The sequence below is a fragment of the Magnolia sinica genome, chromosome 14, assembly GCF_029962835.1.
Source record: "Magnolia sinica isolate HGM2019 chromosome 14, MsV1, whole genome shotgun sequence".
NCBI classification, from domain to species: Eukaryota; Viridiplantae; Streptophyta; class Magnoliopsida; order Magnoliales; family Magnoliaceae; genus Magnolia; species Magnolia sinica.
In genome coordinates this window covers 77,261,186-77,527,506 of record NC_080586.1, presented here as the reverse complement: position 1 = coordinate 77,527,506, position 266,321 = coordinate 77,261,186, and the positions used below count along the sequence as shown (strand labels likewise).

The window sequence follows — 266,321 nt, the reverse complement described above, 5'->3', positions numbered from 1 at the left end:
GGGCCAATTGAGCGTTGGATCTGCCTCTGTTTTCAGATGATGCCCCAAAATGTTCTGCTAAAATGGATGGATGGCATGGTTATGTCAAATATATCACAGTGCGGCCCACAAATTTAAGTAATATATTTTTGTACGATTTTTCACAGCAGAAATACGGCCAAGGTATAAACACTTTCAATAGTAATAATTACTCATTTACCATGTATTTACCATTACACTGGAAAATCAAACAGGCCCTTAGTCTTAAGAACTTTGGTTATTAAAGGGTAAACTGTCATAGAAATTGTGGCTGCTCGGTAAGGAATGGTTCATATTTTACCTCACGAGATGGCCATGAATGGCCTTAGATTGAACATTTTCCTTTTTACTTATTTCAATGCATCTAGTCTGCATCAACTTCTGTTTTTTTTTTTTTTTTTGAAGACATAGGGTGTCCCCACCCTTTTTTTTTTTTGAAGTGAGACTAATCCCCACGGATACACGCACCAACTTCTTTTTTTATATTTAGCTGCACCAATAAAACTTTGCAACTTTGGTCAACCCTAATGACCAAGGACATTCACTCCATACATCTGTTGTGTCAGCTTATGTTAGGACATCAACCTAAAAATTTGGGTGGATCGGGACTTGATTGGGCCATAACAAGGGAAAAAGTGAGGATGGTTCGCATTCCCTTCTCTCTTTATTATGAAAAGTTGTCTTAGGCACCAGCGTGTAGCCCCGAACTTTCCCTTTACCTCTCCTTTTTTCTCTTATCTTGGTACTTCCCTCCCTTTTATCTCTCTATCCCCTTGCTCCACATGCATAGCTGGCATCAGCCATTCCTAGCTAAGAGACAGGCAAAATGATTATTTTTGTTTTATGAATAAGTTGAGATTTTATGAGAGAGAGAGAGAGCCCTCTCTCTTATCCAACAGCAAGGGACATCCACGTCTCTCATTCAACAGCAACCCCTATACCTATCCACCACAATGCGTGAGAGGGAGAGATCCTATCTCTTATCCAACAGCAACAGACATCCCCCATTTCCTATCCAACAGCAATCCCTATCAGCCCCCATCGTTGGCTAGAAAGTTTGCTTCGAAGCTGGTCTCCCCATGCACGTTAGAGAAATTCATTGGCAAGTGTCCCCACACAAGTGGACTGTCAAACTGGATCAATCCCATATTTAATAAATAGCAAGCGTTGGCTGTGTCTTGTGATCCAGTGCATTGATCTGATGGGCCTATCATTAATGGACCATTCCTTATAAAAGTCCTTGACTCTTAAGATTGAGCCATGACTCTCTCTCTCTCTCTCTCTCTCTCTCTCTCTCTCGCCAGTTGAATGTTGTATATTTTTTTTTTTTTTTGTTTTTCGCAATTTTCAATTTTCAGGCTACCAGGATGGTTCTGGTGGATGCTGATTGGCTGAAATCCGTGTGGTCGGAAGCTAGGTGGGGCTTGCCATCATGTTTGTGAGAAATCCAACCGTTTTGCCACCTCATTTGTGGACATGAGACCTGAAATGAGGAAATTCCAAAACAAAAGTGGGCCACACAACAGGAAAAGGTGGGGAGGAAAATGACTATGGTTGAAACCTTTCTACGGTCCACTGTTGTTTATATGGCATCCAAACCATTCGTAAGGTCATTTACACTAGGATGAACTGATAGCACAAAAATATTAGCTTGATTCAAAACTTCTGTACCACATGAATGTTTCAATCGTTGGGCGTTCCATCGATGTTTCCTGTCATGTGGCTAAGTTAAAAGAGTTTTGTATCTGCCTCATTTTGTCTAATATCCTAAAAGTGAGGTGGCAAAAATGGATGGACGGTGGATTTCTCACAAGCATCACAGGGGCTCCACCTAGCTTTCGCATTCAGTTATGATTGTCCCATCAATAAGTGTTTTTGGGCCATGGCCAATCGATTGCATAGCCAGATCAACGTTCTGGATGACTAATACGTGAACCCTTTCTGTTCAAACTAACGGTTTTTTTTTTTCTTTTCTTTTCTTTTCTCGTGGATGTAATATGTAGAAAGTACCGTTCCATCGAATAGATAGATGCAAGAGTGATCACCTACAACCGATTGTAGTCTACGCCTTCCTGCCTATGTGTCACTTGTGTTTTGAAATGGTGGGCCACAACCATCGAAAGCAATGGATGAATGTTCTGACTGGGTTTGCAGGTGTGGCCTACCTAATGAGCGATGGGCCTGACCGTAGGGACAGGCGATCTGCATGGTGGAACCCAAGAGTACGTGTGTAACATCCTATCTTTACATCTAGTGAGACAACTTGGAATTTTCTGGACTAAATTCAGGCCATCGCATTCATTTAAACACGTGGTCCACTTGCTAGAAAGCTAGGATTTTTCACTTGTTTGACATATTGGTACTTGTGCTTGTGGGTAGACCGGCAAAGTTGTACGTGTGCGTGCGCATTTCCGGGCACGAATTGGGTATCGACCCCACCAGGACCTAGCTAGAGATGGAGTGTCCTGTTGGGGCTCTGTGGGGCCTACTGTGATGTATATGTTTTATACATGCTGTCTATACATTTTGACATATCATTTTAGGGTATGACCTAAAAAAGAGGAAGATTGAAGGGACAAGTGGACCACACCATAGGAAGTAGTGGGGACTGAATTCCTACATGTGAAAACTTATCCCACTCTGCATGTAATTACTGTATAAACAAATGTTTGAGATTTAGATGTTTACATTCTGCTTTGATACTATGTTAAATAATTAACATGTCAATGTATACAAGTGACTTTAACACGCTTAAGCTTTTACTCTACCTACTTTTTCGGATCATACGCATGGATAAAATATATACGTCATCATCGGCCATAGAGCCCTCAATAAGACCATCCATCTCTAGCTAGGTCCTGGCAGGGGTAGTACCCAATTTGTGCTCCACATTTCCTAGCACATTGCACATGCCAACTTGTCATACCCACAACTGCCAAACCAGGATCATAAGACCCTTTCCAACAAAGGATCCGGGGATTCAAATATGGTAATTAGACCTAGTGGGACCAAACTTTTTTTCTTTTTACACACACACACTCACCCCTTGACCAGGTGTTGAAACTCCTGGGAGTCTACCACCTGAGCAAGAGTAAGGATCCTAGGGGTCCTTACTCTTGCCCAGGTGGTAGACTCTCAGGAGTTTCAACTCCCGGTCAAGGGTTTGAGTACCCATAGGTGGTGAAATTCCACCAGCGAGAGTGTGTGGGGGTGTGCGTGCGTGTTAAAAAAAAAAGAAAAAAAGAGTAAGGATCCTAGTGGGACCGAACCTAATGCGACTTCAAGCACATGGTGACAAGTTTTTTCTCAGAGTATTATTGCAAAAATCTTGCCAAAATAATAATATTTAATTTAATTTTTTATTACAAATTAATAAATAAATCTAGAATTTAAAAATCAGAGATGAGACATGCCCACACACTTAGTTGTACCTCCAACTAGTTGGCATGTGGGGGCCACTATGGATCTCACCTGTCCAACAAGGTTGTCCCACCCTCTGAAAATGGGACGCCCGGCCTCAAAAATCAAGTTAATCTTACCATGAAATTAGGATGTCTCACATGAATGTGGAGTTTTTTGGACGGTGATTTGTGATTTTCTATGGTATGCCCTACTTAATGATTGGATTGACCTGATTTTTTAGGTAACTGGGATGACCCTGGGGGAGGGGTAGAATGTCATACAAACACCTACACCATGGTAGGCCCCACACAAAAACTAGTTGGATGTACGACTACTTTTGTGTGAGCATTTCTCTTTAAAAATATATTTATATAACAAATACCTTGGTTGGGTCCTTACTCTTACCCCGGTGGTAGACTCTCACGAGTTTTAACACCGGGTAAAGGGTTCCAGTACCCATAGGTGGTGAAATTCCACTGTCGCGTGCGTGTATGGCGTGTGTGTGCCTGTGTAAAAAAATTTAAAAAAAAAAAAAACAAATACCTTGGTTCTACTATTTTTCAAGTTGATATCAAGATATTTTAAAATCTACTGAGATTTTGAAAATATCGCGATAATATCATCCGGAGATTTTCAAAATCCGGGCGATATTTGTCACGCTGCTAGAGCAGGATACAGCCAGGTATGGTTATAGTTGGACCCGACCCGAGCTCCACAGGACCGTCCTACTTGCATGATCAGCCAATATCGGGTCCCACAATGCTTGTACATACGGTCAAAACTGGTCCAATCGGACAGTTCTAACCTCTGGTTCATGGACACTGGTTGCTTGAATTCCAACCGTTCCGTGTTTTCATTTTTGACCGTCCATTAGATGTCGACCAATCAGCTACCTGGGTTCATCTCTTCAATGTAATTACGGGATTCGGGTACATCTTCACCTGGGGCCACAATTTAGAAGGTTTTGATTGAGTTAAATATATTCCACGTGTGCAGTACTCCTGTGCATGTGTGGTACGTGTATCACATGGGAATTATCAGCTTCTCAATGGACCGTCTAAAAAAAATTCATTTTCTTATAATAACCAACAAATTAATTTTTTCTCATTAAAAAATGCCTACTGATTTTATTATTATTATTGCTTTTTTTTTTTTGTCCTTCTTTTGTTGGGTGTTTGTGTGATTTCTAATGAATGAATGAGACCCTCCCAAATAATTTGATTTTTGGTCCATGGTACACCCAACATTGGACCTATTAAATAGACGGTTTTGATCTCATTCGCGTATGTATGACACACATGCTAATAGTTCGCTTCCGGTAATTTATAATACTTGACTTTTTTTTACTGACCATCGGTCTAATGGGACTCCTGACATCCCCAACTTGATATGGCTAATCAGCAACCCAGACTGTCCATTCGTTTCATACACACAATGGAGAAATAGGCCTTTGGGCTGTCCATGATCAAAATTTTGATTTTTATGGGCCCAGCCCCAGCCATTTCCAGCCTAGAGAAATAGGCTGGTCCCTGGCCTAGATTTTGAATTAGTCGGGCTTGCTCTCCTCCTTCCACCCTTCGGTGAAAGGCTGGGACAACGTGGTCCTGATTAGGTCAGCGAAACGTATACAGACATTCAGGCCAGCCATATTTCAAAATTTTATTTTGATGGACACAGTCAGTCCATTTCCAGCCTTATTATGAAGAAAGGAAGTGAGAGAAATCGGCTTGGATAGATTTTGAACTACTTGGCCCTGATCGGTCTTCAGGCTAGTCTTATTTAAAATTTTGATTTTTTTGGGAGCGCATCCATGGATTTACATCAATTTACTATGTTCAAGGCAAAAGTTAAAAAGCAACTCTCAATACAATAGCTTCTCTTTCTTTCTTGACTGGTCCAAGTCATTTAGATTTGACTCGATTCGATTTGAGTGGGTGAGTCGATCTGAATCAAGTTGGCTTTGTCTAATTCAAATTCAAATCGAGTCGAGTTTGAGTCACCTAATAACTTGACTCGACTTGACTTGAAATCCAACTTGGTACCGACTCGACCCAATTCAAAACTCAACTTGCACATATATATTAAAAAAACCTTAGATATGATGTTTCATACCTGAGATGTTGTGTAGCTGATGGAGAGGCTGCAAATTTAGCAAGTGAATATAGGTTTTGAATTGTGATTTTAGTTCGTGGATACCAACTGCACCTAACCCGACTCGATGCCGACTCGACTCGGTACTTGTGATCAAGTCGGACTCGGTCTTAATTAGTCCAGGCCAAACCCGGACTTGGATTAGGTCAGGCATGCCCGACTCAGTATTGAGTTGGGTTGAGTTCGGGTTAGGCCTATTTCAAAACCAGATCCAGTCGAATCAACTCCAATTTGGTCTAACTCAACTCGATGCCCACCTCTATACAAAACACCATGTGAAATTATGAAATTGCTCATGATAGTGCTTGCTAGATGAACTGTATATCTTTGATGATTAAGCTCCACAAATCTTAACTAGAAGAATGATAGAGGTTGTGGGCTACAGGCAAGAAAGAAACAAGAGTAGGTAAAATCCAAGCCTTCCATTCAAGACGAGCTAGTAAAATTCCAGACGTCCATTAATAAGCATGGAGAGTTTCGAAATTTCTTCAATACCCCAAATCAATATTGGAAAATCGCATTTAATGTCCTTTTAAATCTAAAAGGCCATGGCTGTCTCAAGACTAAATGTAGGGATAAAATTGTCCACCCAGGTCTTCACGTTATGTATTAAAGAGATGAAATTTCAAAGGGATTTTTTTCATGTGGGCCACCTGGCTTTAAACTATTTCCTAGAACCCACCTACTTATTTCATAAATGTCTTGTTGCCTGCCTATAGTAACGTATACTTAATGAATTGAGTTGTTAACTATGAAAATGTTAGTTTTACCCCTAATTAACGGCAGATATTACTGTTTGATCCCTCTTATGGTTTTACCTTTGCTGAATGGAGTGCAGTGGATCACCCTATCGATTGGGTGGATATCTGATTGTGATGCTCATCATAACGTATGAGACTTAATCTATGACGTTCATGTGTTTTGAAAACTTATTTTAGCATATGACCCAAAAAATGAAGTAGATCCTAATCTCAAGTGGACCACACCACAGGAAATAGTGATGATTGGTCATTAAAAATCATACGATGAGTCTCTGATTTATTTATATCAAATCCATAAACATATTCCTGGGAAAAGCAGCATATCTCTTATTGGACTATGGAAGAATCAATGACTCCTAATGGAAGTATCCTAATATATCAACTTTATTGGCCCCTGCATGGACCTCGTAAGAAGAGCCAAACTTGACTAATCAAGATCGTGACTCTTACATGTCTCCGGGTCTAATGATTAATCATCTTTCATGCATCATCAAGCCAAGATCTCATACTCACAGTTCATAGAAATGGGCTACTAACTGTTGACTTAATCTCAATCCACCAATGTAAGTGACCAAAGATCAAAACTTAAATTCTTTGATCACAGTACACTCACACTCTTATGTAGGGTAAGGGCAAGGCATAAATTGATACTAGGTCGGTTCCCGATGGTGGAGATTGTCCATCCTGACTTAAGTCAATCCCTTCATATAAGATGACCATACATCTCATGAACTAATTTCTACAAGTGTGTCAAGATCCATAAACCAAGACTCTCCCAAGTCAATAATTGTTATGTCTAATCTCAAGTTTTCAAAGATTACCGGAAGAATCATTCCTTAACAAACACACATGAAGATTCAAAATAACACTATAGGCGAGGATCAATAAGATGTCCACTAAAAACTCATGATCATTATGATTTACAATTGAAATTACCCCAAACACGTCCACGAGATTAATTGAACAGAGTTCACATTCTTTTTTTAGAGCACCGGCTCTAACACCCTTTACAAGTAGTATTAGAAAAATTACAACCCTCATGGCTATATATATGATTTGAATAATATCTTAACTTATTGAGGTAAAATGTAGTTGATCGTATTATCATCGATGATTTTGCTAAATTTTTTTTATGTGTACTTAATTTTAAAAAAAAATATGATCTTTGAAATGTTTAAGTTTTATAAGGCTAAAGTGAAAAATTAATTTAATTTTTTTTTTATTAAACTCTCTAACTAATAATGATAATTATAATGAATTTAATGACTCTTATAAATTGAATGATAAGCATTCAATTCCCACGTCTCGTGTGGTTGGGCCCACCTGAGAGTCACATCAGCCTCATTTTTTAGTCCATGCCCTGAAATAAGCTGAAAAATAGATGAACTGAGCGAACAAAGCACATACATGATGGTGGGGCTTACAGAGCTTTTACATCAGCTAGCCGGCTGGTGTTGGGGTCCCGGCCAAACCACATCCATAATGGACGGCGTACATCATTAAATCCTCACCTACCCAGGAAATATCCTAACCGTCGCATTTATAAACATCGTACCACAGAATAACCTTTTTTTCTTTATTTCTTTCCTTTTTGTTTTTAACTGCCACTTTTTACCTCCCTTGATTAGATTGATGAGATTATCCGTTTCTGACCGTTCACTCTGTGACAGGGCCCATTACATGGACTGTCCGGATGGAAACGCTCCGCAGCCAAAAGTTCAATGGACAAACGGCTCTACCATATCTTGGTTCTCCCACTTGTACTGTATCATTTTTTACACGAATTTTAAAAAGAGAAATTTACGACTGTGCACCCCACCTTTTATCCAGCGGTTTTTTTGAAACAATACAAACTTAGAATACGCACTTGGACCTCCTCGTACGGAGTCGGAATTTCAGGACGAAAATACCCCTGCCTTCCTTTCGAAGACGAGCGCTGACGCTCCTCCAACCGAGAGTTGTACGAACGGCTCAAAAAAGACCATGGTTACATGGCCCCACAGCTATGTATTTATCATATCCACAACGTTCATCCATATTTCGAGATCATTTCGGAGCATTATCCCAAAAAAAAAAAAAAATCATATCCAAAGATCAACTGGACTACACCACAAAGAGCAGCGGGAAAATTGATTTTCAAAGTTAAAAATTTTGTAGGGCCCACCATGACATTTATTTTCCATCCAATCTATTCATAAGGCCACAAAGGTCTGTATGAAGAGGAAAAACAAATTTCATAATGATCCAAAACTTCTGTAACCCCTAAAAGGGTTTTAATGGTAGAGGTTCAATTCTCCACTGCCTTTTACAATGTGGTCCACTTGATAGTTAGATTTATCTTATTTTTCGTCACAAGCTTTAATATGAGCTCGCCAAATAGATGGACGGTTTGGATATAATACAAACCTCATGATGGGACCCACAAAAGTAACATTGCAAAAAAAAAATTTATATATCAACAGACTACCGCGGCACTACCGCCGGTTCAGCGGCAGGTTCGGCGGTAGTGCCGTGACAGTGCAAATTTTTTATTTTATTTTATTTTATTTTTACATGGAGAAAATTTTCTCCCTTACATTTTTCTCTAATACATAATTAAGTAAATATGTATATATAAGTATATAAAAATATTTTTCTATCTTTCAATTCATTTCTTTGTCTATTTATTTAACAAGCATATCTCCTAAACTATAATGATTTACTTAACGTACCACATATGATTTTAGGGTAGGAGAAGCTAATTTAGCCAACCAACCTACTTATTTTCCAAGATTCCATCGGGTCGATGGTCGAAAATCCATTTCATTCAGTTCGTGGTCAATTTCAATCACTTCACGGTCAAATTGGAAATTCAGCGGGGCAAACATGAAATTGAGCGAGGCAAACATGAAATTGAGTGGAGAAAACTAGAAATTTAGCCGTTAAAAATTGAGCAGGGCAAACATGAAATTAGGGCTGAAAGTCGGGCCGGTTGGTTCAGGTTGGTGCTCAACCCTAACCCAACCCAAGGTTCCTATACCTAAACCTTGACCCAACCCAACCCAATCTTGGGTTGAGAATCTTCAACCCAAGGCCAACCCAAGAGGGCTCGACGGGTTGATTGCGTTGGTCGGGTGTATATGTGCTAATATTTTCATTATTACATTAGTTTATTATATTTTAATATAGGACTTATTTTTTTATCTATGATTTTATTAATTATATACGTGATTATTCATCATAAAGAATTTCATTTTTTTCTTTAAAAAACCAAGCTAAAATATAGGACTACTCCTTTAAAAAGTCATGTAGCATAGCACACAATCTATTTGGGAGAGAGAAATCCAACATATCTTGTTAGCTTGAGTCCTTAGAAATGATGTGGACAAATGAGACCTGACATCACTAGTGTACCTTCTACACAAACAATCCACACTCAATTATAATTTATAAGTAACTAATATATTGATTGGGTTCAGGTTAGGTCAGGCAACCCAAGCCCAACCTAAGTTTTATCGGGTTGGTGTTTGTATAGCCCAAGCTTGAGATCAGACCTGATATATCCTGCCCGGGCCTAACCCAATATCGGGTTAGTCACGGGTCGGTCGGGTTGAACCCGCCTAACTTTCAGTCGTACATGAAATTGAGTGGGGCAAACTAGAAATTTAGAGGGGCAAACATGAAATCGAGCGGGGGAAACTAGAAAATCAGCGGGGCAAACTAGAAAATCAGTGAGGCAAATTAGAAAATCAGCGGGGCAAACTATGAAATCAGTGGGGTAAATTAGAAAATCAGCGGGGTAAACTAGAAAATCAGCAGGGCAAACTAGAAAATCAGCGGGGTAAACTATGAAATCAGCGGGGCAAACTAGAAAATCAGCAGAGGAAACATGAAAATCAGCGGGACAAACATGAAATTGAGCGGGGGAAACATGAAAATCAACGGGGCAAACTAGAAAATCAGCAGGGCAAACTAGAAAATTAGTGGGGCAAACTAGAAAATCAACGGGAGAAACTAGAAAATCAGCGGGGCAAACTAGAAAATCAGCGAGGCAAAGTAGGAAATCAGCGGGGCAAACATGAAATTGATGGGGGCAAACATGAAATTCAACGGGGTAAACTAGATAATCAGCGGGGCAAACTTAACAGATAATTTCATAGCTTGAGCCAATAAATTTAAATGTATCCAATGTTCAAATGGACTACACCAAATGAAATTTTGAATTGAACTTCTATTGTTGATAATTTCTTAGGGGCTACAGAAGTTTTGGATCAAGCTTATAATTGTTTTTTCTATTGATCCATGTCTGTATGATCTTATAAATAGGTTTGATAACAAACAAACATCACTATCGGGCCCACTATGGTTTCAACGGTGGAAATCATTATGCCCACTGTTTCCCGTGGTGTGATCCACTTGATCTTTTGATATGCTTTAATTTAGGGGCTAAACTGCTAAAATTAGATGGAAAAACGGATGGACGGCATGGATATACTACATAAATTCAATGTGATTTTCATTTTTCCTCTGCTGATTTTCTAGTTTGCTCAGTTGAAAAATTAGCTTCTCCTACCTTAAAATCATATGTGGTACGTTAAGTAAATAATTCTAGTTTGGATCCTTACTCTTGCTCGGGTGGTAGACTCTTAGGAGTTTCAACACCCAGTCAAGCGTTCGAGTATCCATAGGTGGTGAAATTCCACTAGTGTGGAGTGTGTGGGGGTGTGTGCGTGTGTATAAAAAAAAGTCGTTCTAATTTAGGAGATATGCTTGTTAAATACTTAGACAAAGAAATGAATTAAAAGATAGAAATATATTTTTGTATACTTATATATACATATTTACATAATTATGTATTAGAGAAAAATTTAAGGAAGAAAAAGTTCTCCCAAAAAAAAAAACACACACACAGACTGCCGCGGCAGTCTCTGTGTGTGTGTTTTTTTTTTCTGTATTGCTTTTGTGGGTCCCATCATGAGGTCTATGTTATATCCAAACTGTCCATCTATTTGGTGAGCTCATATTAAGGCTTGAGACGAAAAATAAGATAAATCTAACTATCAAGTGGACCACACTAGGAAAACAGCGGGGCAAATTGAAGTATGAGCGGGGCAAACTAGAAAAACAGCAGGGCAAACTGAAGTATGAGCGGGGCAAACTAGAAAAACAGCGGGGCAAACTGAAGTATGAGCGAGGCAAACTAGAAAATGAGCGGGGAAAACTAGAAAATTAGCGGGGGAAACATGAGAAAGTGGTTGGCGATGATATTCATAAGGCAGTGTGTTTCTTCATGGAAGGAGGTCAGATGCATAGAGTGTTTACGGCATCGTTGATTAGTCTTCTCCCAAAGAATCCGACCGCTAAAGGGTTTGTAGACTAGCGGCCGATTAGCCTTTGCAATGTTATTTACAAAATCTTCTCAAAGATCCTAGCTTCCCGCTTGAGTAAGATCCTCCCTAGGCTTATTTCCATGAAGCAAGGGGATTTTGTGAAAGGCAGGTCTATTACAGAGAATGTTGCTATGGCGCTTGAGGCAATGCGCAACATTAACATGAAAGCTAGAGGCAGCAATCTCATTCTCAAGCTTGACCTTGAGAAAGCCTATGATAGGGTGGATTGGGTTTTTCTCAAGAAGGTGATGAGGCGATTTGGTTTTAGTGACAGATAGATTTCCTTGATGGAGGCATGCTGGGAAAATTGCTGGTTCTCGGTCCTTTTCAATGGGGAGCCTACGGTGAAGTTAAACGTTGATGGCTAGGCTCTGTTAGATCCTCTCATGTGTAGTATACAGGTTGTTTTCCTATTTTTTGGGCTTTCGGTGTTTGGGGAGGCCTTGGCAGGTGATCCTCCTGATTGGCTTCCCTGATCTTGGATGGGATGCCTCTCTCATATGGTGCTGGAAAAACAGAGCTTGCTATTGAGAAGCTGTTGAGAAGCCGCTGCCTCCTTCGTCCTCTGTTTCAGTCTCTGCTTCAATCTATCTTCTCTACTTCTTCCAGTGGATGCTACCTATGTGTTGTGGTGGTGGGCCTTCCCTTGGAGGTGTTATCGCTAAGGTTGGTTTAGGGTCTTGGATGTGAGATCATAGCAGCAAACTATGGTCTATGGTCAGAAGTTGGGAGGGCTGGATGGGAAGGTGTGGCCTGCTTGAGTCAGTAGTATAGGCAGCTGGTTGGTTTGTATAAGTGGAATATTGTGGGCAGGGAGAGTGGTCGCTTCGGCCTATGGGATTTTAAGAAGGTTGAAGAGTGGAGGAGTCGGATTTGCCTCCTTGTTGTTGGTGAGTGAGGTGGTGTCTTCCTAGTAGTGTTTATGCCCATTGAGGGGCAGCTTGGTACGTTTTTTCTCGTTTCTCTTTCTCTTAATAGCAGATATGATCGGTGAGGCCCGATGTTTTTTGTGGATCCCACCCGAAAATGTTCCTTGTACATCGTCTATTCATTTATCAAAAGTTTTAGGGGCATCGCCCTCCTTTTAGAAAAAAAAAGCGGGGAAAACATGAAAATGAGCGGGGGAAACTAGAAAATCAACGAGGGAAACATAAAAATGAGCGAGGCAAACTAGAAAATTAGTAGGGGAAACATGAAAAATGAGCGGGGCAAACATGAAAAATGAGTGTGGCAATCATGAAAATGAGCGGGGCAGGCATGAAAATGAGCGGGGCAAACTAGAAAATCAGCGGGGAAAACTGAAATATGAGCGGGGCGAACTGAAATATGAGCGGGAAAACTAGAAAATCAACGGGGCAAACTTGAAAATGAGAGAAAATTCACCACAGAGAGAGAGAGAAGAGGGTTTCATCAGCTGAAAATCGAAGATAGCGAAGAAAAATCCCTCAATTTCAAGAGAAAATGAAAACAAATCAGATCTCATGTAAAGAAAATACCTGGAAAACGCCAACAGAGAGAGAGAGAAGAGGGTTTGGTGCTTTGATGCTTTGAGGCGAGAGGGAGAACAAGAGTTGAGGGTTTAGGGCGAGAGAACGGTTTGGGATTTGAGGTCGAGCACAGATTATGAGAGACCTTTGGAGAAAGTTCGGATGCTAGGTGGGGCCCACTGTGATGTTTGTGAGGAATCCACATTGTCCATCCATGATTTAGACTGGTCTGTTCAGTCTCATTCCGGAAAGAGTAGTATAAAAAATTTCAATAGGATAATCTTAATGTTCTAATTAGTGGCATAAAACTATGTAATGGTCAACGTTCACTAAAAAAGTGTCTAAGGTTTGAGGGTAGCAACTTTAAAATCTATGTGAGTTTGGGGTGCTGTCACAGTTAGATCCATCAAACTTGCATAGTTGGGCATGGACCTTATGATTCCTTTTGGAAAAATCGGTAAATCCTCAAGTGGGCCTAGTTAAAAGAGTCCATATTTGTAGCTTGGATTGATGTTCTACAACAGGCTTTCCATGCTAGCATTCCAAGATATAAGGATCATGGTTTTGTGAACTTGTCAACGGGTGCTTGTTGTAATTGAGTTTATGTATCATGGATTTGTTATATTGACGAGGGAAGAAAAAGACTAAAGAGAGCATGCCATGAAAAATGAGATTTCTTTCCAACAGTTGCATATAAGTGTTTGTAAAATCTTAAAAAGAGAGATAAGGCCTTCCTAGTATGACTCTTGGTATACAGATAATCCAAATCATATTTTAGTTTGCCCCGCTGCTTTTCATGTTTCCTCCGCTGATTTTCATATTTCCCCCGCTGATTGTTCATGTTTACCCCGCTGCTTTTCATGTTTCCCTCGCTGATTTTCATGTTTCCCCCGCTAATTTTCTAGTTTGCCGCGCTCATATTTTAGTTTGCCCTGCTGTTTTTCTAGTTTGCCCCATTGCTTTTCATGTTTCCCCCCCTGATTTTCTAGTTTGCCCCACTGCTTTTCATGTTTCCCCCGCTGATTTTCTAGTTTGCCCCGCTGCTTTTTATATTTCCCCCCCTGATTTTCTAGTTTGCCCCGCTGTTTTTCTAATTTGCCCCGCTCATATTTCAGTTTGCCCCGCTGATTTTCATGTTTACCCCACTGCTTTTCTAGTTTGCTCGGCTGCTTTTCATGTTTCCCCCGATGATTTTCATATTTCTCCCGCTGATTTTCTAGTTTGCCCCGCTCATATTTCAGTTTGCCCCGCTGTTTTTCTAATTTGCCCAACTGCTTTCATGTTTTCCCGGCTGATTTTCTAGTTTACTCCGCTCTTTTTCATGTTTTCCCCACTCTTTTTCATGCTCGCCTTACTCATTTTCATGTTTGGCCCGCTCATTTTCATGTTTGCCCTACTAATTTTCATGCTTGCCCTCTCATTTTCATATTTGCCCCGTTGAATTTCATGTTTGTCCTGCTCATTTTCATGTTTGCCCCGCTGAATCTCGTGCTTGCCCCGTTAAATTAGCTTCTCGTACCCCAAAATCATATATGGTACGTTAAGCAAATCATTCTAGTTTGGATCCTTACTCTTGCTCGGGTGGTAGACTCTTAGGAGTTTCAACACCCGGTCAAGCGTTCAAGTATCCATAGGTGGTCAAATTCCACTAGTGTGAGTGTGTGGGGGTGTGTGTGCGTGTGTAAAAAAAAAAAAAACAAATCATTCTAGTTTAGGAGATATGCTTGTTGAATACATAGACAAAGAAATGAATTAAAAGATAAAAATATATATATACTTATATGTACATATTTATATAATTATGTATTAGAGAAAAATGTAAGGGAGAAAAAGTTCTCACAGTAAAAATAAAATAAAATAAAATAATCTACCAGACTATTGCGGCACTGCCGCCAAACCGGCAGTAGTGCCGCGACAGTCTGTGTTATTTTTTTCTTTTTCTTTTTTATATGTTGCTTTTGTGGGTCCCATCATGAGGCCTGTGTTATATCTAAACCGTCCATCTATTTGGCGAGCTCATATTAAGGCTTGAGACGAAAAATAAGATAGATCTAACTATCAAGTGGACCACACTGTAAAAGGCAGTGGGGAATTGAACGTCTATCATTGAAACCCTTTTAGGGGTTACAAAAGTTTTGGATCATTACGAAATTTGTTTTTCCTCTTCATCCAAGTCTTTGTGACCCTATGAATGAACTTAGACGGGGAGGATTTCTCGCAAACATCACAGTGGGCTCCACCTGAGTTTCTAATGGTTGACGCTCATTCAACACTGTTTCCTGTAATGTGGTACACTTGAGACTTGGATATACCTCATTTTTGGTCTCATACCATAAAATGATCTGGAAAAATATATGGATGGCATGGATGAAAAGCAAACATCATGGTGGGGCCCACATACCACTTACGATCAGCCATTGGCAGTTTGCAGCAGGCGTACCCAATCCGTTTCCGTGAAAAGGAGGGGTATTTACGTCCTGGAATTTGTCGTCCGTACGAAGAGGTCTAAGTACGTATGTTAAGTTTGTATTGTTTCACGAATATCCAATGGATAAAAGGTGAGGCCCACAGTCGTAAATTTCTCTTTTTTAAAAAAAAGAAAGAAAAAAAGAACATTGATGCTCTGGTAGAGTGTGATGGATGATACGCAGGAGCTTATAAATTGCTTAAAATTTGAATACGTGGAATGGATAGGTAATTAAAATTAAATAATGGAAAATTCGGATCCCAGATTAGATGTTTGATGAAACAAAAATTACATTTATTCGATTAGCTGAAATTTATGAACGGTTAAAATTGGAAATATCCAACGGTGCTATTTCAACATACAAGTGTCCAGGAATCAGAGGTCATGATTGTTCGACCGCTATGATTTTCGTACCAAGACATAAATGCAGTATGAAGCACATTTTAGTCGGTTGATGTGAGTTAATATATGCCTCATGTGCAATATTTGCGTGGCCGCGTATCAGGCATATACGCAGCCGGAGTATATAATAACTCCCGCAGCTGGAAACGAAAAAACTCCTGGCCTTCAAGCGCACCCAATGATCCCCGCGTATGGACGAGACACGTCAGCACAATCTGTGGTGCAGGTTAAAATCTTCCGTTCATGATAACATACGCCAAACCACTAGAATTTCCTATCTGGGCTAGACTCCAATCTCGTCTGGCCTAAGTGCGTGTCTGCGTCACCTTATCTAGTACACGCGCGGCATTTTGACGCCTATCCAAGCCGTCCAAATTGTCCGGCCCACTGTATCATACCAAGAAATACAATATTCAGATGATCCTGACCGTCAATACTTTAATCAGATAAGTAGACCATCGAGCGGTCTGATTTTGAAGCTACTCAAAAACCACGCTGGATCCACATTTGGAAGGTTGATATTGATGTGTGCATGTGTGCCGTGAAAAGATGTTGTCCCAATCCCACTCTAATCTGCCACGTCTGACAAAAATTCCTCTCCTGGGGAAGCTCGTGTCCACCGGCGCACGTTAGTGACCTCAGCAGCATCTCCTGACTGTGACAATCAACGGGCCGGGCCTGGAGGTCTGGGCCCGGTTTTGAACTTTTTCGGGCCGGGCTGATTCAGGCCCGAGCTGGCCCATTGACATCCCTACTCCTGAGTGAGAGTTACCGCTACAGTAGGGCCCATTTAATGATATGTTGTATATCAATTCCGTCCATCCGTTTTTCCACACTATTTTAAGGGGATTTACCAAATTTTACTAGGATCCAAATCTCAGGTGGACCACACCACAAGAAACAGTGATGATTGAGTGCCTCACCATTAAAAAATCCAAAGGACCTACGTAAGTTTTTTGTAATGTTTATTTGCAATCATGTTTATTTGCAATCCAACCTGTTGATAATACCAATGAGATCTGGATGAATGGAAAATAGAAATATCAGATTGATCCAAAACTTTTGTGGCCCATAAAATGTTTTAATTATTATTAATCAATGTTCCTATTGGTATGGCCCACCTGATATTTTTATTTTCTTATGATTTGGTATAAAATCTTATTGGCCCACCTGATGTTTTTATTTTCTTATGATTTGGTATAAAATCTACAATAAGATGGAAAACCAAATGGACGATTTGGATATACAAAAAATACATTGATGTGGGCCGCATATGGTTAGGGTAACACCCGCTTAGCTGTTACCCGGGTAACCGCTAATCCGCTCTCATCCTGACCACACTTCCGGCTTAAGAAATATGATGGGAAGTTGACGGACGGACGGACGGATGGATCCCCACCTCCAACGTGAACGTGACATGGGATCGTGGATAAGGACCGTCCATTTAGAGGCCCCGACCATGGATGGCTCAGAAAACTTCACAGGGAAATCTGATCCATCTAAGGGCTTTCAGCTGAATGTGGAAAACAACCGGTGACATTCCTCGGCGAAACGGGAAAGCTTGAAATGCTTTGGATATTGGCCGTTAAAACTAGAGGTGTACGTGAGTCGAACGGAGTCGAGCTTGGCAGCTCTACTCGCTGACCGAGCTCGAACTCGGCTCGGCTTGGTTCGATCAGCCGTTCAGGTCAATTCGAGCCGACTTCACCTATAGAGCATTTTCACGAACATATAAACCGCACCTTCAAATTAGCAGTATGTAAAACAACATCAACAGTTTTACAAGAATTTCATTGAACACCTTGTATGCAACACCAAAATAAAGAAAAAATATTATATTTATTTCATATACATACCTTCCACCAGTTGACACTTCATTGAGTCATTTCATCAAACACTTAGTGAGCAACATCAATATCAAAGTAATCGGGTCACCAAACTCGTTCAACCTGAGTACTATTTGAGTTTTGAACTGAGTTGAGTTGAGCTTAGGCAACCTGAAACTCCTTTGGAAATTTTAGTCAAGATTAAACAATCAACTTGACTTGACTCAAACTCAATTTCAAAGGGTCCTTACTCTTTTATTTTTTCAACACAAACACATACCCCCACACACTCACGCTAGTTGAATTTCACCACCTGTGGGTACTCAAACCCTTGACCGGGAGTTGAAACTCAATTTTGAAGGGTCCTTACTCTTCCACGGGTGGTAGACTCTCAGGGTTTTGACTCCCGGTCAGGGGTTCGAGTACCCATAGGTGGTGAAATTCCACTAGCGTGAGTGTGTGGGGTGTGTGCGCGCGTGTGTTTTAAAAAAATAAAAATAAATTTAAAAAAAACTCAATTTCGAACTCAGTCGAATCAAGCTTTTTCGAGTCGACTGGAGCGAGCTAAACAAGTTAACTCTGTTCGTGGGGACGCGGATTGTGTCCTACCCCACTCGTCTCTGGCCACGAACGGTCAGCTGTGTCGGGCCCACCGTGATTTATCTGGTTGCTGTACATCCATTCACCAATGTCATTTTAAGGCACGTGAACAAAAAAGGAGTAGATCCAACGATCAAGTGTACCACACCAAAGATTACTCCTACATTGAATGCAATGCTTTTTTGCATTTAATACAACCCAAGCTTATTATTTGGTGTGGTTCACTTGAGCGTTGGATCTGCCTAATTTGATTGATCCATCACGATGGCCCCTCCCACATAACCGTCCGTTCGTGGCTAGAGACGGTGTAGGACGCAATCTGCATGCGGATATTGGTCAATCGACGCACGTGTTTAAGATCAATGCCCTTCATCAGTTGGGCCAACATGAACATGAGCAAAAACCCTAGTGGGCCCACCAAAAAACACTGAGTTTTCATCATGCTGATGGACCGCACCTGAAGGATGGAGATACGTGAATTCAGATCAAGGGCAGGTTATGGCCCCTCACCTGATGAAGGGACCTTATAATCGCACGTGTGCCTTTCCTTGCATGGCCCAATCGGTTATATCTTCCAATTGCAGTCATTTAAAACCGTGATGGGGCCCACTAGATGGAAGGCGCCAATCAATCCCCATACCTCCCATGCAGAGTGTATGAATGGGAAGGTGCTCCCGTCTCTATCATATCTCCAACACCTGTCCGTTTTCCAAGAAAGTTTTGATGCTCGGGTAGACTGCGATGTTTGATACACAGGCATTCAGGTATTGCATACGAGGCAGAACGTAAGTTCAATCTAAACCGTCCACGTCGTGGAAGCCTACTTATATAGAATATGTGCCAAAAAATACAATGATTTAGGTTTCTAACTGGAATATTTAACAGTTGAAATGGAAACCATTGAACGGCAGAGATTCAACCAACGATTAAGAGGTTAGAATCGTTCCATCAAACTGATTTTTGGATGGTCCAGAATTCGTTTGGGGCATTTGTTAATCAGAACTGCCTGTCCAGTGGGCCCTACTGCAGATGGATAAGATAGTTTTAGGTACACGTAACAGGATAATCCTGATCATCCAAACAGTGGTCTACAGATGAACGAAATTGATTGGTCCGGTCGTGTAGTTGGCCTTTTTAAAAAAAGAAGCCATCCATCCATCATGATTGGGCCTTGTATCTGTACGGTCTCGATTAACACCACAACCTGACACGGGTACTGTAGAGAGAGATGCGGATTGGGTACTACCGCACCAGGACCTGGCTAGAAAGGGACAGTCGTGTCAGGGGATCTGTGTCCGTCCATTCATTTTGATATATCATTCTAGGGCATGAGCCCAAAAAGAGAGCAGATTGAAGGCTCAAGTGGACCACACTACAGTAAACATCGGTGATTGAAATCCCACCGTTGATATGGTAAAGAGGATGGACGGTGTAGGAGAAACCAATACATCACGATGGCCCCTCAGGTCTCTTGTCCGTTCGAGGATAGACCGAGCATAACCCAATCCGCATGTGTCTCTACCAATTTTCAGGGCTCGAAAGTTGGGCGGGCTGGGTCAAGTTGATGCTCAACCCTAGCCCAACGCAAGGTGACCCTAACCCAATTCAACCCTCGATCAGGTTGGAAATTCTCAACCCAAGCCCAACCCAAGTGGGTTCTACCAGGTTGGTCAGGTAGATATATGCTAATATTTTCATTATTATATTAGCCTATTATATTTTTAGTACGAGTTTTATTTGGCAAACCTATAATAGTATTATATATATATATATATATATCATAAAAAAAATATTTTTTTTCCTAAGCAAACAAGCTAAAATATAGGATAAATATTCTTTTAAAAGTTGTATCGTGCATCAAGCAATCTATTTGGGAGAGAGAAATCCACTGTATCTTGTTAGCTTAAGTCATCAAAAATGACGTGGACCAATAAAACCTGACGGCATTGAAATTTGCCGTACATTTAATATAAACGATCGACACTCAATTATAATTAATTTATAAAGAACTTATGTATTCACCGGGTTCGAGTGGCATTTGTATGGCCCAAGCACGAGACTAAACCCTATACATCCAGCCCATGCCTAACCCATTGTCTTCTCGGTCACGAGTCGGTCGGGTTCAACCCGCCCAACCATCAGCCCTACCATTTTTCACTTCTTCCTGCTCTGCCGTATTTCCTCGTCACACGCACGCTTTAAAAGCAAGTCACACGTGCCACGTAAGCCGAACCTCTTCGCGCGCTGTCTGTATATCCAGTCCCCAGCTTATAAATAACCGTCAGACCTCTTTCTACCCTCTCTCTACCCCTTCTCCCTCTCTGCCTCTCTGCGATCGCTGCCGTGAGAAAAAGCTCCCAACAGACAGAACGGATCTCCCTCTTTCCCAAGGATCGAATCGGTAAGTAAATCGAAAATCCTCTCTCTCTCTCTCTCTCTCTCTCTCTCTCTGAAATTGGCTCGGATTCGTTCGACTCGGTGATTTTCGTTTTCATGTCACTCTCTCTCTCTCTCTCTCTCTCTCTCTCTCTCTCTCTCTCTCTCTCGGCTCGGATTCGTTCGACTCGGTGATTTTCGTTTTCATCTCTCTCTCTCTCTCTCTCTCTCTCTCTCTCTCTCTCTCTGTTATTTTCTGAACCAGAACGAGTTAGAGTTATGAAGGGATGGTGGCTCGTTTTCATATGATTAGTCTGACTCGGGCCTCAAACAGATTGAGTCAGGATAATTTGACTCGTCCGATTCGCGAGTCTTGCAGCTCCTCCGGACTCTAAATGCTGGGCCCGAACGCGTGTATAAGGCAGCTCATGTGAAACATCCAAGCCGTCCATCAGGAGGATCTGATCGTGTAGATGTTCTTCCCCGAAAATTGATCGAGTCCATTCAGTATTTGGACAAAGATATTAGAAACAGATGAACGGATAAGAAGACTCAACCGAGTTTTTTCTTCTGTCGGCCATTAGACGAGTAGACAGACCAGCTTCCTGTGCGAGAGCATCATCCAAATGTGGTGCCCGTCTGATGGATGGATTGGATCTCGTACAAACGTGCATGCTGGCACACGTGTGGCGCGTACGTGAGTTGCCTTGTACACGCGTGTGAATTCAATCGCGATTTTATCTTCTTCCAACCTAGAAGTCTAAACCGGCCTACTCTTCTTCCGCGAGTTGAAAAGTTGAAGGGTATGATGGTAATTTAATTTTACTTTAATCGGTCTGCATGCGATCCAAAAGGGTTCTATGGTGGGCCCCATTCTTTGATGGCTCATGCACCGATCACTGATTGAAAAATCAGAGACGTTGATTTGATAGCCACTAAATGGAAATTTTAGAACAAACTGAAGGAAAAAAAAAAAGATTCAACGGTCAAGATCTTCCCTTTCGAGGGTATTTTGTGCATGCGGCATAATCAGTGGGGCCCATCGCTCAACGCCTTTGATAACTGAACCATGGCCCTTTATTAAATCTTCCGTAGGAACTGAAACTCATTCACCGTACGCATGGTTGAACTGTAATAACTTCAAACATTTCATGTGTGTGCAACATCCAACCCGTCTAATAGGTTGGCCCATTACGAGGATCTTCCTACTCAAAATTCAGCCACATCCACTCGTTGGGTGGGCCACTTTATATGTTTTTAATTTATCAATGGCTAGAAATTGTTTTCTATGGTGTGGCCCACCTGATAGAGTAAATAGAGATCATTTTTACACTACATAATCCTCGCTGCAGGGCCAACCGATTGGATGGATGGGCCACGTGTACTTAATAGGTTGGAAGTTATCAGGTGGGTGTACTATAACTTGTGGTCCAACGCGTTGGACTATAGACCTCTTTGGAATTTTGGACTGGAGTGGTGGATGGATGACCTTAACCGTCCAACAGCTGGCCACAAAATAGTCGGGTGAAAAAGATGGAACGGGGTTGCTTACCCACGCAAGTAAAGCTTTTCATTCCCATTCCAACTCAAACACCTTTTTTTTTAATCTTCTTCTCTAGCTGTCCACATTCTAAGATTTGAGATTATTTTAATGGCTATAATTTCTTTATTTAGATATGTTTAATGGCCCAACGCAATCAGACATTTCTCTTTCTCATCTCTTCACTCTATCCGCCAGATGGCCTCACATACGTTACATCAGTAGGACGATAAGGACCTTTCATCTGGTGGGACCCACAATGCCATGTGTCATGTCCCAACAACTCCTCTAATTGGTGGGGTTAAAAAAGAGAGAATAATTGGTGGGACCCATTAGGAAGTTCATCTGGCCTGGTAATGAGGCTGATCTGTGCTTCACCAGGGGGACTAAACTTATATGTTAGGGCAGATCATCAGCTGTCGGATTCATTTGCTGGGATTTAAGAAATTCATGGGTTTGATCAAATCTCCTATTTGTTTTTAGTTGGTGATTTCCTAAATTGGATTCCCCAATCCCATAAATCTATACATTGAGGGTAAATCCAAATTTTCAAGAGGTTTGTTAGGATCGTAGCCGTTGGATCTGGAGTGTGATCAGTTAACCATTCAAAAGATGGGCATCTTTGTTGATAGACATACGGTACCTAATAAAGGAAATTCCTGGTTGGAATACTTTAGCACTTTAAAAAAACATTTAACTCTTCCGTTGAATATAATTGCCCTTGAGCATTGTTTTGTGTCTCATTAATTAAAAAGTGTAAGATTCCTCTGTAAAGGTTTTTTGATACAGACACATTCATTGTTATCCTTTGTTAGATTATCGTATTGGATTGTCAAAGAAGACTAAGATGCAACAACTATAGTCCCAACATATTCTGTTGCAACAATTCATAGATATACTCTAGCAATATATATATATATATATGAGAGAGAGAGAGAGAGAGAGAGAGAGAGGCATGCTCACCAGTCATGGGCCAAAAATTCGAACGATCCATGTGATGTGGCATCCATGAAACCTCCAAGGACCAATTTTCACCCTGATTGAAGACTCTAATCAACCATTAAAAAAGAGAGATACAAATTAAGGGGAAAACTATTTTCTTTCGTGGTGACCCACCAAAGTTTTGGATGAGGATAAGAGTTAGGTCTTATGGTTTCATGAGGTGGTGCATTACCTAGACTATTTAGATTTTGAGCTTACATCATGTAATGAGTTTTCAAAAAGTTCTCTCCAGAAGTTGTGTGTGTGTATGAGGTCGAGTTCTGTAGGCCCCACTGTGATGTGTGGTGGACATCTATGCCATGCATTTGGTAGGTCCCATCTAGGTTGTGAGATGTGCTAAAAATCAGTTGTGTTTGAAACTAGGACGGGTTATACCATCTGAAAACATGGAAAATCATGCTTTAAATATTTAAAAGCACTTGGTGGGGGCCGACCTAAGTTTTGGAATGGCTTAAAATTTTGTGTCCATGACCCCTCATCCAAGTAGGATACACATAATGGATGGGCTAGATGTCAAAACTACATCTTATGGCCCTATGTACAATCAGGAAAGTTTTAATAGGTGGATATCCACTCTCAACTGTTATTTATGGTGTGGCCCACCAAAGTAATGGATTAGGCTGAGTTTTTGGCTCATGACTCACCATAGAAGATCAAATCTGATTAATGGGATGGATGTCCCTCACACATCTTAGTGGGGCTCACAGAGCTTTAACCTCATGGGAAGCTCTCCATAAGATCGACCTCGCTGCGTCTTTACCCTTTTATAGCAATACATGCACCAACTAAAAATTAAAAAGTTATTCTCTTATAATAAAAGATTTATCATTACTGTTACGATGTCACTGTATGGTACTGTGGTGGGCTGGGTTTCTACTTCCACATCATCTTAAATGATGATATAAACCGTTTGTGTTCTGAACTCTATGCTATTCTGTCCATCTTAAAAGCATTTCTTGTATGGGTGATTGTGTATGAATATTGAAATCCAAGATTCGAAGATTTATATCATCAGTGAATCATGATTATATGACCATTTCTTTTATTTCGTAGTAATGCAGACATGAACATGAACGGTTCAGATTGGTCAGAGGATTCTCAAACTAATGACTTTGCCAAATTCAAATCCCATGCAAATCCATGAATTTGACGAGTTCATGGTTTATCACATTCATACTTCCAACCCAAATAGAGCCTACAAGAAAAGTAGGAATTTTTAGCAAGCCCACTTAAGGAGTCCATCGTGGCCCACCCAGATGAACGGTCCTGATCCATGATGACCTAACCCTAAGTCCCATTCACAGTACGTCGCAAGTAGACGGAGAATCTTTCCTTTTTTCTCTCTTGCGAAGTGGTGGAAGAAAAATGCTTCTCTCGTTTTTATTTTTATTTTCGGTTACAATCCAACGTGCGAGAGAGTAACCACTTTTGGCCGTTTGCAGACGAAGATGACGTCTTTGGTGAACCTTTCTTTCATGTACCAGCCAGATGTAAGGTCCACGTGATGCATCACACCATCCAACCGGTCTATCATGTGGGTTGCCTTAGAAAACTCCAAGGACCCTCTCCTACACTTCTCAGGTGGGCCACAGTGTACTGTCAGTCCATTTTGTACGTTGTGGCCCACATGATTTTAAGGCCAGAAGATATAAACAGTTTAGCCCACAGGATGAAAAGCTCAGCTTTATGGATCCCAAATGCCTGTTTTGATGGATCTGTTATCCAAAACTTCAATATGGTGTGGCCCACCATGGATGGGGATGCCCTGAAAATCTCCCTAATTGGAAGATCCTAGCCCTTAAATCTCTGTCCCAAGTTCCTGATCCTTACATAGACCACAATCGAAGGTTGTGATCTTCCAATAGAGAATGGAGGTGATGCAGGGAGGGACCTAATGAGGTCGATCACCTCAGTGATAATTACTCCGAATTCATGGAGCTTCTCTGGACTTCTCACAGAGATTCTTTGAATTTACTAGGAGAAATATAAAATAATAGAAATAAATTCTAATAAACAGTGATACCGAAGAAGTTTCATAATCAAACTCCAGCTCAAACTTTCTAAAATTATTGACTTATTATAAATTGTAAAATGTGGTCATGATTCCTACTCGACTTCATGATTTTCCGCCAAAAATAAGAAGTATATATTTAACTACGTTACTCTCTTAAAACTTCTAAGTTAGACTTCATGGTTTTCATGTTGGGCACAACTCCTAGAGCTCAAAGATCAAGACTTATTATCAAATTAAAACGTGTTATAAATAATAAAAATGAAATTAAAAAGGGCTTTCAACCTTTGATAGAATCTCACAAATCTGGCGTGGGCAACCACGGACATTGGGTTTGGTTGACTAAAGTAGGTTCTACCACCTAAAATCATATATGTAAGTCAAAAAACTCATTCCGGTTTGCAAGATATACCTGTTTTAGGGTTCTTACAGTGTCAATTACTTCTGCTTCTTTTGCTCGGGCCTTTAGTTTGCAGACGAAGTTTGTTGATGGTGATCCAAACCGTTGATCAGATGGGTCACACAGTTTTTCTTCTAGACTGACACTAACATGGTTCTCTCCTCTTTCCCACAATATACCAGAGGCTGCCAATATAGCCCATGGCCAGAAATCAGTACACCGACGAAGCGGCCGGGCTCGAATTGATCCAGAGCCGTTGAAGAAGCTGGGCCCGGACATAGCAATGGCTGCCGAAGGTGGCTGCTTCGACTGCAACATTTGCCTGGATTTCGCTCAAGATCCAGTGGTCACTCTATGTGGCCACTTGTATTGCTGGCCGTGCATCTACAAGTGGCTTGATCGCAATCAACGGCTGTGCCCCGTCTGCAAGGCAGCCCTCTCTCAGACCATGATGGTCCCACTCTACGGTCGTGGCGATGGCCCCACCCAGACCAAACTAGATAAAAAAAGGCCCCACCCCAATATAAACATCCCACACAGGCCATCCCCATTCAGTACGGCCCACTCCCTCCCCAACCATGTAGCCATGGATGAATCTACTTCGATCGATCACCAGCTGAATTCCCATCAACATCGACGTAGGTGGGACCCATACTACGACAATTACACATCATCCTCACCGTTGAGTTTTGGGACTGCAACGACACGTGTCTTTCATCCATCTACTGCGTGGACCTTTGGTGGGACCGCCTTCCACATCCTCCCTCGGGTGTTTGGGTATTATCCTGAGGGGCCAGGGCTGCACTACTCCAACCCAAATTTCCTTGTGGGGTCCACTAACGGAGATGATCATCAGCTGAGACGCAGAGAGGTGGTGGCCCAGCGGTCGCTCCGGCGAATCTCAGCCTTTCTTTTCTGTTTTCTGATCATGTGCGTTCTTCTTTTTTGAATCTTCGTTTCTCTCCTTAGCCTTGCCTTGGCTTGTTGTGCTTGTGTAAATAGCCGAGGTTATAATTGTAATTAGAATCCAAATGAATGGTTTATAATTATTGGATCATGACATAAATGGATGGTTTGGATTTCTTCTGGGAATGAAATGTAGTTGGCTTATTCCACCACTCATCAGGTGGGACACATGGGCAGATATGAATCAAGCCGTCCACCCATCACGCTAGCCCAAGTGTAAAGAAATGGACGGGTAAGAACTGCCGACTGCAGTCTTCGTCGATTCAGAGCCTTGCAAAGCCCACCCGCGTGTACAAGTCAGCTAATGCACACGCCACCACATGCAACAACGTGGCACACGAGTTTAATATGCAAGTCATCCATCTGATGGATGCTACTAAACAATGCTATTGAAGTCATGTCACCAAGTTTCTGTAGGGGCCACTGTGATGAATGTGTTATATCCACACCGTCCATCCATTTGAAGAGATTATTTTAGGGAATAAGCCAAAGAAAAACGATGCAAATCCAAAGCTCAAGTGGACCCCACCACCATTTAAACCTTCCTAAGGCCTAGGAACACAAACTCTACATGGATGCTCGAACCCAAGACCTTGTGTTGAAACTCCATTGAGTCTACTCTACATGGATGCTCGAACCCAAGACCTCAACACCAGGAGTCTACCATGAAAATTTCAATTGGAAATCTCATTTTCAATCTCCTCTCAGAATTTAATTTCAAACCAGATTGAGTGTGACAAAGACTATAATATCCAAATTCTTTTTAATCCTCCATGCTTATACTTTATAAAAGTGAAAGAATTCTCTTATTAATAAATGCATCCATCTAATGTATTATCTGCAAGGAATCATGTCAAAATATACATTTTCCATTAGGCTATCTCTAGATAATACAAACCATTAATTATATCTAATAATCATTAAATCATCCTAACCATAATATTAAAAGGGTCATCAGTTCATTTCCACTTTTGTAGTTAGCATATCAAATTCCATATGGATCCTCTATCTTTGACTTTATGTAAATATTTTTAAGATTGTATATCAAATCCTATGAACCCTAGCTCATACCAACCTTTCACATCAATGGACCACCATGTACACAAAAACTTATGACATCTATTAATTTCTTTAAATTATTCGTTTTGTACAAGTGTGCCCCTTTAAATAGCATATACGCCTAACTTTTTTAATATGGCATCCATGTTGTCTCGTATTTTTGGTTTCAAAACAAGCTACTTTTTTTTTTTTTTTTTTACATATAGCCTTTCTATTTTGTCGTCAATGAATACTTGAGAGTATTTAACACCTTTGCACCGAGCTCTGGTATAGACGATAATCCATCGAGGCAAGGCTTTGTGGGGCCCACTGTGATGTATGAATTTTATCTACGTCGTCCATATATTTTTTTCAGATTATTTTAGGATATGAACCCAAAAATCACTTTTTTCATATTATTTTAAGATATGAAAAAATCACTTTTTTCATATTATTTTAAGATATGAACTCAAAAATTAGGCACAGTCCATACATTTTTTTTCCAATTTTTTTTTAGAATATGAATCCAAAAATAAGGCAAATCCAAGGTTCAAGTAGACCACACAAACATCACGGTGGCCCGATAAAAAGGGTTAGGAACATTTTACTGCTCTCAAGATTTGAACACTTAATCATTCATACCATGTCAAACAACCACTTGGTCTAAAAGCTCGAGCCATTAAAAGATAATGTAGCAATGTATATTATGGGATTTAACATTCCAACAGCCTCATAGAGCCCCCGCATGGACACATTAAGTATTTAATTCGTCGAGGAGGGGCAAGACGCAATCCACTACCCTCTAGTATGGCTTGCTCCTAAAGAGTATGCATTGAGGTGCATGGAGAGGGTGAGCTAGTGTGCAATTTTCATACACATGCAATAGTTACACCGTGTGTCAAGGTGTAGAAGAGTCATTACTCTCTATATTAACTGAAGTAGGGTGAAATACAAAAACATTGTAATTTTTTTAAAAAACTCAATTCCATAGTTTAGGGACCTTTCCACCATCGAACTAATATACAAAAGAGTCATAAGCAGCTCATGACTCGCTGATAGGGCTGTACATGAACCGAGTTAGCTCGGTTAGCTCACTCAACTCGGTTCGAAACTGAGCTCGAGCCGAGTCAAGCTGATTTTTTTAGCTCGAAAAAATTTTGAGTTGAGTTCGAGCTTGCCCGAGCTCGACTCGGATCGAACCCCAACTTGAATCGAACTAGTTCGGTGACTCGGTTATTTTGATATTGATGTTGCTTGGCAAGTGTTTGATGAAATGACTCAATGAAGTGTTGGCTGGTGGCGAGGAAGATATGCATATGAAACAAATACCTTTGTATCTTGATTTTTATGTTGTCTATGAGTGTTTGATGAAATACTTGTAAATTGATGATGCCGTTTTACATTCCATGAGAAATTGAAGGTACACTCCACGTGTTTGAGAAAATGCCGCAGATGCTCGATCTTGGCTCAAACTTGGCTCAAACTGGCCCAGGTTGCTGATTGAACCGAGCTGAGCCGGCTAGTCAGGCTCGAGGATTGAGCCGAGCCGAGTTTGAGCTAGGGTTAGCTAGTGGCCAAGCCAAGCTCGACCCATGTACATCCCTACTGGCTGAGTTGTTCACTCGTAGAGTTCTTTAGATAGGTAGATGTATAGATTTAGATAAAGTCTTGCTTGTTAAGGAAAAATTGTTCACTATTTTTAATAAGTGCTGCTCTAACTTACTCTTCCTTTTTTAAAAGATATGATTCTTTCTTTCTCTTATTTCCGCACACACACCCACACACTCACATCTGATATTGGAATTTCACTACCTATGGGCAATCGCACCCTTGACCCAGTGTTGAAACTCTTTTTTTAAGCTTTGCTTGCTACTTCGTAGCCAGTAGAGCTGGGCATCGGACCGAGTCGGATCGGATTTGGTCCAACTCGGTTGGGTTCGAAAGCTGACTGGACCAATCTGAACCCGTTCCGATCTGATGCCGAGTCTGGAGCACCTTACCCGAACAGATCCGTTACGTGCTTGGCCTGACCCGAACCGAGTTCGACTCAGTCAAGGAAACCGAGTCGGATCGGATTGGGTAAGGATCGAATTTTTCAACGGTGAAAATCATTATCCTCGCTGTTATTCTCAGTGTGATCCATTTGAGTTTTAGATATGATTCATTTTTTCTCCAAATGCTTTAAAATGATCACAAAAAATGGATAAATGGTATGGATATAATAAATACATAATTGTGGGGCTATGTAATGTGAATCTCATTTGAGCCGTTCGTACAACTCGGAGCTCGAGAGTACAGCTGGGCTGTCTTGGTGTGCACGACACGCTAGCAGCGATGTGGATTTCCAGCGGAAGCCTTTCGCAAAAAGTTCTTATGCTGGGATCGTAGGTGGGGTCCACCGTGATGTTTTTCAAGAATCCACTCCGTTCATTTGTTTTTTGAGATCATTTTAGAACATGCGAGCAAAAGTGACTAGGATCCAAGACTTAAGTGGGCCGTATTAAAGGAAAAGGTGGTTAGGTAAATTTCTACCGTTGAAACCTCCCTAGGTTCGACGGTGATGTTTACATTACATCCATACCGTTAATAACGTCATTCCTACCGGGATGAACTGAAAAAACAAATATTAGCATGATTCAAAACGTCTGTGGCCCCACGAATATTTCAACTGTAGACGTTCAATTATCACCTTTTCGGCCCACTTGCCCATTGGATACGGTTCATTTTTAGCCTCATGTACTGAAATGAACTCACAAAACGTATGGACGGGAAGGATTTCGCACAAACATCACAATGGGTCTCACATGAGTTCCCAGCGCAGGAACTTCCTTTTGCAGGAAAGCTGCGTCCGTCTTGGCACGACACGTACATACGGCTAGCTATGGAAGCGGATTGCGTACTGAGTAACTCAGTACGCTTAGCGTACTGAGTAAACCCTGTGGGCCCTACTGTCATTCATGCATTTCATCCACTCCGTCTATCTATTTTATCAGATAATTTTAAGAGTTTAGCCCAAAAATGTAGGATGTTAAAAATTGAAGAGGAACACACTGCATGAAAAAGTGTGAATTGAACATGTACCATTGAAAAGTTCTTGAGGGCCATAGAAGTTTTATATCAACCTTATATTTGTTTTTTCCCTTCGTCCATGTCTTTATGATCTTATTAACTGGTTAGATGACAAATGCACACCACAGTGGGTCTTAGGAATGTTTCAATGGTGGAAATCAATACTTCCATTGTTTCCTGTGGTATGGTCCACGTGAGCTTTTGATATATTTAAATTTTGGTCTCAACCCCTAAAATGATCTGGAAAAACAGATGGATGGCGTGGATAAACTACATGCATTCATGGTGGGCCCAACAAAGTTTACTCAGTACGATAAGAGCGTACTGAGTAACCAATCCGATTCCAGCTAGCCATATAGCGTTGTGTGGTACACCGGCGAATCGTCATATTATACTGAGTAGACTCTGTTGGGGCCCAACCTAAATGCATGTGATTTATCCACGCCGTCCATTCATTTTTTTCATATCATTTTAGTGGTTGAACTTAAAATTGATGCACATCCAAAGCCTTAAAATGAGCTCGGTAAATGGATGGATGGTTTAGATATAAAACATACCTCGTGTATATCTCTCTCTAGCAGAGAAATCCAACCGCTCTCTTTTGGGCTCTCATCCCAAATCGACAAATCACGACTATCTCGCTTCACCTGCCTAAGTCGCGACGGAGAAAAAACGAACTCCACCTGCTTATATCTCCATGTAATCTCTCTCATCTACTCTCTCTACTCTCTCTTTGGCGAGCAGTGCCCATGAGCTGCCCGAGATGGGAGGTGGGGCGATGCCATTAATGGCATTTGTTGCGTTTGCCTGACACAATCCATCCAACCTCATTTTAGCCAAAAACTTCTTCTTGCCTTCTTCTTCAACAAAAACAGAGAGCTAGAGAGAGAATCACACGTATAGAGAGATAAAGAGGGATAGAGTTGACGAGATTGGGCGGGATTTTTTTGGCGCCAAAGGCGGTAAAAGTGTGTGTGTGTGTGTGTGTGTGTGTGTGTGTGTGTGTGTGTGTGTGTATATATATATATATATATATATATATATATATATATATATATAGACACACACACACACACACACTAATATATATGGTCTGGATCGGGTCGGTCCAAATCGGATCCAATCGGATCGGGTCGGTTCGGAACAAGCCCTATCCGGATTCGACCCGAAAAGAATTCGGATCTGGATTACGCTACCCGATCCTGACCGATCCTGACCATTGGTTCTGTTCGAATCAGGTCGGATCGGGTCTGATCAGGCCGGATCCACCGGTTCGGGTATGAAATGCCCAACTCTAGTACCAGCTTTAAAAGATAGCGGCATTAGCTCAGCAAGCAATGGCTGAAAAGCTTTTGATTATGAAAAGGTTAATTAGACCATCCATATCCAAAATTTCAAAGGAAAAAAGTTAAATGGTCAAAGATTTGAAATTTTCTACCTTGGGAGGTTTTATTTTTTGGCCATTCCCCATCTAAGATAAGGCCCATTATGCAAACGGTTTGGATCATTGAGCAATGACCCTATACCCAAAGGCAGAAGCCAAGAGAAATGCATCGATGTATATTAGGAAACCTTTTATCCAATTGGTGCCTGCTCTGGCCCATCCATAATGGGGCACATCTGATGAACGGTCCAGTTCATATGAAATTCTGCCACGTGTCTTTTTTTTTTGCAGGAGCACACGTGAGAAGCATCATATAGTGCACTGAACTTTTTTATTGGGCCGAATGCGATGGAGCATGTGCACTTAATTCAGGACACGGATTGCGTACTGACAGTGTCAGTAGCAAGCTGGCTACTGACAGTGATATGTGGGCTCCATCATAATGTATGTATTCTATTCATGACTATCCATGACTTCCATACATTAGACTATTTTATGACAGTGATCGGTGGGCCATCATGATGTATGTATCTTATCCACCAAAGTTTTGGATTAAGCTGATATTTGCACTTTCTCGATTTTTACGGTGAGCATTCAATTGCCGTTTTCTTGTGGTGTACCCCGCTCAAGATATGGATCTCCCTCATTCTCAGCTCATGCTCTATAATAATCTGAAAAAATAAAAATAAAAAATGGACGGCTTCGATAAAAACACATATATCATGCAGCGTGAGCGTTGTTGTGCTACTAGGGGTGTACATGAACCGAGTTATCTCGGTTAGCTCTCCCGACTTGACTTGAAAAAGCTCGATTTGAAACTGAGTTCGAGCCGAGTTGAGCAGATTTTTTTAGCTCAAAAAAATTTCGATCCGAGTTCGAGCTCGACTCGACTCGGATCGAACGCCAACTTGAATCAAACTCAGATCGAACCCTAACTCAAATTGAACTAGTTCGATGACTCGGTTATTTTGATATTAATGTTGCTCAGCAAGTGTTTAATGAAATGACTCAACGAAGGTGAGGAAGGTATGGATATGAAACAAATACTCTTGTATCTTGTTTTTATTTTGCCTGCGGAGTGTTTGATAAAATACTTGTAAACAGATCCTACTACTTTACATTCCGTGAGAAATTGAAGGTGCACTCCATGTGTTTGAGAAAATGCCGTAGAAGCTCGATCTTGACTCGAACTTGGCTCGAGCTGGCCCAAGCTGCTGACCGAACCGAGCCGAGCTGGCCAGTCAAGCTCAAGGACCGAGCCGAGTTCGAACTAGGGTCAGCTAGTGGCCGAGCCGAGTCGAGCTGTGCCAAGCTCAACTCGGTTTGACTTGTGTATACCCCTACTCGCTACCAACGCTATTAGCACGTTTCCCAAAGTGATGAGCTCCATTTTGACATAACAAAGTCCTATAGGCTCAATTTTGATATATTTGTTATATCCACACTGTCTGTCTATCCAATTTTTCAAATTAGTGCAGGACGTGATACGAAAAATGAGATAGATCCACAATTCAAGTGGACAACACACCTAAAACTGCGAAGGGAATGACACCCGTAGTTGAAACCTTCCTAGGCCCATTATGATGTTTATTTGCTATCCAATTTGTTCATAAGTTCACATGAACATGGATGAAAGGAAAAACAAATATCAGCTTGATCCAAAACTTTTGTGGCCTTAATAAGTTTTCAATTTGTAAGACCCGTATCCTAGTCCATACTGTTTCGTTGACTTCCGCGATCTTTCCCATCAAAGTCTAGCAATCCATGACCTATAATCGATGTTTACACGCGACTTTAAGTCGTATCCTTTAGATTTGAGTCAGCTTAATCCGAGACTTGTACCATTGCGACCGCACCGTCGCCGCGGTTCCGGTGCCGCGTCTCACGCACTGATCCGATACCCTAACAGGGAGATGTGGACCTGCGTTCAGTTCAAAGAAAATGCCGCACATTTGCAATCCCAAGAGAATCTCTACAACATGTCTCATCAATCAATCAATCACCTCATGTCAAGTACACACACCCATGCTTTCTTTCTCCACAAGTAAAGCAACTACCAAGTCAACTCTCTCTCACCCTCTCTCTTACACACCCATAGATATCAAGTACCACCTACATCCATCACTCCATCACCCATCACTCTCTCTCCTTACATCCCATTCTCTCTCTTATTTCTTAAAACATAAAATTCCAAGCAATACTAAAGAAGAGAAAAGTGGTGGACGTCCATAGTTTTCCAAGAGAGAAAGTGTGAGTTGTGTGGCCCACTTCCCACCCCAAATCCTTCATTCTAGCCATTCAAACCTCATCACCCTCCATCAAAGTGAGACACAAGGAGGTCAGCTTTCTAACGGACTAAGAAGATCGAACGGTGGGTGCTTCTATAGGCTAGTTTCATATTTTTATGATGGGTCAAGTGAGACCTACCGATCGATGGTATGGATCTCACTTTGGACCATAAGATGTGGCCGATGGCCCGCCTTGATCCTCATGATCATTCTATGATGGGGCCATTCTCCATGGACCCTATCATGATGTTTATTTTCCTTGTATGGATAAGGTCATCTAGACCTTACATTTGGTGGAGAAAGGATCTCCACCGTTGATTTTCAGTTTGTGGGCCCACGTGGAATGGGACCCACTTGATGTATGATTGATTTCAAAGGAGGGCCCATAGTGTCGGCGTCCCTCCATCACACGTATGTCTCTCTCTCTCTCCCTCTCTCTCTCTTTCTTTTCTTTTTTTTTTTCTTTCTTGTGGTATGTGATGATGTGGCCGTATGGCCCACCCGGATGGACCCCACCATAAGGCAAGTATTTTATCCAAGTCATCCATAGTTGGGGCCCACTTTATAAGTGATGTATCCACCCCATCCCTCATTGGGCGGCCCATGTGGGCAGCCCATGCACAACCGTCCAGCGTCCCTGGACGCTAGACGTTGAATGGAAAACACAAATATTAGCCTTGGTTCAAGGCTATTTGGGTGAGCCACTTGTATAGGCCCCACAATGACGTATGGATTCAATCCAAGCCATCCATCCTCTTCCCCAACCCATTTTAAGCGTTGAGCTGAAAAATGGGGCCACTCCGACTAACTGGTGGGCCATACCTTAGCAAACAGTGATTTTCACCGTTTAAATCCACTTAAATTTTTTCTACACGCTGAAACATGCCCAATATTGGGCTTGATGGATTGGTTATGGACTATAGAATCCATTGGGTGAGGTGGATTCTTCCGATGCGAGCCCCACGCCTGAAAAACCGTGATTTAAAAAAAAACAAAATATGCTGCAGACGCTGCTATTGCCAGAGGCATAGGCAGCGCCTGCGGCATTTGGCGGACGGACAGCAGACCCACAGCCCAGCTGTGGGCCCCACCACGATGTGTGTTTTGTATATCCACACCGTCCATTTTATAGGCTCTTAGGGCAGTGGGCCGCCCTTTAAATATCAGCCCCATCTGAAGCTCAAGTGGCCCACATCATAGGAAATAATGGTGATTGGATGACTGCCATTGAACTTATTTGGGTCTTCACAGAAGTTTCAGGACAATATGAAATTTGTTTTTCTTTCCATCCGGGTCAGCGTGATCTTATCAACAGTTTGGACGACAAATAAGCATTATGGTGGGCCTCATGTGGGACCCACCATGATCTATGAGTTTTATTCACACCGTCCACTGCCATGGACGGTGGAACCCACCAGAGTGCATGTGTTTCATCAATGTCATCCAGCCATATGGCTGGCTGCTGGACGGCTAATGGCCCCCAATCAAATGTATGTGTTTTATCAATGTTGTCCAGCCATTTGGCTGGGCTGCTGGACGGCCAGTAGGCCCCACCCTTGATGTCTAGGTTATATCCAAACTGTTCATTCAATTGGTGGGCCATGTGTGTGGACCCCACCATGATGCATGTGTTGCATCCAATCTGTCCATCCATTTTGAAAGCCCATTTTAAGGCTTGAGATTAAAAATAAGGCAGATCTATGATTAGGTGGACTACCCTATAGAATCAGTGGGTTTGACCATCCACCATTAAAATCCCTTCAGGTCAATGTGACCTTATGATCAGATTGGATGGGAAATAAATGTTATCGTGGGCCTTGGGAATTTTAATAGTGGAAAACCATTATCACCGCTTTTATTTGGTTGTGGCCCATTTGATTTACATATGAGGCCCAATTGGTGTGGCCCATCTGACATACATAAAGCCCATGTTATGAGGCCCATCCAATGTATTTATGGCTTGTTGTTGAGGCCCACTTTGATACATATGAGGCCCATGTTATGAGGCCCATTGGGATGTATTCATAGGCCCATGGGATACGGCCCATTGCAATGTACATAAGGCCCATTGATGCGGCCCACTTGATTTATATAAGGCCCATATGAGGTGGCCCATTTGATGTATCTAAGGCCCTTGGGTCGAGGCCTAACGGGATGTCCTTAGGGTCCATTGCAATGTGTGATTCCTTCATGGTTTGTGTAAGGATATTTTATAGCGGGCCATGCCTCGGGAGCAATGTTGGTTTGACGTCCACATTGTAAAAATAATATTGGTTTAATGTCCGCGTTATAAATCTCCCTAGGGCCCATTGATAGGCCCATACTTGTTATGTGTAGGTCATCTAGGCCCATCTTCATTATAAGGACAATTCATCACTTTATAACATGCTTAGTATAGCTCCATGATTCATGCCCATACGCATCATATGTATGCTTGATATGAGGGATGTTTGATCATAGCATAAGCCGTTAGGCTGAGATATTTATGGGACTCCGTATGAGACGGAGTGCCCCCACATGAGCGCATGGTATGCGCAGGATTGCTGCATGATTTGACGGTGTGACTCATGCATCCCGCATATATGTGACTTGATCATTATACTATGGGAACTTAAGATGTCCTTGGGTGAAAGTTCTAGAACTTTTTTGGTACCAAGAGTTGCCCCAACGTCTAGATCGAGTGAATATACGAGCACCCGAGTGCTAAATACCAGTAGGTCGCGTCTCCCACTGTGTCGTAGTCGGTTAGAAGGGGGTGTGACCTTATCTGCCCGAGTGAGGGGGCTATAAGCTAGGTTGAGTTTGACCAGCTCGTAAATAAGTTCGCTATCGATGAGCCAGGTAGGTATTGACAGACTACTGGTCAGGCGAATAGTGAGGTCTATTCCACTTGCTTGGCTGTGCAGCTAGGGAGGAGGCAGTCAGTGTGAGGTGTATTAGACCCCGGTGATATCCAAAGAGGAACTGTATTGATATGTGTACTTAGGGCCTATTTGGGCGGTGAGATTAGAAGGGATTAGGTGGGATTATATTTAAAAAACATAATTATTACCCATGGCAGGGATTGCCCCCTGCTGCCATGAGATAAGATTAATGTCATGCTTTATTGATAATACAGTGGTACATTGAATGAATATACCCACCGTCATTTGAAATTACTGAGAATAACATACATGTGTTATATCTAAACCGTTCATTTGTTTTGTAACCTCATTTTATGGCATGGGCCTAAAAATGAGGTAAATCCATAGCTTATGTGGCCCCAAAGAAGCTTTCAATGGTAAGTATTCAATCCCCATTGCTTTCTATGGTGGGGTCCACTTGAGCTTTAGATTTACCTGATTTTTTGGCCCATGCTCTAAAAAAATCTCGATAAATGGGTGGACGGTGTGGATATAGCCCACACATCATAGTGGGACCTACACAACTTGCTAACATTGAGTGAAATTGGCACATGACCCAATGCAATTCCATTTAATGTAATTTCAAGCTTTTCCTTTCTTCCCAAACATGGAGTGAAATTGGCACAGGACCATGTGAATCCCATCCCACCTGATCCCTTCTAATCCCACCGCCCAAACAGGCCCTGAATGAGGACTGGCATGCTTGTTTCGCATCTCGCATATGACATTTGGCTACATAGGCCTCGCATCGCATGACCTTGGTATGGTCGATAGCATTCATGCCTTGCATCACATAACTTTGGTACAATTGATAGCATTCATGGGTTTACCGCATATTTCCGCATTACTCTGATATCGTATGATTTATGATCTTGCATGTATTTCCGATATTGTATGATTATGGCCTTGTATTGGATACTGGGCACGTACATCGCATACACTTACACCACCCTCTAAGCTTTCTATAAGCTTATGCATGATAGATGCGTGCAGGTGGCGTTAGGTTGAAGCAGTGTTGAGCTTGGGGCGTGCAGCAGACTTCTGGAGCTTTGATTTTGATACATATATATTTTCCTTTCAGCATTGTATTCAACTGTTTATATTAGTGGATATGTGATGATGGTGTTGCCTTTATAATTTGGGTAAACTTGTGGTTATGCTTATTACGAGACAAAAGTACGTTGGAAATCTTCCTTGTAGGATCCCAGGATCGGAATCTGGCATGTGAGTGCCAGGATCCGAGAATGGGACACTACGGAGGCTGTCGGCGCCGGATTCGGCGATCAGAAATTTTGTGAGCCCGTTTTCCAAGTTTGAGGTGTGACACAATTGTAGACCTTCAATCTCCTCTTTTTTAGTGGTGTGGTTTACTTGAGCTTTGGATTTACCTAGTTTTTTGCATCATGACCTAATATAATCTAAAAATAAATAAATGGATAGTATGGGGCATACATAAATTTGCCATGTCAATACGGAACCCTTTGGTGTTCTGTAACAGGCAATCCATTATGGAATAATATTGCATGGTGTGCCATACACCAATGTGTTGTTGTCATCAAGTTTTGTGGGCCTCACCATAATATATGTGTCATATCTACATTGTCTATCTATTTTACAAGACTGTTTTATGGCATGGACCCAAAAATGAGGTAGATATGGAGCAAAAGTGGAGGGGATTGAAAGTCCTACCTTCCAAAACTTCTTAGAGGCCATAGAAATTTTGGATCAATCTCATATTTGTTTTTTCCCTTCATCCACGCCTATGTAACGTCTTGAAAAGGTTGGATGACAAATAAACATCATGATGGGCTCCAGAAAAGTTTCAATGATAGGAATAATTATCTCTACCACTTTTTATAGTGTGGTCCACTTGATCTTTAAATCTACCTCATTTGTGGGCTCATGACCTAAAATGTTCTCGCCAAATGAATAGATATTGTGACATAACACGTGCATCACCGACATCGACACACTATCGAGGAAAGCGGTGTGGGGCACACCATGCAATGTTTATTTAACATCCAATGTTTTATAAGGTCACATACAATTATTGAAATATATATATGGATTAGAGGGTGACAGCACTCGACCTTATTGGATGGTTCTGTACGGTCGAGCATATAATACCTTTTCCCTATATATATATATAGATATATATATATATATATATATATATATATATATATATATATATATATATATATATCCAAAACTTTTGTGACTCACAAAATGTTTTTTATGGTGGGGATTTAATCCTTATTGTTTGGTTCAATTAAGATTTGGATTTATTTCATTTTCGGGACCATGACATAAAATGAGTAGTAAAAACCGATGGACAACACGGAGTACAATACATACATCAAGGTGGGCCCTATGGTCAGGGCAACACCCACTAACGTGTTAATAACCCTTAACTAGGGGTGTACATCGAGTCGAACGAGTCGAGCTGGCCTTAGCTTGAACTCGGCTCGGTCCTCGAGCCTGACTGGCAGCTCGGCTTGGTTCAGTCAGCAGCTCGGGCCAGCTGGGGCCGAGTTCGATCCAAGATCAAGCTGAGTTCGTCATTGAGGCATTTCCACAAACACCTGAACTGTAACTTCAAAAGGAATAGACCGTATCGGAAGAATCTTTTGGAAATTAATAATAAAGGAGGTGATAGTGACTGTGGCCGGAATGGAACAAAATGATTTTCTGCAGCTCTAGAAGTTCTGCTGGAGTGGTTTTCAACAAGATTCTCCGCTTACACTAGTGTGGGTAGGCAAGTGGAGTTAAACAGGCTTGCCATGGACGGGGTCACCTGCAATTAATTATGGGCTTCAGGGCATCCGGCTGTAGTCTCTGCCTCTTGAGAGTTTTTTCCTCTCCGATGTTTTGCTCTGTTTTGTCCTGTAGAGCAGTTCATTGAAGGCTCTTACTTTTTTTTGTTTCTTTCTCTCTATTTCTGCGTATTTTGTAATAAAACTCCACTACTTATCAAAAAAGGATATTATAAATAAATAAATAAAAGCCCATTTCACTTTTCTTCGAACCCATCCATGGAATAAAAATCCTCTTTACCGGTTCTCAACAACGAGGAAGATGTTGCTCCCAGGCTGAATGGCGCTCATATCCACCTCACGCTTGAGGTGGCAGGCCAAGTTCTTAGAAGTTTGATCAACTTGTTGAAGTTTAAGATCTTGATTGCCAACCATAATTCTAGCTGGGATCTGAGGCATTTCCACAAGCACCTGAACGGCCACCAGCCACCAAGAAAAATCAAGAAAAACAAAGAGAAAAGGAGTATTTGTTTGATGTACATACCTTCCTTGCCACCAGCTACATTTCGTTGAGTCATTTTATCAAACAGTTAGTGAGCAACATCAATGGCAAAGTAACTGAGTCACCGAACTGGTTCGATCCGAGTTCAATTCGAGTTGAGTCGTTTTCGAGCTCAAAAAATCAGCTCGACTCGGATCGGTCTCGCCTTTTTAAGTCCAGTCGACCGAGCTAGCTCGGTTCGTGTACACCCCTACCCTTAACCAACGAAAGACCTTTCAAGGTCGGGAAGTTAGGTGTATCCAGTATGATGTTTGTGAGAAATCTATCCGTTTGGATCATGTTAGGACATTCAGATCTTTTTCTCAACAGTGAGAAATCAATATGATTACCATAATCCTAACGTGAATATGCGTCTTCACGTGGGGGCATCACTATTCGCTGACGCGGATGAACGATTTTATGTGGATGAGATACACACCGTCCATCAGGTGGATGAGATCCACACCGTCCATCAGGTGAACATTCCCGTGTTTGGACTGCGGCCGAAAAATCAGGCCGATTCTAAAGGACGCGGATTGCCTGCAGCCCCGGGCTCCAGGAATATTCCTTAATCTTAGCTCTGCGGGGCCAGTTTGATGCGTATTTTATATCTACACCGTTCATATGTATTTTCAAATCATTTTAGGAGATGAATCTAAACATGAGGCTAATCCAAATATCAAGTGGACCACACTATAGGAAATATTGAAAAAAAAAATGATGTCTACCGTGAAATCCTTTATAGAGCCCGCCGTTATGTTTATTTTCCATCTAACCCGTTCACAAGGTGAATCGAAATTGGATGAAAAGGAAAATACAAATATAAGCTTGATCAAAACTTATCTAGCCCCCGTGAAGATTTTAATGATGATTGTTACTTCTCCCTGGTTTGGTCCACCCTAGCTTTGGACCTTTTGGTCTTATGTCTTAAAATGATAGGAAAAAACAGATGAATGAAGTGGCCTCACAGAGCTTAGGGTGCAGATAATTGGTATCTTATTCAAAACTCAGGTGGGCTACCAAAGGAGGCAGATTGGGTACTTACCCTGTCTGTACCAACCTTGGCACCAGTTGGTGCTCCGAGAGGTAATTGTGATGAGCAGATTTTATCTACACCGTTCATCTATTTTTTTTTTTCCATACTATTTGAAGATGCAAGCTTAAGACTGAGACCGATAGAAAAATGTGTTGTAAATACCAAAAAATAAAAATAAAATAAATTTATTTATTTTTGTTTCACCAGGCTGAATCATGTAAAAAATACGTGATCATTGAACTGTTGTGGCTTTCAAGGCTACCAACCGTTTTAAAAAATAGCTCACTATTTTAAATTAATAATTCAACTATCCTTAGCCATAGTACACTAACTAGCGCTACACAGCCACACTGCCTATGCCTGTGCTCGAGCGTGCTATGCATTGGAACATGCAAACCGAGCATGTCAATCTCCAAAGATCCAAGTAAGAATATTATACACACATCTGAATATAAATCTCAATTCTTTTCCTTTCATTTCTAATGTGGGACAAAAGTATATACCGCACTTTTTTTATTTGAAATTCTCAAAAAATGAAATTTTTAAAATTTTTTAATTTAATTTTTCAAAAAACCACAAATTTCAACATACCAAGACTCAAGTGGACTACACATTGAGGATTATACTCCCACAATTGAAAACTTTATAGGGGCGATGGAAGTTTTGGATCAAGCTTATATTTATTATTTTCATTTTTTGGTCTATATGACCTGATGAGGTTAAAAGCCCAATTAATATTTCAACGGTGGGGTGTCATTATCATCATGGTGCGGTCCACTTAAGCATTAGATCTGCCTACTTTTTGGCATGTAGCCAAAAAGAATATGAAAAAATAGATGGACGGCGTACAATGGCCATTAGAGCCCCAGCCTCTGCCGAGCTCCAACAGGTGAGGGTAGTATCGCCGTCCCGCAGTAAATTCGTCCAAATGGTGTGTCGGGTGGGCTGTGGTCATCATGACATCGCATACACTCACCTGCATTTCAAATCAATGGATTTGAAGAAAAATCAGACATCTCAACTAAATGATTTTGACGAAACACTACCTACTTAATATAGAACTGATATTGACATTCCCCTGCTATCTTCAATAACCTACCACATTAATTTAAAAATTAAAAAACTTTATTAAAAAAATACATAATTAATATAAAATTTACCTTCTACTGTCTTTTTTTTTTAAGTTTTCAAAAGGCTGCCTTAATGTTAGCATAATTATTATTCCGCTAACTTCTACCCCATCATGTGAGCAAATGTGTTGGTTGCTTTAGTGGGCTCTATTATGATATTTATATAAAATCCACCCTGACCACCAGATGTGTTACTCCATATTAGGCCAATGATCCAAAGCTAAGCTTTATTTATAGTTCCGGTGAATCACATGTTTGAAAATAGTGTATAGGGCAACCCTCTCCCTTCAAAATGTTTCCATTCGTGTGGCCTAATCGAATCACGGATGAGTGTGATGTTTGGGCAATATGCCAATTTTTTTGGTATAGAATCTAATGGTTGAAGTAGATTTCATATAATTATTATAGTATGACCCATAAAAATCAAGGGCCAACGTCTCTCTCCTAGTGTAGCCCACTGAAATCACTGATCAGCATAAGTTTTTGTATCTGATCCTAGTATGAGGCTAAATATCTAATGGTTTGAGCATATCTTACATAAACATCACAATGAGCCTCTTTAAAAAGAGCTGCGTTCATACAATTCTCTCTCTTCTTTTATTTTAAAATTTCTTGGTAATCTCTCTTGATAGTTGGAGAGGGACGCCTAGGCTTGATTTTTATTTTTTAGGCCCTGACATGTATGCGAAATTCACTCTGAGTTATAAAATAAAAAATAATTTAAAAAAAAAAAGAAAAAAGAAAAAAGAGTAAGGCTAACTTGTGATTCAAGTGGGTCACATTGAAGAAAACAGAGAGAGAAGTCCACCATTGATTTTTATAGGGCCCGCCATGGCAATTATCTAAAATCCACTCAACCATTAGATGTCACATCAAAATTTATGCATAGTGCCTAAACATCAAACCCATTTGTGATTAATGTGGATCATGCAAGGGAAACAATTTGGAGGGAGATCATTGACATGTACATTATTTCCAATCATGTGGTTCACCTAAATCAAGGAGGGGATAATTTACTCCCGCTCCCACCTAACTAGCCCATAAATAAATGTAACGGAAGCTATCTATCTTAAATAATGAGTCAGTGGGCCAAGCTCGAGCTTGAAAAATTAGATTTTTAAATAGGGCCGGCTCAACAGCCCAGCCTGAAATAGTTCAAAATTTGGGCCAAGACCTACCCCAGGCTTGACCCATTGACAGCCCTATTAATGAGATAGCATTTTGAAAAGCTTCTTGAAAAGGGGACTGAAATGTAAATTTGATATTATTTAGTAGTTTTTTGTTAATTTTTCTAAATTTTATTTGTGTGGCTAGGGTGAGCCCCTTCAGGATGTTTATATGAAATCCACCTTTACTACTAAGTGAGTCACTCTATGTTAAACCCTAGGTCCAAAAATCAGCCCCATCCATGATTAAGACAAATAGCGTGATTGGAAATAGTGTACAAGGCACATTCACCTTTCAAATAGTTTCCCATACTTTGTCCAAATGAATCACTAATGGGCCTAATTTTTTAGCCCTAGCCTAAATTTTGGTGTGCCATCTAATGGTTGAAGTGGGTGCCACATAATCATCACAATAGACTGTAAAAAATCAAGCATGGATGTCTCTCCCAATTGTTTCCTCCGATGCGGCCATCTAAATCACAGGTCAACTTAAATTTTAAGCTGAGCCTAATGTGAGATTATACATCTCCTACTTAAAGTAGATCACACATACACATCATGATAAGCTAGTAAAAAATCAAAGACGTGCATCCTATAAAATTCTCCCCTTTTCTTCATATATTATTGAAATTCTTTGTTTTTTGAGAATATTTAGTAGACCAATGTGATTTTTATTTGAATTTCACTCTAAAATTTAAGCATGAGGCTAAAATATTAGGCCTAACTGTGATTAAGTTGAACCATAACAAGGGAAACATTTTAGAAGGTGAGCATTATCCTTTACATCGTTTCAATCTAGTGATTCATGTGAATCATGAAAAGGGGCTGAGTTTTGAGCCCTCAGCCTAACACGGGGTGAAGCAACCTATGGTTAGGGTGGATTTCGCATGTGGATTTACTTTCTGGGATGGGAAGCTAGGTGGGACCCACTATGATCTTTGTGAGAAATCTACCTTGTCCATTTGTTTTCCTGGATCATGCTAGGACATGGGACCAAACATTATGCATATTTAAAACTCAAGTGTGCCACATGACAGGAAACATTATGCATATTTAAAATTCACTATTGACAGGAAACAATGAGGATTAAAAGTCCACTATTGAAATCTTCACGGGGCCACAAAAGTTTTGAATCTGACTAATATTTTTGTTTTCAATTCATCTCAGTGGGAAGAACCTTAGGAACGGTATAGATGGCTCATAAACATCACGGTGGCCTCCGCAGAGCTTTCAACTATAGGTATTTTTCTACCCATTTTTTCCTGTCATGCAGCTCACTTAAGTTTTGGGTCTAACTTATTTTTCGGCCTATATGCTAAACATGATTTCACAAAACAGATGAGCAAGGTGAATTTCTCACAAGCATCATGGTAAGCTCCACCTAGCTTCCCAGCGCAAGAAGTTCTCACAAGAGCCTTTCGCGGGCAATCCACATAGGTGGATTTTATATAAACATCGTAGTAGTCCCCACCCAGGAGACAGAAGGTACTAAAATGATAATTACTTAGATTAATGAGGTATTATAAGAAGAACCTTTTTAAAATAGAAATTTTCTTACTTGCAATGTGATTGGGTCACATTATCACAAATTGCATTTAATGCAACATTGATTATATTATTAGTGATAATGTTGTCCAATCAAAATGAAAGAAATTGAAAATTCCTACTCCACATAAATAGAGAATTTGAACTCTTAAAAAAAAAAAAAAAAAGAGTACCACAACTTAAATTTTATATTAAGTGGGGCACCTCGTACGAAGTTAGTATTGTGGGTTGTTTCCTTCCACAGTACATGTGGCTGTCGTTTGAAAATCTAGACCATCGGTGTGTTCCATCACAAAGTGGATTGCTAGCCCACAAAAATCTCTTTCTTAGGACAATCTTAACCATTGATTTATCATCCTCAGGATATACAACTGAGAAGAGAAACACAACAACGGTCCATATTTATCTTAACTAAGTTCCCAATTTTAGTGGCTTAGCCCTTCCAATCTGCCGGATCTTTGGGGCGTCTCCATGTCAGATGAACAGTCTGGATTACTGACTCTTGTACCCCACCTGTGAGCTTGCCCCAAAGACGCGACTCTACACCATCATATAATTTCCTATGATGAAGGGACGCCGATTGTGTATGAGTAAAGTGTGGTGAGAAATTCGTGGGGCTCACCGTGATATATGTGTTATTATCTATGCCATCCATCTGTTTTTCTGGCCCATTTCAGGGTAATCATATCCAAAGCTCAAGTGGACCACACCACATAAAACAATAGGGTACTGATGTCGACCATTGAAATCTTTTTAGGGTCCACAATAATGCTTATTTTTCATCCAATTTATTAATAAACAGGCATAGATGAAGGGAAAACACAAATACCAGTAAAGGTGTACACGAGTGGAACTAAGTCGAGCTTGGCACAGCTTGACTCAGCGCGGCCTTTAGCTGACTCTAACTCGAACTCGGCTCAGCTCAGTCTTTGAGCTTGACTGGCCAGCTTAGCTCAGTTCGATTAGCATCTCGGGTCGGTTAGAGCCAAGTTCACATGTGCAACATTTTCACAAACACATGAATTACACTTTCAAATTCTTACTGTATATGAACCAGCAGCAACGATTTTTACAGATATTTTATCAAATACCTTGTAAGCATCATCAAAATCAGGAAGAAAAGGTATTTGTTTCGTATACATACCTTCCTTGCCACCACTTGACACTTTGTTGAGTCATTTCATCAAACAATTGGTGAGCAACATTAATATCAAAATAACTAAGTCACCAAATTGAATCAATTTGAGTTGGGGTTTGATCTAAGTCGATTCAAGCTTGGGGAAGCTCAGACACGGTTCGAAATCAGCTCAAACTCAGTTTCAAACCGAGTCAATTCGAGCTCTTTCGAGTCAAGTCGAGCAAGCTAACCGAGCTAACTCAGTTCGTGTACAGCCCTAAATATCAGTTTGATCCAAAACATTTGTGACTCCACGAAGTTTTCACCGGTCAGCGTCTAATTCCCACTCTTTCCTGTGGTGCACGTACATCACGGTGGCCCCCAATAAGTTTTTAGTGGTGGGCCTTCAATCCCTATCGTGTGGTCCATTTGGGATTTCGTTCAAATTCATTTTCGGGTACATGCCCTAAAATGAGATGGAAAAACTGAAGGACGGCATGGATATACGAAAAATAAATCAAGATGGGCCCACACTCAGGAAAACACCCACTAACGTGTTACCCGTGTCACACCTAATCCGATCTGCAAAAGCCTTTCGCGTGAAGTTTCCGCGCTGTAAACCCTTGTGGGGCCAACCGTGATGTTTTTGAGAAATCCATACCGTCCATCTGTTTTATGAACTCATTATAGTGCGTTAAAAGAAAAAAAGGTGAGCAGGATCCAAGACTCAAGTGGTTCGTACCAATGGAAAATGTGGTTAAGGAAATCCCTACCGTTGAAACCTCCATGCTCGAAAGTGATGCTTACATGCCATCCATACCGTTCATAACGTCAACCTTACTGGGATGAATTGAAAACACAAATATTAGTATGATTCAAAGCTTCCGTGCCCCCACAAATATTTCAACTGTGGACGTTCAATCCTCACGTTTTCGGCCCACTTGAGAATTGGATCCGGTTCATTTTTGGCCTCCTGTCCTAAAATAAACTCACAAAACGGATGGACGGACTGGATTTCTCACAAACATCACAGTAGTCCCTACCTAGGTTCCCAGGACAGGAACTTCCTGCGAAAGCCTTTATTTGGAGAACATGACTGTGGATCTGGACAGTCCAATCAGTGGGCCACCGCTTCTAAATTCACAGCTATCTGACAGATCACCTGTTTTACTGTGCCTGACTAAAAACCTCCATAGTTGAAAAGGAAAGTGCATGATCTTTGATCCGAGGATAAGTCTCAGTTTTCTACAAGTGGGGCCCATTTTTCAGTGATCCAGACCATTGGTATATTGGGTCTCACCTTGGATGGACTATAACCCCAAAAATCCACTTGTTAGGACGATCCTAACTTTTCCCTTGCTGGGAGATATGCTGACGGTTAGGAAGAAAATACAACATTAATCCAAATTTAATTGAAAAGAGGTTCAATATTGATGGATATAGATGATCCAACGGTGGAGCATGGTCATTCTACGGCAGATGCACCATCTCAACTTGATTCAATCGCCGAACCATGGGCCCCACTTGTACAAACCAAAATCCAAAGTATCAACGGTTGAAAACACCCGATCCTAGCGGTGCTTGGCCATCAGCTGATCCATGAGGTGGGCCCATCAAATCTGTCGGTTCAGATTGACCAAACCATGTCCCAATTTTACAGGCCAGAGTAACACAAAAACCCATGGCCCACCAGCATCAACGGTCATTTTCTGTCACATTAATGTCTGGTGAGGGGTCAATTCGTCCAAAAAGTTAGATTTTGATATTGAATGGTAGTCTACTTATTCAGATAACATCTGAATCCGGTCATTGTACTGCCATTTCAATACCATACATGGGCCCCACCAATGACATTGATCTTCCAACAACCACATCCGTTGTTGGTGATATTTGTACCATGGTTATAAGACTCGGCTACTCAGACCGACTCGTTGGGTCCTGAGTTAATCTGAATTGGCCTGACTCGCCCGAGTCAGGGTGACTCATGGTATCAAACCAGGTCAGATGTTACCGAGTTGACTCAGATGAGTTAGACTCGTCTTAAAAGGAAGATATTACTATCTTCTTGTCAAAAAATAGCTTTTGAATTTATAAGAAAAAAGAAATCTCTAAAAATAAGAAATAAAATTAATATTATTGACGATTGTTCGTAACATATTTGATATCCTTGAACAAATATTAAGGACTATAATGGACTCTTAAAACCCTAAAAAAATATATTAAAAATAAACTTTTTTTTTATAAATAGTAAGTTTTAATTGAAATCCTAATTTACCCTTTAAAATGATTGAATTTTGAGAAGTTGTTGAGGGCTAATAAATTTCTAATGTCTGGATACGGCGTAGAGATTGTTAATAGCTTTTCAATGACATATTGCACACCCAAAGTAGATAACTGGTTACAAAGCTATGATATCAGTAGTTATAGTACATGTTTAGATCAGTTTTGCCCAATTAAAGACCCTTGGGTCTATCGGTTTATATTTATTTTACCTTGCTCTCTATTAAGTCGTTCTCTACCTATCCTACATTAGTCAAATTAAGGTTGTTGATAGTTTAAGTTGTGGTGTAAGTGGGTGCACGGCCTGAGGCACGTCCCAAATCTGACACAACTTTTATGATAGATTTAGGGCTAAGGTTAACAACTTACAAGCTTGGCCTGACTCATTAGAATGGGCATGGGGTTGTGGCCCAGTGGTAGACTCACAAGTAGGGGTGTACACGAACCGAGCTAGCTCGGTTAGATCGCTCGGCTCAACTTGAAAAAGCTTGATTCGACTCGGTTCGAAGCTAAGTTCAAGCCGAGTCAAGCTGATTTTTTGAGCTTGAAAATGAGCTCGAGCCAAGTTCGAGCAAGCCCAGCACAACTTGACTTGAATCGAATTCGGATCGAACCAATTCGGTGACTCAATTACTTTGCCATTGATGTTGCTCACCAAGTTTTTGATAAAATGACTCAACAAAGTGTGGCCGGTGGCAAGGAAGGTATGTACATGAAATAAATACCTTTTTTTTTCTTGATTTTTATGTTGCTTAGAATGTATTTGATAAAAAAAAACATATAAAATCATTGCTTCTATTTCACATACAGAGGGATTTTAAAGGTGCAGTCTAGGTGTTCGTGAAAATGCCTCAATAGCGAACTCAACTAGACCTTGGCCCGAACTCGGCCCGAGCTGTTGATCGAACCGAGACGAGCTGGCAAGTCAGGCTCAAGAACCGAGCCGAGCCGAGTTGGAGCTAAGGTCAGTGGCCAAGCTGAGTCGAGCTGATGCCAGCTCAACTCGATGTACACCCCTACTCACAGGAGTTTTAACATGAGGTCGAGGGTTTGAGCACCCATTATGGTGAGAGTACACTAGCACATGTGGGGTGTGTTAGTGCAAGTGAATTAAAAAAAAAACTTGGTCACTAGGTTAGGATGGGCTCGAGTTTTAGTATTTGGGGCTGGGTACTTGTCTAACTAGCGACTTGGTAGACTCGCCATCACTTTCACTAACTGGGGCTGAATCACTTTCCTAATCAAACCCACCAAAGCCCATCTAAATCACTTTTAGATATACTATTTTAATCGCACTCAAAATCACTTTTAGATATAAGACTATTTTAATCACACTGACTGTTGTTTGTCAAACACCTTGTCTGGATATTTGTGGAAATGCGGTGAACTTTCTATATATAATAAGGAGAATTAACACATGTTGAAATTTGTGGTTTTTTGAAAAAATAATTCAAAATTTTGAGATTGCCAAAACGATTTTTGGGAATTTCAAATAGGAAAAGTGTGGTGTGCGCTTTTGTCCCACATCAGAAATAATAATAGTTTTGGGGTTTATATGTGGATATATGTTTAGTATATTTACTCGGGCACGGACGTGGGCAGTGTGGTTGTAGTAGTGCTAGTTGACATACTTCCCACATGCACATCGTGTCACAGAGTGGTCGCTACCTCGCGACCTTACGCAAACCGTCGCGAGACGGTGCGATCACGATGCGAGTGGTCTAGTAGGAGCCTAGGTGTAATGGATCTAAAATGAGCCAAAGTTTTATAGGTGACTAAAAATGGTTGGATCTTTAATCTTATTTCTTAAAACGGCTAATCGCCTTGAAAGCCACAATGGTCCAAAAACGAACGGGCTATGAAGATCCAACGGTTAGATCTTCCAATCTGACGACCAAAAACTTAGTCACTAAGTTAGGGTAGGCTCAGGTTTCAGTATTTGGGTTTGGGTACTTGTCTAACTTTGACTTGGTAGACTCAACATCGCTTGCACTCACTTAGGCTGAATGACTCCCTTAATCATACCCACCAAAGCCCATCCAAATCACTTTCTAGATATAAGAATATTTTAACCGTAGTGACTATTGTTTGTCAAACACCTTGTTTGGACATTTGTCGAAATGCGGTGAACTTTCTATATATATTAAGGATAATTGACACATGTGGACATGCGATAAAGTTGTGTTAATTAATGTTGACACATGTGAGTAAGCCTAACCGAAGAACTTCAAATTGTGGCAATTAGGGGTGCACACGGTTCGGTTTGGTCCGGTTTTGGGGTGAAACCGGAACCGAACCATTCCTAACGGTTCTAGAAAACTTGGAACCGGAACCGAACCGTTGGCACCCTAGAACCGAACCGGAACCGAACCGTTAAAACCGGTTCGGTTCCGGATCGGTTCCACGGTTCTTGGCTTTTTATAATCCAACCCAATTGCAAGCCCATGTCCATCCATGTTGTGGTCCATTTGATGAATGGTTTAGATGTTGTATAAGGTATTCAAGAATACATTTATGAAAATAATTATTCTAGAGAAAATAATTATAAGATATGCAAAAATACATCGGTTCGGTTCCACGGTTCGGTTCTACGGATCGGATCCACGGTTTGGTTTTACGGATCGGTTCACGGTTCGGTTCGGTTCTACATACCCCCAAACCGAGAACCGAACCGTTGTCACCGGTTCTTTGATTTTTGGAACCGGAACCGGAACCGGTGCACTCTAGAACCGGACCAAACCGGACCGTTTGGTCGGTTCCGGTTCGGTTCTACAGTTCTACCGGTTAAATGTGCACCCCTAGTGGCAATAGTTATATATATTAATATCGTCAATATAGAAACGTGTGATGGATAGTAAATCAACACCGGTGCCAAATGGACAACGCTATCTAGGTTAGTTGAAGATACACGGTAGCACATGTTTATTCTGTACTTGTGGTTAATAATGACACACATACATTAATTGAAAATGCATGGACCACGACAAGGAGTCCTTTGGCACATAAATACATTGTTAATAAACAAATGCACCAACCGCCCATACTCAATAGATTTAAAAAAAAATATATATATATATATATATATATATATATTGATGGCTTCGATCTTCCAATTTGGTAAATGACCAACAATCCACATTCAATAGATAAAAAATAAAAGATTTGATGGCTTGGATCTTCCAATTTGGTAGATTTTATGGTTATGGTTCATCCATGATGGGGTACATCAGATCAATGTCTCCGATAAACCAATCATGAGTCCCACGTGTACGGATTAGTTACCAAACAAGGAAATGTCCCATTCATTGTCCTCTTTAAATATCTACTCATTTATTTATCAGACATCGATCGGGTTGAGTCAAGACTCGGTTCGGTTTTCGGGTCAAGTAAGACCCGAAGTTTTCGGGTTTTTAGACTATGGCTTAAATATGGCCCGCATGTGCAAAATCCTCGGATGATATTGATTTCCTAACCAGGATTCGCAACAGACTGAGACCGTCGTTAACCTGGCCAAAATTTTAAGCAAGCCAGCCCAGCCCATTTAATAATTGGGCCTTTGATTTCAATCTCAATCCTACCCAAATGAGGGTAGTGGCCATTGAATTTCATGCCCCACCAATTTCATGGCTCTGATTTCCTAAGCAAGTGCCGTGTTGACTGCAAAGATGGAGCTGCTTGTGAAGGTAGCATGTAGCTGGCTGTAGGTGATCAGTTCTCATTTATGAATTTTGGTGGAGATCTCTCTCCATTAGAGTTGTACATGAATGGAGCTAGCTTGGTTAACTCGCTAGACTTGACTTGAAAAAGCTTAGCTTGACTCGACTCGACTCGGCTTGAAACTAAGTTTGAGCCAAGTCAGGTTAATTTTTTGAGCTTGATAAAATTTCAAGCCATGTCCGGGCAAAACCAAGCTCGACTAGTCTTGACTCAAACTTGACTCGATTCAGATCGATTCAACTCGGATCGGTTTCATTTAATATAAATATTTTGTGAATATTTATATATTTAAATAAATTATATATTATATATTAAAAACCCTAAAACCTAAACTCGAACCTCATAAGCTCGAACTTGAACTTGGCTTGAAAGATCGAGCTCAAAGTCAATTCGAATTCAGCTTGAGTTGGCCTGAGTTGGCCTGAACTGGCCAGTCGATCGACCCGAGCCAAGTTCGAGCTCATGTAGCCTGCTGGCCGAGCCGAACTGAGTTGGGGCCGTTAATGGGCTTTATTCAGTACCAGGCCCATCCATATTCACATCGGCCTACTCCAATTGCTTAAGTGGGCCAAAGCCCATCTTCTTCATGGGTCATAGCTTTAGGCCCAAAGCTCCCTTGCATCTTGCATATTGTGGCCCAGTCAAGAGAAATCGATCGGCCAGTCCTGTATGCATGTAACTTGTATGTAACGAAGAGACGGTTCAAAGTTCATCAGTGGATCGATCATTCGCCAGCAAATCTGTTGATGGGCCAGTTGAACGGCTAGGATTGGTCCTGATTTTTGGGCCTATATCTGGGCTGTACCAAGTTTCCAGCCTTAATAAGTAGTGGGCTAAACCCAAGCTGAGATTCAATAACTTCTTATGAGGCTGGCCCAAATGGATTAATGGCTTTGATGGGCTTGATTGTAGGCCCACCACATTGCCCAACTGAGAAGTGGCCCATTGTGACCCCGATCAGTGTAATCCATAGAATTCAAACTTCCCGCATCAGTAACTATAGACGGAGATATGATTTTTCAGATGAACGGTTCGGATCATGCTGTTTCATTGCGGTTGGACCCAATATGACAGGGTTGAGCAGGAAGAGCCTGTATATGGTATCTCTCCACAAGACACGTGACAGATTGATGAATCAATTAGAGCATCATTTGATGGATGTGAACTTTTAACAATCTGCCATCCAGATTACAAGGAACTGGATAGACGGTGCTGATTGCCACGATCGATGCCGCACTTGCACTGTGCATAAATGGCTCTACCATATTCTTCAAGATCCACACTATTATCCGCCTCCAGAAGAAAAAACCGAATTTTACATTTAAAAATAAAAATAAATAAATAAATAAAACCTTAATAAACATTACTTTGCATTCCAGTACCTACTTAGTAAAGGTTTTTAAAAAACCACCTTATTATCATTCCACTACTCTCTGTTACATTTCTTTAACAGCCGGTTGATAGACTAGATGAGCTGACTTCTTGAGTGGGCCCACCGTAATGTTTATATAAAATCCATTCCAACCACCAGGTGTACCATCTAATGTTAGGCCAATGGCCTCAAAATCACCTGCTTCTCCGACTTAGGTTAACCGTATAATTGGAAATATTGTACCGGATAATGATCACCCTCCAAATTATCTCTCTTCTTAAGATAAACCTAATTTTTAATCCCCAAGCATAAATTTTCGTTTGACATCTAATGGTTAGAGTGGATTTTATACAATCGTCACTATAAGTACTAAAATAATTAGAGGTGGACATTTCTCCCAACTATTTTCTTTGGTATACATGCAATATCCATTATGGGTAAAAATAAATAGACCGAATAAAAAGGTCAGCTCAGACCTCTGTTGTGCTCATTGTGTGATCAACCAGCATCAGTCACGACTAAGGAGCTCCTTAACGGCCAGAAAGTGATAACATACCCCTGAAGCATAGCTTACTATGGGACAAAACTCAGAGCTGCTACACCTGGCGAAGCCCTGCTCTGCTTGATAAGATGAAGAAAATGTTCATCCCCGATTTCGCTTATATTCTACTAAGGAAATGAGCTCGGTCCTAATACTCGGACATAAATCGTAGGAGCAGGTCGGCTGTTGGTCATCTGCTTGATATTGAGGAAAAACTCAACCACAACTCACTAGAGAATCCAAGTCGGCAAACTCCTCTTTGGAACGACCATCACCTCGGACTCTCCACATCAGCCTCCTATTACATGTTTCTACTGGTTCTGACCGTCCAGACCTTATCAAAGATATCTGCCCAGTATCTCAATCGAAGATCTCGGAGACAGCTACAACACGGGTCTGTTTGAAATCTCAGCCGAAGATCTAGACAGATCATCGCGATACACTCGGGATACGAATCCCTCTACAATACGCTCTTAGTAAAACACGGAATCACACTCTATGCCACTGCCCACATTCAACTATAAATAGGAACACCTCAAATGGTGAAAGGTGCGCAAAAAATATACAACTCTACCCCCCAAAACCCTACATTCTACTAGATCTAGTTTGGCTGTCTGACTTTGACATCGAAGAGTCCCTTGCAATAACCAGGGTCTCCATTGGTCTTCTCTTATAGGTCTCAAATGGTCTAAGGAGGATGTCCAGATTTCTGCATCAATAATATCTAAATCGCAAGTCATCTATAATAAAATAAAATAATAAAAAGTTCTGCACCTAAACTGTTGTTAGGTATCTAATGGTGTCAGTGAATTTATCTAAATTATGGTCACGCATCCAATGGTGAAAATGAAATTCTCATACACACCACCATGAGCCCCATTAAAAATCAAGTACTAGATATATAAGGCTATAGAGAGGAATTATCACTACGGGGATTGGATAGGTCCCACAAGACCCATTGTAATATTTACGTAAGATCCACTTTAACCATTAGATACATAATCCCATGTTAGGCATAAAGACAAAATAATAATAATAATAATAATAATAATAATAATAATAATATATTATTATTATTATTATTATTATTATTTTGTATTTAGGCCTAACATGGGACTATGTACCTAATGGTCAAAGTGGATCTTACCTAAACATCACCGTGGGTCGTGTGGGACCTATCTAATTCCCTTAGGGCCTATTTGGCCGGACGGATTATATGGGATTAGGTGGGATGAGATCACTCGATCCCATCCCGTAACCCACGCACGTGTTTGGACCGTGGATCTAAACCGAACCACCATAACCTAAGGGATATCCGGCAGTATTCAGCAAGACGCCTAGGAAACAGCGAAGTCCATCCGTCTTCGTCGAGCCCTGTCCGTCGTTAAGATGAGGGATTCGGAGAGGTTATCATCCGCATACAGGTTTCCCTTGGCCTTAACCGGATGAAACGAGAAGTTAGGATTGGGGGTTGGTGATCTACATCGTTGATCTGGTGGGTCCCGACGTAGATGAAGTATTCGACTTTTGGAAATCCCCCACATGCTGCTCAGTTTCCAACGGATTTGAAGTGGAGAAAGCATAGTTATATAGTGTGAGGGTAATTTTTTAATCAGATGGTAGGAAGGGTGAAATAACTGGGTAAAAGTTAAGTAGTCCACGGGCTAGTAAAGTGAATTTGTAGTCCTCCATCTGGGCCCCTTGTATTAGTATAGTACCGACTTTGTGGACTGTGTCTCACCATGGATCGACCTTGGAAGGTCCTTTTCTTCATTAAAAATAATTAGAGCCATCTAGAAAATGAACTTGAATGTAAATCATTAAGCAAGACGTTGTTTTAGATAAGATAATTTGTGCAAATCACACTTTTCTTATAGCGTATCGCTTGTGGGTCCTACATATTGAACGGTTCTGATCACTCAAATGCTTGGCCTAACGTTTGGAAGATAGAAAATAAAATCCTGTTATTTAGTCTGCGGACTACTATACTGGACCTCGAAATAACAAGGCAGCAAATACCTTTCTTTACACTTTCGGAAGTCCCTCACATGCTGCTCATCTTGCGTTCGAGGCCGAGCTCGCACACATGTTCATCATCGACTGAGAACTCCGGGATTTTAATCGAAACCCCCTGCCAAACACAATGGACGGTTCCAATCATTGAAGGGGGTTCTCAATGGTGGGCCATGTTCCGGCCAAACAGACATTGTCATTTCAAATTCTAATGAAATGGATGGACGAAACGGATGAAACACATAAATCACGGTGGATCAAATAAACCATCCGTACAGTGGGTGACGATAGAGGAAGTGACGCCGTATCTGAAATCCACTTCAATCCCATGGAAAATCCAAACAAACCTATATGAGACAACCCATGAGATGATTGCAATTCCACAAAAACCAAATAGGTCATGTGCGGCGCATGGGATAGATGTATACACGCAATGCAGCTGACCATCCACTGCAACTCATAAATGCAGTGGCGGCCGTAATTCCATTCCTTGTATTCCAGCGTATTTCACGCGCCCAAACAGGGCCTTAAGGGGTGTTTGACGCATAGTATTAGGAGGGATAAGGTGGGATGAGATTAAAAAAACAGTAATGATGGCTTTGTCAGGGAATTGCCTTGCAATTCCATGGGTTTTGTAATTCCATTGGATCCTGTGCCATGCTGTTTGGATGGCATGGGATGCTTCCAAGAAACCCTGTAAACCAAGGATTTACCTCCAAGGAAGGATTTGCCAATTCCATTGGCCAGGCACTGCTTCCAAGAAACACCGCAAACTCACTTCTTTCGGCAATCCCAAACAGTCGCAACCTAAAATCCATGGGTTTCACAAACCCACTCCCACTTATTCCCATCCATTCCCATGCGCTAAACACCCCCTTAGTGATATTTTGCACTTGATTTTTATAGGGCTTCGGTGATAAAATTTAAGCTTATAACCCAAAAACCATTTTCATTTATGATTAGCATTGGACACATTAATGGAAATAGTTTAGAGTAATGGCCTTAATCTATGCACTATTTGTAATCATGTAGTCTACTTGAATCGAAATCGGATTGCGTACGGAGTTACTCATTACCGTACTGAGTAAACTATGTTGGGCCCACCATGAATTTACATGGTTTATCCACATCGTCCATCTATTTTTCCAGATCATTTTAAGGGTTGAGACCAAAATTTAAGCATATCCAAAGATCAAGTGGACCGTACCACAGAAAATAGTGGAATAATGATCTTCACCTTTGAAGCCTTTCTAGGGCCCACAGTGATGTTTATTTGTCATCCAAACTGTTCATAAGATAAGATCACACAAATATGGATGAAGGGAAAAAAAACAAATACAAGCTTGATCCAAAACTTCTGTAGCCCCTAAGAAATTTTCAACGATAGACGTTCAATTCACACTGTTTCTTATGGTGTGGTCCACTTGAACTTTGGATATCTTCATTTTTAGAATCATGCCCTAAAATTTATCTGGTAAAATGGATGAATGGAGTGGATAAAATACTTAAGTCACGGTGTACCCCACAGAGTTTACTCAGTATGCTTAGGGTACCGAGTTACTCAATACGCAATCCGCTTCCACTTGAATCACGGAGTGAGCCGATTTTTAGCCCTTGGTATAATATAAGGTAAGGCACCTTATGTAAGGATAGATTTTACATAAACATCACCACCAGGCCACCTGAGCCGTGTACTCATTTATGGGCTGTTCGTGGAAGGATAATTATATTAATTAATGAGGCAGCTTTTTTTAAATTATTTTAAAAACGGCATGCGAACATAAATTCGACATTAATTAGTTAGGTAGCTTTTTGTAAGATTTCCAAGAAATAAAAGTACTCGGAACGGTCCACTACCGCTGGCCCATTCGGTTCACTTAGTAGGCCCATGCATAGATCAGCCAAAAGGGTATACCGATTTCCTGCAAAAGGCTTTTCCGCCTAGTCCCTGCTCTGGGATGTAAGGTGGGGCGACTTTGATGTTTGTGATAAATCCACACCGTCCATCCGTTTTGAGAGTTCGTTTTAGGATATTCCGCAAAAAAATAAGGTGGATTCAACACTCAACTGGGCCACACGGAAAGAAAGAGTAGGAATTCAGTGAACACCGTTGAAACATTCTTTTGGCTACAGAAGTTTTGTGTCAGGATATGTTTTTAGTTTTTTCACTTCATGCCAGTGGGAATGACCTTATAAATGGTTTGGATGGCATATAAACAACAAGGTGGAGCTCTGGAAGGTTTCAACGTAGGAATTTCTTTTCCCAAATATTCCTATCGTGTGGCCCACTTGATTTTCGTATACACCTCATTTTTTGTGAAATGTCCTAAAATGAGCTCGAAAAACGGATGGACGGGGTGGATTTCTCACAAACATCACAGTGAGCCCCCACATGCATCCCAGCCCAGGAACTTTTGCTAAAGCAGGAAATCCCCGTGCGCTAAAACGCTTGTACCTAACGTTGGTGCATATAGGGTGTACCTACTGTTTTATAGGGGGCGCGGCTTTGGTGGATCCCCGGATCGGACGTTGGTGGGACCCTTGACTGTGGGGCTCGCAGTGATGTATTTTCCTTAAATCCACACCGTCCAAGTATTTTGACAGCTCATTTTAGTGCAAGATCCCCAAAATGAAGCTGAACCAAATCTTAGATAGACCACACCACAGGAAACAGTCGTGATTGAATCCCCACCATTAAAGACCTCATGGCTCCCAACGCATTGTTTATTTTGCCATCCAACTTGTTGATAAAGTAAAAAACACCAAGATGAAGACACCACACAAATATCATCTTGATCCAGAGCTTTTGCGGCCCACAAGAAGTTTTTAATGGCCAATTACTATTGTTTCCTGTGGTCCATCTGGGATTAATTTGGATCTGCTTAATTTTTTTGGATCATGCTCTAAAATAAGTTTTCAATACATATGGATGGCGTGGATTTAGTCAGTTACATCACGGTGGCCCCACAGACAGGGTCCCATCCACCTCACTTTTGAAATTCATGGGGTATGGCCCTCCTCACTTTTGAAATTGAGTGAATTTTGGCGAGTTCCTTCACGTTTATGGGGCGCATCGGAGGAATTGATTGGATGGGATATAGACCCCACAGCGAGCCCCACACGTAACTAGAAGTGGGACCATCCCAACTGTTCATTATGGTGTGGCCCAAATAAATATTGGATCATCCTGATTTCTGGTTCCCATGTTGAATATGAGGCATTGGACCTGATGGACGGTGCGGATCCCATATTTTTTCTTCCCACGCAACGCTCGGTTAGCAGTAGGCACGCCCGCCCTGTACCTCCGTTGAAAACGTACACTAATTGCCAATCATTGGAGCTGTGTGGGGCCAATCGTGAAGTTTGAGGATCATCCAACCCGTCCATTAGATGTAATCCGTCAGTTTTAGCTCATTTTATAAATTCTATCCTGATCCAGAACTCAGGGTGCCCACACAAAAGGAGAAAATGGGACGTTTGAGAGGTTGGAGCCAACGTTAGAAGCTTTCATATGGAATATGCAATCCATCATTTATTGTGCATATCATCCAGCCCATTCATCAGGTGAAACTCAGGACGTTGAAGAGAAAGGTTAGATGGGCCACAATAATTTGATATATAGGTTTTATGCGTGATTGTAATATTCTGCCTGTAGTGTGTCCCACCTGGTCTTGGGTTGGGGTCATTCAAAAAATGTACGGTGAATATGAGTATGTACACCAGATTCACCGTTTGGATTCAACCTAAACATCGTAGGTGGACCGCAAACAGTTAGAGGGATCAAATCGCATGTGATGATCATCATGGATGGGCCCATCTCTTTCGGTCGGAAGCTTAGGTGCTATTTCCAACTGATGTACGGAATCAATGTTCGAATTTTATACAGATTAATGTATTTTTGTATAATGTGGAAACCGAAAAGTGTAAAATAATCAGAAATCAGGACAGGCTGAAGCACGTCTGAAACGCTGTCCTTAAAGCGTTATTTGCCCCTACTCAAGTGAATTGAGTATGCTGGTAGGTTACAGGCAAATAGCTTCTACGATACGACGAGCCTGGTGTGGGTCTGCGTTCAGCAAACACGAAGGCCCACCAAATGGAACTCAATTACACGCTTTCTGGCAGTATTACAATATAAAAGAAAAAATTCCAAAAAAAGAAGAAAAGAAGAGAAAAATTCTGCACAGGCCAGTTCAAATCTTCAGCTACTGGTTCAGTTGAACCGTTCTAGACCACACCGCTGGTCTATTCTTCAAGCTAAGGTTTAAGCCTTGCTATGTTGCTGGAAACACTAGAATATATGAGTAAAGAGGGGTTGGCTATCTCAATTCGTATGGGTTTGCTGGAGTGAGTTGAAATGGTTTGAAAACCCATCCAGGTCCTCCTTTTATAAGCTATTGTGGCTAGGGGGTTATGGTCCAGAGACTTAAATTCCATTAAGCCATTTCTGGCTGTTGGAAAACTAGTCGTTTTATGACTGTTGTGCATGGACCATCAAGCTGCTGCATGCTGACTGTTGTGAGACAACAGCTAGCCGTTTTCTAGCTATTGGGCTAGCCATGCAGCAGTTACAGCTGGACCCTGCACTAATGGCTCAGCTGTTACAGTTTCTACTGCAACAGCTCTTTTCAGTCCCTCTATTTATACTCAGAGATTTCTCTCTCAGTCCTTTAGTCTCTTTACTAACCAACCACCCGCCATAGCCACTTAGTCGCACCGCGATTCGCACACGTCTTGCTCCGGTTCGCTCAAGGTCGCGAAGGAGCGACTTTCTGCGACACAATGCGGACGTGTGAAGTGCAAAGTGCGCCACTAGCACCTCTATAGCCACACTGCCTCACATGCCCATGCCCGTGCCCAAGCCCGAGCGCGAGTGTGCGCGCGGGTGTTCCTACGCACTGGAACACGCAAGGTCCATAGTCCACGGACTAAGTAGGTAAGTATTATAATAGTCCACTTCCTTCATATAAACCACAGGTTTTTCTCTTCTCTTTTCTATGTGGGACTATTCCAAAAAACTCGTAGAAAAATGTTTTTCAAAACAACTTTTTATATTATATTATATTTTATTATTAAAATACTTTTATTAAATTCAATATTTTTGCAACAATCCCGCACTTGATTTTTATAAAAATATTTTCTCGGTTAAACAGTACTGCCAGAATAATTTGCTTATATGCATAAAGAAAGATATCTTTCGATTTTAATCTTTCCTTAGTGTAAGTATTTCAAAACTCTGTCGAAATGACTGGTAACCGCAGCTTTGAACCAGTTATTCCTAGATAACAGAATTGGAAATACCACACACATATTCGCTATGTGTTTGTTAGAGTTCCCACAATCTTGCTCAGCACAATTAATGGTCATGTGCTTATCCTAATTCATGAACGATCCCGAGAGAAAAACTCCTAACTTTCATGAGAGACGGCACTATCTCTACGTTCATATAGGTGAACTCCTTCCAGTATCTCCGTTGTTATAAGATACTTGTCCTTATAGACTGGATTTCATTAAGAGTTCTAAGACTCAACCCTCTATCGTAACGCTCAGCACTTATCTATTATGGATGAGGTTTTATAATTTTAGTGCTGAAAAACTTTCCACATATCAGTGACTTGTTCTTACCCATTAAACCCAAAATTTAGAGATTTTCTGACTTTAGGTTGGGTTACCATCACTGGTAGAACTTTAGTTGAAGAGTTTCAACCCCATCCCTCTAGATGTAGCCTTTACTACCTCTCTCGGTAAAGGTTTAGTGAAAGGATCTGTCAGGTTATTGCTTGATTTCACATAAGAAATAACAATGATTCCAACTCGAATCAATTGTCTGACATAATCATGTCGAAGACTAATATGTCTAGACTTACCATTATAAGTCCCGCTATAGGCTCTAGCTAATGTGGCTTCATTATCACAATGTAGTGACACAGCCGATATAAGCTTTACATAGAAAGGAATTTCTAATAGAAGATCCCTTAGCCACTCAGCCTCTTTGCCTGTTGCAGCCAGGGATATAAATTCAGACTCCATAGTCGAATGCGTTATGCAAGTCTGTTTCTTGGATCCCCAAGATACAGCTGCACCTCCTAGGGTGAATACCCACCCTGTAGTAGACTTGTTGTCTACTGCACTCGATATCCAGCTCGCATCAGTATATCCTTCCAATACGGCAGGAAACTCTGAATAGAATAGTCCTAAGTCTTTGGTTGCTTTTAAGTAACCAAGGACTCTACTTATTGCATTCCAGTGTTCAGTACTGGGGTTACTAGTAAACCTACTAAGTTTACTCACAGCATATGCGATATCAGGTCTAGTGCATTGCATAGCATATATAAGACTCCCTATAGCATTCGCATATTCTAATTGTGCAATGATTCTTTCAGTATTTTCTTTTAGCTTGATACTTTGATCAAATGGGGTCTTTGCTTCTTTTATATTTAGATGGTTAAACTTGTTTAGTATCTTCTCAATATAATGAGATTGACACAAAGCATAACCCTCACAATGTTTTTTAACTTTGATACCAAGAATAGTATCAACTTGTCCAAGATCTTTCATTTTAAATACGGAAGATAGAAATCTTTTTGTTTCAGTTACACCTTCCATTTTATTACTTATTATTAACATGTCATCAACATACAGACAAATAATAACGATGTAACTACCATCTACTTTAGAATATATGCATTTGTCAGCTACATTATGCATGAAACCATGAGAAAGTATTTTGGAATCAAACTTCTCATGCCACTGTTTTGGTGCTTGTTTTAATCCATACAATGATTTGACTAATCTAAATACTTTGTTTTCATTTCCTGGTAGAACGAATCCTTAAGGTTGTTCCATGTATACCTTCCTCGTTGAGGTCACCATTCAAGAATACAGTCTTTACATCCATTTGGTGGATGTGAAGATGATGTATTGAAGCTAGCGCAAATAATATCCTAATGGATGTTATCCTAGCTACAGGAGAGTATGTGTCAAAGTAATTTATCCCTTATTTTTGTCTAAAACCCTTAGCTACTAGTCGAGCTTTAAAGATTTGGATAGTCCCATCAGTGTGATATTTCTTTCTAAATACCCACTTACAACCTATGGGCCTAGAACCTGGAGGTAAGTTAACTAGTTCCCATGTATGATTTGATAGTATGGATTCCATTTCATCATTTATAGCTTCTTTCCAGAAAGCTAAGTCTCTAGAGGATATAACCTCTTTATATGTTTTAGGATCATCTTCTATAGTCATTACTATAGGTATTTTTCTTATAACATTTTCTCTATCTCCTTCTACAAGAAGAAAAATGACACGTTGTGAGTCTATATAGTCATCTCCAAGACTCTTCTCTTTTCTTCTTCTTTTGAGATTTTTTTTTGAATTTCCCTTTATTAGGTTTCAGGGAATCGTCCTTCTCGGGATGTTTGTTTTCTACAGCATGTACCTTGAACGAGGTATTCCTGTTATCATTTTTTCTATCGCGGTTACGAGATTCTTCCTCAATCCTGAGGTGTTTCTGGATTTGTTCCAGTGTGTAGTCCTCAATTTTATGCAGCAACTTCTTTCTATAGTCTTTCCACATCGGTGACAATTTGGCGATTATAACCCCGACTTGGAATGATTCAGGAAGATCGATTTTTATCGCTTTGATTTTATTTACTATTAGCTGCAATTCTTGGATTTGAGGCAGCAGCAGTTTATTATCTACCATGTTGAAGTCAAAATACCTGGCAATGAGAAACTTGTTGGTACCTTTTTCTTCAGCCTTGTATTTGAATTCTAAAGCGGCCCAGATCTCCCTTGCTGATGACGTCTGTTGGTACAGATCGTACAGGCGGTCGGAGAAAGCGTTCAGAATGTGTCCTCGACACAAGAGTTCGTCTTCGGCTCTTTTGATGCGGGCAGCTACTTGTTCAGGTGTGTCGTTGTTAGATGTTTCAGGTAGTGCTTGCAAATTTGGATCTAATATGTAATAGATCTTCAGCGCAGTCAGGAGAAATTTCAGCTTGTCTTGCCATCTTGTAAAATTGGTTCCATCGAACCAATCAAGACGTATCAAGTCTTAATTCATCAACTTGATGGATGAAACACTGTCGGCTTGCATCAGTTAATTAACGCTTTAAGATTGTTCGAATTTTATACAGATTAATGTATTTCTGTATAATGTGAAAACCGAAAAGTGTAAAATAATAAGAAATCAGGACAAGCTGAAGCACCTCTGAAACGATGTCCTTAAAGCGTTATTGACCCCTACTTAAGTGAATTAAGTATGCTGGTAGGTTACAGACAAATAGCTTCTAGGATACGACGAGCTTGGTGTGGGTCTGCGTTCAGCAAACAAGAAGGCCCACCAAATGGAACTCAATTACACGCTTTCTGGCAGTATTACAATATAAAAGAAAAAATCCCTAAAGAAGAAGAAAAGAAGAGAAAAATTCTGCACAGGCCAGTTTAAATATTCGGCTACTGGTTCAGTTGAACCGTTCTAGACCACACCGCTAGTCTGTTCTTCAAGCTAAGGTTTAAGCCTTGCTATGTTGCTGGAAACACTAGAATATATGAGTGAAGAGGGGTTGGCTGTCTCAGTTCGTATGGGTTTGCTGGAGTGAGTTGAGATGGTTTGGAAACCCATCCAGGTCTTCCTTTTATAAGCTATTGTGGCTAGGGGGTTATGGTCCAGAGACTTAAATTCCATTAAGCCATTTCTGGCTATTGGAAAACTAGCCGTTTTATGACTGTTGTGCATGGACCATCAAGCTGCTGCATGCTGACTATTGTGAGACAACAGCTAGCCGTTTTCTAGCTGTTGGGCTAGCCATGCAGCAGTTACAGCTGGACCCTGCACTAATGGCTCAGCTGTTACAGTTTCTGCTGCAACGCTCTTTTCAGTCCCTCTATTTATACTGAGAGATTTCTCTCTCAGTCCTTTAGTCTCTCTACTAACCAGCTACCCGCCATAGCTACTTAGTCGCACCGCGACTCGCACACGTCTCGCTCCGGTTCGCTCAAGGTCGCGAAGGAGCGACTCTCTGCGATACGATGGGGACGTGCGAAGTACGCCACTAGTGCCTTTACAGCCACACTGCCTCACATGCCCACGCCCTCGCACCGAGCCCGAGTCCGAGCGTGTGCGCGCGCGCAGCTGTTCCAGTGCTACGCACTGGAACACGCAAGGTCCATAGTCCACGGACTAGGTAGGTAAATATTATAATACTCCACTTCTTTCATATAAACCACAGGTTTTTCTCTTCTCTTTTCCATGTGGGACTGTTCCAAAAAATCCGTAGAAAAGTGTTTTTCAAAACAACTTTTTATATTATATTATATTTTATTATTGAAATATTTTTATTAAAATCAATATTTTTGCAACAATCAATGGATTTGATAATGAGGAAAGCTGACTCCAAATGCCCCTATACATCGAGCCGAGTCAAGTCGAGGTGGGCTAAGCTCGGCTTGAATCATCCATGCTATACTCGAGTTCGAGCTCGAGCTCAGCATTGAAGCTTGGCTTGTTTGCCAAAGCTTTCGAGTCGACTTAGTGGTTCGAGTCGAGTCCAGTTTACCTTAATAGGGTAAGGGAAAGAAAAAGAAAGAATGGGGATGGGTAGAGTCAAGTAAGATTTTTAAGTAAAAACTTTTAAGTTTTAACTTCTTTTTTTTTAAAACTTAAATATATATATTATATATATTTAATATTAATATAACATATATTATTAAAATATATTACTCGAATCGAGTCGAGCTTGAGCTCAAGCTTCAAGTCGAGCCGAGTGGAGTTCGAGTCAAGTCAAGTTGAAATATACAACGGTCCAACTTAACTTGAACTCAACTCAAACTTTAGTAAACAAGCTTAACTTGCTTTGAATCGGTCTTTCAAGCCAAGTCAATCCAAGCTAAGTTGAGCCAAGTCAAGCGAGCTTTTTTCGAGCTAGCTTGGCTCGTGTACAGCCCTATCTATGATGGAGTTGCCCCACGTGTCAAGATGACACACGTGTGTGAGATGAACGAAGATTGCAGTGTGATCTCAAAGCGAGTGTTCTTTATGGCAAAATCCAGTCCGATCATTTATCTGATGGGCCACACATATGAAGAAACGGATGGTTGAAAAAATGATAACCAAACGGTCTAAATTCAAAACGCATGGTCGATCATTCAATTAGTGCGTTGGCTTGATTTCTAGAACCAAGTCGAACATTCGATGAACGGCTAAGATCTTTCACACACATCACACACGTGCACGCATGGTGCGTTTGTGTTTGGCGCTTGAAGATGAGGCACGTGGAATTAATATATTCTTCGCCACCAACCCTTGCCTGATTGCTTCCTCCCATGAAACCTCCGTATCGTTGAAACATGTGCCGAAACCAACGTTGTCTTAGACAGGCTTCCTGTCTGGACGCCGATTGCGTACTAACTGACGCGTACTGAGGAAGCTCTGTGGGGCCCACCATAATGAATTCGTCTTATCCACTCCGTCCATCCGTTTTATCATCTCATTTTAGTGAAATTTTATAAAATTTAAATATATAAAAGTCTCAAGTGGACCACACCAAAGGAAAAAGTGAGAATGAACACCTACGGCTAAGAACTTCTTGGAGAAAGCTGATATTTGTGTTTCCCCTTCATCGATGTTTGTGTGGCCTTATCAACAGGTTGGATGACAAATAAGCATCACTGTCGGCCCTAGGAAGGTTTCAACGGTGGACGTCAGTATCCCCACTGTTTCCTGTGGTGTGGTCCACTTGAGCTTTGGCATGCGTCAGTTTTGGGATCGTATATAAAATGAGCTGATAAAACGGATGGACGGCGTGGATAAGGCACACACATCAGAATGGGCCCCACATATGTTCCTACGTACGCCATAGCGTATTGAGCTACTCAGTACGCAAACCGCGTCCTCCTGTCTGGGGGTCCCACTAAAAAGAACGGTGCTCCGTTCCCATCGGATGTTTATGGTCTTCCTCTCGAGGAGACTCGAGCTACGCTCCATCCACATCAGATTCCGTGATGTCGACGGTCCAGATCAACACTCATTCATGGATGGGCAAATTATGTAATGTCTGGTGTGCGTATCCTTTTATGATCCAGACCATTGATATGATGAGTCCACTTTGGACGGAGCAGACCACAGATTCAGGGTATAAGATCTAACCATTTATGTAGGCCAAAGCTTCCGATCAATGGCTCAGATCACCCAAGAATAGCCCAAATGTCATCATGGAACCCTCCACAATAAGCGTTCAATTCCACCGTTTCTTGTGGTGTAGTCCAGTTGGGCGTTGTATATGCTTCATTTCTTGTTCAATGACCTAAAATAAGCTGTAAAAATGAATGGATAGCATAGATAAAATACATACATCACTGTGGACCCCACAGAGTCCTGCCACCACGGATGTCGGTGTAGCAGGGTCACCACGCAATCCGCGTCCGAGAAAATCAATAACCAGGAGTCGTTGGGAAAACTGATAGAGCATGGAGATCCATACTCCTGTACATGGTCTTATTAAAACACGTGGAGAAATTCTATGCCGTTCCAAACATTCAAAATCATATGGTCCATTTTCAATCCCTAAAATCAGATTATTTTTTCTATTATAATCATGGATTGATGGATATTCGTTTACCGAATTTGAACCGTTGATTATTTTAATCCATTTGATGGAGACATCTCAGGCGTTAAAAATCATCACTTCGGTGCGAATTTTAGTTTTATCAGTCATTTGCAGAGCATGATCTGGACATTTTTGAATTGAGATTGAAGAAACTACAAAGCTATCTTATGCATGTTCATGGATCTTCCTACTCTGGCGGAATACGAAATAACTCCTCCGAACATTAACTACCTGTCGTGCTGCCTTACAAAACGTACAGATCTGACCGTACAATTGAGATGCATATGCGGAAAGAAACCGCGTTGAGACGCGTTAACTTTAATGCAGCACTTCTGACAGTCACGATGGACCGTTCATTCCTCTTCGATACTCCACAGGACACGTGGCTGTAAGATTGGTGATTTGGGCCGTCCATCTGATGGGCCTTATCATTTGCAAGAAATGGCACCAGTAAAACGAGTAGGGACTGTATAAGTGGCCTTAAATGGACGGTGAAATTTTTAAAATACTCAACGGTCTAGATTCAGAAAGAGAGATTCCATCCACACCAACAGCCTCACGTGCCAACCTGGATTTTGGTGGGACGCATCATGCAGATCGTTAGGTTGCTTAACTATCTGGTGGGCCCCACACATACGAAAACAATGGACGGTGTAAAAAGTACCTGTGTACATTACCTTCTGTCCATATCATCCCACCATCTACAAAGTCAGGTTGGTCTGATCCTCGCATAGGCACGTACGTAATCTACGTCAGAGGTTTGCAGTTCCACATACGTGTAGAGATGTAACATGCATAACACGGCACGCGCACTAATATGAAACACGTGCTTGAGATCTCAGCTTTCCGTGAGATTGGAAATAATGCTTACATCTTCAGCTTAAAAAAATCAGGCAATTAAATAGACAATCAAAGAAAATTCTAGCCGTTCATTTGTTTTGACCTCGCTGTGGCCCACCTGAGGTATGAATATCGTTATTCTTTTGCCAGAATATCTAAACAGTACATCTCACCTGATGCAAAGCTCAGATCTCACACGTGCTACAATATGACACACGCCACGACTGTGGATGTTTACAGGTTCCACACGCGCGGGGAATAAGAAAACTTCAGTACATGGATGTGAACAGTGGGCCAGTTCATCCTAACCGTTCTTTTGTATGACCATGGCTCATCTGATGATCATATCAGCCTGCCGTTTGAGACAGTTCATCTGAGCAGTGGGGATCGCTTGATTAGCGGATCCGATGTGTGTAGCATCTCTTCTGATTCAATCAGAATGGTTTTACTTGCATTGCATGGTCCACCATTTAGACGGTCTGGATTGTCCAACGACCGGACATAGAGATGCATCGTGGGGCGGCAATCAATCATCCTGGAAAGCTCCACCGTTTTTTCTTTTTTTTTAAAAGATATTCACCGACAAACCGCGTCACAAAGGCTCTATAAAAGGGAGATGGCCCCTCTCGAAATCTTCAAACGAGCTTCTCAACCGTTCTTACTTTCCTTTGAGATTTGAAAATCAGTTGAAGAAAAAGAAATGGCGGGAACCAACGTCTATTCGGTTTTCATTGTGTTTTGCTTGATCTTGGTTTTGGAAAGAGCCAACGGTCAATCCAACGGTTGGATGGCCGGGCATGCTACTTACTATGGGGCTTCTCAGAACCCTACCAGTCTAGGTGAGTCAATTTTTATTTTTATTTTTTGTAAACGATGAAGTGTGCGAGATCTGGGCGGTTCAGTTGGTGGGCCACTACTATTTTTGTGCTGTGGAACATAAATCAGGATGCTCCGATCATTGTGTGGGATACACGTGTATTTTGAATTTGGACCTTCCATTTTCTGATACATTATTGCCCGACGCGATGACTAGAACAGCCTGATGTTGGATGAACTTGATGAACGGCCCAGATCTCAAACACGTTCCACATTAGCTGCTCAAATTCTATTTTATTTTTTTGGCTTGGTCACGGGCGATATGTATTGGTTCTTTGCGGCCCACTCGAGTGTGTATACCGGTATACGCGGTGGATGAATATGGACGGTCCATTTGGAGGACTTTAGGACAATCCTACCTCTCCATTTAATGAATTTAGCCCTTTTTTTCACATTTTATTAACCATCTTTTTGAAGCAGAGATATTGCACTGCAAGGATTTATCAAATGCATGTAGTTCTTTTATCATGGTCCATTCATTGGTGGGGCCTACCAGATGAATGTTCTAGGTTTGCTGACCATGCATCCAAGGGCGTGAGAGAGAGAGAGAGAGAGAGAGAGAGAGAGAGAGAGAGAGAGAGGGGAGGGACTAGGGAGGGAAGGAGGGAGAGAGAAGCCTATTTTATGTGGTCCCAGCATTTTAAATTGGTGGTGATCATCCTCGTTACATGTGCCACACGTGTAAGGAAATCCAGACCATCCACACATTGTGGGAGTACATTCTGTATGCAGCATAGGCCAAAACTCACTTTGATCAGAGTATTTTATAAGACAACCATCATTTCAAAACGGACGGTCCAAATTGTAGGGTATATTCTTGATGGAGCATAGGCCGAAGCTCACACTGATCAAGCAATTAGAACCATCCAATGAGTGGCTTTCAAAAAGATCATGAAAAGTGATATAGAGAAGGGTGCAATTTCAACGGCAAAAACCATATGGTTAACATCATCTCCAATTTGGATGGTCTAGATCACCATACAACTATGCATCTCATGTGGGTGTTGAGAAAGAGAGAGAGAGAGAGAGAAAGCAAACGTTATTGCATGGGCACTGATCCCTACAAGCAATTTATAGAAAAGGGGGCTTCTGCATTCCTTATCCAACAATCATTCACCTGGAGTAATGCCCACCTTCACACCTTCTTATGCGAGCACCTGTGTTAAATTTTTCACAGTGTAATTATTACAAAATCTGAACGGTCCAAGTGATGTGGTACCCCTTGAAACCGTATCAGACCAATTTCCAGCCTGATCCACCACTCTGATGGACCATATAAAATAGAAACGCAAATAAAGGGAGGAAATTATTTCCTTTTTCCATAGCCCACCAGAGATTTTTTATCAGGCTGGAAGTTGGGTTCATAGAGTTTAAAGTGGTGTCGCATCACGTTGACCGTTCAGATTTTGTTCCCATAACACGTGTGTAAAGATGCATGCGAGTGCTCACGTGAGAAATTGTGCAGGTGAGCATTCCTTTATTTATCTGAGTGTAAAAGTTATTTACGTGCATGAAGCTTTCTCCCTCGTACGTAAATGTTATTATACTGTGTGTTATGTTTACCAGGTTCCAGTTTGCCGATGCCCTATGAATTAAGAAATCGGATTGCGTACTGAGTTACTAGGTACGCTCTTATCGTACTGAGTAAACTCTGTTGGGTCCACCGTGAATGAATGTAGTTTATCCACGCCGTCCATCCGTTTTTCCAAATTATTTTAATGGTTCAGCCCAAAGTTGAAGCATATCCAAAGCTCAAGTGGACCACACCATAGGAACCGTGGAAATATTGATTTCCACCGTTGAAGCCTTTTTAAGGCATCCAGTGATGTTTATTTGTCATCCAATCTGTTCATAAGATCAAAAAGATATCGATAAAGTGAAAATACAAATATCAGCTTGATATAATACTTCTGTGACCCTCGAGAACTTTTCAACGGTAAACATCGAAGTCACACAGTTTCAAGTGGTGTGGTCCACTTGAGCTTTGGATATGCTTCATTTTATGTATTAATACCTAAAATTATCTAATAAATTTGATGTACGGAGTGGATAAAATGCATGAATGATGATGGGACCCACAGAGTTTGCTCAGTACAAGTACTGAGTTACTCAGTACCCAAACTGCTTCCAGAAATTAAGGTCTACATAGGCATTAGGTGGGCCAAACCATAGAAAAATGAACATCCATTCCAAAGCTTTCAAATTCAAGCGGTGGCCCGCAAGATGGTAATTGGATCGGCCGTTTTTTTGGGTGTCTCACTTTCTCGGTAGGGCGACCCTTCTGAAGTAGTTGGATTCCATTAAAAAACCAAAGTGGACCCCACAAGAAGAGTTGTGGAATAAGCTCCATTACAGACGTTTCTAAGTGGGCCCCACAAGAAGAGATGTGGAATAAAGTACGAATTAACATGTGGGGCCCACAATGATGTTTTAATGACATCTGATCAGTTCATCATTTTGCATCTCATATTTTCTACTTAGAAATAGCAAATTAAGAAAATCCAAAACTGCATGAGTTGTATTTTTTACAAACGTGTGATGAATCTTGTACGTAGGAGGAGCATGTGGTTATGACAACACCTTCCATGCCGGGTTCGGAGTCGACACTGCAGCCTTGAGTGGTGCACTCTTCAGAGGGGGTGAGGCCTGTGGTGCATGCTTTCAGCTCACGTGCGACGCACATCAGGACCCCAAGTGGTGCTTGCGGGGTACGGCAGTGACGATCACAGCCACTAATTTCTGCCCGCCGAACAACAACGGTGGATGGTGCGATCTCCCCCGTCAGCACTTCGATATGTCCTTGCCGGCCTTCTCGAAGATCGCACGTGTGGGAAGTGAAGGGATAATCCCTGTGCTCTATAGAAGGTATGTGCTATGTACACTACTTCACGCACGTAGACATGGATAAATGGTGGGTGGGCCCCACGTTTTGTGGACTGTTGATCAATCGGGCCGGATTCAATGAAGCTAATGGTCACTCAACGAAATCTGCAGGCAGGCTTAGAAATTTAATGGTTAGGATTGCTTCACTGGCTTTGATAATTAGATCACAGCCAACCCGCTGTGGGCCCACCAGACTAGTGGTCCAAATCCCACGGCATCAGAGAAACTGTGCCTTGGGCCCACTGATTGGGTGGACCATTCAATTAATGGATAGATCGTGCGATCTTTTCCATGCCCACGATTGCACTTAGCATCGAACGGCGAGGATTAAAAACTCAAAAACTCTACTTGAAATGCTAGTTGAAGTTTTTTTTTTTTTTTTTTTTTTTTAAAAAAAAAAATTTAACACGCACACAAACCACCCCACACACCCACGCTGTAGTGGAATTTCACTGCCCATGGGTACTCGAACCCCTAAACAGGTGTTGAAACTCCCTAGAGTCTACCTAGTCGAATTTCCACGCTACTTGGTTTTGACTGGAGCAGTAAACGAGCTGAACTGGGGGGACGTTGGCCAGCTCAGGATATTATAGCTCAACTCGATCCTTGAGTTAAGCTTTGCTTGGCTTGTTCAGCATCTTGGGCTAATTTGAGTTGAGTTTAAGCTGAGTTTGAGTTTGATCTTTCAAGTCAAGTTTGAGTTTAAATCAGCTGAGTTGGAATTTAGGTTTTAGGTTTTAAGTTTTTAATATATGTAATATATATTATAATATATATAATATCCATAATATATAAATTATTTAAATATTTATATTAAGTAAATTTGACCTAAATTGAATTGATTCTTACTGAGTTAAGTTTGACTAGTTCAAATTTAACTTAACTTTTTTTTCAAACTAAATTAAAAAATTAGATTGACTTGGCTCAAACCCAATTTCGAGCAGATTCAAGTCAACTTTTTCTAAGTCGAGTCAAACAAGTTAACCTAAGTTACAACTCAGTTTGTGTACTAGTTTTGACTATATCTGGGCTTTCAATCATAGAAAATTGCAATAAATTCAATTCCAAAAAGAGTAGATAACCAATGCCAAACAAGCACATATTCCACGAGGGAAATGCACTACAGTTAATGCAATTAAGTGTTTGGCAGTCCACTATTAATTAAAAATTGTGCAAGTACCATTCTACATTCGTCATTTACTCTATAATATGAATTGAAAGAATTGCAATTTGGATAAGTTGAGCATCAAAACGTGCCTTAATTAAAACAGAATTCAATCCATTAATGGAGTTTTTCCAACTTGGGTTTTTATATGCATTCATATCACATAAATCCAAACCTGATATTCTTGTTTTTGCACATCCAATCAAAGGGTGCCATGCAGGAGGACTGGTGGGGTCCGCTTCACCTTGAAAGGCCAATCAAACTTCAATCTGGTGATGGTAACTAACGTCGGTGGTAGCGGCGATGTGAGGGCCGCATGGATCAAAGGATCCAAGTCGTCCGTTTGGGTGGCCATGCACAGGAACTGGGGAGTGAATTGGCAAAGCAACATGGATGTACGGAACCAAGCTCTGTCGTTCAAGCTCACCTTGGCCGACGGCAAAACACTACAATTCTCCAACGCCGTCCCTTCCACGTGGAGATTCGGAGAAACGTTCACTTCCCAGAATCAGTTCACTTAGGAAGATGATAACATAATACAACCATTGCATCTTGTATTAGTGAAAACTTGAATTCTTTTCATTAGATTAACACCTATTTTTTGGAATTATCACATACGACCATAGCGTGATTAGTTTATTATTGTTTACCATATTTCCAAATATTTCATCTGAACCGTGTAAGAGGTTGGACACATCATGAAGATCAACTGGGGAAAAAAGGTCAGGCCCATCCACCCATCAAGTTGACCACACAATCAAGATCAATATACTAACAATGAACTAAACTAATGAATAGTGTGGGCCACCTGGTATGTGGGTCAGCTTGATTTTTTCTCCAGGTGATCATGATGATGTTTTCTATCTCGTGCACTGTTCGGATTTCTTACACGTGTGACAAGTTGGGGGAAATGGTGTAGCATGGTAAGCTCTCACATGAGATCTCTCCTCTTTCTATAACTCCTTAGGAAATTATTATTACTATTATTATTATTATTATTTGGGATTTTTGGGAAAGGGTTTGTTATTATATACATTTGTAGCTTTTTTTACTTACGGATGTATACGTCAATTTAAATAAGATTGCATGCAATACAACCAACATTGGATTTGGTACTTATGTAATCATGTTTTACGATGTATGTTTGTATACCATTCTCTAAAAAAGAAGCCTTGTTCTTTGATGAATGTAATAATATCTACCTAAATTTTTCATTAAGGCCTATTGTTTGGATGGTTCAGATTGGCCACATGTGTCCTCAATGTAAAAGCACACTGCATCAAGCCTATTCAACATGAGTGGGGATCTTCTGCTTGCTACAAACAAGGGTTTTAAGTTTGTTACAATGTGATTGGGCCACATCATCACTTACTCCGTTTAATGTGGCAGTGCTAGCAACGTCAGTGATAATATGGACCAATCACAGTACAGGAAAATAAAATTTTTTTGTTTATGTCAAGCAGTGAATTCAAATTCAAGAAGAAATCATAAGAACACAATTGAGCTCTATTGCGCCAAAGCTTATGTAGTCTGGCCTGCAATCTAATGATCGGTGCCCATGTCCAACCCAATCTTTTGGCTAAGGGTTACCTTAATCTGCAGCCATCCGCTCCTTTCAATGGACCTAATTTCAAGCCTGGCCCACTTAATTATTGTGCATGAAATAGAGGCCCGGCCGGGCACATCTCATGGACCTATAAGATCACCCAACTTTGGCCAGAAATGGGCTTGATCTGTGATGGGTCTCGTTTGGGCGGGCCCATTTAGCCTAGAGGAAAACGCTCTCCATCTTAAAAATATATTGGATGGTAACAAATACCTTAGAAAATAAATAATTAGAAATTCTTTGGATTCTTTTTAACTTTCAAGAGAAGATTTATATAGTTTGATTGACAGTGGTAGTTTTTGTGTTTGGATACCAACTCTCAATTTGTCAGTTTGGGAGCTTGGAAAATATAAGTAGAGAAAGGGAAATATTCCTTAAAACATATTTTTAATAAAGCATTTCAAGAGAAATAAAAAATGAAGAGTGTCGGGAAAATATTTTAAGAACTTCCACTTAAAGAAAAATTGTTTTTCACACAAAAAAGAACTTCCACTTAAAGAAAAATGCCATTTTCTTTAAAAGCATTTTTCACTTAAATACTCTCGAAGCTCCCCAAGCATTGGATTAACAGTCTGGATAACCGAACCATGAGACCCACATTTGGAAAATCATCTCTCTAATAACTTGCAAGTTCTCACTGTTAAACCCTCTAAAAACTAAAGTAGACCTGGGCATGAGATGTTTTTACAAGTGGGGCTCGTGAATCGGCAATCCAAACTATAACTCTGTTGGGTCCCAGATTGGATGAACATCGACAAAAGAATCATAGATTCTACGGTCACACCTGATCATTGGCTTGTGAGCATTTCCATTGAGGAGATGTATTGGAAACTGCTTATCCACCATACACATGGTGGAGCTATCTCTTTACTGTACACGTGGGAAGTTGAAGTGTCAATTTGGACTGTTTGTCTAATAGACTATAATATAGATGGACTTCGTTTTTCCAGATATACATAGATAGGGATCATCTTAGCCACCTAAATAGTGGCCTTCAAAGCAATGGTGGTAAAGAAAAAGCGTTAATGGTGATGTCAACTAAAAATGAAGAAATTGATAGGTATAATTGTGTTGTTATTCAATTCAGGCATATGGCCACATTATTCAACTTGGACACATAGCCATATGTGCAACGACAGCCTAATTTCAGTTATTTGTGTATGAATATGTATATGCCAAGCATTCCAGAGTTGTAATCGGCTTGAATTGAACCGAACGCCTTGTGACCCCAGGCATTAAATAGCTAAATTAAGACCATATCTATGAAGATCGTCTCAACTACTCAACTACCAATTGATGTGATGATCAGGTGACTTATGAAGGAGAGAGTTAGTCATTCAAATGGATTCTTTTTTGGCTTGAAAAATAATGAATTTTTATTATGAGGGTGATAGCTTGCTCATGTTTGTTCACAAAAATGGCATAAGAAAGTAAAACGAAAATTTTAAAATTTAATACTAATTTTATTAATATGAATGATCTTCAAGGCCTAAACAATCGTGAGACAAACATGAAAAAAAGTTGTAACCATCAAAAGATGGTTGTAGCTTTTGGTCAGCAGAATGTGACCGAAGAATCACTATGGACTTGGGAATTTGGAGAGGACTCGATGATTGGGTTGTTGATATTAATCTAAACCAAACTAACTTGCTACAACAACAAACTAGATAGAAGCGGGAACTAAACAATGCTATGCTAATCGATTCCAACTTTTGTACAATATGCTATTTGATAGAAGTGGAGAAGCTAAAATTAAGCTATGCTAAGATATTTGTGTATGAAGGACGAGAGATTGAAAGCAATATTAAGTTGAAAAGAGTTAATTTTGATTTGGATTAGCAAGGGCCTAGAGCTCTTCATTTTGTGCTGCTTTTATAGACTTAAAGAAGTAGTGGCCTTGTATAAGCTTCAAGAGCTTTTAGAGTTGGTGTTCAACAAGTTAACGATCCCAACTTGATATGTTTTTTTCTAAGATGTGGCCAGCTACACAATATACCTATGTATATGGGTCTATCTTTGATTCCAAACAATTTCCTTCTCTTAATACTCAGCTTTCGTGATCTTTAGGTGTGTGTGGCCAATCAAATTTTGCCAAATGTTTTTCGCTATCACTCAACATCAAATACATTTATGAAAATACGATGCGTACACTTTTCTCGTGCTTGCTTCCCACATGTCATAAAGAGAGTAACCACTTCTAGGTTTGTTGGTCGTGCATACGTCTCTAAATATCTTAATCTTCCTAGCGTGACATGTGTCTCTAGGTGATGAAAGGTATTCATATCCTTGTGATCTCCTTTTCATGCTCTGCGAAGACTCTTTTTTGTGCTTCCGTATGAGTATGCTATCACGCAACATTGTCATTCCTGTCGGTTCTAGTTGTGACAAGTCAAGTATAAGCCAATTGCACGTTAAAAAAAAAAAAATGTAACTTTCAAAACAAATGCCATCGAAAAGCCCAATATATGAGTATTTTTGAATAATGCATCATCTTACCTTGCGTGATGCATAGAGACAGCTCTACCTCTCTACCACGTTCCTAATTTTATTGAGAAATTGCATATTGCCTAGTGACCGAATATCTCTAAGGGCTTGACATTGTAAGATTTGATTAGGTCATGTGCCGCTGCCAGATGTAAGGTATACATACAGTGTATTTGAAAATTATTTAGTTGAGATTGTGCTCGACTAAACTCATATCTGATAGTGACATATGGCTCAATCAAATCATGCCACACTGAGTCCAAGTCAAGGGTAATTTGCTCTTATTAGGTCCAAATTAGGGTTGTCAATGGGTACAAAGTAGCATGTATGCAATAGGGTCTCAAATCTGAGACATGTTAAGAAATTGAGCCAGGTGGGGTTAAGTCTCACCTTTAGAATCCAGTTAAAATCAGGTACATTCAATTTTAGGTGGGTCTATGTAAAGTGGGTGGAATCTAATTAATTTTAATAGTACAATTAGGTTTTAATGATTCTAGCCCCAACATGTGGTTTTCCATGCCACCTACATGCAAAGGAGCCATTTACATACCATGTATTATCTCAAACTCAACTTGAAAACTATATCCAAAGGCCTGATGTGTGCACATACAGTACATATCTTCTTGCAGTCAAAAGCTACAAGAGCCTACCATGATGTTTGTTAGAAATCCACTATATTCGTCTATTTTATTGAATCATGTTAGACCATAAGCCCAAAAATAAAATAAATTCAAAATTTGAGTGGCTGTACGACAACAAATAATAAGGATTGAATGAATACCTATTGTCAAAACATTTCAGAGGCCATGGAAGTATTTTTGTGCTTTCAATTTCTTTTAAGAATGTATTCTTATGTTTTCATTTCCTATTGGGATTGGCCATACGAACATTTTGCACATGTGTAAACATCATGGTGGACCAAGGGAGGTTTTATTGGCAAACATTTGCCCGCCCACTTTTACCACTTGTGTTGTCTACTTGAGTTTTAAATTTGCTTGCTTTTTAGGCTTATATCCTGGCATAACCAAGAAAGTTTGGAGCTGTACACTAGCTGAGTTAGCTCGCTTAACTTGCCTCACTCGATTTAAAAGGTGGGTACGATCTAAGTTGAATTGATTTTTTTACCTTGAAAAAATTTGGAACCGAGTCTACGTTAGACCAAGCTTGACTTGACTTAGCTCGGAACTTTATTTGGTTCGAATTAATTTAACTCAATGCGAACTTGATTTGGCTTGAATCAAATCAGGTTCACTTAATATAAATATTATATATATTAAAAATCTTAAAATTTTAATTTAAACTTAGTTTGCGGATTCAAACTTAAAAGATCAAGCTCTTGCTAAGCTCAAAACTTAGGGGCCGTTTGGCCGGTCGGATTGGAAGGGACTGAATGGTATTGGAAGAGATTGGAAGTTAAATCCTGGGATTGGCCGCGCGTGCCAAACAGAGTCGGTGAATCCCGTAGATCTTTAGACGATACACTGACAATACCATTATTACTTTTAAATCCCATCCAATCCACCCTAATTCGTTCAAATTTGCCAGGGATGTTTTTGGTTGGAGGGATTGGAAGGGATAGTAAGGTTTAATCCCGGGATTGGCCGGGCGTGCCAAACAGACTGGATATCCAGCAATCAGGGATATAGCAATCCCATGGATCTCAAGACAATCCACTGACAACATCATCATTACCTAGAAATCCATGCCGTCCACCCTAATACCATTCCATCCCTTCCAATCCACCCGGCCAAACGGGCACTAAGTGGGGGAGAGTTCGAGCTAGGGTAGCATATTGGCCAAGTCGAGTTGGGCTGGACCAAGCTCGACTCAGTTCGGCTCGTGTACAGTTCCGGGTAAAACCGATGCACAGTTGGATTTCTCGCAAACATCACGGCGGGGCTAATGGACGGTTCGGATAAGTTATTGCACGAGAGGTTTCAATATACTTAGCCCGAGTATACTTTGAATATACTTGGCCAGAGGATCGAATAGCTCTCCTCAGCTCTAAAACCCTACTTCCAGTCTCTGTTGCTCTCTCTCGCTCTCGCCATGGATTCTGCTTCATCTTTCTTCTCCCTCCTGGCCCGCCTCGCGAGGACCGTCCGTTCCGATCACCGGTTCCCAGCGGTCCGATCCTACTACTCGGGCAGATTCGCGGGCATCAACCTCTACTCGAAGATCAGTCCCATCGGGAATCCGAATATCAGCGTCGTACCGGAGCTGGACAGATGGGTCGACACCGGCAAGAACGTACGGGTTCCGGAGCTCCAGCGCATCATCCGCGATCTACGGAAGCGCCGTAGGCACGCGCAGGCGTTGGAGGTTCGGAAATGACTCCTCTTTCTTTCTTTCCATTTCAATTTTGGTAGGACTGAGGAACACCGGAGAGCTCGTGTAGAATCTCGTGTGTATGTTGGTTGAGTAGAGAAAAGGAAAAATGGGTTTTGGTAGCAACGCAGGATGATGATTTTTCATGTGGGTTTTTTGGGGGAGGAATGATCTTGTGGGTTTTATCAAGCTTTAATGGATTATGAACCGTTGGATGGGGGCTGATTGCTATTGATTGTATTAGGGCAAAAAATTGCACAAATGGGATGGTCTTAGCTATCCGATGAATCTCATACTCGTCTTGTATCGGGCTTGTGTCGATGAGAAACCCGTGTGGGAGATCGGGGCCGTTGTTTGGGTGAGGTACAACATTGATATTCCGTGGCGCAAAAATCTGGCGGTTCGTTCACTAGTTTTCCCATTCATGTACTTTGCATATGGACAGTTGGTTTTGTCTTAGCTGGTGACTCACTTTGAGTGGACTGGCTAGGTTTCTGGGCAGTTGATTTTCGTGGTCGGAGCTACCCGTTGAATGGTTTGCATCATCGTGTAAAAATGTGCCAGATTGGTACATGTTCTGTGAATCAGCTCTTCTATTTATGCTCTCACCGATCGCGTTAGTAGCTCCCTCGTGAGGAACTGGGTGTAGGATCTGTGAATGATGGTAGAATTGATGAACATAGAATGCATGATCGAGGCATTACATGATGCTTTGGTTGATCTTTTGTTTGGCCCAATAGCCATCCATCTAGGTCTAATCTTATGCCGATCTGTGTCATTCGTCTGATGGGCTATGTGGTGGATGGGAGCACCCCAAAAAATCACCCCCATCACATGATCCTCAGTGCACTATCTGTCTCTGCAGAATGTGAAGCATTGGTTTCAATTGTCCATTTTCATCATAGGGCCAGGATCCAATCTTCCAATGGGCTAGATATTGGGGCACGGTTGATCCTATCACAGAGCCTATCAGTTCAACTTGGTAGACTATGGGGTCATTTGAATGCTTGTAAATGGTTTAAGTGGTAAATGATTTATCGGTGTAAACCATTTATAGCCTGTCCTGTTTGGCTATAAGCTGTAAATGATTGTTTATGTTTGGATAGCCGGTAAATTGTTTAATTCCTGTAAATGGAGATCTTTGAAAATATAGCCGTTAGGCTGTAAATGGAGAGCCTATAAATGAAATCCCACCTTTTTGCCTTGAAACGAGATGGTGTAGATGTTGTGATAAAAAAAGGTCATCCAAACGCAGCTTGCCTCATTTACAGGCATCCAAACGACCCTTACCAGGTGAGATGCAAATGTACCAATGCTGTATAGAACGAAAGAAAGCTATTTCTCTCGATCAAGCATCATATTATATCTCAATCGATAGAGGTGTCATACAATGCTTGGATGCATTGTTATCGAAATTTATGACTTACAAATTGAATCTTACGATTCAAATCAAATAATTTGGGAAACCATTTGAATCTCATTTTTTGAAATCCTAACTGAATCTGATGCCCTATTAGTAAAATGTTACGATTTGTGATTTGAATCTTGCTATTCAACTAAAAAAAAAAAAGGAAAATGAAATGGTTGTTGGCTGGTCGAAGCACTGTAAAAGAGAATTGATGTTAGGTGGTGATGTAACTAAATGGCCACACATGCTGATTGATCAAGATTTGAAGAAAAGGCCCGCATCTCATGCGACACTCCGCACATGTGTACAAGAAAAAGGACCACCTTCCTTTTTTTAGCTCATCACCACTTCCCATTTCTTTCAAATCTCCATATTAGGAAATCTGCTCTTTCTTTCATATCTTTATTTTAAGTAGGGAATAATTTTAAATATTTTCTTATTTAAGTATCTTCTTATTTTAAGCATTTTTCTTAATTAGAATGCTTTGTTATTTAGGTGCTTTCCTATTTTTGCAGATTCCATATCATTTATTACATATTGATATTGTAAGGTTGATTATAAATAGGACCTATGGCCTATGGAATAAGACGAGCTGATTAATACTCTTTATGAAATTTCTTATTCTCTACGATAGCTGTTGAAGGGGGGGGAAAGTGATCTCTAGTTCAAGACTAGAGGACGGTTGAGCTTGCTCACAGTCTTGCATTCGTGATCTCTAGCATTTGGCTAGAGGATTGTTGGGTCTTTTCCTGCAATCTCTTTCTTTTCTTATTGATTTATTTGCTTTCCCTTTCGGGTTTGCATCAGGTGGTTAGCCAGTTTAAGATTTTTTACCAAGTAGTCATGAGAAAGCTAACCTCAAATAGTTGGGACAAGCTATGATGAATTTGTTGATGATGTTTGTGGGTTAAACGTGGCCCATAAAATTGCTATTCACTATCCTTAATTTTTCTTTTGGAAGTTATTTGAGGCATTTTAAGGAGAAATAACATCTATTGGGCTTGCATTACGCACTCCTGAGATGGATTTTTGAGCTTTTCCATCTTTTCAAATACACCATTGGATCAGAAAGGAAAACAACATCCTGGTTACACAATTTTTTAATTGAAAATCTTCAACTGTTGTCTGGATGCACCCACTTTTGCCTAAATCTCCACGATACCATTCCCATCTCTTCCTACTTTGTTGAAGAAGATCTGATAACCTCATGAAAGTTATATGGATTCCGTAATCATCTCTGCCACTCTCCATGGACTCCCACCTGAGACTCCCCAAAAAATTGTGTTTTTGGAGTCACCTTCGACCACTGCTGGGACCAAATTGTTTGCCACTAAAGCTTTATCGCTTGGAACAAGGCAAAGCCTCACTGTAGTTGGAATCTTGGATTCTTGTGGGCCCAGAAAACTCCAAGAGAATATGCCCATTGTAATACCTAATACAACCACCTACGCCCACAAAAATTGGGTTCCCAAATGAGCATCCATTAAAATTAGCTTTGAAATAGGCAGCTAGAGCAGGTTGCATGATTCTTTAGGCTTTGCAACCCTCGAATTCCATCATAACATTTCCTTCCAGTCGAACAAAAAGAGAACATGAGGGACTTCTCTTAGCTCATGATCAGCCCTGCTCCAGTCCACTGTTTATCTGAATGGTCTGTTCAAAACCCCCTCCACCTGCAATTGTTTCCCATGGAACACTATCTTTTCCAACAAAATCGTCACAAGGTAGCTGGCAGCTTGGCGCACATCATCTTCCACAATGTTCTTCCTGCATTTCCCAAATTGCTAGATGACCACCCGCCTACCATGTTTGCCACTAAACCTGGCATCACCCAACTGAGTCCAAATTTATGAGCTACTTTTAACCAAATTTCCCACAGAGTCAGCCAGGAAGTCAGAAGATAATTTACCGTCTCTTCATTTATAACACATAACACACCTGTTTACCATCTCGACACCCCTCCTTTTCAGGTTGTCAAAAATTAGAATTTTCCCCAAACATACTTCAAAAAATAATAATAATAATAATTAAATAAAATAAAATAAAATTCCCCCAAACATGCCGCCCAAACAAATGCCCCTACTTTCAATGGGACGGACCTTCCACATGTTGCAAACAGAACGTGACAGTAGCCTTTCAATGTTGCTCTAATGACTTAACAGGCCTTTCACCAATGTTGCTCTAATGACTTAACAGAAAAAGCCCCATCTGTCTCCTTAATCCAAATCCTCTTGACAGTAGTTGCCCTTCACCAAGGCGCAAACGGAACCTGACAGTAGCCCTTCACCAATGTATGCTCTAATGACTTAACAGAAAAAGCCCCATCTGCCTCCTTGATCCAAATTCTCTTGGTGAAGCTCTCAATTGGAATATGGACCTTTTTCAGCTGATTCATTAGCCTGACCAAAAAGACAACTTCATCATCTTTATGTTTACGGTTCAAGACCGACCCCCAAATAATTTTACTGTGGACTCTACTGTTATAGGCTTGGACATCTTTGGTAATTGAAAACAAGTCTTCAAAACTCTAGCTGAGCAAGAACCATAAATCTTTCCAGTAGCTGATCCTTTCCCCACTTCCCACGCTAAAGCACACAGACTTACAGCACAACGGCTACACCCAAGACACTACCTGCCATATAACAGACCCTTTCCTCCTAGATGAACTCAAAATATCCCAACCATTATCTGAAAGATTCCTCAGAAGTGATGGCTCTATGGTTTAAGACTAGCCCCCAAATAATTTTTCTGTAGACTCTAGTGTAATAGGCTCGGACATCTTTAGTAATTGAAAACAAGTCTTCAAAACTCTAGCTGAGCAAGCACCATAAATCCTTCCAGTAGCTGATCTTTTCCCCACTTCCCACACTAAACCGCACAGAGTAACAGCACAACGGCTACACCCAACACACTACCTGCCAAATAATAGACCCTTTCCTCCTAGATGAACTCAAAATATCCCAACCATTATCTGAAACATTCTTCAAAAGTGATGGCTCACTATTCCCATACTCCACCACTTCCCTAGCAGCCCCATGTTCGTGATCTTCATATCCTTAACACCAACACCCACATATTCCACCGGCTTGCAGACCGCTTCCCATGCCAAGAGATGGAATCTGCAGCAATCATCGTTATTGTTCCACAGGAACCTTGTCTGAGTACTTCTAACTTTGTGCCCATCTTGACCAGACATCTGAACATTGAGAGCATGTGGACAAGGATACTCGAGAGCATTGTTTGATGTGAGACAAAACCCACAAGATAGTAGTACACAAATAACTAACAGAAGCTGACACAGGACCAATGCATGAACCAAATAACATGTGAGATCAAGTAGCAGAATTAAGACAATTAACAAAAAAACACAAGCACTAGCATAATTATCACGAATCCCGTGAAAACCAAAAGAACATCATGCATGATCCTAGCCTAATTTACCAACATCATCACACAAGATCATTAAATAAAACGAAACTAAGATCTAATGGATGTAGGGACATCCAATTAGCATTGGGTATAGTCTACTTCAAAGCAGAAAATCTAATACAACCTAGGGTAAAAATTAGGGCTTGGGTAATTTGAGAAAGTAGAAAAATTAGGGATTTTAGGTTTAGGCTTAGGGTTTTGGGAATAGAAGAAAGGAGTTTTGATAAAAGGATGATGGAAAACCAAAAGGGGGCAAGGTGTGGCCGTATGACCAACCCGAAGGATTCACACGTGTGGCCACACGGTCACACGTGTGGCATGGGATGGATGGGTTAGGTTGGTTAGGGTTTTGGATTGTTGAAAGATAAAGGAAAGATTGCTTTATGAAGGGATGGAGGCTTAAGATGAGAGAATCGAAGAATTCGAAGAAAATACCTTGATAGAGGAGAACAGAGAAGATGACGTGGGGATCTAATGCAGGGACATTTGATGACCTAATCCTAGATGCATGTATAATCAAGTTAAAGAATGTTCAAATAACTACACCAATTAACTAACCGTTTCCAGTCAAAGGGATGAGGTAAATTTCAAAGCAAAGATGAGGTCATTCCGTCAGGATTATGCCCCTTAGCATAAAATCGCGTAAACAGTAAAAAGGGAGGGCGTAGGGATATAAAGATATCCCATATCTAGCATAAGTCAGTCCATAGTCAAGTTTAGATCTGATTTTACTGACTAACTATTCCTTTTTTCCGTTCAAACTAGAAAGGGGATATCCAGAGAGGAACAAAAGGTGTGAATAATGAAAAGTTCGAGATGAAGAAAGTACAAGTCCTTTTGTCGTCAAAAGAAAAGGAGGATGATTCTTACCTTTTCCTACACCTCGAAGATATAGAAAGAAAGTAACCTGAAATCGGAATGGAATTGTCAACACGCAAGGGCCAATCCTGAAACCATAATCTCTTGAATAAAGAAGAAAAATACGAATTTCTATTCATTTAATAATAATGAAAATAGGGTTTCTTACAACGTATATATAAGCTATGGAAAAATATAAGTGCACTAAAGCCCATGAAAACAAGAAAAATAAAAAAAATAAAAAATAAAAACGAAAAGTAAAGAAAGCGCAATAAAGCTCCTGAAATAAGGAAAAGAATAAAAATGCCAAAAACTAAAACACCCGTGTGGTAGGGTGTGAAATCCAACCCATGGATCTATGGTTAGGCTGCAGTCATGCCACTCTTGCACTCGTAGTGCGTTAGAAAATGGGTTCAATGGGCCTAACGTCCATTCACATCAACTCCTCCGCTACAGTACTCTGTCGGCAACGCTTCCTCCTTTGGTACACTCTAAAGGGTGCACCACTGATGTTCGCATCAGGATAGATGGAGACCCCGTACCTCCGTTGAAGAAGATTAGCCTCGCACCAATTACCCTTCCAAATCGCATGGAAGTGTCTTTCAATCGCACGAAGATTGAAGAAGAAAGCAAGAGCTTTTTCTCTTCTTTTAAATTTTTATTTTTTTTTAATCACAAAATTCAATGAGGGAGAGGGTCACACGCCTACCCTCTTTTATAGCTTTAAGAAAGTTCAAAAATTACAATAAACACTTTGTTTTGTGAATTTTGACGAAAATATCCCTAGCATGACTAAAATCAACTAAAGGCACTCACAATAGTGTCCAAACATAGCATAAACAAAACTAAATCTTATTAATTGATAAAAGCTGAGAAAAACTAGTGTGGATGATCCACGATTAATGGCCCGATCATGTGATCCAACGGCCAGATCTTCACGTCCCTCCGATCCAATGGTATGAATCACTCTATAAAACAGCCCATGTGCATCTTCCTAGTGTGGAGTCTTCCAGATTCTCACACATGCACGTGGTGGGTCTTTAGCACGATCACGGATACTCGTCTAGCCACAGGAAAATCGGTGTGGCTCGCCTCCTCCTCTGATACGTACGTAAGGGTGTACGTGAATTGATGTCCTCATCAGAATCACAACAATAAGATATGGCAAATGTTGAGTTTCTATTATCAGTAGGAAGTTCATAGGATGTCGTCCTTTTCTTGTCTTGTCGGGTCAATGAGTGCAAAATCTTCCTAGGCCAAGCATCAACACAACAAAATCCTTGGCCAAAATTGGAAGTGTTCATGTAAGGTTGCTCCCTTACCTAGTTGTTGCTTAGATGAGAGAGACCTAAAATCTTTGCCACCCAGATACAGAAAGTATATATCATGGATATGGGGTGAGTATGGGTTTTACACTTAAAGAAATGAACAACATCCTGTCCACAATTCCTCATACTTCACTGATATTGAAGTATCTAGATATAATAGCCTACAACCCTCATGGAATGAGGACTGATATTTGTGGTTTCTCTTCTTCTTCTACTTCTGCTTTTTTTGGTGATGCTCGACATCTTACTAGTAGAATCTCCTAACCATGGTAACCCCCTTGCCCTCACACCAAACCTTCACTTGCTCGTAGCATCTCAATGACCAATACCATGATTCTTCTGAGACATCCTAGATCATTAGTGACTCAAATGCACTTTTTGTAACTTTCTGACCTATGAGTCTAAATATTCCAAGTTTATATAAAGCTATGTAACAAGGATCCTCCATTTTCTATGAAATCGATTTGTATGACACTACTTTATGTACATGGTTTTTTTTTTGTCAAGCATGCATTGACATGGTTGCTAGGGAGAGACTTTGGTTGTTGTTTTGCTCGTTTAGTAGTATCTATAATTATTATATAGTTTTATTGTTGCGAGCATCTACGATTTATATAGTTTTAATGCATTTCTACTAATGGAGATGTGCTTTTTAATGAACTAAAAATATATATTTTTCAATACCAATATACGACCCTCCTAGTCCTTTGATCCTAGTCGTTTTCCTTTGTTAATTAGTTGTTTTGCTGGTTTAGGGCTTAGTGGGGATTTTTGCTTTTATCACTTAAGCATATTTTTATCATTTTTTAAAACTAATATAGCAGAGGAGAGAAGGGACGTCCAACTCTCTTCTCTCTCTCTCTCTCTCCGGATGCCATGCTTGTGATCACCTCTCATGTGCAGACGTGTGAGCTGATTGCCTTCGTATAAACTAGGGGTATGTTTTCTAGTCCTTGATCTAGATGGAAGTGAAAAGTGATTTGAAACTTGCATTCATAAATCCATTTGAATTTTTAGGGATCCAAATAACCTGTATTAAATTAAATGGAACGAACTATCGTCAATGGTCCAAATCCATCCATTTTTTTAATTGCCAAGGGCAAATTAAAATATTTGACCATTGAGAAGCCTGATGAAAGTGCCAATACATATGATTAATCAAGGAGAATGCTCAAATTATGACATGGTTGTGGGATAGTATGGAACTATTCATCAGTGTGAACGTAATGTTTTTTGGATACTGCAAAGGAAGTATGGGATGCATTACCAGAAATACATTCATCTAAAGAAAACATCCCTCATACGTGCCAACTGTTTTGAAGATTTTGGATTTCAACAAGGAGATAAATCCCTACACGAATATTATTCAAAATTTAAAAGGAATGCAGGAGGAATTGAATGTGTACAACCTCTCACTATTGATTCAGAAAAGCAACCTCAGCAACATGAGGAGTTTCAGGTGGCCAAGTTGTTATCCAATTTAAAACTTGAGTTGGTTCACACACAAATTTTGGGTGGAAATGATGTGCTATCTATAAATGAGGTATATGCACGCCTCTAACGTGGATCCCCAGGGTCTCCAAGTGGAGCCAATGATAGCTCTGCTCTTACTTCTTTTACTGGACAAGGCAGGGAGGTGGTCACGGTGGCATAGGTAATTAAGGCAGTTGTGGTGAAGTGGGAGGAGGTCATGGTAATGGATGGCCCTTTGATATGCTCTTGTTTTGCCCATTGTATCTCATATGGCTCTTTGATATGTTCTTGTTTCGTCCGTCCGTTGCATATCTAATATGCTCTTGTTTGGTCCATTGTATCTAATATGGTCCTTTGATATGCTCGTTTTGTCCATTCCATCTCCGTTATGCTCTTGTTTCGTCCATTGTATCTCATATGGCCCATTTATATGCTCTTTGTTCCATCCTTTACATCTATCATACGCTCTTGTTTCGTCCATGGCATCTCATATGACTCTTTGATATGCCTTCTCCTCCTCTTCTTCCATGGCTTTACTTGTGTCATTATAGAAATACATAAATGCATTTATATATAATTCTCCTAAAAATTATATATGCCTTTCATAGTATGGCAAGTTTGGTAACTTGTCATCATGATCACCACCATCATCCTAGCCTTATCCCAACTACATGGGGTCCGTTTTCTTATGATTGTTTGCCAGGTGTTCAACAATCAGCTGCCTACCTGTACATCCATCCGTCTTTACGTGGGTTTGGGAAATTCTCTGTTGGGAATTTCTCGGGAGATTTCAAGTTTTAGCAGTTTTCTCAGTATATTATCAGGAAAACTTCGCTAAAAATAATTTTATTTTTTATATTATAAATTAATGGTTAATTTTAAATTGAAATATATAATTATACATTGCATTTTGTAAATATTAAATAATTTTTACATGAAAAACTGTATGAATTCTCGATAAATTGCGGAAAATTAGAAGTTGCCAATATTTTGAAATTCTAGTGATATTAATGTGGCAATCATTTACTTTATTTGTCATGATAATATCACAATATTTGTCATGTTGCTTGGGACTAACCGTTGCATTGGAATCAGATGGAGTTTGGAGGCTGCTTTTATAATTCGTATATATTTATAGCAAATATAGAGTTAGGTCAGAGGTATTGATGTCATTATGAATTAAAGGGTGTTTTTTCTTAGTTGCGGTATCATCATGTTCTTGACAAGGATGTCTGACGTGGCTTTCAAAACAAAATGGTGGTGCATCCATGTTACATCCAGTCTGAGTAAAATGTCATAATAAGCTGTTTGTTGCTTGTTGACTATCAGTGAGATTCTGACTTCATTGTACTTGAGTAGGCTACTCTTCTCCTAATCTCTTGCTTCAATCCTCTTATGGATGCAGGTCTCCGAATGGATGGCTAACAAAGGCGTCTGTGTATTAACTCCGGGTGACCATGCTGTGCAGCTTGACTTGATCGGTAAGGTGCGTGGGCTGGCCTCCGCGGAATCCTATTTCAATAGTATCAGCGAAGAAAACAAAACGGAGAAGCCTTACGGCGCCCTGTTGAACTGTTATGTCAGAGAATGCCTTGTCGACAAGTCCCTTGCCCATATGCAAAAGATGAAAGACTTGGGTTTTACTAACCAGTCTCTTCCCTACAATGACCTGATGTGTCTCTACACGAACACGGGCCAGCATGAGAAGGTCCTGGACGTTCTGGCTGAGATGAAAGAAAACGGGGTCTTGCCCGACAACTTTAGCTACAGGATCTGCATCAATTCATATGGTGCGAGGTCCGATATTGAGGGGATGGAGAAGATTCTTGAAGAAATGGAGCAGCAACCTTTCATTACCATGGACTGGAACACATATGCTACTGTGGCCAACATCTACATAAAAGCAGGACTCACTGAGGAGGCAGTTGCTGCTCTAAAGAAATCAGAGGAGAAGCTACTTGGGTTATCATACAGTGAGGGCTACAACCATCTGATGTCTCTCTATGGGAATCTCGGAGACAAGCCCGAGTTGCTTCGCATCTGGGAGCTCAAGAAATCAGTTTGTCAGAAGCTTCTTAACCGGGATTACAGTACGATACTAGGGTCTTTGGTGAAGCTTGGCGAGCTAGAAGAGGCCGAATCGTTGCTGAAAGAGTGGGAGATGTCTGGAAATGGCTATGATTTCCGTGTCCCCAATGTGCTCCTCATCGGTTACTGTCAAAAGGGATTGGTCGAGAAGGCGGACACCATGATCGAACGGTTGGTAAAGGAGGGGCGGACCCCGATCCCGAATAGTTTTGGGATCATCGCTGCAGCGTATGTAAAGAAGGGTGAGATGGGGAAGGCAGTGGAATATATGAAGAGGGCGATTTCGGTATTTCCAGGGAATGAAGGATGGAGGCCAAACCAGAGGGTGGTTTCCAGTGTGTTGGGTTGGTTGGGTGACGAAGGTGATGCTGAAGGGACAGAAGCTTTCGTGCGTTTGTTGAGTGCTGTGATTCCAATGAATAGAGAGATGTATCATGCATTGATCAAGGCAAATGTCAGAGCAGGGAAGGATGTCGAAGGGATTTTGGAGAGCATGCGAGCGGAAAATATAGAGACCGATGAAGAGATGGAGAAGATTTTGAGCTTAAGAGGAGAAAAATAAACAATCAGGCAGTCAGATGGCAAGCCGGTGGACGGAACTCCAATGGGTATCTTTGTCTTTGATTATTGGGACATCTAATGACCTGCTGATTGTGCTGATGGAATTGGGAGCATGCCATTGATCATATGTTTCTTTCTTTCTTTTGTATGATTGAGAGAGTTCTTGTACTTATACAGGATTTCTTAAGTTAAATGCTGCTCTCATCGATGTAGTCTTTAGGCCGTGTTTGGAAATCGGGAAGGGTAGTTAGTTGTGGAAAATTTTCTCTGAAATTTGGATTTTTGCTAGTGAAATTGTTAGATGTGGTTGAAAAGCCAAAAACCCAGTCATTGATCAGATGCTGCTTTCTTTCATATTGTATGATTGCGGGAATTCATGCTCTTCTACAGGATTTCTTCAAGTTAAATGTTGTTTTCATCAGTCATCAAGACCATGTTTGGAAAACGGAAGTGGCAAAATTTCTCCAAAAACTGGATTTTTACCGGCGAAACTGTTGGATATTGTTGAAAATCCAAAAACTCGACTCAAATCTCCAGTTGGGTCCTGTTGATTCAGTGACCGGATCCAACTCATTGATCAGATGTTGATTTCTATATTGTTGTATGATTGGGAGAATTCATGTACTTCTGCAGGATTTCATGAGCTTAAATGCTGCTTTCATCAAAGTAGTCAAGGCCATGTTTGGGTCGGCAAGTGGTGGAATTTTTTCTCCAAAAATTGGATATTTGCTTGCGAATTTGTTGGATATGGTTGAAAATCCAGAAACCCAACTCAAATCTCCAGTTGAGTCGGGTCAACTCACTGAGTTTTCACTTGCTTTGACTCAGTTTTAATAATTGTATTAAATTTGTTTTAAATGGTTACAGAGTCTTGAAAAAAGTAATAGAAACATAACGAAATTAAAAAATGTATAATCACAGGAGTGTGTGTTTATGGGTATTTTCTTTGTTACTGAAGGTTGAATTCTCAGCAGATTACTTATTTTTTACTTTCATTGACTCAGTGATTTGCTAGTCACAGGTGGCCCTTAAAAAGAGGTGAACGGCTAAGAAGACTTTCATTCAAGACTTGTTCAGGTGGTTCTGCTGTTCCATTCATCAGGTGGGCTGCCATGTTAGAAACAGGTGAACTGCATATAAAACTTTCACCCAGTTTGTTTTACTCATATGTTTGTTAAAATGTGGCTCAGCTGATTCGTTTACTGGCCTGATTTTCGGACCAGGACATCCAGATAGTGGGACCGTTATGATGAGTGGATTGGATCGTAACCTTGTGCCATGCTGGCACATGTGGTGGCATGTATATGATCTGCTCTACGCACTTTGAATTGGCTTAGGAAAGCTCCATTAAGAGAAAAAGCACCATTAACTCCTAACGAGTCGCCACTGAGTCAACCATGATCGGACACTTGGATTCAAGCAAGTCAGGGTTGAGTCGAGGATATCAGGGCAGGTGACTTATGGAGTCCACCGAGTCAACTCAGGCGAGTCGTATCAGACTCGGACGAGTCGAGAATCCATGTACCCAAACCCAGAAACCTTATATAAATCTGGTCTGCCAAGGTGAAAAGTTTAAATGGGTCGGATCGACATGGGCGTGCACCGGAGCCATGGGCCAGGCCTGGGAGAGGTATATATACAGGAAGGAGTGGCTCCTTGGAGGGTGAGATACCAAAATGCCCTTTAGATTTTTCTCTAAATGGTAGTGAAGCTAGGAACTGTGGGGCCCATGTGATTTATGAATCATCCAACCCATTTGACAAATGAACCCCATCATGATGATCAAAAGAACAAAAAATCAGGTCAATCTAACCTTCAGGTGGGCCACACCATCAAAGACAGTGCGTCACCCAAAAACATTCAATTTCACATGTGACCCGTTTGATGATTGGATCAACTTGATTTTTTTGGTTTTTCTAATCATCGTGTTGGGCTACAGGTATTGGACAGGTTAGATTTCATACACATTGTACACACGCCCAACAATCTTCACACCTCACTGCCTCTTAAAAAAAACAGAAAAGATTAATGAAGTCATTTTGGTCAATTCAGTCTCCGTAAACACCTCACTGGCAAAATCAGAATTCGGGAGGAACTTCATGGTAAAATCCCTCTATGAAAATTTACTGAAAATCATAGGGCCATCTTTTTACCACTTAAAAAGAAAAAAAAAAAAAACGAGAGAGAGTTCATCTTATTTTATTCACTGTAGTTATGTATTAAAGATCAATTTTTCCAGAGATTATAAATATGAGACATCCGCACCAACACATCCAACTAGTTGGAATGTGGGGCCAACCATGATGTTTAAATGACATCTCGCCTGTCCAGCAAAGTTGTCCCACTGTGAAAATGAGATGCCTCCAAAATCAGGTCCATCCAACCATTATATGCGCTCTATGTAAATGTGGAGATGTTCATTGTTTTGTATGGTATGCCCTGCTAAAAAGTTGGATTGACCTACTTTTTTGAGGCACTGGTCTTTAAATTCAGCCACGTGGAACACGTGCAAGGGCTGTGGGTGTATCAGAATTGATTGGGTCCGATTCGAACTATGACCACCAACCCCTGGTATCGAGATAGAGCGCGATTCGGCCGTAGCTTGACCATTAGTTTATTCAGCCAATGTTGTACACTTGTTACTCAAGCAATTGGCAGAGGCTTGAGTTCTTCTTCCAAGTGACTTCTCTTTACCTTTGAATTCCAAGACCTTTTGACGCAGGGGAGGACGTGAGGTCGAGCACCGTCTTCCTCAAGAGGATAACTATTCCGAATCCACGGAACTTCTCTGGACTCCTCACAGAGACTTCTCGAATCCACGAGGAAAGAAAGTAGAAAATAGAAATAAATTCTAATAAATTCAAAATTGATTAATGAATTCGTAAAAACGAGTTCACAACCCTTTAAATAGGGGTACCAAGCAATGGGAAAGAAATCAGAATCAAACTACAACTCAAACTCCTAGAATCCGTGACTTACTATAAATAGTAAACTTACTATTTATAGACGGTCGTGATGTCTACTAGTGCGCAAGGTTTTCGGCCAAAAATAGTGTCCTATTTGGCTTCACCAAACCGTTCTCCTAATTATTCTAAGCTCTTTTCACGTTGGGCGCAACTCCTAAAGCCTGACGGATGAAGAGTTATAATCAAACTAAAACTTACTATTTATAGTAAAAACGAAATAAAAACAGGGAAATGACCATCGATCAAGGGGTTTTTTGCAATTCCGGGTTGCGCAACCCGGCATAGTGGGGTTAGTTGGCTAAAGTAACTCGTTCTACCCCAAAATCATATATTTTACATCAGATAACTCATTCCAGATTGCGAGATACGCCCGATCTAAGGTCCGATGGTCTAGATCACTTCTGTCGTTGGTCGAGCCTTTTCTGATCCATCTTGGCCATGAAACTGTCCGCGACCCGCTCTACATCGGTCCCCTCTACTTCAAAAGAACTCGTCCTCGAGTTTTCATCCTGTGCTGGCTCATGATACTCGGTCAGGTCCGCGATGTTGAAAGTTCGTGAGACTGTCATGTCATATGGAAGATCAATGACATAAGCATTGTCATTGATCTTTTGAATGATTGGTACTGGTCCAATCTTTTTATTCTTCAACTTATTGTATGTTCCGGTCAAAAATTGTTCTTTGCGCAGATGGACCATTACTTAGTCGCCCACCCCGAACATTTTTTGTCGCCGATGCTTGTCCGCTTGCTCCTTGTACTTTTCGTTTGAGGCATGTAGCTTTGTTTGTACCTCCGCATGAATGCCCATGATCTTGTCAGCCATATATTCCGCTGCAATGCTCATGCCTAGGAGCTTGGGCAGAGGGATCAAGTCTAGTGTGTGGTGAGGTACTCGTCCATAAATAACCTAGAACGGGGATTTTCCTGTCGAGCGATTTACCATGTTGTTGAATGTAAACTTTGCTTGAGACAAGGCCAAATCCCACTGTTTCGGTTTTTCTCCTGAAATACATCGAAGGAGGTTTCCCAGCTGCGATTCACAACCTCAGTTTGACCATCAGTCTATGGGTGGTAGGCGCTGCTAAACTGAAGTCGTGTATCAAATCGAGTCCACAAAGTTCGCCAAAAGTGGCTTATGAACTTTGTGTCACGGTCAGAAGTAATAGTCTTGGGAACCTCGTGTAGCCGCACAATTTCTCTGAAGAATAGATTCGCTACGTATGTTACATCGAGAGTCTTCTTGCATAGAATAAAGTGCGACATCTTGGAGAAATGATCTACTACCACGAACATCGAATCCATGCAGCGTTGTGTTCGTAGAAGACCAAGCACGAAGTCCATAGATAAATCCTCCCAAGGGTCGTCAGGCACGGGTAATGGAGTATAGAGGCCCGTATTATGAGATTGCCCCTTAGAGGTCTGACAAATATAACAACGTTGGACTGCCTTTCCCACATCACGTACCAATGGCGGCCAGTAATACCGTTCTTCCACAAGAGCTTGCATCTTATCTCGCCCAATGTGTCCACTGAGGCCACCTCTATGTAGCTCTTGAATTTTCTGTTCCCTTAGCGAACTATTTGGGATGCACAGTCGATTTTCCTTGAAAAGGAACCCGTCTTGCATATGTAAGTCACCGGAGTGACCTTCTTGGCATCTAACCCATGCGTCCTTGAAGTCATCATCATTGGCTTATTGTCTTTGAGGCGCTTGAACCCGACAACCTCATTACTCATAGTGACTAACAAAGTTGCACGGTGACTCAGTGCATCGGCTACTTTGTTCTGTTGCCCTGACTTATGTTTTAGTATGAACGTGAATTCCTGCAAAAACGAGATCCATCTAGCATACACACAGTTAATGTTAGCTTGACTATTAATGAATTTGAGAGCTTGATGGTCCGTGTAAAGTATGAATTTCTTTTGAATCAAATAATGTCGCCAGTGCCGCAGTGCCTGGACCACCGCATATAACTCGATCTCATACGTAAACCACTTCTTGCGTGCATCACTAAGTTCTCGCTGTAGAAGGCTACCGGCCTACCTTCTTGAAATAAAACTCCTCCAATTCCGACATATGAGGCATCACATTCGACTTCAAACAATTTGTCGAAGTTGGGAAGTACAATAACCGGGGTCGTAGATAATCTGCGCTTGATTTCGACAAAGCTCCTGTCAGCTTCGTCTGTGCACTGAAACTGCCCTTTCTTCATGCAATCTGTGATTGGTGACACAATGGTACTGAAATTTTTTACGAACCGACGATAAAATGTCGCCAGTCCATGAAAACTTCGCACTTCGTGAATATTTGTAGGAACCGGCCATTCTCTTATTGCCTTCACCTTTTCCTCATCCACCCGAATGCCCGTGGATGTTATGACAAAACCCAGGAACAATAGGCTATCAGTCATGAAGTTGCACTTTTTTAAATTGAGGTACAGTTTATTTTTCGTGAGCACTTGAAGGACCTTCTTGAGGTGTTCCATATGGGTGGATTCGTCTTGACTATATATTAAAATATCATCGAAGTAGACCACAACGAACCGCCCAATGAAAGGTTTCAGAACTTGGTTCATCAATCTCATAAATGTGCTAGGCACATTCAAAAGACCGAAGGGCATGACCATCCATTCGTATAATCCTTCCTTGGTCTTAAAGGTCGTTTTCCACTCACCACCCGACCGTATTCAACTCTGATGGTAGCCGCTCCTTAGGTCCAATTTATAGAATATTTTTGCACCCTCTAACATGTCCAGCATATCGTCCAACCGTGGTATAGGAAACTTGTATTTTATGGTGATTTTGTTAATGGCTCGGCTGTCAACACACATGCGCCGGCTCCCATCTTTCTTTAGAGTTAATAGAGCTGGTACAATACATGGACTCATGATCTCTCGAATAAGACCCTTACAGATCAACTCCTCTACTTGTCCTTACAGAATCTTGCACTCATTAGGACTCATTCGATAATGGGGACGATTAGGTAAACTGGACCCAGGAATAGAGTCGATATGGTGTTGGATATCCCGCATGGGGGGGTAACCCATTGGGAAGGTCATCTGTAGCAGGGGCCTTAGTCTTTAAGGGATGTTGGTAGGCTCGAGTTCTTCCCATTTTACAATTAATGCATAAGTCTGTCATGTTTCCTTATATTCTTCCAAGAAGTCCCGTATGGTTAAGAGAAAATGACCATCCACTTTAGAAGTTTCAACTGGTCCCTCTGGATCCATAGGGGCTAATATGGTCTTCCAGCCGTCCTTGATGAAGATATATATATTATCTCGCCCTTTATGAGTGGCGTCACGATCAAATTGCCAGGGCCGACCAAGTAGTATGTGACATGCTTTCATGTCAACCACATCGTATACCACTTCATCCTTATAATGTTTGTCAATTGAAAAGGATATGATGCACCGTTTAATTACCTTTGTTTCGCTGACCTTCTTGATCTAACCGATTTTATATGGAGAGGGATGACGCTTCGTTTTCAATTGTAATTTTTCCACAATGACCTTGGAAACGATATTCTCGCTGCTCCCACTGTCAATGATCACGTCACAAACCTTTCGATTCACCGTACACCTAGTGCGGAAGATGTTATGCCGCTGTGGATGCACTTCCTTTCTTGGAGTATATAATAGTCGCCTCATGACGAGCGACTCGTCGTGATCTTGCTGAATGACCTGAATCATCTGCCTCGTCCTCGGTGGTATGCTTCTGTTCTTCAATATCTAGATCTTCATAAGCGTTATCAGCACTACCATCATTGATGGTGAGGTTTTCCACTTTTCGCTGGGGACAAGTATTTGATAGGTGGCTCAATTGGCTACAACGATAGCAGTTATTAGGCTTTGGACGAGCATAGGGGTTCGGGATTCTACTTGGACCAGCAACAGTCGATACACTCCTTTGGGGTCTACCTTGCTCGTTTCCCTGATCTCGGTTCTCAAACGTAGGAGGTTGAGTGCATGCTCCTACGGGCTCCTTTCCCTTAGGCTGTGCAGTTCTTTGGGGCAGACCTGCCACAGAGATCCTTGCAGTAGGATAAGTCTGTGTGTTAGGACGTTCAAGTTGCGCTTCTCCCCGAGTAGCCAACTTGATCGCATCATTCATCGTCCAAACAGACTGCATTTGGACCCGATCCTGGATAGCCATACGCAATCCACCGTTTAATCGGGCGACTTACTGCGATTTAGTCTCCACCAAATCGTTACGCGTCGTCAGGCGGTAAAATTCTTCTGCGTATTCTCTCACTGACTGACTACCATGTCGACAATTTTGGTATTGTTGGAATAATACCTGATCGTAATCGCTGGGGAGGAATCGGGCACGTAGTAGTTGTTTCATCCGCTGCCAGGTGCGGATTGGTGCTTTCGTTTACCTGGTTCGCGCGAGTTGCAATTGTTCCCACCAAGCTGAAGCTCCTCCTTTCAACTTGTAGGCCACAAGCTTGACCTTCTTTGCTTCTGGGATATCCATATAGTAAAAAAATCGCTCAACTTCAAAAAGCCAATCGAGGAAATCCTCAATGTGTAGTTGACCATTGAAGCTAGGAGTATCAACTCTCATCTTGAATTCTCGATCCGTTTGATCTACTCGATCATCGCCATGTCTGGGGTGTTGGAAGATTATGTCGTCGATTTCTTCCTCACTAGAGCCCCCTTCCTCAGGAATGATCCCTGGATGCACTGTCGGTACTATCCTGCGATTAGAGCGATTAATTGGGGGTGGGGGATTGCCACCAGGAACACGGAGTTGTCTTAGGTTTTCTATCAAAAGATCCGCTATGCGGTCGATGGAAGCCTGCAGCCCTTGTATGGCTTGCTGATTTTCTCGTTTCGCTACTTCGAAAGCTGCCGCCGTTAAAGGTAAAATCCCTAGAGCACTGCCCATGGGATTGTTGGCCGACCCGTCGTTAGAAGCCATCAATCCGAGGAGAAACCTCGCTTTGATACCAAACTGACGTGGGGGAGGACGTGAGGTCGAGCACCGTCTTCCTCAAGAGGATAACTATTCCAAATCCACGGAACTTTTCTGGACTCCTCACAGAGACTTCTCGAATCCACGAGGAAAAAAAGCAGAAAATAGAAATAAATTCTAATAAATTCGAAATTGATTAATGAATTCGTAAAAACGAATTCACAACCCTTTAAATAGGGGTACCAAGCAATGAGAAAGAAATCAGAATCAAACTACAACTCAAACTCCTAGAATCCGTGACTTACTATAAATAATAAACTTACTATTTATAGACGGTCGTGATGTCTATTAGTGCGCAAGGTTTTCGGCCAAAAATAGTAAGTGTCCTATTTGGCTTCACCAAACCGTTCTCCTAATTATTCTAAGCTCTTTTCACGTTGGGCGCAACTCCTAAAGCCCAACGGATGAAAAGTTATAATCAAACTAAAACTTACTATTTATAGTAAAAACGAAATTAAAACAGAGAAACGACCATCGATCAAGGGGTTTTTCGCAATTCCGGGCTGCGCAACCCAACATAGTAGGGTTGGTTGGCTAAAGTAGTTCGTTCTACCCCAAAATCATATATTTTACGTCAGATAACTCATTCCGGATTACGAGATACACCCGATCTAAGGTCCGATGGTCCGGATCACTTCTGTTGTCGACCAGGCCTTTTTTGATCCATCTTGGCTATGAAACTGTCCGCGACCTGCTGTACATCACCTTTGCAAAGGTACAACAACTGTATGGTCAAAGTGAACAAAGAGAAAAAAAACTTAGTCGAAATGAACAAGGAGACGGATGCAGTCAAGGAAAATGCAAATAAATTACTGTTATGAGGAATCATATACCTGGCTTACAGCAGCAAGACGCTTCTAAGAGCAACATGCTAATGAGTAAAGTGAAGGCAATGTCAGATATTACAACTATGGTCGACCTAATGTATGAGCATGGGCGAACAAGTTCCTAAACTACAATCTTTATATGGATCCGGTACATGGGCGCAAATGGAAGGGAATTACAATTACTACCTATAACCTAAGTTGGTCTAACGCTGGCACAAGGACAAATTGCTTATAACACTAAGCAAAGGGTCCACTGCTATTGAGCAGTGAGGGACTAAACTAAACCTAAGTATAAACAACATTACACTGGTTTGGTAGTGTTCTTGCTGAGGATTGATAGATGCATCCATTTCTTCCAATTTGCTCATTGTATTTATAGGCTCCAGGAAAAATATAAGATAATTATTATCCATCCACGTGCCTTTATCATGTACAACTAGTTGGGACACAAAGCAGCTACACTATATCTATCATAATTTCGCTCGTAAATGTGCACCTTGAAGCTGGCGTGGCAGAGGTAACCAATTACCCTTATTTGATGAGGCTAAAATATAGAAAATGTACAAGGTCGAGTCGATCTTCAACCTCATATTGCTTACTCTTTTCAAATGTCTCCGACACCATATGGTAACATCAATACTGGTCATCTAATCGTTACAGATTTTGGTACAAACATGGGGTATCCTATCTTCATAGTAGGACAACTTTGCTGTAAAGATTATTATACAGATATCATGGTGGGCTTCCACGTGTCGGTTAGTTGAACATACAATCAACCATGTGTAAGCATTTCTCATAAATATCCAACAATTTATATAAACTATGATCTCAATTTCTTATTAAATAAAATAAGACTCATTTTATAGTGGGAACCAAACAGACTCTTAATCTTTTAAATCATGAAAATTCGAAAATTTTAAAATGAATTAAAGAGTTTAAAATTATTTTTCAACCGAATAGAGAAAAATTAATACAAAACTGAAACTGAATTGATGCAACATTAAAAAAATAAAAAAAATAAAAAAATATGGAACCCAAAATTTCATTAAAAAAAAATCCCATCACAAAAATAGAAAAAATATTAAAACTTCTAAAAATAAGAATTTAAAAACTTTCTTAAGTAAGAAAAATAGAGAAATTTAAAAATATGATGCATTAGATAGTTACCATTCTCATAACCTAAAGGGGCAGCTTGGGCGGGTTGGGATTGAGTTAAGGGTCAAGATAAGCTCAACCTGACTCTGAGGACTCAACCCATAATCCGGCCCAACTTGAATTCCAACCCAAAGTGGCTAACCTAATCCCAAACCCAACTCAAAATCCTCTATACTAGACTTAACCTGACCAAAACCAATTCCAATACACATGATTATTCCCAACCCAACCTAGCCATCTTGGCTAACCTAAGTTGGTCTAACGCTGGCATAAGGACAAATTGCTTATAACACTAAGCAAAGGGTCCACTCCTACTGAGCAGTGAGGGACTAAACTAAACCTAAGTATACACAGTGTTACACTGGTTTGGTAGTGTTCTTGCTGAGGATTGATAGATGCATCCATTTCTTCGAATTTGCTCATTGTATTTATAGGCTTCAGGAAAAATATAAGATAATTATTATCCATCCACTTGCCTTTATCATGTACAACTAGTTGGGACACAAAGCAGCTACACTATATATATCATAATTTCGCTCGTAAACGTGCACCTTGAAGCTGGCGTGGCAGAGGTAACCAATTACCCTTATTTGATGAGGCTAAAATATAGAAAATGTACAAGGTCGAGTCGATCTTCAACCTCATATTGCTTACTTTTTTCAAATGTCTCCAACACCATGTGGTAACATCAATACTGGTCATCTAATCCTTACAGATTTTGGTACAAACATGGGGTATCCTATCTTCATAGGAGGACAACTTTGCTGTAAAGATTGTTGTACAGATATCATGGTGGGCTTCCACGTGTCGGTTAATTGAACATACAATCAACCATGTGTAAGCATTTCTCATCAATATCCAACAATTTATATAAACTATGATCTCACTTTCTTATTAAATAAAATAAGACTCATTTTATAGTGGGAACCAAACAGACTCTTAATCTTTTAAATCATGAAAATCCGAAAAATTTAAAATGAATTAAAGAGTTTAAAATTATTTTTCAACTGAATAGAGAAAAATTAATACAAAATTGAAACTGAATTGATGCAACATTTTAAAAAAAAATAAAAAATGGAACCCAAAATTTCATTAAAAAAAAATCCCATCACAAAAATAGAAAAAATATTAAAACTTCTAAAAATAAGAATTTAAAAACTTTCTTAAGTAAGAAAAATAGAGATTCTTTGAATTTACATGGAAACATTTTGTTTATTAAATATGCTCATTTGTTGTTTTGCCCAAATATGTATTGTATCTTTTAATACATTTTTATTCATATTACATAAAATTATTTTGAAACTTGTATTGAGATTACTCACTAGGATTCGTAGCTTACCCTATTGAGATTTTAAAATTTCAAAATCGGGATCACATGGTGGAGTTTTAAAAGATTTTCTTTTATTTATTTTTGTTTCTTTGTGGCTAACCTAATCCCAAACCCAACTCAAAATCCTCTATACTAGACTTAACCTGACCAAAACCAATTCAAATACACATGATTATTCCCAACCCAACCTAGCCATCTTGGATTTGCTCAACTTAAAGCTAACTTGATTTTTTCAATCCAACACAACCCAAGGACCATGACAACCTGACCTGAACTTGGGTTAGGTCAGTTGGGTTTGGGTTGACAAGAACCCAGGTTGCAGCCCTAAGGATCTCTCCCATCTGTCACTGTTCAAATTTAGGATATTTATGGAAAAGAAAAATCCTCAAAAATACTAAAAATTGAAAAAAAAACATATCCTTGAATATTTCCAGGCGGCTCGGTTGTCATGGTCTGGGATCCTTGGGTGCAAGAAACAAACCCAATGTACGGCACTTTTGGGTCATATCCTCCCAAAGGGGTGCGCACCGTGCACCATGTCTATGGTAGAAACTGCCTTTTAGTGGTTCCTAAGGGGTGCGCACTATGCACCATGTCTATGGTAGAAACTCTCCTTTTCTGGCTTCTGTACTTCTGTATGCATTTGCGCCAAAGCGCCGGACTCTGAACTCCTCTCTCTCTCTCTCTCTCTCTCAAAACCCTGACCGAGAATGGGGAAGGACCGAAACGGATCTCTACCAGAACGAGATAGGGACTCAGAATCCCCTTCCAGGAGAGATCGCAGCCGTCGATCCAAGCGGAGGAAGGAAGAATCCGACGGATCGAGCGCATCGGAAGACGACGAGAGGACCAGAAGCAAGAGGAAGCACTCGAGAAGAAGGTACCGAAGGCGGGATGATTCTTCTTCCTCGGAATCTTCGTATTCGGAATCCGAATCGGACGGCTCAGATTCGTCGGAAGAGGAGGAGGATAAGAGGAGCGAGGGCGAGGATGAGATGAGCCGGAGGAAGAGGAAGGAGAGGAGGAGGAGAGAGAGGGAGAGAGAGTATGAGAAGGAGAGGCAACGGAGGAAGGAGAAGAAGAGGAGAAGGAGGGAGAAAGAAGGAAGAGACGAGAAGAAGAAGAGGAAGAAAGAGGAGGATAAGAAGAAGAAGAAGAAGAAGGAGAAAGATAAGAAAGGAGCGGTGACGAATTCGTGGGGGAAGTATGGGATTATCAGAGAAACTGATATGTGGTGAGGATTTCGTGCCTTCTGGTCACCGTTTTTCATTTTACACCGTTGAAACTCTCTTTCTCTCTCTCTCTCTCTCAGGTTGAATGTGTAGAACTGATCAACTGCAACAGGCAGTATGATAAGCTGCAAACTTAGCATGCAGCCCCATCATTCCCATCAAAGTGTCACTTTTGTAGGACGCTGGTGCCATGTAGATTGTGGACTCTGCCATGAAGAGTGCTTGTCTTGGAAATCAAGCATATTCACTCATTAGGCTGGCTGCGCTTGTATTTTGAGTGAAACCATTTGCCGTCCTTTTATTTTGATAATGTGGCAAGCTCAATTAGTAGATATGCCTGGTTTCTATGCCAGGTGACCTTCATGGTGGGGGCCCATCATTTCCAGGGATCAGATGTCCTACAAAAGATGATTCTGACATGCCTGATTTTGACAGGGCCCGATGAGTAGATTGGCCTGTTAGACAATCAGTGCCATATCCACGTAAGAGAGAAGAGAGCACACATAGTTGGAAAACTTCTATTAAATCTTTTATTAATCTTTGTTCGAATTACATTCCAGGCTGTGGCATAAGACATGCCCTTAATTATATTACATAGAATAACCCTTGATTCTAATGCAATAATTGTAAGGAAAATACAATAGAAAAATAGAAGAAAATGATACAATGCATGAATGTGATGCAGATGCATGATGCATGCAATGCAAGGGTGAGCTTAGCTCTCGTGCCTAGTGCATAGCTCAGATGGTTCACTGGACAGTTGCCACCAATTGATATAGTCTCTGCACCTCTCACACAGTGAGATGGATGGTGCCAGCACACTGTATTGATAATGTTCTCTCTCTGATATGGAGTCCGTGATGTCATCAGTACAATACGGACTGAGTGTGAGTATGAAATCATATGTGATCTTGTGTATGTTTGTCTGAAACAAGGATCGCTGAGCTATGTTTATGATGGAGCAGCATCACATTCATGTCATAGAGAAAGGCGAGCAATCAAGGTTGCTGTATGGCAAGAGGGTAATACGGGTGATGTACAATGTCGATAATGTACCCAAGGCATCATGGATGCTATGAGAGAGCATCACACTGTGGTTTAGACCCTCATTGCAAAAAACATTGTAAACAGAGCAAGAAAAATAGTTTCCATAATTTTATTTTATTTTTGGATTATAAATTATTGCATCCATGACTGCAGTTCATCTCTTTTTACCAACTTGATGAATCTCTTGGATCTAGAAATTCATTTCGGACTCGACAGTCTCTTTTCTAGAACCAGAAAGATCTGTGCCAGAATAACATATACCAAGAAGAACACACACACACACACACACACACACACAGAGAGAGAGAGAGAGAGAGAGAGAGAGAGAGAGAGAGAGAGAGAGAGAGAGAGAGAGTCACATGGTAATTCATGATGCATGCTGCACCTAGTGGATAGTTCACATTGTTATATTTGAAATTTTAGTACTGCAACAAAGATATATATTCAGTAAATTAAGTACATGCATATTGAGTATGTATTTGCACATTAGATTCTTAACATATCATATACAGGCTCCTTCAAAGGAAAAGTAAAAAAGAAAATCATATCATATAATTATATATATGCAATCTGTAGTTAGTTACCTTCAGAATTATGAGCACTTTACTCCTCTCAAACCATGAAGTCTCTATTGGGCATAGGGATTTGATAAACTCCTATGTATACTCATTTTCTAATAATTTTCCATTTAATTTTGTCATTGATTTGTAGACTTTCATGGCTGACTATGCATCAGATTCCCCTACCCATGAAATTAACATAGTATTTTTGTAGTGAAGGTCGAATGTTGATACTTTGGGGTGTCAAATTTGTATACCCTCTAATATTGATTTTCTTTCACGTAAAGTGGTCATGCTGTTGAGTATACATTTGATTTCCCATATACAAATGCTACTTGGAGTGATTATTGAAATCCTATGAACCATTGACATAGTATTCCTCATAGTGGCTTATGGTTCATTACTCTTTACTTTAGGGATTGATCCTTGCGTTGCCTTTTGTCTTTGGTAGGAATAAACGACCAGAGTTCACTGCATGGTTAGCAGAAGTGAAACAGGTTTTCCCATCGTGCTGCTTCTGTCTTGTGTTTTTTTGCATGGTTAATTGACATTCTATCAGCGAGGAGAGTGTTTTGAGTCTTTCGACAAGGGGTACTTATATTTTTATTTATTTATTTTCAGTCCTGAGTACTATTACGTTATACTAAATCTAGTATCCATATGCTTTGGATGATGGTGAAGTAAACATAGCTGTTAGTTTGAAATTTAAACTTATCTTGGAGACGTTCTTATGGAAGATTTCTCCCAGAATGTAGCTGTTGCTTATTGTCATATCGATAGTTGGATACTCATGTGATAGGTAGGAACGCCCATACCCTTGTCTACATATTCTAGTGATGCCATGTATACCTGTCATTGCATATGTCCATTCCCCTGTTCTTCTGTGCATATCCTGACATTTTAGCTTGAAAACAAACTATAGAATGAGAAATTTTCCTCTGTAGCTTCCCTTTTAACCTACCAACCTACCTAAAGCTCCAGAACTTTACTTTCCATTTCTAAACGTTGGAGCTTTTTTTTGAACGAAAATACCCTTGGTAAACCAAAAACTTATCTTTGTGGCTTTGTATTTCTTCCTAAAATCATCTCGTCTCTTCATATTGCTTCCTCAAATCGTCTCTTCATTTTTCTTCCTGAAATCTCCACTTCATTTTCATCATTGCTTCAAACTAGTTACGTTGATTTGGGATTTGAAGAGATAGAAGAGGAAGAAGATGGTGCCTTTATCCAAGAAGCCACGCATTGCAGGTTTAATATGAGAAATTTTCCTTTGTAGGCTTCATTTTTAACTGACCATCTTAACTAAATCTTTAAAACCTTACTTTCCATTTCTAAACTGTACAGATGTGCTGAATGGTGAAATGTGAATTGCACCTGTACTCGGTCAATATTCACCCTGTACTCAGTGAATTTGCACTCGTACTCAGTCAATTTTCACCTGCACTCGGTGAATTTTCACCCTGTACTCGGTGAATTTTCACTTGTACTTGGTGACTTTGCACCCTTTCTCGGTCAATTTTCACCCTGTACTCGGTCAATTTTCACCTGTTACTCGGTTAATTTGCACTTGTACTCGGTCAATATTCACCTGTACTTGGTGAATTTGCACCCGTACTCGGTTAAATATTGTGAACTGTTTTGTGAACTTTTGAATTATTTGTAATATATTTTGCAATTCATTTATCTTTTTAGAAATTGAAGAGTCTCCGAAGGGAAGCGATTTCGGGATCCCTAACCTGTCCGCGAAATATTCATTAACATGGTGGTTTGATAAAGTTAGGAGTGGTTTATAAAAGAATGAGACTAGGTTAAGTCAATTTAGACAGTCCCCATTTTCTTTATTGATAAACATTCCATCATTTAGATTTATAGGAGCTCTATCGCACATAATTTTTTTGAGACACAGAGGTGAGCTTGTATTTGAGATATGGGGGAAGCTTTTGAAATTTACGGCGATGGACTTCACCCTTATTACAGGGCTCAAGACTGGAGACATTTCTATACTCAAAATAGGGACTACTAAGAAGTTCATAAGAGAGAAATACTTGAACAAACAATATCCCATATTAAAGAAACATCTAGGAGAGGTGTTTGATAAGATCGTCGACACTAATAAGTATGAAGATGCCGTGAAGGTTGCCTTATTAATGTGTGTAGAGTGATTTATTAGGTGAATTGGCATCAAATATTATTGCAAATTGGAGTACATTGACTTGGTTGACTCTTTAGAAGAGTTCAATAGGTATCCTTGGGGTAATTTGACATTCAAGATAATGAGTGAAGGGGTTGAAGGAGTCGCGAAGGCATCACATGGGTAGGGAAAACCTACAGCGTCTACGGCTGCATCTTTCTGCTGCAAGTAAGGATTCTTTCCTTATTCCATATAACCAATATTTGTATTAAACTATAGTTTTTTAACCTTATGCAATGTCATTGTAATAGATATAGGCCATTGAGAGAGTATCGGCCCTTAGAAACTGTGTGATCTCATTTGTTCCCTCCCAAATTCCTTTATTCAATATCGAGGCTGGAAGGATTGGAGGTACAACACGATATACAACATCTTCGAGAGTTAAGACGTAAGCTAATTTATAGCAAGTTATTTGGTCGCTTATTTTAACATATAGGTTCCATACATGAACTTGAAACAAGTTATTTTGCAGACAACTTGAAGCAATTTATCCTCAAGATTGCAAATTATGCCCCACTTACTTCCAAGGATTACTTTAGTTTGCAAAATAACTTGTTTCAAGTTCACGTATAGTTCAAAAGTTCACAAAACAATTCACAATATTTGACCGATTACAGGTTTAAATTCACTGAGTACAGGTGAATATTGACCGAGTGCAGGTGCAAATTAACCGAGTAACATGTGAAAATTGACCGAGTACAGGTGCAAACTCACTGAGTACTGGGTGAAAATTTACAAAACAGTTAACAATATTTGACCGAGTACAGGGTGAAAATTCACCGCGTACCGGTGCAAATTCACCTAGTACAGGGTGAATATTGACTGAGTACAGGTGCAAATTCACCTTACACCATTCAATACATCCGTATAGTTTAGAAATGGAAACTAAGGTTTTGAAGGTTTAGTTAGAATGGTCAGTTAAAATTGAAGTCTACAGAGGGGAATTTCTTCGATTATACCTGCAATGTGTGACTTCTTGGATGGATGCACCATCTTCTTACTCTTCAAATCCCTCTTCAACATAACCGATTTGAAGCAATGAAGAAAACGAAGTGGAGATTTCAGGAAGAAAACGAAGAGATGATTTGAGGAAGCAATATGAAGAGACGAGACAATTTCAGGAAGAAATACGAAGATGAGTTTTTGGTTTAGCAAGGGTATTTTCGTCTGAAAAAAGCTCTAACGCTTAGAAATGGAAAGTAAAGTTTTGGAGGTTTTGGTTGGCTGGTAGGTTAAAAGGGCAATCTATAGAGGGGAAATTCTCTTATAGAATCCCTAAAGAACATGAAACTTTGACAAGCATTGAAAATCATGAGTTTTTTTTTTCTAGTTACTTTTCCAAAAAAAAGAAAAGAAAAGAGAGAGCGAGAGAGAGAGAGAGAGAGAGAGAGAGAGAGAGAGAGAGAAGAAGAAGAAGAAGAAGAAGGAAAGACAATCATTAGTTTTTTGCAGCCTCAGCAGGCAACATGTTCATTTGGTGATTTGGGCCTGAATACTGAACTCACTGCACATTTGTTTGCCTCAAACTTATTTTGTGAGTTTGTTTGAGTCGTTTATACTCTCTCTCTCTCTCTCTCTATATATATATATATATATATATATCCTAGATGTGTTTTATGCCTATAACGATGAGCTATTCTGTCATGATAGTGAAACGGAGATTGCTCCACAATTCATAATTTCCTGTCTGAACTACAGGTGAACCTGGAAAGTCTGCCAAACTGGGAAGAGAAGCAAATGTTCAAGGAGTGAGTCATATGACTCCCACTCGTTTACTTACAATAGCTCATTTCAGTTGATTATACTAGCTGGAATATTGCCTACAAAATTGAGTTGGATTGTATTGGATAATTCTTCATTGGACTATTTATCTTTTAGCTCACTGTCATTCCTCTCACAGGTTCATGGAGGATCATAATACTGCTACCTTCCCATCAAAAAAGTAAGCCCCTTCCATGTTAACTTTGCGTTATCTTGCTCCTTTTCATTTTGAATTGCTTTTTAGTGTCGTAACATTGAGGTTATCATACCGCTAATTTTCTTTTGGACTTTAATCCATGCCAAAACAACGTACTAACTTAAACAGATATAAGTTGGGGACCACTGTCACCCTGCACAAATTGAATAACAGAAGTTTTTCTTTTATACTTATTTTAATTTGTCTCAGTGCTGTGAATGGAAAATGAGTATTTTGAATTTTTGTTTGCAGATACTATGGTTTGGATGCATATCATCAGCGCAAGATGACCAAAGAAATGAAAAAAGGTTTAAAGAAGATCCTGCAAACAGAGCGTACAGTGTTCAATGATGAAGAACAGCGTCGGTATGTTGTCTTTATTGAATGGATTTTTCTGTGGAAAGAGACCTATGGAGAATTGATTTAACTGAAGTTTAATAAGATGAAACGCTATATTATTTTATTTTTTTGAAAGATGATTCTATAAAAGGCCAGAGGCTGAAAGAAAGAAACAAACAGAGAACAAGAGAAAAGAAAAGGAACAAAGGAGACACCCTTAGGGAGCCCACTCCCTAATATACTAAGCCACCCCAGAAACCCAGGCTGAAGAGAACTTAGAATTACAAAAGCATCTATTATTCCTTTCTAGCCAGATAGCCCTGAAGAAAGCTAGCAATGCAAGCCTTCAATTCTTCCTGCCAAGTGAACCACCCTCCTTACCATGCCATATTGGTAGAAGGCTCGCAACCGAAGCAGGAAACACCCAGGAAAGGTTGGCTGATCTGATGATGCAAGACCAAACAATGTTGGAAAAAGAACAATGGAGGAAGAGGTGGTCCACTGACTCCACGGCACTCAAACAAAGAAGGCATGCATTAGGTAGACAGCGGGATCTTTTATGAAGGTTATCGATGGTGAGGATCCTATACCTTGCACTGAGCCAAACGAAAGCAAACACCTTTTGGGGAGCTCCATACTTCTAGAGGAAAGCCATATGGCAGGCACCGGCAGGAACCTGAGGATGAGCCATAGCAGCCACAAATTTCCAGATAAAAGAGGCCCTATAGAGGGAAGAGTCCTTAGTCCACCACCCCAGAGGGGAGGCCCCATATTTAGCAATGACAACTCTCCTCCAAAGGTTAGAATCCAGCACCCCAAATCTCCACACCAACTTGCCAAGGAGGACCATATTAACCACCTCTATAGTAGACGATTAATGCCTGCACCACCTTCAGACACATTCTTACAGACTTCAGACCAATTCAGAAGGTGAAACTTCTTAGTAGACGAACCTCCCTCCCAAAGGAAGTCCCTTCTCAATTTGTCAATATGATTAAGAACTGATTTGGGGCACTTAAATAAGGAGAGGAAGTAGATGGGGAGATTAGAAAGTGAAGCCTTAATGAGAGTAATTCTGCCGTCAAGAGAGAGCAGTTTACCTTTCCAAGGGGACATTTTTCTCTCCATCCTTTCCACAATTGTATTACAAAGATGGAGAGTAGGCTTACCGAAGCATAAGGGAAGACCCTAATAGGTCGAAGGGAAGGATCTCAGAGTGTAGCCAAAAATATCAGCAAAGTCAAATACCTTAGATATGGACAAATTAACCCCAAGAAGCTCACTTTTTGAAATGTTGATATACAAATCAGAAACCAATTCAAACGAAGTCACAACCATTAAAGTTGCAATTTGAGTCTCAAAAGCCTCGCAAAAAAGAAGGGTATTGTCAGCAAATAGAAGGTGATTAATAGTAGGGAAATTGGGCACCTCAAAACCCCTTATGAGACTTGCCTCTTGACCTGAGGATAACATGTGACTTAGGGCCTCAACCACAATAACAAATAGAAATAGAGAAAGAGGATCACCTTGGTGGAGGCCCCGAGAGGCTCTAAAGAAGCCAGAAGGGGAGTCATTGGTCAAAACAGAAAATTTGGCAGAAGAGACATTGGCTCTTACCCACTTTCTCCATTTTTTACCAAACCCCATATGCATCAGCATATAATCAGGAAAAGCCCAGTTAACATTATCATAAGCTTTCTCTAAGTCCAGTTTGCACACCACACCTTTGGTGCACGATCTCAAACACTGAAACACGAGTCGAGGCACTCATGGGCTTAGCAAGGAACTATCCAGAATTTGCCTGTCAGTCACGAACAGTGTTCAAAATATCGGTATCGCGCAATGTATTGCACCCTTGGGATACAGATACGTATCGGTTATCGCACGGGATATATCGTTTGTATCACGTTATTTATCGCACTTTTTGGGAAACATGAGAAAACATTGGGAAAATGGTTGAATTTTTTAATGAAACTTCAGGGATTATTAAAAAAGACCTTAATACACACTTTTAAATCATAGAATCTCAAGAAAGAAGTGCACATAATAGGTTTCCTTTGGATAGGGTCATAAACTATGCGTTGTCCGATTGAACTAAGACCACTATATTCAAATATGATGTAAAACATTTATAAATGTATTAAGACATGTATGAAAATACAACCAATTGATAAGGTCATACAGATTTGGATGAAAGACAAACAAATATCACCTTGATGTAAAACTTTTGTGGCCCACAAAAGGTTTTCAGTGGTCATTAACTACTCTTTCATATAGTGCGGTCCACTTGACACTTTTATCTTATTCATTTTTGGACCATGGTCTAAAATAAGTTGAAAAAGCATATGAATGGCATGAATATACAATTCATACATCAAGGTGGCCCACTCAGTCAGGGGTCCCACCCACATTGCTGGTTTAAAGGTCTCACCCAAGTTGGGCTTTACTTCGCAAGAGATAGGCAGACCTAACCTATCCGGGATTGTATGGGGCTCACTATATTGTATATGTTTTATCCACGTCGTCCATATATGTTTTATCCACGTCGTCCATACATTTTGGTAGGTCATTTTAAGGCATGATCCTAAAATAAAGGTAGATTTAAGGCTCAAGTGGACCACACCACATTAAATAGTGGTGATTGAGTTATTTGCCGTCCAATCTGTTCGAAACGTTGTAGGGTACATCTTGATGTTTATTTGGCTATCCAACCTGTTCATAAGGTCATATAGACCTAAATGAAGGTAAAAAATAAATATTGGCTTGATCCAAAACTCGTCCCTACCGAAAAGTTATCAATTGTAAGCACTCAATCTCCACTGCTTCCTGTGGTGTGGTCCACTTGAGCCTTAAAAAGGTCCCATTTTTTTATGATTGATGCCTTAAAATAATCTTCTAGATTGAATGGATAGATTGGATAAAACATATACATCAAGCCCACAGCCCGCAGGGGAGTTCGTCTCTAACTAACGCCATGAGAAAGGGGAAGCAGATTGGCAGGTGTACCAGACACCATCGACTTGCTTGGTGTGTTAACGTCACCAAGTTCAGTGGGTCCCATCATGAGGTATGTGTTATATCCAAGCCATCTGTCCATTAGGCGAGCTTGTCATAAGGTTCGAGCCTAAAAATAAGACAGATCGAATGATCAAGTGGACCATACTGTAAAAAGCAGTGGGGGATTGAACGTCTACCATTAATACCCTTTTAGGGGTCACAAAAAGTTTGGATTAATATGATATTTGTTTTTCCTCTTCATCCAGGTCTGTGTGACCTTATTAACAGATTGGATGGAAAATCAACGTTATGGTGGGCCCTACAAATGTTTTAACGGTGAGAATAATTGTCCCCACTTCTGTTTGTGGTGTGGTCCACGTGAGCTTTGGGTATGACTCATTTTTGGGCTGATACTCTAAATTGATCTTGGAAAATGGATGAACGGTGTGGATATAATAAATACATCATTTTGGGGGCCATGTTACCTTGATCTCCTTTGGAACGTACAACTTGGGGACAAGGAGCGTCAGCACGTAGGACACATTTCACGCCAGTTGAGTAGCCATTGGCTACTAAAGTGATGTCACCAAGTTCTATGGGCCCACCATAATGTATGTGTTATACCCACACCGTCCATCATTTTGGGGAGATCATTTTAGGGCATTAGCCAAAGAATGAGGCAGATCTAAAGCTTGAGTGGACCCACCACAGAAAACAATGGGGATTGAATGCCACCATTAAAAAACTTCCTGGGGGCCACAGAAGTTTCCAATCAAGCTGATATTTTTGTTTTCCCTTTGTTCATGTCCATGTTAACTTATTAGCAGGTCGGATCACAAAAAAATCTCATGATGGCCCCAGGAAGGTTTCAATGGTGGACATCACTGTCTCTACTGTTTTATGTGGTGGGGTCCACTCGAGATTTGTGATTGCCTCATTCTTTGTCTCATTCCCTAAAATGATGTCTCCAAAATGATGGACGGTGTGGATACAACACATACATCATGGTGGGGCCCACAAAACTTGACGACGTCACTTTATTTGCGCCACTTTACCTGTCAGTAGCTAATCCGTGCCCATTTTCGAAACAGAAAGGGTTTCGGAAGGACCGGAACCCTAAAATCTCTAAAAAAAATCCCCAAATTCCCTCATTCAAACCCAAATCTATAGGATTTTTTGATAGATTTCTCCCCGAAACCACGTGCACAATTTGAATCTTTCTTTTATTCGAAGCAAAAGGTAAGAAATCGAGATTGTTGAATTCAAAGCTCTTTCTTGTTTCTTCTTCCTTTTTTTTTTCGAATTTTTTTTTTTGGGTAATTATGCAAGCCAAAAGGAATAAATCTACAGATAATATCTTCGATATTGCAAAAAATGGTGTAATACGTGCAATATATCGCACGATACATAGAAATCCTTTTTTTTAAAATAATAAATAAAATAAAAATAAAAAAATAAAAATCTGAGGGATTTCCAGTTGATATCGTGTCGCTGGCCAGCGATAACGATAATATCGGCCAATAGTATCGATATTGCGAACACTGGTCACAAAAGCACTCTGGAAGGGAGAAATTACCTGAGGAAGAACCAGTTTAATTCTCTGGCTCAAAACCTTTGCCAGAATTTTGTAAGGATTATCGATGAGACTTATAGGCTTGAAGTTTTTTAAAGAGTATGGGCCTGAAGTTTTGGACATACTATGTTACTTACTGTTGACAAAGTAAACAAATGAGACATCATGTTGATTGAATCCTCCGGCATTCTTCTTCTTCTTCTTCTTCTTCATCATCATCGTCTTTTGGAAATCGTTCAAACACAGTACACACACAAATCAACATTATAGACTTGTCCCAGGCAGTGTTTTAAATATCGACGATATCAGCCGATATATCCCCCGATATATCTTGTATCCCACCTGTGTGATACGAAACGCACAGGTAGTGTCGATATATCCCATGTATTCGATCTAGTGGTCATTTTCGATTTTTGATCCATGTTTTTATTGTAAATCACGTTAAACCAGTGTCAGATGGTTACAAATTTATGATTCTTTATATTTTACATTAAAAATCATGGATTTTGAACTTCGATTTCAAGATTTAGGGGAAATGGTCAAGTTGTGGAAAATTGAGAAAAATCAAAATTTCTCAATTTCTTGCAAATCAATTGCAATCTTTGTATCCAAACACAAAATTGAACATGTATGTAACCTGATCTAGTGATTCTTCTTTTGCTTTTGAATGTATTGCTTGTGTTTCCATATATTTTTTGCGTTTATAAATTATATGAATAAACTTTGAATATACTTGCATCAGTTCAGTTGGAAAGCACATATATTAGGACCCCATATAACGGAAACCCCCATTATATGCAAATTTTTTTTTGTAATGTTTTGATTTCAAAGTGTGTATTGATGTCTTTTTCAACAATCCTTGAAGTTTCATTGAAAAATTCAACCAATTTCCCAATGTTCCCATGTTTCCCAACAACAAAATTACATTATGCGATACAACCGATATATCCCATGCGATAATAGATATGTATCCATATCCCAAGGGTGCGATACATTACCTAATAACGAAATTTAAAACATTGGTCCCAACTATTTGGGTAGATGGCAACTCCATCCTGTTGTTGGAGACAAACTCCCTCATGAATTACCACCCTCTTTCCAAACCAAATTCCTCACTATGTGTGAAGCTAAAATGCAACTTTAACCTAGTTGCAAGTTGCAATGAGGTCACTGTGGAGTCCGTGCACAAGCAACACATCCGTAGATTTTTCATGTGGAGAAAGGAATACATGAAAACAAGTTTTATGATTTTCAGGTGAAGCCTGAGAAAAGGCCTTCATCAGCCGATTGTGGGCTAACTTGAACTGTAACATATACCCCAAGTATGAGAAGTTTGGGCTCCTAGGATACAAGGTTCTCTTGAGGTTTATATAAGCCTAATATTATTATGTAGCTCCCATGCCTTGCCTATGAAAAGTCTTCTACAACTAAACATGAACTTTTTCCTTATTTTGTTTTGTTCACAGTTTATTATATGTGCCTTGAGATATGCAAAGGCTGAAGCACTTCTAGTTTTTCTTAAAATTGATGAATTTCTGTGAGGATTAAGTTCATGCCTAAAATGCTTCACTAGTGGTATGCTTTTGATTTGCTCCCATAAGTAGGACTCCTGTATTTGCTTTCCACAATTGTAGCCTTTTCTACTTCCAGTGAGTGGGGGAAAAAGAAAGAAAGAAAGAAAATAGCAACATCAAAAGTAAGACTCTGATTGTAATAGGGTGCAGATTGTGATTATACCTTATTTAAATGGCACCACTTCAAATTTGAAATTGCCTTTTGTTTGGAAGTGTGTAAACTTCATTTTTGATTGGGTGGTTTGGAGAAAACCCAACAAACTTGCTTCTAGATGGCAAGTCAGCTCAATGCTGAAAAGAGCCAAATTGAACACGATGGCAATTCCATATTTCCAAAGCCAGCCTAAATCTAGCAGAATAAAGAATTAAGAATAACTGAAAAATAAACATAATTGAATGAGGTACACCCCAAAATATCAGAAGGTTGGATCACTTTTGTGGAGAGGATATTTGGGAGATGAAAAGGCATATCTAAGTTATGTGGATCAAACCTATCTACAGCACATGATTATGTGATGCTTAGGTTAGATGAGTTTTGGCCAAAATGTTATATTTCAGATGAATTTGAGCACATCATCCATGTTTTAGGTAAGGTCTGCATTTATCATTGAAAAAAAAAAAAGAATGGAGAAAGCAGGACCTTGTGATAAGTTGGACCTTATGACATTTTTAGGATGTAATATTGATTGAGGTTGTCTACTCTGTGCATTGTGTGCTATGCTCCTTACTGCGAGCTACTGAAAAGTTTAGACATGTGGATGGTCCATGTTTCAGACCGTTCATTGGGTGGGTTCCACTCCACATCATCCACTTTAGAAAATCTCAGTGATTTGGACAATCATGGCTGTCTGAGAGACCTACAAATGAACCATAGAAAAGGAAAAAGAGCTCACATTGAATGGGAAAAAGTTCACCAATTGGATGGGCAGGATCTTCCTATCTGTGGGATTTGTAGACACGGACTGGCCCATCCACGGTGGATCAGCCTACCTGAGTGGACCTCCATTCCATGTGACCAAATTGAATGTGGCACATCAAGGAGTTTGGTGTACTGCTGAGCTGCTCTTAGGTTATATTTTCCCCGTATTAATTTGTCTCGAGTTACATGTGCTGCTGTATTGGTTATTCCAGCAAAGTATCTTGGGTCTAAGCATGTGTTTCATTTTACTTTTGCAGGCTAGAATTGTTGGTTGAAAGGGAGAGACAAAAGGAAGAACAGGTGGAAACGTTGAAGCGCTCTATGCAGGGTGGAATGGTAACTGTCCTGCTTCCTTATGCTTCCATCTCTAGTTATTTGATTTTCCTTGTTGTTAAAGAAATTGGATTGTGAAATCAGAATTTCATGGTGTAACATGTGCGACAAGCCTCCGGAAACCATAACCTTTGTTTTTTTTCCTCTCCGACTGTTTGGTCCATCCTTTTTTGGAAAAAAAGATAAGACCAGATGAGAAGCAGACCAGATGACAATCATTCTTTTAGATTTTTCTATCAGGGAGCAGCTAGTAAACCAATCCTGATCGATTTGCATCCACACATTTTCCATTTCTAGCAATGAAGTAGTTCCATGTCCTATTTCAATCCCGAAATGTAACATGGGTTTGTGCAAATCAGTTAGAGTGAGTGTGGATAGGATTGACCCGGATTACTAAATCGATTGGGTCTGGGTCCTCTCAAATTCAATCTGAGGTCCCAACCCAACATGGACCCAGTTTTTATTTGGGTCATACTAAAATGCATCCAACCTACACCTACCCAAGGTCTCAAACTCAAACTTGATCTAGACCCAAGGAAAAGTGGCATAGCATGTGGGCGTTTTGTTTGCTTTTGGGCTAGACTATAGCAATAGTTCACCACCTTTTTCTAAAAGCTTGGTCACCCATCGAATACTTGTGACAATCTTGTCCGTGCAAATTGTGGACCCCATTGTCAGTGGAGAATAAAGCAAAAATGACACTAATTGAACTACGCTAACCATCTGATTTTACCTATTGAATTTGGACCACTGGTCATTTTATATTTTACCATCAACATTGATAGCCATCACTATTGGATGGCTTGTAACATTATTTGTTTGATACTTAAATTGTAGTTTATATACCCAACCCAAATCTGCCCATGTGATAAATGGGTCGGCCATTTTTACATTGCGCCCGACTCAGGCCTAACCCAATCCGAATTTTAATGGCTTGGGTCTGGGTCCAAAATTCTAATCCGGTTCGTAAATGCATTAAAAGCTTCAATTGGTGCATTTGATTGGAACTATATATAAGGGGTTGCAAATTTTCAATCTGATCAGCAGGGACATTTTGGAAATAAGTTTGCACCCTAATTGGTGGGTTATTTGGGAAGTTCATGGCATAAATGCCAATTAGGATGGCAAATATGTGTACATGGGCGTCTGGGTGGGGGCGTTCGAACGCTTGTGTCTGCATTTGACTTGTTCGCACGCACATCTGTTGGTGCTCTCTCTCTCTCTCTCTCTCTCTCTCTCTCTCTCTCTCTCATGACGACAAGGTGTCCTCACCCCTTTTTTAGGGCAAGACCAATCCCTGCGGATGCACGCAATCACCCGCAAACCACGTGCATTGGGTAAATCACAGGGATGGGAATCGATCTTGTGTCTATGGGGAGCAAACCCATGACGCTAGCCATTCTCCAGCTCTACTTATCATTTACCTCCAATCTAATGGATAAGGTCATTCTGGGAGTAAACTGTATGATTACCTTAGTTTGCACGAACCGTCTGCCAAGGTTCCATTCTCTCATTGCCCCACTCCCTCTCCTCTTGGCTTTACACTTGCTAGAATTTTGAAATGGATACTTCCCCACTCCTAATCCCAAATCCCATTTCATGTCCCCTTAAGCATATGGTGCAACTAAGAAAGTTACATAGGTTGCAATTTTGGCAGGTTAGGCAATTTTGAGAATAATGTTATGAAAAAAAATATGCTATGAATACCGAAGCAGTCACAAGTGCTTCAATTGGTTGCAAACTTACAGTCTACTGAGTTCAATATTGTCAGAATAAATGGTGTGGATATGGTTGCTGACAAAAGAACAGTTGTAGATCAACCATGTGATGGGTTTGTATGTTGTAGGCTTTATGCAGGGAACGGATTTATTGGCTTGGTTTAGATAACTAAATGGGGGAGAGAGACAGAGAAAGCCTCCAATGCCTAGCTAACCTTCTGATTTCACACATTCATATGAAATTCTATGAAACAAAACAGAATGCATTGTAATTCTCTTCTTTTCATTTTCACACACTGACAGTTTTATGACAATGGTCTGAGAACTGATATTCTTCTTGTCTGCTCTGAATCCTCAGGCACAAGCGATGAAAGAACAGGCCCAGTTGAGAGAGGAAATGGCTTACCAGTACCGAGTGGGGAATTTCGAGGTAAGGTCAATGAGACATTATTATGTGATATGCTTGACTTAAAGAAATGGCATTCCTTTGTTTGACCTGGCAAAATGTACCAGTGGTACCTATCTTTGGCCATAATTCTAAAACTCCATGATTCAACTTGAAACTCAGCCGTGTCAACTCAACGAGATTCTGAGTCAATTCACTACAGAGCTCGTTCATCAATGTGACCCAATCTGCAATCTACAAAAACTAATTGAGTTGACATGCCGACTCAGTTGACTCAATGCAACTTGTGTTGTCTTGAGCTGAGTAACTCGGTTTAACAAGGTTAATAGAAGTTAAAATGAGTGAGTCTTGAGCTCACCACCTCCCACTAATGAACCAATCATCTGTAACCTCCACAGCATAGATTGTGTGTTTTATGAGAGCCTGCTTGGCTTTACTAAAAATCACTTTTTAGGCTTTAATGTGTTTTGTTTGCCACTTAATTAATCAATTTTAGAAAAAACAATTTTCCAAATTTGCACTTTTTCCGCAGAGCCTAGCCTCCGAACATTTGTTTTGCAAACTGTGGCCCACCTGATCCGTGGATCAACTTAATTCTTTGGCTAGGGCATCAGTATAGTGGTGCCTTTCTAATTGATGGATTGAATCTCGGACCTACATGCCATGATGGCAAAGGTGTGGGGTGTACATGAGTTGTATTGCACCTGTGCCAATTTACCATATCTCTGGAGAACCCAGACAAAAACTCGGGCTTGCAGTGCTGTGGGGCCCACTCTGATGACCGTGCAACATCCGCTCCATCCATCTGTTTCACCATACCATGTTTGGATATGACTCCAAAAATTGAGGTAGATCCAAGACTTCATGCCACAGGAAACAGTGGGTATTCAATGCTCACCATTGAAACCTTTGCAGGGAAATTGTTTTTCTAATGCATGTTTACCAAATGTACTTTTTCACACAAGCAATTCTCAAGGAACAATTCTAGAGAATTTTTTTTCTTGAGAATCAATTCTGTGGTTGCTAGAAGCAACACCAAACAGGCCCTTAGTTTTGCTATTTTATGTTCTTTAAATATTTGTAACTATTAAATATATTAAACTTACTAACTGGTGGGTCGAGTCCAGTGAGAAGGCTTTGATCGACTGTTTGAGTTGACCTGACCTGGCTGAAGACTGAATCAAGTCGAGTTTTGAGTTTTTGAACCATGCATTTGGTAGCTAAGTCATTATTCTGCTAGGCCTCATCATTTGATGGGCAATACCTCAATCTGCCCTATTAGATTCCTAGTGAAAATGGAAAATGACAGGCGACTGTCCATTTTTTAGCAGGAGCCCGCTCAGATGGTTAAGATCATCCTTTGGATGAGACTCACAGGATTGTCCAATCCACCATTGGGCCTGCCATATGAACAATCTGAAGTCAACCCCACATGTACAGTTTTTTGGTTCAAGCAAATGCTTGGCCAAAAATCATATTTTTCCCAAGGTTTTGAAATGAAAGCTTTAGCCCTGCAAACATGTACAAGGTAGATCATTTACACGTCATCGCATGTGCCGGCATGGCCAACAGGTGCCATATCCGAGCTGTCCTTCAAGTGAGTATGATCATGTTGATCTTACCAAAAATAAATCTGGTCCATTCAGCGGCTGGCATATGATGTTAGATGATATTGGATGTGTAAGAAAACATAAGCCAAGTTTTTCTATCCATACATTTGCTTTGTAAAATGTGCCATACCCGACTTGTGGACCAACTTGATTCTTGTACATGGGCATCTACATAATGGTATACATCTGATGAATTGGATTGGGTCTCATACCAATGAGCCATGCCACACTTGTATCATGTACATGAGCTGTGTTCTACATGCACGTGGGTGTACTAAAGCTCTTGAAAAGATGTCACAGTGCCTGATTCTATGCTACTTGTGCAATGAAAAACATATGGCAAATAACTGCCATTTTTTACATATTTTTAAATGAGCTTTGCTAAGCACATATGCATGTGCAATGAAGCTTATGTGCACGCCACACATGTGCCAGCATGGCACATGCATGCGAGATCTAATCAATCCATCAGGTTGGTCTGACCCTGTACATGTTCTTCCAGAAATAAAATATGGTCCAACCTGCATGTGGGGCCCCAATTTTGGAAACAGGTGGATGGGTTAGAACTTCATTTCCAAGTGTTTTAGAGCCATACTTTTGTTTTGCACACTGTGGCCCATCTGACCAGTGGACCATCCTGTTCTTGGGCTAGGGCATTAATATAATGGTGTGTTCTGATGGATGAATTGGATCCCGGACCCATCATGCCATGCTGGCACATGTGGTGGGTACGTGAACTTTATTGCATACTATGCAGCTGCATTATAGAAAACAACACTTAGCTTTCTGGTTAAAAAAAAACAGCCGTTGCTTTTGTGTGGGCCCAACCTTCTTCTTTTTTCCCCATTTCATGATTGTTGTGATTATTATATAATTGGAATGCAAATAGTCCATTGTAATGTGCAATTAGGCCAATTTAAGCTTTTTGATGTTTCTTCCTTTTCTCTGTTTAAACAGCAATATGATATTTTTCATATCTTCCTGCTTTTGTAGGCGGCGGCTGCAATACAGAGAAGATTAGATCCCGATGTGGCTATGTAAGAGGCTAAGTTATGACCTTCTGTATCCGAATCGCATACACACCGTATATCAGTACATGTACCTCATGGTATGAATACCCTTGTATTTTTATGCAGCGGTGTATGTGCTTATTAGTTCCATGCCCCTGGTATAGAGCTATCAGTTTTCCAGATGATGTATCGGATGTTAACATAACAGACATTTCACATCTCCGTCATCATGGATGGGCCATGGTGATGGCTGATAATCGGTGGTGATTCACTGTGGAAATGGTGGATTATTTCTGAAGAAATGGGAAATGGCTACTTGATTGGCCCACCTGAGGGGGGCCTCATTTTTACTGCTTGAACTGTGTCAGTCCGTTTAAAATGTCGCAGCTGATTCTGTGTCTCTGGGGCGTGGTATGGTGCCTGTGTTTTATTTGTTGAATGTAGGGTTGTTGATGGTCCTGGCCAGCCCAATCCAACGCCTTGGGCCATGCCCACCTCAGGCTGGTCTTGGGTTTTTAAATCAGAGGCCTGGATTTTGTTAAGACCGAAATCAATCTGATCTCGGTCCTTGACTGTCCTAGCTGCATTTGGCATGTATGGATGAGATCTGAAGTCTGAACTATTTATTCTCATTCACATAGGAATGAATGGGCCGTGGACTAAAAAACACAGCTTTTAGATGATCCCAGCCCTTAAATTGGTGGAAATTTGCTGGCTGATCAGTGTACCCTTGTGCCACAAGCCAACCTGGCATGTGTTTGTGGGATCTGAGCTACTCATCAGGTGAGGGAGATGGTGAATGTGCCTATCCTAAAGATCTGCCTGGTTCATGCATTATAGGTGGGCCACTTGCATGAGAAAATTGTATGGTCAGGAGAAGATTGATCGTGCAATGGCTTGTGGAGAGCTGGAGGCAGCTGCTTACTTGGACCAATCACTTGGTAATTCCGCATGGGTGAAGAACCCAGGTTTGGAAACTGGTTTTTCACACGTTTTTAGATTGAACCGATGGCGTTAATTTCGTGGGGCTGGATGCAACCAACTCAAATCACATGTATGCTGTTAAGGAACTGGTCCTGAGGTTGGTTTTGGCCAGGATTTTCAACACATCACAACTGCCTTGGGTGGCATGGGTTGCTGGGACCAACATCTTGGTTGAGATGTATGGCAGCTTACAGCCATTGGATCATGATCTGATGGTGCAGCATACAAGGCTTCCACAGATGTTATTATGTGGGCCAGGGATGGTTGCAAAACTCGTGATCTGTACCTGACCCGTTTCAAAATGGCTTCAAGAACTGGAACTGGTACTTAAAATTAGTCAGGTCCACGGGCACCCGTGCATGTGTGTGAGGGTGCAAATAGAGCTGGGCACAGGACGACTGGACTCGGCAGACTTGTCAGACCCGAACCGAGTGGGTGAGTCGATCCGAACCGAGTAGACTAATGTCACCCAGTAACTTACTCAACTCAACTCAACCTGATGTCCAACTCGATAGACTAATGTCACCCAGTAACTCGACTCGACTCAACCTGAAGTCCAACTCGATAATGACTTTGACTCATCCGAAACTACTCGTGTGTGTGTGTGTGTGTGTGTGTGTGGGTGGGTGTGTGTGTTTATCAGATTTGACATTTCAGATCTGGGATGCCATGTAGCTGATGGAGAAGCTGCAATTCTGGCAGGTGCACCTAGGTTTTTAGTTGTGATTTCAACCTGTGGATACCCGTTGCATCCAACCTGACCCAGTGCTGACTCGACTTGACTCGGTACCTGTGACTGGGTTGGACTCAGTCTGGATTAGTCCAGGCTAGACCCAGACTCGAACCCAGGTCAAGCATGCCTGACTCGTTACCAAGTCGGGTCAAGTTCGGGTCGGGTCTATTTCAAAACCAATCAATCCACCCTGTTTCCACTCATGAGAATCATGTTTTAAAGGTGCTCATGAAAATTTTAAAAAATATTTCATAATAGTTACAATTCTCTCTCTCTCTCTCTCTCTCTCTCTCTCTCTCTCTCTCTCTCTCTTCTTTTTTCTGAACTATCCAAATAAGCCTTAACTATATACACACACATATAAAGGCACTTGGTGGGGCCCACCTGAAATTTGGATGCATCTGAAACTTGGTCTGACCCCTCATCCAAGTGGGACACACATAAGGGATGGGCTGGATTTGCGAACCACATCTCGGTAGGCCCAACAAATGATTATGAATGTTTTAATGGAGGGAAACCCCTCTCAAATTTTGTATGTGGTGTGGCCCACAAAAGTCACGGATTGACTTGATTTTTAAGCCCTAGGCCTATCATGGAATAATGCATCTAACTGATGGGGTAGATTTTTGACATGCATTACGGTGGGCCCACACAACTCGACCTCATGGAAAGTTCCCAAGAGCTCAACCGCACAGAACCATCACACACACACACATATATAATGGTTTTAGGTCAGCTTGGAGTATACGCATGATCCATTTCATCATGACCCGAATCAGACCCAGACCCATCTTAAAAAGTGGGTCCAGATTGGGTCGGCCGATATTAAGAGCACCCAGGCCAAACCCAATTACTAGTTTGGTACCGACCCACTGATTGTCTGGTCGGGTCCATCTGCATGGACTATTTTAGTAGACCACCTGCTACGTGTAGTCCGGAGATGGCTCTACCATCTTCTCCTCCATTGTGGATGAACTTTCCCGATTGTGGATAACAAGTGGGCCCCATTTTGGATTCTGATATGATGACGTTGAAATTCAATCTTAAGTCTTGAAATGTATTAAAGAATACCAAGCGCGTGGATCTACTGCATTTTTTTGCCTCTTGCCTCCCGCACGCGGAACATTTCCGCATGTGTATGAGATCCCAGCCACTCATAATCAGCGTATGTACATTCCTTCTCTAAATAGGCCAAGAACCGTTGAACAAATTTAAGCAAGTCTAGTTGATTCGTGTGGCCCATCAAATCAGGGCATGGAGCTGATCTTTTGGACTCATGCATCTACACTGTGGGCCTTGCTCGATGAGTGGCTCGGATATTACACACGTGTGACACTCTGCCATATGTTAGAGGCAACTGCCTGAAGTGCTCACGGGCTCCAGTGTACTTGCATTTCTCCAACGTTACGGACGGTGCTGCCGGTGCATGTTTTTCTTGACCAAAAACAGCATGTCAGCTTTTTTTCACCTATTCTTTATCTTTTATCTCAAATCATATTGATTTACGAGAGAGACCAGAAACATGGAAGAGCTATTATTGCTACGTTACACGTGCAGGGTTAGGTGGACCATCTAGTGAGATCTATCACGGTGGAAACTGAGTTAAGATACGAATAGAGGGGATGGATCCTAGCCATCTAATAACTCGCCTTCTAATTGACGGTGGAAAAGAAAAACGGTTAATGGTCTACATTAAGTGTGGAGAGTAAAGACGAGTGATAGCTATGGTCGTCAGAAAACTATGATTTTTGAAACATTGTCCATCTATACTGAGGGCCACTAGTTAGACGGTTCAGATTGAGGGATAACCTGTCCACGTTTAATGTAGATGGATGGCTCTACCATTATCTCCATATGGATGGTTCTTGTGAGGGCTCACATTTATAGATCCTGATCGCTGATTTGACGGGCATTTCCTTGGATGGACTCCTAGTTACTAAGGGCCTGTTTGGCCGGACCGATCCCACAGTTTTAGGTAGGGGTGCACACGGTTCGGTTTTGTCCGGTTCTGGGGTGAAACCGGAATCAAACCGTTCCTAACTGTTCTAGGAAATTCGGAACCGGAATTGGACTGTTGGCACCCTAGAACCGAAAGAATATTGTTGTAAAATACATCGGTTTGGTTCCATGGTTCGGTTCTACGGATCGGATCCACGGTTTGGTTCTACGAATCGGTTCACGGTTTAGTTCGGTTCTACGTACCCCTAAACCAAGAACCGAACCGTTGTTACCGGTTTTTGAATTTTTGGAACCGGAACCGAAACCGGTGCACTCTAGAACCGGACCAAACCGGACCGTTTGGTCCGTTCCGATCCGATTTCACGATTCTACCGGTTAAATGTGCACCCCTAGTTTTAGGTGGGATGGGATTCAAAAAATATCATTATTACCCATGCAGGGACTGTTCTCTGTTCGCATGGATAAGCTTAATTTCCTTTTTTGTTTGTAACCCGGTGGTACATTGAAAGGATATACCCACCATCATTTGAAACTATTGACAATAACACATATGTTATATCTAAATTGTTCATTTGTTTTGTAACCTCATTTTATGGCATGGGCCTAAAAATGAGGCAGATCCAAAACTTATGTGGCCCCAAAGAATTTTTCAACAGTAAGTATTCAATCCCCATTACTTTCTATGGTGGAGTCCACTTGAGCTTTAGATCTACCTGATTTTTTGGCCCATGCTCTAAAATGATCTCGAAAAATGGGTGGACGGTGTGGATATAGCCCACACATCATGGTGGGACCTACACAACTTGCTAACATTGAGTGATATTAGCACGGGACCAAAACGATTCTATCCAGCCTACTTCCAAGCTTTCCCACTCTTCCCATGGAGTGGAATTGGCACGGGACCAGATGCAATTCCATCCCACCTAAGCCCATCTAATCCAGCCGGCCAAACAGGCCCTAAGGCTGACTACATGATGATGATGTCCATGGATGGAACATGCCAAAATTTATCTCAGAGTGGATAATCCAGCCGTCCAATCTTTTTGGATCTTATTCTGTATAATATGAACGGCTGCTGATAACTTCAATAGGATTGCCTTTGGATAAGATTTTTGAGTAATGATCCATCCACGGTTGAGGCATGAGATCAATGAACGGTCTGGATGATAATGCTGATTGTACAAACTCAGATTCCAGGTGGTCGGACCCATGAGACTGTATTTGGATGCTTTCTTTTTGTGGTCCGAACCGTTCATTTCCTAGTGACCCGATGATCGTGAATGGACGGTGGAGATGAACTCATACATAGATTATTAGGTGTATGGGCCCTGCCTCATCTTGAATCCAGACTGTCCATTCTATCGGTCTGGATTTCATGCTTTTAACAAGTGATACTTCCAAAAGGTTTTTTTCCATGTGCATCAGCGTGGTACCGTGACCACTGTCCATCCCACTGTCAAATCAGAGCCATCTTTTCTGAGCGAGTAGCAATTTTCCTTCCGCGCAACGTCAAAGTCCACACGTCTGAGAGTATTTTTCTGGTGCTCATCGATTGCACGTGCTTTCTTTGCAAGTTTGTACTAGATCTGAGCCGTTAAAAATGTGGACCCAATGTTTAGTTACCCTAGGCCAAAAGATCAAACTGCTTAGCTCATCCGGGGGACATACAGTGTTACATGTGAACCGATGGTCACATCCATCTCTGTGGTGTATGTTTTCCCCACCAAATCAACAAACTATCCTGACTGATGACTCTTTGATTCACATGGAGAGGATCACGCGATGAACGGACTGGATCTTCATGAGCATGATCGACGTTGTGCACGTGAGCAATAACAACCTGGAGAGTGCACTCACACCAGTGGTCTTTGGAAAGCCTCAAAACCTTCCACCACGGAAGCGGATTCCTTCTACCCCGGCTGAACAGAAATCGGTACAGGCATGGGATCTGTGGGGCCCAAAGTGGTATATGATATATATCCACACCGTTCATCCATTTTTTCAGATCATGTTATGATAACAGCCCAAAAATTAGGCATATATGAATATCAAGTAGATCACACCACAGAAAGTAGTGTTGATAATGACGCCCACCGTTGAAACCTTCCTAGGACCCACTTTGATTTTTTTTTTCTATAAATTATTTTAAAAAGATCACATAGGCATGGATGAAAGGAAAAAACAAATTTCATCTTGATCCATAACTTACGTGGACCCATAAAGTTTTAACGGTAATATTTTAATCCCCTCGGTGTGGTCCACTTGAGCCTTGAATATGCCTCATTTTTTTTTCCTTAACTAAAATTATATTTAAAAATATATGAACAGAGTGGATAAATTTTATACATTACTATCATCCCTAGATAGAGCCTGGCTGGACCGATTCTATCCATCGGATGCAGGACGAATCTGCTTCCATGGATTACTGTGAGATGATCCGGTATAGCGGATGGAACTCGAATACGGTTAGTCATCTCTCCAAAGCATACATGGTATCATAAAATAGAAATCAGAACCGTCCAAAGAACACGTGGATAGACAATATTTTAAAATCACATATATCAGATGATATTAGCCATCTGATCAGTGGATTTCAAAGAGAAAATAGTGATACTTACTCTGTGAAGGACAGATAAGAAAATTGATATATATTTTTCTCATAAATAATCCAAGACGAAAATTTTGACTAAATGGACGGTTCAGATTAAAAAATAAACTTTCCACTTGTGGTGTGGAGAGATGGAGCTACCACTTTCGGATGCATCCGTCTTCACCGCATTATTTCATCATCGCTGACGTGTATAAGTCAAATTCCGCGTGTTTCTGTCGCACTTTTATTCTTCAGCCCCACCTGCTGAGAAGCTGGGAAAAACTATCGTAAGCTGCGGGTGTACATGAACTCTCAGTACAGCCATTTGTTGGCCGCAAATAATATACATTTTTTTGAAGATCTGATCCATTCAAAATTAGTTAAACTTCATGATGTTCACTAGTATGAAAATCATGACCGTCCATACATCAAGTGGGACTGAAATTATAAATTATTGGATAACCGATTATATGACTCATTGTACTCGAGTGACCTACCTATAAGTTTATTTTCATAATTTTATGCCAAATGATCATCATGATATAGCCCCATCCTGCATGAACGGGTATTCCACACATAAGGTGTATGTATAGATGCCAATTTAGGTACAAATACTGACTGTGGGTCCCAAAAGTCCTATGTATAGCATCCAAACCGTCCATATTCACCCACCTGCTTTACCTCAAAAATCAGGCCGAACAGATCATTACATGGGCACCACGTGAATTTGGATTGTTGCCTACGTTTTCTGTAGTGTGGCTCACCGAATGATTCTAGAGGCCTGATTTTTTTTGGAAATCTCATCATCATGGTGGATTCGCTTAATGCACGGTTTGGATGTCATATTCACTCCATTTTAGGACCCACCATAAAAAACAATAGACAACCATCCAAAAACCTCCAAATTCAAATAGTGGCTCATCTGATGGTTAGATCAACCTGATCTCTAACAAATCCATCACTCATAGTGAAAAAACACTGATGTACGGATTGGATGTCCTACATATACCCAGGTGGGCCCCATACACAACACTTGTAGAATAAGCACATGCCATACATGAACTAGTAGAAAAAAACCAGCCTCAAAATAAATAGAAGCCGCCTTCTCTGAAGGCGAGGGTGGCAGCGACTTCAAGAGCTATTGTATCAGAGCTTCCAAGGTGAAGAAGGTCCATGCACATGGATAACCTTCCAGTGGACCCGGACCCGATAGGCCAGCCTACTGGCCAAAGGCCGAGGGCCCGGTGCCCGGCTCCGTTCCTCTCAAAGACATACGATCTCATCGAACGGTCCGGATCCCATCACATAATCTCATGGAACGGTGATGGAACCCGATTCATCGTATGGTCGCCTCAGGAATTCTCTCAGTTCTTGCTGCCCAGATATTTCAAGCACTCCAATTTCTCCAGCTTCATTCGACAGCTTAATACTTACGTGAGTAACTAAAGATTGCGTCTGGTAATTACACTAAATTTCATTAAATTTTGAATTTTGATTTCTTGGAATGATATTATCTTACTTTGTAAATACCCCATTTGATTATATGTGCGTTTGGTTACACTATATTATTAAATTTCATGATATATTGATAGGAAAGGAAGCGTTTTATCATGACCATTTAAAATTAAAATCAATAATAACAATCATAATTTTATTTTTTTTGGCATTTTCTTCCGTATGTACTCTGAGTGTGTTTGGTTGCACCTTATTATTGAATTTTATTATATTTTGCTAGAAAAGAAAGCCTTGCACCGGAACCTTAAAAGCAAACTTATAATAACAATCATAATATAAGTTTTTTTTTTTTTTTTGCATTTTCTTTTGTGCTTAGAGTGTGTTTGGTTGCACCATAATGCTAAATTCCATAATATTTTGATAAAAAAGAAAGCATCATAACAATCATAATATATATAATTTTCCACTTTCTTTTATTCTTGAGAGCATTTGGTTGCACCATATCATTAAATTTGATTATATGAAAGTGTTGTACTATGAACATTTAAAAATAAAGCTCACAATAATAATCATATTATATTTCTTTTTCATTTTTTTCTCTCCTTTTTTATGCTTATGGTGAGTTCGATTTTACCATATCATTAAATTTTATTATATCTTATTAGAAAAGAATGCTCTTTACTGTGAAGGTTTAAAAATAAAGCCACTAATAGCAGTTAATATATATATAATTTTTTTTCCATTTCTTATGTACTTTTGGCATGTTCGATTGCAACATATCATTGAATTTCGTTACATTTTGCTAGAAAAAAAGGCTTTGTATCATTTAAAAATAAAACCAATAATAAAAAATCATAATATATTTTTTTCCATTCTTATCTCTAACCAGGGTGTGTATGGTTGTGTTTGGGTTGCAATCATAATATATTTTTTTCTCTCTCATTCTCTCTCTATTTCCACCTTTGTAGAATTTTTGAGCAGATATATACCAAGTTGATGGTTCTCTCTAGATTAATTATAAGTGAGAGACCCATTGGTTGGTTGATTTAATTCACATATAAATTGTTTAATCCATATTATAAGATAAACGGATTATGAAAAATTCGATCAGTGCGACCCACCAATCGATCGATTAGTTCGATTAGATTTTTTGGGATCTAATGTAATTGATCCCGACGATCGATTAAACTGATCTAATCAAATCGATTTCCACAGAACTGAAACCTAACATGATTAACAAGTCATAATATATTAATCATATGATTCAGATCGACGTGTGGCCCACCTACAAATCTGATCATCTAAATAATTTGAGTCCCAACATGATTTAACCTTATAATTTGAATGAACAGTGTCGATCTTGTCACACACAACCAAGTAGCTTATTCCAATCTGCTTCGTCAAGGAATATTATTACTTGTCTAGAAAATTTGAGCTTTTCTTATTAAACGCTTCTAAATCTGACAGCACAGTGGCTTTATAACTAATTTAATACATTCATTACATTGTCTTATTAATTAAATCTCAAAATTCTCAAAATTGATAATAAGTAATCTACTTTTCACATATGAATCTATCACCATACTTATAGATCAAATCTTTGTGTCAAAACCATAGATTAATTATGTAGAGAATTGATCCTGTAACAACCTAAAATTTTGGGTGCGAGTTTACTCGTACGGATACACTTGTTCAATTGTACACTTATAGATATAATAATTTTAACTATCTATCTGTAGTTAAGCTTGAATCTAGACCATATGGAGCACTTTTCATCCATAGATCAAGCTAGTCGATCATTGATTGATAGGACTAACAATCAAATAACCTAGTATTCTTCCTCATATATTAAAACTAACCATTGATATAACCTATCACCATTAGATAAATATATATATATGAGCATTCACTATGAATTTGGACCACCTGATCAAAGTAAACTTACCACCAGATCTTCATATCCGCTCGTCTACATATCGAATTAAAATTTGAATTCACTCATCTTGTTTGTCACTTATAAATATACTTAATCTATCGTCAAAAATATGATGTAAGCATTTTACACCTATGAACCAATCACTTGAATATAATGATATACGTTTCTAACATATACTAAATCTAAAAATCACTTTATACATATTTGTTTATAAAACTGATCGTACAATAACCCGTAAATATGATTAATATCTTAACAATCCAATTGCTTAAATTTTAGGCATTCATCTGACTATCAACATGTTTGTATCCGCCAAACGGACCATCGAAATATCAAAATAAATTATTTATTTGAAAGATCATGCGATATACATTACAATTACTGGTTAGTTTTCATATGAGACATGTAAACACCTCTCCCCCCATAAACATGAGCGCGGTAGTGCCCTCACTTCATTGACTTTAGTATTGATTTTTTATTATAACTAGAGTATATTATTAACTTGGGTGTAAAAATGCATTTGATTCGGAGTCTCCACTAATTAAATGAAGCTTAAAATCTATGGCTGACTAAAAATCGCAGAAATTAATTAGAAGTTAGAGAATCTCATGATTCCTTAACTTAAGTGACTCTTATAGTTGGTCTGCGATCGTAGATTCTGGGAAAGGGCCTCAGTGACAAAAAATAAATGAATTAAGCATCATTTCCTACCTGCACAATGTGCCGTCTCTACTTCATAAGATTTTAAAATTTTTGGGGATTCAAAAGAGTTTTAACATTTTTATATTTTGACTGTATTTTTCTTAACCTATAAAAGTCGAACATGCGATAATAAGAAAAAAACTATCTAGCCTTATATTGCAGAGCTAAGTGGCTCTGGGTAGGCAAATAAAGAATAAAAATGTAGTGAGTAAAATGAAGTGTCAATAAGCCTTACTTTGTAAGATTTAAAATTATGAGCAGGCCAATAAAGTAAGAGAAAATGGAAGATGAAGAATACTGTAGAATGAGATATAAGGATACATGGATATAGTTGATGCAATTAGAATGTGTAAAGTGAAATGCGAATTAAATAGAAATATACAAACTCTTGGCTTTAATGACTTCTTTAATGGTTATTTTTGTCTCCTATGTCGAATAACATGTCGGTATATTGAAAATCTTTAAGGCACCTTGAGCAGTACATTCAAGTGAACTCCAACAATCGGATCCTCTTTATATTTTTCTATCTATTTTTCCACTCTATGTTTTTTTTATCTCTCGCTTTTTGTTTCTTTCTTTTTCATTTTCTCCATCTTTGTTTCTTTTCTTTCTATTCCTCTCTGTCTCGCTTATTTTTTATTTTGTTCCTCGGGTTCCATATATAAGCATTGACAGCCGTATTCTACTGCTAACGGTCGCAACTCATCGGGTTGCGTTGTGAGCACCCGTAGTTTATACCATAAGATAATATATATATATATATATATATATATATATATATATATATATATATATATATATATATATATATATATGAGTTAAAAACTAATAATGACTTTTATATATTTATTTTATAATAAATTTTTATATATATTTATTTTATAAAAGTAATTATTACTTATTATTATTATTATTATTATTATTATATCATATATATATATATAAGGAACGTAATGATTAGTTTTTATTTTTCTACAAATTGTTTCAATGCTTATATCTTGTTCGTTGTCTATGCATTTTCGGTAATCTTAGTGTCATTAGAAAGATAATTAGATAAGCTTCTTAACAAAACTATAAGTACTTCGATCGGTCCATGTTTGACTTATCAAAAGTACGACCATTTAGTATATGAAATTGGTTGTCTGCAATTTGACCGATGGTCTGTTTTTTATGATCTTAGGCTCATTGAAAATGTTGTCTGATAAACTTTTTAATGCAACCAAAATCACTTCAATCGGATCTCGTTTGACTAGCCTAAAATATTGCCATAATTTTTATGCTTAGAAATGCGTGGTTTTGATAAATGGGCCAGATCTTCTTCATCATAACTCGGATTGGAGGAAACTTAAGTTCATTAAGAATATTATTTGATCATCTTTTTAATGAATTATAAATCATCTTGATCGCTCAAAATTTGCTATCAATAATACCATGCAACTTTGTATATAAGAATGAATATACTTTCCTCAATCTTGAAGTTATAACCTCTCACGCCTCAACACAATATTATTCGGAAAAACTAAATAGTACAGAAAATAATCCTTAGGTAGAAAGAATTCATTTTATTATTTTCTGTACATAAGTTACTACGTACAAAAAACTTTCGAAATTTTGGAATTTGGATGCACGGCCATAATCGAATCGCTACTAGATTTAGCGTTTGCAAATTGGGTTTATTCGTTATCTCCAGAACATGCCGAGTATGCTCCTAGTTCGACCCGTTTGAATTTTCAATGATTTCTAAGTCAGTAGGAAATAATTTATTGAAGTCAAACTGAAGCTCAAAAAGTTGCTTGTCCTCGTTTTGGGTGAGGTGTCTACGAGACATTAATACACGTCGATTTGAATTATTGGTAGATGTGAATCATTAAAAAGATATTTTGGTCATCTTAGTAAGATCAAAGCTCAAACTTAGCATGTTAATAGAGTATGTAAAATGATAGGCCATGATAAAATTTCGTTCGAAACTGATGGTGTGAATTAGAGTTATGTATGTGTGAATGAGAATTGATAGACTTGGGTGGAACTTAAAATGAACGTAATTCCCATCTCTGATTAAAATGATCAATAGATGAAATTAGTACACTTTATGTACAATTTACAAACCAAAACTCGAATCTGAGCGTGCACAGTCTGTATCCAAATTTCAGAGCGTGACAAATCCTCTCCCTCCGAGTGCGTGCGGTGGCAAACTACTAATTTAAACTATCCATCGCACCTGTGTGGCCACATATTATATTAAGTAAAGGAAATATGAAAGAAGTAACGTACTAACCAATACAAGATTCTCTTTTATCTCTCTTTCCACCTTCGTAGAAATTTTCTAAATTGGTACATATTTTTGTTGTATTTAGGTTACAATAGAATTCCTTTTGCTATTCATTTGAGAAAACATTGAGAGGTTCAGAGATACGAGGAGTCGTTAGAGAGATAGAAGGAAGAAACATTAGAAATGGATAAGATAGTAAGTTAAGATTAAGTAGGAAATGAGATATGATTTTGGATAAGAGAAAGAGAGATGAGATATGAAATCTCTCTCTCAATTTCAAATTTAAAATAATAATAGAGATATGAAATCTCTCTCTCAATTTCAAATTTAAAATAATAATAATAATAATTATTATTATTATATTTTTAAACGACGGGTGTTACAAAACCTATAAGATAATCCTGTCATAAGGTATGAACTATATGTCAACGGTTTGGATCGAGTGTTGTATATAATACCTCATTTCATCATCGAAATTATGTGATTCGATGCAAGGATTCAAGAAATCAGCATTCGATCGATGAGAATTCCATCACGATAAATTTTGAAAGGGAGAACGTCATTTAATTGTGGAGATCACACGACGAAGATGTGTGCCGAGCGTCTTCCCGAGCTTCCTTAAGGCCTACAATAAAGGAATGGTGGGCCCCACCAATGTGGACAACCATCTAATTGAGGAGAATAAGAGCATTTAGAAAAGAAATTCTAAATTGTAACTACATATAACATAACTCAAAGCTCTTGAGATGGAGCTCTTGAACGGGCTCTCTCTCTCTCTCTCTCTCTATATATATATATATATATATATAGAGAGAGAGAGAGAGAGAGAGAGAGAGAGAGAGAGAGAGAGAGAGGGCAGTAGTAACAAAAATGGGTCTTGATTGATAGCCCACCACCCAAAACTAATAATCATATGATTCAGGTGGGCACATTAAAGGAAATAGTTGGGGATATCCATCCTTTGGTTTTATAGGACCAAACGTAATAATCATATGAAATTCACTCCAACCATTAAACGTTGCACCAAAATTTATGATTGTGGCACGAAAATCAAGCCCATCCATGATTCAAGTAGGCTGCATGAAGGAAAACAATTTGGAGGGTAATTGTTGTGTTATATATATTTCAATCACATGATCCTCCTAAAACAAGAATTAGACTGATTTTTTTATCCTTGGGCCTTACATGAAGTGGCCCACCAAGTGGTCAAGGTAGACTTCATATAAACATTAAAATGCGGCCCACACGAGCAACCACCCCTTTGCTCGCATGGCCCACTCCAACAATGATTAAGAAATGTAAGAAAATGTACTCTAATAATAATTTGTTAAATGAATATAGTGGTTTATTGAAAACTTTTTTAAAAAACACACAAGAATTTAAATTTCATAATGAGCAATAGTTTTTGGTAGAATTCCCTTTCAGATTCCACATTTAGAAAGCGAATTTATTTATTTTTACAGAAAATTCACAGTGAAACTCATATTTTCCAAACAATTAAAATATAATATAAGTCAAAACATTCCAATAATGCTCTTTGAGAAAGAAAGCGACTAAAATATATTATTGTATTGTTTATCCTTAAAAAGTAATAAAGGAAAATTTTTGGAGCTCACATGATATGCATATGACATATAACTTGTCAAATATATACTCATCCATGAGAACAATGCTAATAAATTTCTTCGAATATGGGGATTCATGTGAAATTTGGTCTAATGCAGGGATTCAAGAAATCGGCATCCGATCGATGGGAATTCCATCATGAAAAATTTCGAAAGGGAAAAAGACATTTGATCGCGGAAATCATACGGCGAAGATGTATGCCAAGTATCTTCCCGAGCTTCCTTAAGGCCCACGACAAAGGAACGGGGGCCCCCACCAACGTGGACAACCATCTAATTGAGGAGAATAAGAGCCTCCAGGAAAAGAATTCTGAATTGCAACTACAGATAACACAGCTCAAAGCTCTTGAGATGGAGCTCTTGGATTGCCTCTCTATATATATGGAGGGCAATAACAACAAAAATGGGTCCTGATTGATGGTCCACAACCCTAGAACTAATACTCATCAAGTTATTACTACTATCCAATTAATGAGCATTTTCTTATAGAACTTGAATTGTTGACTGGTTTGCTTTTTCACTATTCATTAAATGATATATTGTTATATGGTTAAGATCATCATTGAATATTTTGGTCTCACCACAGGTGGGTTGGGGCCCACATTTGGATGGCTTATCCATCTGTCCATGTTTTCTATGGCGTGGTCCACCTAAGATTTGGTTCATGATCCCAACAAATGAGCTGGAAAATTGGATGGACGGCGTGGATATACAATGCATACATCAAGGTGGTCTCCACAATCAGGGCCACACCGTGTTGGGTGTCCACAAATCGGCAGAGGTAGGGGCTCTGAGGGACCATCGTGATTCAAGTGGGCCACATAAAGGAAAATAATTTGGAGGGTGAATGTTGTGTTATACATGTTACAATCATATGATCCACCTAAAATAAGAATTAGACTCATTTTTTTAATCCCTAGGCCTTATATGAGGTGGCCCACCAAGTGGTCAAAGTGGGCTTCACATAAACATTACAATGTGGCCCACATAAGCAACCGCCCCTTTGCTGGCATTGCCCACCCTAACGACAATTAAGAAATGTAATGAAAGATACTCTAATAATAACTTGTTAAATGAATATAATAGTTTATTGAAAGCTTGTTTGAAACACATACCATTACTTAAATATTATAATAAGTAATGGTTTGTTATAAAATTCCTTTTCAAATTCCACATTTGGAAAGGAAATTTTTACTAGAAGATTCAACGTGAAACTTACATTTACCAAAGAATTAAAATATAAGTCAAAATATTCCAATAATACTCTTTGAAAAAAAAAAAAAGAGACTAAAATACACTTATGCATTGTTTATCTTTAAAAAGTAATAAAGTATAAAATTTTAGAGCCCACATGATATACGCAGGACATCTATCTTATCAAATATATATCCTCACCCATGACAAGTGCTAACAAAAATCTTCCAATCCCAAGATGCATGTGAAATTTTATATATTTAAGTCGTGTATATTATTTTTAGTGGTGTAGCCCAACATGGTGCAAGGCCAACCTTGATGCATATCAATGCATCCATTTTCCCAGCTCATTTTAAGGCATGAGCCCAAAAATGAAGCGTATCCAAATCTCAAGTGGACCACATCATAGGAAATGGTGGTGATTGAATTCCCATAATTAAAAACCTCCTAGGGCTCACTGCAATGTTTATTTTCCATCCAACCTGTTTATAAGGTCACCCATACCTGGATGAAGGGAAAAAACAAATATCATCTTGATCCAAAACTTTTGTATACCACGAAAAATTATTAATGGCCAATCACCACTCTTTTCTGTGGTGTGGTCCACTTAGTATTTTGATCTGCTTCACTTTTGGGCACATGGCCTAAAAGTAGTTGGAAAAACAGCTGAACAATGTGGATGTACAATAAATACATCAAGGTGGTCCCCACGGTTAGGGCCACTTCCCTTGCAAAAGCACTCCTTATCTGGTACTATCCTAATTTTTGAGGAATTTTCTGTAAAAATCCCCTTTTAAAAATGTTTTTAATAGCACATTTGGTTCGGGATCTATCAAAATCTGAGCTGTTGCTTAAATTGAAATTTAGGGGCCCACATGGCCCACTTTAGATAGTGTGGGGGAGAAAGCAGAGCTTTTCCTAAGGTGGACCATACTACATGAAACAACAGTGATTGATTGCCCCACCATTAAAAACTTCCTAAGGCCCACCGTAATAATTTTATAATGTTTATTTTCCATCCAACCCGTTGAAAAGGTCACAAAAACGTGATGAAAGGACAAAACAAATAGCAGCTTGATCCAAAGCTTTCGTGGCCTACAAGAAGTTTTTAATGTTCAATCACCACTGTTTCCTGTGGTGTGGTCCACCTGAGATTTGGATCTGTTTCATTTTTGGGCTCATTCCTTAAAATGTTCTAGAAAAATAGATGGACAGCATGGATATAGAATACATACATCAAGGTGGGCCCCACGGGAAGGGACGCACTGTCTTGGGGGAGGCCAGGGCGTACCTAATCCGCTCCCTGCACTGACTACACAGTGCACATTCAAGTGGCTTGCCACGTGTGGGGGCCACCGTGAATTATATGGATTAGGTTGGAATTTGAATTCTAGATTTACTACAAGGGACCCATATACTGGACGACTTAGCCTGCACTTACACGTCACGGTGGCCCCTACATAGTAGTTACCATGTATTTTTTTTAGCAGATGTGATGCATTGATGATGTCCATGATCTAGTGTCATAGTTATTTTGTTATAATTTTTAATATATCTATATCTATATATATATATATATATATATATTCTTTTGATTAGGAGGCAGGGAAGGAGGTGAGGCCAGGCACCATCTTCCTTGTGAGGATAATTGTTCTGAATTTCTTTGAACTCCTTGAAGAGATGAGAAAATGAATAAGAAAATAGAAAATAAATTTGTAAAATTCAAAATTAATTGATGAGTTAACTAATTTATTCGTGTTTGTGACATCATTAATATAGAAAAAAAATTTAAATTCATAATTATCAAAAATAGTAAATTTCTTACCCTAATAAAAAATCATAATTTTATTAAAATTCTCCTAAAGCTTAATTTCTAAAAATAAAAATTTCAATAAACTTTTGCTAAAAGAGTCCTGGTATGAAGTTATTTCTAAAAAGGAAGAGAATTTAAAACTCTAAAAATAGAAAAATATTAAAAAAATTCATAATTATTAAAAATAGTAATATTTTTATAAAAATTCATTTTTGAGCTGAAAGTGTGCGTTTTCTGACGAAATGGACAGACGCAACCCGATTCACCTCAGATGACCCGTTTTAGTAAAGATTGATAGGTTGTGCGTCCTGTAATGATACCTAGATTAAAAGTTACTGTCAATTTACGGTTCACCTTCTTTTGCCCCAACCATGTTAGGAATGTATCTATGCTATGTTATAAATAGCCCCACCTAGGACAGACTCGATCTAGGTAGGGGCGACCCACCGTGATGTATAGGTTTTATTCACCGTCTATCCATTTTGTCGTAGTATTTTAGGGCATGAGCCAAAAAGGGGTAGATTAAAAATTCAAGTGGACCACACAACATGATTGAAGCTGGGTAAAGAACCTCTTGGGGACTGAAAGTTTCAATCAAACTGATATGTCTGTTTTATTTCCATGTAGTTCGATGTGACCTCATGAACTGGCTGGATGGATAGGCATTGGTGGATTGTAAGAAGGCTTGGGCATTATTATCACTATTACCTCCTATGGTACGGTTTACTTGCACATTGGATCTGTCTTGTTTTTGGGCTCATATTTTAAAACTACTTGGAAAAATTAATGAACAATATGAATAAAATCCATACATCACACTGAGCCACATAAAGCTCCTAACAGGTCAAGTCCGTCGAGGCAAGGCAGACACATTCAACTTCTCTTTAATTAGGGGTGGCAATGGGTTGGGTCGACCCCATGGGTCAATCAGCGGAACCCGCTTTTAAGTTGGACTTGCGCCAAGTTGCATTTGATCACAGCTCAAGCTCAGGTAAGACGCATAGCTCATTTTGATTGACCAGTTGAGCTAGGTTTAGGTCAACCAAACTCACCCAACCCAACCCAACCCAACACCCAAAAATAGAGATATCTTAATATATGTATAGCCGTTTTTCTTTTTAAGCATGTAAATGAGATGGAACATGCATATGTCATGAAAAATCTCAAATTTACAAGTGTATAATAGCAAGCTTTACACATGAAAACTGAAAAAATGGAGTCCATGGGAAGTCTACGAGTCAGTTAGGGCGGGTTGTTGAGATTGACTTGATTGCAATTAAACGGTTAGGTTTGATTTGGGCTATAGAAATTTTAGACAGGCTGTGTGGAGACGGAGAGTAATGAGTAGTTGGAGACGGAGAGTAATGAGTAGTGGGTTGAGTTAGGGCTAGTTATTGACTCATTTATTAAGTTAGGTTTGGAGCTGATCCCGATCTAGATGAACTTCACCCATCCTCAAATTGGTAGTGTATTGCATCTTGCCCTCCCCGATGATGATCCATTCGGGCAAGGCTTTATGGGGTCCACTATGGGTTTTATATACGCTATCCATAAATTTTTTCGGGTCATTTTACGGTATGAAACCAAAAGATCTAGGACTTGAGTGGACCACACAATAGGGGTTGAATGCTCACCATTAAAAAATAATTTGAGAGCCGCAGAAGTTTTGGCCCAAGCTAATATTTGTATTTTCCCTTTAGGCCTACACAACTTTATGAACAAGTTAAATGACAGATAAACATCATGGTGGCCCTTAGAAAGGTTTAAATGGTGGGTGTCACTACCACCATCGCTTCCTGTGGTGTGGCCCGCTTGAGCTTTGGATCTACCTCATTTTTGGGCTACTACTATAAAATGATGTGAAAAAATAAATGGATGGTGTGGATAAAACACATACATCATAGTGGTCCCATAAAGCCTTTGACTGGACAGATTTGCAGGACCCAATTTGCTGCCAATCAAACCTACTTTCATACTCTGGCAGAGTGTAATGGATGATATGCTTTGCACTTTAAAAATACTTAAAGATTATATACTTGGCATATTATAATTTAAATTAAACCGTCCAAATCATGTGTACCTATCTAGATGTATTATTAATGAAAAATGTGCGTACTTGATTATTTGTCTATTTGATTGATGGACACTTATGGCCGGTAAATATCAGATTGTCTTATTTTAAGAAATAAGTTACAACGGTTTAGAGGTTAGGGTTGTTGAACTAGTCTAATTTTTATACTAGTACTTAGTGACTATAACTATAGTTAGTTTAACTTGAGTTAATATTATGTAACATGTAGCATTTCTAAGTTCCCGTGTATCAAGTGTTATGCACAACCAGAGTATTGACTGCCCAAATTAAGTTAAACCGTCCAAATTATGATATATGGACATTTATTAGATGGTTAAAAAGGAAAATATCTAATGTTCCTATTTCCAAAGAAAGTGTCCACTAATCAACGGATAGGATTGTTCAAACAATATGATATTGGGATCGTGACTTAAACACAGTGAGATGCACAATATGATCGGTTTTATTTTAGTTACTATTTATTAAGTATTCAATTTCTGAGTGCCTGCGTATCAAGCGCCATACTCAGCCTGAGTATCATATAACTCCTCGAGGGTATAAAACGCTTTATTCCCGTTTAGCTCAGGAGCGGAGCTGATCTGAGCCGTGAGCCTATCACTGTAGCCGAGCGGAATGGCAATGATCCTGAAATTGCATGCTTTCTCTGCTCACTGTCTTAATCTTACAATAAACAGATAAGCAAAAAAGGTACTCTCGCGAGTAGGATTTGAATCCTATTCGAGAACACATGCTCGTAAGGCCCCGAAGTTTAATCGTGTGGACCATTTGAATCGATCCAAAATAAAACGGTCCACTGATCATCCAGGATAAACTTGTGTAAAAACATGGACCGTAAAAGAAAAATTTTCAACGGATAGAATCTACTTTACAATTGTGGAAAAAATAATGAACAGTTTAAAATATTTTTTTCGTAATTATTTAAAAAATAAATTAAATAATGATGAACGGTTCGGATCTTTTACAACCCAGCGGAGAAGAACAGTGACTCGCGAGTAGGATCGCCTTTGCATCTCTCTAAACCCTACTCGAGGAATTAGGAAATGAAGAAAACTGCAGACGAAGCCAAAACCCTTCTAACACTGTCTCCCTCCTTGTCCGAGTATAAACACTCTATACTTGGGTTTTAAGTTTTTATAATCCATTCCGGCATTTCGTTGATCCAAACCGTTGATTTGTTGCAGCCATACTGGATGGATATAGACATTGAAAAAATTTACCTGATGACATGATGCTAGATCCTCATTTTGATCTAATGTGGTTATGAACCGTCAATTTTCGGCCCAAAAATCGAAAAGTTAGAATTGTTCGTTTTGATGAAAATTATAAAGCATTGCCATTCCAAGCTAAAACTCACTACCCCAACGGACTGGATCAACTAACCTGGTGGGCCCCACTAGTAGAAAATGAAGGCTCGAGTATTGTGTACATCAGCCTCGGCTCAAGGCTTATATTCCTCCTCCCTACTCATTTCTACTCTCTCCTCCACTTCAAGCTTCCCCAAAACCTCTCTCTGTCTCTTTCTCTCTCTCTCTCTCTCTCTCTCTCTCTCTGCTTCTCCTTCTCTACATTCATATATAGAGGGAGGGAGATGGGTGGCCCACTGGGGGCAATCATAGGGAGGTATCCGACGGCTAGGAGGGGAGACACCCACCAGATGATGGGTGGTGATGATGGCAGCAGTAGCATCATAAGGCAGGACAGGAAATGCAGGGACCTGGTCTTCCTCTTCCTCTTCATTGCTTTCTGGGTGGCAATGATCGTAAATTCCAGCTTCGGTTTCAACCAAGGAAACCCTCTCAGGTAATCTCCGAAAAGTAGAAGCAGCCCCAAATGCTGATTTTCTTGCATTTTCCTCGGACGTGTTTCTTTTTTTTTTTTTTTCCTTGTTTTCAATGTCTTGTATGTAAATGTTCGTTGATGGGTTTTGATGGTTTCCTTTTGATTGCTGTTGTTTGGATTATTTTTTTTTCTTTTTTGTGGTTGGGGGTGTTATTTGATACTCTGGCTGTGTATGACTCTTGATAGTCAGGCACCTAGAAATGGTGCACATGATTAAACCGACTAAATTGTGGAACCCACTGTTGCTGATTTACAGTCCAAAAATCAGATTGGTTGAAGAATCCTAACTTCCTATTCGTGGACATTTGTTTTTTTTTTTTTTGAAATAAGACCATTGGAATTTTTATTATTATTTCAATTTCAGCCATCAATAAATGTGCAGAAATCTAGCAGTTAGATAACCAAATAAAAGTAATTTCTTGTTCATGATACGTCTAAAGTAGCACCCATTATTTGGATGGTTTGGTTTGAATTGCTTGTGTGTGACAGTTGCAATTTCCCAGTGACTTATATCTGCCTGTGTATCATCCATCACATTCTGTCTGCCAGAATATCGAAGTATCTGCCTTCTCTTTGTTTCTTTAGTGGTTTCTGTCTGAGGCCTTTAAAATGGTAAATTCCAACTTATTGGGTTCTGGGGACACTGTTGTTTTGAGTTCGGTGCGATTTACTGTGCATAATTGATGTGGCCTGCCTTTCAGTAATCTAATCTGTTGACAACTGGGCCATACCATAATTTCTCCTTCTTCAGATGATCATATTTGTCCAACCAGTCTGCTATCGGCAGGCGTCCAATTGGATGGTTATGATCATCTTGTGGGTGGGTTTTTGGGCATATCTCTCATTTGCCATGAGGCCCACCATGCAAAAGATTGGGCCATTGGGCTAACCTGAATGTGGGCCTCAAGTATGTGAACATTTAATAGGGCCGAGCAATTTTTCTAGCAGTTTCTGCACTTCTCTCTCTCTCTCTCTCTCTCTCTCTCTCTCTGTGAGTATGTCAGGCAAAGAAACTATGTACACAACCACTGTACAGATGACATTTCTGTGTGTTCGGACTTTCGGTCTCATTGCACAATAGTTTCGATGATCGGCTGATGCTAGCCATTTGATTGGTGGCTATTAGATGATTGAAAGTAAAATGGTTGACAGTACAAAATGAATTCAACCAGAAGGATTAAATAGTTTGGACTTTGCCACTAGTATGATCTTTTTGTTGTTGATGTCTTAAATCTATCAATAACAGGGTCTGTTCATGCCATCGACTGACCACTCGTTGCCATCGACAGATGCTCGATTCCATTGAGAAAATCCAGAAAATCCCATGTTGGTTGTTGGAACGTTTTAGTGTTGCTACTCGATGTCGGGGGTGGTCGATGGCATCGTGTGTAGAATTGTGTAAGTGCGGAATTTGTTTCCCTGTTCCGGTTGTGATAGTATATATATCAGGTGTAATTGGCATTAGGGTATAAAGAGGGCTTTCTAATTCGTTCCTAAAGGTTTTAAGGGCATAGATAGGGCTTGTGAAGTGGATTCAAGGCTTGTTCGAATCGGTAACACTCTATCTCTTGTAATTTTCCGCTTTCATAGTGCATACTTGTCGCTTTGTGCCATGGTTTTTTCCCGCAGGGGTTTTTCCACGTAAAATTCGGATTGTTCTTGTTTGGACTTGGTTGCGCGATTGCGAGTACTTTGCTTGATTCCTCTCTGGGCGTTTCTGCAGTTCCCCAACACTTTTGGCCCATGGCACATCCACGATGGGCCATTGATTTGGATGGTCTAGATTGATAGTTGGCATGCATGTGTTCTAGGAGAGTATGGAACCGCTCCTCTTTTACTTGTGGTGTTTGGGAGTTGTTATTATGGGAAAGGGAGGCCTTGAGAGGTGATCCAACATCCATGTTTGGGTTTTGGAAGGTGGTTGTCATTGTGTATTTACGGACTCATGGGTTTCAGAAGATTACTGATCAGTTGTATTCATATAGCGGTGATCTTTTTGATTTGGTAGGATTCCGAGTTTTGGATACTTGGACTTTGATGTTTGTCGGGATTTCAATTGCAAGAGGACTCTTGAGTTACGAGGCAATTCCAAATTTGGGGGTTTGTAAAATTGTTGCTTTAGGGAATTGTTGTTAACATCCACTTAGATAAAGGTATTTCCAAGCCAAGCCAAAAGTTTCTTCTTCTTAAAATTTTTTTTTCCCCCTCGAAAATTGCCATTTTCTTGCTTTATGTGAACAAAGCTAGAACAACTGTCATCGTGTTATCCTTTGCATCCATAGTTGTAACACCCAAGAATTGCAAAAGCTATTGCCACTCAAAGTTGAACTTTTCAATTTGACATTGCTGAATTGGGCTGATGGGGAAGGCTTTATTCTGTGATCAACCTTTGGTATTTTTGAGGATATTTGCACCTACTCCGCTGGGCACAAATATTTCATTTGCTATGGGGACTGTGGGTGCAAATGACCCTGTTGTTGGTTTCGCTGATCCTGAGGCATCGAGGCCTTTTCTGTGCTTTGGAAACTCTGTTTCTGCTTTTTAATTTATTGCATTTTTTATTCCCCACCCCCAACATGTGATATCTGAATCTACTTGGGTTGGATTTTGAACTCTAGATTTCTTAGAATTTATAGTGCATTGTTCCAATTGGGCAACAATTTCAACTTGTGATATTATCAAGACAGTTTGTAACATGATATGGGAAACCATTCTTTGCCATACCCTTATACTAAGATTTTTAATTTTTAATTTTCTATTTTGAGTATCTAAACCTGATCCTCACCATACTCACAACATGTACCATGCTTGAGGTAACATGGCCTGATACCACATTGTTGAAGGTTTTTCTTCCTTTCTTTTTGAAGTTGGGAGGCATGCATTACCTCCTTATATGCCAATCTGTTTGATGTATGAATAGTGTCACTGATGTCACATTTTCTACTTTTGATGAACAACTAAACATTATGTTTCAATCAGCTGGTATGATAAATGCAAAGGATCTGGTGCTATCGCTTGCAAGCTAGTTATTAGCTATTCCTACTCTTTCTCCATACACACGCATGCATGTATGAAATCCTGATTGCTCTTTTGCAAGGCCTTAGCATGGCAGTCCAACAGAACTTGCTTTGGTCAAGTGCCCAGCCTCTGATTGGAGGACTTCTGATTATTTCAAATTGACTTTTAGAAGAGAGATCTCCAACCAAAGGTCAACACTCAAGGGAAAAAAGTCCTCCAATTAGCAACTAGGATCAACCAACTGATTTGATTTTCCAGGTATGTTCCATCCATCCACAGTAGAACCAAACAGATGAATGGTTTGGATCTTGTACATGCATGCCACCTGATGGAGAAAGAATGCTTGATATCCGCTAACTTACATGCAAGCATTTAATACCAGATATTTTCCCTTTGATATATGAGCACTTCTCCTTTTGCTTTCTTACAACAATTGATTGAGGGCATATATACTATGCAGGCTAATGTACGGGCTGGACTACAAAGGAAATGTTTGTGGGAGCAGGCACGCAAACCTGGATCTCCGTGAGCTGGAGGTTAGGTACTGGCTAAATCCCAACCAGGTTTACCAAAGCGGGCAGAGAAACAGCCAGTTCAAGCTGGCTGATGCTAGAAGCATCTGCTTGATGGAATGCCCCACTGCTTCTGATGACACTCTCAATTGGGTCTGTGATTATCCAGAGGGAGATATTCGCATCTTGTTGGATGATTGGATTGATAGGAATTACGATTATTACGAGTTCCTTACGCCAGATATGAGGAACAGCTCACTTCAGCTCCAAGGCCCATGTTACCCTGTCATATTCCCTAGTGTAAATGGTGAGTAAAAGAGATCTTGTTTTGCTGCGATTATTCCTACTTGTCATGCTATAGGTCTGATTTTTTAAGAGACACTCTTGATTTCAATGTGATATGTGCTGAAATACTTGTTAAGTGGGATTGAGCCTATGGGAATGTATATCCAGAGGTTTTCCTGTATCATTATCCAATCCAATTCAATGCTATGGATGGCTTCGGAACAGCAGGAATTGTGGGCTTATGATGCATTAGGAATTGTAGTGTCCTGATGTGCTTGGTCTGTACATGGTTAGCAATCCGGACTGTTGATTTGATGGGCCGTTCAGTTGATGAGGAGTGCCTCAAAAGTTTTCTTGGAAGTTCTAGGTCTTCCAATCTCTGACATTTTCTCAGACTGAGACTTTCTTTTCCTAAATTATCTATCTGCAGGCCTCCAATTGAGGAGTTAAGATTGTTCTTTGGGGATATTTTTGGGGCATGGTCCATCTACAGCAGCCCTCTTGGATCAACACGCTTGACCACCAAACCATGGGCCCTGCTTGCATGGACTGGTGCATTAGGACAACTCTACATGTCATAATGCTGTGGGTTCCAATAGTTCCTCTCGAAAGAGATGGTCCAAATAGGAATATTTGAACTAAAATACTTACGGCATATTTGGATACATGGAAACCAAGGCAAAAAGAAAGTTTTTTTTTTTATAAAAAAACTGAATGATGTTTTCCATTAGAACTAATGAAACGTGGATTCCAATTTTGTGTTCTCCATACTTTTCCATTAGAACTAATGATGCTTCCGATCACTCATCATCGGATTTTTATTTTTATATCTTTTCTTGTGTTAATAAAATTTTGATTTTTGTCTTTCATCATCATCTAAGCCTTATCCCAACTAATATGGGTTAGCTACATGAATCCTTTTCTACCATTCCACTCAAGGGCCATAACTTCAGATAAGACCATAGGTCATTGTTAGAACTTAGAATATAGGATACTTTAGATGTTAGAGTATAGGTACTGTAAATAGCTCTCTATAGTAAGTATCATATACTCTAACAGTCATCAAGTCTTTTCTTACTGCTTGCCCACATCCTTTTGAGCCTTCCCTTTGCCCTTTTATTGCCTTCAACTTGTACCAACCCACTCCTAACCAGAACAAGTCTTGGTCTCCGTTGCACATGGTTGAACCATCTAATTCTAGTTTCCCTCATCTTATTACCTATTGGTGCTACTCAATTCCTTCGAAGGCATTCATTTCTAATTCTATCCTTGTCTTGCCACTCGTCCATCTCAACATCCTCATTTTAGCTACACATCCCATGGACATGTTATTCCTTAACTGCCCAACATTCTGTCCCATAATTATGGTTGGTCTTGTAGTCATCCTATAAAATTTCCCTTTCAGCTTGAGTGGTACGTGACGATCACATAGAAATCCAGAGGCACATCTCTTTTCTGTCCATCCTACTTGAATTCTATGGGCAACATCCTTCTCAATCTCTCCACTCTCATGGATTATCGACCCAAGATATCGAAAATGGTCATTTTGGGAAACTTCTTGGTAAAAAATCTTAACTAATTCCTTGTTCTAACTCCTATTGTTACGAAAATTGCACTCCATATTCCTCTTTTTTAGTTAGACTAATTTTAAATAATTTAAATTCTAAAGAGCCCCTCCATAAATCTAGCTTTGTGTTTAAGCTCTCGCTTGTCTTGCCAATCAAAACTATGTCATCTCCAAACAACATAAAATTTTAGTTACCTTCGCAAAAAACAGAAGCATGATTTCCCACTCTACAATATATATATATATATATATATATATATATATATATAATGATTTGGATGTTGCTGTTCTCATCTTTCTCTGTTGTATTTCATCTTGAAATCTAACCACCGTTCTTTTTCTTCCCAGTTTTCTGGAGCTGCCAATTCATAGCACGCGCATCCAATGTTTCTTTGCGACATTGGCAGCAGATGGGTGGAGTGAACATCAATGAGGACCTTGTAATCGATAAAACTATTCACAGGGCCATCAATTCTCCGTCGGCTGTCTTAAAGGTCCACACTCCAGATTGACTGAATTATCAGATAGAAATTTGGGTTTTCTTTCCATATGCCTGTCTTTTATGCCGAATCTGCTCTCTAATAAACGGAGACTAACGGAATTCTTATTACCATTCATATTGAGGGATTGGTTTCCAAATTTCGGTTCTGTTGGTTTCAATTGGACTCAAAAGAATCATGACCACAATTTGAGCTGATTATAAGAAGGGATGAAGGGTTGAAGGGAAGGAAGAGGAGAGAGAGACTAACGAAATTCTTATTACCATGTTTTTTGAGGAACAAGTGACATCTTGGCTTTAATACCATATTTTTGGGGGAAGCAAGTGATTAGAGAACAATTGTCCTCTAACCCTAGCTTTATTAGAGAGAAAAGTAAGAGTAGTCCGCAGGACTACGGACTGCTTAAGTACATGTACAAACATGAAAAGCCCAAATAAAGACAAATCCCATGTCCATCACACACTAACACTCGTCATTTCTTCTTGATTAAAATGGATTTTGAAATTCAGTTCACTTGTATGGCATTTTGTAATAGACAGGAAGTTTCTTTTCCTTACAATACCTTAAAGGATCATGCACCTCTGAAGATGATTTCATACTCCTTTGCCGCAATTAGCAGGTCCCTGTAAGCCACTGAGCCTGCAATGCTTACAAGGAAGATTGTGATTATGAGTTTGGCTTTCCCCACAATGCCAATTTGAAACTTATGTACAAGATCCAGGCTGTTCATCTGCTGGCCCCATGGCATGTCCCATGGCCTGAAAATCTGGCTGACCTAGTCATTAGGTGGGCCAGAGATGTGCTTGAATGTGTACTGCAGGTCAAAATTCTTTAACTATCCATTTTTTCATAAACATGTGACCCACCCAATGCGCAGATTGGCCTGATTTTTTGGCCGCAACACATACAGAGGGGGTCACACATGAATGCCATTGATCTAACATGTGCTACATTGGTGCATGTGTGGAGAGAGTGATGTGAAATCCTACTCTTGCGAGTAGCCATTGAATTTCTTGGTCCCTGTTCGAAGCTTGCGCAAAACAATGATTTGTTGACATGATATCTGATCCTGGCTCAGTAGCCCACTTTGACCTCTGATGTTCTTATCACCATCCATGTCATCACGATCCAAAACCCATAAAGTTCCTGCCTCTCCATGCTTATATTATCTGTTTGCAGTGCTAGTAAGTGTTGATTAAGTTGATAGTGTATTTCTTAATCACTTCTGATTCATAGATATTCATCCTGTGCTTCTTGGAACACGATTTCTTATCTTGTGGACCTTTATGATCTGCAGAGATATGTGGCCGATATTGGAAAGACATGGCCTGTGTTGATTGTTTGTGGAGGAATCTTGCCGTTGTTTTTGGCAGTGATCTGGCTGTTAATGATTCGACATTTTGTTGCTGCAATGACATGGATAACGGTCGTCCTCTTTGATGTTCTCATAGTATCTGTCACGATGCTTTTCTATGCAAAAGGTCAGATATGCCCAGTGCTCCTCAATCTTATTATCTTATATAGAGAGAATGTTTCTGGAATTGGGATCCGGTGGTATCTCATGAATATAGGCTTGTAACTGAAACCAAAGATAAAATTTTGACATCAGAAGCTATCAAGAGAAGTATTATCCACATGATTATTGGGTGGGTGCTTGTAAATCTTGAGTTTCACGGAATTACCAAAGGTGGATTTTTGGGGAAATTGGAGAAGTTTGTGGCCTATCTGAGGATAGACTCTTCTCTGAAACCTAAGCCTTTTGCTTCTCTATTGATAGGTTCTGGGTCTAAAGTCTTTTGTTTTTGTTTTTGGTTTTTAGCTCATTAGAGATATATGTAATGGTAGGCCTGTCAACGGACCAGGCCTGAAGTTGGCTTCACTCGGATTTTGAACTGTTATGCTGGGCCTGATAGGCCAGCCCTATTCAAAATTTTGATTTTGCCATGCTTTAGCCTGGCCCCTCGACAGCCATATGTAAGGGTGGGCTGGCCCAGGCCAATTCAAGATTTTGATTTTGCCAGGACCGAGCCCAGCCCATTGACAGCCATATGTAAGGGTGGGTCTGTTGTCTATGTGATGAGAGGGTCACTAAGTTTGAGTCCACGCTTATTATTTTATTCCACAAAGTCTTCTGTACAGGGCTCTTTATTTCTATGAATACAATTGTCAACTCTTTAAAGAAAAGAAAAAAAAAAAAACACCTGCAACTTGAGTTTGGGTTTACTGACCCAAGCTGAGTTCTAGTAAGTTAACCCAAATCTCTACTCTTATTTATAATGGTAAAAATGTGAATGGGGCCTATGGGGCTTATTGCATAGACGTGGGCAGCTTGGGCCCAATGGGCCTCATTCAACTATCAACCTTTCAACACTCTCTCTCAAGCTGGAGCATCTTAATGAGGCCCGGCTTAGAACAAAGGCTAACATAATCAAGCCTAAGAAAGAGAGAGAAAAAAAATCTTCTCCAACAGTAAGAAAGATGGGATGAGATATCCTTTTTATGTTCATGTGCAAATCCAAATCCGTTTGCTAGATACCCTTTTTATGTTCATGTGCAAATCCAAATCTGTACTTTTGAATCATATGCAACTGGCATTATGTGTTGGTATTGGCATCTTCCAGCATGGTCTCTTTAATGCTTCAAGAATTCAACGTAAGGAGGGGAACATGGGTTATGGTTGAAGCTTAGTTGCAGGATCCTTCCAACTAGGTGCTGTTCCTGCTGCGAATGACGCTTCAGACTCTCACTCCTGCTCTTGTTTCCTACCTATCTGTAATTGTTTACATTTTGAAACAGATGCTTTCACACTCCTGCACCCTAATTTGTTGCCTCTTCGCTTCACGCTTCATGCAACTATAGGTGGAAGGGCCTGACTGGGGGATGAGAAGACGTGAAAGGACTTGGATTAAAGTGGTGAGGATGGGTGTGAAAGCTTATTAACTTAATGAGGATAGGGCCTTAGATGGGATTGATTGGCAAACATAGATGCGTAGTCACTGTGCATCAGGAATGGCCATTTAAGAAAAATGAAGTCCTTGTCATTTGGACTCTCAGTAGAAAAATGTAGTTTTGCATTTCATATTTCTTGAATAAACGTAGATTGGTCAATTATGAATTGAAATATATTGTCATCTTTGATTGCATATGATCTAACTTTCAGCTGGATGGATTGGACATGATGCTGTCTCTGCTGTCATTGGAGAAAGTGATCCATACTATCAAGTAAATGCGAGGGTGAGAACTATCATCAACCAACACTTCTGATTCCAAAGTTCTTGATTTAATTCAATTTATTCGCTTGAGTAGAAGGATTCTGGACTCCTACATTGGGCCTTACAATGGGACTTGCAGGCATATGTGCCAACATGGCATTCGTTTGTGACATCTTTCCTGTTCAAGCTGCCTCACTATATCAATCCCCATGCCTAAGAGTTGACAGTTCAATTCATCAGGTGGGCCATAGATGTACGGTATAAGTGGTGGTTGGTCATAATTTTTTGGCCCTCCATTGTTTTTGTAAATGTCTGACTCCACCTGATGGGTGGACCCTTCCATCCAAGTGGTGCTCCCTCTTCGAATCATGCTTTATGCTTGCACACTTGCTACCACTACCTAGCTATTTATACTTAGGGGCTTTTCATGAAGGTGAAAATCCTTGGAAAAGAAATTGATTTCAGTGGAAATGCACCTTTCCCATGTTTGAGAAAAAAGAGAGATGGAAATCAATTTCCATTTTCAAGATCTTCCTCAGACATGTGGATGTCAATTTCTTCCAAAAACCATGTTAATTATTGAGTTGCACGGTTACAAGAGAGCTCTTGCAGCTTAAATGTTGATCTTTTAACACTTGCATGTAAAACAAAAGTTCTATGTAAACCAGATTGATTTCCACAGTTTTTCTCTGGCCACAGGATACCACTGGTTTTCCATGTCCACATTATGGTTTCTCACTATCCAAATAGTCCCCTATTGACTTTTTGAAACAGACATTCCCACCTCCTGCAGCCAAATTTTCTGCCGCTTCCCTCAACACATCATGCAACTGAAGACCAACCTGATTTTTGAGCAAGGCATATAGGCATATGCACAGTAGTGGGTCTACTTCATCAGCAGCCTGGTACTCACAAATGTGTGCCAAGTTGGCATGTGTACCCACATCTCCCAATGCAAGTCCCGACGCTTGAATCCCACTAGCAAGGCTGTTACTCAAAACTTTGTTTTCTCCATTCAGGAACTTAATCATCTCCGTGCTATTGCTGTTCTTATGACAATTGTGATGATTATCGCTGTCCTCTCATCAATAGCCATTGTACGCCGCATACTTATGGCAACATCTGTTCTGAAGGCAAGTATGTTGTACAAATGTTTGGGTGTTGGATGTGTAAAATTGTTTTTTTCTTATTTATTTGTCATGCAAATCTTGTATGTGGATTCAAACACAGTGATTTCTTTTTTCTTTTTCCTTGATGCGGATATCATAATAATAACTCTTTAAGTTATGGGAGTTTGACATGGACATGTATTGTTATTAGATGTGGTGACCTTGTCAAACTCGTTATGTGTTGCACATCCATTAGCCACTGTTTGGCAGAAGCTGAAATCGCTGTTTATATAGCAAATGGTGACTGAAATGGTGTTTGGTAAGGGGGCCAGGGACACTCTCAATCACGATTTTCCGTCAAACCGCCTACAAATGTTGAGTGAATTTTCTTAGGAGCCAAATTTCACTCATAATCCATTTAATGCAGTAATTTTTAGACGCGCCCTTAAGTTCATTGAAACTATTGAAAGGTGGGATAGACTATTTTGTGTGTTTGACACCATTAAATGGTGATGATGCATCCACCGCATATGTGGCATGTATGTGCAACAATCTAGACCATCCAAATACTTGGCCCCCTCTTTTTTTCTTCTTTCTTTCTTTTTTCCTTGTCTTGTGTCTTTCTTTGGTTTTGTGATTCTGTGATGCTTACGAACGTGGTTTAGAATTTTAAGCATGTCATTTCCACTCAAAATCTGTATGCAGGTTGCTGCAAAAGTCATCGGCGAAGTTCAGGCTCTTATCATTTTTCCAATCCTGCCTTATACTATCCTTGTGATCTTTTACATGTTCTGGTTTTCTGCCGCACTCCATCTTTTCAGCTCAGGCCAGATCCTCCGGAACGATTGTAATTCCAATTGCTGTGCTTATGATCTCAAGGCCAACAGAGTGAATTGCGATAGTTGCTGTGGCTACAGCATCCACTACACACCTCACATTGCAATTGCTATCCTTTTTCACCTGTTTGGATGTTTTTGGGCTACTCAATTTTTTATTGCATCTTCTTCTACTGTGATTGCTGGGTCAGTCGCTTCCTATTATTGGGCCCGTGGTGAAACATCGGTAAGTGCTATGCTCATGTACATGAATTCCACACATGCATGCATGTCAAGGTTATGATCGTCGGCCTGAGGATAGGTATGACATCCTCAATTCCCTAATTTCTACAAGTGGTTCCCACAGTTTGTTGATCTATGCCGTCTACGTAATGGGCCCAGCAGTTGATTGACAATGATCCAAAAGTCCCCTTGTTGGGATGACCCTAATCTTTTCATCGATAGTCTGCAAATAGACAATTATAAATACTGCGACGGTGTACATTTAACTGAAAAGTGGGAGAAGATTGGATGGCGAGGATTTTCTAATCTACCAGAATATAGGGCATAGTCCATCTACAGTAGAACCCGTTAGAACAAAGCTCTGCTCAACCTGTACAGACTACAGACTGAAAACCTGAGGAAAATATGCATATCCCTGGTTGAGGATCATGTAGTTCTTCAACAGTTAGAAACTTAAAATTGACTACGCCTCGATGAGAACCTGAACCTGAGTCAATAGAAGCTCAGTTGAGTACTCGGTTTAAAATGCTCGTACTATAATCTAATTCTCTAGTTTTCTACCACTGGAATGTAAGAGTCTTCATTGATTTTAGTTGACTCAGCAAGTTTTTTAAGCACTCAATTTGAATTTTCAAAAAAATAAAATAAAAATATATAGGGTTTTGCTAGTTAACTACTCAAGTTCAAACTCAAACATTTCCTTCTTATATAGAGAACCAGTATACCGTTTGTAGGGAATGATATCTGCACCCTTGTTTTTGATACCTCCACCCCTGTGCAGATACATTGTAATGGTTGGTTGCACTCTATCATAAGAGAGAAAGGGTTGTATTTTAAAAATAAGGGGCGCTGTAAATAGCATCTCCCTCGATTGTATATCTGAACTTTATTTCATAAATTTATAATTATTTAGTAGAAAAGCAGGCCTTTTTTGGTCATGAACAAAACAATACTACACGGGAGGAATCTTCCTTCCTTTCTTTTTCCCTGGTTCATAAATCATATTTCCTTGAGCACTTTTTATTCTTCTTTGACTAAACATCACATGTTTTATCAAATGCAGCAGGAGATTCCATTTCTACCTGTATTTTCCTCAATGAAGCGGCTCATGCGTTACAGCCTTGGATCTGTGGCTCTTGGTTCTCTGGTCGTACCCGTTGTCGAGTCAGTCCGCTATATACTTGAGTCAATCCGCCGAAGACTGAAGCTCATTAATGTTGCGCCAATAAATTGCATTGGGAAAATGATGTCATGTTCTTCCCAGTGCTGCCTTGGATGTGTTGATTGGACCATCAAATCCGTAAATCACAATGCTTACATAATGGTAAATAATCAGTTAATAGATGATTGAAATATAAGTTTCTACAGCTTCCCAGTGTTGTTCATTAGCAAGGTTGAAAGTATCGGCATCTCTCTCTAAAAAAAAGTTTAAAGTATCAGCCAAAACTGGTACATATCACCTGATATGTAGCAGTATCGTCCATCAACGATAAGATTGTATTGGCCAGAAACAGCCTGACATGAGGCAATGCGAGTTGATACAGGACAGTATCGGTGGTGAATGATACTGTACCCAATACACGATTTTAAACCTTGTTCGTTAGGACCTATGTGCATATAGATATTGGGACAAAATCTTTCACTATTTTGTCGTGTTTTCAGCTATACCTATAAAGTTTTAATGGATTTCTATTTTGTGGTATTTTACTATAGCAAGAGTTTGTACAGTATCGTTCAGGTTTTAGTTTGTACCAGTGGGACCCATGGTCCAGTATTCCAAGCCGTGATATATGGACCACACTTGCATGACCAATGCACTAGAAGTCTCCCAGATGGAAATTCCTAACCAGTCAATGGGTGGCCGATAATTATAAGTTTAAGAAAGGGAATACAACAACATTTTCCTTTCATCAAGGAAAAAGGCCAAATATTCTACAGCTAGTAACTTTCAATCCAGGGGATTTTGGGTTCGTGGGCTGATGATGAGGACCATCATTTGCAGTTTGGATCACTGAACCATGGTTCTGAATATCGGTTCTAGAGAGCACATCGGCCTGGCCAAAAATGATACGATATGGGCGTTGCATATTGGTTGAAACTTTTTGAAGCCAAAGAATTAATGTAAAAACATTAGAAAAAGGGTAAAAATGAGATAGTCAAGAATCTTTTTTTTTTTTTCTTTTTTTTTTAAATTTTTTTTTTTTTGGAAATGCATATAATGGTGTATTAGATCATTCGTTGGTAAGAATCTTGTTTGTCGACTTGACCTATTCAAAGTCGACCAATCCGGCATGATTTCATGAATTAAGCCCCATTGCATTGAAATATAACAAAAGAAGATGAAAACATGATTAAAAAGTTGAAGGTGCATCCTTCTTTATTTTTAATTTTTTAAAAATCCATAGTGGTCTATTGCATTTTGATTTGTCACATCCCACTCAAATATTTTGTTTTGAGCCCCAAAATAGGCTTATATATAGTCTAAAATGACTTTCTAAGCTTCCCCCTTGGTTGATGAAAAAAGACAAGGAAAAATGGAAAAAAGAATTTGCAAATTTGGGTGCTTATGGGCATATCGACATAGATATAGGGCCAATATGGCCAATAGCACAATTTTTTTTAAGGTGGGCCTGTTTGGCCCCATATTAGGTATCTTATCGTGCCGACAAAGTCATATTGACTGATACGATTCTGATATTCAAAATGATGCATTGAACCAACGGTTCTTGGATTTTGATCTCCTTGTTTCCTTAATGGGAACTGCAAATCCCTTTCTCCCCAGTTTAAATCCGAATGTCGCAATCCGTAATCTCAATGACCCAATTGCAAGAGCTGACCGGTAGAAGATTTTGTTCAGCATGTTCTATTTGATGGGTCTGATTTGTACAAACTGAAAGTTTGAATGGTACCTTACAACTCTCAGCTGAGCATTGTATACCTCTTTCTATTTATTAAAATATACTCATTATCTTGTCCTCTTATGAGCTAGCCTCTATATTCACTAGACATGGCTTCTGTTACCATTGCCTTGTTGGATGAAAATGAACTTGTGATTCCTCATCTTTTATTGGAGAAACCTGGATTTGTTTTCTGTAAAAATGATCCCTTTTTTTTTTGGGTAAAGGATCTGGTGCTAAACTCTATTCACTATCATCCCAACTATTAGGGTCGGCTATACAATCCCATTCCTCCATTCCCAGCTAATCCTGTGCTAATATCTAAGTTAATTATCAAGCACTGAAACTCAGGACATGTGGCATGCGTGTTTGAGATCTGATGGTTCATCTATTGGCCCTACTGTGAAAGGGCTAGCCAAAAAGAACATGCTCAGATGATCCTAGGTGCCAATTGCAGGACTTTACCCTTTGATTGTTGACTGTCAGCTGGACTTCTAGTCTCCTGTTTTTTATCATAAAAAATTTGTCCAAGGGATAGCTGGAACTACTCGATCAATGTGAATTTTCAGCTGCACACATCCATGATAGAACTGAATAAATGAATGGTTTTAGATATCATCCATGTATGGTATGTGTTTGGAGATTTGAGTGGTTGATAAGTGACCTAGATATTAGCATTTAGCAATGGATACTCTCTTACTTATAGACTTATCACATTGTTCAATTGCATTTTTATTTGGAGAGAGTATGGATGACCCGGTATCTGTTTTTCACACCACACCGGGGCTGCTTTCTCATGTGGAAAAAAGCTCATAAATTACAAGGTACATTTAATGATACAAAAGGTTAATCTAGTTTTATATGCGGGTGAGCTGATTTTGAGAAATTCAGCACCTCATACATGGATTTGGTGATTGTTGAGACCAGCGCGGACAAAGCTGCTGAACTTAACATTTTTTCCGATTTTCACGTGCACACGCTAGATTCTTATACAGACACACTGGACTTGATCTTTTTCTTTTTCTTTTTTCTTTTTTCTTTTCTTTTTCCACTTGGTAGATAGCGATCACTGGCAAAGGGTTCTTCAGAGCTTCATCAATTGCGACAGGTCTTATAATGAACAACATTCTCCGGATAGGAAAAGTTAATGTTATTGGAGACGTCATTCTCTTTCTTGGGAAGTTATGTGTCAGCCTCTCCAGTGCTGTCTTTGCTTTCCTCATGTTGGACACTCACAAATACAAATCTGCTCATAACAAGATCTCCTCCCCACTGTTTCCCGTTCTGGTAAGCTTTTCCTGATTCATCTCTAAAGAAACTTATGGAATTATCATTTTTTTTTTTAAAATTTTAAATTTTTAAATTTTTTATATATTTTTTTTAAATTTATGGAATTGCCTGCAGCTTCTTTATGAACTTGAATTTTGAGATGCATCTCATGCGCCCGTCATGCATACTATTTGAGGCCCTCAGGAAAAGACAACTGTGCATCATTTTCCACTTGTATCTACTTTCATGTTTTTAGAACTTCCTTCAGATTCTGGAACTGCACTGAGGAGAAGCAAAGCCTAGGAGCTCGCCTAAATATTCTATGGTCCTATCCTTCATTAAAAAGAAGAAGAACAAGCAGAAGAAGAAACTATAGTCCCCATGCACTTGGGGTTGCATGCAGGTTACGGGCATGGTTTGGGCTTGCTGCCATTAGAATGTTAATGTTGGGGAAGACATGCAAGTTCCTTTCATTATAGTGAACAAGGATTTTGTTGGGGAAGGCTGTGGTATTAGCAAACCTCTAAGATTATAAAATTCTAGCAACGAGGAGAGAGTGAAGCAGATAAATTACGAGAATGTGCTTTTTGAAAATTTGACATTTACATCCTAGACATCAAACATTAAGAACAATATAACACTAACGTTAACATTAAGAGCATCGGATTTATGGTAGCCTCTATGACTTTACAATGACATTCTTTAGTGCAATAAACATAGAGTCTAGTTGCTCGCATGTTTTCACTCATTTGAATAAGAGTAAGTTCCTATTTTACAAGTTTGAATTCCTTCTGCAGGAGCTCAAGCTCCATCTTTACCTGTAGAAGCTTATTTGCAGCTTCACAGGTACAACCATATATTTCAAATCAATCCAGAAAATTGCTATTATTGTTGCATGAATCATCAATTTGTATTCATGTTGCGACAATCCCAAGTGCTGGACTGTGTTGTAGTATTAACTCGGTGAGACAGAAATCGTTCCGCATGGATTTGTGGTTAAGAACACAATTAGAACTAATTGTATTGTCTGGATTTTTAATCTAACGGAAGAAAAAGGGGGTTTAAACTATAATTAAAAACAACTAAGGATACAGGAATCCCCACTTAACAAATTCTGAAACTTAATTCGTCTTCTTCAAGTCGATAACTCAACTAGAATTGGATTCCAATCCGTTCTAATCAGAAAACAATTCTGTAAATTCAATCACAAGCATCCAACAAAATATATGAATCGAGATAGATTAATCTCTTGTGAAGATTTAGGCAATTGATTGTAGGGAATCAAAAGCATCTATCGTACACGACCATAATAGATAAATTGATTTTATAGATCAATTCCTTTGCTAATTTAGGAATTCAATCAAAACAATCACAATTCAACTTTCAAAATAAATAATACTTGAATTAAAAATGAATTAAATAACAAAATTCATCAAGAGCTCCATCCCTTAGCTTTAGCCAAGAGATTAGCATATCATGGCTAACGTCTCTAAGAAAAACAAAGAAAAACAAACTAAGAAGGAAGGATTCAAAAGGAAGAACGACGTCGGACGAGCTTCGCCTTCACTTGGTATCTCCCCACAGCCTAATTCATGTCTAGAATAGCCTAAAAACAACTCCTGATATAGGAAATTTCCAAACCGACTTAAAATTTATGCAGTGGCGAGAACCGTCGATCGATCGATCGAACTATTGATTGATAATTCCCAAAAACGTCCAGCGATCAAATTAAAAAATATGTTACAATGTCGATCGATCGAATATGTCCAAAAGTGTCTAGCGAGTTCTAGCCATAACTCTGAGTTCTTTCGAGTCTTTCACCCGATCAATCGAGATCGCTCGAGAATTCCTCGATTGATTGAACCCTGCCTTTGATCGCTCGAGGCTCTACTGTCCTTTTTAGATCAATGCAGTCTTTGGTTGCTTCTGATAGCCTCAATACTTGATTTTCTTTGGATCTTTGGCGTTTCAGATATTCAATTTAATCCTCAATTCTTCAATTCGTTGATTTCTTCTGGGCTCTAATTCAACGTTTTAAGCTTGTATTCATCTTTGGTTTTGAAATCATCCTGCACGTAGAAAACACAGATAATTAGATCAATTAAACACTTGAATGCAAGGGAAAACAATGCATAAGAGGATAAATATGTAATATTTAAGTCTCATCAATTCCATGAAAGAAAGATGGACATCTTCTTTGTTTTCTATGAAGCACTTCAACACGGTATATGCATCCTCCTCGTACATCAATAGATCAATGGCTTGACTCACCAAACTATGGGTCCCACTCGTACAAACCAAGGACCCAACGATCATATAATTCCTCATGATCGAAGCATGGATTGGATGATCAGGAGACTTGATTTTTTACTCAATCATATGGATTCCATCTGCAGTTTTTTTGTCAAATATGATGCAAGAAAAAGAAGAAGAAATGCAATTTGGTCAAACTGTAAATTAATGCGGCAAGCTTGGTCAGTGTAAGGGCAAATATATTATTTCAGATTTTGTTAATGTATGCTGCTCATCTCTTTTACCGAGTCTTCCTTTCTCTTCAGTGTGCATGCATGAATCTTTCACAGTCCTGTTATGTGAAATAACCATCTCAACAAATGAAATCATTAATACATGCAAAGAAGCACACGCTTTCTTGCCCCTAAATCTTTTGAATCCATTGCTTCTTGGTGGTTATGCAAAGCTCGGGTTTGCCATCCCATACACATGTTTGAAGGCAGCCCACCAACACTATGGGACCTGCTCCACCTTGTAGATGCCCTTTCTCAATAACCATGCTCGTCCACTCATCACATGGGTCACGTTCTATGATACAATTGAATGGCATAGAAACACTTGGCCGAGTTTCTTTTAGCTGTCTTACCGAAGGCTTGCACTAGGGATCGACATTGAGCCCATACCTTTTTTGCATTGGTTATGGATGTGTTAACAAGGCATTTACAAGAAGAGATCCCAAGGCCCGTTGTTTGCAGATGACATAGTTTTGATTGACAAGAGAGGGGAGGTGGTAAACAAAAGCTAGATTTGTAGAGAGGTGCTATAGAATTTGAAGGATTTAAAATTAGTCGGACTAAAATAGAGTTATATGGATTGCAATTTTAGTAACAATAGGAGTGGAAACAAGGAATTAGTAAAGATTTATGAGTATCGCAAAATTACCGCTTTCAATATCTTGGGTCGGCTATTCATGAGAATGGAGATATTGTGAAGGATTTTGCCCATAGAATTCAAGAGTGGTGGAAGAAATGGAGACGATGGCTATAAGACCAGCCATGCTTTATAGGACATAATGTTGGGTAGTTAAGGAACACATTTCTATAGGATGTGTAGCTGAGATGAGAATGTTGAGATGGATGAGTGGCAAGGAGTGAGTTGGTACTGTTGTATTTTGTTTCAAAATAAACATTAAAATTTGATTTTCAAAATTTTCGGTTTCCCTCCACATTTGAAATTTTGGTGCTTTTGGGTTGTGGGTTTCGTCCCACATCAGATTTTTCAAAGAAAATCTTTCTGTATATAAGATAAGTTTTTTGCCTTGGGGCTTGAGCCCCATTCCGGGGGCATGTGAATTTGGTCCTGTGAGGGGGGCTATGCCAATAGCTCTAATGTATGCCATTGATCACACACGCGCACGCACGCATGCGCCGAGTCCGTGTACGCGTGCGCAACGAGACGGGCTGGGCGTGGGCGTGGGTGCGGGTGTACTCGCATGGGCGTGTGTGTATGGGTACTCGCGGGACTTTATTTTCGAGAGTGTATTCACACTTATGCATTTTCATTTTAAACCAAAGAGATGTATCTGTTCCGGTTGGTCGCATCTGTTGGGTTTAAACCCAACGGGCTTAACCCTTTCTAAAGGGTGCTTATCCACTACTTCGGAGTCTATATAAAGACTTCTGATTCATATTTGAAAATACGAAAAATCCTTTCTCCTCTCCTCTTATAAAATTCTCTCTGTATTTTGCTTTAAGAATTTTGTTGAGTTTGTTGCAGAGTCAACTCAACACTTTCGGGTTAAACTGCAAGTGGTTTGAGCTCGCGTACAATGAGTGTACTGGGACTGGGTCATAATCGTTGTATCCTGGAGGTTGATTGCTCTGGAAACCTGTTGCACATGGGACGCTGTCCAAGGGGAGCAAATTTGATTTCAAGCCAAGTGACTCACATCATGCCTCAACTCAATTCAATAAGTCCTCTTTCTCAAGTTTTATTTTCTTTTTTGGTTCTCGATTTTTTAATAGTTTATTTAATTCAACAAAATATTCCAACAATCTCGAAAACGAATTTTTGAATTACAGACTATGGCTACCGTAACAGTAAATGCTTCTGCTGAGTTAGCCAAAATTGAACTGTTCGCTGGACAATGCTTTAAACGGTGGAAACAGAAACTGATGTTCGCATTGACCACTCTTAAAGTTTCATACAAACTATTTGAATCACTTACTATAGATCCAGCAAATCAAACTGAAGTAACAGATGAAAATAATTGTAAAAATTATATTTTAAACTCTGTCCAACGAACTATATGACGTGTATGTTTCTTACGAGTATGCTAAAGACATATGGACTGCTTTAAAAAAGAAGTACGTTCTAGAGGATGCAGGCGCTAAGAAACATGCAATCGCTAATTTTCGTCATTATGAAATGACAGACGATAAACCTGTCACTAATCAAATTCATGATTTTCAAAATCTAATTCACGAACTATCGACTGAAGGAATTAAGTTGGATGAAGCATTTCTGTCAGGAGCACTGATAGAAAAGCTACTGCCCTCCTGGAAAGAATAGAAGAATAAAATGAAATATAAAAAGAACGGTGTTTCTTTGGAAACTATTATCGTACACATACGAATAAAGGAGGCCAATAGAATCAGGGACTAAAAAGGAAATGGAAATGAGATAGATTCAAAGGCGAATCTTGTGAAATTAAGTCGAGAAAACAATAAGAAAAATGACAAATGTCTTAACTGTGGCAAACCTGGACATTATGCAAATGAATGTAGGCTCAAAAAGAAGAATGCAAACAATCAATTCAAGAAAAAAAGGAAATTGCTACAACTGTGGAAAGCCTGGGCATCACATTAAAACTTGCAGGCTTAAGAAAAATAAAGATAAGCCGCAAGCTAATCTTACAGAAACAGGCAATGAGTCTGACATGGTAATAGCTATGGTGTCAGAAATCTTCCTTATAAACAACTTGGAGTGGGTACTAGACACTGGTGCAACTAGGCATGTGTGCAAGGATCGTAGTATGTTTACTTCCTACCAAGTATCAGGAGATGATGAATGGGTGTTTATGGGCAATGCTAGAACATCTCCAGTTGTAGGGAAAGGGAAAGTACTTCTGAAATTCACTTCTGGAAAGACTCTGCTATTGAATGATGTCTTACATGTGCCTGACATTAGAAGAAACTTGGTCTTTGGTTCGCTCCTCAATAAGGCTGGTGTCAAGTTAATATCTGATTCAGATAAGCTTGTAATGACTAAGAATGAAACTTTTGTTGGTAAAGGATACTGTAGTAATGGTTTATTCATTGTAAATGTATCCAATGATAATAATAAGAAGACATCCAGTTCTTTTTATATCGTTGAACCCTTTTATCTACGACATAGTAGCCTAGGTCATGAGAATTTAGTATCTTTGAAGAAAATGAAAAAAATTAGGTTTATTACCAAAAAAATTTAATGAAGAAATCAATAAATGTGAAACATGTGTAGAATAAAAATTCATTAGAAAACCTTTTAAACGAATATAACGATCATCTGTTCTATTAGAGTTGATATACAGTGACTGAGGTGATTTTACAAATCACATGTCTAGAGGTGGAAAAAAGTATTACATAACTTTTGTAGATGACTACTCTAGGTACACTAGAGTTTATCTGAAGAAAGATGAAGCTTTAGATGTTTTTTCCAAGTACAAAACCGAAGTTGAAAATCAGTTAAATATAAAAATTAAAAGACTTAGAACAAATAGATGAGGTGAATATGAATCTTTTAAATTTAAAGAATTATGTGAAAAGAGTGGAATAGTTCACAAAACTGCAGCTCCTTATACACTAGAATAAAATGGAATAACAGAATGTAAGAATAGAACTCTTAAGGAAATGATGAATGTTATGTTAAATAGTTCAAGCTCACCTTCAAATATGTGGGGAGAAGCAATTCTATTTACTTGTTATATCCTAAATAGGATTCCTTCTAAATCTTCTGAACAAACCTCTTACGAACTTTAGAAGAACCATGTTCCTAGTTATAAATATATTAAAGTGTGAGAATTCTTGCTAAAGTAGGATTACCTGAAATTAAGAAAAGAAAATTAGGCCTTAAAACGACCGATTGTGTATTTATAGGGTATACACAAAACAGTGCAGTTTACAGGTTTCTAGTTTTAAAGACTAAGTATAATATTGTAGACCTTAATACAATTATAGAAGCTAGAGATGTAGAGTTCTTTGAGAACGTATTCCCTATAAAATCTAAATTTATAGGAATAGAGGAAGTTAATAGATCAGATATCGCGCCTACTAGTAAAAGTGCTTGTGAGTAGGTAGTAGAAGAGATACAACTAAGAAAAAGTGCTAGAGTTAGAAGAGAAACTAACTTAGGAGATGTTTTTTTCACATTCTTAGTAGAAGACGATCGTACAACTTATACAAAAGCGATTAACTCTTCAGATGCAACCTTTTGGAAGGAAGCAATAAATGATGAGTTGGAATCTATTATATCTAATAACACTTGAGAACTTGTAGACCTACCACCTGGAAACAAACCAATAGGCTGTAAATGAGTGTTTAGAAAGAAATTAAAACCAAATAGAACTATTGATAAGTTTAAGGCTAGGTTGGTAGCAAAAGACTTTAAACAAAAGGAGGGAATATATTATTTTGATACATACTCCCTTGTAACCAGGATTACAACTATTGGGGTCTTAATAGCGATAGCCTCTACATATAAACTGGTGGTACAACAGATGAACGTTAAGACGGCTTTCCTAAATAGAGATTTAGAAGAAGAAATATATATGGAGCAACCTAAGGGTTATTTTTTTTTTTAAAAGGTTACGAAGATGTATTAGAAAAAGCGATATAGTACAAAAGCAAGGAAGAGCTCTCCCGCTAAGATAACAGGAATGAGAGCTAGCTTCCAGCAAAAGCAGAAAAAACCGAAAAAGCAACAGAGGAAACACAAAAAAAAAAAAAAAGAAGAAGAAGAAAACAAAAGAAAGGAAAAGAAAGGTAAAGAGGACTGAATCAACTCCCAAAGTTGGGTAAGAGCTAGGGAGGGCTATTCCTCAATCTGCTAGGAGGAGCTACACTCTAAAAAAGCAAAGGTCTGGAGATTTTGAAGTGCCATGGAAACATCTCCCATTTCTTTCTTCCCACACCGCCCACCAAACTGCCAGCAAACCCATTCTCTAGGCCATAGTTTTCTGCTTTCCCAAGTGAGGACCAAGCCAAGCCTTGATCAGATCGTCAGTAGCAGAGGGGAAGCACCATGCCATACTGAAGGAACTGAGAAGATCTGACCAAACATGGGCTGTGTACGGGCAATGGACGAAAAGATGGTCAACCGATTCCTCATTCGCCATGCAACATAGGCAGATATTAGTCATGAACATACCCCTCTTTCTTAGATTGTTGACAGGTAGGACTTTCTTCTTCCCGACTAACCAACCGAAAACTGAGATGGCTTGAAAATAAAGTATGTAGACTAATTAAATCACTATATGGTCTAAAACAGGCTCCTAAACAATGACATGAAAATTTTGATGGTGTTTTAAAATCAAATGGTTATCATATAAATAATGTGGATAGATGTGTATATAATAAAATTTCTAGAAACGATTATGTTACTATATATGCCTTTATGTTGATGATACACTTATTTTTGGAACTAATATTAAATTAGTTATTGAGACTAAGAAATTCTTTTCATCTAAATTTGACATAAAAGACTTATGAGAGGCTAGTGTAATCTTGGGTATTGAAGTAACCAGATAAGATGGTGTTATTATATTATCACAATCTCATTACATTGAGAAGTTATTGAGAAAGTTTAATCATTTTGATTGTTTACCTGTTAGTACACTTTATGATTATAGTGTGACTATCATGAAGAATACAGGAAGTAGTATGTCTCAATTAGAGTATTCCGAAATAATTGGTTGCCTCATGTATCTAACAAACTGCACTAGACTAGACATAACTTTTGCAGTAGGAAGGCTAAGTAGATATACACATAACCCTGGAAAAGAGCATTGGAGTGCTTTGTCTAGGATTTTGAAATACCTAAAAGGCAGTATAACTTATGGTTTACATTATAATGGTTATCTCGCTGTATTGGAATGATACAATAATGCTAACTGGATCAGTGATTCAAATGAGACAAAATCCACTAGCGGATATCTCTTCACTTTGGGTGGAGGAGCAGTCTCTTAAAGTCTACCAAGCAGACATGTATCGCTCGGTCAACTATGAAATCCGAGTTTATCGCCTTAGAAAAGGTTGTATCAGAAGCCGAGTAACTTAGAAATCTCTTAACTGATATACCATTGTGGCCAAAGCCTGTATCAACCGTATCTATTCATAGTGATTGTCAAGCAGCTATAGCAAAAGCAAAGAGTAAAATATATAATAGAAAGAGCAGACATTTTAGACTCAAACACAACATAGTGAAACACATGTTGCGTGATGGAGTCATATCTATTGACTTTGTGAGGTCAAAAAAAAATCTGGCAGATCCTCTGACCAAAGGACTATGTAAAAGATTAATCAATGATACATCGAAGGGAATGGGGCTAAGCTTAATATATGAGCTGCCAATGTCGACAACCCCACCTATACAGGTGAAGATCCCATGAGATAAGTTCGATGGGTAAACAACAAGACACGAGGTAGACGATTGCACCGAGTTATATGAGCTCATTTTATGCTGTACAGTGCAAGCAGCAACGCAGAAGGATGAGTTTTTTAGAACTCTTAATGGATCCATAGCTATATATTTGGTGGTGTACACAGTTGTTGCATACACTTGATGGAATTCACCTATATGGGTGTGAAGGTGAAGGCTACTTCCTATGAGAATCTGGGCGAATTCTCTAGAGCACTCATGAAATCCAGGTAATGGTGTATGACCAAAACGCACTGAACCGCAGAATCACTTGCAGAGGAAGAGTTGTGTGAGTGGCATGTACTTGCGATTTACATTAAAAGGATTTAGGTTCAAGACTATGGTGTCACCTGATTCCTGTATACCTGTCTTGCTTACTCTAATGTCGGTTCAAGTCTATGGTGACACCGACACCATTGCACAACCATTACGCTTTAACCCGGAAGATTTTTTTATTTTAAAACATGTGGGGGATTGTTATATTTTGTTTCAAAATAAATATTAAAATTTGATTTTCAAATTTTCGGTTTCCCTCTACATTTGAAATTTTAATGCTTTTGGGTTGTGGGTTTTGTCCCACATCGGATTTCCCAAAGAAAATCTTCTTATATATAAGATGGGCTTTTTGCCTTGGGGCTTAAGCCCCATATAGGGGGCATGTGAATTTGCTCCTGTGGGTGGCTATGCCAATACCTCTAGTCTATGTCATTGACCACACGCGCCGAGCCCAACCCGAGTCCGAGTCCGCGTGCGCGACGCGACACATCGCGTGTGCGGGTGTGAGTGTACTTGCGTGGGTGTGTGTGTATGGGTACTTGAGGGACTTTAATTTCGAGAGTGATTTCGAGAGTGTACTCGCACTTGCGCCTTTTCTAAAGGGTGCTTATGCACCACTTCAGAGTCTATATAAAGACTTCCGATTTATATTTGAAAATACGAAAAATCCTTTCTCCTCTCCTCTTATAAAATTCTCTTTGTATTTTGCTTTAAGAATTTTGTTGAGTTTGTTGCCGAGTCAACTCAACACTTTCGAGTTAAACTACAAGTGGTTCGAGCCCGCGTACAATGAGTGCACCGTTGGGACTGGGTCATACTCGTTGTATCCTGGAGGTCAATTGCTCTGGAAACCTATTGCACTTGGGACGCTGTCCAAGGGGAGCAAATTCGATTTCAAGCCGAGTGACTCACGTTACGCCTCGACTCAATTCAATCAGTCCTCTTTCTCAAGTTTTATTTTCTTTTTTGGTTCTCGATTTTTTTAGTAGTTTAGTTAATTCAACCAAATATTCCAACTTGTAAAAGTTGAAGGCTCTAAAAGGGCAAAGGGAAGGCCCAAAAGGATGTTGGTGGAGGTAGTAAAAAAAAGACTTGATAACCTATGGTGTAACTGGAGTTATGGCACTTGATTGAGTGGAATGATAGAAAAGGATTCATGTAGCCAATTCTAGTTAGTTGGGATAAGGCTTAGATGATGACAATGATGATTTGTACTATAATCTTTGGACACCTGATTAGTGGACCAGCCTGATTGGTGATCAAGTATATCATTATGGTGGCGCCACCTGATGATAGGGCTGTCAATGGATTGGATCTTGAACAAGATCCGATCCGATTTGGTTCGATTCTTTTAATGGATGATTTTATATATATATATATATATATATATATATATATATATATATATATATATATATATACAGCAAACCACCTCATGTTAAGCTTCTGCAATTCAGGCAGACTAATGCTTAATGAAGAAAGTGTTTTTGTGCGAGATTATGCAGGTCTGCTGGGCCCTGGGTTATGTCGTGGCGACGCTTTTCTTTGGGGTGGTGGAGATTGCAATTGAGACCATCATCCTATCCTTCTGCCAAGATGCCGAGGAACATCAAGGGACAGCGCAATACGCCCCACCCCTTCTTATGGAGACCCTCAATGATCAAGGCGAAATGCAGAGACTCACACAAGGATCCTAATCTCAAGTATCCTTTTGGTTGCTTAATCAGAGAGATAAGATATGACCAGGCCTACTTCTGATTCTTCCTTCTCACATCTGCTTTTTGTTACTTGCATCTCGTCTACTAAAAAACTGTTTTTTCTTTTCTTTTCTTATATCTACCTTTTGGGCTCTCTCTTTTTCTTTTTTCTTTTTTTCTTTTTTTTTTTGGGTTTTCCTTTCAATGTATAGTAAGGGTTTCTTCAGCCCATGTATGTTCCCATCGCTGCATTGTGTGGATTGACAAATGGAGAGGGAAGACTCGTTGGGGGCACTTTAATCTTTTTTAATTTTGTTTACTTTCTGTTTTGTTCTTTAGATTCTACAAGTGTGGCCCATTTTTATGCTGATCCAAATGATTTTGGTCTGATGTTCCCTATGAATGTGGAACATGCCCTGAGTCAAAAGTCAATTTAATAGTTCTTTTGAGTCGACCTGATCTAACTGAACATCAAGTTGAGTTTCAGGTTTTTGAACTATGCCTGAAAAATCTCCCTGATGACCATGACCCCATGTGGGTGGTCCGATCATTGATCTCAGTCCTTTGGATTTCCCTGGCCAAAAAAAAAAAAAAAAAAAAACTGGTACAAGAGGTATCCAGTCGACCAATTGTCTGTCCTTAAAGTGTTAGTTGTTGCCTGTTTATGCTCCTGATCCATTTGCAGGTTCTCAGTTGGGGTTGTCTGGTGTAGAGATTTTCAGTCCATGTGTGATCCATGTGGGGCTCATCAAGGAGACGGGCCATGTTTTCAATTTGGCAATCCAAATTCCATGCAGACAGGGCACGAAGCTCCTTGGCGATGATTAAAAACGTTCAAATCTGTTTTTTTTTAGCTAATGCTACGATGGAGACAGCGAGGAAAACATTGCTTAGTTGCGCAATAAGTGGCCAATCACACCTTTGGGCCCCATTCTGGAAATCTCTTGCCGTAGGCTTGCGGGTCTTTTCCAAGTGTGGCGCAACATGACCTCTAGTATTCACATGACAAAGATCATGCCTGGTTTTAAGTCCTTGCATACATCAGTGGGGAGTTTCATGATGCATCTATTTTGTGTAGGTGGGGCCCATGTTCTGATGATCCAGGCTGGTGATAAAATAGGACCCACCATGTATGTGACATGCCACTTTTTTTTTGTCTTTCTCCACAACCGTTTATTAGGGGTTAGAATCATCTGATGTTGGTCCAATCCAACCGATGGAGATGATCGGCTTGGACACCAATCAAGCCAGATAACTCATCTTGTGGGCCATTTCATTGAAATAGGTGATTCACCCATTCTGTTACTCAAATGTACACGAATGGCCCAACTATCGAGTATTAGCCTGATTTTCACTATAGGTGATCGTCATGGCAAGGTCCAATTTTGTATAGGTTAGACGTTGGAAAAGGGCTGCATGCCAAGTGAGCATATACACGGACTGTTGGTGGTCGTTCAAATCGGATTAGGTGGTGGATGGCCCAGCGTCTGATCCAAGTTGCATGTGTTAGACCCAGTCCTGACATTTAGGTCTCATAAATTATTGGGCTGGGCCTGGGTTGCTTAGGCTTAATGCTTAGGTTTGAAGGTCGGCCGCACTGAAATGTAGAACAGCTGATAAGCCTGGGGCTTTTTTTATTTTATGCCCCAAGGGCTCTCTCTACCAACACAATACTGGCTCGACCCGACTCCAATCTGTAAAAGTTTTGGGCCATCCTATGTCCAGGTTGATGTGTCAATCAAGATTGTATATCGAGTGGGCCCTATCAGGTTGACTTCGAGAGAAAAGCATCTCGCCCATTGCAGTTGGCAATGCAATCTATTCAGCCATCTATTTTCAGTTGAAAAACAAACGCCTGTGATTCTCAGTTAGGGAAGCCGATTGCTTCCGGCCCCTGCCCGGACTTGGCAAGGACCGGCCAGATCTGTGTGGAGGCCCACTTTGAAGTATCTGTTTATCCACGCTGTCCATCTGTTTTCTCAGATCATGTCAAGGTATGAGCCCAAAATTGAGGTAGATCCAACACTCAAGTGGACGGCATGGATTAACAAATACATCACAGTGGGCCTCCACACAATCTGACAGGTCCTTGCAACGGACGAAATCCGCTTTCGCCAGTTGGGGCTGTTTTCTTGCAACAGCATGCACGAGTGGCAAGCTCACCGGATGAACAGCCTGGATCAATACAGTGGACCCCACTTGAACAGAATGCACAAATGACACTCTCAATGGAGAGTTGCGCATTTTCAGGTAGGGCAGAGAATTACTACAGTACATACCGGGATTTCAATTTGTACAAATGGGGCCTTGGTTCAGTGATCATGCCAGAGTTCTTCCAAGATCTAAGAAGATTTGGTCCTTTTCCTTCTCTTCCTGAACCACCTAATCGTGGGACGCCTACTGCGGGTTAGGATTTCTTTCCATTCGGCGGAAGTTTTGCAGTAGCTATCCACAGGGCCGGGTTGTCAAGCTCCTCAGATTGAGTTCAGGTTAAGCAAATTCAGGTCAGCTTACATCGGGTCAGAAATAATCACTAGTAGTTGGGTTGGATCAGGTCAGGTTGGGTCAATTATAGAGGACTTTGGGTTGGGTCGGGTCGAGTTGCATTCCTAATGCCAACCAATCCATTATGGTTGCCACAAGGAGCACTATTTGATTAGGCTATGTTAGAAGTCAATGCACATAAAAGAGGCAAGATACATCCAAGTTAGCTCTTGGCAATTAGCAAGGGGTTAGACATCAGTGTGGTCAGAAAATAGTCAGAAAATCACTGATCAGACAAGCTTCACCATCTTTCTCCGTCCATTGAATGTAAATCTCGGCCACTTTATTTTACCCGTAAATTTGATGGCCACTGATCCAAGACTTGGAAACATTCAATCACAATAATTTACAATCTTTCCTCCATCTGTAATGGGCCTCATAGCTCGGACAGTCTGGATTGACAGAGGCACATGCCGCATGTAGAATGCATGCACCCCCAACTAAAAAAAGGGGGAGAATGATACCACAGACATCCCTAGGCAAGATATTCTTGAAATTAGGCATTCTTATACTAATCTTTTACTGCAGTTTCAAAAGAAAAGTTTTTTTTTTTTTTTTTTTTTTCCATTTATTTAATTTTCAAATTCTCAGGAAGTGTAGAAAGTAACCACAGATGCATAGAGAGAGTGCCAAAACATCCACAAAGAACTTGCAGTTTCTTGTTACTCCCAACACATTATGCAAAAACCTCAGCCTTTCCCTTACAGCATGGTTGGCTGGCAACCCTTACAAACTCGAAAGCGGACCCCATCAAAAAGCCGCCTACAAAACATTGTTTCCAAACTCTATATGTGCGCAATTGCATGCCTCTATTGCATCTGTCCATAAGAAAACGGTGGGGGGAGCTCAAAGCTGTCTATCAAACAATAAAAATCAGTAAGCTGAAATTTCAATAACCTCCAAAATTTATCACAGCGTGTTTGCCTGATCAGTGCACCGTGATCGCTGCAGATTAAGCAAAACTAAGACTTTTCGGGTCGATTTCATCCACACGGATCAAAATGGTCCCAGGATTCCCCTCTTCTTCAGTCCACTTAATGGATTCCTTCTCCAGAAACTTCACCATCTGTTAATACAAATATCAAGAGTAACTAGCCATATCTCAGTTGTGATTTTCTTTTTTCGTAGTTTTTTTTTTTTCTTTTTAATGTGGAAAGTCCACCAACAACGCATTTAGCGTGAGACATGTGTGCCAATGTGTGATGTGTGCCATGCAACAGTGGAGATTTTGGTACATGGACGTGCACAGTGGCTGCAATAAGATTGATGAATTTTGGCCAGGCGAACCACATCATGAAATCTCAAAATCCCAGGATGCTACATATTTTTCAGTAGGATGCTTAGCTGCATGAACCTTCAACCCAGGTATTGTTCCCACTTTTGAATCATCATTTGGAATTGCACACCCAATCTTAATCCTAGATATTTGTACTTGCTAAAATTTTGAAAAAGATGCTTACCTACTCCTGCACGAGAATGTGTTGTCGCTTGACTTCACGCCTCATGCAACCGTAGGTCAAGGATCGTATAATTCTTTTGGGGCCTGTTTGGGAGTATAGAAAGAAATTTTGGAAGATAACTTTTTCCAAGAAGCGGATACTTTTACTTTCTTTAGGCATAGAAAATGCTTTACCCACCTCATTTTCCAAGAAAACCAGACAATAAACGTTTCTCAACTCAAACCCTCTTGGAAATTTTCTTTCTTTTTCCTTTACTTTTTCTTAATTTTCCTTTGACCTTTTCAAAGCAAAGATTTCCTTTCCCCAAACCCTCTCCCTTCTCCACCCTTCCTGCACATAGAAGGACCCATGAGGCAAGGGAGATGGCGGAACAATACACACATCTGGCAGGCACTAATGTGGATGGCCTATCAAAAATAAAATCACAAAAAATGATCACAGCCACCCAATCTTTCTCTTCACTATTGTAGATTTTGATAAAAAGAGTTTCCAAATAGCATACACGAAAATGTTTCCATTCTACCTTTTTTTCCATGAAGGGAAACTCTTTTTTTTTTTCTACATACCCAAACAGGCCCTTGGGACAAAGCACTTTCTTCTTTATTTTTTTGTATTTCTTATGTATTATTTTTGTTCCTTGTACTTCTTTTTAATATGCATTCCACATTTGGATGATGCAAGACATGAAATTAAATATGATATGCAAGAGTTCAAGCTTTAGATCATACCAATTTTAAACAATCACAAAATTCCACATCCTACATACAATTAAATATTCAAAAATGGGAATCTATGGGGGTTCAAGCTTACACAAGTTTGGGGCTGGAACAATTAAAATTATAAACCAAATAAGCCCAAACGAGTGTAAGATTCATCCATTCTTGCAAAGGATTATTCCCCAATTCAAGAGATTCACCATGTTTCAATTCAGGGGAAAATCTAGGGTTTGTAAATTTTGGGATAATTGGGATTCTCTAGGGTTAAGGGCCTGGATTTAAGGCTAAAGAGGAGGAGAATAGAGGAAAGATGGAACCCGAGATGAGCCACGTGCATGGATAGTAGCTGGCCCTGGGTGCATGTGCGTGACCACTCGTACGCACGTGTGGGGCCCACAAAGTCAAAAAGCGACTCCTAGGCTAGGATTGGCCAGGGTAAGGCTGCCTCCATGCCAAATTTCGTGTCGATCCGATGCACGGTTTCTGCGTGGTGCTCCGCTGAAGTTTCAGCCCCTCTGATGGGCCAGAATCTGAAAATCTATTCTAAAAGAGAACTTGGATATGAGAAAGGATGAATATAAAGATGGGAGGGTTGTAGAAGATTATGGATGTGGGGTGTAAAGAAGTGAGAATGATTTGGGATGGTAGTAGCTTCGCACCACGGTAGTTAGCCCTTCGAGAAAGGGAGGGTTTCGCACCCAATTCGATTCTTCAACCCAAAGAGATAGAGAAGAAGAAAAACACAGAATTTTTATTCATAAACTTTATTGAAAAATACCTACATAGGGTTGCTTATTTATAAGAAAACTTTGAACCCCAAAAGACAATTTTACCCTTGTGCCATGTGCGCACACTAATACTTAAAGCAGAAGCAAATAAAATAATAACTAATCTACGTAATTAAAGATGTTCATGATGTTTCTAATAACGAGAATAGTCAAAACTCAAAATCCTAGATCATCTAAGGTAGTGGGTAACGATCATGAGATCCAATGGTAGAATCTATATGATGATCGGGTCCACTCCAATGCTCCATAGCACAACCCCTAACTGTGATACCATCCAAAGATGTCATCGTCGATCCAGATCGAAAGTGGGGCCCTCCTCATCCTTGAATATGTGTGTAGGGTGGGGGGTGTGGGCATGATGTCCCCATCAACTCTCCCCGGCTGTGAAGATTTCGCCACTGGAAAAAACAAAACTCTTGAACCGCTCTAAGATATCAGGATCAAGTCTTTAAAGCTCCTCTTAAGTGAGCCACGTACTGTCAGAAGCTAGGCGTGACTTCCACTTGACAATGAACTTTTGAAAGCCGCCATCCAACGTCAATACTATCTGATGGTCTAGAATATCCTCTATCTCCTCTCTGAGTGTGAGAAGGGTAGGTATGGGAGGTAGAGGCTGGGAAGACGAGTCCGGAATGGGCCATGGATCAAGGGAAAGGTCTGGGGAATGAGGATGGTTAGGTGAAAGGCTGGACAATGTATCAGTGATCCCCTGAAATGCAACTAGATCCTCCACATTGAATGTGGAACTAGTTCCCAAGGAAGGTGGAAGATCTACTACATACACAGTGGGACTGTTTCATTTTATAATTTTGAATGGTCCAGCGCTAAGTGCATGTAATTTACGAACGACTCCCCGAGGGTACTACTCTGGCCTGATGCGGACCATCACAGAGTCCCCTACATTGAATTCATTGAATCGTTTATGTTGGTCTGTAGATATTTTGTAATATTCATTACTAGTATCGATCTTTCGCCTGATTTCTTGATGCAATGAATGAATATGATGTGCAAAAGACTCTGCAGACTCTGATGGCCTATGGGATGGACATATGGACGAGATCAATAGGCTTTCTAGGTTTATAACTAGTAACGACTTCAAAAGGATTTAAACCTGTGGATCTATTGACAAAACTATTATATGTAAATTCGGTAATAGGTAGTGCAATGTCGCACGTCCCGGTGTGCTCCCCCACTAAACACCCGAGCAAATTTCCTAGACTCCTATTAACCACCTCAGTCTGACCCATCAGTCTAAGGGTGGTAGGCAGAAGAAAATTGTAGCCTAGTACACATCATATCTCATAGTGTCTTCTAAAAATAACTCATGAACCGTACGTCACGGTCAGACGCCATGATTTTGGGTAACCCATGAAGTTTGACAACCTCACTAAAGAACAATTTGGCAACATGGAATGTGTCAGAAGTCTTCGAACAAGGGATGAAGTGGGCCATTTTAGAAAAATGGTCCACGACAACAAATATGGAATCATGTTTTCGAATGGTCTTCGGAAACCCAAGCACGAAGTCCATACTGATGTCCTCCTAATGGGCGAATAGAACTGACAAAGGTGTGTAGAGCCCCGTATTCTGCTTTTTCTGCTTTGCCAGTTGACAAGTACGACACTACCCTATAATTTTGGCCACGTCTCGCTTGAGGCTTGGCCAATAAAATCTGTCATCCACAAGGGCAATGGTCTTGTCTCGACCAAAATGACTCGCAACCCCTCCTAAATGTAACTCCCAAACAAGAAAATCGCAGAGGGAGGTGCGACTCTCTAACAACGATGCGTACACAACTCCAAAATCTGGGCACTTAGAATAATCCTCTCGAACACCCTCAAGCCCTGTGACTTCGACACTTATGGCATTGAGTAACGCAAATCGACGACTCAACGCATCGGCAGGCTTATTCTCTACACCAGCCTTGTGCTTAAGCACAAAAGTATACTCTTGAAGGAACTAGACCCACTTGGCGTGCCTAGGGTTTTATTTCTTCTGAGAGTTCAGATATCTCAAGGCCTCGTGATCTGAGAACAAAACGAATTCTTGCGGCAATAGATAATGATGTCAGTGGCGCAACGATTGCACTACCACATAGAATTCTGTCATAGGTGGAGTATTTTTGCTTCGCCTCATTCAATTTCTCACTAAAGAAGGCGACAGGGTGCCCTTGCTGACTAAATACTCCTCCTATACCGACTCCTGACACGTCACATGCGACTTCAAAAAGTTTCATAAAATCCGGAAGTAGCGTGACTGGAGCTTTGGTCATCTTAACCTTTATCTCCTTGAAGGCCTTTGAGGCTGCCTTCGTCCATTGAAACTCTCCTTTTTTATGCAATCCGTGATGGGAGCCATAATGGAACTAAAGCCTCGAATGAACCGTCTATAGAAGGTGGTCAAGCCGTAAAAGTTGCGCACCTCGTGAATACTGTGTGGTTCAGGCCAATTGATGATGGTCTTGACCTTCTTGGGATCTGCCGACATACCCTCAGCTAACACAACAAAACCTAAGAAGATAACACTGTTAGTCATAGACGCACACTTCTTTAAGTTGACTTACAATTTTTTGGCTCTAAGGATCCTTTGTTCCTTGGTCATGCTATAAATCAGGATATCATCAAAGTAGATGACCAAGAACTTCCCCATGAAGGGCCTCAACACTTGGGTCATCACACGCATGAAGGTACATGGGGCATTAGTCAGCCCAAAAGGCATGACTAGCCACTCATATAACTCATCCTTCGTCTTGAAGGCCGTCTTCCACTCGTCGCCAGGGCGTACACGGATTTGGTGATAACCACTTTTGAGGTAAATTTTCAAGAAGATAGTAGCGTTGGCCATCATATCCAACATGTCATCAAGACGCAGTATGGGAAACCAATACTTGATTGTGATTTTGTTGATGGCCCTACTATTAACACACATCCTCCATGTGTCATCCTTCTTAGGTGTAAAAAGAGCGGACAAGACACACGGGCTCATGCTCTTTCGAATGAAACCCTTTTCTAGGAGCTCACTAATCTGCCTCTTCATCTTTGCATGCTCCTTTAGGTTCATTCTGTAATGAGAGAAGTTTGGTAGAGTCGCCCCAGAGACTAAATCAATGGCGTGTTGTATGTCCCTCATAGGGGAAGCTCATCAGGAAAGATATCACGAAACTCATCCACTACTGGAATGGCCTCAGTGGGTAACTTTACACTAGCCTTTGGTGCACTCTCCCTAGCCACAAGGGCGTACACCATCGAGTCCGACTCAGTCTCTTGCTCAAAGTATTTGGCATTTAGAATACGGAGAGGCTTAGACTTGGACTTCGATTCCTTTAATTCTTTTAATTCCTTTGATCCACTCACACCACTCTTTGTGGTGAACTCCTTTCCAGTCGTGTTCTTGGGTGGGAGAGGATTTAACTTGCCTTTCTTGCCCTCAAACCAAAATGTACACACATTCGAACGACCAAATATGGTGACATCCCTATCATAGAGCCAAGGCCTACCCAAAATGATGTGGCCAATATCTATGGGAACAACATCACACCAGAGTGTCTTTATATGATCAAAACTGAATAGGAACAAAACAACGGTGCAAGACTGGAATGGAAGTCTCATCAACCCAAGACACTATAAGGTTGAGGATGAGATTCAAGCTTCAAGCCCAAACGACTCGGTGTCGATTGATGTCACATTAGCACAACTACCACTAACCACGATCATCTTGCAACTCCTCACCATCACTTTCTAGGGGCAGTACTTCTACTTGCCTATCAACAAGGAATACCTTGGTGCCATCTTTCGTGCCACACTAGTGGGCAAAGTGACCAAACCCCTAACATTTAAAACACCTAGCCGCATCGCTTTTGCGCGAGCTAGACCCTACAACTCCTTTACACTTATCATCATTAGGCCTAGACTGAGAACAACTGGAATGCTTGTATTGATATCCAGTGTCAGGCTTAGCCCCAGAAAGGTTGGCCTTAGTGCCCGAATCACGAGACTCAAACCGCCTTCCCACAGATGCTTTGAGGTATTGCTCGACCTCCAACACTACTTGATACATCTGTTCAAGAGTTTCTATGTCCTTGGCGAGCAACTCTCTCCTAATGTCAGAACAGAGGCCCGTCTTAAATCGAGCAAGAGTGAGTACGGGATCCTCTTCAACTTCACACCGGGTCGAGTACTCTTCGAACTTCTCAATGTATTCAGCTACAATCATGGAACCTTATCGAAGAGACTGCTAATCTTCAAACAACCTCAAGTGATAAGAGAAAGGGAGGTACTTCTCCTTCAAAATTTCTTTCATTTCTCCTTAATGGACTATTGGGGGCTCCCTCAACCTTTTTTTCTTTCGCTCCGCAGTAGCCCACAAGCTTCATTTTGACAAATCGGACTCGACGAGCATCCGACATGTTGTACCACTCAAAATAGTGGTCCATGTCTGTCAACCAATCTAGAAAAAGTTTTAGGGTCCAAGTAGCCATTAAACGTAGGGGCCTCTACTCTAACTCCCTTAAGGAGTTGTGCATCTGGGTCATAATGATCATGATGTTCCCATGGCCAAAGCCATGACCATTTCTTTGGCCACCCTCATTCCCTTGTCTATCCTCCTGATGACTTGTCTGAGATTGGGCATCTTCCCTAATGGCGGGGTTTGCCCGGGTGGAGGTCTCTAGTTGAGTAACGCATAAATTAAGCGGATCCAAGCGTTGGTCAATACATTATTCCAAGCGCCTACCCAAATACTCAAACTACCGGGTTATGTTGTTTATGGACTCTTGCAATTGCTCCATGTTTAGCGTAGAGTGCAAACCAAAACTATGACCAGTACGTGTGGGCATACAACCACTCACTCAACTCAAAGACCCTCTAATGCAATTATATGCATCTAAATCGGACTAAATGATCCTATAGGACTCTATATGAAGGAAACTAGACAACGCTACTAAAATTCCAGCAATATAACTGCCCAAATAATTTGTTAACAGAAAATTCAGCCATGAAATTTGGAGATTTTCTGAGAACAGAAAATTCAGTAGCCCATATTGTGAATTATGGGTCCTAAACAGCCCTATATGATGAGACTTGATGCATAATGGACATAAATAAACTGAACCTTAAATATGCAATGCATTCCCCTATAAAAAAAAAAAAAAAAAAACCTAGGCTTTGATACCAAATTTGATGCAGGACATGAAATTAAATATGATATGCAAGAGTTCAAGCGTTAAATCATACTAATTTTAAACAATCACAAAATTCCACATCCTACATATGATTAAATATTCAAAAAGGGGAATCTATGGGGGTTCAAGCCTACGCAAGTTTAGGGCTGGATCAAATAAAATTATAAACCAAACAAGCCCAAAGGAGTGTAAGATTCATCCATTCTTGCAAAGGATTGTTCTCCAAATCAAGAGATTCACCATGTTTCAATTCAGGGAAAAATCTAGGGTTTGCAAATTTTGGGATAATTGAGATTTGGGATTCTCTAGGGTTAAGGGCCTGAATTTAAGGCTAAAGAGGAGGAGAATAGAGGAAAGATGGAACCTAAGATGAGCCACGTGCCTGGACAGCAGCTGGCCCTGGGTGCACGTGCGTGACCACTCGTCCGCACGTGTGGGGCCCACAAAGTCGGAAAGCGACTACTAGGCTAGGATCGGCCAAAGTAGGGCTGCCTCTATGCCAAATTTCATGTCGATCCGATGCACGGTTTGTGTGTGGTGCTCCACCGAAGTTTCAGCCCCTTTGATGGGCCAGAATCTGAAAATTTGTTGTAGAAGAGAAGTTGGGTATAAGAAAGGGTGAATCTGAAGATGGGAGGGATGTAGAAGATGATGGATGTTGGGGTGCAAAGAAGTGGGAATGATTTGAGATGCTCGTGCCTTCGCACCACGGTAGTTCGCCCTTCGAGAAATTGAGGGTTTCGCACCTAATTCGATTCTTCAACTCAAAGAGATAGAGAAGAAGAAAAAACGCAGAATTTTTATTCATAAACTTCATTGAAAAATACCTACATGGCGTTGCTTATTTATAAGAAAACCCTAAACCCCAAAAGACAACTTTACCCTTGCGTCATGTGCGCACACCAGTGTTTCAAATAGCGCCCGTAGCGTACACTACGTAGCGTAGCGTGGCTGTAGCGCTATGTAGTGTCCCAAATAGCGTAAATCCTAGCATACGCTACAGCTACGTAGCGTCCGTAGCATAAGCTACAATGTATTTTTTTACTATTTCAGTTTTTTATTATTTTTTCACGTTTTCTTTGTTTCTAATGTTGAGGAATGTGACACTTGTATTGTTCTTGATACTTTTAACCTATGGGATTTTTATTTCTTTTCATAATTGTGACTTGTGGTTTCAATTAGACATTATTAATTAAAGTGGTTTGCCTAGAAAGTTGTTGATGTGATAATTATTTGATTTGGCTTATATATGTGGATTGGCTTTCGATAAATGATAACTAATAACTTTTTTGAACATGCTTATAGTTGATCAAATGAATCAATCATCTTTTAAGCATTTTTATATTATTTCCCTTTTTTTTCCACTATTTATTATATTTGTCATATTTTTAAATTAAAAAATAGAAGTATCGTGCAGCTTATGCTACACGTTACGTATTTACACTACACGCTATAGAGGGTTGAGTGCTACGCATCACGCTACCGCTATGTAAAACACTGGCACACACTAATACTTAAAGCTGAAGTAAATAAAATAATAACTAATCTACGCAATCAAAGCTGTTCATAATGTTTCTAATAACGAGAATAGTCAAAACTCAAAATCCTTGATCATCTAAGGTAGTGGGCCACGATCATGAGATCCGATGGTGGAATCTATATGATGATCGGGTGCACTCCAATGCTCCATAGTACAACCCTTAACTGTGAGGCCCTCCAAAGATGTCGTCGTTAATCCAGATTGAAAGTGGGGCTCCTTCCTCCTTGAATATGTGCGTAGGGTGGGGGGCATGCGCATGATGTCCTCATCATTGGACTTCAATGAAAATTTTAAAGGAAGAGATCCGGTGGTGTATGTTGTTTGCAGTTAACACTACTTTTTTATTGCCAAGACGAGAAGGTGGGAGTAAACACAAAGCTACAATCTATGAAGGGATGCTTTAAAATCTAAGGTTTTGGTAAAGGGATGATTGTGCATGATGACCTGCATATTCTAAAATCATGATGGGGTTAGTTACATTGTATTGTATTATGGTTTTGATTAAGGGATGCCCTTTTTGAAATATTGAATTTGGAAAGAGACATATCATGTGAATCATGCATCACTAGACATCATGAGGTTTATTATTATGTTTGGGACATCGAAAAATAAGTGAAGTGATAGTCCTTTGGATTGAAAATCCCTAAAGCAAATAGGTGGGGCAATCGAGTCTCCTAGGTTGAATATCCTTAAAAGCATAAATAGGTAGGGCGATCAAGACCCTTAGGTTGATAGTCCCAGAAGCCCAATTGGTACCATTTGGAACCTCTATTGCAAGACCAGGTGGGCGAGCATATTTAGATTGCAAAATACCAGGATAGCAAGTCCAGGTGAGTGAGCATGTCAAGATTGCAAAAGACCACTGCAAGGCCAGGTGTTGTATTTGGCGAGAGTGTTAGCCGACAAGTGTGAAACAACCCTGGTGTTCAAAGGGATCGACCATATTGAGTATGGTAGTTACTTTCTGCATAGCTATTCATTCATCCATGATTTTGTCATTGGATTTCACAATCATTAGATTTTAAAACAAGCATGTGGATACTTTTGCATAGTTTGCATATTCATTCATGATTGATGTTGTATGGAATTACATTGGAATATTCATTTATTTTGTCATTGATTTGCAATGATTTAATAAAAATGTTTTATTCAGATCAAATTTATTTCCTCTTTAAACTTGTGTTGAGATTTACTCATTAGGCTTCGCAGCTTACCTGTTTGGGATTTTAAATTTCAAGAACAGGAACTCAGCATGGAGCATGAGAAGAGGATTTCTAGATAGCTTTATTTCCTTTTATTTAGATTTAGTTTCTTTTTAAAGTTATGGGATTATTGTAATAATCATGGAATAGGAGTTTTACTCATTGGATTCTCGGGGAGATAAGTTAATATTTTGAAACATGGATATTTTATTTCCTTTCTGTTTAATGCAAGGTGTCCCGTATCGGTATCGGTTGGCGTAACGGTGACCTCCAAAACCGATACGGATACGGGGGCGTAACGGTGATACGGGGGCGTAACGGCCCGTAACGGTGCAAAAAAAAATTTTTGTCAAAAAAATATGAAAAAATATGGATTAAATCCGGAATATTCTAAGCATTCCAAATATGCATTCATTTATAAATTGGAACATGTTTATGGTGGTGTAACGGTCCACTCTTTGGTGAGAAGTTGTATCGAACTATCTGATGAATTTATGAACCAGATAACCTGAATTTGACTACAAAATTCATATATTTAATTTTCTAACTATCTACTATCAATGATAGATATATTAGAATGAATGTAATATGAAAATATCTTACATTTAGGTGTTTGCAATTATTTTTGAGGGCCAAAATTCATGCGTAAATAGAAAAAAATATATAAAAAAAATATAAAATGGCACCCCAAATATGTAAAATGCACATTAACATGTTCTACTATGATTAACACATCATATGACATCATTAAAACAGCAAAAGAATCATTAAAAAATGATTTTTCGAATTTTCAAAAAAAGGGCCGAAATAAATACGTAAATAGAAAAAAATATAAAAAATATAAAATGGCACCCCAAATATGTAAATTGCACATTAACATATTCTACTATGATTAACACATCATATGGCATCATTAAAATAGCAAAAGAATCATTAAAAAATGATTTTTCAAATTTTCAAAAAAATGGCAGAAATAAATGCGTAAATAGAAAAAAATATAAAATGGCACCCCAAATCTGTAAAATGTACATTAACATGTTCTACTATGATCAACACATCATATGATGTCATTAAAACAGCAAAAGAATCATTAAAAAATGATTTTTCGAATTTTCAAAAAAAGGGCCGAAATAAATGCGTAAATAGAAAAAAATATAAAATGGCACCCCAAATCTGTAAAATGCACATTAACATGTTCTACTATGATTAACACATCATATGACGTCATTAAAACAGCAAAAGAATCATTAAAAAATGATTTTTCGAATTTTCAAAAAAAGGGCCAAAATAAATGCGTAAATAGAAAAAAATATTAAAAAATATAAAATGCCACCCCAATTCTGTAAAATGCACATTAACATGTTCTACTATGATTAACACATCAAATGGAATGATTAAAACAGCAAAACAACCATTAAAAATTGATTTTTCGAATTTTAAAAAAAGGGGCCAAAATTCATGCGTAAATAGAAAAAAATATTAAAAAATTATTAAATGGTACCCCAAATCTGTAAAATGTACATTAACATGTTCTACTATGATTAACACATCATATGACATGATTAAAATAGAAAAGTATAAATACCTATTTTTGACGAATTTCTGAAAAATGGCCCACCGAGCTTTGATTCAAAAAAATCTGTAATATAATGTGTTTTTATCTCAAATACCTAGCTAAGGTTGGTCGAAATTAGTAGTAGAAGGAGTGAAAAACAGTTTGGAAGCAAAAGGTTTCAAAAAAACAGCAAAAAATGAGCTAAAAATGAAAAAAAAAAAAAGTTACCGTTACGGCCGGTACACTACACGCTATAGAGGGTTGAGTGCTACGCATCACGCTACCGCTATGTAAAACACTGGCACACACTAATACTTAAAGCTGAAGTAAATAAAATAATAACTAATCTACGCAATCAAAGTCTTCATAATGTTTCTAATAACGAGAATAGTCAAAACTCAAAATCCTTGATCATCTAAGGTAGTGGGCCACGATCATGAGATCCGATGGTGGAATCTATATGATGATCGGGTGCACTCCAATGCTCCATAGTACAGCCCTTAACTGTGAGGCCCTCCAAAGATGTCGTCGTTAATCCAGATTGAAAGTGGGGCTCCTTCCTCCTTGAATATGTGCGTAGGGTGGGGGGCATGCGCATGATGTCCTCATCATTGGACTTCAATGAAAATTTTAAAGGAAGAGATCCGGTGGTGTATGTTGTTTGCAGTTAACACTACTTTTTTATTGCCAAGACGAGAAGGTGGGAGTAAACACAAAGCTACAATCTATGAAGGGATGCTTTAAAATCTAAGGTTTTGGTAAAGGGATGATTGTGCATGATGACCTGCATATTCTAAAATCATGATGGGGTTAGTTACATTGTATTGTATTATGGTTTTGATTAAGGGATGCCCTTTTTGAAATATTGAATTTGGAAAGAGACATATCATGTGAATCATGCATCACTAGACATCATGAGGTTTATTATTATGTTTGGGACATCGAAAAATAAGTGAAGTGATAGTCCTTTGGATTGAAAATCCCTAAAGCAAATAGGTGGGGCAATCGAGTCTCCTAGGTTGAAAATCCTTAAAAGCATAAATAGGTAGGGCGATCAAGACCCTTAGGTTGATAGTCCCAGAAGCCCAATTGGTACCATTTGGAACCTCTATTGCAAGACCAGGTGGGCGAGCATATTTAGATTGCAAAATACCAGGATAGCAAGTCCAGGTGAGTGAGCATGTCAAGATTGCAAAAGACCACTGCAAGGCCAGGTGTTGTATTTGGCGAGAGTGTTAGCCGACAAGTGTGAAACAACCCTGGTGTTCAAAGGGATCGACCATATTGAGTATGGTAGTTACTTTCTGCATAGCTATTCATTCATCCATGATTTTGTCATTGGATTTCACAATCATTAGATTTTAAAACAAGCATGTGGATACTTTTGCATAGTTTGCATATTCATTCATGATTGATGTTGTATGGAATTACATTGGAATATTCATTTATTTTGTCATTGATTTGCAATGATTTAATAAAAATGTTTTATTCAGATCGAATTTATTTCCTCTTTAAACTTGTGTTGAGATTTACTCATTAGGCTTCGCAGCTTACCTGTTTGGGATTTTAAATTTCAAGAACAGGAACTCAGCATGGAGCATGAGAAGAGGATTTCTAGATAGCTTTATTTCCTTTTATTTAGATTTAGTTTCTTTTTAAAGTTATGGGATTATTGTAATAATCATGGAACAGGAGTTTTACTCATTGGATTCTCGGGGAGATAAGTTAATATTTTGAAACATGGATATTTTATTTCCTTTCTGTTTAATGTTTATTTCTTTAGTTTTTGAGATGGATATATATTTCGTGGGTGGGAATTATGTAATGGTTTGTGTTTGGATTATGGAATGTAAACATAGCATCATTAGGTCGTGCTCCCGAGTGCGGGATCAGGGTCGAGCATCTTGTGCCGGATTTCGGGGCGTGACAGTATCCGCCACGACCAACCTGGAGATTCCGAATGAACCATTGTCTCAAATATTTATTTTTGTGAAATCAGGCAAAATTGCGGGGATAATAGGCATAATTAGATAGTTCATAGTTGAGGATAATGTTCACATATTGACATGTCGATATGATTCTTTGTCTAGATATTAATATCTAATTGAGAATAATGCTCTCAGATATTAAGATTCACAAGCCATGGCATTTGAAATGGATTTAATGCATCAGATTGAAATTTAGACATGGACTGAATCCATTTTTTTAACTTCCCAATCAAAGATAAATGTGACAGCTCTATGACACTTGAAACAAGAAAAGAACTTCAAATGCAAGATCAGTTATTATCTTACCCGTCGTTTTCGAGCACCCTTGGTGATATCCTCAGCATTGGTCTCAATGATAACCTTGAGTTGCTGAAAAGCTGATTGAGAACAAGATTTCGATGTCACCTGACAAAAATAAACTGAAATGCAAAAGTTGTCTGAAAGCAGTTACTCACATGTGATGCCAGCAAGTGATTTGAGATGAAATTTCAGAAGATGTATTGCCTCCTTTGGCTGACAGTTATGCACGTCCAGAGGGAGCAAATCTTTTACACCATTCTTTCTGATGATCAAAATTGCATTCAGATAAAGTAGGATTTTCTCATCTTCTATGATAACCTCATAATAAACAAGAGAAGAAACAAAACCAAGAACCTGACATGCACCAACCTGACTTCAAGAATCTCCCCAGAAGATTTTTCATCTAATTCTCTGGCCTTCTTATCATAATTTTTTCCCTAGATATCAAACAGCATTAGTCATTGTGGTAATAAGCAATGCCTTAAAACTGTCTTTTGAGGACAAATCAGTCCAAACTAGTCTGCCTGACCCATTACATGGTAAATGACTAAAATAAAGGCTTTTAGCACCAGTACACAGATGAGCTTACAGTTACTTCCCAAAAAAGGCTTTTAGCAACCTAACATGTTTGGAGAGGGCAGTTCAGATGCAATCCAGTTCAGGTTTAGAAACACTGATAAAAAGTATCACTCAAGGGGATCATGTGGTAGTATGACCAATTGACAAAGCATTTAACACTCACTATTGCCAAAAAAAACAAAAACCACACACAAACACACACACACTGAAAGTCTTTGTAAGAACTGGAATTTCTATGCTGATTCCTTAACAAAAATTTTCCTTCAATTTTCATTTTCGTAACAGTCTGATTGAAGAATCAAGAACAGCAGAACAAGGAAAAGAAAAGGAACTATATGGTTTTCTACAATCCTAATGAAAAGAAAAGGAAGAAAAGAAAGACATTATCCAGAACCAAAATGACTATCAGAAGGTTCATCCTAATGAAGTATGTTTCATGACTTAAATGGTTTTCCAAGTTGAGACTCAATCATATTTTTTTTGAGGGAAACTAAGTGATTCCCAATCAGATTGCATCCAAATGGATAATGTACAAAGAACAACATCCAGATGTGGCAATTGTGATGCATCGTGAACGAAAAATTTGAGAAGAAATAAAAATACTTGCATTCATTTGTTTCATATCTGAGTGTAAATGTCCATTGATCATAATAACACTACAATAAAAATAAATAAATAAACATACCTCTTCTAGAAAGTAGTTGGCTTGGGCACGGTCTCCCTTTAAAAATGCATCTAGAGCCTGCAAAAGTACCCAGTGATCCTCTCAATTTCATGGAAGGGCACTAACATGTTCTTTTAGCTATATACAAGTAACACGGGGAATGCAAAGGCATGCTTGATAAAAATGAAAAGATATTGAATTTCCATGAGTCTTAGAATAAGCTACTTACAGCTTCATAATAGCTCCATTTTGCATCCCAATTCTGCTTTGCAGCTCTCCGAAGGATCTGGTATTTATCCTCTTCAGCTAGAATTACGACAGAAAGAAAGGAAAGTTTTAATTAAATATTGCTGTCGAAGTAACAAAGTATATAACTACATAAGTTTATATCTACAATTTTTTCATTTTTGTTTTCTGAAACATTAAAAAATAATAAAAATAAAAATAATATCATGATCTTTTTAGCTGGACTAGAGATGTTGACTGATGTACCATGCTTCTTCAATTAAGTTCTCTTTGGTGGGTAACAATGAGATTGATCAGTGATCCCGAAACTTAAAGTTTCAACCAATAGTACTGCCCAATAGAGCTAAGGACTCGGCACAATCATTAAGTTGATCTTCTCCCCAAATACAAAAATATCCAATCTTTTCATAGCTCCTCAATGAAGAGTTAAACAGGCAAGATGAACATGAAAAGCATACACACCCATTGCCCTAACCACCCTTTTCCTCTTCTCTCTTTCAACACCTTCCCTTCCACTCTTCCTACTGATTTCTTCTCAAACCTAACTCAACTTGGCATCAGAGCTTGGATTCAGCTTGCCCTTTTGTTCGTAGTTGTTGCATCTTGCTGACACCAGCTTCCATATGGTCGACATTAGCGTTTGTACTATCTATACGGCCATGTAGCAAATGAAGTATATGGTTTGGTAGACCTTGATTTTAGAAGGATTATAGTGATTTTTATGGATTTTTTTGAGCAAGATTAAAGTGAGTTTTGAAGCCCCCAAGGTATTTTTCGGAAATGGTCCATTTCGAGTTTTTCTGATTTTTCTTTCAATTGGATAAGTTTTTCTGAGGAAGATCAAAAGGGGGTTGGTCGGTTTGATTGTTATTGACTACCCCTAGGAGTTTGTTTTTTTTTTTTTTTTGGTTTGCATGGGGAGTGGTTTTGGGGGACAATTGGCGTCCAGTAATGGTGTTTTTGACCTTTCCCCCCCTTTTTTGTGTGAACTCAGCTGGAGGCTGGCGTCCAACACCCTTTTAGGCATCTTTCTAACTCTTCCTCTGAGTTTTTGGGTTTGGCATGTGAAAGTTCTGATTTTCGAGCTGTGGTGTATTTGCCATTTTGGTGTGATTTGGATTCTTCTTTTAAAGTTTTAACCAAGTATGGAAGATAAGCTTTCTACTGGAGCCCTTATGGGGCCTTTTGATGCTCACACATTGATCACAACTGTCAAGTTAAATGGGAACAATTACTTACAATGAGCCCAATCCGTCAAAGCTTTTTTTGGGAGGACGGGAGCGCCTTTCTTATATCTTGGATGATCTTCCAGATTCTACTGATGAAGGATTTAAAACCTAGACTAAAGAAAATTACCAGGTCATGGCTTGGCTTCTAAACAGTATAGAGAGCACCATTAGCAATTCAATTATGTTTTTAGCGTCGACTAAGAAGATATGGAATACCAACCGAGACATGTATTCTGAAGATTGTAATATATCTAGGGTGTACAAGTTGATTTCAGACATATCTAAGTTTCAACACGAATTTAGAAGCCTGAAGTACTTTACTGTCTTACATGGTATGTGGGATGAACTGAATATGTATCACTCTCCCATCTCATTCTAGTCAAGATCATGAACTAATCTGACAACAACTTGAGGAGACTCGGATCATGCAGTCTCTCTGGACTCAATTCAAAATATCAGAGTACTCATCGCTAGATCATAACTATGGAGCCCTTCCTCTTTTTGTCAGTTATCTACTCTCTTGTTCAGATAGTTATTGACCCATCCTCCGCTACACCTGTCATTCATGTTGATGATAGATCTGCATTCATAGCTGCTAATTGCCTTTCGAGCTCTACTTATCGGGCTTCAAGTTCCAGCCATGCTCCTAGTTATGGCAGTAGATCCAGAGGTCAAGTCGCTGAAAGAGGTGATCATGGTAACTGCATTTTTTGTGGTCGTGGGTGTGATGGATCTTCCCATATTTGTTCTCATTGCAGTGACACTAACAATTGATCAATATTAGGATATTGTTGGTCGCTCTTCCTAGGCAGGTGCTTATATGGCAAGTGTCATGTCATCTAGTTCTAAGAAATCTCGTCACAAACCTTCAGCATTGCCTCACAAGGTGCCGACTTCAAGTGATTCAGTTACCATCTCTCAAGAAGCATATGATGCCTTGATGCACCGCCACTCATATGATCCGAGCTCTTCTTCTAGTGTTTACCTTAGCCCAGTCAGGTACTACACTCCATGCTCCTCATCTCCCTCCTAGGTCATTGACTCTGAAGCTATGTCTCATGTGACTAGTAAGCTGCATCTATTCCAATCTTATGAACCTACTAGTCAGCCTAGTTTTGTTATAGTTGCCGATGGCAATCACTCTCCCATCTCTGGGATTGGATCAATTACCATTTCTCCTACTATGCAGCTATCTTTTGTTCTTCATGTTCCTTCATTTCCATTGAATATGTTGTCTGTTAGTTCTCTTACTAAATCATTGCAATGTTCCATAACATCTTTTTCCTTCTCGTCGTGTATTTCAGGATCCCCAGACAAAGTAAACGATTGGTGGGGGCCATGAACGTGGTGGAATTTACTTCCACGATGATACCCCCACTAGTCCTATTAGTGCTTTGTCATTAGATAGGAAATCCATGTCTAGATGGCATTGTCGTTTAGGGCATTCATCTTTATCAAGACTAAGACTTAATTTCCCTTCTATTTCTACTGTTAAACCATTATGTTATGATACTTGTGAGTTTTCTAAGCATCATAGAATTGTGTTTCCTCCTAGCTCGACTACGGCGAAGTCTAAACCTTTTGAATTGATTCGCATTTATGTTTAGGGCCCTAGGCGTGTTGATTCTATTCTAGGTTACAGATACTTCGTTTCTTTCATCGATGATCATTCTCGCCTGACATGGATTTATCTTATGAAATTCAAGCAAGGAGTTTTTGATATGTTCAACGCCTTTTACAATAAAGCCGTTAATCAATTTCAATACCCGATTAAAGTTCTTCATTTTGAAAATGGGAGTGAATATATGTCGAAAGCTTTCTTGACATTTTTGCATGATCATTAAATTTTTTTCTCAGACTTCTTGTCCAAGGACCCCTTAACAAAATGGAGTTGCCAAAAGGAAGAATAGCCATCTTCTCAAAGTTTCGCACGCGCTCCTCCTTGGTATGAATGTTCTGAAACATTTTTTAGATTATGCTCTACTTATTGTTGTCTTTCTTATTAATTGCATTCCTTCTACGATTTTACACAATAAGTCTTCCTTTAAGCTTCTCCATTCCCATGATAAAGCTTTTCACTCGTCTCCTAGAGTTTTTCGTTGTACTTGTTTTGTTAATAAACTTGATGGCAATAATGACAAGTCATCGGTCTAAAAAATGTGTCTTTCTGGAATATTCACGATCCCATAAGGGGTAGAAGTATGTGTCAGCGGATGTCGCCATAGTATGGGGATTATGGTTTTGATGGCCTATGTAGATGATATTGTCTTAGCCGGTGACAATGCCAAGGGCATTATTGCTTTCAAATCCTTTCTTCAAACGTGATTTGCTATTAAAGATTTGGGTACACTTCGCTACTTTCTTAGTATTGAAGTGGCTAGATCCATGTCTGGAATTGTTCTATTGTAGCAAAAATATGCCCTCAATTTCTAATCTGAGATTGGCATGCTTGGGTGTCAACCTGTTGCCACTCCTATGGATGTTGCTCAGAAGCTTAGCCTTGATGATGGTGAACTCTCACCTAATCCGGGCATGTATCATCGTTTAGTTGGACGCCTCATTGATTTGACAACTACACGGCTTGACCTTTCGTTTGTGGTATGCGTCATCAGTCAGTTTATGCATGCACCACGTATGGCCTATCTTTCTACTGTGTATCAGATCCTCCATTATCTTAAATTGGTTCCTTGTCGAGGCTTATGATTTCAACGACATGATCATCTTCATCTCTTTGGTTACTCTAATGTTGACTATGTCAGTAGTCTTCATGATCGTCAATCTACATTTGGCTATTGCACCTTTGTGGGTGGCAATTTGGTCACTTGGAAAAGTAAAAAGCAGTTCGTGGTTGCTCGGTCCATCGTAAAAGCTGAATATAGAGCAATGACCCATGCAACGTGTGAACTTATGTGGCTTCGCATATTGTTACAAGAGCTTGGTTATCCTCCTTCTAGTCCAATTCCTTTGTACTGCGACAATCAAGCTGTCATTAATATTGCTATCAATCCTATGTTTCATGAGCGCACCAAACATATTGAAATAGGATATCAATTCATCCATGAAAAGATGGCTACAAAAGGGAGTAGCTAGCTCATTTGTTCACTAAATCCCTCGCCCGAGATCCCTTGTATCATTTAGTGCACAGGTTGGGCATGTTTGATATCTATGATCTAACTTCGAGGGGGAGTTTTGAGATACATATGTAATTGTGAACTGCGTCTTTATTTGAGCACTTGTGTGTATATGTTTTGTATGCTCTTCTGGCGCACCATATGTACATATTGTGATGCAGGACATGAAATTAAATATGGAATGCAAAAGGTCAAGCTTGAGATTATACCACTTTTAAACAGTCACAAAATTCCACGTCCTACATACTATCAAACATTTAAAAAGGGGGAATCTAAGGGGGTCCAAGCCTACACAATTTTAGGGCTGGATCAAATAAAATTATAAGCCAAACAAGCCCAAAGGAGTAAGAATCATCCATTCTTGCATAGGATTGTTCCCAACTCAAGTGATTCAGTAAGTTTCAATTTGGGGGAAAATCTAAGGTTTGAAAATTGCGGATAATTGGGATTTGGGACTCTTTAGGGTTAGGGATTTGGATTAAGGGATTTTTTTAGTCAAAAGAGAAGGAAATAGAGGAAAAAGAGAACCTGGGATGAACCACGTGCGCTGGACAGCAGATGGGCCTGGATGCACGTGTGACAAGTCGTCTGCACGTGTGTGGGGCCCACAAAGTCGGAAACCAACTTCTAGGCTAGGATCGGCCAGGGATGGGCTGCCTCCATACCAAGTTTCTCGTCGATCCGTCGCAATGTCTGTGTGTTGTACTCCGCCGAAGTTTCAGCACCTCAGATGGGCTAGAATCTGAAAATCTGTTTGTGCACTATTGTAGGAGAAAACGTGGATGCGAAAAAGGGAGAAATAGATGGTGAAAGGGGTGTAGAGGGTGATGGAGGTGATGTGCAAGAAGATGGAGATGATTTAGAGCAGATGTGGATTCGCACCACAGTAGTTAGCCTTTCGAGGAAGGGAGGGCTTCGCACCCAATTCGATTTTTCAACCCAAAGAGAGAAGAGTAAGAAACGCAGAAATTTTTATTCATAAAAATATCATTGCCATACCTACATGGGATTGCTATATTTATAAGCAAACCCTGAACCCAAAAAAGACAGAATTACCCTTGCGCCATATGCCGCACTAATACCAAAGCTAAAGCAAATAAATACTAATCTAAGCAATCAAAGCCGTTCATGAAGTTTCTAATAACAAAAAAGTCAAAACTCAAAATCCTAGATCACCTAAAGTAGTGGGCCGCGATCATGAGATCCGATGGTAGAATCTATGTGATGATCGGTCCACTCCAATGCTCCATAACGCAGCCCCCTAATTATGAGGCTTTCCAAAGATGTCATCGTCAATCCAAATTGAAAGTGGAGCCCGCCTCCTCGAATACGTGCGTAGAGTGGGCATGTGCATGACGTCCCCATCATATTGTCTTATTTATAAATAATATGAGGGTTGTGTAGAAGTGAAAGATAAAACCCATTGCCCTAACCATTCTTTTCCACTTTTATCTCTTTCTACACCTTCCGTTCCACTCTTCCTACCCCCGATAAAAGGTTATTGTGTTGGCCCACCATGTTGTTTACATGCCATCCAACCCATCCATCATGTGCATCCCACTTGGATAAAGGGACACCCCAAATATCACGCCATTCCAAGACTCAGGCAAGCTATAGCACAAGATTTGAGGTTTTAGACATTTTTACAGTTTTCTAAGGTGATACAGAGTTCTGGATCTGGCTGATTTTTTGGGCATCCCATTTTCTTGATGCAGCACATCTGATGCATGTTTTGTATCTCTAACACACGACGATGTGTCCCCACAAAATTGACTATAAGGTATAGTGGACTGCATGGGTCATTCTCCTATGTGTATGTTGTAAATGTCACATTGTGTACAGTGCCTTAGGTACTCCTGCAGAACACCATATGCTTAAATTTATCTTTTTTGAAATTATTCTTATCTCTATGTATTTGTTCTTACCTCCCCATTGTTATAGATAAGAGATCCAGTGAGAGGGGATCTGAAGCTCTCTCATTGTTCCTTTTTAATTTCTATGAAACAGAAACATTATGATACAATATCTTTCACCCAGAAGTAGAACTGTTAAGCAACTAGTATCAACCTTCACACTTTCTGAATTCTAATATATAACCACCAAGATTCATATATTTTCTGCAACTCATATCAGAAAGATCAAGAGAAAAAATGAGAAGCTACTACACATGGTAGACAATGATAAAAGTACATACCATCTTCAGTATCATCATGGGGTTCTACAGTCTCAGGCGAAGGTTCATCAACATCATCAGTCAAAGGCGCAGTTACTACTCGACCAATTGCTTTTTTCTTCACTGCCCTTGCTGGTCGATTCTTTCTCGGTGTCTCCTCATATTTCTCAGGAACACTAAACAATGATTCTAGCACCTGCCTCGAGAGGTCATGTTTCCCCTTGTCCATGCAAGGTGATTCTGTTCCATTTCTACCCTCAGTTCCACTACATAAATACACACAAAAATAAGTACTGTCCTCTGTAATTTCAAATACAGCCACTCTCCTTGCACTAAAAAATGGAAGATTGTATAATTTATCAAAACCACTCCACAGGTTGCATAAATACAGTTTGACCAAAGTTGGTCATGTCATTTCAATTAAAGCCACTCTCCTCAGATAGTTATAATCACTCAACAATAAGCAATTTTATAAGCAAATGGAAGCAAAAATACCTTTGAGCAAAATCCTTAATCTGTAACCTTCCCTGAGATGAATGTGATTCTTTAGAGCTCTTATTCTGAACCTGTGGAGTCCCAAATGGCATGGGAAAACAAGTGCAAGAATCAGGAAGCCTACTGACGCTAATGTTTTCGAGGTCAAACATTGAAACACCATGATGGATTCTGACGCTAATGTTTTCTAGGTCAAACATTGAAACAACATCATGGATTCGACAGAGCCATCTTAATCATGCAACAACCCACAACAATAAGGACATCAGGAAGAAATGCATTACACATTATTCAAAAGTGAAATATTCCTGCAAGACATCAAGAGACCAGGGAGGCCTATAGGTTTGCTAGCAAGAGGAGAAAGTACAAGGGCTACAATGTTGGCCAGGAAATATGACCACTAAAAGTGATATTACCAGATCAAATTGTTCAAACTATAAAAACCAATTAGAAGGATTACAGGAAGAACGAAGTCCATTTGAGAGGTAGACTAGATGGGCTACTAAAATACCGAGATACTTGTATATGCTCAACACATTAATCTCAATTGGACACAATAGTTGTACTGGGTAGAGGGTACTCCGGAATCCTAAGGGAGTGTTCGATTTTTAAAGTTGTGGTGAATTTGCTGCGAAAAGGGTCATCATGACCCTTTCGCTCGTTTGACGAGTGGGAAGGCGGCGTGGGTCAGCGTCTGGGAAATGCAAATCCAATTTCCAGATATTTCGCTGAGAAATCCCAAGGCGATCCGGGCGATCTCCAGAGACTTCTCTGCGACAGGATGACAAAGACCATGGTCCGCGAAAGTATGGCGCCCATATGCAACAATCTCTATATAGTCTGTCTTCCTCTCAAACGGACGCCTCCGTCCCTCTCCAGCCTTCCTCGCGGGTACGAGCGCCCACCATCCCTACATATTGTTCCTACCATAATGCTGAGATTCGCCCTAACTGAAGCATGTTCTTCCTCATTTCAGGTATACTGTTTATCTTATATTCACCACAGTGCTTCGTCGGGAACTCGGCCGGGACATCTGGAACGTGCCACCTCATTCCCTCCCGCTCCACCACACACTCAGGTACGTCTTCTCATGGCTATGGTGATGGAAGATTGTGATGTGTGCACGACATCACAGTAGTTGTAGGGAGCCCGTGCAATCAATATAGTTGTGGGCCCACTGTGATGTGTACACAACATCAACCGTCCATTGTTTGGAAATGATCATGTTGAGGACATGAGCGGAAACAGAAGTTCGGTTGCTAACTCACGTGGGCCACACCACGGGGCTTTGTGGTGATGGAAGACACCTACCATTGAATCGTGCTCGTGGCCAATGAACCAGTTTGGACAGTTTATAAATATCTAGTCATCATTATTGGTGATGTTTTGGATGGTTTGGATGGAATATAGTTTCCAGCGTGGTGAGTGGCAGGAAAGCTTCAATGGAGGCCGTCCCACGAGGAGGTCGTTTTTTGGACTTTAGATTGTAATACCTAAAACCAGCTGGATCCACCATTCAGATGGGTCACACCAGCATGGAACAATGGAGGATGGGATGTCAAGACTAGGTTTGTGTGGGAGACTATTATAGTGTTTATCTTCCATCGAACCCGTTAATTAGGTGTAACTCACCGGATGAAGAGAACTTATTGATTCTGGGAGTTATTTTATGTTATTCCGTGTGGCCCATACCAGTTTTCTTACTCCTGCTAATATCAGTATATATGGTGAAAATAATGGTTCTCACCTTCTAGACGGAGTGGGTTTTATACATACAACACAATGGACCCCACAGAGCTTGGGTGTTTTACACGGCATGTTAAACAGGCGTTGTGGCCAACTCCAGTGCCGGAAGAGAGCCGCAAGCATACCGTGGAGACATCTATAAAACCAGCTAGTGGAACAAAATGAGATATAAAATAGGCGTTGTGGCCGACTCCAGTGCCGAAAGAGAGTTGCGAGTATACTCGCTCTTCGTAAACCAAGCTCTGTGGACCCCACCATGATGTGTGTGTTGTATCCATACCACCCAACCATTTGTAGAGATCATTGTATGGCATGAGGAAAAGACAGAGATATATCTAAAGTTAAAGTGGACCCACCACAGAAAATCGTGGGAGCAGTCGCACCCACCGTTGAAACACTTATAGTGTCCACCATGATGTATTTTTGAGATCCAAACTATTCAAAAGTTAACATAGACATAGATGAAGTGAAAACAAAAATATCAGCTTGATCAGAAACTTCTGTGGCCCCTATGAAGTTTTGAACGGTGGATGTCACTGTCCCCACAGTTTTCTATGGTGGGGTCCAGTTGAAGTATTATATCGCAATACATGAGTGTATTGGATGCAATCGTTTCTTTACATGCAGATTTTGTTACACTACCTACACTCGAGACCGCATCTGAGATTTCATCGAACATTGGGCGGAATACTTTCAGGTATGATAATACATATATTCATCACAATTGATTACGATCCGAGGGGATCAAATTACAAATGCCAATATCACCTAACGATTGACAAGTTTAACTTAGGATTGTATCGGTGCGATTGATGGGACACACATCCCTGCGTTCGTAGCATCTGTGGATAGTGTGTCTATCGAAACAGGAAAGGATACATATCACAAAATGTCCTGGCTGCTTGCAAGTTCGACATGAAGTTTGTGTATGTGTTAGCTGGGTGGGAAGGTTCCGCATCAGATGCACGTGTTTTGCATAATGCATTTACTCACTCAAGCCATCCTTTCGTAATACCCCATGGTAAACCCATGGACTTCAACCACTTTGATTGCTTTATAACAAGAGGCGATTAAGGATTGCTATTGATCGGAAATTATTTTCAATATGTAGGTAAATACTACATAGTAGATGCAGGATAAGCGCGCTCGCCCAGTTTCATGGTCCCGTATCGCGGTGTACGCTACCATCTTAATGAGTATAGTACAGGTCGAAAACCATCCAATGCTCGAGAGTTGTTCAATTATCGACATGCACAATTGCGGAATGTAAGAGAAAGATGTTTTGGAGTTTTGAAAGCCAGGTTCCCAATTCTGAAGACTGCTCCACAATATCCCATACAAACGTAATTGAAGGTAATGCTAGCTCGTTGTGTGTTACACAACTTCATAAGGACGTCAGGGGACGATGACATTGATGAGGTTGAGGGGTCGTCTAGTTGTGCTGCCGAGGGTGTGACCCCATCACATACGTCCTTGATGAAGGTCGTGTCCTTCTGAATGTCACCCCACACGAAAGAGATGAGTGGGCAAGAAAACGCAATGAAATCACGTCCAGAATGTGGAATCAAGCTCATCCAGTGAGTCAATTAAATTAGAAACCTTGTAATAATACGAACATGTGCTATCTATTTAAAATGGAATCTTTTTTGGAACTGGGTACAGTTCACATTAATTATTTAATCATGGGGTAGACCGATTTATTTATACTTACAATCTAAACTTATCTTTTATCAGATTGAGGTTGACCGAAGCGGCTCCATATCTCCAAATAGACGATTGGTACTATCTACTCCGACGAAAAATCACGTAGGATCACCATCTACTTCACCACGGAGATTGCCCAAAAAGCATAACATTAATAGTGATACTGAGGACAAGTCATATGGAGGTGTTCTTCGTTGGATGGATGACATGGATGGCATCCTAATCGACGGACTGATGGAGCTAGTCATTGCTGGTCGAAAAAGTGGTGCTGGATTTAAGATGGAATCGTTTACAGGAGTCGTGGAAAACATGAGGATGAAGTTAGGCCTCACCATCACTAATGGGAACGTAAAAAACTGCATCCATACAATGAAAAAGAACTTCTTCACTGTGAAAGATCTACAGAGTGCCCCTGGGTTTGGTTGGGACCCGGAATTAGAAATTGTCGTTGCATCAGATGAAGTGTGGATGGAATACGTTAAGGTTTAACTCTTCTGACATGTCAATTATATATTATCATACAACGTACAATGTTAGTGACAAGTTTTTTTTTTTATTGTGTGTAGTCCCATCCAGATGTTGCTCAGTTTCATGGCAAACCCATGCAAAGATTCAATGATCATGAGTTCATCTTCGGAAACGACAGGGCAACCGGTAAAGCTTGTGCCACTGGCAACTTCCCTCCCGGCACTACCACTCCTCGATGGAGAGATACGGAGGTTTCATCAAACCACACCGTTGATCTGAATGATGATATTAATATCGTATCTTCAAAAGATCTTGGCGAGGATGCACCGCATGTCCATTGGTCTCATGACAGCCATGGAGGCAACAATATTCCCCATCTGAGTCCGACACAGCATGGGAATGCCTCCGGCAACACGAATTCCACTGTTAATTCTAAAAAGAGACAAAGACCGGAGCGACCAATCGATATGATTGGGACTGGAATGGTAGATATTGGGGGCGCCATGAAATCAATTGTCAATTCAATCGACAATGGTAAGAACTTTGGTCGGATGGCAAAAATCATACCGGCTTTAGAAGAGTTGGAGGGACTCATGGCTGACGAGGTTTTATGGGACACAAAGTTACTGTCGAAAGAAGAATCATATGGGGACGCCTTCCTTAACTTTGCCAAAGAGAAGAGAATATCGTTCATCAGGATGCTGCTGAATGGGGATGGACCCCACGTATAACACTAATATTTTGACTACTTTGACTGGTTGGAATCAGTCGTTCGTATACTTTGAATTTTGGACAATTTTTTAAGTATCATATTTTTTGGACTTATATAACTTAAATATTTCTACTTGTTTTTACACCTACCTTTGGATGGCAAGTCGCAGGTTGATGGAATGTCTTCAAAACACGTGCATTATATATATATATATATATATATATATATATATATATATATATATATATATATATATATATATATATATATATATATATATATATATCTTCCTTACTTTATGCAATTTTAATATTTAATCATGGGGATGTATTGATATTATTGTAATAAATTTGTACTACATGCAGGCTTAACTGACGCGCATGTCACGGCGACACTTGCATCGATGACATATTACCCGGTCGGTCACTACTTATAATTATCGATAATCTAACGATCATTAATAACTTCTTATTTTGAACAGATGGGAAAAGTGTATGTTGTCTTTGTAGGAAGACAACCGGGGATCTATTATTTGTGAGAGGAGTGCAAAGATCAGGTCGAGGGCTACTCGCACGCTCGCTTTAGATCATTCAAGTATGCTGAGGAGGCATTTGTTGCCTGGAGCACGTTCTTGGGTGACATCGTTCCGAATCAGGCAGGCCTTGGTGTCTCCGACCAGTCCGGTTTGTACTACCTGAGTGATCTGCCTTTGCCGACGATACCAGCAGGGACACGGACAACCAACACAAGGACGTCTCATAGCTGTACTGACGTAGATCGTGACTCGCTACTGGTTTTGTACATTGTTATAGGTGTTGTTGTCCTTGTTATGGTTTTTCAGTTGATGGTCCTATACCGTTGATGTATATATGTTTGGATTTTCGAGTCGTATGCACTGTTGGAAGAACTTGTTTTTTGCTTCTTTTTTTGAATATTGGTACTGCCGAATTTTGGATGCTATACTATACTCATTAGTATACCTTATTGGACCTGCGAAAATTTGGACAGTTTATAGTTTGGACAAATATCTCACACATGCCATATTATTTGTGTTACGACCTTGGTAGAGTGGGTCGATCAGAACTGGCCGGTGAAGGTGGGCCGTGATGAACGGTCCCACTGAAATGTCGTCAACACGCAATTCACGGTCCCCTATGAAATGAAAAATCAAACATGCAGGTAGGGCCCACCCTTTTCAGCTCCCTCATCATATTCGGTTTGGCTCCCAACCGACCAATGGAATAGATATTTACACCCATCATGTTTTATGACACACCCTACTTTTTACTTTTTGGAGTTGCAATAGTACAGAAGGAGCAAAACAGGTAGGGCCCACATAAGGGGATTGGCTATTGTACCACCTTCCAGCTTTATTCAGGTTTGGATGCACCATGTTAGTGATGATCTGGCCCACTGGCGGTTTGGATGCACCATGTTAGTGATGATCTGGCCCACTAGACCGGAGGACACGTATCAAGCATTGAATACGTGCAGTACACCAAGCAACCTACTGCCGCACATACATTTCCCCAGCCAGTGGGTCAGCGTCCAAAATCAAACGCGCATTGGCCATTTGCAAGACCGCCCGGCTTTTTCGAACGAGAGAAACAATGATGATGCCTAGTTACAATACCAAGGCGTTTCCCTAAGCATGTAATAAATGCTCAGGGAGAGTGCAAACCCCTGTGAAATGAAAAATCAAACACACCCTAAAGGATGGTCATAGAAAAGTAAAATGATGATGATAGTGATGGCTGATGATAGGGATGGTGATGGTGGTGATAGAAAGAAGAAAAACAATGGGACTGTTGTAAAATGTCTTACTCCTAATATTTTCATTAAATTTAGCATGCTAGAAAGGCTAGAAACAATACTTAATTTAATGAAACTAGATAGTAGCATGTGTTAAACGTTTCGAGTAAAATTATACAACTGATGTGAATAGCATGATATGTATGGGATACTCATATTACATCCATCTCCTGCTTTTGGAAATGAGAGTTCTCTCCCCCTTACATATAACATGTCTGTATAGTATTATCCATAAATGTGAATTATAGCTTAGTCATACAGCAAATTCAGATGGGAATTATAGCTTAGCACGATACATATGGGATACTCATATTGTATTCATATCCTGGTTTTGGAAATGAGAGTTCTCTCCCCCTTATATATAACATGTCCGTATTAGTATTATCCATAAATGGGAATTATAGCTTAGTCATGTAGCAAATTCAAATGTTCTAATTTGATTGCTAGAAAACTTCATGCAGCATTAAATACAGGCAAAATGCTAACATAGTTGCCTTTATGCAGTCTATGAATACATCAATTAGACTTCAAAACCATATGCAAATTGTTACAATATCAAAAACTCAATCATAGCATAATTAAACTTACAATGCAATGGTAAAATATAAATCTCAAATTATCAAATTCCATCATTAAGTTCTTGAAACGTTAATGCTAAAAAGCCAACTAATGAAAAAAAGTCACAATAGATGTTTCGAGCAGTGTAGTTAAATGTGAGATAGGTGCACAACTCAGGCGTTTAGGCCATGCACCTCGTTAGGACCCTAGGTGAGGTGACAACTGAGAAAAGACAAGAAGCAACCCCTATGGTCACCTCAAATAAAGGGCATTTTGGAGAATTTAATACAAGGGTAGAGATCATATGAACCTCCTTTAAAAGTTTTTTACTCTATTTTCTACCAAACCTGAGGTTTATGGGAAGTACCTATTCTTTGAAAATGTTTTCGATTTAAATAAACTCATGAATCTTTTTCTTTTTTTCTATTAGCATCATAAGATCACTATATTGGATTGTTTGATGAATGATTTAACTAGCAGTTTGACGTGATCAGTTGTGTAACTTATTTGATTCCCTAGATTTTGCTTTTGGATTCCTACACTATTTGAATGGTTATGAGATGTGATTTGGTTCATTTAAATAATCATACATTAGCACCATGATTTGATTCATCTAAATTATGATTTTTCCTTTCAATGATTTTGTAGAAAATAATGACTTGATTCATTGGAATGTTTGAGTGCATGCGAGTTTCAAACAATGTTATCAAACTAATCCAAGTGTCTAATACAAGTAGTAAGTTTAAAATTAGTCAACTTTATTAAAATTAGTTTTAGAGCTAAAAATATTAAAAATAATCAAACAGTGTCTCTGCTAGAAATTCTCTTAGGAACCGGCTCTCATGAGAACCCTATGAGCACTCTGCATCATATCCAATTGGGCTACAACCAATGTTTTAAATATCGATGATATCGGCCGATATATCCCATGATATATCTTATATCCCACCTGTGCAATACGAAGCACACAGGTAGTGCTTATATATCCCACATGTTCGATCCGGTGAGCATTTTCAATTTCCGATCCCCTTTTTTGTTGAAATTATGTTAAATCAATGTCAAATGGTTACAAATCCATTGGTTCTTCGTGTTTAGCACGAAAATTTATGGAGTTGGAGATTTGATTTCAATATACATCGGTTCTTCATGTTCTCCATGTTTTTTTTTTTTTGTCAAAATTTTCCGTCAACCAGATGCCAATTGAAACTAATTTCGAAGTATTTGATGAAATAATCATCACATATACTCTAATTTTGAAATTTGAGTATAGGTGGTCTGATTTGGGAAAAATTCAAAATTTCCCCAATTTCTCCCATATTACTTGCAATGTTGCACTCCAAACATGAAATCAAGCATGTATGAGGGCTGATCTACTGATTTGTTGAGTCCTTTTCGGAAAATAAAAATCATTTTTAAATTAAAAAGTAATAAAAAAATATTATTAAAATATTTTTTTTCAAAATTTCCCTTCAACCAGCCGTCAATTGAGACTAATTTCGAAATATTTAGAAGTGTTTGATGAAATGATCACATACACTCTAAATGTTATGCATTCAATTTGAATATAGTTGTATTAGTTCAGTTAGACAGTGCACAGCTTAGGACCATATACAAAGGAAACCTATTATATGCACTTCTTTTTTGAGATGATATGATTTAAAAGTATGTATTAAGGTCTTTTTTAACAATCCCTGAAGTTTCATTGAAAAATTCAACCATTTTCTCAATGTTTCCCCATGTTTCGCAAAAAGTGCGATAAATTACCTGATACAAACGATATATCCCCTGCAATAACATATACATATCTGTACCTCAAGGATGCGATACGTAATGCGATACCAATATTTTGAACACTGGCTACAACAAGTTGGGATGGTGCACCCATCATTGATTTTCACCAAGGCCCACCTAAGTTGCAAAATAGCATGATCTTTTGCATCACCCTTCATCTAAGCCAAATGGTCCGTATGGCCAGGATTCCATATACGCATCACGTGGGATGAAATACATAAAAATTTGCAACAAGAGCCCCCAGGCAAGCACCCAAACATCATCTAGTGGCCTGAGCGTTCCAAAGGCCCTTGCACTTTGAGTGTGCCCAGTGAATTTAACCTCACCGGTTTTGAGAAAACATATTTTTGTGTGTCAAATTTGAAAAGCAAAGTAAAAAATTAACACAACCACCAACCCCCCAAAAAAAAAAAAAAACACCTTGCTTGAATTAAAAGTCAGTATCTCTTTTTTTTTTTCCCTCACTCTTTAGGTCCCAGTTTTCTGACATCTCCCTTTGCTGTTTTTCTGTTTCTTCTCTTGAATAAATTTACAACTATTCATGTAATTTAAAAAAAAGGGAGGGGGGCAAAACAAAACAAATTAAAGAGTGTCATGGGAGCTATAAACAATTAATCATCATCAGCAACAGCATAGGATTGTGCCTTCATAGAGTGGAATGGCGGAACTGGGTTCATGTAGCCGACCCCAATTAGTTGGGATAAGGATGATGATGGAGAAACAGCATAGGCTTGTCCCAGCTATTAGGGGTCAGCTTGCCATGGACAAATAAAAAGCAGGGCTAGTGAACCATTCAACGACAGTAGTTTTCATTGGCCATCATATATTGCCAGGTCACCTGCAAATAGAATTACTCAATTTTCAGGTTTCAGGTTTAATAAGATAAATTTCAAGAAAAATGTCCAAGGACATTCCTCAAGAGAACATAATAACTGGAGAACCTTATGGTGATTGTAAGGATTTTAATAACAGAAACAACATGTGGTTTATCACCAATTGGTACTTGGAATTCTCATAGGTCAAGTTTACTTTCCTCATGGCATCACCAAGTGATACCTTTTCTTGTCCAAGTCAAGCCTACCTTTCTCATAGCATCACCGGCCACACTCTTGTCCAAGGTTGTCGCTGACATGTCCAATAATCTATTCATGCTCTGCATGGCCAATACAGTAATAAATCTCTACTGGTTATTACCACAGAAAGATAACTTTCAACATCACAAAAAGTATCAAAAAAAAAAAAAAAAAAAAATTTAAAGAAACAAAGAAACTAGGAAAATGAGAGTTAAAAAAAAAAAATACATGACGTAAATACAAGATGCATATGTTCTTTTTAAAGTACCATAAAAGAAATTTAAAATAAAATTTTAAATTTAAAAAAAAAAAAGGAATTCAAAAGTGGCCAAGAGATGGATCTATTCTTAATAATTTCAAACACAGATATTGCACTTGATGAAAATTTGGAAAGAAATAAGTTACCATTACAAGTTAATTCAAGTAAGAAAAAAACATAACATAGCAGGATGTGCACAAAGAGAGGAATTTAAAAACAGGCGGGTTGAATAAACAATATAATTTATGTGCTATTGCTGTTAAAAATGTATGTGTGTGTGTGTGTTTGTGTTGTGTATTCCCAAACTTATCTTAGCATATATTTTTTACACTATTTCTGATTAGTAGTACTACAGGATGAAAGTGACTTCTAACTCATGCTACTTAATATAAATGAAGTATAAGCTTAGGATTAGGTCATCAGTTGGGGGGGCCATTCAATGAATAGCAGTGCCAAGGTTCTGGTGATAAGTGATTTTTTTAATGAAGTCAAGGTGTCCCGGCCTCATTTTGAGGCGAGACTATTCCTTGCAGATGCATACAATCACCAGCAAACCACGTGCATCAGGTAATCCCAAGAAGGGGAATCAAACTCGCGTTTGTGGGGAGCACACCCACAACGCTTGCCGTTCTCCCAAATCCTGTGCTGGTCTAGTGATTAGTGAGTTCTTCTCAATAGCAGATTATTTTGCCTTTGTTAATCATGTTGAGTAGATACGGGCCGTAATAACGGTAGTCACGGTTTCTCTTCTTCATCTTTTTCCTTCTTTTTTTGGGAAAAAAAAAAAAACATATTTAAACACCATAACAAACCATTACGCCTGCTGGGGGGGGGGGGGGGGGCGATACAGGGGCTGCAATGGCCCAGCCATTACAACCCCGTAACACATAACGGTGGCCACCATTACTGTTCACGTAACGGTCATACCGTATCAAAGTTCTACCCATTGATTGTCCTTCATTGAAGGTGTTGGATAACATATATGGATGTGCTTTTCATGGTTTTAAGACTTGAATGAGTCTGATGTGACTAAGACTCAATTGGACCCAATCCAGTTCAATACCGCAAATCAACCTCATTCAATTACTATCACTGCCAAGGTTCTTATGATAAGTGAGCTCCTCTCAAATAGTAGATTATTTTGTCTTTGACCATATGGTTATGTAAAGGCCATACCTTATCGAAGTTCTATCCATTCACTTTCCTTCATTGAAGGTGTCGGATAACATATATGGGTAAGCTTTTCATAGTCTTAAGACTTGAATGAGTCTGATGCGACGTAGACTCAATTGGACCCAATCTGGTTCAATATCACAAGTCAACCTCGTTCAATGACTATCACTACCAAGGTTCTTATGATAAGTGAGCTCCTCTCAATAGTAAATTATTTTGTGTTTGATAATTATGATGAGTAGATTCTTTATCAAAGTTTTATCCATATTGGCCTTCATTGAATGTGTTGTGTGGGTGTGCTTTTCTTGGTCTTAAGACTTGGACAAGTCTGATGAGGCTTGGACTCGGTCGGACCCAATCCAATTCGATACCATGAGTCACCTATGTGCCATGCTGGCACGTGTGGTGTGTACATGAGTTGTATTGCACACACGTGTGCATTTAGCAAAGCTATCTATCTATCTATTTGTTTGCTTGTCTCTCTATATAAGGTTTTGCCAACTTCCCCACTTTCATTAGGACATTAGCAACATCCCCAAAGCTTTTAAGGGACACATGGGACGCCCAAGCATCAATCTGAACTGCTCATTCAATAAGACCATGCGTACCAAGCAATAGTGCAAGAATCACACCAATCATATCATCGTCACCCTATGAATGAGGCCAATTTGTTCTAACCATCTGTTTTTTACGCACCATAGATTGCATGGTAAGAATCATCACACCAAAGTGCTAGCTTGGAATCATAAACAGTAGAAAACAGGATCTACTGAATAAATGGCTCAAGATGATGATTAGACTCATTCTGTTTCTCCGCTCAATCTTAACTGTCCATTTTCCATGTTATTGATAGAATGCTTAGGATCATCCAGGATCCCACATGTCACTCGAAAGCCTCCAATGAAGATGGGAACGTATGTCTGTAATGTAACAAATGTAAAGTATGTAAGGGGACCTTTATTTATCAGGGCCCACCTAAGTTGCAAAACAGCATGTATGGCTTGGATTGCATATACACAACACGTGGGATGAGTTCTTGTAGGGTTCTCACAAGAACCAGGTCCAAGGACGGATTGTTATGGGGAGATATTGGATTAGCCCTCTCTCTCTCTCTCTCTCTCTCTCTCTCTCTCTCTCTCTCTCTCTCTCTGCGTGCCCACACAAGTGGGCAAAATGAAAGCTCCTTTAATTAAAAACAGAAAGAAATGGATCACTAAACACAACGGTTTGAATCCATGAACATGGCCCCACTTGTCAAGCCAACAGGTAAATTGTTTGGACCTTTTAAAAAAACATGTAAATTGTTTCGATCAATATACACAGGCCGACGTGCCCACAAATTGATGGTTTGGATCATTGAATGAGGACCCCATGTGTAGTGTTAACATTTAAATGGTTTAGATCATTACGGATGAGCCATTGTCCAAAATATGGATGTTTTAGATCCTTGAACATGGGTTCCACATACCATGCCAACATTTTAACGGTTTGGATCAATGTACATGGGCTAATGTACCAACATGTAGATAGCTTAGCAGCCAAAACATGCAAGGGTTTCGATATACATATGGGTCATTGTGTGGCCAACTTATTGATGGCTTGAATCAATGACATTTGTAGTATCAACATGCAAACAGTTAGAGCAATGCACATGAGCCCAACATGCCAAGCTAACATGTAGATGGTTTGGATCAGCGAGCCAAGTATGGACTCCTTTAATCATTGAAAATGGGCCCACATGTAGAAGGTTTGGTTAGTCCACACCAATGTGCCAACATATAGATTGCTTGGATCACTAAACATGGACCCCACGTACCAATGACAACATGAGGACAATTCGGATCATTGAACAAGACCCCATGTACCAACATTTATATGACTTCCATCCCTAAACATGGGCCCCACATGTGACGCCAGCATTAGATAGTTTGGGTCACTAAACATTTATATGACTTCATATTTAAAGGTGACAGACTCTGCATTCCACATACCTCCCTCCGTGATTTCCTAGTTTGGGAACTTCATGGAGGAGGGGTAGTTGGTCATTTGGGGAGGGACAAGACCGTTGCCCTTGTGGAGGATAGATTTTATTGGCCAAGTTTCAAGCGAGATGTAGCCAAGATTGTTGGGCAGTGCAAGACTTGTCAACTGGCAAAGCAAATGAAGCAAAACACGGGATTGTATACACCTTTGCCAGTACCCCATGCTCTGTGGCAGGATATTAGTATGGATTTCGTGTTGGGCATACCGAAAACTATCAAGAAACACGATTCCGTATTCGTGATTGTGGACCGTTTTTCCAAAATGACCCATTTTATTCCGTGCTCAAAAATGTTGAATGCCTCCAATGTGGCTAAGCTTTTCTTTAGGGAGGTAGTGCGTTTACATGGTCTGCCTAAGACCATAGTGTTTGATCGTGATGTATGCTTTATGAGCTATTTTTTGAAGACACTATAGCACATGATGGGGACCAGGTTTCAATTTTCATCTGCCTATCACCCTCAAACATACGGTCAAACTGAAGTTGTCAATAGGAGTCTTGGAAATCTGCTTAAATGTCTTGTGGGTGATCACGTCCAAACATGGGATACCGTCATGGGATACTGTTTTGCCTATAGCCAAGTTAGCATACAATAGTTCCATCAATAGGTCTATAGGCACGAGTCCATTTGAGGTTGTGCATGGCTACAAACCTAGGAAACCTGTAGATCTCATACCTATGTCTGTGTCCCATAGGCCATCTGAGTCCGCACATGAGTTTGCATGTCATATACATGAGTTGCATAATGAGGTCAGGAAGCGAATTAATGTAAGTAATGAAAAATAGAAAACGTTTGTTAATTCTCATCGCAGGTTTCATGAATTCCAAGTAGGAGATTATGTCATGGTTCGCATGAGGCCTGACCAGTTCCCACATGGGGCTGTTAAAAAGTTACAAGTGTGTAGTGCGGGACCATACGAAATAATGCAGAAATTGGTTCCTAATACGTATGTAGTGGACCTTCCACCTACCATGGGATTTAGTTCTACTTTTAATGGGGAAGATCTAGCACAATACAAGGGTTCTGCTACTTCACCTTTTGATCCATCCACAAACCGCGACCTAGTCCCAAATCCATGGCCCTTACCAGACCAATCATCCAAGTCATTACCACATTGACCTTCCTTGCCTGCTCGAAGCGAACGGATAGAAGACATACTGGATGCACAAGTAGTTTCCACTCGACATGGAGGATTTCAGAAATTCCTTGTCAAGTGGAAGCACAGGCCGATCTTAGACAGTATATGGATTACAGAGGATGAGCTACAGCATTTAGACCCAAACATTTTGGAGCGCTACGGAAGTTTTAGTCCACTAGAGGCAAACTCTTCTCAGCTAAGGAGAGTTGATGAGGACATCACGTCACACACACCCCTATGTACGTATCAGAGGAGGCGGCGAGCCGCACCGATTTCCCTGTGGCTAGGCGAGTACCCGTGATTCTGCTGAAGACCCCATGTGCATGTGCGAGCATCTGGAAGACCCCACACTGGAAAGATGCACATGGGCTGCTTTATGGAGTGATCCAGACCGTTGGATCGGAGGGACGCAACGATCGGGTCATTGAATCACATGATCAAGCCATTGATCGTTAATCGTCCACATCAGTTTTAGACTTTATCATATTTTAGGATTTAGTTTTTAATTATTTTATATTTGGACACATTATGAGTGTTTTACTTGATTTTATTTGTACTAGGTCTATTTTCGTTAAAATTCACAAGACGGGGATTATTGTAATTTTTGAAACTTCTTGGATCTATAAAAAGAGGGGGGGCGTGTAACCTCTCTCCCATTGGATTTTGCGATTAAATATATATATATAGAGAAAAGCTCTTGCTTTCTTCTCCCATCTTCAGGCGATTTGAAGATACTTCCATGTGAGTTGGAAGGAAGATTGGTGCAATGCTAATTTTCATCAACGGAAGTGCGAGGTCTCCATCAATCCCCACACCATCTTCAATTTTTTTCCCCATCCAGGTATTTTCTTCAAGTTCTTGATTCTCTTCATCCCAGGTCTTTGTCTCCTCCCAAACCCAACCTTCTCATACCCGTCCACAATCCAAACCCTAACCGACCTAAACCCATCCTCCCACGCCACACATGTGACTGTACAGCCATACGTATGAATCCCACCCAGTGTTCGAAATATCGGTATCGCACAATGTATCGCACCCTTGAGATACAGATACGTATCGGTTATCGCACGGGATATATCGTTTGTATCGCATAGTTTATCGCACTGTTTGGGAAACATGGGGAAACATTGGGAAAATGATTGAATTTTTCAATGAAACTTTGGGAATTGTTAAAAAGGCCCTTAATACACACTTTTAAATCATAATATCTCAAAAAAAAGATGCACATAATAAATTTCCTTTGTATAGGGTCCTAAGTTATGCGGTGTTTAACTGAACTAATGCAACTATATTTAAATTGAATGCATGATATTTATAAATATATCATAGTCATGTATAAAAACACAACCAATTCATTGAAAAACCAAATAAGAACTGAAGAAGTAAAATTTGATAAATATACATATCAATGATGGGGACTAGTTGTAGTCTAGACCCACATAGAGTTGTGTGGTGACTCGTAATCATCATCTCCATCTCGACCGGGCTGGGCATAGTACTGCTGCTCCACAATTCGACAATATTGTGCCCAAGTCATAGTAGAGTGGTACCAGTTAAGATACTCCCTGACATAACGCTAGTATTCATCCTCTCCGAACTGAATCAATACGCCCATTCGTGGGTACTGTGTAATCGTCAGTCTGTAACTGATATGTATCTGGGAAGGGCACATATGAAGCTCCTTAGTATCCATATTGTTGACCATATCCATACTGCTGCTCATATCCTTGCCCATATGCAGAAGTGAACTCCTGACCAGGGTTGAAAAATGATGTGCCGTAACTGCTGGAGTCACTCGTCGCATATCCACTAGGTCCATATCCATGCACATACTGTGGCACAGAACTCGAGCTACTCTCCAGTGTTTGTGATCCAGATTCATGTTGTGGCCTATAACTCGAGCTCCCCTCCCTCGTCCATGATCCAAATCTAGAGCCACCTCGCTTGCCACGAACACTTGTGTCCCTCATGCATTTTGCTAGCAGCTCCTCCTCAAAATCTGAAAGTTTATGAGTCCTCTTTTTCTGTAGTAGCTTTTGACGCGTGTATGTTTTATTGTAAACAAGACGAGGTCGTGGTTCTCCTGGACGAGAACCATGGTCAGGGTCCTGCGTGGAATGATCGAAATTCTCCTCCCCAGTAAAAGGGCTAAGAGGCCTCTTATCCTGACTCTCACCCGTGTCGCCACCATCCCCGTCACCACCACCACCACCATCATCATCATCCTTACTGTCATCAGAGTCATCGTCACCCTTATCGCTGCCATCATCATCACCGGACTGATTTCCCACATCACTCTCTGACTCAGTCTCGGTGTCAGACAATGTTTCCCCGCCACGTGTCCCGCGTGATAGTGACGGTCGCGGGCTGCCCTCCGGACTCCTCGTTAATAGGTCGAATGCCTCATCAGGAGACCTCTGCTGCTCCACATGTTTGTCAACATCAATCCCTTATGTCTCTGCTTCTGCCGCAATATGTGGCTCTGGTCGCCCATCCGAGGTATCTAAGTCATCCGACCTAACCCACTGGTAAACTAGGTCATCCTCCGCATCCTCAGCATATGCATGCTGTCCGACCGTCATCAGGTCCAGTGGGTCTTCTTGTGCTTTTCTTCTTCCTTCCGAGCGGAGCAACCTCTCCCGTAACTTCATATTGTAGTGACAATACACTAGCTTCTGAAGCCTCTCATACCCTATTCTATTACGTTTATTTGTATGTATGAGGGAGAATGTACTTCAATTCCTTTCACAGGGTGACGAGGACACCGTCTGTGCAAGCACACGGACGGCCAGTCGTTGTAAAACCTCACAGTCAGTCCCATACATGGACCACCATTCACCTGCATATCATAAGATTCTTTCATTATCCTAGATTTTCCAAAATAATATAAAAGTTAAGTTTACTATAGTGACTCACATGGCATCATGGCGTTCCTTGACTTCACTGCAAGGTGACACCCAAACATCCCAACTGCGTCTCGGAATTTAACAATCTGTTGATGGCGTATAGCAACTAGAATAAGTATTTAATGATTGAGATGAAGATAAGGAGAATGTAAGTGTGGAACATATTTACCTCACTACCAAAGGTGCCTTTCCCCGGACAGTCGGGGAATAAGTAATCGTACACCTCATGCACAGCCCGCTTTAATGAATTATCTTCGAAGAGGTTCCGGCTATAGTGGTATTTGGGATTTAGGAAATACGTTGAAAACCAACATATACACATCAGTACAACCCTCGTTTATTATTGCATATGGGGAAAAAAAATCATATAGGTACTTACCAGCCTGATGTAGTGGGTGAGAAAGCGTCATTTCCCAACGATCGTCTATTGTTGCATGCACCCACTTATATGCATTGGGAGCTTTAACCATGATGGCCTCTTTCATCAGCTGTATAGACGGATACAACAACCCCATCGACAGATTTGTCTCATTGTCCACCATCCTCAACACCACATAAATAGGCTCTATAATACCCACAACACCACGCACTTTATCCCAAAATGAATTTCCTAGCACCAGCTCCTCGATTCTATAGGTTACTTTCGTCAATCTCTTTTTCCATTCTACGTAATCATGAGAGGCGAAAAGCTCTCGTAACCCCTGTTTGTGTTTGAGAAGGCTACTTAAGGCGATATAATTTGTGGCGAACCGCGTCGCTCCAGGGCGCACTATATCCCCACCACAACTCTCACGCATTGCGGCTAATAACCAGCTGTGGTTGTATACAAAGTTTGTGATGAGTCATGCATCAGTAATTACAGTCTTCACCGACGGCCTATCCCCGATCCCCTCCAGCATGAGATCGATGCAATGGGCTGCGCAGGGGGTCCAATACATATGATACTTGCTCTGAATATCCTTCCCCGCCTTAACAAATGCACTCCCATTATCCGTAACAAACTGCACAATATTTCTCCTCCCCACATCTTGCATGATGTTGTGCATTAGTTTGTAAATGTAATTAGAATCCTTGATCTTACTACTCGCATCTATACTCTTTAGGAACACCGCCCGTCCCCTGGAATAGACCATAAAATTTATAATCGACATCTTCGTCGATCCGGTCCAACCGTCACACATGACGGTACAGCAGTACATCTCCCATGACTGCCGATACAAATCAACGTATGTCTTCATTTCTGCATATTCATCATCCAAGTATTTCCCCATGATCTGTGCGGGTGTGGGCGGCTGCACACCCCCACCCCCACGCTGCACTTCACTTATCATATTTTTGAAGTGCGGGCTTGTAGCGGCATTTGCGAGGATTTGATCGTATATAAAAAATTTTGCTATAAATTTTTCAACTTTTTTCCTCACATCCCCTCCACTAAGCATCTCCTTTATTTTCTTTTGTGTCCCTCCTGCCTCTTTGTACATCCTCGAATCTGAAGGTAGATCCGGCACCCGCATGCTACTACTCCTGCCCATGCCCCATATTCCTCCCCGCCTACTACCCTCCCCCGATCCACCCCTAACACTCTCCCCTGGTCCACTCCCCCCTGCTCCACTCCCCCCACCACGCTCATGGATAGACCCCTCAAATCTAGGCCTACTTGTGTCCCACCTCCTATTCTGATCTCTCTCCCACTGATCCCGTATGGACTCTTGAATTGCGCGTCTGTATTCGGAATCATCATCATTATCGAGATCAACTACATCATCCTCACCTGCATATGGTGGCCACCCCAACTCCTCCCTAATCTCCCTCTCCCGCGCATGTCGTTCATCTTTTCACTTCACATTTTTTTTCAATATGGTTTTCATCTGTTCTCGCACATTCTTTGGGCACTTAGGGCAATCCACAACATTGCGATACCCTCCTGCTAAATGCTCCTTTAGGCGGGTTACCCCACCACTCCTCGATACATGGCCACATAAATCACAAATACTCCCGAATCGATTATCAGGAATGGGCCGACCGTACGTCCACCCTATATCAGGTTGTCTCCCTCCTCTTCCTCCCGACATATTTTACCTATAAAATAATATTTTATCTATCCATTGAGATTGGATAGTGTCAAAATTAGATAGATCCACCACTCAGATGGGCCACACCACATGGAATAATGAGATTTGATGCCAACAATAAGTTAATAATTAGGGGTCATCCAATTAGTGGTCATCATTTGAACACTAATTAGACTGAGTGTACGCTGCCCATTAGATCTAGACCATCCATTGTGTGGCTGTATACACCATCTGGATCATGCCTATGTGTTGCCCATCAGATGTGAACTATCCATGTAGCTGCACAAGCAATCTGGATTGCGTACTGAGTTACTCAGTACGCTTTTGTTGTACTGAGTAAACTCAGTTGGGCCCACTGTTAATGTATGTGATTTATCCACACCGTCCATCCATTTTTACTGATAATTTTAGGGGTTGATACCAAAATTGAAGTAAATCCAAAGCTCAAGTGGACCATTACACAGGAAACAGTGTGGAATAATGATTTCCACCGTTGAAACCTTCCTAGGGTCCTAATTAATTTTTATTTGTCATCCAACATGTTCATAAGATCACAAAGACATGGATGAAGAGAAAATACAAACATCAGCTTGATCCAAAACTTCTTTGGCCTCCAAAAACATTTTCAATGGTAGAGGTTCAATCAAACTGTTTCCTGTAGTGTGGTCCACTTGAGATTTTAATTTGCTTCATTTTTGGAATATAGTCCTAAAATTATTTGTTAACATGGATTAACGGAGTGGATAAAATAAATAAATAACAGTGGACCCCACACAGTTTACTCAGTACGCTAAGGGTACTGAGTTACTCAGTACGCAATCCGCTTCCTTGCAAAAGTGACGTGACCAAGTTCTGTGGGACCCGCCATGATATATTTGTTATATCCGCACCGTTCATTCATTTGAATATATCAATTTAGGGCAGGACCAAAAAAATGAGTCAAATCCAAGGCTCAAATGGACCCCACCATAGAGCACAGTGGAGAGAGTGACGTCCACCATTAAAATCTTCTAAAGCCCAGAAAACAATGGATCTAACTCATTCTTTGTCTCATGCCTTAAAATGATATATGTAAGTGTATGGACGGTGTAGATACAACACATACATCTTAGTGGGCCCCACAGAACTTGGTGCGTCACTTCAGCAGTCTGGCTACGCGACCCGTCAGTGCGTGGGGAGACGGATTGGCTACTCCCCCCGACACCGGCCTCATGGCTGGTGGTTGGTGCTTTGTGGGCCCCACCATAATGTATTTGTTTCATCCATTCCGTTCATCCATTTCTACGGATCATTTTAGGGATTGATACAATAAATCATAGGGATGTAAATCGAAGGTGGATCACACAAAAGGAAAACAATAATGATTGGATATCCACCATTAAAATCCTCCTAAGGCCCACTGTACTGTTTATTTGACATTCAATCTGTTGATTGGGTCCTAAAGACCCAGATGAAGGGAAAAAATAAATATCAGGTTGTTCCAAAGCTTTTATGGCTCCCACAATGTTTTTAATGGTCAACGTTCATTCAACACTGTTTCCCGTAATGTGGTCCACTTGAGTTGTGGATATGGTTTAATTTAGGGCTCAACGCCTAAAATGATCACTAAAAACGGATGGACGGCGTGGATAAACCATGTGTAATCACGGTGGGCCCAACAGAGTTTACTCAGTAAGATAATAGCGTATTGAGTACGCAATCCCAGCGTGAATGCCCGTCAGTGACAGGGGCATGATAGGTCACCAAGTTGTGGGTCCCACCATGATGTATTTTTTAGATCTACACCGTCTATACATTTGAAGAGATCATTTTATAGCATGAGCTAAAAAATGGCTCAAATCTAGAGCTCGAGTGGACCCCACCATAGAAATCAGTGGAGAAATGTTTCAACGGTGGAAAGCATTTACCCCATCGACAGGGAAGCGGATTGCGTACTGAGTAACTCAGTATGCTAAGCGTACTGAGTAAACTCTATGGGATCCACTGTGATTTATCTATTTGATCCACACCGTTCATCCATTTTAAAAGTTAATTTCATTTCATATACCAAAAAAAAAAAAAATTATATCTAAATATCAAATAGACCACACCACAGGAAATAGTGTGAAATGAGTGTACCATTGAAAATTTCTAGGGGCCACCGAAGTTTTGGATCAAGCTGATATTTTTTATTTCACTTCATCCAAGTCTTTTTTATCTTATGAACATGGTGGATGAGAAATAAATATCACTTTGGGCACTAGAAAGATTTCAACGGTCGAAATCACTATTCCCACTGTTTCCAGTGGTATGGTTCACTTGGGCTTTGTATATGCTTCAATTTTAGGCTCAACGGATAAAATTATGTGAAAAAACGTATGGACGGATTGGATAAACCGCACACATTCAAGGTGGACCACAACTGAGTTTACTCAGTACAATAAAAGCGTGCTGAGTAACTAGTACACAATCCTATTTCCATCCGCCGAAGTGGATTAGGCACTGTGTACGGAGTAAACTCTATGGGGTCCACTGTCATTCATGCATTTTATCAAATCCGTCCATCCATTTTATCATATAATTTCATGGCTTTTCAAGAAAAATTAATCATATCCAAAGCTCAAGTGGACCACACCACCTGAAATAGTTTGAATTGAAGTCTACCGTTAAAAAGTTCTTGGGGGCCCACAGAAGTTTTAGATCAAGATGATATTTGTTTTTTCCATTCATCCATGTCTTTGTGATATTATGAACAGTTTGGATGACAAATAAACATCACTGGGGGCCTTATAAATATTTCAACGGTGGAAATCAATACTTCCATTGTTTCCTTTGGTATGCTCTACTTGAGATTTTGATATACTTTATTTTCGGGCTCCACCCATAAAATGATCTAGAAAAACGGATGGACGGCGTGGATGAACTAGATGCTAAACAGTGGGGCCTACAGAGTTTACTCAGTACGATAAGAGCGTACGTAACTCAGTACGCAACCCGATTTCCCCATCCGCCCCTCTTTTCATCTTCCCTGTTCATTTTCACCTCCATGGCTCCATCCACGCAGTCCGATCCAGTTTGTCCCCTCAAATCTCGGCCCGAAAGGAACGGTGAGTCGATCCGGCCTGATTCCTCGCCGGAATCTCCGAGAAAGAGGGAAGATGAAGAAAATGGGAAGAAAATGGCACTTACCTGTCGAATGGCTCACCTCCAATCACCGCTACAACAGGTACCCTTCGATTTCTTTCTCTTTTTTTTCTAATTCAATTTTTTTTTTGATTCTCCATTGCTCGGATCCGATTTTTATGGTGTGTGGGTGGTTAGCTACAGTGGGACTCATGAGTCCCCTGCAATCTACCCATGACTGTCCGTGCGTTGATGTCCGACAATAATGGAGAGGAAATGGCGCGATATTGTCGATATATCGTGCGATATCGCCGATAATATCGGCCGATATCTGGATTTGGGATTTTTTGGTATCTTCCGGAGGTTATCGCGAGTATATCGTCTCGCAGTGGTGCGATACCGATAATATCGGCCGATAATATCGATATTTGAAACACTGATCCCACCTGCCCATTTTGGTTTCCCACCATCGTTATATCAAAACCCCTTTCTTCCATCCCCGAAACCCTAAACCTAAACCTAAAATTCATAATTTTCCTACTTTCCCAAATTACTCCAATCCTAATTTTCACCTTAGGTTGTATTAGGTTTCCTATTTTTAAATAAACTATACCCTATACTAATTGGATGTCCCTACATCCATTAGATCCTAGTTTCTTTTTATTTAATGATCTTGTGTTACGATGTCGGTAGCCTAGGTCAAGATTATGCATGATTTTCTTTTTATTTTCATGATATTTGTGATGAATATAGATGTGTTTGTGTTTTTTAATTAAATATCTTAATTCGGTTATTTGATCTCACATTTTACTTAGTTCATGCATCGCTCCTGCATCACTAGATAATGATGAATGTAATCAAGCCTTGATGTTGCATAAAAGATGATTAATCCTTAAATCTGAAGACGTGAAAAGGTCACATGATCTTTATTAGGCGACTTTGGCTCACTTTTTGAGGCTTCCTAGAGGCACTAAAAGTGGGTGATGCAAGGTATGTGAACGTCCATCAAGATCCATCAATTCTTACCCTACAGTAGTTGGAAACTTGCTTTTCCGTCGACTAGCGGGCATTATATTTCTTACTACTCCCTCGTACATATCATTAACAAGGTATTCAATAGCGGTAAAGGTGGCCATAATGGCCACAGCCATTGCATTGCCGCCCCCTTAAACTCTTAAAGGGGAAAAAAAATTGTATCGGCCCATAACATAACATTACACCCCCATTATAGGCCATTTGTTTCATAACGGCCATTATAGCTATTACGGCCCTGTAACAAATAATAGTTCCCCCCATTACCGTTACATAACGGCCGTTACATCACTAATTTTTAATACCATGATCCTTAGCATGTCAATATATGCTCTTGAGAATCCTTTCTTTCCCAACACCAATCAAATTCTCTCTATAGGGACCCTATCATATGCTTTCTCCTAGTAAGGACCATGTGGAGATCTTGCTCCTCTTCCTATATTTATCTATTACTTGTCCAAGTAGGAAAATAGCCTCAAGGGCTGACCTTCTTGGAAAAGGTCCAAACTGATTTCTTGATACATTTGTTCCATGCCTTAATCTTTGCTCAATCACTCTCACAAAGTTTCATAGTATGACTCGTTAAGTTTAATCCCATAATAGTTGGTGCAGGTTTATATATCTCCTTTTACAAATAGGTACTATGATACTTTCCTCCATTCGTTTGGCATTTTCTCTGATCTTACAATCTTGTTGAACTTTCTAAACCTATATGTGCGCATGCGCACACACACACACACACAGAGATACACACACACACACACACACACACACACACACACACACACACACACACACGTAAAGTAAATTTCAAAATGTCCTCTATCATGTAGGAAGATCTTACTCTAAAAACGAGCCACTAACAGCTTGCAATAAGGTCATTGTTTTAGTGCATATTGGTCAGAATTAATCCATTTCTTTTCTTAAAAGGATGCAGCAATGAGAACTTCAATTATCTCTACTTCTATGCAGTTACTGCTTCACATCCATAATGGGAAATATCAAAGACAAATCTTAAATCAGATGGAATATGATCAGTCAAATATTAGCATGGATGTTTTAAAAAAAAAAAAATTCCAATTACTAAGAAAATAGAATAATTCATACAGAGAATAGTGACTTTACCTTTTTTGCATCATATCCACACTGACCTGCAGATACATTTTAATGGCTGATTACAAACAAAGGAACATGTACAGATAGATAGATACATATGCAGATGAACATAAACAACATACATATATCAGACAGAATCCAAACAAAGAACGAAACAAGAAATGTACATATGATATGTTGACTGCATGAACATTAAAAGGTGTCTATGTCCAATAGATGTAGTTAACAAAATTTCCAGTCGTTAAGAGGATTATTACATGACACAGACCCTGGGTGGCAGCAAAATCTTCAGAAACTCATTGAAAAGCTTAAAACTTTAAAGCAGTGGTATTGTGACAGAAGTTATATTAGTTCAAAACAATTTCTGAAGGATTTTATCCTGATAATTGTTAATACTAAGAATCCTTCCCTTCAATGAATGGAATCCGTGAACTTTGAGCCTAGAGAATGTAGAAGGAAAAAGGTTTTTCATTAAATGAGGTCACGGATGCAAACATCATTATGACATTGTAAGAGCATTTACACCTACTAAAATACACCCTCCAGTAACTAATATTCACAATGGAAGGAGAACTTGGAAATTAATAGTATGTATTAGATATTGAGTTCTCAGGTCCAACTGGTTGGACCACAAGTTGCAGTCCACCCAACAAAAAACTTCCAACCTTTCATGTGTGTGCAACATATCCATCCAATAGGTTGGCCCCATCCTGAGGATCACCTTCTGCAAATATCAGCCACTTCCACTCATTGAGTAGACAGCACTTGTATTTTTCGAGTTATCAATGACTAGGTGTTGTTTCCTATGGTGTGGTCCACCCGAGGGATGGGGCTGGCTTTTGCAGTAGGTGATTCTCATGGTGGGGCCAACCTATTGGATGTCAAATGATCTTTTGGTTTGAAGTTATCCACTAGGTGGACCGTAATTGATATTAGTTATGTCTGGTTTATTTATCGAAACTGATCATTCTAAAATATTTTGCACAAAAACTTCTTATTCCTAGTACAATCATTTTCCCAAGTAATAATTACCTATGAATAAAGTTAAGGCATAAATATCCTATGGAACAAATGACTCTAAATCTTGTTGAGCTTACTAATTTGACATCATCTGCACCTTTCACAATGGACATGATTTGCGGTTGCATCCTCCAATTTACGAATGATCGTGCATGAGTGTGTGCATGTGTCTCTTGGTGGTGGACGTGAGTGGATGGGTGGGGTGAGATGGGGGAGAAAGATTGGGAATCAAAAAACAGAGGGTATCAAAGATTAGTGAAACTTTGACAATAACTTTGAGCAAGGATTTAAAGCCCTAATTATGTTGTTGTCATTATTTTAAATTTAAAATTGAGCTTTTTATAGTCTTCAGTCTGGTACTGATTACCAAATGCCCATGGCTTAAGAAACCATTCACTACTCTTACCATCTGCATGCTTAAGAAATATTTGGCATTGTACATGGACCCCACTATTTCCTTTATATGCACTAAGCGCACACATAAAACTACATTCTAACATTCCAAAATGATTGAAGATTTAAAACTTGCCATGTTTATGATTATGTAAATTGAATATGAATATTTTGATGCACTTCATTCTGGTGAGGATGACCAAGATGCCCATGATTTAACAAAATTTTACTGCTTTTACAATAGGTTTGGTTACTCGGACATGGACAAGTTCTTTTTGAGGAATGCAACAGCAATTCGCATGATGATAGATTGAAGAGGTGAACCGCCACACATGTGCCAACATTAACATGCAAGATTCGAGCCAATCATTAGGTGGGGGTGGCCTTGAACATGCCCCAGCCAAAAATTAGGCCAATAAACTCATCAGGTAGGTCAGACTCGTCACAGGGAAATGGATGGTTAGAAAAAAAATAAAAATAAAAAAACCACAAATGGCCTATATTCAATGTACATTCCTGCCTGCCCCACTTGATGAGTAGACCAGCCTAGCTTTTGGGACAGAGCAGGCTCGCACGGAGCTCTCTTGGTACATCCCCGGATATCACACACAACTGCTACATTAACATGTGTGTCACGGTTCACCTCTTCAGTATCTCCTAGTGTGAATAGCTTTAGGATATCTGTATCCTTATATATACACATATTGTTGCTCTTCTTCCGCACATATAGAAGTACATCCTAACATATAAAACTAAAGAAAAAAAAAACCCTTAAAAAATAATTGTAATAATAGAAGTAAAGAGGTTTGCCCACCCCAAACACTTAATGCAACCTATCTGCACACCAGCACACGTCCCAAGCACAGATGCCAGTGAGAGAGACATAATATGGGCTATGCCTAATGTGTGTACCATACATATATGCGCACAGTACGTGCTTTGTACATTTCGTTATCTTCTCATGTACTCTCTTTTTCAGCTTTGCCCTTATACTACCATCCTCCTTTATTATGTAGAAGGACAGGTGTAATTTCTCAATGCCAATAGCAATGTTATAAACCATGTAACCAACAGAAGGTTAGATAAACAATTTCTTAAGGAGATCTCTCTTCCTCTTCATCTCTTTTTGATTTCCTCTCGTATTATTGCCAAGGTAGCACATTTGCATCCATCAAGTTGGCACAAATTTGTACATGCCATGGCACAATGATAAGGCCGATCCATGCATCAGGTAGGCCACAGTGTGAGGAACAGACAGATGGCTAAAAAACTATTAATTAGCCCTTCATTAACACTAAGGCCCACCTGATGAGTGGACCTGCCTGGTTTTCAAACACGGGCATCTAGATGTGGGGCTGACCTGTTGAGCAAATCATATGCTTACAACCAGTGTTCGAAATATCAGTATCGTGTTACGTATCCCACCCTTGGGATATGAATACGTATCGGTTATCTCATGGGATATATCGGTTGTGTCGCGTAATGTATCGTTGTTGTTGGAAACATGGGAAACATTGGAAATTGGCACTAAATCAGGTTACGTACATGTTTGATTTTATGTTTGGACACAAAGATTGCAACCGATTTACGAGAAATTGGGAAAATTTTATTTTCTTTTCAAATTTCCGCAACTAGGTCCTTCTCCTCAAAATCTCAAAATCGAAGCTCCCAATCCATGATTTTTCATGCAAAATGTGAAAAAAAAAAAAAACCATGGATTTGTAACAATTTGACACTGATTTAACATGATTTACAGAAAAAAAGGATCAAAATTTTTTTTTTAAATGCTCACCAAATCGAACATATGGGACGTATCCCACTATTTGTGCGTTTCGTATCGCACAAGTGGGATACAAGAAATATCGTGGGATATATCGGCTGATATCGTCGATATTTAAAACACTGCTTACAACACATGCCAGCTTTGGAAATGTGTTGTACGGAAATATTGAGAGGATTGGTTGTGAGATGCACAGGTGGAACTAGCAAACCTCATTTACATTAGAAATTATTATTTTCGAACCAAAGAGCCAAGTTGCTTCCACGAAATTTTATATAATACAAGAGCCTATTCATTGTGGAAGGATGCCTTAGAATTCAAAGGTTTTTAATTCAGTAGAACTCAGAGAAATTATATGGCATTTAGCAAAAATAGGAGTGAAACGAGGAAAAGATTGCTGGCCAGGAAGTACCCCCGAAATAATCATTTTCAATATTTTGGGTCGATGATGCAAGTGGAGAGATCAAGAAGGATGTTGTGAATAGAATTCAAGTTGGGTGGAAGAAAATGGAGATGTGCCCTTGGAGTTTTATATGGTCATTGCATACCAATCAAAATGAAGGGGAAATTTTATGCGATTGCAATAAAATCAGCCATGCTTTATGGAACAGAATGAGTGGCAAGATGAAGAAGGATATTATCAGAAATCAACGCATTCAAGGGAACTTAAGAGTAGTACCAATAGGTAACAAGATGAGGAAAAATAGACTTAGATGGTTTGGCCATGTGCTGCAATGAAGACCAAAAACTAGAACAGTTACGAGTTAGTGGGTTCAGGTTGGGAGCTCTAAAGGAGCAAGGGAAAGGCCCAAAAGGATGTGGGTGGAGGTAGTAAGAAAATACCTAATGGTCCATGATAGAGTGGAATGGAAAACTAGATTCAGCTGACCCCAATTAGTTGGGATAAGGCATAGATGATGATAATTCATTTATAAAATATATTGGAATATTAAACCAATCTAATACCAGTACCTTATTTTTCCTTTTCTCCATCAGAATTCTCAACTACCCGAAGGACACATGAAGTGCTACTACATACCTTCTCAAGATAGCTACACAATACAAAACTAAGGAACCTAATTAGTCTTTACATGACATGGTGCCACCTTATCATGCACTATAACATGCGACAAAGCAGAAATGCTTGCCAACCGAGTCCCAAATTTTTGCATCCGTCAGATTAGGGCCTTATAAGACGTGCACTTTGTAGGCTTTCTAGAGTAGCATTATTTTATTTTATTTTATTATTTAAAGTTAATGATACTTTACTTAAAAGGAGCACCAACATGGCGGAAGATACAAAGTGAAAACAAAAGAAAACCAGAAATTACATCCTTAACCTAGTGGCAAAATCACTATTAACCGAATCTTTTACAAAGGATGCCCCATTCTGCCACCAAAATCTTAGCCCTTCTTGTCACTTCAATTGCCAAGGATTTCATGTTTCGAAAGCATCTTCCATTCCTTCCCTCCCCCCCCCCCCCCCCCCCCCAAAATTACGCTCATAGTCCTACCAATAAAGCCAATCACCAACACGCCCTTCTACCTTTCCTCAGCCCAACATCAAACCAAGAACAGAGGAGACTTCCAACTGAGTCCAGCATCACCCACGAGACATTGAATAATCCCATGATTGACATCTACATAATTTGGACTAAAGGGCAGTGGATGAAAAGGTGATCAATTGATTCTACATCTTCCACATGCATCACACACATGTTGGGAAGCACCAAGTATCTTTTTTAAAGATTGTCTACCGCTAGCACTCTTTTGTGCCAACAAGCCAAGCAAACACCATCGTGCGGGGGAGGGGGTAAAGATCAAACGAAAGAGGCACACTCATGGCTTTCTTTTGCTGCCGTGGGCCAAATCAGATTGTAGGAGGATTGGACTGAGAAACTCCCCAATTTATTTTCCTTCCATAACATTATATCTGGAATTTCCTGGATCAAGTAGCATTTCCGAAGACACTGAAACTTTAGAGTCTTCAATTCCCCCATCAAGCAGATTCATGCAGCAAGGAGACCACACCAGCGGCTCCGCCTGCAAAGGAGAAACATTGAGATATTAGGATGTCGCATTCCAAAGATAGACTCGCTAACCGCGGAAATAACTTTTGATGCAGCCTCTCTCCCAACCATGCATCTTCCTAAAACCACATTTTCCCTCTATTACCAATTTCAAATAATCCCCTCACCAAATCTGCCCTTCATGTTGGTTATTGACTTCCAAATGTTTAAAGCTCTATAGATGGACGAGGGCTTCACCCACAAACCTCCCTCCTAGCATCCATAATTCCATATTTACCCCTGATAACCTCTCCACAGCATCTTTTTCGACCACAAAATCTCCATAGCCATTTCCCAATAAGGCTTGATTGACCAGCACCAATTCCTTAATGTTTGCTCCTCCCTCCTCGTAACGCCTCATCATACCTTAGCAAGTGTCTCCTTCTTTTCTGCCCTAGAAGCTTTTAAAGACTTACGGGAACTGTTTAGCAACACTGAAAATGAAGCAGCCTTCACGCATTCCCGCATTTATCCTCTTCACTTTGAACCACAACCCATCCAACCAATCATGTAATCCAAATGTTCCCAATTGATGTGATCATAGGCTTTTTCCAAATCCAATTTGCAAATTATCCCTTTTGCTCCTTCCTTATGACCAAAGCCCACACATTAATGGCCAATGATGAATGTCGTCCATGAGTTGCCTTCCTTCAATGAATGCACTCTGACTCTTCAAGATAACGCTAGCAAGAACCTTTTGAAACCTCGAAGCCAAAGTTTTTGTAAAAATCTTATAGAGACCCCCAATGAGTTTGATCAGTCTAAGGTCTTTTAAATTATCCACTCACACTACCTTCAAGCTAATGGTTATAAAGGGGCCCCTAACACTGCCGAAAGACGGACCTTTCAAAGAATGCCTTAATAAATCTCATCACATTACTTTTCAATAAATCCCAAAAAACCTGACAGAAGGCCATTGGAAAACCATCGTGCCCCGATGCCTTGTCTCTTCCCAAGGACTCAACTGACGCTTTGACTTCTTCCTCAAAAATGATTTTTCTAGGGGGCTCGGCTTCAATACAAGACAGAGAGCTAAAATTCAGGTTGTCCAACATTAGTCTCTCCCATGCTTCACCTCGCAAGAGGCCCTTGTAGAACTTCATCACGACCTCACAAACTTTATCTTTTCCTTCCACTTTGTTGCCTCCCACTTCAAGCATGATAATTTTGTTGCTTGTCCAAAGCACTCGCAATGCTATGGAAAAACTTAGTGTTTTCCTCCCACCTTGAGGCATGTTGCTCTTGACCTTTGCCTCTATTGTATATTATCTTTAATTGTCTAACATATTCAAGAGATATGCTTAGATCTCAAATTCTTTTCTTCCACAATCAGCTCAACACCTTCCACCTTAATGTTGATTTCTCGAATACCCTTAAGGATCATATCAGTTTTGGCCTTCCTGCTTCCCAATACGTCTTTTTCCGCCTCTTAATTTTTCTTTGAGCAATCTCAACTTCTGACTTAACTAGAAGCTAGCAAAGACATGGACCTCAAAAAAAGCATCCATGGAAGAGAATCCTTTAATTTCAAGTCACATGACCTCAAAAGGGAAGGGCCTTGGGCCCCAATTCTCATCACCCACCTCCGGCAAGATTGGGCAATGATCTAACACAAGCTTCGAGAGACCCCGCTACTAAACTTGTGGAAATTCCTCCACCCACTATTAGAGGTGGGCATTGAGTCAAGTCGGACCGGATTGGGTCCAACTCGACTCGGCCCGAAATTTTCAATGCACTGACCCGAACTCGATCCGATTCGGGACCGAGTCCGGGTTCTTTGACTCCATCCGATCTGTTGCACTACTGGCCTGACTCGAACCGAGTCCGACTCGATTAGGGAAACCGAGTCGGATCGGGTTGGGTACGGTTCGGATCGAATCTTGTGTTTTAAATTTTTTTTTTTTTTGAAAATTTTTAAAAAGTATAATTTTCACCGTTAAAAAATTCGTAGGGCCCACCATAACGTTTATTTTCCATCCAATCTGTTAATAAGGTCACAACTACATGGATGAAGAGGAAAAACAAATTTCATATTGATCCGAAACTTCTGTGACCCCTAAAAGAGTTTCAATGGTAGACATTCAACCCCCCATTGCTTTTTGCAATGTGGTCCACTTGATTTTTAGATCTGTCTTATTTTTCGGCTCAAGACTTAAGACGAGCCTGCCAAATGGATGGACAGTTTGGATATAACACATACCTCATGATGGGACCCACAGAACTTGCCGACGTGTCACCAACTAGCCTGGTGCGTGGTACACCTGCCAATTCCACTCCACGTACAAAAGTTGAGAAGGGTTATTAAAACATTCATAATCAATTTTTGGGCCCACCGAGGTGTGGTTCACAAATCCAAACCATCCATTATGTGTGTCCAACTTGGATGAGGGTAAGACCAAGTTTCAGATGCATCCAAATTTTAGGTGGGCCCCACCAAGTGCTTTTATATGTTTTGGGAATGTCTTCACACGATTTTAGATGGTATGGCCCACCTGAGTTCCGTATATGGATGATTTTTGGGATATCCCATAATTTAAAGGGGACCCATCAAATTCACGGTGTTGATGTTCGACACGCATCACGGTGGGGCCCACAAGTCTCAACCTCATGGGAAGCTCCCAGAGCCCAACCGCATAGAACCATTTCCCGTCAGAGCTCGATGCTTAAGGCTCAGTGCTCAATGCACCTTGAGCCACGAGCTGAGAGGATGGATTGGCTACTCCCCCTACCACCGGCGAGTGGCTGGTGGTCGGTGCTCTATGGACCCACCATAATGTATTTATTTCATCCATGACGTCCATCTATTTTTCTAGATCATTTTATGGTATTAAACCAAAAACGAGGTATATCCCAATCTCAAGTGGACGACATTACAAGAAACAGTGTTGAATGAAATTGTGCGGATCGGATCGGATCGGATCCCGAATCAAATCGGTTCGAATTGGCCATTCATCCAAACTCGACTCGATGTACGGTCGGATCTTAGTAGGCCTACTCGATTCGACCCGATCATGGCCTTCGGATCCGTCGGATCGGGTCAGATTCTGCCTAGCTCTACCCACTATTGAGACGGGGAATCCATCCAGCCTGGAACATACGACCTTGTCTTGCCCATTAGACCATGTAAATCTAACCCAATCACCCATACTCTAAAGTCCTTCATGCTACACATTGATTTTCCTCCATTAACTTTTCGTATGTGAATCTAACAACGTTGAAATCACACCACAGGTTGCCGAACTTGCCACTAGAATCCTACAGTTCGGCCCCAAAATCCAATTGCTTCTCTGCTTGCTTTGAACTATATACCGATATGAACATCCACTCGAACCCAACAACTTCATCCGCCAACACCACAAAGATAGAGAAAGCGCCACACCACACTTTTACCTTAACACAGAAATTTGAGTCCCAGACCACCATTATTCCCCCGATGGTCCCCTCGGTGTCAAGAGAAGCCTACTCCTTTGTTTTGACTCCCCATAATGAATCAAGCAAAGGCCGATCATTGCCAGGAACTTAGTCTCCTAGAAGGAAATAACCCAAGCTCTTGACCTCCGCCAAACATCCCTAATATGCATTCTCTTCTCCTTAGAGCCTAGACCGTTAACATTCCAACACAATATCTTCATTTGGGAACCAATCTTCCCCTTTTTCCCTTCCTTTGCTTGAGACACTTCCTAAATTGTAGTTAATCTAAAATGCTAGGGTGATCAATTCTCTAAAACATCTTGGGGATCTTTGAGGCTTTCTTCTATTCGTAGTTGTCACATCAACTTGTCTCACTCTAACACCCACTGAAACAGCCTTCCTCGTTATTGCCAAAGTAGACGCTAATCATCCTTCCAACACATTTCATAGCCTCCATGATCGATTGCTTGTCCGGGTCATCACTTGATGACTCTTCTACCACCCCATCCATACTAATAATAGGGCCTTCAAACTAACTGTGGCAAGTCAATTCAACAATCCTCCTATTGCGATTTGGATCGGCTCGACTTCATCGCCTCCCTCAACAACCTTTCATTGAACGGCTCCATCTGCCAAGCTCGGCCAGGTGACTCTCCTTTGCCCAATCCTCCTTTTGAGTGAAAACTACCAACGCTCTACCCTTAATGCCCTCAAGTCCAAAGCCCTAATGCTTTTATATCTTCTGCTTCGACCAATCTTAGAGAAGAGGGCTCTTCCATGTAAGCAATTGGTTCACACACGAACAAACAAACTTCCTTTGCTCCTTCATATGTATATAAGTGAATTCATATCGCACATGAAAGCCCAGCTCTCACATGTGAAAGGATGGGGCTCTTTTGTCACGTGTCACGCACTTAAAGGCGTACTCACTCGTGTTGAGGTAGAAGCATTTGTTGGATGCATGAACCCGAAGAGGTGAGAGACATGGTTTTTACTCCATTGCTCACACGTCTCCCATCCACCCCTTTATCAGGTTTGGGATACGCGTTGCCTTCCTCTGGTTGAAGCTCCCTGAGGTTGTAGTCCAACCAAGCCTCTAACTGGCGCTGCCACTTAGCTACGCCAAGCTTGTTCTCACACAATTCTCCTTCTGGTGGTCTAACAACCGTCTGGCCATGCGTTGCGCAGCCCTACTTTCGCTGGTTCTCGAGAACCCCTCCTCTAATAGTGAGGGCACGTGCAAGACCCCATGTCACCCGCTCCTAACTCCTCTGCAACAAGGCGACGTGCTTGCAGCCTCCTTCACTAGGCCTGCCACTAGGGCATGCAAGCTCTCCAACGTACTCCATGTAGCTCCCTAGTTATAGTGCTCCACTAGACCATGGGTCTCGTGCTCCATCTCTGATGGTTGTGCCATTGGCCATCCCTTTCTTTTGTTGGCCAAAACCTCATCCCCCCCTTCTCCTCCATTCCCATCCCATGGGTCCTCCAAAACCACTATCACTGACATCCTTCTCTCCTCTACTATGACAATAATCTTCTCTGACACCGAGGTCAAATTCTTCATCCTCACACATAGGGTGTCTCTCCTAACATCTTCCCACCTTTCAGTTGCAAGGTCGATAGCAAGCATCTTTCCTAAGCACGATCCAATCACGGCCAATACAAGTGGGCCCAACTTCAAATCCATAACTCCTTCCACTGCAGAAGTGTATGCGGTCCGTTTACCTTTTTTATTACAAATATCAATAATATCTCTATTCTCTGGTGAAAAATGAAGACTAAGACTGGAACTTCATGGAAAAAGCCCTTTATTGGATTTGAATGGATGACTTACGCCTTACCATGGCATTACTCTACCATTGAGTTAAAATGGCCATTTTCTTCAATTCATGAAGAGGCCACTAAGATCTATTGACCCACTCCCAGATCCTCTCTACTGGCTCGTCGTTAAAGAGGACTCTAGCGAGTAGAATCCTCTCCAACTAGACCCCAGGGCGGAGAGAGATCCACATCTCCATCATTGATAGATGTTTGACAATGGATGCTACTAGATCCACTTTGCAACAATCATAGAGCCAATCTTTCACCTCTTCCATGGTCACTCCAACCTTTACCTTCACTACCAAATTCCACTATAATGAGCTCCAGGTGTGTGCCACCACCGACAAACGGACGATTACTTCTGGACCATCTTCTATGCCCATCTTGACCTCCCCTATGGATCTTCTTTTTACACTTGGGATCCCTCTCTAGATGCCTTCCCCCCTCTAACACGGTTCACATCCATGCCCCTGAATGACAGACAACCTACCTCCATCTTTGACTATCCGCCCCCTATCTCATTGCTCTCTTCCTTTCTCCTTTTCTGCTATAACTCTATTAATAAGCTCCAACCCAAACCGAGCCCACTTGATGGAGATATTGCACCCTTCAAAGATCTTCCTATTAATGGCCAACACCACCAGCAAAACCTTTGGTCTTACGAGAAGCCTCCTTCCATGGGATGATGACTCCCTTCACTGTACCAATGCTACCAAACAACTTTTTGAAGTTAACGTTCGCCAACTCCTCCAAGAAGTTCTCCATGAGAAGAGTGGGCACCCCACCCCGATAAGGGCCTACGGACACTTCCCCTTTTCTTGGTTGCCTCACCGCCCCCCAAATATAATCTAATCTACTTCCACTCTATCTTCCCTCACCCTACTCTTTCTCCTCGCCCTCCTCCCCCCTACCAGACTCCCGCCCTTTGTGCTCTTATATCCCCCCCCCCCCTTCCCCCCCCCCCTTCTTACATCATCAACCCTTGTGGAGTCCTTCGAATTCTCAAAGTTGTTCTCAAACCTTCTCATTGCCGAGATCATCCCTCTCAACTTCTCCCCGCTACAACACGTCCTCGAAATCTCGCCTACTCTAAGTCTTCCTCTCACCACCTCGAGATCTCTCACCTCTTCTCATTCTCACCAATCTCCATTTCCCAAACTATTGTTTTCAACATTTCTTCCTAGTCAAGGATCACTGTCTTTCAAACATGCTATGTGATTATTTATTTGCACATGACCTATGTTAAGACCCAACATGTGATGCCAAAAAAGTATGCACGCAATCACAGCCTATAATAATGTAATTAGATTAATTATATAGTTGGAAACAATAATTGCAAGCAAATTAAATAGAAAATGAAAAAGCGGTGACACGAGAAGCATTAAAAGACAAACTGAAAATAACTCGTTAATCTTGAATCTCAATGAGATTTTTTTTTTCAATAAAAGATCATCTAAGGTGCACAATCCACTTCATGCTTGCATAGTCAAACACGGGGAGAAGAACAAGAAAAATCTGGCTGTCAAAAAAGTACCCAAACAGTAAATATCAAGGGTCTACCATTTACCAACATCAAGTTTCCTACAGTGCTATTGTTGGACTAGACAGCAAAAGTATAGAGAAGAAAAGGCTTTTAAGCAAGCATTGTACTCACTAAGAACTTCTCGAATCACATCCATGCCAAGCTGGAACCCATCTCCAAGCATTGCAAACAGAAAACCCTCGACATCCTTGTTATTCATAGGCTCAATCCTCGGTGCAGAGTCAGTTGCAACTGCATCCTTCATTTCCAGTTTCAATGGCTTGGTTGTTTTACCCGCATCATGTGAAGAAGAAGTGGGCCTAGCATACCCCTTGCCCAAAACACTCGAAACAGTGCCCACAGAATAAGAAAACTTTCTTGGTTTTGGCCCTTTCGAATTCTTGTTCAAATGAGTCGACATGTCAAAATCATTCTCAAGCAACAGTTCCTGTGATTTGGAACCACTACACTCACCATTAGTTGCACAGGTCACAGCATTAGATGTATGACTTGCAGCGCTAGAGTCACTCTCCTGCAAGCCATAAAGAATATCACCAGCCCTATCCACATTGCACCCTGCCTTGCAATAGGCAGACGCTATCACCTCAAGTGAAAGGGACGAACCAAAGGCATCAAGCAACCCCTTCAAGGCCCTCGCCTCATCATCAGATTTTGAGCTGCATGAGGTATCCATTTCAGATATTCTACACCAAAAGAGAAAGTTAATAGATAATTCAGAAGTAACTAGAGAAACAAGACATCAATCTGAGCAGCAATAATTTGAGCATTAAACTGCACTCATTAATAAATTAACTCACACCTAGAAGCTACTTGCAAAAGGGCCTATAAAGGCCATTCCCCATGCCTAACGAGGCAGCAAATAAGCACCAGATCATTCCATAACCGCCAGTGGTCATATTACAAACATATCAGGAAAATTGACATGTAAAACAAACAACATTTCCAAGAAAGATATCAACACGAGGCCACTGACCAAATCTAGATACACATTCTTGTCAACAATTATGATAAACAAATAAAGATCCCGAAACAAAGATAAAAATTCTGAAACCTAGTTCCAGTAGGGGAACTACAAAAAATTACCTGTTACAATTAAAATGTTTCAAAAAAAAAAAAAAATTTTAAAGGAAAAGTATTCAACAGTTATGTCTGAGGAAACTGTTTCTCAAATCTCAATCATCCTCTGCACCATTGTCTCAGGACTTTAGAGATCCATACAAAAATGTTTCTTTGAAGGGCAAGGATTAAAATCATGTAATGACTCATCGTGCACGCACATGCACACACAAATATGCAGACGTACATGTACATGTACATATACATATAAACGCATTATAGATTAAAAACCCATCATCCACTTTCAGTCTTTGACCTTATACGACATACAAACAGACCGTGGTAGAAAGGTTCATATATTTCTTCCTACCATTCTATCCCATCATCTCATGTGCATGTTTCAGCCCTCATAAGCAAAACCATGGTCACCTGAACTGCATTTCGACCAATTTGAGTTAGAATTCATAGTTTGTAGACTGATGCTTTTCAAAAATCCTAAGTTCATTGGGCTAGGTTCATTTAGTTCGTTTTCCAATATGCTCAAGTTGCATATCAGGTTCTCCTAGTTCGATGCACTAGTACAATGATCTTAATGGTGGGGCCCAACTTTTTCACAGGTCAGATGTCCTACACATTGGACATGTTGATAGGAAAAACCAAAACATATGCTACATTAGCAACTTAGCATAGAAAAAGTTGTAGGCGATAACTGATTCAGGTACTGGACTACTAAGATACTTCAACACCAGTGACTCTTCAACTGTACCAATGGCGTAGTTGTATGGTGATTCACAATTTTCAAATTTTATGGCCCATTGTATACGAAGTGTAACCAGAAAATTATATTTAATGATCTCAAGGCTTAACCTTATGGTATTCAGACCTCTAATCATCTATTTAACCATTAACCATCAACTGGCAACTACTTAGTAGATTGCTTGGATCATTCGTCTTGCAGCTTTTAAGCATCACGCCATCTATTACAGCAACCATGATTTGGAAGGTCTGGATCGTGTCAGAAATAAGAAGCCACTCGCCCAAAAATTAAGTGAAAGACGGTGAACTATCACTATAACCTCATAATCTTTCAGAGGTTTTCAAAGCATATGAGTCCACAAGGAAGCCCATCCATGTGCCGACACATGTACCAACCTGGCATGGGGTGCAAGATCTAAGCCATCCATCATTTGATTCCCAGCCCATGGATGACCTGTGCCAAAAATCAAGTTGTAGCTGTCATTAGAGGCAATAGTGTTCAAAACAACTGGACAGCTAAAAAAACTGCCAAGTTTTGTTAAGCCCTTTGCTGATTTTGACCCTGGGGCCTACTTGATGAGTTGTCTGGCCTGATTTTCAAGAGAGGACACCTACGGCGTGGGACCCACACAATGGACGGTAGACACTTAGAACTTAGATTTCTTACACATGTTCTAGGTCAGAAAGCATGTAGATGGGTTGTCTTATACATGCCTAGGCTTACAAAACTCAATGTCCCATATGAATTATTGTATGCAGCAGTGACTTTAGCATTGTCCTTTCGGGTTTTGCTTTTCTTTATTTCTAAACTCTAACAGCAACAGCAACAGCAAGCATATGTGGTGGTGACTTGGAAGTCCCAGAGGCGATCTTCAACACCACCACCACCTCCTCCTCGTCATAAAAAGAATAAATTGATTACCACAAACTAAATCAATCAACTTTGAACCATTGATCGAATAGGAGAACTAGTTAGCTGATCCAGTCATTTGAATCGGGGCAAATTGAACTGCAAATTTGTTCAATCAAACTAGTTTGTAGCTGTGTGAGCAAAACTCTAGGCATGAGGGTCAGTGAACTAATAAATATTACCTGTGTTTCAATCAAATGATGCAGCAAATGAACACTTAGCATTCATGAAGTCAGGAGTTGACAAGTATTATTTAATGGCAATCAGCATGTCCTTATAACCATGATGGGTGCAAATCTTGTTCTAACCTATTAAACGACTACATGGTGCTAAAACCTATGAGAAGCTACAATGAAAGGAAGAAGAAAGGTAGAAGAAAGAAACAATGAGAGAGAGAGAGGAGAGAGAGATAGCAAAAGCATGAGATGCTTAGGGTGTATTGAAACCCTACCCCTCTACTCTTATTAATTCTTCTCTAATATAACCAAACTATATTCAGAGCTCACTGCTGAACATTTTCTTAGTGTGAGATACAAAGAGGTTTAATTAATCAAACTGGAACATCAAATTAGACAGATAATTTTCAATAAACAGATAAATTTTCCAACTTTCAGTACTTGAATCATGATATTTGGGAATAATTATAACAGTAAAGGATTGCACAGCTCTCATTGTTGAACCTTGCTAACAGGAGAAACTGATTAAAAGTCACTGCAAGTACTAAGTACATTGGGAGGTAATGATTCCTTTCTGCATTTGGTAACAAAGACAGAAAAGGCAGACGAAGTTAAAAGAAGAGCTTGCAGCTGCCACTTTCCATGCAGCATTCATAGAATACTCAACAGCTGCAATTACCTACTTAGTTTAATACAGAATCCCAACAATAACTAGGACGTAACTGAAAGTGTGCTTTGATAGGTATTAATAATTAATTTCAGATAATACAAGGTAAAGAAGCAACCAAACTCAAATTTCAAAAGATTTTTTAGGGTTTAGGAGAAAATTGAATGGACGAAGGTGATGGCATCTATATCTTCCAGGAAAGCAATCGGAACTCAATCAAAGTCAATGAATTCAAGAACAATTATATACCAATAGAATTTTACTGCTCATATCCAAATAAAATTTTCAAAATCCCTTTACTACTAGTATCCAATATGAGGTCCCTCGGGGTATGTTGTTAGCCGATAACATGGTGTTGATCAACATGACCAGAGATTGGTCAATGCTAACTTGGAGTTTTGGAGGAAGGCTCTAGAGTCTCAAGGTTTAAAATTAGCAAAACCAAAACCCACTATTTGGACTGTGACTTTATTAGGGATAGTCATAAGCGCGACACTTTAGTTAAAATTGATGAGCAGGAGATTCCTCTTAAGTGATTTCTTTTAATATCTAGCTCTATATAAGGACAACCAGTTGTGTGATTGCATGCAAATGAATATAAAGGGAAAAACTTCACTAGGTATGCTATATAGAGTAGAGAGTTGGGTAATTAAGAAGCAACATGAGCAAAGGATGAGTGTTGTAGAGATGAGAATGTAGAGATGGATGCATGGGAAGAAAAATAGAATAGAATCGATAATGAGGTCCCATGGCTAAGAAAACCAGAGTCCTAGCAAGGAAGAAGAATTAGTTTAAGGCTGAAGGGTGCAAAAGGAGGGAGGATCTAAAAGGACTTGGATCAAGGTAGTGAGAATGAATATGAAGGCTTCCTGTCTTCTTCGCTCACCAAAGATAGGATGTTAGATGTGATTTTTTTTGGTGAAACAGGATTTGTAATATGGTTTTAAGTTTTAACACTCAGACAAGTCATAACATGGTTTTAACACTCCGACGAGTTTGATGTGACTCATCCGAGTCGACTTGGACTCGGTAGGACCCAATCCAATTCAATACCATGAATCACCCCCTGGAGTCACCCACGACTCAGGTGAACCGGACCACTTCAGCCCCAACTCGGGGAGTCCAACTCGGCTCTGCCACAAATAGCTGGGACATCCTATGAATATGGTGGTGGTTGTGGTGGTGGCAGACTGGCGACAGTGGTGTAACATTAAGATAAGGTGTTTTTTTTTTTTTTTTTTTTTTTGAGAAGTACATTTAGATAAGATATGGTAAAAGATTTAGATAAGGTACAAAAGTTTTCTTTACATTCTTTATCATTCCAAGTGCAAAAGAAATCAAGATATACAAATTCAAGAAGAGATGTTTTCTTCAAATTAGTTCTACTTTCTAGTACTAAAGAGGCAATAAACTAGTAAATCCTATAAATTTCTGGAAATAAATATCTGCAATAAATCTGTTGTAAAATGAGGTTGGGACACAAAAGCAAAAGAATTAACAAATTCAAGGTCTTTTCAGGAATTAGACTTTACTACTAAGAATCCAAAGAAATGAAAGAAGAAGTACAAGTTATAGGGAAAAAGAGTCCTGCAATTACTCTTTAATTCATAAACAATAACATCAATGGATGATTTGGACCAGAAAAAATGTATGGAAGCAATCAACATTGTACGTCACTCTCTTCAAAGAAAACATTGCCTCATCCTCCAGCAAAGTATAGTCAGTAATATGCAAGATGCAACATGCATCAACCAGACATATGCCACACATGCACTGATCCAGGAGATTGCTTTGCCCATGTCACAAGCTAGGATCACCAGCATTTGTTGCCACATGGCCCACTGCAGCTCACGAGCTAGGATCACCACCATGTCAACATGGCCCACTGCATGTCACAAGCTAGGATCACCGCCATGTGTTGCCCCATGGCCCACTGGGACCACATGCAAAGATGGTTGGATAACCAGAGATGCCATCTTGTGACCCAATTTAAACAACCTATCATCCAATAATCAAACTGAAAAATTATTACTGACCATGGACATACTGATTTGAATGTGAGCCATTGAAAGTTTCCTTCTGACAGTCCACATTCAGCTACACATATAAGCGGTAAGAGTCATCGATTCAGCTAAGTTTCTTACCCTGTACTATCTGGGGTAGCACCCAAAATATTGATGGTTCTGATCATCTGACCATCACGACACATGGACTCTAATGGACAAATTCATGATGATCTTGAAGCAATATACACAAAATGAATTCCTAATCCTGAGCATCCAAGACATGAGACCTACCGTGGAGGTGCATGGCCCAAAATCACACTCATCAGACAACCCTAACCATTCAATTTCTCCCACTGAATTTGAACTGTTAATATTTCTTTTTACTGTCATCTAGGATTATCAGGTCATTGTACATCTTGGGCCATGCAACAACCACCGCAGGTCTCAGGATTTTAGGTCTAGATTAATGCAGATCAATGACAGGAGCATATATAGGATCCATACTATGCGGAAGTGTGGTATAATCCTCATCTTAAAATTGTGGTTCTTCTTAATATGAGACTGTTTAGTGTCCCAGGATCCACAGTCCATAAGAGCGAGGCACATCCTTCAGTGGCCCACACCATCTATTGTCCCACATTGGATCAGCCATGCCCCAAAAATCATCCCAATAGAACAATCCTAACCCTTCAACCAGTGAACCGCAAATAGATCACCAATGGAAATATATAGCCACACTTCACAGTCACCAAAGAAAAAAGAATAAAGAATAAAGACAGCCAAACATTTGCATGGCTAGGATCTTCAAATCCACAGAATTTTCAGGGATGGCCCATCAGATCAAAGGACCAGACCAAGAAACTGTGGGCCCCACCTGTACTGACTCCCAAATCGTGGACACAGCTAGATATCATCGAGCCAATGATCATATCACGATTCCCCCCTATTTCATACGAATTACAAAGAAGCTATAGATGCATATACGTGTGTGTATGTATCCATGCATATAGCAGGTCTCAAGTCCAACTGATTAGACCACAGGGTAAGGGCCCACCAAGCAGATAATTCCCAAACCATTACCGTATGCTGGCCCCACCATGAGGATCACCTAGTGCAAGAATCAGCCCTATCGACTCATCAGGTGGGCTACAGCATAGAAAACCATGTATAGCCATTCATAAATAGCAAAATAAAAGTGGGGTCCAGTCGATGAGTGGATACGATTTTTGCACAGGTTTTTGATCCTCATGAGAGGGCCAACCTAACAGACGGGTTGGACGTACAACACACATGAGAGGTTGGAAGTTATCCGCTGGTTGAGAATTTCTCTATATATAATAAGCGGTGATAATTCGAAAATGAAAAGATAAGATCGATGAAGAAATGCAGAGACGAAATTAGGGTTTTGAAGTACTAAAAAATCAAGAACATTGATGAAAAATCTATGAATTTCAGGAGAAAATTCCTACCCGACTGTAATCTGATAGGTTTTGATGAATGATTTGAATCGGAATCCTAGAACTCGAGAATCAAATGCTTGCGTGAAATTGGGGTTAGAGATTTGGAAGAGAGAGGGAGAGAAATCAGAGAAGACGAGCTTTCGCTTCTCTCTCTCTGAAATGTGAGAGAAACGACGGGAAGAGAATGCCGCTAAGGCACTTCCGGTGTTTATATCGTGCGATTGAAGATCCACCCGCATATCTTCACGAGACACAACAAGGTGCAACCCACGTGGCTTTATGACACGTGTAAAAGATCCGACCGTTCAGTAGATGGACCCAGGGGAAACGCTTTTCAGACTCGAATATCTTTATGGTCAGATCATGAGGTGGGGCACGTGTCTTTGGATAGTGGACGGTTACAGCCAATCACCCCCGTTCATAGTGCATGAGTGGGCCTCCTGATGATCAGGACCGTTGAAGTTTACTATAGTCACCCTGATAATGGACTTCCAGGATCTTTCTCAAATGCCAAGTCAGCACGCATGGAGCGCTTGAGTTTGGGCGTGAAGATGTCTCATCATCAACAATATTAATTACCTAAGGCGGCTTGCGTGATGAGCCTATCAATACGGACCTCCGAGCTCGCAGGTCTCTGTGGGGCCCACCGTAATGTATATATTTTATCCACTCCGTCCATCCATTTTTACAGGAAATTTTATGGTTTATTGCTATAAATTATCCAGATAAAAACCTCAAGTGGACCACACCAAATGAAAACGTAAGTATATTGACCACCACCGTTGAAACCTTCCCAGGGCCCACAGTGATTTTAATTTATCATCGAACCTGATCACAAAGTCACACAGACATGGATGAACATAAAAAATAAATATCGTACTAATAGAAAACTTCCGTAGCCCCCAAATGATTTTTCAACGGTAGGTTTCAATCCCTACGTTTACTGTAGTGTGGTCCACTTGAGCCTTGGATATGCTTGAATTTTGGTATATTACATTAAAATGATCTTTAAAAACGTATGGACGGCATCGATGAGATTCATACATCATTTTGGGCCCCACAGAGTCCAGCTACGGTCACCATGAAGTCCGCGTCCTTTTTTTTTATAATAAAGGCGTGGCTTTTTGGCGCTCTTTTTCTCCATTTCTGTGTGGCGTTTGATGCAGGCTGGAGGAAGTTTACGATCGTCGGTCGAGGATACGCATTTTGCACTCGCGTTTTGAGTTTACATAGTTCAGTCCAGTGAATAAGTGATCCATACCATTCATTTTTTGGGGCCCCACATTTAATAGCCATATATTTTAAATGGTTTGTATTAAAGGATCGTATAAGCTAGTATTAAACCTTGTTTTGGTTGAATGTGGACGGTTCTTATTTCAGCCTTCATGAAGTTTATTTGCAGGCCATAAATCAAAAGGACGTGATTTTACTCGCCAGGAGATTTCTTGAGAATAGCCTTTCAAATGTAAGTCTCAACAAACCAATGGTCTAGATCATCGACTGTGGGCCTCACTTGTTCGGGCTTAAAAACGGACTATGTTTTCGTATCCTCGAGCGAGGACCTTGTAATTCTTTTTTATGTGCTCATGCCGCGTTTTGCCGGGTCACTTTAAAGGGGACGCGGATTGCGTCCGACCCCTGCCCGGACGGAAAGTAATGTAATTATTTTATCCACGCCGTTAATTACTTTTATTAGACCATCTTAATTTACGATCCAAAGAACGAGGCAGGTACAGTGCTCCGATAGAACACACCAAGGAAGCTGCAGTGATAATGACACCTACGGTTGAAATCTTTTTTACCATCAAATTATTAATAAGGTCATGTAGACGTAAATGTAATGAAAACACAAATATGGGCTTGATCCTAAACTTCTCCATCTCCCAATAACTTTTTAATGGTGGACGTTCAATCCCTACTTTATGGTCTACTTAAGACTTATACCTACCTAATATTTTAAGGCATACTTTAAAATGATCTAATAAAAATAATTAACGGCGTGATGAAACACTTACGTCACTGTAGGCCTCATAGAGCCTTGCCCATATGGATTGCTGTCCGAGAGGGGATAGGACGCAATCCGCGTCACTCTACAGGGGGTTATCTGCTTTCTTAAGAAGTATACCCTAGCCGCGTATATAAAGTAAGTTTTGATTTGACTTAATATTGATATCAAGAAAAAAATTTAAAATTTAGTAGGGCCCACCATGATATATGGGTCTAATCCAAGGGAATAAACTGAAAATCGAGATAAATCCAAAGTACAATTGTACCACAACACGAAAAACATAAGAATTAAACACATACCATTGAAAACTTCTCATGGCCCTTAGGAGTTTCATATCCAACTAATATTTGTATTTTTCTTTCGTCGATGTTTGAGTGATCATATAAATAGGTTAGATCACAAATACAAATCAGTGTAAGATCTATAAATGGCTTCACATTTCAACGATGGATGTTGATATTCATTTATTTGTTGCGGTGTGGTCTAATTAAGATTATAATCTATCTGTTTTTTTTGGCACAAGTGCTAAAATGATTTGATAAAATAGATAGACGACATGGATCGATGACATACATCATGGTGAGATCCAAAAATTTCACATACTTATTTTCACCTTGAAAAAAAGAAAAAGAAAAAGTAAATTCTAAGGTATAATTACCTTTTATATTTCCTCTCTTTCAGACAGTAGAAATAAATTATAATTAACTATTTATCATCATTTACAATGGTAAATAAGGAAACCAACGGGCCTTAGCTTACTTATTTATCACCATTTACAACATAAATAAGAAAATAAAAGAGCCGAAAAAATTAGCACTGTGGATAAGTTTGTATTATGCATTTATTTTTTTGGCCGCTTGAAAATTATTTTACTAAAGTAGATTTTTAAAGTACTAAGATAAGTTTTTTGATGGAAATACCCGTCTGTTAGAATAAAACAATTAAAAAAAACAAAGATATTTTCATCTTTCTGAATTCATCCGTATTAATAGAGGTATAATTTAGTTATTTAGTTTTTTTTACGTCGAATGGAAAAAAGTGGATAGTACGTCGGATCTATACTAAAAAATTATAAAGGGTTGGCATGTGGAAAAAGGACAGTATAGCCCGCTCCTAAGATTAGAGGTGGGCATCGGTCCTGATCGGAGCGGATTGGGTTCAACCCGATCAGATCCGAAATGGCCATGGATGGACCCGGACTCGATCAGATCCGGAATCAAATCCGGGTCACTTGACCCGAACAGAACCGATACATAATTCGTCTGACCCGAACAGAGTCCAACTCGGTCAGAGAAACCGAGTCTGATCGAGTTGGGTACGATTCGGATTCGTATGAATTTAATTTAATTTTTCATATAATGTGGCCCACTTCAACATTTAATATATGTTATTTTTTTTCTCAATGCCTTAATTGATATGTCAAAATGGATAAACGGTTTAGATAAAACATATACATCAAGGTGGGCCCCACATAGCTATACAAAAACTATCCGTTTTTGTGTTTATGTTTTTACCGAACGTATAAAATAACGTGCACTGCACGAAAGCACCCAGCTTCTTTTTTATATATGTACAGTGAGTGGGACTTGTTGTAATGAACTTAGCAAGTTATGTGGGTCTTATCATGGGGTATGTGTTATATCTAAACCGTTCATCTATTTGGTAAGCTCGTTATAAGGCTTACAATGAAAAATAAGACAGATATAACTATCAAGTGGACCACACGAAATATTTAATGGTGAAAATCATTTGAGGCTGCTACTTGTGGTGTGGTCCACATGATCTTTGGATATTAATAATTTTTTAAATAATATACTAAGATGATCTCTAAAAACATATGAACGGTGTAGATATAATAAATACATCACTGTGAGGCCCATATACCTTTAATCTCCTTTGAACCGTTCGTACAACTCGGAGCACGAGGAGCGCCAGTCTCGTCCTTGCACAGAAACGGACCGGCTTACTCCCGCCTGTTGACGTGCCGTGCAAGTAACCCATTTTCATATCTGAGTGAACTCTGTTAGGGCCCACCATGAATGCATGTGGTGTATCCATGCCGTCCATTTGTTTTTTCAGATTATTTTAGCTGTTGAACCCAAAATTGATGAATATTCAAAGCTCAAGTGGACCACACCATAAGAAAAAGTAAAAATATTATTTTTTACTCCGGATCTGGCCGGATCGGAACGGTCCGGATCTATTCGGATCGGGTTTTCGGATCGGAACGGTCCGGATTAACCACTATCCGATCTCGATCCGAAAACTAGTCGGATATAAATGATCTTACCCGATCCTACCCGATCCAGGCCGTCGGTTCTGTTCGGAACGGGTCTGATCGGGTCGGATTCACCGGATCGGTTAAAAAATGCCCACCTCTACCTAAGATGCAGCTATCTCCAAACGCCACCTTATGGTGATCTAGACCGTCCATATGGTGGGCACCGTGATCAACGGGAGATATCCTAAAACTGTCTCCTCATTGAATGATCTTTACCATCCGATCTGGCCTTCATTAGATATGGACCATTTGTATTAATTACCAGTTTCTTCGATGGATGGGATCAACTCGAGTCAGAATCATTAGGCACGAATTGTCCCATGATGTGGGCCAAGGAGATCAACGGTTTACATTAACTAAAAAAGTGGGCCCCACATGCGCCATTACTGTGGGTTGTACAGAAAACTGTCGCCTGACCGACCATTGACGCAGGTTCATACTCAGGCTGCGTATACGTCAGCTACTCCACTCCCACTATCTCATAGACAAAGATATCCTAACCATACACATGGAAGGCTGTTGTATCAATCAGGACCGTCCATATAGTAGGCCCCAACGTAGATGGCCTGTATTTCTGAAAGCACGACTATCAGATGGATTCTTCCAACCACATTCTTAAGTTTACCGAAATCAACGTTAACCGTTGGGTATATCTATTTTCTACCGTCGTTTGCAAGGCTCCCGCTCAAATCTCGATGATCAAAGTTTCCATATCTATTTCAAAGAAATTTCCATCCATGATAGGTCCCACTGGATGGACGTTCCTGATTTCCACAACGTCTGCCACGTGTACTCGGGGAGATGGATTTCTCGTATTCATGTCCTTAGCTTCGGAAAATAGTGGGGCAAATGACATTTTTGCCAGTTTGCCAGGTCATTCCTTATGAAACGAGCTCTCACAGGCTCCGAATGATTTCTCTTTACTGAGTTATTATATTTTATTTCTAAGCTCTGGGCCCCACAGATATGACCCATATCTAGCCCATCCATTATTCAGAGCAATAATTCAGGCCTGGCCCCAACTTATAATAGCAGTTGATCATCATATTGGATTAGTCAAATCCATTTATTAATTGTGCCTATAATTCAAAAAATGAACTAAGTAACGAAACCTTTTAAATTTGGATGTGAATGGCCCGTATCTCTACCCGCACATGATAGAAACGGGCCCTAGTAAAAAGGAGTAATTAAGTTACTCTGTTTACTTAATTTAGTTGCATAAGTATCATTGTAAATGTAACTAATGTGACAAAAGCTACTTATTTTAGTAAGTAAAATTTTAAACTTTTTAACTTTTAACATTTCTACTTCTCTTCGGGTGTTTATGTTAAAAAAGGCTCTCTCATGATCCATGTCAAAAGAACTCACATGGTAGATTGTTCATATTAAAGGTGTGGCTCACACAATGGATTGTCCACATGAAACATGAGTCTATATGATCGATGACCCCATATTAATATGAACCCATATATAGATAATTTACATAAAAGGTATGGCTCATACAATCGACAGTCCACATGAAAGGTGAGCTTATATGATCGATGACCCTATGTTAATATAGACCCATATATAGATAATTTACATCAAAGGTTATGATAAAAAGTGCACATCCAAAAGTGGATTGGTATGATGGGGCTTACAATATTGTGGATTGTCCACATTAAATTTGGGATCACAAGATAGGGCAATGGACATTAAAGCTGACCCCATTTGATGAATAATCTACATCAAAGGTTCGCCCCTAATGATGGATGACCCACATCCAAGGTGGGCCTTGCATGCGTGATGGATAGTCCAGTCAAAGGTGGGCTCCACGTGATGGCCAGTTAGTAATGGTGAGCCCAAATGATGAATGATCTACATCAAGATGGGGCTCATATGATGGATAGTCTACATTAAAGGTCAATCGTAATGATGGATGAGCCACATCATAGGTGGGGCCCTTCATGGTAAATTAGCCACATTATAGGTGGAGCCCATATGATGGATTGTCCACATCAATTGTGGGCTCCACGTGATTGGCAGTGGATATTGAAGGTGGGGCCCACATAGTGGACAGCAACATTGATGGTGGGCTCCACTTGATGAATGACTAGCATTAAAGGTGAGCCTTACATAATGAATGGTACACATTAAAAGTTTGGCCGCAGAGATAAATGGCCTAAATCCAAGCTAGGCCTATATGATGAACGACCTACAACAAGGGTGGTTGTTCACACAGTGAACAGTCCGCATCAAATGTTGACCCCACATGATAGATGGTGGATGTGAGAAGGGGTCAAGCAAACTTATGAGATAATTACTCAAGATGTTGGAAATCAAATGTTCTTTTTTTTAAAAAATATTTTAGTCCATAACTATGTTAATTACCAAACATACTTATAAGTTGAACAAGTAAAAATCGAGATAAGCTACTTATGGCATAAGTAACTTTTCCAATGTAACTTATGATCCAAACGCTCCCTTAGGGCCTGTTTGGACACCACCAAATAAGTTACTTTTTGTACTTACCATGTAGATAAGTAAGTTGTCCAAAACAAGTTTGGCGTATGATCACTTGCAAATTTCTTTTATTTAATGTTACCTAATCACTTCAATTTAATAAATAGGAATCAAGATAAGCTATTTGAAGCACAATTAGTTTACGATCCAAAACACCTACTAAGAAATTTTTGCTTTTCATAATAGATTATACTTTTAACAAGCGCACATTATGCTTTCTCATTTAATAAAAATTCTAGTAATTCATGTAAAAAAAACAAATTGCATCTTAAAAATCAGGCCTAATGACTTACCATGGAGCAGACGAGCTGACATGAACCTTCATTAGCCCACAAGGGGTGACCATAAGACGAGATGGAGCGTAGATCTAATTTTGGGTCCGACTTCTTTACAAGATTGATGAATGAAGGAGAAAGAGAGGATATAAATGAAAATTAAGAAAGGAGAGAGTCCATAAAGCTGCCACAATTCTCATGTGGTGCACAATAGATGCATTGCATGGCACGCAGCGTTCACTCGTCACACATGCAATGTTCTTGCCTTTATTATTATATTAACTCGAGTGGGCCCATTGCCATAATCCTCCAACGTGTCCCTTTGTCAGTCCTAAAGGGACCAGAAGGTGCAAAGGGACAACTTGGATTTGATTTGGGCTCGACTTTTGAGCCGTTCGTCTAACAATTTTCAAATTTTTTTATTTTGCATAGCTCAGGCCCAACTTATTGATTACCACAATAGATTTTATTTCAAAACTTTTTAACTCATCCTTCAATTCATGCTGATTTTAGTGATGGCATTGAATAACATAAGAAAGGAAGGGGGATAAAAAATAGAAAGTGAAAAGCTAAAATTCTATAAAGCTGCTACTAATCTATCGTGGTCCACAATAGACACCTTGCATGGCATGCAATGTTCCAAGTCCGCACACTTGCCTTGTTTTTTCTGATGTTAGTTAGTGCCGACGCTCATCACACATGCAATGTTCACGCATTAATTATCTTTTTTACTCAAGTAAGGCTTATTTATCGGGCACCATGTGCCTGTAATGGATAAGGTATGGGCCCACACGCGATTGGCAAGGGCTCGAGGGCGACGTGGTAATGGGTTGGGTGCAGGATGGCCCGAACCATTTATGCGTTTGACCACATTAGCTAAGCCCATCATCTGAATACATGGACCACCCATGTTGGATGAGTTGGGCTTTTGGCATGGGCTGGGCTTGGGTTCAACCCATGAGCTTTAAGGCTGAGCCAAGATCCGGCCCAGAGGGGGTTGGATTCTTAGACTTTGGTCAAGCCAAGCATGGTGAGCCCCTCATAATGCATGCCTACGGTTGTAATATTTAAACCAACGGCTAGGATTTAACAAGTCAATAGCTTGTGAACCCACCTCGATTGATGAGAAATGACCGCGCGTGGGTACTGTCTCTCTAGGAGATGATACGGTAGAGCTCCTCCAAAATATGGTACAGCTATATCTACACACTGCATGTGGCCCAGTTATCCATCAATCTGAACCGTCCAAATAGTAGACCTCATTTTGGATGGACAGATGTTTCAAAATTTGTACCTATTAGAGTACCATGGCCGTCACTTTCTGTTTTTTTTTGTTTTACTTTATAGCACCTAATGCTGACCATTGACTTTTTTCCCGCCGTAGATTTGAAGCCCAACTTTTTGATGGATGAGATCATCCAATCAATGCTTATCTCGAATCAATTTCCAAGTGAAATGCCATATTCCAGTTCTTCTTGCTTCTCACCAATCCATCGCACGTGTAAGAGATCTCATCCGTAAAAAAAGGTGGGCCACACCATGATGATCACTTTCAAACCAGCACTGTCCCACCAAATAAGTGGATCTGTCTGACTTTTTCGCACTTGATGATCACCGTGGTGGGGCCCACTCTTTCAGACACTGGATATCCTACACGTGCGACACGTTGGCATTATGTGAAAGTTCAAATACAGCATATCACGTACAATACAACACAGCAGTACTGCATCCTTGAATCACCGAAAATGGACGGTTGGATGCTATTATTAATTGTGGTGGGACCCACATGGATTCCTGCCGACAGTCCAATGTTTCTTTATAGAGGAATTGCATGGTATGGATGCTTCTTTCGGTGTATTAGAAAAATATAAAAATTAAAAAAGTGTAAAATGGAATCTATTCCCACGTCGGAAAAGTGTAAAGCTGTGAAAGGCTTTTAAAATTTATCGTGAGGCCCACATTTCCCATGGATCAGGGGCGCGGATCGGGAAACCAGGACTTATCTAGAGACGGACGGTCGTGTCAGGGATCTGTGGGGCCATGGTGATATATGTGTTTTATCCATGCCGGCCATCCATTTTTACAGATCATTTTAGACCATGAGCCCTAGTAGGAGGCAGATTGAAGACTTGAAGCAGTGGAGATTGAAAGCTTACCATTAAAAACTAACTTTCTGGAGGATACAGAAGTTTTGGATCAATCCGCTGCTTATGTTTTCCCGCCGTACAGGTCCACGTGACCTTATGAACAGATTGGATAGAAAATAAACATTATAACGAGCCTTAGGAAGTTTTCAACTATAAGAATTCAATGTCCACTGCTTCATATGGAGGGCTCTATTTAAACCTTCAATCGGCCTCTTTTTGGGGCTCGAGTCCTAAAATAATCTCCACCCGGATTCATACTGGGTCAATCATGCTGGACTCAGTGCCAAGTCGGGTCAAGCTCATATCAGATTTATTTTAAAACTAAGTCAGGCTGGGTCAACTCTAACGCAGTTCAACTCAACTCAATGCCAACTCTAGAACAAAGGCTCTCAATAGCGTAACAATGTGTCCAGGGGCGGCTCAACATTTTTAAGGGCCTTAGGCAAGTCATAAAAATGAGGCTTTTTAGTTTAGAAAAATGAAGTTAGAATTTAATTTTAAAAATGACGTTAGAATTAAATTTTTTGATAACTTAATTAGTAATAAAGTAGTTAGTTGTAGTCCTAAGTTTTAAGAGAAGAATTTATTGAAAATGATGCTATTATTTTGAAAAGAGACAATAGAGTTATACTATTGTTGTTGATAGTATTAGTTTCTATGATTTGTTTTTTATTTTTAATTTTAAATTTGTAAACTAATTTTTAGATATTCATGTTTTATAGGCCTTTCAAGAAGTTTTATTACAAAAAATTTAAGCTTTTTTTCTTCTTCTTAATTTTAATTTTGCTATAATATAGGACCTTTATAATTAAGAAATTTTAATTTTGCTATGATATAAGGCCTTCGTAATTAGGGGGCCTTAACAAATTGCCTCACCTGCCTACCATTGGAGCCGCCCTTGAATGTGTCCCTTCTCAATTTTGTTTTTTAAAGATCATGCCAAAATAGGGCTGCTTCTTGGGTTTAAGTCAACCTGAACCCATTTGACCCAACTCAAGTTCAAGCCAAGCTCAGGATTGAAACGCCATATTGATTTGATGAAATGGAGTTGGGCTGAGGTTAAGCAAATTCAAGCTGGATTAGGTTGGTTTGAGAACAATCATACGTGTTTGGGTCTGGTTGGGTCTCGTTGAATTGAGTCGAGTGAAGTATATTTACGTCCACATTTTTATATCCCCACCTCATGTGTGGTGTGTTTGTGTGTGAAATCCTAGCTGTTAATTTGGAGTGGCATCATTCCATGGATGTAATCTAATCCAAACAATCAAGCCCTCTGAGCAATCCAAACCGTTGAATTTGATAGGAAGAAAATGGATGGTTGGAATGGCTACAAGCAACCCAAACAATTAGTATTATCTAGTGTGGTCTTGATGTCGAGTAGGTCACGGACAGTTTCATGGCTAAGATGGATTAGAAAAGGCTCGGTTGACGATAAAAGTAATCCGGACCATCAGACCTTAAATCGAACATATCTCGCAATCTATAATGAGTTATCGGACATAAAATATATGATTTTGGGATAGAATGATCTACTTTAACTACTCAGCCCCGCTATGCTAGGTTGTGCAAGTCGGATTTGCGAAATACCATCAAATTTTCCTTTTTTTTATTTCGCTTTTACTATAAATAGTTAGTTTTAGTTTGATTATAACTTTTCATCTGTTGGGCTTTAAGAGTTGCGTCCAATGTGAGAACAACTTAGTAAAGCCAAATAAGACACTTATTATTTTTGGCCAAAAACCTTGCACACTAGTACTAGACATCATGACCGTCTATAAATAGTAAGTGCACTATTTATAGTAAGTTGTGAATTCTAGGAGTTTTAGTTGTAGTTTGATTATGATTTCACTCTCATTGCTTAGTATCCTTATTTAAAGGGCTTAGAACTTGTTTATTTCATTCATCAATCAATTTATGATTTTTATAAAATTTATTTTTATCATGCTTGCTTTATTTCTCTTGAATTCGAGAAGTCTCCGTAAGGAGTCAAGAGAAGTTTCGTGGATTCGAAATAGTTATCCCCTTAAGGAAGACAGTGCTCGACCTCACGTCCTTCCCTGCGTCAGGTTTCAGTCAATATTTACTAATCATGAGCTTAATCACAACACAAAGGGAGTGGACCTAGGCCTGGTAAGGCCCAACGGGCCTTGATAGTCTTATAATATAGATAACAGATCAACTACAAGGGATAGTCGGGCAGGCCTTCCCCACAATCCAAACCACAGGTTCCATCATAAAGATCAGTTGACACAATCATCAAGTGCGCTTGACCGTTGGAATCAATGGACCATGATGGTTGGACTAAATGTAATGGTGTGGGCCATCTAGTGAGTGGATCCACCTTATTTTTTTAGGAAAGAGACCTTCGTGATGGGGCCTACTACTTCAATGTACAGATGTCCTACAAGTGGCAAGTTGCGAAGTTTGGCCCACTGTGGCTCGTAGATGGTTCGGGCTGTAAAGGAACTAAGCCACATGTCTAGGCCGGGCATAATGGGCTGGCCTATTCAAAGCTCGGCCCATTGACATCCTTAACAGTAATCTAATATATAATCATATAAAAAATGCTTTGATAGGGACGGTTTGCGAGAACTATAAACACATGATATGGGCACAAAATTCAAACGGTCCACTGGACAAGTCACCTCATGAATTACATTAGCTATTTTTCTGGCCTGATCCAAAAATTTAGTGGGCCATTCTGAAGTAAAAATCCTAGGCCCTTAATTTGCATCTCACTTTATTATGACACACAATTTTTGGATATGGGTACTGTAACACCTTGGAAATCGAGGGTCGTGCATACACTCGACTCCCGAGTTCCCGAGTATCACTTATAGCTGATCTTCACTAATATGCAGTTAATCAGGTTTAAATGCGCAGCCTGAAATTTCTGGAACATGAAATATAATCACAGCTGGTCTATTAAAATGAAAGAGGTCAACACACACACACACACACACACACACACACACAAGTCAAAAAGAATGTAAATGGGTCGCTCAAGGTGTTGCCTAACAAAAGTATGAAAAATGGTATGTTTAAAAGAATGATTCGCCAAGTCTCCTATTTAGCAATCCAAGTTCGCTCACAAAACTAAGGCGAGTCGCCCATCAACTGAAAATAGGACAACTCGTCCTCCACATCTAGACTCGCGCCGCCATACTCCTCGTACTCTGTGTCACCTGCATATATGGGAGAGTCTGGTTGTTGTTTTAAAACACCGTCTCAGAGTGGGAGTGAGTGATCAACTCAGTGGGTGCTATTAGTCTTAAGTTGTAACAAGCATCAGTTATATTATGAACTTAATGAAAAACAATCATTCACAAATACTTAACTAATCTTATTAATGCGCATGCATGACGGATGATATGATGCATGCCCTCGCCATAACACTCCCTCGAGTGATTCCATCTAACTATCGCATATGACCAATACTCCCTCAGAGTGACCTCGACTGATGAGTCGCCACCCTAACTAGTTCGATGCAATGTGATCGTGTTAGCCGAGTTCTCAATTAAATCTATTCATCCAACATGTTGGAAAATCTGATGCACCCCACATATCAATGCCTCAACTAGTTGCGATGCCAAGCCCATCAACGCGCGAGGCCAGAGCACCGCGATCCTTTATCCCGTCAGGTTCCCCATCCCCGACTTCAAGTACATGAGGAGTGCTGAGAACTAGAATCGCTCGCGGTCATTACGGGGAGGTTCATCACCCCAGCATAGGCCGACAGCTCGGCCACAGTGTCTCATTCCACCATGTCCGGCTCACGGGTTAGTGGATCGACATCAGGTGGTTATCGATGGGCTACAATGGTGGTAGGGTGTGTCAGGTTCCATACATGTATGAGCAAACAGGGTTAACAACACAAGGTTGGTCAACCAGTAGACTAGACTGCATGAGTTCAGGCAAGTACGTGACGGAACGACATCGGGTACGAGCAACCCATGTAGTCTAACTACTATTACCCACACGCACTCGCTCAAATCCATGGGTTTAGCCTCAAGATGGTCCTACCAACGGGGCCGCCTTCGCTCTCCTCGTATTCCTAACCAACCCAAGGGTTTGGGTGGTGATTTATAACATGTCAACTAATAGGGTTATCAACTAACATGAACAACATCATGTTCTCATACACCTCAACATACAATTCAGAATCTCCTAGCAAGAGAGGCTAACAATACTATGAATAAAGGTACATGTGTGTTGTGTAGGTTGGTGAGGAAGTTAAGCACTTCCTACGTCTCATAGAGTCAAGGTGCATGTGTGTTGTGTGGGTTGGTGAAGAAGTTAAACACTTCTTACATCTCATAGAGTCAATTTGCACAAGAATCAATAAATCATACATTCTATAAGGCAACATCATATGAAGAATAAAGCAAGACATAAACATGTAATCATTCGTTTGTACCAAACCATGTGAGAGGCAAGAACAACATCATATGAGAAAATCAACAAGACATACAATTCTATGCAATTCCAAACAAACCAAACAATTCATAAGTTTTCTCTAGATTCACTAAACGCATCATCCAGGCAATCAAAATCATTAGACTCATACTACAATTGGTGCTAGGTCACCTAAGAATAATAGTCCGCACCTATGGATCGTTGAAGACTTGGAAAACGACCTAGGAACGCCGAACTCGGTGTCGATCGGCCGGAATCTTATGACAATGTACTTGCATATTAGAATCTCATGTGAATCCACCCTCAACTTAAGGGATTTCTAAGAGATGAGGGTTTACCTACTCAATCGGTGGAGAGGAGCTCTTCCGATTGTGGGTGAAGAATTTGTTGAGAAAGAGGTGAGGAGTTGCAATAATCGATCTCCTTTGGGCCTCACTAGAGCTATGGCCTGCCTTTCCTATTCTTCGCTCTCCCTTCCTTTCTTCTTCCTTTCTTCTTTCTCCCATTTCTCCCATTTCTCTCTTTCCTTTTATTATAGGGCAAAATCGTATGGGGAGAGGGGTGCCCAAGAGAAGCTCCTTTTATAATGCCGGATGTGGTGCAAATGGCCCCAAGTATTGGGTTTTTACTATACTAGCCCTATGAGAGGATTTTTCTAGCCTATGGGGCCCACTATGGGGTGTACAAGTCGATATACAACGTAGGATAGTTAGTCCTAATGATGATTTACGTATCGATACATTCGGCCTGCCATTTGGATGTGTCAATCAACGGATATGATTGAAAGTCTGTTTAATGGTCACCAATGGTCAATCGGGGCCGCGGCTATACGGATATGAGCAGTGAAATATCCTTACTCCACGTGTGAAGTTTGTGAAATTTGGTCACAAACCGATGGTCCGAAACTCTTAACTTTGCATGAGAGTGGACGACCCAATTCACTTAAGTATCAGCTTCTTTCTTTAAGATATTTGTACTTCTCATGTACTCGTTATTTGGCTTAAGTTGAGCGGTTCTAAACCGTTCCCATGTCCGACTCTCGCGATGGACGTCAAGCTCAGTAAGACGGACATTACTCTATAATTTTGTAACTAGTGGCTCACCAACAAACGGTTTAGAGCTTGTTCGAAAAATCGGGACATTTCTGAAATGAATTAGGTATTGAGATTTCTCGTGGGTGATGATTAGGGTTTGGATTAACTATATTCATAGTGTAACATATTTATAACTAGTGAAAGTGGAGATTTAGTCATGATTACTCTAAACCGTCGGTTTTAAGCTAAAAGAGTAACGGGGTTGATTTGGTCTATTAGTTAAGAACCGGGCCTTATCTGATTCGGCCCCCGTTAAATCTTTTAATTTAGTTAAGATTGTCTTCATTAGTTAGCGATGAGTCAGTTAGATTTGGGTACTATGTGAGTAAATCATGAGGCTACACCTGATGTTCAAGTGATCGGGCGGATTTGGTGGCTTCCTACTGTTGATTAATCGGACTTATGCAGTTCTTTACTGGTACCCCCCTCTATAAACTAACATTGAGTGCTAATGGTCATTAAGTGATATTATAAGTCAATTAAAAAAAAAAATTTCAAGGATTTTTTTTGAAAATCCAAGATGTTACAGGTACAAATAGCCTGAGGGTTTTATGAGGTGATTCTTCTAATGAATGGTCCAAATTTTATTCCCACATAAGGGTGTCTGTCGAGTCGAACTGAGTCAAGCTGGCGTCTGCTTACTGGCTGACCTCAGCTCGGCTCAGTTCGATCAGCAGATCGGGCCAACTCGGGCTGAGTTCGAGCCAAGTCACCATTGAGGCATTTCTACAAACACCTGGACTGCACTTTCAAAACCCATCTGTATGTGAAACAGAAGTAATGGTTTTACAAGTATTTTATCAAACACCTTCTAAGCAACATCAAAACCAAGAAAAAAATAGGGGTATTTATTTCATGTACATGTCTTCCTTGCCACCCGCCACACTTCATTGAGTTATTTTATCAAACACTTGGTGAGCAACATCAATGGCAAAGCAACCGAGTCGCCCAACTGGTTCGATCTGATTGAGCTTTCGAGCTCTGCTTGAACTCATTTTCGAGCTCAAAAAATCAGCTTGACTCACCTCAACTCAGCTTCAAATCAAGCTTTTTCGAGTGGAATCCAACGAGCTAATCGAGCTGGCTCAGTTCATGTACACCCCTATTTCCCACATAATGTGTCAAAAGTTCTTGGAAAGTTGATCTGATAACATATTCTTAGGAGAGCATTAGATCAATCTAAACCATCCATTAAGTCCATAGCACATTTAATAAGCTACCGTGACAAAAAAAAATTACTGATGGGACAATAGAATCGATCTTTGATTTGGACTTATTTCCATGGCCATCCATTTTCGAAGCTATTAATGGGACGGTTACAATTGCATAACAAAAGTGATGCTTTAGAATCATAAGCAATCCATGACACACTCTAACAAATAGATGGTCCAAGTTGTTAAATTGATATGCTTTTGTCTAAATAATCTTGTCCATCCATATTAAAAGACTGTTGATCAAATGGTTCATATTTATTTTTAAGATGGTGTATGTTTGCATTATATACTATAGGATGTACCCTAAACCTAGTGAACAGTATAGATCAATGGATTGAACTATCTAAGTGTCCCAATGCAGCTAGAAACACTATAACTTACAGTGCTTTCAAAGCACCAGAGCATCTCTCATGAAAAAATAATGATTATTTGGAAATAGAAAATAATCACAAAACGAGATTATCTTGCCAAAAATTTAAAAATGTAGTAGACAATAACGTGAGTTTGCCACCATTCTCAAAAGTGGACCAACTCATCCATGGTATGCATATGGCATAAAAGCACATCAATCCAGGTGTGGCCCACCTGATATTTAGATTAGGATGCTTTTTGTATTTTCACTCCATCTCTGTGAGTTACACCTGATTAGTAGGTTTGATGAAAGATACCCATCATGGTGGCTCCAGATACAAATCTATGGTTGGCATCCCATCCCCACTGCTCCCTGCAGTGAAGCCCACCTAAGTAGTGGATCCCAGTAATTTTTCCCTATGTACACTAGATTTGGGGATAAAATCTGATGGATGGAGTGGATTTTACATATACAATGCGGTGGGCCCCACAAGCTTGGGTGTTTTACGCTCTGCATAAAATCAAGTGTTGGGGAGGATTCACTCATCATCATACATAACAAACTGATGTACAGCTATACAACCCACCCAAATTGTGGGTCCCATTGTGGATGGATCATATCTCTAAAATTACTTCGATCAAGCAATTCTTATCATCTGATCAATGGTCATTGAATGAACGGCTAAAAGTTAAACAAAAACTGGTCTGGAAAAAGATTAGATAGTCAAATATACAATCTTTTAGTTTTTTTTTTAAAAAATTTATTTTAAAGATAAGTAGAATTATTAATCCTAGACCCACAATTTTAACGGTCTGGATTGCCATGTGTACGGTGGAAAAGACTCCACCAATCTGCCAGTTATATCATATTTTTCGGCTTGATTTTTGAGTTATAGTTCATCACAGTGGTACCTATTATTCTTACGGTTCCAGTCTCACGTGGAGAATCTAGACCGTCCACGTAGTAGGTCCTATAGGTGGACGGCAAATAATAGAAAATTACTCTAATCTTCCCATCCTAGCCACACAAGAGGCAACAACTGAAATGGTATGCGGTCAGGATTCAACATGAAAATGGCCATGGAAAGAATCATCCACCCCATGTGATTTGCCAGCATGGCCCATCTACATACAGGACACAAATGAAGGGTGTGGATGGTAGAATCTGAACAATAAAATAAAAATAAAAATCCAATTGGATAGGGATTTTTGTGGTCCCATTTTCATGTGTGTGTAGCATCCGCTCCATTATTAATTTCATCAGTTCATCTTAAGTTGTGAGGCAATAAATGAGCTAAATCTGAAATTCGAGTAGGTAAGCCATTGGGATTAAACGCTTACCCTTGAAACCTTCTTAGGGCATAACGAAAATTTAGATCAAGTTTTCTTATTCATCTCAGTGAGAAGAACGTTATAAATGGGTTGGATGGCATATAAACATCATCTCTCAACCTCACCATGGTTTCCATGATTTTTAGTGTCATGTCCTAACATGATATGGCAAAACCAGTAGAAAGAGTGAATATGGCACAAATATCATTGAGATCTTTACATGTATCGAAAATTGCATTTGCATTTAATATAAATAGTTAAGATAATTTACATAAAAATAAATCCAATCAACAATTTAATTCATTTATTTGTTATGGCACATCATTAATTGCTCATGATTCTATTAACCAAATCAAGATAAGCTACTTACGATATAAGTAGCTTAAGTAACTTACAATTCAAGTGCCTCCTAAATAACGAGAGAAGAATGTCCAAAGCTATCGTTTCAAAAGGTTTTTAATGATGGGCGTTCAATTCCCAATACTTCCTTAATGTGTGAGTTTTAGACTTGACTCATTTTTTGGCTCACATCCTAAAATAAGCTAGAAACACATATTGATGATATGGATAAATACATACATCATAAAAGGCCTCTATATAAAGCTTGGGTCACATCTAGAGGTGTACACGAACTGAGCTAGATTGGTTAGCTCACTCGACTTGACTTGAAAAAGCTTGATTCGATTTGGTTCAAAGCTAAGTTTGAGCCGAGTCGAGTTGATTTTTTGAACTCGAAAATGAGTTCGAGCTGGCCCCAACTTGACTCGACTCGGATCGAACCCATCTCGAATTGAACTGAACCAATTCAGTGACTCAGTTGCTCTGATATTGATGTTGCTCACCAAGTGTTTGATGAAATGACTTAAAGAAGTGTAGCTAGTGGCAAGAAAGGTATGTATATGAAACCAACACCTTTTTTTTCTTGATTTTTTATGTTATTTATATTGTGTTTGATAAAATACTCGTAAAACCATTATTGTTGTCTCAAATACAGTGAGATTTTGAAGGTGCAATCAAGGTGTTTGTGAAAATGCTCCAATGGTGAACTCAGCTCGATCTAACCCAATTTGCCGACCGAACCAAGCCAAGCCAACCAATTAAGCTCGAGGACCAAGCCAAGCCGAGTTCAAGCTAAGGTCAGCTGGTGGCCGAGTCGAGTCGAGCTGTGGCCGACTCGACTCACTTCGACTCAATGTACAACCCTAGTCACATCATACTCTATTGACGTCGTTTGGTAAATAGAGTAACTAATAAGAGAAAATGATGGCACTTGGACAAGGCCATAAGTATGCAATCATTATCAGGTTGGATCCACTCATGACCCAAAATCGCATCAAAATGATGGACATGATTGCCAACCGTTAGACCTCTAATGTCTAGTTTGGTTGATAATAACTACACCTTTATTCAAACATAAGTTAGCATCATAGAAATGGTGGTCCACTCCTATGATGATAATTCGCAATTAGTTTGAAAACTTCGTTGACTTATCCATTCACATGTAGAACTCATTTGCAGCCATCCATACCATCAAACTTGTACAACACATAATGGATGGGGGCAGATCTCTAAGATATAAATGATCAAGCAATCCTAACCATTCAATTGGTGGCTAACAAATGGATGGTTAAAATTAAAATATGACTCGACAATTTCGGCGCTCTGCATTTCCTTGCGAAAAAATCACGTATATGAATGAAAAGTCACACTATTTAAATATCGTCCAAATCTATCACGGGGGTATAGTAGTGGTGGGTCCCTTTATTTAAAGGGTTTGGATTTACATATATGTCAACATCTTACTACTGGTGAGCATATTCGTAAATAGCTATGTAAAATAAAAGAAGGGAATTGAGAACGTATCACACATGCAACAATACTGCAGCTTTCATTCTGATTCAGGCCAACGTGCAACTTGTGTAGGAAATCGGTACCATTAAAAAGGTAAAACCCACAATCAGGACCATCCTTCTCAAATATCAGGCTTATAGGCAGAATATTTGGCACCATCTGTATGTCGAGACAGACCGTTGGTTGGTTGTCCACTTACTCAAATGAAGTGTCCTAAGTAATGAGTACAAAGGGCTGAATTTTGTCTCACAGATCTTCTTGATGGTGGGGTCTACTGTCTTCACGGTACAGATGTCTTAAATGATGCTATATTAGCCGGAACCATGGTATGGTACCCAAAACATTATTTTTAATGTAAATATATAAAATAAGCTTAAATAAAAGCTTCAGTACATCATACCAATTGAAAAAGATGAAAATTTTATTTCAAAATCTATACGTTCATATGGTATGGCCCACCTTAGCTTTTTATCCTACTTTATTTTTTGTTTATTCTCTTCATCCTGAAGATTTACACTTGATTAACTGGTATGAATAGATGAAATATGTATACCATGGTGGTCAAAATACACACCTATGATTAAGATCACATCCCCAATATTGAATGTGGTATGGTCCATCTGAGTCCTAGATTTAATTGATTTCTAGCCTTATGACTAACATTAACACACATGCTATAACTGATAGACGGTGTTGATTTTATGTATACAATATAATGAGCTCATATATTTAGGTGTTTTACATATTACCTGGAGGATTTAAGTATTGTCGCAAACAATTGGAGTGCAGTGACAACAACCCTTTTTACTGGCACCAACCCTAGACCCCACTAGAAAACTACTTTCTCTTCTTCTTCCACATCAACACAAATCTCAAGGCATCGGTGATAACATATAAGCCAAAGGCGAGGAAGAGATATAGATATATATATATATATATATATATATATATATATATATATATATATATATATATATATATATATATATATATATAATATCTTTGCATGGGAATGTACGTAAAATCTTATTTATTGTCTTAATATGTGATTAGTTAAAGTGAGTCCCACTATGATGTTTTAGTGAAACCCACCCCGATCATGAAGTGAATCGTTCCATTTCAACTGTAATGCCTAAAAATCAACCTTATTAATGATTTAGATGAACCATTGAAATGGAGATAGTTTGAGAGGGACATTTATCCTTGGAGCAATTAGAGGAGATCGTTTACTTTAGATTTTTTTTCGAGACTACTATGATAATTATATAAAATCCACTTTAACTATAATATGTTATATTAAATTTTAGGTGCATGACTCAAATTCACTTATATTCATAAATAAAGTTGGCAAAAAATAAGAAGTTAAAATGTGAGTGTTGCCTTGTACATTGTTTTTATTTTTATAGTTTATTTGAATCAAAATGTGTTTTGAGTTACTCGTGATGTTATTATTGTACTTAGTAAACTTTGTTGAGCATGCTGAACAAATGTGGTTTGTTTATGTTGTCCATTTATTTTTTTAGCTCATTTTAAGAGTTTATTCCAAAATTGAAGCACATTTGAAGTTCAAGTGGACCACACCACATGAAAATAGTGGGAATAATGATTTCCACGGTTGAAACATTCATAAGAGCCTGATTGGGAGCGTGGATTTGGAACCCCCTAAAGTCAAAACCCCCAAGATTGGAAACCCCTTAGTTTTGCAATCCTCATGGTGTGTTTGGCAGCTTGGAGTGTGAATCAACTTTAATCCAAAAATACCCATGCATAGTATATTTACGGGGGTTTCAATTTAATTACTAAATCAACTTTAATATCTCTAATTAGTGAGATATATAATTTTTAACACTATGGTTGTGATAAGCCCGCTAAAATATATGCCTTGCCTGAAAACGATGAAATTTCAAGTCTCGAATGGACCGCAAGCACAAGATCATGTCTGAGTGACTAACCAACGATTTTTAATCGTTGATTAATATGAACAATGTTTGGACGGTGCTGATTTACACGGACAATGTTTGGACGGTGTTGATCATCATTAGTGGGCCATGTGCCCAATAGAATGATAGTGTACAGTGACACACATGTCACACCTGCTACTATTGAAATGATTTTAGGTGTAATCCAAGCTCTCACTGTGGATTGCAAACCCCCTCATATAGGGGATTAGAAACCCCCTGGATTTGCAACCCCCGGTTACTTTATGTGCCAAATAACCAAGGGGATTTGAAACCCCCTCCGATCCCCTCCAATCCACGGTGCCAGACGACCCCTAAGGGCCTGTTTGGGAGCGTGGATTTGGAACTCCCTGGATTTGGAACCCCCTGGACTGGAAACCCCCTGGATTTGCAATCCTCACTGTGTGTTTGGTACCCTGGAGTGTGAATCAACTTTAATCCAAAAATACCTATGCATAGTATATTTACGGGGGCTTTAATTTAATTACTAAATCAACTTTAATATCTCTAGTTAGTGAGATATATAATTTTTGACACTATGGTTGTAATAAGCCCGCTGAAATATATGTCTTTGCCTTAAAACGATGAAATTCCAAGTCTCGGATGGACCGCAAGCACAAGATCATGTCCGAGTGACTAACCAACGATTTTTAATTGTTGATTAATATGGACAATGTTTGGACGGTGCTGATTTACATGAACAATGTTTGGACAGTGTTAATCATCATTAGTGGGCCATGTGCCTGATAGAATGATAGTGTACAGTGACACACATGTCACACCTGCAGCTATTGAAATGATTTTATGTGTAATCCAAACTCTCACCATGGATTGCAAACCCCCTCAAAGAGGGGATTAGAAACCCCCTGGATTTGCAACCTCCAATTACTTTATGTGCCAAACAACTAAGGAGATTTGAAACCCCCTCCGATCCCCTCCAAACCACAGTGCCAAACGACCCCTAAGGGCCTGTTTGGGAGCGTGGATTTGGAACCCCCTGGATTTGCAATCCTCACGGTGTGTTTGGCACCTTGGAGTGTGAATCAACTTTAATCCAAAAATACCTATGCATAGTATATTTACGAGGGTTTCAATTTAATTACTAAATCAACTTTAATATCTCTAATTAGTGAGATATATAAATTTTGACACTATGGCTGTGATAAGCCCGCTAAAATATATACCTTTGCCTGAAAACGATGAAATTTCAAGTCTTGGATGGACCACAAGCACAAGATCATGTCTGAGTGACTAACCAATGATTTTTAATCATTGATTAACATGAACAATGTTTGGGCGGTGCTGATTTACATGGACAATATTTGGACGGTGTTGATCATCATTAGTGGACCATGTACCTAATAGAATGATAGTGTACAGTGACACACATGTCACACCTGCAACTATTGAAATGATTTTAGGTGTAATCCAAGCTCTTAACGTGGATTGCAAACCCCCTCAAAGAGGAGATTAGAAACCCCTTGGATTTGCAACCCCCAGTTACTTTATGCGGCAAATAACCAAGGGGATTTGAAACCCCCTCTAATCCCCTCCAATCCCCTCCAATCCACGGTGCCAAACGACCCCTAAGGGCCTGTTTGGGAGCGTGGATTTGGAACCCCTAGATTCGGAACCCTAGGATTGGAAACCCTCTGGATTTGTAATCCTCACGGTGTGTTTGACACCTTGGAGTGTGAATCAACTTTAATCCAAAAATACATATGCATAGTATATTTACAGGGGTTTTAATTTAACTACTAAATCAACTTTAATATATATAATTTTTAACACTATGGTTGTGATAAGCCCGCTTAAATATATGCCTGAAAATGATGAAATTCCAAGTTTCGGATGGACTGCAAGCACAAGATCATATCCGAGTGACTAACCAATGATTTTTAATCATTGATTAATATGGACAATGTTTGGACGGTGCTGGATAGTGTTTAGACTATGCTGATTTACATGGACAATGTTTGGACGGTGTTTATCATCATTAGTGGGCCATGTGTCCGATAGAATGATAGTGTAAAGTGACACACATGTCACACCTGCAACAATTGAAATGATTTTAGGTGAAATCCAAGCTCTCACCCTAGATTGCAAACCCCCTCAAAGAGGGGATTAGAAACCCCCTGAATTTGTAACCCCCAGTTACTTTATGCGCCAAACAACCAAGGGGATTTGAAACCCCCTCCAATCTCCTCCAATCCCCTCCAATCCACGGTGCCAAACGACCCTTAAGGGCCTGTCTGGGAGCGTGGATTTGAAACCCCCTGGATTCGGAAACCCCAGGATTGAAAACCCCTTGGATTTACAATCCTCACGGTGTGTTTGGCATTATGAAGTGTGAATCAACTTTAATCCAAAAATACTTATGCATAGTATATTTACGGGGGTTTCAATTTAATTACTAAATCAATTTTAATATCTCTAATTAGTGAGATATATAATTTTTGACACTATGGTTGTGATAAGCCCATTGAAATATATGCCTTGCCTGAAAACGATGAAATTATAAGTCTTAGATGGACCGCAAGCACAAGATCATGTCTGAGTGACTAACTAACGATTTTTAATTGTTGATTAATATGGACAATGTTTGGACGATGCTGATTTATATGGACAATGTTTGGACGGTGTTGATCATCATTAGTGGGCCATGTTCCCGATAGAATGATAGTGTACAGTGACACACATGTCACACCTGCAACTATTGAAATTATTTTATGTGTAATCCAAACTCTCACCGTGGATTGCAAACCCCCTCAAAGAGGGGATTAGAAACCCCCCGGATTTGCAACCCCCAGTTTCTTTATGTGCCAAACAACCAAGGGGATTTGAAACCCCCTCCGATCTCCTCCAACCCCCTCCAATCCACGGTGCCAAACGACCCCTAAGGGCCTGTTTGGGAGCTTGGATTCGGAACCCCTTGGATTCAGAACCCCAGGATTGGAAACCCCCTGGATTTGCAATCCTTACGGTGTGTTTGACACCCTGGAGTGTGAATCAACTTTAATAAAAAATACCTATGCATAATATATTTACAGGGGTTTCAATTTAATTACTAAATTAATTTTAATATCTCTAATTAGTGAGATATATAATTTTTGATACTATAGTTGTGATAAGGCCGCTGAAATATATGCCTTGCCTGAAAATGATGAAATTCCAAGTCTCGGATAGACCACAAGCACAAGATCGTGTCTGAGTGACTAACCAACGATTTTTAATCGTTGATTAATATGGACAATGTTTGGACAGTGCTGGACAATGTTTGGATGATGCTGATTTACATGGACAATGTTTGGATGGTGTTGATCCTCATTAGTGGGCCATGTGCCCAATAGAATGATATTGTACAGTGACACACATATTACAACTGCAACTATTGAAATGAATTTAGGCGTAATCCAAGCTCTCACTGTGGATTGCAAACCCCATCAAAGAGGGGATTAGAAACCCCCTGGATTTGCAACTCCCAGTTACTTTATGTGTCAAATAACCAAGGGGATTTAAAACCCCCTTATCCCCACCAATTCAGGGTGCCAAATGACCCCTAAGGCTCGCAATAATGTTTATTTGTCATCTAAACTATTTATAAGATCACGCAGATATGAATAAAATGAAAACGTAGGTCCCATCGTGAGATATTTCTTATATCCCAACTGTCCTTGCAAACGGATCCAAGGATCAAGTGGACCATACTGCAAAAAGTTGCGGGAGATTGAACGTCTACCATTAAAACCTTTCTAGGGTCACAAAAGTTTTGGATTTACAGGCTATTTGTTTTTACTCTCCATCCAAGTCTGTGTGACCTTATGAACAGAATGGATGGAAAATAAACGCTATGGTGGGCCCCATGGATGTTTTAATGGTGAGAATTATTGTCTCTATTGCTATTTCTGGTGTGGTTCATTTAAAGTCTGGATACCAATTATTTTTGGTATCATACTCTAAAATAATCTCACAAAATAGATGAACGGTGTGGATATAATAAATACATCATCCTGGGGCCATGTAACTTTGATCTCCTTTGAACCGTTTGTACAACTTGGAGTCGAGCTGCAACGCTCGTCTTCGCACGACACACGTACCCACATCAGCCATATCCCCGGTCCAGCCAATCCACTTCCCAGATTTTCCATGAAACGGATTGGCAACTCTCCCTGTAACCTGCCAATGTCTGGTTGTCGGTGCTTTGTGGGCCCCACGATGATGTATTTGTTTCATCCATTCCGTCCATCTATTTTTTTAGGTGCTTTGTGGGCCCCACGATGATGTATTTGTTTCATCCATTCCGTCCATCTATTTTTTTAGATCATTTTATGGTACGAGAAAAAAAAATGAGATATATCCCAATCTCAAGTGGACCACACTAAAGGAAACAGCGTTGAATGAACGCCGACCATTAAAAACTATTTGGGGCATAAAAGTTTTGGATCAAGATGATCTTTGTTTTTTTCCCTTCATCTGGGCCTGTATAACCTAATCAACTGGACGTCAAATAAACAGTACAGTAGGACTTAAGAGGTTTTTAATGGTGGATATCCAAACACTGTCATTTTCCTGTGGTGTGGTCCACCTGAGACTTATATCCCTCTTGTTTTTAAGATCTAGCCCTAAAATGATCTTTAAAAATGTATGAATGGAATGGATGAAACACATACATCATGGTGGGGCCCACAGACCTAACCCTTTAGATTGTATTTGAATTCAGTATCTGATGTCAAAGTTCACAACGCTACTAGAAAAGCATTGGCCTCATCGTGATGCCATCCATCCATTTTTCCTGATAAATTTAAGAGTTGATCCAAAAATTGAAGTAGATCCAAATCTCAAGTGGACCATGCCACAGGAAACAGTGTGGAATAATGATCTCCACCGTTGAAACCTTCCTAGGGCCCAGAGTAATGTTTATTTGTCATCCAACCTGTTCATAAGATCACAAAGACATGGATGAAGAGAAACCACAAACATAAGATTCATAATTTCTGTGGCCTCCAAGAATTTTCAATGGTAGAGGTTCAATCCACTGTTTCCCTTCCGTGTGGTCCATTGAGTTTTGAATATGCTTACTCCTTTAAGTCCTAAAATTATCTGTTTATATGGATGGACGGAATGGATAAAATTTATAAAAAAACTGTGGCCTCAAGAATTTTTCAACGGTCAATCACCACCTTTTCTGTGGTGTGGTCCACTTGATTTTGAATCTCCTTTTTTAGGCACATTCCTTAAGTATGAACAGAATGGATAAAATAAATAAATAACGGTGGAACTTACAGTGTTTACTCAGTGCCCTAAGGGCCTGTTTGTTTTCATAGACTACCGCGGTAACATAGTAATTAACAATACACAGTTCATTTTAATCGGAATTGGTGATTGTCAAGATGAATTAATTTTGGATATCCCAATCTAAGTGGCCACATGTATATCATTCCGTCAGTCTTTATAAATTTTGGAGCATAGACAAAAATGAGAATCCACTCAATGGC

At 39.9% G+C, this 266,321-nt stretch overlaps 7 protein-coding genes and 1 long non-coding RNA gene across 10 annotated transcripts; 6 read left to right on the top strand and 2 right to left on the bottom strand.

Moving 5' to 3' along the window:
* Nucleotides 1-20,750: 20,750 nt before the first annotated feature.
* Nucleotides 20,751-26,898, top strand: LOC131226297 (E3 ubiquitin-protein ligase RMA3-like). The gene is made up of 2 exons (XM_058222106.1): nt 20,751-20,884; nt 25,995-26,898. The coding sequence occupies exon 2, from the start codon at nt 26,096-26,098 to the stop codon at nt 26,759-26,761; it is 666 nt and encodes a 221-aa protein (XP_058078089.1). The 5' UTR covers nt 20,751-20,884; nt 25,995-26,095; the 3' UTR covers nt 26,762-26,898.
* A 42,631-nt stretch (nt 26,899-69,529) lies between these two features.
* LOC131225606 (expansin-A12) lies at nt 69,530-74,704 on the top strand. The gene is made up of 3 exons (XM_058221160.1): nt 69,530-69,963; nt 72,556-72,865; nt 74,257-74,704. The coding sequence occupies exons 1-3, from the start codon at nt 69,825-69,827 to the stop codon at nt 74,567-74,569; spliced, it is 762 nt and encodes a 253-aa protein (XP_058077143.1). The 5' UTR covers nt 69,530-69,824; the 3' UTR covers nt 74,570-74,704.
* Nucleotides 74,705-80,107: 5,403 nt separating this feature from the next.
* On the top strand, nt 80,108-91,965 carry LOC131226296 (pentatricopeptide repeat-containing protein At4g21705, mitochondrial-like). Its single transcript, XM_058222105.1, has 2 exons — nt 80,108-80,460; nt 90,368-91,965. Exons 1-2 carry the CDS (start codon nt 80,188-80,190, stop codon nt 91,610-91,612), a joined length of 1,518 nt encoding a protein of 505 aa, XP_058078088.1. The 5' UTR covers nt 80,108-80,187; the 3' UTR covers nt 91,613-91,965.
* An 11,482-nt stretch (nt 91,966-103,447) lies between these two features.
* Nucleotides 103,448-122,485, top strand: LOC131226294 (uncharacterized). Its single transcript, XM_058222104.1, has 8 exons — nt 103,448-104,103; nt 106,160-106,205; nt 109,598-109,647; nt 109,800-109,841; nt 110,109-110,222; nt 117,516-117,594; nt 119,668-119,739; nt 122,319-122,485. The coding sequence occupies exons 1-8, from the start codon at nt 103,580-103,582 to the stop codon at nt 122,364-122,366; spliced, it is 975 nt and encodes a 324-aa protein (XP_058078087.1). The 5' UTR covers nt 103,448-103,579; the 3' UTR covers nt 122,367-122,485.
* On the bottom strand, nt 106,999-107,328 carry LOC131226295 (uncharacterized). Its single transcript, XR_009161709.1, has 3 exons — nt 107,297-107,328; nt 107,211-107,232; nt 106,999-107,104 (listed from the first exon to the last, which is right to left on the bottom strand). It is a non-coding gene; the product is annotated as an uncharacterized LOC131226295 (long non-coding RNA).
* A 7,213-nt stretch (nt 122,486-129,698) lies between the features above and the next one.
* LOC131226293 (heat stress transcription factor B-2a-like) lies at nt 129,699-137,147 on the top strand. The gene is made up of 2 exons (XM_058222103.1): nt 129,699-130,035; nt 136,688-137,147. Exons 1-2 carry the CDS (start codon nt 129,775-129,777, stop codon nt 137,000-137,002), a joined length of 576 nt encoding a protein of 191 aa, XP_058078086.1. The 5' UTR covers nt 129,699-129,774; the 3' UTR covers nt 137,003-137,147.
* Nucleotides 137,148-143,180: 6,033 nt separating this feature from the next.
* LOC131226292 (choline transporter protein 1) lies at nt 143,181-170,143 on the top strand. Its single transcript, XM_058222102.1, has 10 exons — nt 143,181-143,487; nt 147,005-147,363; nt 149,257-149,402; nt 150,706-150,889; nt 152,569-152,642; nt 153,640-153,753; nt 154,435-154,791; nt 155,851-156,111; nt 158,744-158,971; nt 169,642-170,143. Exons 1-10 carry the CDS (start codon nt 143,276-143,278, stop codon nt 169,831-169,833), a joined length of 2,127 nt encoding a protein of 708 aa, XP_058078085.1. The 5' UTR covers nt 143,181-143,275; the 3' UTR covers nt 169,834-170,143.
* Nucleotides 170,144-172,972: 2,829 nt separating this feature from the next.
* Nucleotides 172,973-239,595, bottom strand: LOC131226291 (putative nuclear RNA export factor SDE5). 3 transcript variants are annotated; one of them, XM_058222100.1, is made up of 13 exons: nt 239,407-239,592; nt 238,723-238,880; nt 232,478-233,049; nt 220,336-220,361; nt 205,495-205,566; nt 195,623-195,693; nt 195,149-195,393; nt 188,578-188,654; nt 188,370-188,426; nt 187,475-187,542; nt 187,261-187,367; nt 187,112-187,182; nt 172,973-173,443 (listed from the first exon to the last, which is right to left on the bottom strand). In XM_058222100.1, the coding sequence occupies exons 2-13, from the start codon at nt 238,728-238,730 to the stop codon at nt 173,330-173,332; spliced, it is 1,488 nt and encodes a 495-aa protein (XP_058078083.1). In that variant the 5' UTR covers nt 238,731-238,880; nt 239,407-239,592; the 3' UTR covers nt 172,973-173,329. The 3 variants fall into 3 exon arrangements, with proteins under 3 accessions (XP_058078083.1, XP_058078082.1, XP_058078084.1); XM_058222099.1 differs by lacking the exon at nt 238,723-238,880 and adding an exon at nt 234,575-234,632; XM_058222101.1 differs by lacking the exon at nt 238,723-238,880 and having other exon boundaries at nt 239,407-239,595.
* Between the last annotated feature and the right edge of the window lie 26,726 nt (nt 239,596-266,321).

Coding starts and splice junctions, on each gene's coding strand:
- LOC131226297 (XM_058222106.1), top strand. CDS start 26,096: ATGGCTGCCGAAGGTGGCTGCTTCGACTGCAACATTTGCCTGGATTTC.
- LOC131225606 (XM_058221160.1), top strand. CDS start 69,825: ATGGCGGGAACCAACGTCTATTCGGTTTTCATTGTGTTTTGCTTGATC. Junction 69,964..72,555: donor TCAGAACCCTACCAGTCTAG/GTGAGTCAATTT, acceptor TCTTGTACGTAG/GAGGAGCATGTGGTTATGAC. Junction 72,866..74,256: donor ATCCCTGTGCTCTATAGAAG/GTATGTGCTATG, acceptor ATCCAATCAAAG/GGTGCCATGCAGGAGGACTG.
- LOC131226296 (XM_058222105.1), top strand. CDS start 80,188: ATGGATTCTGCTTCATCTTTCTTCTCCCTCCTGGCCCGCCTCGCGAGG. Junction 80,461..90,367: donor GGCACGCGCAGGCGTTGGAG/GTTCGGAAATGA, acceptor TTATGGATGCAG/GTCTCCGAATGGATGGCTAA.
- LOC131226294 (XM_058222104.1), top strand. CDS start 103,580: ATGGGGAAGGACCGAAACGGATCTCTACCAGAACGAGATAGGGACTCA. Junction 104,104..106,159: donor ATCAGAGAAACTGATATGTG/GTGAGGATTTCG, acceptor TGTCTTTGGTAG/GAATAAACGACCAGAGTTCA. Junction 110,223..117,515: donor AATGATGAAGAACAGCGTCG/GTATGTTGTCTT, acceptor TTACTTTTGCAG/GCTAGAATTGTTGGTTGAAA.
- LOC131226293 (XM_058222103.1), top strand. CDS start 129,775: ATGCACATGGATAACCTTCCAGTGGACCCGGACCCGATAGGCCAGCCT. Junction 130,036..136,687: donor TTCGACAGCTTAATACTTAC/GTGAGTAACTAA, acceptor GGTCTAATGCAG/GGATTCAAGAAATCGGCATC.
- LOC131226292 (XM_058222102.1), top strand. CDS start 143,276: ATGGGTGGCCCACTGGGGGCAATCATAGGGAGGTATCCGACGGCTAGG. Junction 143,488..147,004: donor AACCAAGGAAACCCTCTCAG/GTAATCTCCGAA, acceptor TATACTATGCAG/GCTAATGTACGGGCTGGACT. Junction 152,643..153,639: donor ACTATCAAGTAAATGCGAGG/GTGAGAACTATC, acceptor TTCTCCATTCAG/GAACTTAATCATCTCCGTGC.
- LOC131226291 (XM_058222099.1), bottom strand. CDS start 234,609: ATGATGGATGGCTTAGATCTTGCACCCCATGCCAG. Junction 188,655..195,148: donor CCATGATGATACTGAAGATG/GTATGTACTTTT, acceptor TCGTAATTCTAG/CTGAAGAGGATAAATACCAG. Junction 173,444..187,111: donor AGGGTGCTCGAAAACGACGG/GTAAGATAATAA, acceptor TTGTATTAACAG/ATGGTGAAGTTTCTGGAGAA.